At 41.1% G+C, this 288,358-nt stretch overlaps 1 protein-coding gene across 4 annotated transcripts; it reads left to right on the top strand.

Annotated features, from left to right (window-relative positions):
- The first annotated feature begins 7,677 nt into the window (after positions 1-7,677).
- On the top strand, positions 7,678-174,152 carry SATB2 (SATB homeobox 2). Of its 4 annotated transcripts, none has more exons than XM_069983271.1 (13): positions 7,678-7,695; positions 16,550-16,794; positions 17,764-17,985; positions 57,896-58,054; positions 77,839-77,965; positions 78,443-78,566; positions 93,939-94,041; positions 98,898-99,364; positions 120,749-120,961; positions 122,979-123,143; positions 143,149-143,346; positions 172,503-172,673; positions 172,849-174,152. In XM_069983271.1, the coding sequence occupies exons 2-13, from the start codon at positions 16,737-16,739 to the stop codon at positions 173,308-173,310; spliced, it is 2,469 nt and encodes an 822-aa protein (XP_069839372.1). In that variant the 5' UTR covers positions 7,678-7,695; positions 16,550-16,736; the 3' UTR covers positions 173,311-174,152. The 4 variants fall into 4 exon arrangements, with proteins under 4 accessions (XP_069839372.1, XP_069839371.1, XP_069839373.1 ...); XM_069983270.1 differs by lacking the exon at positions 7,678-7,695 and adding an exon at positions 14,637-14,717; XM_069983272.1 differs by lacking the exons at positions 7,678-7,695; positions 172,503-172,673 and having other exon boundaries at positions 16,200-16,794.
- The last annotated feature ends 114,206 nt before the right edge of the window (positions 174,153-288,358 follow it).

Below are 288,358 nucleotides of genomic sequence, written 5' to 3' on the forward strand. Positions count from 1 at the left end.
TTCCTTCCCTACCATGAAATCTAATCAAGCCCACATCCTACCTACCTCCCATGTAACTTCTAAACATGTCATTTCTGTTTCACATTGGTTCAGCTTATTGGCTTTACAGCAGGGCTATATCAATATATGAGCTCAAAGAAAAATGCCATATCTTTTTATTTTTGCATACAAGAAACAGAGATTGCTATACTTAGATTATTACATTTTCAGTTAGTATACAATCACTTTACTATTACATCACCGACAACATATGTATACATCAGAAAAAGCCATTTAATTTTTATATTGGGGTAAACTGTAATATCCTAGCTGGGTTCTAGAAAATACTGGCATGAAACACAGCTTGTAATTTGCCTAACTCGCTTAAACCTGAACATACATATATACCAACAGTTCACTCATTTGTATTTATTAAAGATATTATACAAACCGCAAAAGATTTTTCTTCACAAAAATATTGAATTGTCTGCTATATAAATGCCTTTGTAACTGAATTCAAAAGCAACTCACTTCACAACTTTTATACTTTTGGGCACTACCAGAATTATTCTCACAGATACTGTAAGAATACAGTGGTCCCCTGACATACAATAGGGAAAATAAGTATTTAAAACACTGCTAATTTTGCAAGTTTTCTCATCTATAGAGGATGAAGGTGTAATTTTTTATCGTAGGTATACTTCAACTGTGAGAGACAGAATGTAAAAGAAAAATCTGAAAATCCCATTATATGCTTTTTTAATAATTAATTTGCATTTAATTGCATGAAATAAGTATTTTATCACCTACCTAATTGCCCAAGTTTGAACTCATTACCTGTATAAAAAAAAACACCTGTTTACACACTCAATCAATCACGTTTCAACCTCGCCACCATGGCCAAGACCAAAGACCTGTCAATGACACCGGGGACAAAATTGTAAGCATGCACAAGGCTGGGGTGGGCTACTGGACAATGGGAAAGCAGCTTGGTGAGAAGGCAACAACTGTTGGCACAGTTATTATGCCAGCGCATGTCCAGTCCCATTTAAAGTTCACCAAGACCATCTGGATGATCCAGAGGAAGCATAAGAGAAGATCATGTGGTCGGATGAGACCCAAATAGAACTTTTTAAAATTAACTCCACTCGCCATGTTTGGAGGAAAAAGGATGAGTACAACCCCAAGAACACAGTCCCAACTGTGAAGCATAGGGATGGAAACATTATACTTTGGGGGTGTTTTTTTTTGCCATGGAGATAGGACAAGTTCACCGGATAGGTGGGGCCATGTATTGTGAGATTTTGGCCAACAACTTCCTTTCTTCAGTAAGAGCATTGAAGATGAATTGTGCCTGGGTCTTCCAACTTAATAATGACCAAAAGCACACAGCCAATGCAACTAAGGAGTGGCTGCATAAGAAACATTTTAAGGTCCTGGAGTGACCTAGCCAGTCTCCTGACTTGAACCTAGTAGAAAATCTTTGGAGTGAGCTGAAATTCAGTGTTGCCCATTGACAACCCTGAAGCCTGAAAGATCTGAAGATCTGTATGGAGTGGTAAGACAAAATCTCTGCTGTAGTGCCTGCAAACTTGGTCAAGAACTACAGGAAGTTTCCTGTAGTTCTTGACCAAGTTTTCACACAGTTTTCCTCCATGAGGGTATATGCACATTAAGGAATCCGGGCAGATCACCTGCCACGGATTTCTCAGATCGCCTCTGCATGCATCTCAGTCGTGAGATAGACTCCATTCTATGGTCGGGCAGATTCCGCTGTCCCCCTAAAGAATTGACATGTCAATTCTTTAGGCGGATGGCTTAATCCGCCTCTGCATAGAGTGTAGTCTATGGCATGGGCTGATCAGCTGATCAGCTGATGACGCGGCAGAGGGGGGGCAGCATGAGGGAGGGCTGGAGCGGTCCGGCCGGCCTCCTGAAGATGACATGTTCAACCCAAGATGGCAGCCGGGGTCAACAGTGATTCGGTGAGTATACGGCATCACACTTCCGGGGTGGGGGGAACACAGAGAAGGAGGCCATTCACTTAAATAACACACAATACAAAGTTGTATAACTTTGTAATGTGTATGTAGTAAATAAATGTTGAACACCGCACTAATCCCTTTAAGGACTCTCAGCTGCTCAAAGATTCTAGACTTTAGTACAATAGCATCATATTAGCTCTTGTTTTCAAAGTCATGATGTACACGTCATTGGCAGTACAAAGGCTAAAGGGTTTCTTTATTTAAGTATCTAATAACCAGAGCATACACCAGGTACAAGAAGTATTGCTGACTAGCTCACCTGGCACATCTATTCATGTGAAACTTAACACTTACCACCAGGTTTGGTTCCTCTCAGGTTATAAGTAACAATAACTGAATATCCCGGCATTTGTTTTCAGCCCACTTTGGCAAATCTGGTAAATTCATTTGGGATCCCAATTCAGATTTGGTCATGATCCTGGATACAGGAGTAGGGACTCCTGCCTTTGACATTAGTCTCTGCTCCTGCACATACGTTTCACTATTTGTTCCTGTAGAGTGCACTGAGCAGTTGGGCCGGATGCGGAGCGGGCAGCTCATTGAATACAGTCATAGCTTGTGATGCATAAAGCATTGCCACTTACTCCAAGGCCGCTCACTTAAAAGGCCCAGGGACAAAACAAATCTGAAATGTATCGCAAAACGTATTTTTGGATTTTTGTGAAATTCTGAGCAAATATAATGTGTACTGAATAACTTTTTGCTCATCTCTGATTGTAAGGTATCATTGTTCTACAACAGGATAACAAAAAAACATTGGGCCACTTGTTGCAAATCCTAGAATAACTTTCAAAACAAACAGCTGTCTCTGTTGTTCCTTCTCCGTGACCCAGTACAATATCGGCCTCAGGTTTATGCATTAAGGTGTCATCTCCTATTGAGAAATGCACTGTAAATAATTCTGTTTATCTAATTGAGCATTTTGCAGGCGCGGAGTAGAGGAAATGTATATAATACATATCTTTAGAGCACTGATGATGAGTAACACGTAGGGTTTTTACTGCACGTTTTAAAAGCATCTTCAGTAAATCTCTATTTCAGCCGCTCATATTTGTCTTTAGGTAACTGTAAAGCAAAGTTCATCTAGTAGACAGGGATAATAATTACCTGTTCCAGCTTAATGACTCAGTTGTCAAGGTTTAGAGGCGGCTACTTTCAGGTCTCATAAAATTTGTTAGGTATTTAAATGATTGTGTGGGATTGTAATAAAAATCACGGACTGTCTGATTCTGTTTGACTTTGTGCAGCGGGGTCCATTGATTAGGGACCGAGAGTTCATGGCGAATAAATGGTTTAATTCAAAGAACTGTAAACAAGCGACCCCGACCGCAGCCATTCTGTGAAGACTTTCTTATCTGGACACAATCAACCAAAACCACACTGGAGGTCAAAATCAATTTATAAAAATACATTATTCTTTCATGAGGACTGTCAAAGTCCCCCACTGAAGCCTATCTGGAAATCACTCACATCTGGGGCCCCAGTCATTTGCTTCAAAATGGTATTTACATGTAATACAAACATTACTGATTGAGTCCTTTACATAGAGAGGAATGGCAGAGTCCCAATGCTATTAATATATGTGCATATACCTGTGCACAAGCACACACTCACTCCAAGACCAAGTTTTCCAATCCACAATGTATATAAAATATTGATTACAAGTCTGTGGTTTCCCCTAGATATGTAAAGTCATATATAGGATTTCCTTCACCTAGGAAAAAGTTTCTGCCCACCAAGTTGTATTTTATTACCATGGACAAGGCTGAATGGCTTGTTGCCCATTGATGTATACCCCCTGCCCACCTGCCAAGCTAAACCTTTAACAATGTCTCAGTGGCTAGGCAAATTAGCTCTTCTCCACAAGATAGAAAATTATCTTATAGTAACCGAGCCAGGGACTTTTTTAAAAGGAAGAGAGACCTATCTGTAGACAGTTGTTTTTTGTTCTTGCATAGGGTTAGTACCCTGACTTTCTATAGTCCTAAAAGTCATTAGAAATTGCTGTCTGATTAGAAAGTATACAAATACAGTGGAATATTAGTAAACAAATATTTATTCAGAATATATTCTTATGATTTTTTTTATCAGTACTTTACATCTGAATATATATATATATATATATATATATATATATATATATATATATATATTTATTTATACGGCACTGTACAGACTTGCAGTTACTGAGCTTCTTGCTCGTGGGTGCACAACTCCAGGTACCCAACCTCAGGCACCATCAATAACTAATGAAGATGAAGAAGAGACGACGCTCCAATGTAAAGTGAAGGTGAGAGTTTATTCACCCAACACGTGTGGCCACGTTATGACTCTGCTCTGCCTGGGGCTTGAAAAAGACTCTAGAGCAGAGTTGAAACGTTGTCACACGTGTTGGGTGAATAAACTCTCACCTTCACTTTAAATCGGAGTGCCGTCTCTTCTTCATCTTCATTATATATATGTTCATTATGTTTAATGAACATGTGGGTCCTAGTAGCATCATTGTTAACACTTATACCCGTGTTCTGCAAACTCTTTGACTCCAGCTTCTGTGGAAAACCTTAAAACCATGGGATTTTCTTCGCCATAATGCAAATAATCAGGCTATTTAGTAATAATGATAATAATAATAATAATAATAATAATAATAATATATAAAAGCATGTGTTGGAGTCCAGTGCAGTTTTACTGACTGACTCCACTTAAAGGGGTAGTGCGGCGCTAAAAAATTATTCACAGAATAACGCACATTACAAAGTTATACAACTTTGTAATGTATGTTATGTCTGTGAATCGCCCCCTTCCCGTGTCCCCCCCCCCCCCGCCCGTGGGTGTATTATACATTACCTGATCCGTGTCGAGGGCCGTCCGCCATTTTGCGCCAAACGTCATCTTCGGACGGATGGCCGATTAACAGACATAACATACATTACAAAGTTGTATAACTTTGTAATGTGTGTTATTCTGTGAATAATTTTTTAGCGCCGCACTACCCCTTTAACCGTGACCCAATGATTTCAACTTCAACTCCAAATGACTGATATTAGCTTCATCATATCTGGAGAGCCACATGTACAACACTGTCTTGGTTTGCTGGGAGTTGTAGTAGCCATAAACTTCATGTAAATGAATTGCTAACCCACAACAAAGAACTATTGGTTTTCAGAGTTACTTTTATCTACTGTTACTTTGTATCTATCATTTAATATTTCAAAACACACATTTCATTGTATTTGTGAATGACAGAAAATACATTAGCGGGTAAAATCCATCCTGTTTAGCTGTTTAGAGTAGCAGCAATTACAAGACCATATTTAAATGAATTGTACCATTTGGCTGCCTTTTCCTAAGGGGTTACGAATGGAGACAGGGGTATTACCTCTGACTGGACAACATCAGCCGAAACGATTTGTGATGTGGAGGAAACCATGAGTAATTATTCTTCATGAGAGCCGGAGCTGAAGGAGAAACGTGTGTTAGTAAATAGCTCCACATCTCCATTGCTACATCCCTACATTTGCTACATTTTAGGATTATGTTGTACAGTAAAACATCCATTTGTAAACTTGTGATAATTAGGCGACCTTGCCTTCTGTTCAAGGTTATGGAACCATGAGCAAGTTAGTGAGTTAAGAGAGTGTCAATCATTTCCTTGCCTGTACGGCATTGAATAAATTGATTCTTCTTTCACAGCAGTTCTTCTATTTCTATAGTTTGACATGAAATAGGGTATTATAGATATGACAGCCATACAGTATGGAAATATTTATGCAGGCCTTTCTATCAATCTTTTCTCTATCTATATATTGTGTATCATAAAGGTACTATCTATCTATCTATCTATCTATCTATCTATCTATCTATCATATTTGATATCAATGTACAAATTATCTATCCATCTATTAAGCTATCTATTGTGTATCATATCAAAGTACATATTACCTATTTATCTATTTATTGTATATAATATCAAGGTACATATCTATCTATCTATTATTTATCTATCTATTATTTATACATCTATTATCTATCTATCTTACATCAAGGTGCTACCTGTCATTTCTCATATCTATCTATCTATCTATCTATCTATCTATCATTTTTCCATCTATTATCTATCTATCTATTTATTATCTATCTATCTATCTATTATTTATCCATCTATTATCTATCTATCTATCTATCTATTTGTCTTCTATCTATCTAGCTATCTAGGTGAAAAAGGACGCAGCACTCGATAGGTGAAGCGGGTGCCTGCTGTAAAACCGGGAATCACTCGGTATGAAGATATCCAAGAAAAAAGAAAATTACTGCTGCACTCCAAAAGTTGTGAAAAACTAAGCGATGATTTATTCAATCCATGTACAGGCTAGTGCGACGTTTCAGTCTTACTATCAAGACTTTTGTCAAGCAAAGTGTTGAGACTTGAGAAAAGTCTCGCTTAAGAAAAGTCTTGATGGTAAGACTGAAACGTCGCACTAGCACTTGCGGTTTGGGGAAATAAACACGCTGTGTTGGATTCTATCCCATGAGTGCTGCGGTATTCTTCTGATTTATATTACCTATACCGGGTGGTCGCTGGTATATACCGCCTGGCACCACAGCTATCGTTACACGAGTGCTGCATTCATTCTGAATTTCTTATCTATCTATTTATCTATCTATTATTTATCCATCCATCTATTATCTTTCTGTCTCTCCTATCTATTATCTATCTATCTATCTATCTATCTATTATTTATCCATCCATCTATTATCTTTCTGTCTATCTATCTATCTATCTATCTATCTATCTATCTATTATTTATCCATCCATCTATTATCTTTCTATCTATCTCCTATCTATCTCCTATCTATCTATCTATCTATCTATCATTTATCCATCTATTATCTATCTATCTATTTATTGATCTCATATTTAGATACATAATATCTATATGTGCATCTACTATGTATCTGTCTATCTATCCATATAGAAATATATCTAAAGCTATCTATGCTATATAGAAATATATATATTTAATCAATTATAATTTAATGGGATGGTTAAATGTATAAAAGCTTGGAGCTGTTGCATATATGGCTATGTTCCCGCCTCTTTTTTAATAAAGACGGACGTTTGTAATGATCACCATTAATGACGTCCGTCTTTATCAAAAGATGGAAGTTTCCAGGTAAAAGACTTAGTGGGAACAAAGCCTATAAGTGGTTAGCAACTTCAGATTGGACAAGTCATTTAAGGTTCTACCTCAGATATTACGAGAATATGACTACTAATAATAAATCAATTCACAGAAATAAAAATTTCAGATGGATAATCTATATTACCTTGTTTGCCATTCTTAGTCATTCAGTTTTTACGAAATAGGATTGTGGTACAGACAGGTATGTTATATGCCGAGTACAAAAGTGCAACATGTAGTTGAAGACCCCCATACAATAACATATACAGTGATTTCCCTAGGTCGTACAATATAGATTTTATGTATGACTAATGATTGATTTCATCTGTAATTTTAGAACATTGTTGTAATGGATGAAGCGAGCTGGCATCGGCTACAAAACTGGGTGCAAAGAGGAGGTGCTGCATGACTCGCTTTCTGGAAGACCACACTGAAAGTAGGCAGATCTGTTACATATCCAGGTCACGCATGTCACACTTTATCAGTAGGTAAGATACAAGATTTGTGCTATATTTTCTATGGGAAATCTGAATTGTATTCATAGAAGCTGTTAATGGAATTAGACATTTCATTGTGAAATTTTTGAATCCTTAAGTTTACAGGACACAATGATCCTCACATAGCTCTGTAATACTGATTTCTATATATAGTTTTTTATGTGAATTACTGTGAGGTCTATATTATTATTTTTCATATATCCAGTCTGCCATTTCGCCTATCACTTGTATAGCCCTCTGGAATTAAGGTTGCTTTATAAATAAATAAATAATAATTTTATTTTTAATAATAATTTTTATATTGCGTGACAAATAAATAATTTTCTTTCATAAGGAAAGAGTATACTGTATATCTATCATGATGTTCTTTATGATCAATTTTTATATCAAATATAGCCATTTCTATTAAGATCTCTTTACAATATTTTTAATCTGGGCATGTTTGGTAAATATTTATTTATTTAATTTGAATCGCTAGATATTGTCCAATCATTGATTCGTATTATTGTTATGTTACTAGATCACTAGAAATCTGAGATTTATCATCTCATTTAAATAATATAATAAAAATAATAATTAAGTTGTATAGCGTCAGCAGATTCCACAGCACTTTTACTAATATAACAGCAAAAAAGTCAAATATTAGTAAAAAAAAATATAAAAAAATATAAATATAAATATATATATATATATATATATATATATATATATATACATTTTAAAAGGCAGTAATACAAGTATAAGAAGTAGCAGGTAAAAAAAAATATTCTATTTGTATCTATTTGTCTATATATTCTATATATAAGAATAATATCAATCACAGCCACTGTTCATTTCTCAGGACTCCTTGAAGACAGCAAGAACTTTTATATTTAAAAATCAAAGTAAGAGTTCAATACTGAATCTATATCATCCATATAATGTATAGCACAGAGCTTGGTCGGATCTGTAATTGTAGAGCAGCTTTGTAAGGGATATAATATACTAGATACAAGCTGCTACATGATACTAGTCTGCAGGAAACCCCTATCTGACTAGGTAGATCTGTGGGCAGAAGACTCTCCTGCCAGCAAGTAGGGGGGAATACAAGAGTTAAAACTACTGACATTTAAGTGCACTGGCATAAAAGTGATATAGAAAAGTCCAGGAGACAGGGAAGGGGGGTCCACCTGCATGGCGGGTGGGTTTGATTGTCAGCTCATCTTTACACTGACTTGAGCAGCACACTTCACTGTTGATCTCTGTGCAAGCTGACAGAGAAGGGCAATGTTACTTAGAGAAGGGTAAGCATATGATCAGTGGATGTATTGTGACTCACCGGGGAGATTAGCATATTAATGATAAATATTCATTAATGGGCTGCAGGAAAGGAGTCGCTGACTGGCTCATTGACAGGAGGGAGGAGCAGAGACAACAGGCACGTTCACTATGTTATGTGAGTTACAAGCAAAGCTGAGGGATTACTATATGGAGGAATCACTAGGAACACCTTTTTGGCGCTCGATATGAAATTTCTGTACAGGCAAGGGTGATATAACACAAAAACAGAGCTACATATGTAAGGAAGTAAATGAAGTCTTCGTAAATATATTAAATTTTTAATAGAGATGAGCAAATCGGGTTCGGGTTCGAGTCCATCCGAACCCGAACGTTCGGCATTTGATTAGCGGGGGCTGCTGAACTTGGATAAAGGTCTAAGGTTGTCTGGAAAACATGGATACAGCTAATGACTATATCCATGTTTTCCACATAACCTTAGGGCTTTATCCAACTTCAGCAGCCACCGCTAATCAAATGCCGAAAGTTCGGGTTCGGATGGACTCGAGCATTGTCGAGGTTTGCTCATCTCTAATTTTTAATCATATAAAAGCCTTTTACCCTAAACTCTTACCTGGAACTTACATATAAAGTACTGTACCCAGGACTGAAATTTGACTATCGCTTTAATACATAGGAAATTATACATGCAATTCTAGTACAGTCCGAATAACTTCGGTTTTTCCACATTTACTTTTTTTAGTGAGATGACTCATATTTTATTACATTATTTCACACTAAACAGATGCATTTAACAGACAATATACATATATTTATTTTCTTTAAATTATATATGTAGAAGAGAATCACAATTGTGATACATTTAATATATATATATATATATATATATATATATATATATAAATATATATATATAGAGGTAAATGTGTTTAATTTTTTATTAATATTCGCGGTAGTCGTATTTTTTCCGTCAAAATTTTATGGCTGTAAAGAATATGGAATAATAAAATATTGTAAATAATAATAATCACCATCATCACCATCATCATCATCATCATAAATGTTACTATCATCTACAAAGATTGAGAGAGTTCCATAAATATAAATATATATTTAGTAGCTTCTCCTGTAGGGAAAACAAATTCATTATTCAATACATTATTGATTACATTAATATTCCTATAATCTGATATATAGGTATTGGTTTTATTTTCAGAATAGCTCAGAATAACGAAATATTTATCTGAATATCTCCTTATAGATGTAGATTATAAAATTTATATAATACTAAATACCATAATTTAAGAATTGGGTAAATAAAATGAATCTATACAATTTGAATAGCTTTAACGTAAGATATATTCATTTTCACATGTTATTTAGGTTTCTTTTTATTTATTAATAATTTTGAAAAAGTTCCCATTTTATCTAAAATGATAGGCTTTGCAAATTCTTCCACTATTTGCTTCAGTATAATATTTATGTTCTATCAAATTTTATCAATGGTTATAGTAATCTTATCCCTAAGTAATTATAGAGGACTTAGTTATCGGGTATTCTATTAATATACAAATAATTCTAGACATTTAGTATAATGCTTTGTCCCTCTAAATACCTTTGTACCCTCTAAATACCACTGTTACATGGAGCTCATGAAATTATATTTTAATAATTAATAAATTATATATAAATGATAACTCAATACATAAATCTATACATAACATTTATAAAAACTGACAGATTTAACCCCAAATAATTATTTTTACGACAACAATAAAACCCAGTCTATTGTGTTTTAGCACAGTTTTTTTATATAAATTAAAAGGCTATAAAAAACACCTTAACTTTAGAGGAACATAGTTTTATATATTTTTTTACTGTTGCAGATATATAAATATCAAACTTTACGTTAATCTGTTACATATCTTTAATTTTAATATAATACATTGTGTTAAATGTAATTTCAGTTTGTATATATATATATATATATATATATATATATATATAACCTAGTGTTTGTTTGATCAACGTTATTATCATTATTAGTATTAAAAATATTCAAAAATTTATAACATACTTATATAACAATATACTCCGGGTAAAAGGGTAAAATAACACTATAAATAATATTTTTAGCTGTATTATCAGCTCTCTAAGCATCAACTTTATTCACAGAAAATATCCATTAATTTCATGTGTCGGACTACTGTACTTTTAAATGGGTGTTTTGGTGAAGTCACTTTATATCGATTATCAGTTTTACAGCATAGTAAATAGAAACATATAAGGTCAGCAGACTCCACTTATAGGAAATCTATACAAATCTAAAACAATGACCGAGGGAAACTATAGGACAAAAGAGAGATTAGTTTAAACTTGTGAGGTATTTAATGGTGTTGTCTTAGGGCGATGAGGAATACTTAAACTTCCCATAAAATATCTGTCAGCTGCTATATACAAGAAATCACTAACTTATTACAAATATTTGAGTGATATTAATATTAACTTTTTAATACCTACAAGCTCACCTAAAGCTCACTATAAATTCTGACCATCACAATTGTAGGGGGGGGGGTTAATCTTTCTTTAAGAGGATGTATCTTCTTCCTCTCCTTTCAGTGGAGGCTACAGATAAGTCACCTGTTCTTTATTCTCTGTATCCAGTAACTATGTGGTCATAGTTACCTGTTATTTATCATAAACAAGATACATTATACATAATGACTGTTAAAGGAGTCTCAACCTAAACCAACTGTTCTGCCATGTCGTCCTCCATCCATTAAAGTAATAATAAAGGTTATTTTAAATTTTACTTATTTTACATTTTACAATCAATCAATAAAAACTATTTGCTGTCTTTTGTTATTGTATTTCCTGTTGCACATATATTGCTAGGATCAATGTTTGAATCTAGGCACAGAAACATCCTTACCGATCACATGTAACTGTACCCTGATTATCATGTATTGTCCTATTAATAGTGAAAATATGCATATATGTATGTATGTATGTATGTGTATACATATTATACATATGATCAAGTGTGTGTGACAACTATTTACTATTATATTAAATATTTTTACATGTTTTCTTGATTTAATCCAGACAATTTCAGAATAACTTCTGCTCACACCATGTTTATTCATTGTATCAATGTACAAAAAAAGCTGTGTATTGTTAATATTTTTCTTGATCGGTAAAAATTGGAAATAAAATAGATCATTTTCTATACTTTAAAAATGACAAACCAGTGCATTTAAGCATTGAAAAATATGAGTGCTTATATAGCAAGGAGAATGTAATGTAATAAAAACAGAAGTGTGACAGTGTCAACAGACGCCCAGTAGGTGGCAGCATTTAAGGAGAAACAAGTGCAGGCAGCTCTCATTTCAGCACAAGTGTATATACCTGGACATAAATGTGGATTGTTGGTAGTCTTGCCTTGTGCTCTGCATTCACATAAACGTCCACTTGTGCTTGTGAAAATACGTAGTTAACAATGTTATTCCGTCAACAGTAATATCCAAGTAACATTACATTCCAAAAAGTTCTGTTCACAGTTCTCGTGTTCTTACAAATACAATTGGGCATATAGAAAAAAAAAACACTGAATATCTTTCTATCAGCACATGTTGATAGTCTATTAATCTTTCTTTCATAAATAAAGAATGATATATGCCAGAAGCAATCCAAGTATTTTTCTGTTGTCAAACCATAGTCTCATAGGATTGGAAGTGGGAGGGCAGAAAAAAACTCCAAATTGTTCAGTAAGGAAAATCTCATTTATCATCAAATTTCAATTTAAACAAAGGTATGGACAAACCCCGGAAAGAGCAATTAAATAAATGGGGTATGCAGAATGTATTTCAGTGCCCCAATCATTAGAAAGCAATGCCACATCGAAATTATGTATACATGTATATTTTAATTTGTTTTTCTAGATTATTGCATCGAAGCTGTGGAACATACAATGATAGGTTAAAGGATAAATGGAATCAACAAGAAGAGAAAAAGTTCTTAAAGATTATTCTTTAACTAGCAATAATCTGCAGACAGTTATTTGTTTTGTAGCAAACACTTTATTGCTGTCTACAAACATTGAAATAGTACTTACAACCAGCAGAATCCTGCTTTGTAGCCCACTTCAATCTCCATTCAGAGAATTTAGAAAACTAGGACTGAACCGTTTAATAAACATATATAAACATGTATTTGTACATAGTAAAAAAAAAAATATTTTTTACATTTTTGCTAATTATTGATGAAATTATTTCATATATTATACTCTATGGGTGAGGTTGATTTTATATTGTAACAGTTTTAGACCGATGACAAAAGTTTGTGAAATTATCGTTTAGAACTACATAAGAAGAAAATCAAATCAGACACAATATTAGTTTATGTAAAAATTTTATTCATATTATAAATATACAGACAATACACAAGTAGTAATAACGTAAGAATAGAAACGGAACATTTATATGAAGTATTTAAGAAGTAATTCTATGATACAGAAAAATAACGTCCATCCAACTGTATGCGGGACAAGTCACACGTTGAGATCAACCTGTAATTCGTACAATTTATACTAACAAGTGCTTAATTGTATGCATAATTCAAGCATCCTCTGACTACCTTAATAATTTAACATCAGTAGTTTCCCTAAAAACGTTATAAAATATTAACACTTGATAAAATATTAACAAATTAACAATCTAAGTCTATTCTTTATGATGTATTTACAAAACCTGCCAGCATCTGGTTAGTGAGAGATCGCTCCAAAAGTTTTATGAGATCCTGCTGAGAATAGGTAGGTGGGAACCTGTAATATTAAGTACAAACTGCAAGAGTTACTGATTTTAACATTGGCGGAGAAGGACTTACTCTTTTCCATATCCTACAGGTATGTTATTTCGATCTGATAAAAACTTTTATAAACTAAATAAAATGAAGGTTATTTGGAATCTGCCACTTATTCAAAACTTGATTGTATGTCTAACGAATATCTAGCTGTAAAATTATCTATGTATCCATCTAATGTTTATAAAGAATGTGTCTATCTATAATCTATCTTTATACCTATCAATCAATATATCTATTATCTATCTATCTATCTATTTTCCATCTATCTTCTATCTAGGTATTAAATTAACTCTGTTTCTACCTAATATTTATAAAAAAAATATGTATCTACATTATCTATCTATCTAATATCTATAAAACTTTTTTTTATCTATCTATGTATCTATTTATGTATCTATAAAAGTTTCTATTTATTTATCAATGTATCTATCTATCTATCTATCTATCTATCTAATATGCGTTTAATTATCTGCCTACCTCCCTATTAAATTATATTTGTACGTATCTATGTGTTCATCTATCTAATATATTAAATTATGCATCACTCTCAATGTCTATGTAAGTAAAAAAAATATCATCTATCTATCTATCTATCTATCTATCTATCTATCTATCTATCTCCTATCTATCTATCTATCTATCTATCTATCTATCTCCTTTCTATCTATGCCCAGTCTGCCCAATCACAACATACAATAATTGCGACCAATCAGATACCATCAATTCCTTTTAAGAGTGTGACAATTATTTATACTTGTTTGGAGCCAGGAAGTCCATTATTATTACCAATCCCTCTTAGTCGGGGTGTGTATATCTTCAGGAACTTTCCTTTCACATACTTTATGTAAGTGAGACACATCTCATGCAATGAGGTAAGTAATATACATGCTTTGAGTACATATTGTACATGATTTGCTACATAGATCAATAATTGACTTGTTATTCATAAATGCTAGCATAATATTCACAGTAAGGCATGCATATATATTATATGTGCGTGTGTGTGTGTATATATATATATATATATATATATATATATATGTACATGTATGTGTGTGTGTGTGTGTATGTACTGTTTTGGATGGTGATTATATTATATTTACAGTATACTACAGCGTGTTGTATTATTAGCTGTCTGTCTGTGCACTAATAAATGCATCATTGTATATACACATACTATTACATATATGTATGTATATATAAGTATACATTTTGGCAGAATTTTACATTGAAGTTGTACTTAGTGGTAACGTGGTAAAAATGAAACTATTCTGATGTGTAACTGTTGGACCATAAACGCATCTCTGGCGCCACCAAACAACATTGTAGCGTAACCCATTACAACTGTGCGTGAACTGTAAGTGATTCATTGTGCATTACCCACTGCCGTCCACCAGTAATGTTTGCATATTTTAATCTGTATAATGTGCCAGCAATGGCTACAGCCAGGGGTATGTCCTGGATATCGCTTTTTCCTATAGTTCTCCCTTTCTCTGGATCTAACGGTCCACATAGCACATAATGACAGACAGGCCCAGAATACAATAAACTTGGTAAATTTAAAAACAACTGTAACCTAACACAATAATAAATGTAACCTTTCCATGAATTCTTCTGGAATCTGTAATTCAGTTACATGGGACATTTTATACTGGGTAATAGTCACAGGTCAGACTTACCTTTCATAGGAACTACCATCAAACATTTCCCTTATGTACCTCCTCAACTACTATCCCTGCCAGCATAACATATACAATACAATACATAAGACCATATAAGTTGCAGTCCCATACATAACATATCTACAATGAACACAAACATAAAGTTTTGCAAGCAGTACACAACACAAATAGCGCATGTAATAAAATGTCGCTCCGTGGCTGTGGCGTAGTTGCTACCAGACAGTCCGCGCCTTTGCGTATTTCCTATTTTCAGGCTAGCCCCATATTAGAAGGGCTGCTTTAATGAAACAGATCATATGCTCCTCTATTACCCATAAGAAATGCCAAACCTTCATACAGTCGTAGAGAGAGAAACAACATGCTCAGCATATTCAGCGTGTGCTCATCTCATCCATGCTTCCTCTGTGTTATCCTTCCTATCCAGTCACCATGCTCCAGAATCTCCCTCTCCTATACATAAAAAAATAATACAGGACTGGAATAAAGACGTCTTCCCAGCAGCAATCCAGAGCAGGTTTCTTTCTTGTTCTTCCCTTTTCTCTGTGTCTCTCCCTCCTCCTGTAGATCTGTGTGTGTGTGTTTTTTTTTTTTCTTCCTGTGTGCTGATCCTCCCCTCCCCATATCTGAATCAGATCCTCTGTCTCAATTCCTCTCTTTTTTAATAGCTGCATACATGCTCGCATGCATGAGATCAAGCCTGGATGGGGGTGTGTAAGAAAGAAAGAGACACAGAAAAAAAGCTGAAATAAGGAAACCAAGGACAGCCCCAAAAGGACTTGACTCGAACTTAACTAATAATCAGTGCTGTCTCTGTGTGTCTTGTGCCAGTCACTTTGTGTTGCTGGCAGACGAGAGAGAGATTGGGGCTGTCATATCAGGTTTTTTTTTCCTTTGCAACCATCTGAAGGGGCTCTTAAAGTGCATTGTGTCATTCTGCCAGATCCTACTACATTGAATTGCTTCTCGTCCAACGTGTGAAGAGTTTTCTTAACCAGTCCCCTTTACCTCTCCACACAAAACAGGAAGATTGTGGGGATCCCGGCGACCTCTTTGCCCTGATCACCAACCTATCGTATTGCAGAAGACAATAAGGAAGAGGATAACACCAGCAATAGAGCAGCTTTTTATAGAAGAGAATCAAAAGGAAAGAAAAGAAGACCAAAAAAAATAAATAGTGAAGACAAACTTATAAACCTGGAGTCATTACTTATGATCCATGGGCAGAGTTTCAGCCCATCCCAGGCAACCTACAGACAGGCTTTAAGCAGTAAGTACATATATACAAGTTTGCCGTATGACACTTTGTAATTCATCGAATGCCTTTATTAATGACATTTGTATTAATATGGAGGTAAAAATAGGGATCCTCACTGCGAAGCCCCCCCTCCTTGTACACACAGGGTTACGGCAGGGCAATGAAGGAGGCCATCTGTGTGTATGGATAAATAATATACATTTTTACAACTTCAAAGCTCTTAAAGTTTATGGCAGCTTATTTTCTATAACTTCAAAGCAGTGAAGTTGTCTTGTGCATGCCTCAGAACCTGTATGTGACACGCTGGGAAGAAATCTGCCTGGATAGTTTTAACTTTTTCTGACGACTAATTGTAAGTCAATGCACTGGTAGTAAGCAGGTCATATGTGTGCATATATATATTCACATATCATACACACATGCACATATATACACATATGTGTACATACACACATATATAAATTATATAGCTATGTGTATTTATATGTGTGTGTGTGTGTGTGTGTATATATATATATATATCTATCATACACACGCACATATATAGATATACACGTAAGTGTGTACATACACACACACACACTTATATAAATACACATAGGTATGTAGCTATATATGTGTGTGTATGTGTGTATATATATATATATATATATATATATATATATATATCATACACACACGCACATATATAGATATACACGTAAGTGTGCACATACACACACACACACATATATAGATACATACCTATGTGTGTATATATATATATATATATATATATGTGTGTGTATATATATATATATTTATTTATAAAAGTGGATATTCAGATGTACTTATCTAAAGTAGAGTATGAGAATATTTTTATTGTAAAAAGTCTATACATTGTGCCACTGTTGCACCTAGACCTCTTTGCACACCCACAGAGTACATGATACCAGTAAGCATTTCCATTGACTTAATTTCTTTCTCCCCCCTTCTACATAGATCCATATTATTGCGATCTGCCAGGGAGAGCATTGTCCCCGAACCAGAACAGCATGGAGATGAGAAGTGAAAGTCCCAGCTTAAGGGACAGTCCAGACCGGAGAAGCAACAGTCCAGATGCTAAAAGTCCTCCTCCAATCAAAGTGGCCAGATTGGAGCAGAACGGGAGTCCATTGGGAGCCAGGGGACGAACGAACGGCTCACTCTCCAAATCTGTGGGAGGTAATGAAGCGGCACTTTTAATGTATACACAACAAAGTGGTAGTAATACAATGGCATCGAGACTCAAAGTTCATGTTGACTATGGCTTTTTTTGTCTTTGGTGTTGCATTACAGGAAGTTAGTTTCAGCTTGTTCTTCATTTTTTGTGAATGTAGAGTGGGGTGACCCAAGGGTTGGCATGTTGTAGGCACAGTGCCACTTTGAGTTGCTGGCAGCTCTATGTCACTGTGATGTAAATGTTTCTAGTTATTCCTCGACAGTTTGCAGTCATATCTTTTCCCGACTTACTCAATTTACCTGTGCTCCCCGCAGAATCTGCCTAAAAGATTCTTCTAGGCAGGTAAGGCTTATGTACAATGCAGTAGCACTCTCAGGTTGGATTTAGGTCTCACTTACACTGAGACAACATATGTTTATCATTCTCTGTTCATGCGTTCAGGCAGCAGTCGACACAGTTTACTGGCTGGTGAATGACTATGGTGTTCACCGGTGCTTGCATAAAATTATTATCAAGTTTTAAAGAATTTTTCCCTATTATTTTCGTGATCAAAATTAAATAATTTACTACCAGGGCTGAGGTTACCGCTTTCAATAGAACAAATAGTTTAATTGCACGATTCGATGAAGGCTTTTAGTAGACGTTCAATGAACTAAATCAGCTTGAGGTTAATTTAAAATAATTAGCATGATAAAAAAAAAATCTTGAAGCTGTCAACAGATTATATATTCTATCTACCTTTCCAAGAAAAAAAAAAGAAAAAAATACAATAAAGTTTTTAAAGTTCATGGATGAGTAAAAAAAAAAAAAAAAAAGTAACATAGCCTATAGGATGCTTATTGTGATGATGTTTCTAGGTGCGTAGAAATACATTAAGTATATTACAGTGGCTTGGTTAAGATTTTGGTTAATGTGATACAGAATAATAAAATTATATATAAGAATCATAGGCTTGGAGGCCTTTCAGCTGTTTTTTACACTTTAGTAATTTTTTGGAGTACTTCTGATTCCTACAATTAGGACGATACTAGTAAATATTAAAAAATAAATTAGATGATAATATTGTATACAAATAGTATAGAAGTTATGTGTAATAAGTACATGGCATATATATATAATAATTATATACTGACAAATATAGAGATGCAGAAGGTGTTGTAAATAGCTATACATTGCACAGAAAAGTGATTATCTGTTAGCGTTGCTGCCATTAGGAATGTGTCATCAGTTTCACTAATACTCTTAAACAGAGCTCAGTTGACACATAGAACCCCAAATACCGCCTTGGAAATGAACAGGAGGTGTGTAAATATCTCTGGTGCCAGAGGACGTGATATTTAGGTTAATATTGCTCAGACTCAGTCCATTGCCTGCCTTTGCAGACGTCCTGGATTGTGCCATGTGGCATTGCTAATACGAATGACCCCTTATGCTTGGTCTGACCGTTGCCCTTTAATCATTTGAAAATCATGTATAGATTTGTCTGGCCGATAGTGTTTAGTTTTCTAATTAACGTCACAAATCTGCAGACAGACCACACTTTGTGCTCCTGAGCATGGGCTGCTCTGTGCAAAGACTAGGATCCTGCTGTGCAATGCACGTCTTGGTGATACAGCACGTAAACAGTTAATGCAGGAAATGTTAGACTCTGTCCAGAAACCAGTTTTTAGGGTCACTGAAAATAAGTGTCTGTGAGGTGAAGGTGGTGGGAGGGGAAGGGGGTACTCCATTTCTCCTAAACACTTTAAAGTAAAAAAAAAATTAGGGTGTGTATATATATATATATATATATATATATATATATATATATATATATACATATATATAAGAAACGGTTTGTTTATATTAGAGTAATTGTTAATTATATATATATATATATATATATATATTCCACATTCTACACATACTGTATATGTCTATTCATACACATGTATATGTATATATGTGTGAAAGTCTGCTGAGCATATGTTTGTGTTGCCTGCAGGTCCTGTCTTTCCACCTCTTCATCTATCTCTCCATGTAGATAGACACGTTTCAGTACATTTTCTTTCCATACATAGTTTTGCATTACAGTAAAGTATTTGCTCCGTCATACATAATTGCAAAGTTGTCTGCCCTTAACAAGTTAATTGCCTCGGTATATTTAGTTTTCTATCATATGGTCCTTTGTATGATAAGCATTAGAGTAGGATGAAAGCCCCCTCCATGGGCTGAATGCAAAGTTCCCTTCCACAAAGATGTTCCTACATTCATTGTGGAATGGCCTCACGCTTCTCCTGCTGGGATAGGCCCTTTGTCACTTTACCACCTTTCTTTCAAATATTAACATGCACTTTTTGCAACATCACAGATAGCTTAAATTTCCATATTATGTGGTGGAAAATTGTCATTTAGTTGAAATGGCCTTTCTTTTACATGGTCACTATACTAGATCTAGAAGAATCTTGCACAACAGGGGGTAATAGTTTAGCAATTTCAATTGTACCCTCCGACATTTTGTTAATTTTCCATTAGACGTCTGGCTGTACTTGTGGACAGAAATACATATTTAATTCTGTGTGAAGGATACTCAATCCTAAAGCAGTTAGGGAAGGACATCTCTGATAATTTAATGCTCTTATTTGATAATTGATTTACTTGTTTGATTTCAGACCAAAAGCTTTTAGTGGAAGTAACCAAAAGAATTCCCATTCAATTGTAATTTTCTAATGATTATCAGTGGGTTTCCTGCTATGGTGGGATCCATTGTGGGGGTTTTACATGATTCCATATGTTACGTGTTGTCCGTGCTTTATGCTTTGCTATGTTTAGCTTCCAGCTAATGAATTTTTTTTTCCCCAAAATGTTTTGGGAAGATGAACTCTCAAACATTGCATATAGTGATATGAAATAGTAAACATTTTACTAATATTTTGGAAGAAGGCTGTATAGTAAGTTTGCATTCTACACATTGCCTAATTTATTACTATGGGGTTTGAAGTCTGTAAAAGCCTCTAAAAATTTACGTAAGATTTGATTCGTAGTAGAAGCTATATTTGACATGATGATATTGGCTGTTATACTTAGCATAGCATTTAGGTTACTTTTTATGTTCCTTTGATTTAGTGACCATACATGAGGTATATGGTTTAATTATAAGAAGCAATGAAGTACCTTGAAGAACCAGGTGATCTAAACACCTCATGCTTGATTTACGTTTACATAAGAATACATCATAACTAGTTGCCCATCCGTTTTCTCGCCTCAATGCATAGCAATGGGCAGCAAGTAGTCACATAGGATTGTGCACTATGCCTGAAATGATGATATCTGGTGCCAGTGTTTGATATTATACTGGCATGCTTATAGAGAAAAGGACTTAAGCTACAACATTGTTACTGACTTCTCCAATACAGTACATGTGTTAGGCTTCAACCCATTTTACTAAACCGTCTAGTGGTGTGTTCAGATTTTTTTCTAACAAAAGTTCAGCCACAACCTGGACATGATTATAAACCACCAGACAGAGACAGACGGCTCTGTGAGGCTCACTGCCTACTGAATACACACTGTGCTTCCAACCTAAAGCTGGTGTATATCCTACACTCTCCTCCTGTGTTTATGGGATAAGTAAGGTCTGTCTGGTTAATCAACAATAAATCTTTTGCTGAATTAAAAGTTGACTGCTTAGCCCGTAAACACCACATTAATTGTGTCGAAGCTATTTACAGAAGATTGTCGGCTTTCTAAGGAGAGGGGCTGCTAAAGTCTCAACTTGTCAGATAATTTTTTTTTTTTAATTCTTCATTGCTCTAGCATTACCCAAATTCTTGCAAATCCCATTGTCTGTTCTACATTGTTGACCTGTCTGTTACTAGGATGTCCAATTGGTGCGTAAAGACATGGAAGCAATGTTTATTCCAGATTTTTTTCCATCTACATTTTTTAATTTTAACAATGGGCATCACTTATGTATGTATATTTACCGTACAACCACTATAATGTGTACATTCTGTTTTAGTTTGTGTGTGGGAAAAGCGTAGGCATATACAGTATACACGGAGAATCAGCGTAATGTTTACATATCAACACTATATACACTTTCAGATATCCGTTCCTATCAGGGTTGTTATGTTACATACTTTCAACACTTGATGAAGTGATTTGTCCAAGGTCACAAGGAGATGACACTAGGATTTAGGTGCGGGCCTCCAGCCAGGCTTCCAGTGCTTCCCACACATTCAAGTTTATCAAAAAACATTTTAGCCAAAACTGTTAGGAAAATTGAGACAAAAGTTTTAAATAAAATTGAGTTTGCAGCTCAAACGCAATTTTTTTGGTGTTCTTTTATGTAACAAATAATATTTGTGGATTGGTAGCCCAGACTATAATCACACACCTATTTATTTACTTTTTTTTGTGATTTGTGTTTCTGTGTATGTGTATCAGTATACTTACTATAGTATACACATAAAGGTAAATGTGCGCACACAGATATACACATACAGACAAACCCCAGTATCTACATGGCATAATAATACAAAGCATACTTAGGTTTCCAGTGAAAACCTGTTTATGTTGTCATGTTTATTGGTATTGAAAATGGAACATCATATAGAATCACCTTTACATTTACCTATACTTTATGTATATTTATGACTAAAGGACGCCATACTTAGTTGAGCTTTATCTTACACAGACTTATGGTCATGGTGTGTTACAGTGTTCAGATTTATGTATTGGATCCTATTCTGGATTCAAAATCTCTTTGGGGTGTTCAACAATAAATCTATTTAATATTCCATCAATATTATATTTGGTTTTTAACATATGAACAGACTATATCTGTATCACACAAGGGAAGATGTGTCCAGATATATATTTAAAACGACTGTAGATCTAATTTCCTTAGCTGAGGCCAGTTTCATCCATCCCTAAAGACTGCGTATATGAACATCACATGTGCCTCTTATATGCGTGTCCAATATGATTGTGGCACAGAACTGAGAACTGCAAACTCCGATTAGGATACTTGACCATAGCATATACCATTTCCAATTGTAAATCATTTTTTCACATATTTTATTTATGCCTCTGTTTGTGTGATAGGACATCTATGCAGCAGACTGGCACTGACTTTACACCTTGTTATAGTATATAAAGAGTCCTTTGCCAATGATAGTGCAAGCATTAAAGATAAACAATTGCGACTTTATAATATGAAAGAATTTCAATAGTTCAATGTACACTAAAATCTCAAATATTTTTATAATTGGGGAATTGTCAGAACATACGTCCTCAAGTTGAATGTTTAATTCAGACAATATTCAGTTTTAAGTCAGGTGATGGCAGATAATGGTATCCAGGTAGCAAAGTGCATGTACAATCCAGACAATGGCTCAGCAATAGCGATTATTCTAAAGCTACAGTAACCATAGTGTTTACCATTTGTGCTTTTGTTTGGTCACTGCTTGCTAACTATTATATTATATTACCATTCCATACGCCATGTAGGCTAAACCTTGGGTTTGGGTTCACATTAGATGTTATGTGTACTGACAACAACTCTTGACTTATATTGTATAATGTCTTTGGAATAGACACTGTTGACAAAAACTATTGTAATGCGAGGGGCTATGTGGCAAACAATACAATTGACCCTATCTATGCTCATTTGCTCAAAAACAATATTGTTACATTGGGCAACTTTCTACATAACAGCTTCTATAGAATTACAATGCTACCAGGATTTACTAGAAGCCTGGCATAGATATGTGGTCTGGCAACTATTACACATCAGCAGCAGCAGGGTATGTGAGTGCAAGGCACTGGATAGAACTTTAATGCAATGCATCAAATGGATTTATAAGTGGATTTTTCTATTACTGACATTTTATACTTGACTTTTCTATTATGGTGGGATCAGAATTTGGGTCAGCTGCTGAGGAGAGTTATTGTACAGCCTCACAGAGTAACGCATAGGCACAAGGCAAGGATAGGTTAGTGATGGATGTTATTCCTTTTAATTGGTCAACATATAAAGCTACGTAGTGGATAAGTGTCAGATATAAAAGCTATCTGAATAATATCCTAAAGTGAAGTGCAAAAACGCTGTGTACATTCCCTGACATCCATATCTCGCAATATGGGAAACAGACAATACTTTGCTTCAAGGACAATTTAAACACTCATTATTTGTATACGTTCATCCGTGAATGAAACATTGGAATAAGGCTTGGCCAACATTATCATGCTTCCAGAAGTAAGTGTTAACACGTCCAGTATGCTATGTGTATGATATATGTGAGTATAGAGACACATCAATATCATTATTTGTAGATTTATATTTGGAAAGAAATATAGAAAAACAGGGTTCCCAAGCTGTGAATATATATGAGTTTGGGCTCGGATATGTGTGCGACATAGCCATGTATCTGCTTTCATTATCTCATCACTATTCTCAAAGCCCCCCAAAATATTACATTCTATAGGCTAAATCCATACATCTATACTTTTATTCTCTTTTTTTTGTTTGCTTTATACATTGGATATTTCTTCACTTAATTTTTTTTTTTATCCAAACTCCAACCTTACCATAGCATTCTGCTAATGCTGTGTTTACAATGGTGCCTTGGCTATGTTCACACATAGTATTTCTGTCAGCTTTTTTCAACCAAAATCAGGAGTGGAACTGACAGGGCAAAAGTATAATGGAAAGATTTTCACAGTTTGGCTATGTTCACACAGCGTTTAACAGCTGTTAAACTGACGGCCACCGGGCTGCATTCGGGACGTTCCTGCCACCGATACCTCTGTATCACATCGTTGGGTGGGCCCGCAAATCAATTAACCACTCACTTCAATGTAAAGAGCAGCGGCCGCCGCACATCAATATATGTGAACAGCTATTATTTCCGGGCGCTGTTAACTGAACAGTGTCCAGAAATAATAGGCAGGTACATTATTTTAACACCCGTTCTTTAGAACGGGCGTTAACATAATGATATATACAGTAAACACAGTGGGCGGCATTGCATTGACTTGAATGCAATGCCGCCCCTGCAGTAAAGAATGGACCATTGCAATCAGCGTCCGTTCTTTACTGAAATATTAGGTTGTGTGAACATAGCCTTTCTATGTTTTCAGTCCGCTCCTGGTTTAAGTTGAAAAAAAGATTAACCAAAAGACTGATGGAAATACTATGTGTGAACAGAGCCCTTTAGTATAATAAAAGGTAACTGTTATTATTCTAATTGCTTTGTTTTTAAATGCAAAATTCCCATATGGATACAGCCATTATATGTCTTTGGGTCCTGAAAATAGAACCAGATCAGGAACTGACACATGCTGATATCAGTTTATATATCAGTTTCCTACAGAAAAGCAATAAAGAAAAATGCACAAGAAAAAAAAAAGAGAATGAACTGCACACTTGAAATTAGGACAAAAGAGATTGTGATTAGCAGTTAGATTTTCCCCTATTCCCCCAGTCAACCGTAATTGGTCGAAAAACGAAGTTAAACCAGATTGTAACATCGTATGGACGTTGTGTACTATTTGATAAAGAAGCACCTGTAAAAGCTGAGATTGATCGAACTGGTGCACACTTAACCCCACAGATGTAAATGGACATCAGACTGAACCTTTGATGGACCATCATAATAATATATACATGAAACAGATCTGAATTTGTCCTTTTTAACATTACATTTTTAGCACTTTTGAATATTACTATGTGAGTTTAAAATTTTACCAAAACAGACATTGTTTGACTTAGGACTAGCACGTTGACAAATTCAGCTCAACGACACCTCTATGGTGTTGCGATGGTCACAGGTCATAGAACACCATAGTGACACTGAGAGGGAAGGAAGGAACTTGGATCACAGGTTTCCCTTTATGTAATGTAGGAGGAGTTCCAGAATATCCAAGTCACATTCTCCCATCCATAACTCGTAAGAAAGCTGGTTTAGGAAAAAAGCCACATATGCCTGCTTGCTGAGTAATAGGCCAGACAGCCAGGACTATGCATGTGCCAGTAATATCCCCTTTTTAATACATTCTTTTATACGTTTCATATTGTTATTACATATACAAATGACATCATAATGGGATTTAATAAAGAAAATGAAAATTGAAGTAATACGTTGCTTTGTGGCTTCTTGGGTTTCCCTACAAGCACATCCTTGCGTTTCGCAGTTGGCTACTGGATTGAATGTCTGTTAAGATGTTGTTGTAATGAAGAGTTAAATGGTTAACATGCGCCGTGCACTTTTGTGTTAAGTAACTAAGTTATGTTTCCTCGTGACAATGTTTTATGCCACCGGTTGAGACTTAAGTATCTGAAATGATTAATCATATTCACAAATGTATCAGTAGTAATGTGGATAAGTAACCCTGTCTATACTGTCATTCTTTTTTTTATCTTGTGTGGCCAAAAAGGGGTTAAACATTACAAGGATTTGCAATTTAACTCTTATGCATTTCAATAGGATTGTGCATGCCGCCTTGTAACATACAAAGGTACATGTAGATGGCTGTAGATGTAGATACAGCGTTCTCCATTGGGGGCCATCTATATTGGTGGTTTCCCTCTGGACCTAATAGCATTTAGCAATTTTTTACATAAATTCAGACTAAAAAATCTGCTCTAAAATTTGAAACTTATTTTACCACTTATTAAAAATTGCTATAAGGTTTCTTGGGAATGGGGCACATTTATTATATAGATTTACACCAAGAGAGTACATGGTGCTACTTCTAGTACAGATCTATAGCTGCCATACATTCTCATTTATCAACTTTTTAAGGTGTTTTCGGGACTTTTCGCCATACCATGTAATTTCTTGGCCTAAAAATGTGTGCGATTTAAGTGTCATTGCTTTTGAAGATATTTATTACATGTAGGTCGCAACATTTTTGCTTAGATCACCGGTGGATGGCGTAAAGTCCACTCAAAAGTCATCATACTTGGCGTAACAATATGATGGCATAGGGGGGAAAACACAAAGGGCTAAACAGTTGCAAATAATAAATTCCCCCCAAAGTTTTCTTTTTTTACTTCTATTATGCATCTATATATCTAGTTACCCATAAATAAATTCAAGCTTTTGCCATACTGTACGAATCTGGTCTTAAACAAGTGATTCCCACTACAAATCTTTTTATGTGCCCTTCCCCCAACAAAATCCTTTTAGCTATTCTCTCCTTGACTATTGATAAAGAACAGCTCATTTTTTCCATATACATTTCTGAGCATTCTAGGTAACTGTATATGGGAAAATTTAAGTAGGTTAATTTAGCAAAAAAAAAGAACCTTTGCCGTTAAAATCTCCTGGTAGCTGCAGAAGCTAGCACAATGCAGTCTGTTGGCAATGGACAGGTTAAATTGTCCTAATAACCAGGCAGTATTTAGTAAAATCAAAAGTGCTTTGGTGCTGACAGCTTTATATCCCTACTGGGTAATATTCGCTTACTTGAATTGGCAAGGTCTTTCGACTAGTAATTTACTCCATAAGATTTCAGCATAAAAGCAGATGATTGATGACGGCAAATGCCTATTTATGAAATTGTTGATTAGAACTTGTAAATCCCCTGGGAGTAATTGCATTCTTTTATTTTTACCCACACTGTATTGTAAATAAAAATTGTTTGCAGATATTGTGATTTGTCTTCCCCCCCCTATGTGAGTTGTGGGTTCTGCTGTACAGAGTTAAATATCTCTGAATACTTTTCTGCTTCTTTGTGCTACTGGAAAAATGTAAAACCTGTTAAACATTTGCGTGCTGTAAAAACATTTGTTCAGGATTTACACACACAACAGAAGTATTTTTGCCTTCCATAGAAATTTATATTATTTTCTTTAGAAAAGCCTGAAAAGGATCTTAATAACGAGAGTGATTCGCCCCAGGTGGTAATTGTAAAATGTACAGTGACAGTGAGAACGTTCAGCTGATTCCAGTAGAGTTTCGTCATATACAGACAGCTATCTAACTGTGGGAAAAACACCCCCCCCCATCACCTCCAGACGTGATCACGTGGTAAAGCCGACCCTACAGATGCCACCTCGTCTGGGCACTTACATGTGAAACAAACATCATTTCATAGGATTAAACCAGTGAATAGAAGGTTTTATTTAAAATAATCAATAAATAAGAATTAACATGTTTTCATTAAACAACAGCCATTGTTGCAGGTTTGCAACAACGGCCATTATTTAATGACAGCGACTAATTTAATGACAACGACTTTAATTACTATGGGATCCTAGCCGGAGTGTATACATTCTGGCCAAGATTCGATGCGGCTGCACAAAATACTGACATGTCAATTTTGTTCAGCTGCTATTCATTGTGCAGACAGTGTAAAGTATGGCTCCAGACGTACTTTACATTGTTTGCAATGGCTAATTGGAATGCGGGCACACCCATATGTGCTCACATTCCAATTCCAAAGAAATAAAGTTTATCTGGCCAGTACTGCAGTACCGTCTAGTACCGAACTAGACAGCTGCCGTGTCACAGAATGGCCGCTGTCTTGCAAAGTGTGAAAGTGGCCTAAGGCTATGTTCCCACATAGTATTTTTGCTCAGTATTTTGCAACCAAAACCAGGAGAGGATTGAAAACACATAAAGGCTATAATGACACACTGCTGAAACTGAGTGGATGGCCGCTATTAATGTAAAAAAATTACCGTTTTTTCAAAACAATGGCTGTTGTTGTGAAATACTGGCAATTATTTGCTATTAAATGACACCCATCCACTCAATTCAATTTCAGCAGTGTGTCATTATAGCCTTTCTGTGTTTTCAATCCACTCCTGGTTTTGGTTGCAAAATACTGACCAAAATACTGAGTAAAAATACTGAGTGGGAACATATCCTAATGCTGTGTCTATGTTTTCCAGGACTCCCTAGGGCTGCATCCAACTACTACAGCCACTGGTAAATAAATGCCAGACGCTCCAGTTTGGATGAACCCAAGCGTGCTCGAAGATTTGCTCATCTTTACTCACAACCCTGCAGAGCCTTGCTACAGCTTTAGATTTTAAATTTCTACAGTACCTGGCATGAGCAGAGAATCTGTAAATCCCACATAAGCAACTCTATTGTACAGATCCCATAGCCTGCTGCGGGCCCATACTACATCTCTGATAAAGTGTCAGATTCTGTGAAGATGTGCAAAGGCTAGTTTACTACTGTTTTATACAGTGTGTATTAATGTACACATAGGGGAAAGTCACATATATCATAGAGTCCCATAGTTAGGCTATGTTCACACACAGAGTTTAAGGAGAAAATATGGCAGTATTTTGATAATTACAACCATAAAAAAAATGATCATGGTTATGTATAATCAAATTACAGCTGTATTTTTCCCTCAAAAAACTGTGTGTGAATATCATCTGAAAGCACTATTCTATCCAGCAGACCCCACTGCATGCATTCCCAACAGAGGTGAAAGTGACACACTTTTGGACTCCGTCTGACAAATTGGGATTGACACGGTTAAAAGGCAGTAATCGCTCTGTGATTACTGTATATTTGTTCATCTCTACCTGTGATCAGCTCTATTATGTGTGACCTGATAAGTGATCAATTTCTCCACAGTGCCACCACAGGAGAAAGGAAGTATTACATGGTGTCCACTTGAAATCAATAGGCTATGTTCACACTTTTTTTTTTAGGTGAAAATACAGCTGTATTTTGATCATTGCAACCATACATCAATAGCATGATTATTTACAGCCACTTATCAAAATACAGCTGTATCTCCACCTCAAAAAACGTGTGAACAAAGCAATAGGCTGGGGGGTGGAGATGATCTTTGTGGTCACTCTCTGCTCATCCTAATTGATAAAGGTCATGTATGAGGACCTCCTTTCTATCGCATGAGAATGGACTAATAGTAAATTGGAAAACGTATTCTATGTCAGACAACCTCTTCAATATAGAAAGATTGACATGTTGACATTTAGATGTAATATGGAAATGTTTAAGCATGTAGTTAGTATTGTCATAAATATATTTAACACCCGTTTATTATGTGGTAGTTGAACCTGGCAATCTGTTGTCTGAGTCCTATTCATAGATGATAGGGCGGCCTGTCATCTTTTATTGAGTTCCCCTAGACGCCCTGCATGTTTACTATAAGGTGTCTCTCATTTTAAAAGCACAAATTATACAAGAAAATTCCTTCAGGACTCCTTCATGCACAATGTTTTTGCAAAATTTGTAAAAGCCATAAGGAAGCCTATGGGAAAAACACCAGAATGATGCTTTACCTAGAAGATCCTGCACAAGATACTGTGTATATAGGCCCTGCATTCATTTCCTATAGACTTCACAGCACATTCTGCCACAGCATTTTTGAAGGGGGGGGGAACCTAAATTTTCCCAGGAAAATGCTGCATAAAGCTGTGTGTAAATTCAGCCATAACCAATGTCCAGGGGTGTATACCGTCTGATAATGCAGGATTTAGAAGTTCATCATGATTTTATCTTGGTTTTCCTATTATTTCTATAATTTCTATTACACTACAAGACACACAAAAAAAGATTTTTTTAAAACAAGGATAAAGCAAAAAAAAAAAAAAAAAATCTAAATGTTGTCAATTACAAAACATATAGTGTGACATGATAACATGTGTGTGACTATTCTAATGAGAATTTGTGTATATTTTGTTCCAGCATCTCGTGACTGATTTATTAAAATGTAGCGCTGCCATAGTGAAAGTAAAAAGTTGCCAAAAAATTAGCAAAAATTGCAAGCAAATTCACCTGGTACTGACCAGATGTAAGCCTACACCTGTTTGTGCTACTAAAAAGTTGCAAATGATAAATTGGTCACTAACCCTGGATTATGCAAACTTTTGGGTGAATACTCAAAACAGGCAGATTTAAAAAAGTAGCATCTAAAAAGTATTCCCACGCCAAATACTAGTTTATAAATAGAACTTAGACCAAAAATTAGCAAAAAATCCAATCATCAACCTAAAAATAGGTGCAAAGCCTTTAATACATTTCCCTGATACTGACAGCCTCCTCAGGGGGTCAAAGATTTTATGCATGAAACCACGTCAATTTATTTTTTTTTTCTGATGTACTGCAATTTTATAGAAATGTTATTGTATGAGAAATTACTAGCTAACCCACTAGCCAGTGCATTCTGCACAGTAAAGGGCTTGTCAGCTCTCGACAATCCCTGTTGATGAAGGTGTCACTTACTGATACACTGAATGCAGATTGGGACCCCAAATGTTAGTCTGGTCCTAGAGGGTGAGAGGAGACTTCTGTAGCCAATCTCTGCTCTTTCTTATATGAAGGACCCCTCTATTAACTCAGAGGGTCTAGTTACCTGAACGTCTTATATGCATACTTTATAGCTATAAACGTTGGTTCCTAAAGCTGTGTATATGATGACCCATATAGTATATTTGAGAATCCATGCATACAGTTACTGTTTTGGCACTTTGGTCAGTGTTAGAGACAGACTCTGATGCTTGTATCTCACAGGTCGGGAGAACTCACGTGCCATGCACTTTTATTTCCTCCGTGAATAAGAATGAGTGACCTGTGAGAGACACGGTAGATCAATAGTTCAGAAAATAAAGATTTTTAGTTTTTTTTTACACTGAGTGAACCTTGTGTTCGCGCTGTATAAGAGTTTAAGTATCAACTTACTGTAGCCTTGACATAGATTGTATCTATTGCTTGACTTACGCCTTACTTATAGTTTAATGGACTAATTAAAAATTCTTAGTAAACTGTCATTGTGATAAACTCTGATGGCTCATCACATCTGATCCTTTACAGATCCATACATGTAATACGACACTTTATTATAAATATTTTCACATAGATAACAATTATAGCAGATTTTTTTCTATTCCATTTTTTTTTTTGCCTTCTATGCCAACACCAGCATGGGTAAAGTTGGAAGTCAGAAGCCAAAACGTGTTTAGGTAAATTACTGCACATGCTTCCCCGGTAAGGATGTTCTCACTATATATATATATATATATATATATATGTGTGGTGTCTGTCAGATGATCATGAGCTCTTCATGGGCAATTTTATTGCTATAAATTATTTTGGTGAATTACTGTTCCTCCACCTGACACTGACATAGACACTTGTCTATAGCTATACAATTGTACTCTTCACTTAGCTTATTAAGAGCCCTCCTAAATCATGGAGATTTTTAGGTTACACCTAACAGGCTTACAGAAGGGGTTACATTGCCTTCCCCATCATATCATTAGGGGAAGATATGGACAATAAGGTGGTAGTTTACTAACATACAAGTCTTCAGGCTCAAGGTGTAGAATTTAGCTTTAGCCTGGCAAATACATTGCACGGCAGCAGTGAGGCCAAGAACGGCAACATAAATCAAACTCTGTTGAATTTATTGCTAAAATGTCAGGATGAAATTTATGCTAAGACGGCTTCATTGAAGAAATGATATAAGTTCTGATGAAAATCCTGGAAGCTCTTGTTTGGTGTCAGTAGACAGATCCACTAATAAAGAGTATCTATAAGAGGTTCATGGTAACATGTTTCTCCTGAATGGGCCCTCAAACTACCACTGTTTATAGTAAGTATGGCATCACAGGCCATGGTGCCATGGTGCTCAGTCGGGTGCCACGATTATTGTTTCTACGAAAATTTCTGTATGACTTTGTATGAAAGAAGGGGCATAAGAGGGTACACTGGGTCTTATAGAAGTTTATGGATGATGCTTTACAGATCTGTGCAAAACTATAATTTGCTTTCACTGTGAGGCTACGTTTCCACATAGGATTTCCATCAGTTTTTTTTTTTTCAACCAAAACCAGGAGTGGAAATGACAGGGAAAAAAATTATAATGTGCACAGTTTGGCTATATTCACGCTACATTCTTTTTCATTAAAGAACGGACGCTGACTGCAATGGAATCAGCGGTCGTTCTTTACTGCAGGGGCAGCAATGCCATCCGCTGTGTTCACACATCGTTATTTTTAAGCCGGTTCTAAAATAATGTGTTAAAATAATGTACCTGCCTATTATTTCCGGACACTGTTCATTAAAAAGCGTCCTGAAATAATAGCTGTTCGCACAATGTAACGTGCAGCAGCGGCCGCACATTACATTGAAGTCATTGGCTAATTTGCGGGACACCTTGCAGGACATTGGCTGATTTGCGGGAACACCTTGCGGGACAGTGGTATCAGCTGCAGGAACCTCCTGAATGCAGCCTGATGGCCAGCAGTTTAACAGCGTGCATTGCTATGCAACGGACGCTGTTAAACGTAGGGTGGTACATAGCCTTTCTGTGTTTTCAACCCACTCTTGGGTTTGGTTGAAAAAATACTTATCGGGAACATATTGGCGAAGGAGGCCATCTTGTAACATAGACAGCCGCCTTTACGTGATATGTTCCCGAAACAGGAACATAGCCTATATGTAATGACTGATTGTAATACTTTTTTTTTACTTTAATTTTTTTTTTTTTTTTTTTTAGTATCAAGTATTACTGATTGTAATACTTGATATTATTAGTCAGTCCCTGTGATTTGGAGAGCACCAACACATTTTGCCACCATGTACATAGCTTACGTGCACTCACATAATCTTAGAATTACAGACACGTGTATATATATATTTTATAATGATACATTTTTGTGACTTACAGATAAATGTATACTTCTCTTTACATAAAATGTTGGCTAACATCGTAGGTGGGCCGAGTGGTTATTATCTGTCTCCAAATTCTATACTTCAAATTTTGTTAAGAGGCTGAAAATAGACAGACTTCTTTAATGCTGCCTAAAAAGTGCCCCGTGTCTTTTTACTGAGGTTTGTTTCATATCCTGGTCTGTTATTAACAAAACTACATATTTAGTTACAAAAGGAGCCCAGAGTACTGGATATGATGTTTGCATTAAGTGAATGGCAGGGAGACTCCCATGAAATATACATTATAAAAGTATAGCACATGTGTCTGACATTTCCCTTTTAACCCTTGGTTGCTTGGCACTGTATTGATCAGTGATGGATTGCATACAGGGTTTTTCAGCAGGGGGAAAGGGGGGGGGGGAATTTTGTGTGAAGTGTTAAATAGAGCAGCTTCTGTTTTTATAGCTATAGCTCTTTTGGGATAACCCAAGTCTGTGAGCCAGATATCATGCTGTGTTTAACCTATCGGACAATGAGACTCAGCAGGGAATCAGTAACTCAGAGTAGTCTTGTCACTTGTCAGCATGTTAACAGCTAAGTCTTTCTAGCTCTGTAGTCTGTCTTTAAAATCCCCTACACCACATAGTCACTCCAGCGTCCATCCATATGTTTTTCATGCTCTCTACACTGTAGAATACAATTATGATGAGTCAAAGTCTTTTTATAAAAAAATAGATAAAACCTTATAAATTTTAATCATATTCCAGTATTGACAGTATTACAGATCTTATACACATACCAGCCTATACTATACATATACACTCATACTATACACACATACCAGCCTATACCATACACACATACTATACACACATACCAGCCTATACTATACACTCATACTATACACACATACCAGCCTATACCATACACACATACTATACACACATACCAGCCTATACCATACACATATACTATACACACATACTACACACATACCAGCCTAGAGGTTGATATCACAGTTAGACTATGCTACACAACTTTTTTAGGCAAAATAACGGCCATTGTTTCATAATTCTGGCAATAAATAACATTATTGCCACCGTCATTGTTATTCTTATTTTTAAAACATTATTTTTATTTTGCATAAAAAGACGTTATGTGAACAAAGCCTTAAAGCAAATGTACCATCAGTACATTCACTTTCAGTTTTGCATATGAATAGAACAGGAGGCCTGTCCATTTCGAATGCCTTACTCCTGGCCGGTGCTCGCCATGCACAGGAACCGGTCCGTGGTTCAAAAAAGGGACTGCGGTACTGGCTTCACCACGCTGGTGCTGTACTATTCATGTGCAAATGGTACATTCCCTTTAACATGAAGTTGGATATTATAAAGACTTTTTCAATGTAAGTCAGCCTATTAGGTGTTTGCTCTAGGTCTGGCTTCTGAAATACCCGAGTACTAAGGCATTTTCCCTGCGATCTAATGTTATTATTACTAGAGATGAGAGAACTGCTCAGACTTTTGGTCCAAAAGCAGTTTGCTCTCTCATCATGCCTTTGATCCCGGCCGCATACTTGCACTCATGGGAATATCTGAATATCTCAAATCTGAAAGAGATGATGCTAACACTCATCTATTAAATATAATATAATAAAACTTGTGGTATAGAGGAAACTAGTAATAAAATTTCAGGCAAGAAAGGGTCAAATCTATAAAATAAGGTAGAACCCGGCTGATCAAACCAAGCTAAATACATGGTACATAGAGTGCAAGAGAATAAAGGTAAAACCATTGTTACCATGGCCAGATATAATGACCATTGCCTGAACCCAAGGCTCTAATATGTGTTTCACTCAACAGCTTCCTCAGGGGACTCAGGATACCCCCTTACATATTAGGTAGTCAGCCTGTCCTGCCATCGCATGTGTATAGCCATCTTTGCTTAGCCTCAATCTAGCTAATAGCCAGAAACCCAAGGACCCCTTCTAAGTATCCATATGCCTATATAGGACTTATGTACTGTATATAGATTGGCATACTGACACAACTCTTATAAAAATTTTTACTATCAAATATTCAATTAATAGAATTAAAAATAATACCAACAGGCTTTGTTTGGCATCCCTTGATTTTTACAATGATCCATGGAATTTATTATGCAATTCTCTGCGGAAAATACATTCTCGGGAAAGAAATCGTCTGTCCAAAAATGCTAGCAAATACAATCCATATGTGCTGCTGACGCAAGTTACGTAATTGTTGCTTGTAGGTACTGCTTAGACTCTTAAACACCAGTTAGCAGTGTGTGGGTTCGGTAAGAATATTAAGTTGGGTAACAATGCTCGGTGGTACGTCATCAGCCAAATGAGGCATTGTTAAGCCATCTCCTTGTAACTGCTAACATTGGATTTCTATCTTCACAAGAAATGGCAGTAAAGCTGTATGCACTTATAATGCAGTAGCCTATAGCCTCTTGGTGTAAGTGATAGAAAAAATTCTGTATGCTTTATAATGGGGGCAATCTCACTGGGACCCCCTGGAGCTAAAGGCCCCAGGCAGTAGTCCAGGTTGCCCTCATTATAATCCGCCTAAAGTGTGGAACCAGTCATGGCTGGATGGAAGTTTACAATGAGGAAGCATATTACCCCCTGGGTAGCTGTCTTGCTAATTATTAGATGAAAGAGGATACCTGATATAGAGTGTCAGAGGGTACCTGATATATAGTTATTATGGGTCATGACCTTTGTATCCACTGTACTTTACAAAAATCAGCACATCTTGACAAAGCTTTAACACAATGATTGCTAATGCATTGCACCATATACCAAATTTGTACATTGTTGCATAATATTACTATTTTTCTTTTCCTTTTTGCAATATGTTAAAAAGCCTTACCTTAAAAAGAAAAGGGTTAAAGTAGATACTTGTGGTGGATTGTATTCGTCTGAACTTCACAGACTTGTGGGATTATTTGTGTGTGTCATTTACTCTACAGAGTCCCTTTATTTAGAAGGTGCGGATTACACCTCTAGAGAATAAATAACAACTGTCTTATAAATAATCACTATCTTTATAATGAAAAGGTTCTCTGTAGTTCATGGCAACGCAGCAGAGATGTATACGCCTATGTAGCCTAGATCTGGCAATGCTATGGATTACATGTACTCAATGTGGCTGGAGTGTTCTGGTGTTCAGAGCCCTGAATGAACTCTATACCAAGAGATTAGCAAAGTCCATGTACCATAAATAACCTTCAGTTAGAGCTCAGTAGAAGGGGAAGAAGTATAGAAGTATGGGAAGAAAAAAAAGAGAATTATAGAATTAATATAATTAGTAATATACAGTACTTAAACTGATTTTTTTTTTTTGTAATGGAACATATTTTGCATGAATCATAGTGGAGCAACTCTTCAGTTTAAGGGCAGTTTCACTGCATTATGCAGTGTACAACATGGATGCTGGGATAGATATAGTGACTACATTAAATGGATCTACAGACCCCTTATGTATGATGGGGCCCTTATGTATGATGGATGCCACTGGCATCCATTGTAAGCATATGGGGATCATTGTAGCTATGGACATCTATGGGCACTGCATAACACAGTGTTAAATTAGCCTAAAGTCAACAGTTAAAGGGAGACTTATCAATAAGGTCATAAAATACATTATTCAAGCAAAATGGCAAAAATTGCACTAAATTTAGCAAAACACTTTGCTCTGACTATTATATTGCCTATGTTTGTCTGTGTATGTGTGAGTACGTATGTGTGACTAGTGACTAATTATTTCTTTCTTCCTGCACTGTAAAACACTTGCATGTTATTGTCCTGTGCACTAGTTGTTTGGTCGATAAAGGCCGCAATGGCTGAAATGTCACAATATCTTGCCTATTTTGAATAAATAGGAGATAAAGAACCTTTTTTAATTTACCTCAAGTGACTTGGATTCTCTGAAGTCTGCACTTTAGAAGCCTGTGAGGTCTTGTGATATTATTCCAATAGCTTTATAATAAAGATCGCCCCTCCTATTATATATCCAGTTGTTGTCTGTCTCTTAATGATAATCAATTAAACATGTTCTCCTCTAATTGCTGCCAAATGAGTTAAAATTGACTCAATACATCACATCCATTATGTAAAATGGACTTGAAAAGTACAACCTTCGCTCCTGTCTGCCCTTCTTGTATATGGAGTAATTATTAGTATTCTGCATTCACCGCGCAGCCTGACTGCTCTATAAATACATCCAATGTTGATGATATATAAAAGGAGGATTTGGGATGTCATATACTATAGAGATAGAGAACCATATTCTTTAAAAATCATTTTCAGGCTTTGATACTATTAGTCGGGGACTACTAGCAGTTGCCTCATTTGATGGGTACTCTGAGCAAATTTAAAAACCAGAGAGGGCAATGGGTGATGGGAACATGATAATTATGTTTTAGTTACCTGTCCCGGTGCACTGCAGCCACAGCAAGACCACTCATGGCCACCCACTAGTCTGTGGGGTTGTGACTAGCCGACCCAGATTTTTACCCAAACTTTCGGAAGCAAACCCTATTGAAGTCAATGGGGACCCGAACTTTGGGCCATAGAAATGTCTGTAAAATGGGGGTAGAAAGGGGGTGTACTGCTACACTGCAGATTCGCACATAGGCTTCTTAATCAGGCATCGGGCTTGACAAGTGGTCAGGAATTCATTATTTATTTTTAGGAATGTCATTTTGTCCACGTTGGCTAGGATAGGTGGACCCACTTGTTGGTGTTGAACCCCCTGGGGCAGGCCAGCATCTCCAAGGTATAGAGGGGGAGCTCTGGTCAGGTGTCCATTTTGGAGACCCAGAAATTGATTGAGGAGGAACCATCATTTAGCACTGTAAGATGTGTTGACACATACTCATCTGCCTTGTACTTATAATTCTGCCTCCTGCTCATATGTGCCGTATCTGTCGATGATGTTGGTGCACTTTGTGGAGCGCTGAGGAAGGTGTTCCTTAATAGCAGCCATGCTTCCCTTCTGAGGTGGTGTCGGTCCCCAAGCTACAGTGGCGACCTCCTCCTCAGCCTGTTGCTTCCCCCGAGCCCATTCTGTCAAATAGGAATTCTGACAGTAGTGCCTCCACCAGCTTTTGGTTGTATTTGACACATTGTTATCCTTGGGATCCAGTAGGATCCAGCAAGGTGGCCGCCTAGTAGTCAGCGCTGTTTAGTATTCTTGCAACAGAAGATCCATTTCTTAGGCACTGCAGCATACAATGACTTATATGAACAAAGCTGCCTTGAGTGAAGGACATGCTGTCGCCACTGAGAGGTGGCTCCTCTAAATCCTCTTGTGAGGTGCTATGGGTGTTACCCTGCTGTAAGCACACCTCCTCCTGCTCCTACTCCTCTTCATCCTTTTCCTCCTCCAAAACTGTCCCCTGGATGCAACCGGGTGTGGAAGGATGGACTGACAACTGGCAGAATTGACCTTCTTCCTCCTTCTCCACTACTTCCTGTGCCACCATGACATCTCCCATTATAGCCTGAAGCGTTTTTTCCAGCTGGCATAGTGTGGGGATGGTAGCACTAATAATGGTGTCTTCAGTGCTGACCATATTTGTGGAGTACTCAAAGCATTTCAAGACAGCACAAATGTCCCAGATGGTGGCCTACTCCTTTGGCGTAGTGTTATTCTTCCTGGCTTTGACTGAAACTTGACTATGGCCTGCCGCTGCTTACAGACTCTTTGCTACACATGCAAGGTGGAGTTACAGTGCATGGCTACATCACATATGAGGTGGTGGGTGGGGAGGCCAAAGTTTTTCTGCAGCCTTTACAGGCAAGCTGCAGCAGGGTAAGAGCGCCTAAAGTGAGAAAACATGGAACACACTTTGTGCAGCATATCTGGCTTATTGCGGTAATGTGCCAGAAAGCTCTGCACCACCAATTATGCGCCAGGGAAGGACCACTACCAGATTTTGCCTATTTTTGCACGCCATATTGTCGGGCTTTAAGTTCAGGAGCAGCAATCACTGGTCTGTCGGCTGTCTATCCCTGCTCACAGCTCCCGGGCGGTGTGGGGTTGTCTCCCAGACAGATCTGTTTAAGCACAGCATGCTGTCGCTCCCCCCTAGCTGTGCTGAAATCGGTGGTGCATGGGCTATGATGGCCAGATGAGGAGATGGCAGAGGAGTAAACAGAGTAGGAGGAAACCAGGGACAAGAATTGTCCTCTAGCAATTCTGGGTGGTGGCAAGGCATGTGGCAGGGCCATTCCTTTGTCAGGCCCAGCCGCCATGACATTCACCCAGTGGGCAGTTAGAGAGATGAAATGTCTCTGACCATGCTGACTTTTTTAAGTTTGCCTGGAGTACCCCTTTAACTATAAAAACTAAATACAAAAATGAACTGTACATTATTCTGTTGCTGTATAATCTCTCTTTCTTGTAAGATGCCTTCGTGCCACCAGTAATTTTACAAGGACCAGCTTCTGACTGACATAAACTCAGACCATTCAGATAAATACTGCTAAGCGGGAATTAGCTGCAGTGTTATGCAAAGTCATTTTCATATGAGTGTTACTGTGCCAGGTAATACTATGGTGCTCAAGCTACCCCTTTGTTCCCCCAATATTCTTCGGTTTCATGTGAAGGACATTGATTGTCTCTATAAAGGATAGTCAACAAGAAAAGTGACTACATGCATCAACCCTCTCCACCATAAAAACTAAATAAAGAAGACAATTCCTCTGTGTGCCACTGGGTCTTAAAGACATGCATCAGTATAGATTTATAGATCATTTTATGTTCACTATATTCCAGCCTAGAGATAGTAATATGCATATCTAATAGAGAAATTATATAAATTGTTTACTCTGTATTTGTTTATATTTATATAAGTTTACATGTATTTGAGTGATTGTATTTTACACAGAACATACTGTATGTGTCTTGTAGATATGTGTTGAGAGATGGGATTCTGTACAATGAAATATCCAGATTTCCCTGTATAGATGGATCTGGTTGAATCTCGATGACTCTGTAGTGGTTGCCTAAGTAGCGAATTTGAGACAAGTTTACCAAAGTATCAGTGTTCCCCAGATTATTGTACTGCTGAATCAAAGTGAAGTCAGAGATAGGAGCCACAGCAAACAAGGGCCCATTGTTTCCTTGACAATCATCAGTACGTCACCAATAAATTGGGTGGTCTGCACAGTCATGCTGCCATATGGCCGTATATCTGTGACTGTGCCCTAAGCCCACTAAGGCACTTTATCCCAGGAAGATTTTATTTTTATGATTGGGACAGCTACATTGTGACAGCTAGAGAGATGTACCAGTGCAGTTCCATTTGCTTGGCAAATTTTAATAGCAAACATCTGCAAATTAGTAGATGGCGACCACCCACTGCAAAACTGAATAGGCATTGTTCAGGATCCCTTGCTTTTCAATGTGCCCATGGAATGTGGTTGGCACAAACCCAAACCATTGTTCTTCCAAAAAGACCTGTTGAGGCGGCTCTGTTTATCCTTTATTACATGATAATGTATTAGTGCATGCATTTACTTTCAACAAACTCATCCAACAAAACCAACTCGCTGTCTTACTTTACATACTAAATTTTCACCTAAGAATCAAATTTTCCAGTAAAAGGATCCTTAGTACTATTAAATGGACGATAGTCATACTGATTATATCATTTTTCTTCTGATATTAATTTGCAAAAGCACTGTATAATTTAATTGTCTGCCTGTAAATGGTGATTGCTTGTATGTATGTCGCCAATGATGAAAAGCACATGATACTTTGTGTTTGTACCAAGTAATGAAGTCAATTTATAATAAAACAGTGGTGGCAATGAATTTCTGTCTTTCTCAATGCGTCATTGTTTGCAGACCTAATGGGGGAAATTTATCAAGAGCGGCATTTCATAAGCCACTCTAATCTTAAATTCCCTCCATACCTGCTCCACTGGATTTATCATGCTTCTCAGTACATCCAGCGCATCTGAGGTTGCCATGCATTAAATTAAAATGGGTACTGTCATTCCTAATAATGTTAAATCAGCAGGGGAGGTGATATGCTACACCTTAATTTTATAAATTTTTTTTGCTTGTTTTCTATATGAAATACAATGCTATAAAATCAGCCACTAGGTGTCTCACTTACTAAAAAACTGCAGTCTGTCACTAAAATAATTTGGTCTTAGTAACAGAAAAAAAGAGACCAGATTCAGGAAGTGCTGTCAATTGTCCCTCTGCTGTGCACAGAGTGGGCCAGTAAAGATGAATGCTGATTTGCCTGCGGCCGTTCACACCCCTGTACACGCCCCTGTGCACTGCTGCAGCTGAGTAAAGGGGGAATTTACTAGTATTGTCTCATTTTTATATCTGGCACATTTGTAGACTACTCTAAGTGTGCACTGTCAAGTCTGAGTGTTTTTGGGCTGTGGGAACATAATAAATAAAATATATTTACCTGTCCCTGTGCCCCCGCAGCGCCGGGGTTCTGGTTTCTTCACGACACAGCAGGGGAAGGGTCTGCTAAGCCAGTCAGTGACTGCAGCAGTGTCCCACCCAAATCACTGATTGGCTGATTTCAGAGGCATTCCTGAGCCGGGTCGGGACGTTGCAAAAGTGGGAGCTTTAAGAAGCTGATAGCGGTCAGTAAGCCTTGACATTGCACTGCGGGGGCACAGGGATAGGTAAGTATGGATTCTTCATCATGCATCCTCCCGCTGGCCCTCTCTTTTTTTTTTCTCCTGTTTTGGATGGACTTCTTCTTTAACCCCTTAGCGACCAATGACGTATCTGATACGTCATGGTGCCGCGGGGGTGTTCAGAGCGGGGTCCCGCCGGGACCCCGCTCTGAACGGCGCTGATCCCGGCTGACACGTGCAGCCGGGCAGTGCCTCTGTTAGCCGGCGCGGGTCCCGTTGCCGCGCCGGCTAATTAAGCACTTCAATGCAGCTGTCAAACCTGACAGCTGCATTGAAGTGCTTTATGCACACTATCCCTGGTGTCTAGTGGGTCGGATCTCCCCCCCGCGATGCGATCGCGGGGGGGAGATCCGTTCTTCTGCCCGTGCCGGGCCTCAGCGTCGGAATGACGCTGATCCCGGCTCGGCAATAGATTGCTATGGCCTGCAGCAGGCCATAGCAATCTATGACCAATCTAATTGATCTTTGCTGTGTATATACACAGCATTGATCTCTATGAGAGATCAGTGCTATGTATATACAAGCCCCCCAGGGGGGCTTCTAGTCCATGTAAAAAAAAAAAAGTAAAAAAAAGTGTTTTTATTAATAAAAAATCCCCTCCCCTAATAAAAGTCCAAATCACCCCCCTTTTCCCATTTTATAAATATAAATTAATAAATAAACAAATAAATAAACATATTTAGTATCGCCGCACACGTAATCGCCCGAACTATTAATTAATCACATTCCTGATCTCGTACGGTAAACGGCGTCAGCGCAAAAAAATTCCAAAGTGCAAAATTGCGCATTTTTGGTCGCATCAAATCCAGAAAAAATGTAATAAAAAGTGATCAAAAAGTCGTATATGTGCAATCAAGGTACCGATAGAAAGTACATGTCATGGCGCAAAAAATGACACCTGACACAGCCCCATAGACCAAAGGATAAAAGCGCTATAAGCCTGGGAATGGAGCGGTTTTAAGGAACGTGTATTTGTTAACAATGTTTTGATTTTTTTAAAAGCCATCAGATACAATAAAAGTTATACATGTTATATATCGTTGTAATCGTAACGACTTGAGGAACATGCATAACAAGTCAGTTTTACCATAGGGCGAACGGCGTAAATGCAAAACTCCCCGAAATCAAAACAAATTCGTTTTTGTTTTCAATTTGACAGCGCAAATTATTTTTTTCCGGTTTCGCAGCATATTTTATGGAAAAATAATGCCGGTCATTGCAAAGTACAATTGGTTTCGCAAAAAATAAGGGCTCATATAAGTCTCTCGGTGAAAAAATGCAAGCGCTATGGACTTTTAAACATAAAATGGAAAAAGCAAAAGCGCAAAAACGAAAATTGGCTTTGACCTTAAGGGGTTAAGGTTGCTATGTACTAAGCGATATTTGATTCATGCGCATTGGATTATGCAAATATGATTTGGATTGTAGATTAAATTAGTCATGGACTAGAAAAAGCAACACATGGCTGTGTAATCCTACCACAAACACAAAGTTTTGGTTCAAACTGTGGGGCTTACATACACTGTATAACTTTTGCAAATAAGGCAAATTAAGACTGTCTGCTTGTTTTGTGGTATTCGTCCAGTCTCATTGTTCTATCATTTAGGTTTTACTGAAATAAAATCTATTCTTTTTCTCAGTAGAGTAGATGTTGTTCTAGGCCTCAGGTTAACTCATCGACTTTACCTAACGCCAGTTTGACGTCACAGCTCTTTCTATAAATATTGCTTTGATCAGTGCCTATTTCCATGTGGAACTGAACTGGCAACTATATAATTTTGTGAGGCTGCAGCTGCAGTGGAAGATTCATTATAAACTTTAGTCCAGGTGAGAAAGGAATTGTAGTCTACAGATATCCAGTTTAACAAGAGCAATGGAAACATTTCCCGAGGGTTTCAGAAGGGAGAGAATGAATGATCATGTAACATAAATGTACTGTAAATTGTGGCTGATGTTATGGAAACATCAGAATATGTCATCAGTTCAGGCAAATATTATGTGCAAGTTTGAAATCCGAGTCCCATCTAAATCTGATGTGATGATTGGGTGTTATACTAAGGACAATGGGAGACTGGCTTCTTTTTAGTCCTTTAGCAATGCTTTTCTTCTATCACTTCACCTATTAGCTTACTGTGACATTCATGGTATTCACAATATTGGGATTACAGGGATACTCAAAGAAACAAAGATGTTTTCAAAGCAACTCATGCCACAAATTTATATTTGCAAAATTTACACAGTTTTAGGCTATGTTCACACAATGAATTTTTAAGCAAAATAATGGCCACTGTTTTCAAAATAACTTCTGTTATTTTAAAATGACGGTCATCATTAATGACCTTGAACATTATTTATGGCCGTCATTATCAAAGACCATTACTTTGCCTAAAAAAGACCTTTTTGCAAACATAGCCTAAAAATAATCAGTCCTTCCATTACTATCAACTGCTGCATACAGCAGAGGAAGTCCTCTTGGTCTTTCTAGTCTGACACAGTGCTCTCTGCTGCCACCTCTGTCTATGTCAAAACCTTTCTTTGGGGGCGCACAGTAGCTGATAAGTACCAGACGGCTTGATTTAAATATGTATAACTTTCTGGAAAAAGTTATTTGACAAGATTTTTTTTTTAATTCAGAATATCCCTTTAATTTATCTATAAAAGCCCCTGAAAGCCACCTAAAACGTTATCTTTTTTTTTTTTGGATTGAACTAGTGAGTTTATCCTTTGAATGCATACACGTCAGCAATTGAAACTAAAGATTACAATGTTCAAAGGGGTTATCCAGGCTTAGAAAAACATGGCGGCTTTCTTCTAGAGACAGCACCACTCTTGTCTCCAGTTTGGATGGGATTTTGTAACTTAGTTCCATTAAAGTGAATGGAGAAAGCCGCCATGTTTATCTAACACTGTATAAGCCCTTTAAAGGGGTTTTCAAGGCTTAGGAAAACATGGTTGCTTTCTTCTAAAAACATTTCCATTCTCAGTTTGGACGTGGTTTTGCAGCTCAGTTCCATTTATGTACATAGAACTGAATTGTAATACCATACATAAAATGGTGACACGGGTAGTGCTGTTTTTGCAAGTAAGTAGCTACAGTATGGTTTTTCGTATCAAGGATATTTTCTTTTAGCCCCACTCTGCTTTTCAATGGCCACAAATATCAGCTTCAAAGAAAAATATTCCCCAATCTCTTTGTGGTCCTGTTTATGGAACAAGTTCGGAATGTAGGAGTAACAGATCTCCCTGAAATGCCATCCAGGGTTCTAGAAAGTATACAATATATAGTAATGGACATAGTAACATAGTAAACAAGGTTGAAAGAAGACAAGAGTCCATCAGGTTCAACCTAGGGAAACCCTACTGTGTTGATCCAGGGAAGGCAAAAACCCCCACCAGGGAGACAACAACCACCCCACCACAGGGAGAAAACTCCCCCCCCCCCGACTCCAATGGCAACCAGAACAATCCCCGGATCAACGCATCACCGGGAATCTAATGCCCATAACTTGTAATATTATATTGTTCAAGAAAAGCATCCAGGCCTCCCTTGAACTTATTTAATGAATCGGCCATGACAACATCATATGGCAGAGAGTTCCACAGTCTTACCGTTGGTACAGTAAAGAACCCGCGTCGAAGCTGATGATGAAATCTTCTTTCCTATAGACGTAGAGGATGCCCCCTTGTCATGGTTACAGACCTAGGAATATACATTGTACATTGTGATCAGATCGCCCCTAAGACGTCTTTTTTCTAGCGTAAATAACCCCAAGCGTGATAACCTGTCCTGGTACAGTAACCCACCCATTCCCTTAATGACCTTTGTTGCCCTCCTCTGCACCCGCTCTAGTTCAGCTGTGTCCTTCTTATATACCGGTGCCCAAAACTGTACACAGTATTCCATATGTGGTCTGACCAGTGATTTATAAAGAGGCAAAACTATGTTCTCATCTTTAGCATCTATACCTCTTTTGATGCATCCCATTATTTTATTAGCCTTGGCAGCTGCTGCCTGGCACTGATCACTAAAGTTGAGTTTACTGTCCACCAATACCCCCAGGTCCTTTTCGGAAGTAGTTTTACCCAGTGTTTTATTATTTAGCACATAACTGTATTTATTATTTCTATGGCCCAAGTGCATAACCTTACATTTATCCAGAAACATTTATGCAGAAACTTTCTCCAAAATCTCTAGTAGAGTATTGTTGTACCGTGTTAGCCATAGAGATCAGTGGAATAGAGAAGAAATCAGGCGATACCTTTTGGAGGCTAACTGAGTATATTTGATTGTAAGCTTTCGGGAGTCTAGCCCTCTTCATCAGACATGATGTTATACAAAACTGAAAATTCACAGGCTTATACACACACTAGACAGAGATCATCAAAGGATTTTAGAAACTTTAAAAATAAAATGTAATATACACAGGGTCTGCTATTTACAACAGGTCAATAAACTAAAGCTTCAGAGGCGTGACAAGAGCATGGTAAGCCAGAGGTGTAGCTAGGCTCTCCTGCACCCGGGGCAAAGTTCAATTTGCCCCCCCTTGTGTGCACACTAAGCGCAGGGGGGCCATGTTGTCCCTTACTGCTGATATATATATATTGTTATGAAGTTTTATTAGAAAGTAGTATAATTTCATAAATGCAAGGTATTCGCAAAAAAAACAGCCTTCTTTAGAGTTGGGGTCTTGTGTCTATTTAGGGGTCTGGTCTGGTTGCACATTATTCTATACTTGACCTCTTAATTACCTCCCCTCTTCAAAATATATGATAGTTATATAAACTTTACCTACTATCTGCAGGGGTAAGGAACCTTGGCTCTTCAGCTGTTGCAAAACTACAACTCCCATCATACATGGACAGAAAAAGCTAAAACTTTGGCTGTAAAGGCATGGTGGGAGTTGTAGTTCTGCAATAGCTGGAGAGCCAAGGTTCCCTTACCCCTGCAGATACTAGGTAACGTTTATATATCATATTTTTGGAGAGGGCAGTTATTAAAGGGGAAGTCCGGGCAAAATAATTTTAAGATATGTTATTGACCAACAAAAGTTATGAAAATTACTAATAGAAACCTATTATGAGAAATACACCTATAGTGCATTCTCCCTGTACTTACTAGAGCATGGTGTGTTCAGGTCTCTGTAAAGAGGTGATGTCATGTCACATAAACTGCCAACTCCTGCTGCTTCAGTCTGTCCCACCGCTGCAGCAGGAGTCGGCAGTTTATGAGACATCACCAACTTTACAGAGACCTGAACACACCATGCTCTAGTAAGTACAGGGAAAATGCACTATAGGTGCATTTCCCATAATAAGTGTCTATTAGTAAATAACTTTTGCTAGGCAATAACATATCTTAAAATTATTTTGCACGGAATTCCCCTTTAAGGTGTTAAGTATAGAATAATGTTCAACCAGACCAGACCCCTTAAAAGACACTGGACCCAAATCTCTTGTGTGTCTCCCCCCATCCCAGACTGGTGTCACCCTGTACCCTCCTGTCCTCCTCCCCACTCAAGACTGGGCACCCTTCACCCCAGACTGGGTACCCTTCACCCAAGACTGGGGACCCTTCACTCTCCTCCCCAGACTGGGCACCCTTCACCCTCCTCCCCAGACTGGGCACCCTTCACCCTCCTCCCCAGACTGGGCACCCTTCACCCTCCTCCCCAGACTGGGCACCCTTCACCCTCCTCCCCAGACCTGATTGTCCTCCCCTTTCCACACACTTGTATCTTGTTTCTTCCTCCTCCACAGAGCACAGGACCTGCAGTACAGGAGTGTACAGAACCTGCGGTGACATCAGAGTCACATGTCAAAGTCCTTCACCATCTAACTTTACTGAACTGTCTTCTGGCTGCTGTTTACACCTGATTTGAGCAAAATCGCTCTCCAGAGAAATGTGCGGCCACGGGGAGATCTGTCCGGCCGTTATTAATATTAAATTGCTGCAAGTTCATTCACAGAGACTCAGTCAACGAATGTACTTACACCAATTTAATATTAATACCGGCCGGACAGATCTCCCCGTGGCTGCACATTTCTCTGGAGAGGGGCATACAGCTGAAGACCTGCGGGTTATGATTTTAATGGGACATTTCAAGACACAAAGGGAAAGAAAGGAATGGGAATATAAACTAATACTCAGATTTAAAACTTTGCAACATGGTCTCACCAAGGGGGCCATTTACTAAGGACTCTAATATGTGCGACTATTCTAGTGAGGATTGGTTTGTATTTTGTTCCAATAGCTTGTGACTGATTCATTAAAATGTAGCACTGCCATAGTAAATGTATCTAATTAAAAAGGCGCAAAAAAGGCGAAAATATGAAAAAAAATTGCACAATTTTATTCACCTGGTACTGACCAGACGTAAGCCTGCATCTGTTTATGAGACTTTTTAAAAAGTTGCAAATGATAATCCCAGATTATGCAAACTTTTGGGTGAATATTTAAAACAGGTAGATTTTTAAAAAAGTTGCATCTAAAAATTATTCAACTGTCAAATACTGGTTTGTAATTAGAACTTAGACCATAAATGGGTGAAAAATGCAATTATTCACCAAAAATTAGGCACAAAACCCTTGATAAATATCCCCCTAAGTCTATCTGCGAGTTTCCCTGTTCCTCAAAATGTTCTAAATGAAAATAAGGAAGTGGAGAAAGTTTTGAGAGTCAATCTGCAATGTTGTTGGACAGCACCCATATCAACCTGTCACTGAATTAGAATTACTGTACTTACTGTGTGCGCACAGTGTAGAAAGCAACACGACACCTGAAAACCTTACACTATCTGTTCTTTCCAGCTGAGCACAGATATGATCTTTTACATGTACACAAAGACAGTAGGATTCGGCTGAGGATGTTTTCTAAGAAAATATTCCACAGCACTTCTACAAAGGGGTGGATATACCATTTGTATATACCATTGCAATCACACAGAGGCCCAATAGATAAGGATCCCCATTGCCACTTTTAAAGTGACACTGACCCTTTTTGCATTATGACTTCTCTACACAGGTCACAGCACGTCACATAATTGAATGTATAGTACTGTATCCTGAGAAAATTGGCTGACTGCGCCTGATCTACTATGTAACAGTTCATTAGGATTAACCATCGTTTCTCCATTATAATCTAATTTCTTCTGCACTATTTTATTAGTATGATGTATTTACACATGCACAATTTGTCCCATACGCCACAGGAAAACAACAACAACGTGCACTAAATCATAGTAAAAACTAAAACAAAAAAAGGTTATTTAAACAAGATACTTAATACCTATGCAGCATGCCCTATCTGCTGCAGATATTACCTACAGTAAATCTTAGTGAAAAATTGCAATAAAACCACATGTAAATATGTGGAAGCAGGATGGACACAGACGAAGACGGACCCATGAGTAAGAACAATATAAATATTACTGTCAGATCATTATAGAGGACCCCTATATTTCTCTGAGGCTGCCTTCACACTACCTCTTACCCTCCGGTCTTCTCCCCATCTTCTTCTCTTCAGCAGCTGAGCAGGGACACCGCTGCAGCCGCTGATTGGCTAAGCTAATGATGCTCATGCAGTGTCCCTGCTCAGCTGCTGATCCAAAGAAGATGGGGAGAAGATCGGAGGGTAAGTTAAGCATCCCCCGTTCATTTAACACCGTATGGACCAGACTGTTCTGTCTGTTCTGCCTTTGGGCTATGTTCACACAGTTCACACTGTATTAACTGACGTTATTTGTTGTTAAACAATGGCTGTCTAATAAAAACATAGCCTAAAGTGACACTGTCACCCCTTTTTGCATTATGACTTCTCTACTCAGATATAAAGGGTAAATTTTGCAGTTTTCATACCTTATTTTATATCAGATGTCATGGTGTTCGCTCCAGTAAAAAGTGATCTTTTATCATCTGCCCCTCAGCTGCCGTTGGTATGGGCCGACTTATAGGGGCTAGGGCCTAGACCTTTAGGCCAGCCCGTTTAAATGGCCCTCAAAGGGTGCGGGGCCTAGACGGCTATGATGTCACCGAGGGGGCAGGGTCTATGGCACTGTTGTGGGCAGGGCTAAGTGACGTTTCAGGCGCCCAGGTAGCACAATCCCCAGATCATAAAAGATTACTTTTAGCTGGAATAAGCAGCATGAAGTTTGATATAAAATAAGGTATGAAAACTGCAGAATTTACCCTTTACACCTGCGTAGAGAAGTCATAATGCAAAAAGGGGTGACAGTGTCACTTTAAACTATGTTTTTATTGTTTAACAACAAATAATGTTAGTTAATACAGTGTGAATGGTGTGAACATAGCCCAAAGGCAGAACAGCACAGTCTGGTCCATACGGTGTTAAATGAATGGGGGATGCTTAACTTACCCTCCGATCTTTTCCCCATCTTCTTTGGATCAGCAGCTGAGCAGGGAAACTGCATGAGCATCATTAGCTTAGCCAATCAGCGGCTGCAGCGGTGTCCCTACTCAGCTGCTGAAGAGAAGAAGATGGGGAGAAGACCGGAGGGTAAGAGGTAGTGTGAAGGCAGCCTCAGAGAAATATAGGGGTCCTCTATATTGATCTGACAGTAATATTTATATTGTTCTCGCTCAATGGTCCGTCTCCGTCTGTGTCCGTCCTGCTTCCACATATTTACATGTGGTTTTATTGCAATTTTTCGCTTAGATTTCGAAGTACAGTATATTTCCCCTGTTTAATGAAACTACTGTAGGCAATATCTGCAGCAGATAGGGCATGCTGCATAGTTATTAAGTATCTTGTTTAACCCCTATACGACGTAGGATGTACCGGTACGCCCTGGAAGTCTGCGCCCAGATGACCCTGGACGTACCGGTACGTCCTGAGCTATGAAGCGCACTCCGGAGTGGAGCGTGCTTCATAGAAGACGGGGGCCGGCTGAAATTAGCAGCTGGCATGTCACCGTTAATGACTTGCTGCCGCGTTGTTTAAGTGTAAGTGACAGGGGGAGTCCCCTGTCACTTACCGATCGGGACCCCCGCAGTGTGACTGCGGGGGTTCCGATCGTTAGGACGGACCACCGTAGGTCTCACACCTGCCTTCGGGCGGTCCAATCGTCGATCTGTTCTCTAAGCCTGCACAGGCAGGCTCAATGAGCAGAGCGCCGATAAAACTGATCAATGCTATGCCTATGGCATAGCAATGATCAGTGATGAAAATGAAAGTAATGAATTTACAAGTCCCCCAAAGGGACTTGAAATGTATTAAAAAAAAGTTAAAATCACTAACACACTACCCCAAAACCCCTCCCCCAAAAAAGTTTAAATCACCCCCCTTTCCCATTATATAAATAAAACATATGAAAATAAATAAATAAACATATAATATACCGTAGCGTGTGTAATTGTCTATCGATCTATTAAAATATAACAAGCGTCATTGCAAACAGTAAACTGCATACACGAAAAGAGGGAAAAAAGTGCGCGGATTACCGATTTTATGTTACATTATATTTATTAAAAAAATTATAAAAAGTGATTAAAACGTCCGATCTTCACAAGTATGGTATTAATAAAAACTAGAGATCATGGCGGAAAAAATGACACCCCATACAGCCCCGTAGGTAAAAAAATAAAACTGTTATAAGCATCGTAATAGGCCCATTTTATTAATAATTAATTGCCAAAAAAAAGGATTTCATAAAAAAAATATATAACATTAGAGAATCTGTGTAACCTGCATATGGTTGTGTTCGGACTGACCTATAGAATAATAGTATCATGTTGCTTTTACCATATACTGCATTACGTAGACACAGGAACCCCCCAAAAGTTACCATATTGCATCCTTTTTTACGATTTCACCTATTTATATCTTCATAAATAATATATTTGGGATTCCATCATACATGTTATGGTAGAATGAAAGACGCCATTACACAGTACAACTATTTCTATAAAAAACAAAAAGCCCTTACATGGCCCTGTAGATAGAAAACTGAAAGTGCTGGAGCTCTTAGAAGGTGCGGAGGAAAAAACGAAAGCGCAAAGATCAAAATTTGCGCGGTCCACTGGGTCATTTTGGGCCTGGTCCACAATGGGTTAAATAAACTTTTTTTTTGTCGTAGTTTTTACTATGATTTAGTGCACGTTGTTGTTGTTTTGCTGTGGAGTATGGGACAAATTGTGCATGTGTAAATACATCATACTAATAAAATAGTGCAGAAGAAATTAGATTAGAATGGAGAAATAATGGTTAATCCTAATGAACTGTTACATAGTAGATCAGGCGCAGTCAACCAATTTACTCAGGAAACTGTACTTTACATTCAATTATGTGACATGCTGTAATGACACCGAACAAATATTTCTAATAGTTACCAGTTATTATCTCAAACAAGCAAAAATGTATCTTTTTATTATTCAAAAATAGCAAACACGTCCAGTCATTCACAAACTGCTAGTGGCAAATAACAAAATTAGCTAATTCCAGAGAAGTGAGTGAGACGATAATAATAGTAATTGCCTCCCCCTGTCTTAAAACATTGCACAGGCTTTTTTTCCCCTTTTTTTTTTTTTTTTTTTTTTGTTTCCTTAGCAGAGAAAAGTGTATTGGGTTTGCAGAAGAATGAATGAGAACATTGCTAATGCCCTGACTAGTGAATGGATATTATACCTGTTTATTTAAATGGGGGTTCCAGGTTACTAAACTGTGTCTTTTAATTCCATTTAGAAAGCAGGATTAACCATTTAGCCTCCAAGAGAAAATAACAGTCTATCAAAAACACAATCTATCTTACAAGTATTGATTCTGTGTTTTTTGTAACAAATGTGTCTAATGTCACATGCCATTTATTACATTGGTTGCATGTTAAAGTGGTCTAGGAATCTGTGGCTTACATTTTAGGCAAGCCTGCAGGTCACTTGGAGATGCCATTTCTTGGGGATGGTTTAGAGTGCCTTCACATAAAGAGATTTATCTGACATTTTGGCAGCCAAAGCCAGGAAATGTGTGAACATAGCCTAACATTAAAAAATATTGCTGGATTTTTACTTCAAAATCACTGCCGTATTTTACCTTTATTGTAGGGTGTGTAAACATAGCTTTATTCTTATTGGTGCAAATGAATAATACCAACCAATGCATGTTTATACACATGGACACTGAGATCACTGCTTTAAAACTAAATTTGAACTGATAGGATATTAGTATTACAGACGGATTTGTGCTATATTATTAAAATGTGTTTATGTTGTTAGGAAGAATCCATTAAGGCTTAAGGCCCTATTCCACGGAACGATTATCGTTCATAAACTCACTCCAACAACCGCTTGTTAACGATCACTAAACGATTTTTTTTTTGCGAATGATAACACATAACGTGAATGATATATGTAGTGTAACGATTATTTTGCGGTCGTTACATGGTCATTTAAAATGTTCACCGGGTGATCATGACCATACGACACACCTACTTTTTTTAAACCTTTTTACGAATGAAAGATTTATAATTTTACGAACTTATTAGCGAATTATCTTTTAAAGACCAACAATTTTTTTTCGATATGCTGAAAAACAATTTTGAACGACAATATAACGATTTCGCCTTTGTCGTTCGCTCGTTTACACCAATTCCACGTAGCGATTATCGTTAACGAGCGGTCGTTGGAACCAGTTTATGAACGATAATCGTTCCGTGGAATAGGGCCCATGAGCTGTATTACAATGTTGGCCATGGCAGAGATCACGTAACCAACAATCACTGTGTCACAGTGCAATCTTTTCGCTGTCTCAGGGCTAATGTAACTGAATAGGGTCACGATGAAACCAACAAGTGGCTGCAACCTTGACCCAACAGTCACAAGAAATCCATCTACTTTCTGCACTGATTTAGTTCCTATAAACTTATGTAATCTGCTTGTTTTTTTTTTTGCTTCAGTTTTAGTTACGCCTTAATTCATGTCACATTCGGTGGGGAACGGTTGTGCGATAGGTCTAAATAGTTGCATCATCTGCTATATATAAAGCTATTAAAAATAGCAGGGTGTTTTCCACTAATTAATTATATAAAAAGTTCAGCTGACAATACTTTTGATATAAATGAGGTTATTGGTCCCTGACAAATCCAGACCTTTATTTACCCAAAGCATTCACTTTTAGTATACATAAGTCTAATAAAGTCTATCAACACATTGGTGTATGCATTGAAGGAATTTCCAGAATATATATTGATGGTACACATGAAATCGAAATCTTTAATAGGAATTTGGCCAAAATGTTCATAAACAAAAAATATTTTATGAAATGGGATATGTTACATATACTGTATGCAAATACTCCTCTGTGATGCCTCTTAAAGTGCCTGTCACTTTATGAGCTTTTGAAATGTCACACAGAGATGTCAAAAGTTTTGATTGGAGGGGTCTGGATGATCAGACGCCCCTAACTGTTAGAGGTGGGAGAAGCACTGAGCTAAATGCTTCTTTCCCTGGCTTGCTACCATCTCCATCTTGCTGCAGATGGGCTTCATAGACTTACAATGAAGCTAAGAAGTAAAACGCTTATCCATGCACTTTTACATTTTTATCTAATGATCAGTGATCAAAACTTTTTAAGTATCCCTGTGACATATAAAAAGATATAGCAACAGCCTCTAGTATAGCATCTGTCAACGTACAATGCATTTAGAAGGTTTTTAGACCTTTTAATTTTTCCAAACTTATTTCCAAATAAATAAAATAAATAAAGAGGGATATTTATCAAACTGGTGTAAAGTAGAATTGTCTGATTGGTTGCTAGGGGCAACTAAGGCAATTCTACTTTACACTAGTTTGATAAATATCCCCCAATGTGTTTCCCATCATTCTGTACTCTATGCCCCATAATGACAAAGTAAAAACACAATTTTGGAAATCTTTGCTATTTTTTTATATAGGAAAAACTAAAATCTTGCATGGACATTAACATTCTGAACTTTTAGGTCAGATTCACAGTTCTGTGATATACGGTCCGTAAACTGGCTTAATATGACAAACTGAACTTTACAGGACTCCATGCATTATAATTTATAATTGGGCTCCGGTACAGGTGAACACTATGCTATTGAACTGACACAGCCATGTCAGTTCAATAGCATACAGCTGCAGCCATTCGGGAGCTCACTGCTCACTGCACTTTTTTCATCTGCATAAAGAACCATTGGAGCTCAGCCAGAGTAACCAGATTGTCCACCACCAAGGCCCTTCTCTCTTACTTAGTTTGGTGGAGCAGTCAAGCTCTAGGAAGAGTCATGGTTGTCCTACCTGGTTGCCACTGTGCTCTTGGAAACCTTCAGTGTGGCAGAATATTTGCAAAGTTTTACAGATGTTTGTCAGCACATATTCTTTCCTCCTCATGGCGATTTTTTATGATGAGCACTGTCATCTGTGAGACCTTATACAGATACAAATAATGTCTTCCAAATTACTTTTAATCACCTGAATTGAAGACAAACGGAAGGCCTTCAGAGCTAGATTTCGAGTGTCAAAGCAAAGAGCCTGAATATATGTTTGTGCAATTTTTCACTAATGCAAAATTCTGCTCTGTGAGTCTTGTGCAGCCACTATTCAATGAATAGAGGCCGCACAAAACTGACATGTCAGTTTTTTGTGCGGCCGCAAGGAATCCCGGCCGGAGTGTAAACAGTGTGTATACACTCCGCCCGGTACTCCATATAAATCATGGGACTGTATTTATTCAATTAATAACGGCTAGTGTTGCAATGACTGTTATTAATTGAATAAATACGTTGTGTAAGCATAGTCTAATACTGTATTCCACAAATTGATGGGTCTGCAAATTCAAGAACATTGGCACATCCAAGACAATGGTAGCTTCTACTATGTGTAGGCAACAATCAAAGCATTTATAAAACCCTTGTGCCAATTAAGAGTGTCATATGCCAGGATTGCATTTTGTTTTATTTAGTATAGGAGTTTACTGTGCCGCATGGCACCAAGCCTTTCGAGCCACTACAATTTCTTCATTTTACCATATCATAATGGTGAACCACATATATTAATTAGCTGGATCTAACCATTATATAAGTACATAGGGATGAATGCTTATTTCTGTAATCCTTCCCATTTCATTTAAATTGTTTGCATAATGAGTAGCCAAAGTTAAGACTTTTTCCCCCCCTCTGCTTTTTAGTGCATGCCATGAAAACCTCATATGTGTTGTTGGCCAGTAAATATGGCCACCATGAAAAAGAATAAAGTCAAATAAAACAAGTAACAACAATGATGCCTTCATTGTTCAGGAACAAGGCAACATTATAAGGCTAAATCGGCTATAAACCCATATTAAACATGATAGCTTCCTTAACTCCTTTGCTGCCAAAGGGGTCGGCGGCACATTGAAAGTCTTGCTGGCAGCCAAGTAGTTGTAACATCTATTTTTCAGCTAATGACTTTCCTGCAGATGAAAATAAAATGTCCATATAAAAAGATAATTTATTAGCAAAAGGCTGAGACATGGAGGAGACGCATTAATAAGATCCAGACATAGCCATGCAGAATCTTCCTATTTTTCCTATGTATGAGAAATAAAATAAGCATTGCTAGCATATAAAAAATAAGGAGCCTTGACACGCATAGTCTGTGAGAACAGGGCTGATGAGAGGAAGAACAAGGAGGTGTAACAGTGGCTGTTAAACCCTGGAAAGTTTTTTGCAGCAAGTATCTGGTCCCCTTCAATCTACATCATCTTCTTTACGTGGCATTATCAAGATGCTTGCTGTATAATAGGTTCTTTTGTCTAAAGTTCTTCCAATTGATAACAAAGAAATCACCACAAAGGTCACTTCTTTCTTTTTCTTTAGGGAGGAGGGTTACTAAAAGAAGGAGAAAGAAAAAGTTATGTTTTGTGCATTAACCAATAAGATTTCCTCTTTTCCAAATGGCCTCTAAAATCGGTCACTATGGGCATCTTCTATGCTTTCCTTTGCATTTCTTACTCTACACACTTCTCACAAGTTAAGTTGTTTTTTTATGTAAAAACACAAAAAAGCGAAGACTTGCCACTTTATCATGAGGACAAACTCCTGATCTTCTCTGGGTTTCTGGCTACATATCCCAACAATGGGCCCCTAAAGCACAATAAAAGTGTGATGGACAATCATTTACTCAATTGTTCCTTGTTTCCCTCTTCACTTACAATATCTAGTATTTTTTTTGTACCTGCACCCCATTTCCCTCCATCCCCCTCTCTCCTGGTTCCATCACTTACCTGTCACACTGAAAACATCTATTCTTGCGTGACTCACTAATACACTAAAGGGAAATTATTAATGACCCTCAACATCTACATTACAATCAGATTTTTGTATACAGTATCCAGTTGGTTGCCCAACTAAATTTAAAGGCAGAGCATTACTTAAATTAATAAAATTCATTGATGATTGCTTTTGCTGCCTATTCCTCTTCCAGACTCTGTTACTTATAGACGGTGGCAAGTAAACAAGTGGTTTAATATATGAAATATATTCTGTTGGTTGTCTATAATTGTCTTAATCTTACTATCCCATTGTAAAAGTATCTTATGTTATGTCTCCACTTCTCTTCTTAGGACTCATGCTGCCTGTTTTTTGTGTGGTGGAGCAAATGGACAGCCGGGAAGAACATGCTGAGTTTGTACTGGTTCGGAGAGACGTCCTTTTCAATCAACTGGTAGAGACAGCTCTTTTAGCTTTGGGATATTCTCACTCATCTGCAGCTCAAGCACAAGGTATGCAAGATCAGGTCTTGATGTCTAGATAGTAACATGACATTTTGCAAGGGCCATATTTATGCTGTAAAACTAGTTAGCATACTTTTAATAAGCATAGTTACCATTAAAGGGAATCTGTCAGCAACTGGGCCCTACCCGAAGTGCTGACAGTGTGCTGTAGTCTGCAGTCTGCTAATGGTCATCGCCTGTCTGTGGAATGGATTATGCACAATCTCACATCTCCTATTGAAGAGTCAATGAGGAGTTGTGACTCAGCATATGTGCTGCACTCTAGCATTCCTCACCACTCCTTCCTCCTCGCTCTTCTTTATAAATAATTAATGTTGCCTGGCCTCCTGCCTCCTGTCAGTCAATATCTGCAAACAGAGGACTGATCTGCAATTAGATATAGTTGAATCTTCCAGCCTGTGTTGGAGCTGTGGACTAGGGTTAAATCGCCTGACTACAGACCAGAAACAATTTGTTTTCTTTGGTTTGATTCCCCTGATGAAAATAAAATATAGTTAATTTTTTTCCCTCCTTTTCCCCCTCATTACTGTACATTTTTGAGAGTGCAAGGAATTCCCAATCAGTCCTAATTAGTTTTCAAATATTTTTTTAATACAATGAGAAAAAATTAAATTATTATTATTTTTTTTTTTTTAAACATTAAAACTAAACAAATTTTGACCTGATTGGGAATTCTTTGCACTTTTGAAAATGATACGATAATCAGAAAAAAATAAAAAATAACTAACAATTTAATTTCCATCAGATGAACCAATAAAAATAAAACAAACTGATGCTGGTCTCTAGACAGGTGATTAACCCTTAGACCACAGCTCCAACACTGGCTAGGAGATTCAGCTATATCTAATTGCAAATCAGTCCTCTGCTGGCAAACACAGGCCTACAACTGAGTAAGCAGGAAGCCGGGCAGAATTGAATATTAATGAAGAAAAGAAGGGAGGAAGAAGTGGTGAGGCGTGCTAGAGTAAGGCACAAATGCTGAGGCACAACTTCTCTTTGACTCTTCATTACAGTAGGAGACCTAAATTGTGCACAATTATTCAGCAAACAAATTACGAAAAGGTAACATTCTTACTAGGTGACTGCCAACTACAGTTCACTGTCAGCACCTCAGGTAGGGCCTGGATGCTGACAGATTCCCTTTAAATATAAATCTTCTGTCATGTTGTTAGAAATCTGTACAGATATTTCTTTGTATATCTGCAGCCATTAAATCACACTGTAAGTTTGCATGATGTGCTAGTTTGCTTTGCCATGTGCTTACCACAGATGCATGTGCAACCATTTGCTAGTTTTTGATGCTTCCATAATGATCTAGCCATAAACATAAACTATTCACAGTTTTAGGTTGGTTAGTGCCTTGTGTAAGGTTTTACCAGCATCCTTCTTATGTTGTACCAAATAATGCCCAAATAATACAAGAATACAGTGCAAAATAACATCGTCATATGGTACCCAAATTACACTGACTAAATATCATTGGCTATGGCTGTGGCTGTATCCCGGTTTTCCAGGCGGTTCTCCCGCTGTATCCACCCTCTGCACGGAGGTTTAAGACAGCAGGAATCATTGCCGAGAGTCCGGGTTCATACGAACCCGAACCTCGGCAGGTTCGGACCATCCCTAATTGGCACTTATTTACCAAACATATTAGAAGGGTCAAGCACTGTTGCGACAGATTCACAAGGAAGACCGTTGAATTGTCTGCCCTTTGCTGCCGTCATTCGTTAGACTTATGAGTTAATGAGTAGATGTTTGAAGTATGGGAAAAGCCCGTCACCTTGAGGTATTCTATTCTATTTCAAAATGTTTGTCTTCCTGTGAGCATTCTTCATGAGAATTCAAATAACTTTTTCCCATTCTCAATTTTATTGAAGAAATGTTCCCTTAGGTCTTCTCTTATTGTCTAGGTTAAATATTTTAATACATGGGCATGTCTCCAGTCGGTTTTTGTTACAGTGCATCTGCTGTGTGGGAAATTATCTTTCCATCTTTTATGACTATTTCCATGCTGGAAGTAAACAACATTATGCTGAATAATACATAGTTTTGTAATTGTCACATTCTTCAACGTATTAAGATGACCTTCCTAATAGTTTTTGACCTGCACGCCATCAATGAGTGCCCAGTCTGGGCAGTGCTGGGCTGTAAAGCAGTTTATTATTGTGTAAGGTAATATTTTCCTTTGGATTGTGTCATATGAACATGGTTAGCAGCTCCGAATAAGAGTGAGTCACACACCACACTTCCAATGGGGCCTTTGTCCTCTTCAATTACACATGAATGTAAATCTAATTGTATTTATGGTTGGACTTCTCTTTGCTTTGCTGTTTAATCTAATATTGGAATAACATCTTTATGTTGCAGCCCTTGGAGGCAGAGTTTTATGGTTGGTCTTTGGTATTCTGTAAGAGAAAATATGTTGGGAAAAGGAATGTATCAAGCTCTAATTAAAGTTCTTATAAAAAGCCATCATTACAATGAGCAGAGCATTAGAGAAGGGGACGACTACAGGTTGTGGATTCTCGTGGCAGTTTTTGTTCCACAAAATTAAGATATGGCCTCCAACCAAACCCAACTAACCACCTTACATGGCTTTATGAGTTCCAGTTAGGTTAGTTATATTATAAGGGATGGATAAACAAATACAATGCCGGCTTTAGTTTATTGCTTTCTCAAGAGCTTGCAAAGAACTAATTCAATTTTGGGGTTAGTTTTCAAATACCATTACAGATTACATATTTTCCTATGGTCACTAGTTTTGTTTCAGACAGATAGAAAAGTACCATGGGTAAATTTGCATTTGGAACTTGTCATGACTTAGAAGTGCACATTATAATGTATACCCAATGTGGCCTTCAGACTGCAAACACACACAACTGCTCTGTGTAGAGTGTGAGACCCACAGAACCGAGCACTGGTAGAGACTTCTCTCAACTATTTGGTCAAAAAAGGGTGCTACTATGCAAATTAGACATTCAACTATATGGTGCCCTTGCATCAACTTCTACTGGTGCCCATACAACATGGTAGATTGCAGTCTATAGTTTTCTCTCTAGTGCAGTGTTGAGTAATCTCTGCCTAAAATAGGTTTTCTCAAAAAGGCACTTAGGGTCCTAATTGTCAATAGAAATCTACTAAGCCTGAAAATGTGATGGTTTTGGTAACAGCTGTCAACATATTTAGGTATGGTATGGTCTCCCTTTATCGAACTGAAAATGAGTTTTGAAATGTGAGTTCCCAATAATCGAACTTGGTTGGTTGTAAAGGACTGAAGGGGAGAGACACCTAATGGCCGAGTTTTTGGAGCTGTTTTTCTGGGGCAAGGCATAATTTTTGGTTAATAAAGTGAATTACAAAAATGTTAGGAATCACGTAGACATTGTATGTCACCCTAAATGGGAGTGAGAGTGGCTCCTGCCTGTGCCCAACATCTGGACCACCACAGCTCCAACCCAGACATCATCTTTATGTAGTCACTGGTGCTCTGAGTAGCTGCAGAGTAATGGATGTCTGCATGTAACCCTTAGGAACTAAAGGATTTGCTGAGATTTTAGTCTTGTGTTCCCTGCATTTTCTAATAGCACTTTGTTCTTATTTGCTTAGTTTTTAGCTCTTAGTGCAATGTTGGGAATGGTCACAACTGTTGGATGTCTATATTCAAACACCATAAAATAAAACATGGTCGGAATTTAGAGGTTGAAATTCAGCTGTATTTTCAATGTATGGCCATGTTCACACTACGTAAGTACCGTAGTGATCACGGCCGTGATTACTACGGTACTTACATAGTGCTGCCGCTGAGGGAATCCAGGCCGGAGTGCATACACATAGTATACACTCCGGCCAGGATCCCTAGCAGCGCCGCAAGAAACTGACATGTCAGTTTTCTGCGGCCGCTAGTCAATGAATAGCGACCGCAGAAACCCTGATAGTTCACGCAATGGAGAGCAGCGGGAAATTCAAATGTGGGTGCGAACAGATGCGCCCATATCCGAATTCAGTGGCGGTAAAGATCATCTGGATGATCTTTTCTGACACCGGCCGTTCCGTAATGCAACACTTGTCATAAACGATGCAACAGGGTGAGAAACCAGAGAAATCCTCCCTGGCAGTGTCTCCACATAGGTGTACCTATTCACATTAACCAATTTGTAAATCGTTTTGTTTTTTTTTTTTTTGGGGGGGGGGCACTTTTTATTATAGTGTACTATTCTAGTAATTCTGTTTCCGTTATAAGTCATAATACACAACTGTGTAGAGCAGTGCTGACCCGTACAGATGCTCATTTTCTGAATAAGAGAATCACTGCAGTGTACAGGCATAAGGGATCAAACAAAGTTATTCATGATTTCATTTAATACTGTTTGGGTCCTCTGTGTTATTTCAGTTTGACGTCTCCGTCTTAATCAGTCCTTGACGATTAGTAAGAACATAAGTGCAGTTCTTTCAGTACACAGTCTCCCAAAAGGCTGGATATAAGGTTGGATCATATACTGTATATCTCTTAGAATTTCAGCTTGTCATGGTTTACAAACATATTGTATGTATTTTTATAGGCTAAATCTATGAATAATATAATAAGATATATTTGTTTAATTCTAGCAAAAGAGGTTAAAATGTGGAAACAGTGCTATGTCTTATAAGTAGAGATAAGTGAATCTCGAGCATGCTCAAGTCCATCCGAACCCGAACGTTTGGCATTTGATTAGCGATGGCTGCTGAAGTTGGATAAAGCTCTAAGGCTGTGTGGAAAACATGGATATAGTCATTGGCTTTATCCATGTTTTCCAGACAACCTTAGAGCTTTATCCAACTTCAGCAGCCGCCACTAATCAAATGCCAAACGTTCGGGTTAAGATGGACTCGAGCATGCTTAAGGTTCGCTCATCTCTACTTATGTTATCTTCATAAAAAGTTATAAAGTTAAAAAATATAAAGTAACCACAGTAACCCATATAGCTTCTTTGTGCCTAAATAATAATGTCATACAGGCGTTTTTGCGCAAAAAATGTCCATTATTTTTTATTTTGCTACAGGGTCGAGGAAAGGCACACAGCATGTGCTGATAGAGTATATGTATATATGTCAATCACAGAAAACAGTTTTGCTTGCTCAGAGTTTATTCCTTGTCTGGAAAAAAATTAGATTTATTGGCAGAGACGGACTGAGAGGTCAGACCAGTTCTTTGCCACTTTCTGTGTTGTGCAGCATTTTGTATGTCTTCATAAATTGCTATAGACAGCCCCTAATGTAAAGCTACACTGAGCATAACTGAGGCACTTGATCTTGGTGCTTTTTCTTTACTGATCAAGTGCTGTACTATTCTATATCTAATGCTTACGTATTGTCCCCAACCTTTTTTCCACTAGGGACCAGCTTGTCCATGGTCTGGCTGTTGATTGTTATGAAGGGGGTTGGCGTTTAGTCGAAACTATCATTTAATTATGAAACCTCCCCAATGCCCCTAGTATGGTAGTTAACACCCCATAATGGCCCTAGTATTGTAGTTAGCCCATTATGATGCCCCTAGTTTTTTTTTTTTTTTTTTAATTGAGAGTCGAAGTAAGTGCTCTCTCACCCGAGTGCGCTAAAAAAAAGCCCCTATTGCATGTCCACTCTTAAAAGAGATAGGCCCCTTACACTTCAATTTTTCTTCCCTTCTGGGCAAAAGGCTCCGGCAAAGGTCTAAGACAAATGTCCTCTCTCAGCTGAAGCCAAAGGGAGACCAGAACCAGAACTGCTCACTCCTAGTTGTCAGCCCAAGTGGTTACCATTCACTGTTTTATTGCAGTTAAACCCCTTGATGCCCCTAGAATTGCCCAACAATCTAATCCACTTCACTAGAAAAAAAAATCTAATGAAGTACTCACTCAAGAGTCCCACTCGGTTGTGAGTATTGGAACATAAATAGGGAAATACCAGGGTGGCCCCTTGTGTCAAAGTCTACCTCTGTTATGAGTATATGACAGCTGTTTCAGGGTATTGCCCATCATCAGTATGGAGCAGGATTCTGGCTAATGAAAAGTAGACCAACTAAACACAGCAGTCACTGAGCTCAGGGAAATCAGTTAAAAGATATCTAATGAAGTACTCACCTAAGAGTCTCCATTGCTACATTGCCCCTATAAATTTAAATATGCAAAAAAGGGGTCTACGGGGAACACAGGAACAGCCAGATATCCCTCCTTGGAAGGAAAACCTGTCGGTCATCTCCCCGCTGGGAGGCACCCCTTGGCAACAGGTTTCCTTCCCTGGAGGGATATCTGGCTGTTCCTGTGTTTTGAGACTCGCAACTGAGGCTCCATGGACCCCTTTTTGCATATTTAAATTTATAGGGGGCAGTGTATCAATGGAGACTTTTGAGTGCTTGATTGGATATTTTTTTCAGGAGAAAGGGAGAAAACAACAATCAGAGATTGCTTACCTCTCCCCGTTCCTGTGATGTGCTCCAGAACCCCCCGGAATTCCCGCCAAAAGACATTTCCCCCCGAGTTGTGATGATGTCACAACTCAGGGGAAAAAGCAGTTCCCAGCTGATGGACAGCCAGCTCAGCCAGTCAGTGACTGGAGCGGCATCCTGCCCCATTCACTTATTATCTAAGCGGGCTGTCAATCAACCGTGTCATGACGTCGGCAGCTTAGGATATCCCAGAAATCGGCGGGGTTCCCGGAGCTGCCATCTATCACTGCAGAAGCACAGGGAAAGGTAAAGTAAGATTGTTTACATTCCCCCTGTGCCCTTCCATTTCTGAAAAAAAAAAGTTTTCGCCGGACGTCTCCTTTAAATACTCTTTTCTGATACTGGAATACCCCTTTAAGGTTCTGTACAATGCATAGCTGTAATATGGCTGTGTGCTTAAGCCTTCAAAGGAAGAATTTGGTGATAATTGTGTAATAAATGTACCTGCTGGGAGATATCCTTTATGTAGCAGACTGACCTTTCACCTCTTCCAAATTGCTCAGCTTAGAGAATAGCATTATTATCTCTCTATGTGATTGAGTCCTAATGCTCATCTGGAATGAATCTCTGGCAAACAAGGATGATTGATAAAGCTGGTCACTGCCACCTAGTTATGTATACATTACATTATATACTGTATATTACAGGCAATGAATGTTGTCATCAGTTCCCCATCAGCACAGATGGGAATAACCTTAGCTTTATGTAAGGAGTCTATATATCAGTCACAGCAGAATCTATATATTACCATATTTATTTACCACAGAGCAGAACATCAAATAGAAGTGCCCGGCGTTCATCACAATGTCTTTAGTCATCTTCACCTACTACATTTTCTTGTGTTTGTGTGCAAGATTTTACATGTCCCTGTAAGATAGAAAGCAAGAGGCCTTTGTACGGAGAAGATTTAGCCGGTATTATTGATAGATTGACAAATCTATGAGTCTTATGGTATACTAACCATTAGAGATGCTTTTAAAATATCCCTATAGAACCCTTAGATATAGTGCCCTTGTCACTTTAAGGTTATGTTAACACAACAATTTTCTATGGCCCTTATTTGACACTGAAAATAGCGGCCGTTGTTTTGAGTACCAAATAACTGCTGTGGTTTAGCATGTACCGTATGTAGAATGTAGCAATAACGACTGTTGGAACATTATTCTAGTTCAAAGTTAAAGATAGCCCTTTTGGGTGCATATTTAATTTAACGTTCCATTGATTTTAATACAAAGGACGGTGAAAAAAAAAACTATGTGTGAAAAACTTAACGACCGCTGTTCGTGTAATAATGGCTGCAAATTAATGACACAAACATTTATTCAGCGGCCATTATATTATACATTGTGTCAACCAATGGCCGTTGTTTCTATAGACTTCAATGGAAACCATTCAATGATACTAAATTCAATGTCATTATTTTATAGCGTGTGAACTGGGTCTAAAAAACTTTTGACATGCCCTAGAGACATAACTACATAGCTCCCTAGCATGTTGTGATCTTTGTCTTGCTGCAGAAGACAGGCCACAAAGACTTGGGGTCTGTTCACACTGCATATGCGCTATCTGCTACAGGTGTCCTGTCAACAATGGGATGCTACACAATGGCATATACTGTGGAAAACAGAAGCAGAAGCTATTTATTTTAATGGCGCAAACTAGGTCACCTAGTTTTAAAAACTTTTCACTGGTTTACACTACACTCGTACTTAAAGGGTTTCCAGGGAGATATCGATGACACTGAACAGCTATTGGACATTGTGTGCTGGCTTGGTTTCACCCGCGCATGATTATCATGACTTAACCTGCCCATCCATGTCTCAGAAGGCTTACTTCCGAGATGTGGAAAAAAAAATTCCACTGTTAGCAAAAGATGTCTGAAAAAAATTGTTGTGATCATTATTTTGACATCCGTGCATACAACGTCTTTTATTTTATACACTGTGCGCATTGGACGTCCGTCATTCCATTGACTTCAATGCATTGCACTGAAGTAAACTACATTGCAGAAATAAATAGAAAAGGTGGCCACTAGAGATGAGCGAACCTTGAGCATGTTTGAGTCCATCTGAACCCGAACTTTCGGCATTTGACTAGTTGTGGCTGCTGAAGTTGGATAAAGTCCTAAGGCTATGTGGAAAACATGGATATAGTCATTGGCTGTATCCATGTTTTCCAGACAACCTTAGAGCTTTATCCAAGTTCAGCAGCCCCAGCTAATCAAATGCCGAAAGTTCGGGTTCGGATGGACTCTTTTGACGTTGTGTGAACATAGCCTTACTGTGGTTGTGTTGGGTCTATGGACCAGTAATCTAATTGTTCCAAGTAATAGAAGGGGCACGCTTGCACCTTTATAGAGGCACAATGTAAGGGACACAGTGGGAGATTTATCAAACTGGTGTAATGTAGAATTGTCTTAGTTGCTCCTAGAAACCAATCAGATTCCACCTTTCATTTTTCAAAGAATCTGTAAGGAATGAAAAGTGGAAACAAGCCCAAAAATAAGAAAATCCGCTGCCCTCTTGTGTGGCTGTGTGAATGAGGGCTTGTACCTCGTAAAGTCCAAAGGAAGAAAATCACTCAATGTGGTTTCTTTTTGCAATTGAATACTGTATTATAAATAAGTTTCACAAGATATTAGGGTATAGCATATATAGCCTATGAACTATCCTCCTCCTGTGTCAGCATTTGGACATTTTGCACATATGGGTGAATATGCTATACCCTAATATCTTGTGAAACTTATTTATAATACAGTATTCAATTGCAAAAAGAAACCGCATTGTGTGATTTTCTTCAGTAGGAATGAAAAGTGGAATCTGATTGGTTGCTAGGGGCAACTAAGACAATTCTACCTTACACCAGTTTGATAAATCTCCCCCACTGTGTCTTGAAGTGTTTTATAGCAGACAGCAGTCATGGGCATTATTCAAGGGTATAATGGGTAAAGCAATGGATAACACATTCTGATTCCTAGATGGACTATATCACAATGTAGCAAATACATGTTGTCACTAAATCTTTTGAGAATTTACACTGTAATCATATAAAGCTGAATACTAAGGGTCTTGCTACCAATGGCCAATGAGCAATTGATGTTGCACGAGGGAACTAAGTATACGTATTACCCTAGCATGCCTATATACATAACAGTACAAGGGCTTTCCCTAGCCCTGACCATCTCTTTTATTACAGCAAGAATCTACTACTGTTTGTTGATCTGCTTCTCCTTTCATATTGACACTTGTCTGGGTTTTAAGATATCTTAGTATTAAAAGCTTTTCCAAACGCAGCAAGAATTTTAAGATGGGTTTTGGAACAGTTCCGTAGTTCGATAGTCCCCTGAATGTTTATTAGTCAATTATACCCCCCTATTTATCCCGATCCCATTTACCCAAGCCATTTTATAAATAGGTTTTATCCATGTATTGCACTTTCATATCAGAGCATGAGGACATTATCATCAAAATGGCTTCTTTGCTTGCAAAGACTAATTTAACAGGCGTCTTTTAATTTGCTTCACTGCTTTGTGGTCTCTGACACTGTACATTATACATCACATGAGGAGAGTTAGGATAGATTTATCCATCGCTTCAGGATAATGGGAAAAGAGCATAAAACTTATGCTGTTCCTCCAGTATGTATTAGGAGTCATATTTTGTCTGCTATTCTCTTATGGAGCAGCTTTAATGGATGGCTGTCAGAATAGTCTGTACATTCAGCTGTCAATGAATTTACCAACTTCAAGCTGTTGTAACCTTGAGGGCTACATATCCTCTTAAATATCTAATTATTGCCCATTATGCTAGATGCCCAATCTTCTGGTTGCGGGCACTTTATTATATAGAATGGCAGTGCATTGCCCCATAGGGTGGCGGTTTAAAAGACTTTTACCTAGAGATGTACATGTACATGTATGTGCGGCCAAAGCCGGAAGTGGGTTCAAAATAAATGGAAAATATGAAGAAAAAACATGTACTTCTCCTTCCTGCAGGATCCACTTCTGGTTCAGGCTTAATGAAACTGCATCAAATACTGCAATGGCTATTTTTTTCTTCCAGAAAATGTTGTATGGTTGCAATACATTGACATGGTTTTATTCATTCTTAGGTTATTTTTTCGGTAAGGCTGAGTTTACAATGAATTTTTGCAGTCCTTTTCACGCATCCCTTTTTACAGAGAAAAACAGATGCAAAAACGGATGCAGTTGAGTGCATCCATTTGGATCCCTTTTTTTCATTAACTTCCATTATATATATAAAAAAAAGTAACCAAACCAGGTTGACAATGTTTTTCTGTATGTTGAAAGTAAAAACGGATATGTTAAATTGACTGCAAAACTGCAGTGTGAACCCAGCCTTATTCCTGTCGAAATGGAATGTGATTGGCTGCTATCTGTCTAAGACACAGATGTGCCCAATTTTTTGTCAGAAAATCTGGGCTATTGTGAAATGCTTCTGTAGTGTTTGATACAATTTTTTGAAGCCACAAGTAATGTTAAAAGGCATGGGAATGATAAAGTAAGTCTCTTCAAATGCACCAAATATATCCAGGTGTTTCAGGTTGTTTGATAAATAGAAAGCTCTGACTGCGGCTTATCTCTCTCTGAACAAAAGGGTGGGCAGTGATTTTCCATCACCGATTCTTATCACCGCCGACATCTGGTTGTTTGTGGTGGTTTGGGAGAGCCTCATACACCTTCAGTTTAAAGGGAACCTGTCACCCCCCGTGCCGGGGTGACAGGCTCCCGACCCCCCGCTGCAGCCTCCTATACTCACCTGATCCTGACGGGTCCCGCTTCTGGATCCGGTCGGGTCACGGAGATATCAGCCGCTGCAGCCCAACGCTCATAGAGAATGACGGAGCGGATCCAGAAGCCGGACCCGGCGGGATCAGGCGAGCATAGGGGGCTGTAGCGGGGGGTCGGGAGCCTGTCACCCCGGCACGGGGGTGACAGGTTCCCTTTAATCAACTATTAATTTGCTTTTTTTATTCATTTGTAATCCTGGATAACATATTTAAGTTTTCAATGCAGATTATGGTGCAGTTTGTGATGTGTGCAAATACCAGAAGTGGAGCCAGCAGGAAGAAGATGTATAAGTCCTTCCTTTATATATCTTGGAGTGGGGCTACATGGCAATACATGGTCACATGACTAGCACTAGCAATAATTATTGTCACTGGGTCGTGATTGAAGCTGCTTTTGAGTCGCAATGAGACCCTGTTAACTGGTATGAGTGATGGAGTGCCATGATAGGCAGTTTGTAATCTTGGTTCCTGGTTGTGTGACTGGACATCTCTATGTAGCCCCATCCTTATTTCATTTGGATTCACTCCTGACTTTTTAACCAAATCCAGACCTCATCTCTGTGGCTCCTTTTACCATTGTCTGGCTAGAGTGCCTTTCAAATACATTAGCTCTCCTAATAGGAGACTTTACATGGCTCAACTACTATGCAGACAGTATGAATGATCACTGGGCGGTTTGGGCTGACACCATTGTTAATAGCATTCCCTTGTTTACAGTGCAGCTGACAACCAATGATTTTTCATGTTCAATTATCCCAGCCATCAGACAATAAACAAACACTTGCTGATTCGCTGCCTGATCGCTGGGTCTTTTGCACAGGGAAATAATTGGCCTATGTAAAAGGCCTTTCTCTCTAAGGTTATCTTTGAACCCTTCTTGCAAAGCAAATTTATAGAGAACCTATAGGCACGCATGGATTCTCCCCATAATGCACTACCTACTTAAACTATTATGCAAGTAGATGGTAGAAGTATGAAACCACCTGCACTGTGGTAATGTGGTGTTATTGTGGGCACAACTATCAATTGTCGTCTTCATTTAAATATGGCCTATAGAAAATCCGGTACAAGCTGCAGAAGCAGCCCTGTTCACATGTATTGAATGGGATTTCAGAAATGGATCCAACAATTCTACATGTAAATATACCTGAATAAGACAATAAAAATGTTATTGAAAAGAAATAAAACTTGGCTTCCCCCTCTAAGTTTAGACCTTCTAGGCTTATTTTATCCTTGTTGAATTAACTAGTAACTGGAACAATAGTAAAGATGACCATCTGATTCTTAGGTTGTTTTTGTCTTCTCTCGAACTTACAAGTTTTTTTTTTTTTGTGTGCGATTAAAATAAAAGCTTCTCCCTTGAAGAATGCATTAGTGCCAATGACAGATCTGTATACATACAGCATGCAGAATACGCAGTATGGTCTCCTAGAACTGGGTCACATACAACATAACAAGGAAATGTTAGTATCCTTTCATATCCTGCCCCTGAGTCAATAACACCTGCAAAGAAGGACTCGTCTGATTCGGCAGTCATTATTCAATTGAGAATTATTAGTTTACAGAGGATGGCAAGCACATTTTTGTGCTGCTATAAGATGGTATAGTGTACGGATTTATATCTTACATATGGAAAGGCTGGCACAAAGTCATATGTTTTAGCCTTGCTGGGTACTGAATGCCTTTTATTTCACATGGAAATTGCTAATGACCTACCGCGTGTCTATGAACACACTATAAATTGCTAATTATTTATAAAAAACAGGACTTTAGTTGGAAAATATGTAGAAGCTTTCCAAGTTCACCGCCCTATTATGATGTCACATTTGCCTATAGTGCTGCATTTTATAACCCATCAAGACCTGGGTCTACCTGTATAATACAAAATGGCTCATTCATGCCAAGCAGTGCCAAAGGCAACTAGCAATTTCATAGCATAGAGGTGGTTGGCAGCGTCCACATGGATTTAAATAAAGTTGAAAGTACGGCATTTAGCATTTAAGTTGGTGGCATATAATTATAATAGCTGTAATTACTGAAAGTGTTTCATACTTCAAATCCAAGCAGATGGAGTCCATGGGAATGCCACCATCCTCACTGGAAGGGTGAAAATGAGCAGAAGGCTAGCGCTAGGTATTGCACTCACTTTGTGGAGCTGGCTTCCTTCTAATGCTACTCAGACAAGTTGGTATTGTGAGTCTTACAAGGCAAGTCTTGTCAATGCAGATTTGTTCTTAATAAGGAAATGCAGCATTGTCAGAGCCAAAGGCGCGCTATTGACCATGACATGCCATATGTTTATTGTTAATATCATGAAGCCAACCAGACTGGATGATGAGCAGAACAAATGGAATAAAGGGAACTAGTAAAGAGCACCGTTACATTCCATACATTATTGTCACATGCCCCCAATGCAGCACAAACATGTATCTAGCAAGCTTGTATATAGATTGTCATTGTCAATCTGAAATGTGATTATAATAACTGATCTCTACATAACAGAACGCCTTATACTTTTGTCGGCCTTGTATGAGGCTCTCCCTACCATCCACCAACAGACGATGACGGGTTATTGAAGGTGTATGAGACCTTTAACTTATTAAGGGGCTCAACAGACAGAATAAAAAAATGCAAAATTTACGTTTTTTTTTTTTTTATAAAGTGATGTAGAAAATAAAAAATAAAACATTTATACATATATAATTATTTTAACATAATAACCACCATAAAAACTTGATTTGAAGAGTAGATCACTTTCTGGGGACAGCTTTAATTTCGACAGATTTTATTTTCTTTTTTTCTTTTAGGAAACTAATTTACAGAAACAAAAGACATAAAGCATTAGATGGATACCGCACCTAGGAATAGATTTCAGCATATAACTATACCATGATGTAACGCTTTATTTGTAGGCATCCCATGATCTTGTGTATTCGGTATTTCTTCCTTTTTCAGCTGTTTCATTGAAAGATAAGTGCATAGATGACACCACATGTTCAGCATGCCCGACTTGTAAGGGGTTCACAAATATGAACTTGAGATTAGGGATGGTCCAAAACTGCCTAGGTTTGGGTTCATATGAACCCGAACGCTCGGCATCAGATTCCCGCTGTCTGCCCACTCCGTGTAGTGGGTGGATACAGCGGGAGGACCGCCTGGAAAACTGGGATACAGCCTATTGCTGTATCCCAGTTTTCCAGGCGGTCCTCCCGCTGTATCCACCCTCTCCACGGAGAGGGCAGACAGCGGGAATCATTGCCGAGAGTTCGGGTTCGTACGAACTCGAACCGAACTCGGTTCGGACCATCCCTACTTGAGATATCTCAGATTGCATGTACGCTTGTAGCAGAGCTCAATTCATCATTGACATTTTTCTCATTGTCTCATTTATTCATCGTCACAATGGCTCTCTGGGGTGAGATAATGTAGTGGAATTAATGTCAATCCCCTGCAAAACTTTGCTTTACATCAGACTGAGCACTGCTAGAGCTATATAGTCCAGTAAAAGCTATCATCTTCTGTCATCAATATTCCTATTATGTAGGCTTCTGGAAGGAAATTTGCCATGCATTTAATTTTTTTCAGATTTTCTTTCTGAACAGTACTATTTGTATTATATTAGATGCACAAAAAATACATGTTACTGTAAAGCTGAGGCAATACGTCGACATGTGTTGTGTGTTATCTGTAGCAGTGAACTGTGGGAAGAAGGTTACATGGTAACACAGTAACACTAAAAAAAAAGTCACATTATCCTGCAGTGCTGATCCATATCCCCCAGTGTTGTATGTGACCTAATGTAATTTATTTTCCATTGCTTATTTAGTGCCAACATATTCTTCAGCACTGTACAGAAGTTATCCTTACTGTTACTTTACTTCAACCCCAACACTGTTTGTACTTTATAGATAAAGTGATCGCTGGTGCAGTTTCTTGAGTGTTGAGGAGCACTTTCTGTAATGCAGGGAACTTTGAGGGTTTTTTCTGATCTAATATGGCTACAAAAAGTATAGTTAGTGTTTTTCAGTTTTGCTGTAACCCATATGTGTTTACAGGGCTAATTACCGAGTGCAGGGATTTCCCAGCAAAGGACTATGGCCTGAAATACATGTAGCTGTGCCACAGGGTTGTCACAGTACAGTCCTGCCCACAGAGTCCTGATGAATACTGCTAATGCTGCACATGAACATCTAGAACATGTTGTGCCATTATTTTTGGGATGCCATTATTTTAGGCCCGTTGAGGACATCAATTGATTTCCTAAAGCTGGCCCACCACTGTCACAGCAGATTATTAAATGGGTGGTCTGGATGGCTGATCAGACCTCCTATATTATAATCTTCTAGGACGCAGGCAATGTTAAGACTGTTGCCTGGATGTGAGTGAGTCACATCCAGGCACCATGGTGACACAGGTCTTGCCCAAGGTCCAGCCCAGTCTTCCGGAGGGGGCAGTAATTAACAACTATAGGGGGAACTATTGTTGGAGCTGGCTACTATGTGGTGCACTATTGGAAGGGCTGGCTACTATGTGGTGCATCATTGGGGGGGGGGGGCGGCTACTATGTGGAGCACCACTGAGAGGGCTGGCTACTATATGGGACACTATTATGAGGGCATTACTATATGGAGCACTATTGGGAGTGTTGATTACTCTATGGGGTACTATTGAGACAGCTGACTACTATATGGGGCACTAATGTGAGGGCTGGCTACTATGTGCAACACTATTGGAAGGGCTGCACTCTGCTCTGCATGCTTCAATAAATATCATGGTTGGCTCGCGACTTTGTCCAATTTTAAAAATTTGGCCCACTGTGTATCTTAGTTTGACACCCCTAATCTAGGACCAATAACCACTTTTACTAGTTAAACTAAGGATCACAGAAGTTGTCTTTACGGAGATGCATAAATTATAAATCACTGTGGGTGCTCTTCACTGTATCCAAGTTAGTTAACTATAATAGCATAGAAAGAAAATATTCGAAGGCACTCATCACTGTGCGGTTATTTTTAATTTCATCAATAATGTGTGGGATACATCTTGTATCATGCAGGTGGTGTAAACGCCAGTCACCAGCAGATATTTGACAGATGTTTCTCATGCAGAAGCCTGAAGGATACAATATCCGCACAGTGGTGAATGCCTTTGAATATTTTCTTTTATATTACCAAAAGAACTAAAGTTGGCCACACAGATGGCCGGTTCTGAACCACTTGTTCTTAATTGGTTTGTTAATAGTGTTCTTCCTGGTGCCATATTTTAAAACAATGGCAAGTCTGTGTTAGACAGCCCGACATGCAGTGCAAGCGAAGGCTGATCTGCATTCAGTGGTGAGTGCCTTCGAATATTTTCTTTCTTTGCTACCAGAAGAACTAAAGTTGGCTATACAGATGGCTGGTTCTGCACCATTTGTTCTTGGTTCGTCTGTAAATAGTGGTTTTTTTTTTGGTACCATACATTAAAACAATGGCCAGTAAACACTGTGCTAGATGGCTCAACATGCACTGCAAGCGAACACTGGTCGAGCCCATTACACAGATCTATAATCATATGGGTGGGGCTGCACAGACATCACTAGTTACTTTAATCAGCCATCAATGATTTTTTGACAAGTTTAAAGACTGCTGATAGCTATCAACATGAGTTGGTATCTACCTGATTTGGCAGATATCCCCTCTGTGTAATAGGACCTCTACTCTCTTCTTTGATCTGTGACCTACTCTGGACTTTTGTTAATGGAATGCAAATCTGTAATTTAGCATGAAAGACTCTTCAGTGATAGCACCCGGCAAGGGCCAAAAGAATTTAACACAGCAGATCTACAGTACTGTGCAAATATTTGAAGCAGGTGTGAAAAAATACGGTAGGACACCTCCCATGAGAGAGGCATCTGAATGGCCCCAAATTATTACTCTGCAGCAGAGCATATAGCATATAGCCAATATCATGGAAAACAAGGGGTTCTGGAAGTGATGATATGTTCCCCACAGAGCCCTGATCTCAGTATCATCAAGTCTGTCTAGGATTACATGAAGAGACAGAAAGAATTGAGCCGCGACATCTACAGAAGATCTGGGCTTAGTTCTCCAAGATGTCTGGAAAGATAGATAGATAGATAGATAGATAGATAGATAGATAGATAGATAGATGATAGATAGATGATAGATAAATAGATGATAGATAGATACTGTATGTTATACTGTGCATTCTCTCTCTCTTTCCTGCTCTCTCTCCCTCCATCTCTCTCTTTTTTCCAGTTCTCTCTTACACTGTCTTTCTTCCTGCTTTTTCTCTCTTTTTCTTGCTCTTCCTTCCTTTTTCTGCTTTCTCTCTCTTTCCTGCTCTTTCTCGCTCTTCTGTCTTTCTCTTTCTATTTCCTGCTCTCTTTCTCCTTATCTCTCTTTCCTGCGCTCTCTCTCCCTTAATCTCTCTCTTTTTCTTACTGTCTTACACTTTATTTTTCCTGCTCTCTCACTCTTTTTCTTGCTCTCTTCTTTTTTTCTGATTTCTCTCTCTTTCCTGCTCTCCCACTCTCTTCTGTCTCTTTCTCTCTCTCTTTCCTGTTTTCTCTCTCACCCTCTCACTTTTACCTGCTCTCTCTCCCTCTATCTCTCTCTCTTTCCTACTCTCTCTTACACTTTATTTTTCCTGCTCTCTCGCTCTTTTTCTTGCTCTCTTCCTTTTTCTGCTTTCTCTGTCTTTCCTGCTCTTTCCTGCTCTTCTGTCTTTCTCTTTCTATTTCCTGCTCTCTTTCTCCTTATCTCTCTTTCCTGCGCTCTCTCTCCCTTGATCTCTCTCTTTTTCTTACTCTCTTACACTTTATTTTTCCTGCTCTCTCGCTCTTTTTCTTGCTCTCTTCCTTTTTCTGCTTTCTCTCTCTTTCCTGCTCTCCCACTCTCTTCTGTCTCTTTCTCTCTCTCTTTCCTGCTTTCTCTCTCTCCCTCTCACTCTCACTCTTACCTGCTCTCTCTCTCCCTCCATCTCTCTCTCTCTTTCCTACTTTCTCTTGCTCTTCCTTCCTTTTTTTGCTTTCTCTGTCTTTCCTGCTCTCTTCCTCTCTTCTGTCTCTTTCCTGCTGTCTCTTTCTCCTTCTCTCTCTTTCCTGCCCTCTCTTCCTTCATCTCTCTCTCTTTTTACTACTCTCTTACACTTTATTGTTTCTGCTCTCTCGCTCTCTCTTTTTCTTGCTCTCTTCCGTTTTCTGCTTTCTCTCTCTTTCCTGCTCTCTCCCTCCCTCTCTGTCTGTCTCTTTCTCCCTCTCTCTCCCTATACACATGTAGCTTATTTGAGTATTTCCCTCTCTTTCTCTCTTAACAAAGAAGTGTTAATAAGTGTCCCGGAATGTTGTACCTTGCAGATACGTTTTGGGTTATTTAGGAAAATTAAATGTAAACATTTTAAATATACTTACAAGAAAATTACCCTGTGTGCAAACCTCACAAAAAGCTCTTAAGTACAGCCCTAGCTTTCTCTCTTTAAAAATGAACACTCTTTTTGTTTCTTGCAGCGGTGCTGCTTTTAGGCTGAATATTACCCCCTTTAAATGATACATTTTTCTGCATGTGGTTCTGACCAAAATTATAGTGACTCCCGATCTTGGAATCAGATCTGGAGTTTTTTTCTGCTCTCTTGTGTTTCTCTTTAAACCCTCCTGTAAATATCGCCTGAACCTTTAATTAAAGAGAGACCCTTTTAATCCTCAGGTCTTCAAGTTCCAATTAAATGGTGCCACTTAAGTGTGAGGTCTTTATGGAATTTGTATTATAGGCTTAATAATTAATAAGCACGAGTAATTGTAACAACCCTGACTGGTAATAACAGACTCCCGAGGAGACCACAAATATGTTTTGTGTAGCTTAGATTTTATATACTGAAAGCGCTCGTCCCATCAACACCTTTTAACTGTTAGAGCAAATGGACTTCTTCCTGGGCAGAGGTATAGAGAGCAGGCATGGCATTGATGGGGTTAACATATTGATGGCACTGCAGAGCTGCAAGAATGTTAAACTAACTGCTACTCCATTATTTTACTGGAACCCTAAGCATGGGCCTCCTGCATCTCAGTGTTGTCAATACAGCTATGTTGATATAAGATCATATGGAAATTGACCACAAACAATGCTATAATGTATATGATTGTTTACTTCTACCATTTAATGTGTATGGTATATACAATAAGGCAAATATAGCTGACATTGAGTGTGGGAATCTATTGACGGGACATGGGTCACATTACAAGAAGATTTTATTCAGGATTTTGTTAATAAAAGTATATAATACATTTACATTTAGTAGCTGATAAATTGCAAGGATTAGATCCTGTGCCTCTGAGTTTTGCATGTACATTATTATAGCTATAAACAGGGCTACATACTGTATATCTTCAAAGAAATTTGATATATCCAAATAAATAAATGTTTTATATATATATATATATATATATATATATATATATATATATATAAACGTCTGTCTAACCAGCCATATTCTTTTACAGGAATCATTAAAATTGGTCGCTGGAACCCCCTGCCTCTTAGTTATGTTACAGATGCCCCAGACGTGACAGTCTCTGACATGCTACAAGATGTCTACCATGTGGTCACATTGAAGATCCAGTTACAGAGGTGCGTGATTGTGTTTAAAAGGAATTTTCATATTCATGCTGCCTAAAACACAAGTCATCGGATAGTCTTTGGTGGCTTCTTCCAGCCTTGATTGATAGATCTCTCCCTTTTTGGGTATAGAGGAACATACAGCATATCAATCAAAGCTTAGAGGACAGGAAGAAGCCAGCTGGGAACCACCTACATACCATTGTTCAGGCAGCATGAAAGTGATGACAGGTTCCCTTTAAGCTTATAAGATATAATAATGTTTGGCAAAAAAAAAAAAAAGAAATATGTACACCAGTAATAGAACACCTAAGTAGATAAAGCCTGTATGTTGCTAATAGGCAGAGCAAAAATATTATTACATTGAATAGACAGTCTCTATTCACAGATTTTACTTTGATAAATTGATTCATGTTTTATTGTACTGTATTTTGTTGTACTATTTCTTACATTCATCTTACATTTATTTCCTATTGCTATTCTTTTTAGTTGTTCAAAACTTGAGGATTTGCCGGCAGAACAGTGGAACCACGCTACTGTCCGCAACGCCTTACGAATGCTGCTAAAGGAGATGAATCAGAGCACCCTTGCCAAAGAATGCCCCCTCTCTCAGGTCAGTTAGGTTATGTTATCTACACACAGGTTCTTCCAATACGTCCTTGGGCTATGCTCATACTACGTAAGTTCCGTAGTAATCACGGCCGTTCTTGCCGAATTGCAACAACGGCCATGATTAGTACGGAACTTACGTAGTGCTGCCGTCTATGGAATCCTGGCTGGAGTGTATACACATAGGGGGAGACTTATGAAAGGGTGTTAATATACACCTGGTGTAAATTGCCCACAGCAACCAATCACAGCTCAGCTTTCAGCTCTGGTAAAATATAAAAGTAGCTGTGATTGGTTGCTTTGGGCAGTTTACACCAGGTGTATATTTACACCCTTTCATAAATCTCCCCCATAGTATACACTCTGGCTGGGATACCTAGTGGTGCTGCAAAAAACTGACATGTTTTCAGCAGTTGCTATTCCCTCAATATCAGCTGCAGAAAACCTGTCAGCGGCACAATAAGGCGTGCGGCTCCGGCTACATGCTCCATTGTGTGCAGCTGCGAATTGGGATGTGCCTGCATCCCAATTCATCAAGAGTGAAGATCATCCTGCAGTACCGCTCGGGATGATCTTCTCTGACACCGGCCGTTCTGTGACCCGGCCGGGTCACGGAATGGCTGGTGTCTGACGCCATGTGAACATGAATATGCAAAACAAGAGCCCATGGAGCCTCATTGAAGAGTCTCAAAACACAGGACTAGCCAGATATTACTCTGGGAAGGACCCAGCCAAGGGGCAGCTCCTGTTAGGAAACCACCAAAACCACCATATTAAGTGGCCCTATAAGTCAATGTAATGACAAGGGATAAACCAAGGCTAGATAACCATCCACATACAGCTGTTTCGGGGTGTTGCCCCTCATCAGTGTGGAGCAGGATTCTGGCTAGGTGGGAGCAATGTCTAGTAGTGCCATAAGAGAAACAGATTGCTGAACTCAGGGAGACCAACTAACATGGCCTTGTAATGTAAGGAAATGTAAAGGAAACTCTGAAGAGATCGGCATAACTCTTTACAATGTGCAAATAGCAATAATATACATATTTTTTCTGTGTCACCTTGTAAGATTATGGCTGTAACCGGACAGAGCAAACATTTTGGCATGGAAAGAGAAAGCATCAGAAATGTGGTCTTAGCACCCATCAGATTGCACTTGGCGGATAATTATGGTTTCGGCGGTTCAAGTAGAAGACTATGAATGACATTGGGGAGTGGCACCATTATCAGTTTACAGACACCAAATTGGCTAGGATACCTATATCTTACATATTTTGCAGCCTTATACATGTTTATACATTGTTAGGCTCATCTTAGCTACCGTATGTATGAAATAGTAGCACTCAGTACAGTCCGTAGAGCCTTACAGTACAGTAGCACAGTGATTTAACAATTTTGGAGCTCACAGCACCATAATGAATGATGATACTGGGAGTTTTAAGGTCCTTCCTGTAGTATACATTCATACAGTAGCCCTGTAGCATACATTCTGTGCATCTATGGAATGTGTGAATGCAGCCTCAGCCTAATTTACACCAAAACCAGAAATGGCTTAAAAATACAGAAAGGCTATGTTCCCACACTGTTGAAACTTAGTGGATGGTCGCCATTTAATGGCAAATAACTGCTGTTATTTCAAAACAACGGCCATTGTTATTATTTGTATTATTTGCCATTAAATAGCAGCCATCCACTCAATTTCAACATTGTGAGAACAGAGCCTTTCTGTGTTTTCAATCCACTCCTGGTTTTGGTTGCAAAATACTCACCAAATACTGGACAAAAACACTGTCAGTAGTTTTAGCTAAAACTGTGAGTGGGACCAACATATACATAAACTATAATAAAATAACTTGCACCTATTTCAGTGTTTTGGCCCAAAATACTAACCAATATGAGATTATACCAGTATTATAAATGTTAGTGAGTCCAATTTTGCAATGGGATACATAAGTCGCGAAAATCATCCAGTTGATAGGAAGGTTGTGTATTTTAGTTCCTAACATCTGTTTAGTTTCCTATGATGCCCTTATATATGAGGCAGGCTGGGATTTATGGTTCACAAGCAGCTAGCTCAGATACACATTTCACCTTCAAGTCCAAGACTTCTTTTCCTCAGCATTTGTGTTAACAACCCTGTGCACTTCTCACATGGCAAATTCATTTTGTAAATCTACTTAAAAAGTAAATACCCTGCCATATGTGTGAAATGTTATTATGTGTCCCAATAGGTTAATATGTTATTGTCAGCTGCAGGTTGGAAAGCTGCCTCGCAGGAGTTAGGGCTTCAGGGAAAAAGCCACTTGTTTATTAACCAAGTCCTGCTGCTAAAGAGACCTGAAGAAGATTACCAATTGCAGGTTAACCCTCTACTGGGAAAACAAACCTAGTATTTAATCTCAGCCATTGTTTTCTTGAAAAGTATTTTAATACGACATTGATGAGTCAGGCCCATTTTCACAGGAACAACCGAGATTATTTTCCTTCAGATTTCTTAATATTTCAATCAGAAATTGTTTGTTTGCAAAGTTGTGGAGGATTCTCTTTCAGTAAATGAAATATAATAAATTAATGATATGATATAAAATACATTGAGTGAAGCCTTGCTTGCAGACTTCTTATATAGGCAACTCCCGAGGCAACTCAAACAACATAAAGAACAATTCCCACTAACATGTCTGGACATCATTTAGCTGTCGGGACATGGTGGGAATTATAGTTCTGCAACAGCTGGAGGGCCACAGGTTATGGTGTGTTCACACAGACAGATTATCGGACAGATTTTTGAAGCCAAAGCCAGGATTGGATATGAAAAGAGAAGAAATCTCTGGACTTTATGACCTTTATGACCTGTTCTCCATTTATAGTCTGTTCCTGGCTTTGGCTTCAATGATCTGTCAGATAAATCTCTCTGTGTAAACACACCATTAGGCACTAAGCATTTAGGGCCCTATTACACGGGCCGAGCGGCAGCTGGCGGACAATCTTTAGCTCATCCGTATGGCCCATAGGAGAGAAGGTCGGTCTGCTGCCGTTGCTCCTATTATGTGAAGTGATGGCTGGCAGACCGTCGCCATTGTTGTAGTTTTTTATTTTCAAAACAAAATAACAGAAACAAAATATTGCATTCTCCATTAGATGTTATTTTACAATGCTACTCTCCATGTTGCCTATAGGGAGAGGGCAAAAACCCTGCCAAGAACAATCAATTGTGACAAACAAAGAAGGGAAGGGGGTATCATTTGTACTTTTTTTCTAGTATACTTTTTTAGCTTGCACTTTTTCCTTATGCAAATATTAATAGCACAAAATTACTTTGAAATATTGATTACAGGGTGTTATTATATGAGTAACGGACATTATTTGCCGTGAAATGACAGTGTGTGAACATAGCCTAGGGGTCTATTTACAGGTACAAGATCTGCAGTAGATTTGGTGTCACAGATTCAAGGCTGCGGATTTTATCTTGCGTTCCATCATTTCATTACATTGATATTTCAAACGTAAGCAGAACCTGAATGTGTGAATGGAGCCTCAATGATTTTTTTTATCCGCCGCCCATTACTTGTGGTGAGATTGCAATAATGTTATGACAAAACATTATGCACATAATATAACAGGTGATAAGTGTCGTATATGAAGTCCCCCTCAGTCAGGCCTCACTCTTACTGACACTGAAATGCAAAACCAGCGAGCAAGGAGCAAAAGGCAGTAAGACAGACACTCAACCAATAGATATTGTACAGCATGCTGTAATTTACTTGCAGAACAAATAATACATTTCCCCCAGAGTCTCTTTGGCTTTGTAATATGAAGCCGCTGGGACTCTGTGTGCCACCATACATCCTTCTGCATACAGCTCTGCTATATAGATAAGGCAGAATACAGCACGGTTCTCTATTTAAAGCTACTGGTCTGTCCAGTATCAAACATTGCATCAAAATAAGCAGTACAACTGTGATGTGTGAGTACAGCCCTAGCTGGGAAGAAGTTCTTATCACAGGGGCAATATAAGCAGTAGAGCCGACTAAAGTAAAATAATTGATCAAGGAGAAATAAGGGATTTCCTATATATTCTATAAATATACATTATATTCATTTAATAGTTTACGTTTTTAGGAACAGGGACGACTGCAGCATTTTCCCAAATGAAGAGGTGAGGGCAGGGCCGTATTAACACCTACTGCTGCCCTAGGCACTAAACCTGAAGACGCCCCATCTTGGGGAACGTGGGGGAGCCTGGTTTCGGCCACATGCATTTCTCTACATGTAGAAGCATTGTTTTAATGGTTTTTAACGGCTTAACACATAAATTTCCACATTGAATCAATGATAAGAGCAGCCTGCACATTGTCTGAGGGAATTCTCACCCCAGATTGGTAAGTAATAGCTCCAGGCGTCACAGCCATATCAGACCAGAACAACACCACCACACCAGACCTGATCATACCTACCCCCCAACCCCCCTCAAAAAGACATCAGATTTACTGGCAAGTCTGATGGGGAGGTGAGAGACTAAAAAAATAAAAACAAAAAAAAAAAGTTGTTACCTTCCCTCTGCTCCCTGGTGCTGCCCCCCTGCAAGGTGCTGCCCTAGGCACCGGACCACGGGTGCCTAGTGGTAAATACGGCCCTGGGTGAGGGGTTTGTAAAAAATAAAAAAAAAATCACTATGGAGTTTTAGATGGGCTGGAAGTATTGTGATCACTGTATTTCCCTGCTCTGACAGCCAAGAGGATGTGGCTGCTGGTTATTGGTTCCTAGTCTCTTCTTCTGGATAGATGGCTGAAATTTGGCAGTCACTTCCTCTGTTTAGCAAATTCTACAGTACTGTACAGCCTTGCCCTCTTGTCCTATTTGTGCTGTATTAGTAGTAGCAGTCAGCAAGTGTTCACTCCTGGGGTTAGGATGGGCATGGCAGTCTGTACAGTACAGCGGATGATGTGGCTGTCCATATTCAGAACCAGAATTAGCTGAATCTGTTGTACTGTATGCACCCTATAAATAAAACAGTCATATAGATAGCATAAACTATCACAATATAAGGGCCAAATAGTGTTATAATGACCTCCTCTTACCCCCACATCACGTTTGAAACCCCCCCCAAACTTCTACCTAGTAATGTTGCCACACGAGGGCCTTATGAATCCACCACACCATGATTGAATAATACCATCATACTGTAAAAATCACTAAAATTGCTATAAAAACCTCTATAACCATGATAGAGTGACCATATAGATACCAGAAAATACCAATTGCATTTTGCATACATGCATCCAGAGGCTCACAGATGCCATCTGGTCAGATTTCTTCTCCATCACATCCAGACTGCCATGATGACATCTCCTCCGCCACAACTTACCCGTCCAGAGTTTGCCACCAACATGTATTCCAGCATCCTCCACACCTATTTCCCAACATTTACACAAATGTGCCCACTGTTGCCCCTTTAACATTACCATCCTGCTTCATCCTACCCCTACATAGTAATAGTACATCATTTTACACCAGTTTCTAACTCTCTGCTTCATCCTAGTATTCAGCTATATCCATATCTTAAAGGGAACCTGTCACCCCCCGTGCCGGGGTGACAGGCTCCCCGACCCCCCGCTACAGCCCCCTATACTCACCTGATCCCGCCGGGTCCCGCTTCTGGACTCTCCTGTCATTCTCTATGAGTGATGGACTCATCTCTCAGCGTGCGCGCCGGGCTGCAGCGGCTGAGATCTCCATGACCCGACCGGATCCAGAAGCGGGACCCGGCGGGATCAGGTGAGTATAGGGGGCTGTAGCGGGGGGTCGGGAGCCTGTCACCCCGACACAGGGGGTGACCGATTCCCTTTAAGGATATTGATATTGTTGGTGTTTTTAAAGCTTTCTCATCTTTTGAGGTGACTTTCATTACTAAATTTAAAAAAATGTAGTGGAAAAAGTAAAAAAAGAATTCAATTTAAACAGCTGATGTGGAGAGATACACTAGGGGGGAAGAGTTATCAAACTGGTGTAAAGTAGAACTGGCCCAGTTGCCCCTAGCAACCAATCAGATTCCACCTTTCATTCCTCACAGATTCTTTGAAAAATGAAAGGTGGAATCTGATTGGTTTCTAGGGGCAACTGGGACAATTCTACTTTACACCAGTTTGATAAATCTCCCCCTATGGGTTTTCCTTAAAGTGAATGATTAGAATAGCTTTATCCAAGAAAGTAATGCTGAAGTGATATTACTGAAGAGACTGCCTTACTTCTTTACCCTGCTCATAAAGCAGTCAGAAGCAGTATTTACATTTCTAGCAATATGACTGCAAATCCTTGAGCGCTGCAAGGTGACCTCTACACAGGCTGCTCCATCTTCTCCCTTGTGACTTCAGCATTAGACATCTGCTGAGAGGAGCCTGTAGCTGTGACTGCAATGAACTCCTTTTAGCAAGAGTAAAGAACGCTCACAGCTCATAACATAGTTACACTGAATGGTTTTCACACATGCACAAAACACAGAGCCAAGCCATAAACAGACTAGATATCATCTCTTTCTGCCACATTGTTACCAGTCGCAGAGAGCACGCAATACTATATGTACTCACTGGATCCAATAGCAGACAAAATCGAAAATTAGATATTGGCCAATCAAAAGGATTCTGGTAAATCTAATTCTAGAAAGTTTTTTTGTTTCATAAGTATATGTCTGATCTTATTTAAGACTTACATATTAGAAGTAATCCATCTAGGGTAGAAAGTCTGAAATATAGCATCAGCTGGAATTCTAAACCCGGCTTGTCGGCAACCGACAGCCCCCCCCTTTTTCCATTCAACCGATTACGCCCAAATTCTTGTCCCCTTCATAGTCCTATACAGCTCTCTAGCTAATGCTTTACACAGTCCTTACTTGCTCCCTAGAACTTTGTCCTGCCATGTGTAGCCCATGTCACTTTAGTGACAGCCCACAAAAAGCTCTGCAAGCTATCCTTTCCAATGACTAACAGTCCTTTTACATGGCCTGATATGGGGCTGCGCAAGGACACAATCGAGCGCCAATCAGTGAGAATCATTAGAAGGCACGGTCAATCGTGTGGCCGGGCCACACAACTGATCATTGCATTGTTTGTGCAGCCATTTAAATATATTGCTATTTGCTGCACATCTCTTGTTCGCACAGGAAGATGTGCTGCCAATAGGGATGTTTTGAAGCTGCTCAAAAGATGTGGTCATCTGACAAGCGGATGTTTTCCTGCTCCTCGGCTGATGGTTGACACTGCGTAAGTTTCGTAATAATCATTTGTAACAATGGCCAGGGTTACTACGGAACTTACGTAGTGCTGCCCTCTAAGGAATCTAAGGAGTGTATACACAAGAAACTGACTAAAAAATCTTTTTTTTTTTAATAAGTTCTCTGAGAGTGCTGTCCTTGCTAGAGACTGGTTACATACATAAGCAGATGTAATACATCTACATTAAGAACTGCAGTCTCAATATTGTGACTGAGCAGCTGCAGGATTTCCAAATTCCTGTGGCTGTCACCCTCTTCACTCTGAATTTTACTACAGGAGTATTCGTAGTCCCATTGGGTGACTACAAAATGTGAACACAATGTGCTAATATGTAGTAAAACATATTGTAGCTGTAAGATGGAGCCGTGGCATACTTCTTCATTGCAACAGAGCAAAACTAAGTAAAGTTTCATCCACCCAGGATGCCCATCTTATATTTTCACATATTCGTCTTCCCTTATAGCCACTTTCAGCCATTTTTTTTAAAAATCTTTATCTGGTTCTACTGTATTTGTGGCAAATAACAAAACATTGAAATTTCGGAAATATTCTTTGTGCATTCTATAGAAATTAACATTATACTGTTACAATCATGTCCTATAGGAGCATATGAATACATGTGGCTGGCTTGCTATAACAGATGAATTTAATGGTACAGAAGACACACCAATGACGATCAGCTGATCCCTAAGCCATGCCTTCTTTAATGTAAAAGGCATAACCACTTTTTTCTAAGCCCCATCCCTTTGCTAAACATTAGAAACATTTCTATTCTTTTTAGTTTTAGTTAAAAATGTGCACTAATTCTTTGGTGCCAGAAGTGTAAAAATTCTGACTCACACACTTTTATTTATCACCCCCAATTATTCTGTGCTGAAGGCTCTGAAAAGTAACAGCCTTCATTTTAAAAGGAATGCATTAGGCAGGGTTCATACTACGTTTTTGCAATGCGTTTATTCAAAAAAACGGATGAAAAAAAATGATACAACTGTATGCATCCGTTTTTCCATTGACTTCCATTATAAAAAAAAAACGAATCAAAACGGATCCGTTTTTTTTACAGACACAAAAACGTGGTCGACCACTTTTTTCTTTCCGTAAAAAAAAACTGATCCGTTTTATTTTTTTTAATAATGGAAGTCAATGGAAAAACAGATGCACACAGTTGCATCCGTTTTTTGCAAAAAACGGATTGCAAAAATGTTGTGTGAACCCAGCCTTACATATTTTTTTTATTATTATTGTTTAAAGGGGTTATCCAGCGAAAATCGTTTTCTTTTAAATCAACTGGCGTCAGAAAGTTATATAGATTCGTAAATTACTTCTATAAAAAAATCTCAAGTTTTCCTATACTTATTAGCTGCTGTATGTCCTGCAGGAAATGTTTTATTTTCATTCTGGCACAGTGCTCTCTGCTGACATCTCTGGCCGAGACAGGAACTCTCCAGAGCAGAAGAAGATTTCTATGGGAATCCCTGTAGAAAACCTCTCCTGCTCTAGATAGTTGGCCAGAGATGTCGGCAGAGAGCACTGTGTCAGAATGAAAATAAAATAACATTTCCTGCAGGACATACAGCAGCTAATAAGTATGGGAAGACTTGAGATTTTTTAATAGAAGCAAATTACAAATCTATATAACTTTCTGATACCAGTTGATTTGAAAGAAAAAGTTTTTTGCTCGATAACCCCTCCTGTCCAGTGTTTTATATATATATATATATATATATATATATATATATATATATATATATCGCAAATTTGAAACTTAGAAAGAAATATTATCAAAAAATATTTTAAAATGTTATAAACATATATTTTATTTATTTATTTTGAGAACATAATGCTAAGTGAAAGCAGTTTCTTACTGAACTCAATTGAGTTGAATGAGAGCTGGTTTTCAGGCTCTAAAGGCACTGGTGTGGGCACTGCTGTGTCTCACTTTCATGATGCTGATTACCTTTTACTTTTACCTGTTCAAAATCCTTTTGAAACTTGGAATATCTGAATGAATGTTGGTCAAAGCCGAGGGCTTTTGAACTTCCTTTTCCATCCTACAGACCCTATTATCATATTAAATCATAAACCACAGCATGTCAGAATGTAGCTGCCTAAGTGTCCTGCCTGCAGGTAGTGGCATGTATAGGGTTAAAGCATTCTCCGCTTAGTGAATTTCAGCACAGGTGCTAATGACATGTTCCTATAACTGATATTAATTCTCCTTATTAGTCTAAGCGTTGTACTTGGGGTAGCAGCACGTACGTTCCCAGGCTCTTGGCTGTGTGGTCTTGTTGCAGTTGGAAGCTGAACTGAAACATCTGAGAAGCATTAATGGGATTATTCATGGCATGGCATCTAATCTTACCTTTTAGGTTCTGCTTCCTAAATCACCATTGTTCTCGGCCATTGTGTCTAATGTGTGTGTCCTTCCATATGTCATTTCTAATGATTGGGAGCCCAGAACAGGGGGAATTTAAAGTGACACAAATATTATGAAGGCAAAGTTGTTTTATTGAGGATTTACTCTGAAAAGCAGCACTCCTGAGCCCAAAGTGTTAGTAGGATTAGCTATCCCCATGGACTTTTAAAAACTCCTCCATCCAGAATGAGGAGAGATTAACTGTATAATGCCAGTAAATTCTGTATCGCTATACAGTCTGTGTATAGGGCAAACAGTCTCAGTCTATAAGGAATGTGCAGAGAGGATATGGTAGCTTGGCACAATATATATAAAAAAATAAAAAATAAAATTATATATATGTGTGTGTGTTAGCCTGTCCGTTCCTAATACGTAAGAGATCCAGAAGAGAAAATGCCTTTTAGGATGGATTTATATGTTAGTATCAGTTAAAGGCAGGTTAGCTCGAATGTATATGGAAGCACAAAAAATATTACCATTGGTAATTAACAATATTTATTAGAGATGAGCGAACCGGGCCGAGGTTTGGGTTTGTAAGAACCCGAACCATTGGCATTTGACTCCCACTGTCCTCCCGTTCCTTGTAGAAGGTGGAGACAGCCCGAGTTCCGACTGGAAAACAGGAATACAGCCTAGGACATAGTTCCAGGTGGGTTCCTAAGAATCATCTATAAAATAAGCATATAAAATAAGCATAATAACCTATTGTTTAAAGCAACTATCTATATTATACTATCTATATTATATTATATTGTCTATATTAAAAAAAAAAAAAAAAATCCTGAAACCCACTAGGCCTACTTATAGGGTGAGACTTCCAGTTCTATACAGATTAGTATCTAGCAATGCCCTCCTACCAGTAGATAGATAACATACCACAGACACCAGTTCAGAGGTCAGCCTGTTCTTGTGGCATGCCCTTTGTACAGGTCCAGAACATGCCTCAAAATTATCCTATTCATGTTAATAGGATTTGAGCTTGTCTACTGGATCTATGTCCATGTAGCTTGCTTTATAGCATGCCTCTAAGGATGCATCCAGACACGGCTTCTTTGTGGCGATTTTTTGGCCTCTATAAAAATGCCAGAAAAACATGACTTTTTCATGCATTTGTGTTTTTGTTGCATTTTCCCACCATCTTTATTTGTGTGTTGATGCAACTAGGCGTTTTTCAGGTAGGTGTTTAGAGCCGAACACGGACTTCATTGCTGAAGTCCATGTTCGAGTCTGAATGCTGGCCCGAACGTATTAGCACCAGAAAGGAAGGGGTTAAGTGATCGCATACCCTGGCACACTGAATTTTCTGTGTGTCAGGTCGCTGGGAGTAGGGGTTGAGGGTTCGAGGCAAGAACTGACAGTATGGCCCTTAACCCCCTGGGGGCCAGTCTATGCTCTTTTTAGGCTCAAAAAAGCTACTAAAAAGGACATACATATAAGCTATGGCAAAGAGTCTCAAAAATGGCAAAAAGGAGAGAAAAATGCCACTTAAAAAACAGCAAGTATGTAAGGCATCTCACAAATGTCCATTGACTTCCAGCTAACATCTGGCCGTTTGGATTTTTTTTTTTTGGGGGTGTATTTGAAAAAATTGAAGCTTGTGAGAAACTAGTCTAAAAGCTGTTAAAGGGAACCAATTACTTCCTCCACCCTCTTCCCAGCCACTGACGCTTGATTGGCAGCTGGAGCACTGGGAACATAATGCAATACCAAGCACTCAGGCTGCCAATCAAGCATGAGTGGTTAGGAAGAGGCAAAGGCTGCATAACTACATGCCGGCATGGCTCCGCCCTCATGCTTAGTTACCTGGCGCCGGGATGGTTAAATTAAAGATCAAGATTATAAAATTGGTGGAGTTGGAGTCTGCCAAGCAGGGGGTCGGAGAGCTGTTCCAGGCAGGTATAAGGTACTGTGGCCAATTTCTGAGTGCAATTTTCCTCGGGGAGGCAATTTTTTTCCCTTTAAAAACAGCTCAGACAAGAATGTTGCAGCCATAATACTGTACTAAAAATTTAATAAAGAAATACAATAAAAAAATTGAGACATGGTAGAGAAAATGACCTGTATCTAATAAGTTAAAAAAAAAAGAAAGGGAATGCATTAACTTTAAGGAGTCCTATTAAGTGGTTAAAAAGTTCCACTCACCTTCTTTGAAGCTCTAACTAGGAAAAGCTGAGAAATCCTCATGGCAACTTCCTTCCAAATTTTATGAAATATTACATTTTTCTTTTTAGAAAATATTTAAACATATATTTTTTCCAAATTAGGTTTGGTTTACATTACATTTTTGCCATATAGTTCAGGTAAATGTTTCTAATAGTACCCTGCAAATAAATGTATATTGTTAGAATGAAATGCAGCTGGGGCTTTTTACAACTGGATCCCACTATCATTTAGTTTAATTGTAATTTAAAAAAAAAAAATCACAATTGTGAACGTACAGCCCTACAGAGCCACCAAAATAAAATATCACATGGCGGACGATATACCATATGTATTAGTCTTATAAATGCGTGTAAAATGAACTTCTTAGGAAAATACTTTATGGGTTTGTTCATCAAAGTTGTGATATTTCACAGCAGATACTATCATTTCTTCCTATGATCTTCTATGAAACTACCTATTCTGGTATGTTAACATTTTCTCTGCAATACACTAATCTTCTGAACTTGATCAGCAGGAAATGATAATATATTTGAGATATTATTAGCCCGGAACATTACTGCAAAGCAGGTGACACGAATGCAAAGTCTATACATTGGAACTGCTTTGTACAAACAGAAAGGGAAGAAAATCAATGTTGTGCATTTTTTTTTTCTTCTTCTTTAGAAAACTGTATAAATATTGGATAAAAACAATGATGTAGTAAATTTATAGCAATAACAGACATTTAACAAGATTTGCCTTACGCGCTGCCAAACTCGAAATGCAGTTTCCAGGTGTACATAAGAACTCAATGTGTTCTCGGCTGTGATTTCTTATTTACTGCGCTTTGTCAAGTTTGTTACAGTTGTAAGATGGCTTAAAGCACAAACCTTGGCATTATAACTGGGATTTGATATATAACATTAAAAGCCAGGAATATGACTACATTCTGAACTACAGCTCAGTTGTTAAAAGGAGTCTGTCAGCTGCAATTCACAATCCAAATGGCTGATACTATTAGGTCGCAGAGACACAATGTCACCTGTATATCTATTTGTGCTTCCAGGGTGTGGAAAAATGCTTATTATATAATAAGAAGAGTCAAAAAAGCTTGCCCAAGCTTCTAAAGTGCAGCTAGCTCTAATACCCTCTTATTCCCGCTCCCATATCTAAACTTGCTTGGGAATTATCTTACAGGTGTCAATCAAGTGGCGGGGTGGGGAGGATTCTAGCTTGGGAAAGCCCATTTGACTCTTTGTACCAGAGAATAAAGACATGTTTCTACATTCTGGAAGTCCAGCTGGATATAGGAAAGGTACCATGTGTTTTCTTGACCTAATTGTTTAGTGTCAGCAGTTTGGAACCTGAATTACAGCTAACAGATTCCCTTTAATAATGTGGAAAAGCTTGAAAAGGTGAATGTGTGATTCCCTCAGCTTGCAGCACAACGTAAGATCCGTACCAATCATTAGTACAGAATTTACGTTGTGTGAACATGGCCTTAGGGTGCGTTCACACATACAGGATCTGCTTTGAATCTGTAACTTCAAATCAACGCCATCAAATCTGCTGCAGATCCTGTACGTGTGAATGCACCCTTAACCCCTTAACAACCGCGGGCGTATATTTACGCCCTGCAGCCGCCTTGGGGAGTTCAGAGCGAAGCCGCGCGGCGACCCCGCTGTGAACCTCTGCAGTCCCGGGTGCCGTATGTAGCCCGTATGTAGTACCGTGCGCGGCTATAAGCAAGCACGGTCCGATCGCCATGCCTGCTAATTAAGGATTCAGATGCAGCTGTCAAAGTTGACAGTTGCATCTGAATCCTTTATGCAACCGATTCCCTGGTGTCTAGTGGGGTGGATCGCTGAGCGACCCACATATTGTACTTGGGCCTGGGTTCTGCGCCGTAATGGCGCTGATCCCAACTCGGCATTCGGTTGATTCCGGCTGCAGCAGCTGGAAGCAATCGAGTGCCTATCTCATTGATCTTTGCTGTATATACAGAATAGATCTCAATGAGAGATCAGCGTGCTTATACTAGAAGTCCCCCGAAGGGCTTATAGTATAAGTGTAAAAGAAAAAAAAAGTGTTATTATTAACAAAAAGCCCCCTCCCCTAATAAAAGTCTGAATCACCCCCCTTTTCCCATGTTAAGAATAAAAATAAATAAATAAACAAACATCTTTGGTATTGCCGCGTGTGTAAATCGCCCAAACTATTAATTTATCACATTCCTGATCTCGCACGGTAAACGGCGTAAGCGTAAAAAAAATCCCAAATTGGAAAATTGCGCATTTTTGGTCGCCTGCAATCCAGAAAAATTGTTATAAAAATCAAGAAAATCCAGAAAAATTTAAATAAAAATCAAAAAGTCGCATATGCGCAATCAAGGTACCTATAGAAAGAACAGATCATGGGGCAAAAAATGACACCTCACACAGCCCCATAGACCAAAGGATAAAAGCGTTATAAGTATGGCAATGGAGCGATTTTAAGGAACATATATTTGTAAACAATGGTATGAATTTTTTACAAGCCATCAGATAAAAGAAAAGTTATACATGTTACATATCATTGTAATCGTAACAACGTAAGGAACATATATAACTGGTTTCTTTATGAAAAAATTCAGCCTTTCATTGCAAAGAGCAATTAGTGGCACAAAAAATAACGGCTCATTTGGGTTTCTAGGTGAAAAAATGCAACTGCTATGGCCTTCTAAGCACAAAGAGTAAAAAAATGGAAGTGCAAAAATCTAAATTGGCCTGCTCTTTAAGGGGTTAAAGAACCTAATTTGGCAGAATGCTTTATAGACAAGAGCTTTAAAATAATTTTCCTTATGCATTTCCTTTAGTTAGAACATTACACATAACATCATATGTGAATTTAAAGGGAACTAATCATGCTAAAAATGCTGTTACAGCTCTAAATACATCCCTATATGCCCCAGACATTCTTTCCAAGCACACTAGTAAATTCTGTGAGCGTTACTTATATGTCCTGAGAAACTACTTTGTAAAACTCACCCAACTAGTCAAGGGGGCGTTCCAGAGCTCCCAAGTAGTCACGGCTGGCGGGAAAATCTTGCAGGCAATTACGCCTCCCTGGCAGTGTCGGGGCTCAGTGACTGCCCCTCTGTGAGTACTTAGAAGCTCCAGTAACACCCATATGACCAAATGGGTAAGTAGTTTTTCGGAACATATCAATAATGCTCACAGCATTTACTTATATGTCTGGGAACTGTGCTGGGGGTATATAGGGACTAATTCAGAAATCTAACAGCATTTTTTAGAGTGATTGGTTCCCTTTAACAGGGTGGGGTGTTTCCATAGACAGTGCTTCCAAATGGATGGCAAAAAAGAGATAAGTAACAAGTCAGGCAAAACATTTTGCATGACTCGCTGAGTTCTAGGTAGCCAGAGCAGCAGTCATTCCTTCTTATCCTACTATAAATGAGAAACATTAATGGGTCATCAGTGAATAGTTCATCATTCGTCTATTTGCCTGCCAAGTCTTACTTAATATCCTTTACTTGTTCTGTACTCTCTTCCAGAGCATGATCTCCTCCATTGTTAACAGTACCTACTATGCCAATGTGTCAGCTACTAAATGTCATGAATTTGGGAGATGGTATAAGAAGTTCAAGAAGATGAAAGGTGAGTTTCTTTATATTTTCCTGTTCCTTAAAGTCCGGCAAACATTTTTTTTTTTTTAACAATATTTTTTTTATTGATTTTTTATAAAATTATAACTGTAAAACAATACAAAGTTAATGACATGAGTAGTTTTACAAATATAAGAAGTAATTATATTCAGTAACATGTCATGTTGGTCTTAAATTTAACAAAAGCATGAACAAGAGAAATCAGAAAACAGGCAAATAATTGGTATCCACACTCATTCGGATTATCATGTGTGAGAGTGTAATGATAAAGGTCAGCTATCTGTTACATAGAGTTTATCAAGGAAGCTTACTGATAGGTTATAATGTTATTATAAGTACTATTTAGCCATGTATTCCATTTATCCCGATATTTATGCGTGGTTTAGTAGCAACAGAGATTTTGTATTCGTGTCATCCATTGGAATTCAAAGTATCTATAATTTCTTTAATAGAAGGGATTCTGGTAGAGGTCCAGTTCTCGCAATAGTAATTGTTTGTAGGACAATGGTGAGAAAATCTCTAGGTATAGAGCTAGCATCTATATTCAATAGAACCAGGGACTGTGACATTATGATAGGATCAGAACATAAAGTGGACAGGAATTTGCCTATGCGCAAACATTTTTATTAAAGTATTGTATTGCCCCCCCCCCCCCCAAAAAAAAAGTTATACAAATCCCCAATATACACTTATTACGGGAAATGCTTATAAAGTGCTTTTTCCCTGCACTTACTACTGCATCAAGACTTCACTTCCTGGATAAAATGGTGATGTCACGACCCGACTCCCAGAGCTGTGGAGAGGATGATGGCAGAGGGATGCTCAGTGTCCCTCCATTACCCTGTCTCCCTCAGTGTCCCCCTTCCATCATCCTCTCCAGCAGCCACAGCCCGCACAGCTCTGGGAGTCGGTTCATGACATCACCATGTTATCCAGGAATTGAAGCCTTGATGCAGTAGTAAGTGCAGGAAAAAAGCACTTTATGTGCATTTCCCATAATAAGTGTATGTTGGTGATTTGTATAACTTTTTGAAGGCAATACAATACTTTAATAAACATTTTCGCCGGACTTGTCCTTTAAGCATGCATCCAAAGATTTTATAAGGCTTCTAATAACTTCAGTCATGGTTTGAAGCTAGTGAGATGGTGTTGGATTTCTAGCACTCTCAATTCTCCCCCCCATCTATTCACATTGCTACTTTACAGCTATAGTTCTTACAATACACTGGTACCAAATGAGGTCAACATTTTCTTAGTGTTCACAGGATTGCACACCTAAACTGCATTAAAGTTACCCAAAAAGAAAAGTTTTCAAATCCAGATTGCTTGAATATTAATATCTACTTGTGACAATTGTTCTCAAGTGTTCTAATTGACTAAACAACTGCAGCAAAGACCGCAATTTCACAATCCGACATCATAAGAACAAAAACCTAGATTTACGAGAGGTCAAGGATCTGAGCCATGTTTTTCAGACATCGTCTTTGCATACAATTTAAAGAGCCGCTCTTATGAGTTCTCTTCTATTGCATTGTTTCCTAAGCCGGCTCATAAACACAAGTGAGCGGCATGGGCCCAGGGTGGCGAGTTAGGTAAACAGGCTTTGCTTTTAATGGGTTCAAGTGCTTTTGATCTGCATACAAGTATTTAGGATTGTAGAAAATGCAGGAGCCATGAGACAAGGTAATATTGGAATTGTTTAAGGAAAATACATCCTTTCTTATCTTACGTGATAGGGAAATAATGGCTGCTTTGTAAGCATTCAGCTATCAGACAAGCCATTGTTTAAGGAAATTGTTATTACGATGCTATCTGTCTTATTTCTATAGGAAGATCCAGCTTCAATATGCCCCTTTCCAGGTTGTTTAGAATTTCTCATTGTCAGGGGAGGACAAAGGGCAGGTCTAGACAAACATACTTTTATCCTTTTTATCCATACCAACCATGGCTATATTTTGACTGTAACTAATCTGTGATCAGAAAGGACAGGAAGAAGCAGCTGATACAAGGATCAGTGATCCCTATGTAAACTCGTGAAGCCGTTTACCCATAGATATCTGTGCAATAAATTAGGAAATGCGTGTGCACATACTGTATTGTGTAGTTCAACTGTACATGAGCTTTTAGGACTTCAATTACACTAAAACCAAGTCCCCCACAAACTATATTAGATATGCAGAGCATGTATAGAGTGGTAGGTGAGTTCAGCATGGCATGTTATTGGCACTTAAAGGAGTTTAAAGGTACAGTGGTGCCTTGGATTACGAGCATTTTTCGTTCCAGGACCGTGCTTGTAATCCAAATCCACTCTTAAACCAAAGCAAATTTTCCCATAAGAAATCATAGAATTGGTTCCACACCCGAAAAATTATGATTTATTATTCTGAACAACATGTAAAACAAATGAATCAAACATTCAGAAACAGCAGAATATGTGATATTATAAGTTACTGTACAGTAATGGAGAGGATGGGAAACACAAGGACTGACAGAGACTGCAGGGAGCATGAAGAAATGAGCAAGACATATGTGAGCACAGTATAGCAGCACTCTCTGTCCGGGGAGAGAGGGGTTACAGCTATGAAGAGATTACCCCCACAGTCCTGTCCCCTGATGCAACCCCTAGCCTTAAGTGGGTCTGCCATTATTTGGAAGGTGAGGGAGACTTCCTGGGTCAGAGTACAGGGCTTTAGACATCGATATACAGACCATCCCCCTCCCCCACTCGCGCTCCCACCCAGTACAGGGAGCTCTTAAACCGAAGCAATGCTCTTAAACCAAGTCACAATTTTGAAAAACTCTGAGCTCTTAAACCAAAATGCTCTTAATCCAAGTTACTCTTAAACCAAGGTACCACTGTACTCCCTTTCTATATTAATTATTATGGTAATATTACGTGGGCATACCCATGTCCAATACATGAGATATTTAAGTTAATAGATACTTATTTAACCCCTTCACGTCAGCCATCTGTATATATACGTTCCTATTGCACATGCCCCGTGCAGTAGGAATGTACATATACGTTCCTGACTGACAGGGGCTTTGTGATGAGAACGGGATCGCTGCAGGGACAGCGATCCCGTTCTCATCTGTGTACAGCACCGGAGATAATGAGGATCAGCTGCGATCCCGCAGCTGACCCCCATTAACCCCTTAGTGACCGCCGAAACGGCGGTCACTAATGGGCCGGTGCCGCCGCTGTATTTCATCTCCCCCCACCGTGAATCCACGGTGGGGGGAGATGAAATATGTAAAAATCAGACCCCAGATCAGCCCCCTAGTGCCCCAGTCACTAACCCCCCCTCCCGCGGCGGCCATCGGATCCAAGATGGCCGCCGCGATCACTGTGATCAAAAAAGAAAAATGAATGAAAGCCCCATGCTCTCCGCCACCGGAGGTAGCGGAGAGCATGGGGCAGTCATCGGGACCCCCCCCTGTGGGGTCCCGGTACAAGCGATCAGCGGTATATACTATATACCGCTGATCGCTTGTGCCATGTGCCGCCGGCACTTTTTATCGGATATTTTACGGATATTTTGATGTTTTTCACAAAAAACACACAAAGTAGTGACCAAATTTTGCCACTAATATAAAGTGCCATATGTGACGAAAAAACAATTTCAGAATCGCTAGCATACGTTAAAGCATCACTGAGCCATAAGCGCATAAAGTGAGACAGGTCAGATTTTGAAAAATGAGCCTGGTCTTTTAGGTGCAAATAGGCTCGGTCTTGAAGGGGTTAAGGAGCCTACTGCATGGCTTGATTATCATCTAGGCAGCGTCACACAAACAATGGCTGAATCATTTGTATGACCCTTTACTTACTTTATCATTGGTGGAAACACACCCCTATTACTTGGAGAGATGTGCAATGTGGACAGTAGTTTTGAAACTTGCTTGAAAGATCCAAATAGAAAACGAATTAGCTGATCCTACTGATGGCTAGGCCTGCCTATTACACAGTACAATATTGTCCTGTTCAGCCAATTATTGTAGGGTGTTGTAGTGACAGTGCTTCTCTTCCTGTCTTGCTGTTGTCCCATCACACCGTTTATGGATTGTCAGCAAGGGTCCTTTTAGATGTGCCAATCTTCTGCACTCATTTGCAGTGCTTTCACATCATGCGACTAATCGAGCGGCGGGGCTGCACAAACGATCCCTGTAGCGTTCATGTGGCTATTTAAATTCATTGCTGTCAGGTGCGCATGTTCTGTTTACACTGGGAAATGTGTGGCCATTAGGCAATGATTTATATGGCTGCACAAAAGTTCGGCCGTTTTCCCTGTTACCAGCTGAACGCTGACATGCTTTACACTTTTAAATATGTAGCAATGCTTGCCAATAATTAGCCCATGTAAAAGGGCATTAAATCTATGGAACCCAACTCCGACTACAAAGTAGGTAGAGCAGCAAGCTGGAAATTGAAGCACTAAGCCTTGCATTTTCTTCCGGCTGTATCTAGCGATCTGTGGGGGTTTGAAATTTGAAATATCTGTGATATGGCAAAAGGGTATTTAATAGAGATGAGTTAACCGGGTTCGGGTTTGAGTCCATTCGAACCCGAACGTTCGGCATTTGATTAGCGGTGGCTGTTGAACTTGGATAAAGCTCTAAGGTTGTCTGGAAAACATGGATACAGCCAATGACTATATCCATGTTTTCCACATAGCCTTAGGGCTTTATCCACCTTCAGCAGCCACCGCTAATCAAATGCCGAAAGTTCGGGTTCGGGTGAACTCGAGCATGCTCCAGGTTCGCTCATCTCTACTATTTAAATTGACAGTACATGTCGGTATGTTCATCCTATAGAGCATCTATCTTAATAAATGTTTTTGTTATTTGCAGTTGAACGGGATAATCTAACAGATTACTGCATACTGGGTCAACGACCAACGCACCTATCAAATATAAACCAGTTGGCAAGCCTAGGAAAGAGCAATGAACAAGCTCCTCACAGCCCACTTCATCACAGTACCCCAATTAGAAGTCAAGTACCAGCCCTGCAGCCAATCATGAGCCCCGGACTCTTGTCTCCTCAGCTCAGTCCTTCATTGGTACGACAGCAAATAGCTATGGCACACTTAATAAACCAGCAGATAGCTGTCAGCAGACTTTTAGCCCATCAACATCCTCAGGCCATCAACCAGCAGTTTCTAAATCATCCACCAATTCCTAGACCAGTCAAACCAGTGGAAACCACCAACTCTTCAGTGGAAGTTTCCCCAGACATCTACCAACAAGTCCGGGATGAGCTGAAGAGGGCAAGCGTGTCTCAAGCTGTTTTTGCTAGAGTGGCCTTTAATCGCACACAGGTACGTTTCCTTACTATTTTACAGCAATTTACTAAACACAAAAATATAATGTACAAGTACAGGATGAAGATGATGAAGTTGGTTATAAGAAAGACATGCGTGTGTCTTGTTCGACACCTGTCCTCTCAGAATGTACATCCCATTAAAAACTTCTTACATCTTAGTATTGCTCATTTCCTTCAACAGATCTACATAGATGGAAATACCCAAGGGAAATTTCATTTCATGACAAGATGAGATGTTTCAGAAAATTGTAATGTAGGTCACAAGATGTTAAGTGTAATTCAAGAATTAGGAGAGATTCTAATCAAGCTTTTTGGTGCATTTTTCATGATGTATTACTTCTCCTGCTGATGGATGTACTGAAAAGCATAGCTTGCTACGGTGAATAAGCTTAATAAATAGACCATATGGATTAATCTTTCATAAGTACTTGAGTTAACATTAGAATATGTCACATATTCATCTCTCACATAGGAATTTTACTTATTTGACTTTAATTAGGACCTCTGGGGGACAGTTATTAAGACTGCGTACTCGTATGCTGGTTTTAAATTAGACCCCACCCCTATTTACCCTGCTGGATTTACTAAGAGGCACAGGTGTAGATTTCCGGAAAAGATGTAGATTTCTGTTACAATTTTCCAAGTGTTAATCATGAAAAATTAGACACAGGAGGCCATGGCTCTTCCTTGCTCCGTCTCTCTCCCAACTATCACGCAAGTGGGCCATATGCTATTGAAAAGGTTTGTACTATGATTTACAAATTCTCCATGGCATACACCAGGTTTTGTGTTTTGTTTTGGGTTAGTAAAGTAATTTGACACCATATTATTTTAGCTTCATCTGTATACACCTATGCTGTTCCAACTAGGACTGCACAGTTATTTTAGCAAGCGGTCAGGTGACCAATATTCACTGAAGTGATCTTATTTTGCTGCACCCAGGCTTAGTGAATGGGGTCACAAATACTCACAACTATCACGGTCATGCTATTTTCTGGGTCTTAGTGTGACCCCATTTATTTACCTTACATGGGGTAATCCCAGCTCAACCAATATAGTTATTATTGTAGGACTCATCAAGTTTAGTATGTTGCCAATGCAATTATTTAGCAAACTTGTCCTCTTCTCCTGTTATTGTGCTCTTTCTCTCCCATTGCCGACTGCTTATTTTCTAGGTTACCGACTACCACAATGCTCTAAAAGCAGTAGTCTGCCTGGTTTAACTATGTTGGTTGAGATGAGAATACCTCTTTAACTGTATTTCAGCGTGATCCACAACAAAGGACATAGTGGTCATAGGACATCCTTAGGATGACACATGATGCAGTTAAAATTACTGTGTGGCCCTAGCCGTATTCAAACTGCAAATACAACTCAGAGGAGAGGAATTTATAAAAGTTTGTGCCTAGCACGGGTTGACAAAATGCAAAATGTGTATTTTTTTTTGCTGTTTTTCACCACAGTCTCTCTGACTTAGTGTAGAAAGGGTGTCGCGTCTCTTGGGAGGGGGAGTGGTTGCCTCCTTGTGCCAAATGTACTACAATTCACATCAGCTAGCCGCTGTACAGAAGTGCCTGGATCTATCAGGTGGTGTCACTAGTTGGTCTTAGTAAATACCCGCTGATGTCCTTTGTGATTTTAGGAGCAGGTTATTAGATACAGTTTTTAATTTTAAATCTGAAAGTCAGTTCCAATATAGAGTTGCAATTCACACCATATGATCTGCATCACAAGTTGGGAGTCATTCCGGGAGGGGTATGCAGTGCTAACTGATCTCGGTGCCATTACTACAAAGGTTCTTCCGTCCTGTAAACAGAGACAACAATGTTTGAATTCATAGCTTTTAGCCAAATTGCCTTCTAGTCCTATATACTGTAGTGATTTGAACATCTTGTTTATTCACATAAATACCTATGCGAATTGATACTGAGTCTCTACTAGTATAGGAGACTAGGGTGTTTTAATTAAAGAGGACCTATTACGTGGATAAACATCATAAAAATAAATATTTATGTAGACAAAAGGATTTAAAATATGGGTTGGGCTTGGGCTCATGTATGCATGTACTATATGTGGACTTATTATAATGGGTACCCTTCATAGGGTGATAAGGAGCAATGGGAGTGGCTTCTTGAGGGCATACTATATAGAACAGGGGTGTCAAACTTAAATACACAGTGGGCCAACCTTGATATTTATTGAAGAGGGCATGCGGCGCTCCTGGCACTGTCAGTGGTGTGCATCCCCCAGCACTGTGCACTATGATAAATGATATAAGATAAATTGCTATGACATGGTTACACCCCAACCCCAATGGCTACCCATTATACTGTGATATATAACCTGTAAAAGTGAAGTACATACTATAAGACTGAAGCTGGTGAAGGTGAGCAGGGTGATGATGTGTGGTTTGATGATGTCCATGTGATATGTGCTCCACTTGCTGCTTGCTGACCATTTTGATATTTATTTTATAGTTGACGATTTTTAGTCAAATTTCTTGTTTAGTAGTTATAGTCAAGTTATCCCAAAATCCTGACATTTCCTTTAAAGGCACTTAGATGTGATATAACTGGTGTTTTAGTGGCTTCCTCCCTAGGATTGTATGACAGACAGTGGCATAGCGACCACGGTCGCAGCGGTCGCCTCCACGACCGGGCCGCTACCAAGGGGGGGCCCCTTGCCACCACACTGCCCCACTCCCTCTTGTGACCGCAAGCAGTGTTTTGCTTGCGGTTACAAGAGGGAGGCTGGAACTGGCCCCTGGCTCTTTCCCGTCCCAGCCCCGGAAGCACACCGACCACAGAACTCTGTATACGCCGTGTATACACGCGCCTCCTGTGTCGGAAGTAACAGCCCTGGCGCACACAGAGCTCTGTGGTCGGTGTGCTGCTGGGGCTGGGACAGGAAAGAGCCAGGAGCCGCGGGTCAGCCGGGGGCCAGTTCCAGCCTGCAGGAGAGAAGAGCCACGACGGGGGAGCGAGTTGTCAGGTGAGTTGTTTTTTATTTTTTTATCTGCGTTGCACAGACTAGGGGACATCTATAAGGGGGATAACTGGGGGGGCATCTATAAGGGGGATAACTGGGGGGGCATCTATAAGGGGGATAACTGGGGGGGCATCTATAAGGGGGATAACTGGGGGGGCATCTATAAGGGAGATAACGGGGGGGGGCATCTATAAGGGGGATAACTGGGGGGGGGGGCATCTATAAGGGGGATAACGGGGGGGGAGGCATCTATAAGGGGATAACCAGGAGGCATCTATAAGGGGGATAACCAGGGGGCATCTATAAGGGGGATAACATAGGGGGGCCATCTATAAGGGGGATAACATAGGGGGAGCATTTATAAGGGAGATAACATAGGGGGGCATCTATAAGGGGGACTCCATGGAGGGTGTATGCAATAGGGCATGTACTATAGTGGACTACACAGAGGGGGCATAAACTATAAGGGTGATCACATAGCGCCAGCCTACCCACCTAATGAGGGCACAAAGGGGACAAGACAGATGTGCAGTTTGTAGAGAGATGAGGATGGTGCCAGAGTGAGGAGCCTAATATGTCTGTCTGGCAGATTCTGTGGATTCGTGGTTCGGAGAAGTTCTCATAATAGCCCAGGACAGATGGAGAAGAAGATGAAAAAGGAAGAACTGCGATCAGAGAAGACGTCTCCTGTGAGTCACCGGATATAGCTGCACTGTAATGTATATGGAGTAAAGAACCTGTGTAGAGCTGAGGCTACCTCTATATGACTGGATAAGGTGATATTGGTCTTTGTACAGTGGATGTTATTCAGTAGCAGCGGTTGTATTAGTCAGTATGTGGTGGTATTACTCAATATGTGGTGATGTTAGTCAGTAGCAGCAGTGGTGTTAGTTAGTATATAGTGGTATAAATCAGTAGCAGCAGTGGTGTTAGTCAGTATGTGGTGGTATTTGTTACTTGTAATCTGGTACTTTGTGTACTGGATGTGTGTATTTAGTGTACTGGATTTGGTCATTAACAATATGGTGGTCATAGTGTGGCGGTAATATTTGCTCCTTGTATACTTTTATTATTGGTAATATTGGTCTCAGTATACAGGATTTGGTTAGTAACAGTATGGCGGTAATATGTATGGTGATTATATTTCCTATTTACTGTTATTATTGGTAATATCAGTCTTAAGAGATATATATATACCAATAGCATAGCTTGGTTGAGCAAGGGAGGGGGGGGGGCAAAATGACCTCTTGCACCAGGGCCCAAGAGACATTAGCTACGCCCCTGATGACAGAGATAGCACATGAATGTCTATGGAGAAATATATTTCATTACAGTTACCACTAATGCTTAAAGGCGTCATATGGTGCCAGGGTCGGTAGGAAATAAGAAAAAAAAAACACACATATGTGCCAATCTCTCTTGCTGGGCTGACACAGTTCCAGTCTCTGTTGCAGCAGGCTTCTAGGTTTGGTGATGTGACATAATATACATATATAAAAGTATACAAATGATATATAACTATACTATACTACTAATAATATCAACAAATATTGACCGGGTTGATAGGATAACTATCATGCATGTTTGGTAACAGAGGTTCCGAGTTGTACTGACTGTATAAAAAATGCCACCGTTCCCCAGGATCCAGTGAGAACAATATTGAATTCTGAAATTCAGTACAAGTTATAACATTGGATATAATGCCTCCAATAATAATACCCCCTTTAAAGTATAAAACAGAAAATGCTGCAGCAAAGAGCAAGTAGCCAGCTTTAGAAGTGTCCTGCAAGACCTACTGCCTTCTCCCTACTGTCAGGTTGACAACCCATCAACCAAATTGACCGAAATTTGGTGGGGTGCTGAGCTGTTTCTTAGTCTATGGGGAACTGATGCTTTTCCCCTTTCCCATCATTTTTAAGGTTTTGTTCACACTACGTAAGTTCCATAGTGATCACAGCCGTGATTACTACGGTACTTACGTAGTGCTGCACCCAAGGAAATCCCGGCCAGAGTGTATATACATAGTATACACTCTGGCCGGAATTCCTAGAGGCGCCGCAAGAAACTGACATCTCAATTTTCTGCGGCCGCTTTTCAGTGAATAGCGGTAGCAGAAAACCTGTCAGTGCACACAATGGAGCGCTCCATTGTGTGCAGCAGGGAATTCTGCTGAATTCAACGGCAGTAAAGATCATCCGGTCGGTACTGCAGTACCAGCCGACATGATCTTTTCTGACCCCAGCCTAACAATGTATAAGTGACCGACATCTCTTTTTTCTTCTCTACTTCACCCCAGCTTTGAATAGTGCATCTAGAATCGAAAAATATTGATAACCCCCTCCCCTTTTTTCTTGGTAAGAACTTCACCTGCTGTCCTTGTATGTTCTGTGTTCGTTGAATTTCACTATATGAATATTTTGTACTGTATTTTACCACTACTTTATGCAGTAATTACACTGTATTTTGTACACACTCCACTGAAGTGGCAGCTTACATCTGAGAGCCACTAACAGTTAAATAGAAAAGCATAATGTGTAACATAATAACAGTGATGCAGCCTTACAATGCACTAAACCTTTAGCACTTTATGAAAGTAGATAGCTATAAAAGACTTTTGGAAAAAAAATAAGCTTTTTTTGTTTTTGTTTTTGAATGCAAGTAAACAGTAAACTCCACCATCACAGCAACATTTTTACCCTACAGGAGGATCACAATTTCCATAGAATTTTTGAAATATAAGAAAGATGAACAAGGAAAAAAATTATATTCAACATATGTATTTGCCTCTGTCTGTCCGGGCATGATGGGAATTGTAGTTTTGCAACAGCTGGCGGGCCGAATGTTTCCCATTTCTGTCTTAAAAGCTAGACTAAATAATCATTGATTTAATAAATACTGGTCAATAAAGATTACGCAGTCTACTTGGAGTCTAATTACTTTTACCAGTAAAGAGCCCTTTCCACGGGCTGATCATCGGCCAGAAGGGTCGCTGGAAACGCCAATGCGCCCAATAATTGGCCCATGTAAAGTGGCAGCGATCATCCAAAGCCCGATTATTGGCTGATCGCATTGTTTTACCATGCTTTGAAACTGACAGCACAGATGTGTATCACAAGCAGTCTATACTTACCAGCCACACTGCTTGTGATCCGGCATTTGGTTCGCCGGTCCTCCAGAGCTGGAGGAGGCTGGGCCTGATTATACAGCCAGCGTGAGGATCGAAGAGACAGATACCGGATCACAAACAGCGTGGCTGGGTATGTATAAACTGCTGCTTATGATGTGAAACCTTTACACATATCTGTGCTGTCAATTTTAAGGGCTGCATGGATGATACAAGGATCAATCATGCAGCCCATCTGCTCGAATCAGGCCAATTAGGCCGATTATCACTCTATGTTATGGAGACAACGATCAGCCAAAGACAATGATCATAGGCTGATCGTTGTTTTAAGTTTGGACCTAAAATCACCAGGTGCCGATGGCTCATTGCTTTGTGTAATAGCGATGCACAGCTGTCCACTGATGATTCCCCAAACACCTGACACCTTACCTCTACCCGCTTCAAGTCTGTCAGCTGACAGGCCACTCAGACGCTGCTGCCCCCAGGACAGGGAAGCTGCAGAGCCCAGGAGAAAGGTAAGGTGTCAGGTGTTTGGGCAAGGGCTGCATGAATATCGCTAACGATGTCCATGCAGCCCTTACTGCCTTTTTACGGCTGTCTAATAGGTCCAGTAAACGAGCGCCGATCTACCAGTTTACAAAAGTGATCGGACCATAGTCGACCCATTTAATAGGACCCTAAGACTTCATTTTCACAAGTATATTAACTTCATTCTGTAATACAGTGCGCAATATGGAACCAATATGGAACCAATATATTGGCCTATATAATTTCTTATGAGTTTCCATATAACAGACTGATACTTGGCAAAACATATATGGCATTAAACAGATATCTATATTTAACAATAATATTAATGTAATTATGTATGGCACTAGAATCACAAAATAAATTGCCCCAAACACAGTCGTGTGCCTAAGGGTTAAGTTTATGTTCATACTACATTTGGTAAAATGATTAGACATTATACCATAATGTTTATATAGTTATTTTATATGGTATTGTCTACTAACTGAATAAAAGTGGTGGAATTCCACAGTGGAATTGTCCGCCAGCCTCCTGGTCATAATGACAGTCTATGGGAGGCTCGCACGCCTCCTCGCTTGGCGCTGAAGAATGAACAGTAACAAGTGCACATAGCCTTAGTGTGAAAGGCCTACATTTTAAGGCTATGTTCACACTACGTAAATATACGGCCGTTGTTGCCACTGCCAACAACAGCCGTACTTTGTGCGGGGTGGAACTATGCCTTTACTTCAATGGGATCCCGGACGGAGCGTATACACATCATATACGCTCCGGCCGGGATCCCATGTGAACCCGCAAATAACTGACAGTTTTCTGCGGCCGCAATTCAGTGAAGACCTGTCAGTTCACACAATGAAGCTAGCGGCTCTGGCCACTTGCTTCATTGTGTGCTATGTAAAGTTCTGATGCCGGCCGGCGCGCCACCGCATCGGAACCCTGAGGCCGTAAAGATCATCTGGCCGGTACTTAAAGTGACACTGTCACCCCCTTTGTGCATTCTGACATCTCTACACAGGTGTAAAGGGTAAATTTAGCAGTTTTCACACCTTATTTTATATCATACGTCATGGTGCTTGTTCAAGTAAAAAGTTCTTTTATGAACTGCAGATTGTGTTAAGTGGGCGGGGAATCGCGGCATTAGCGCCACTTAGCCCAACCCACAATGCCACCATTGGTCCCGCCCCCTTGGTGGCCATTGGTGGGCTGACCTAGATTGGGTGGGGCCTAGACCTTTAGGCCAGACTGTTCCAATGGCTGGTGAGGGGGCGGGACCAACGGAGGTGTTGTGGGCGGGGCTAAGTGGCGCTAATGCCGTGAGGCCCCGCCCACTTAGCACAATCTGCAGTTGATAAAAGATGACTTTTTACTTGAACAAGCACCATGACGTATGATATAAAATATAGTATGAAAACTGCTAAATTTACCCTTTACACCTGTGTAGAGATGTCAGAATGCACAAAGGGGGTGACAGTGTCACTTTAAGTACTGGACGGGATGATCGGGGCAGAGACCGGCCGGGTCACGGAACGGCTGGTCTCTTGCAAAGTGTGAACATAGCCTAATGCTGTTTTAGAATTTACTAACATGCACTAGATACAATACATGATGGTGCCAAGAACAAATCAATGTTTGTTTCCCCTTTTAATAGTTTGCATTTTTATTAAGATATTTACCCCAACTAAATTGTGCAAAGTCAGTGTTAACTGAGTCCTATGCGATTTCCAAAATCAGAACTAACAAGCAAAGAAGGAACAGATTGAGCACATATTCAACATTGTAGATTCGATGTGCATATCTGTTCCTAATACTTAATAATGCTTTGACCAATTTTTTTTTTGTTCCCCAGGCAGGAATAAAGGAATGTTCTTTAGATATAATTCATCATTTAGAGCTGCTGTCAATGCTCATGCCTGGTTAGACACATCATGAAGCCTCAAGTGTCCACAGTTTCTGTTTGTACTTCAAAAGAGAACCATTTCTTTGCCAATGTTTTCACACAGTAGCCAAATCTAGTAAAAACTAATTCAGGCCTCGATCCAGGGAGGATAAACTCCACCCTTATTGAAGGGAACCGGTTCCCAGGAACTTAAATCCAGTGAATGGAACAGTCAGGTTGCCAGACAGGAGATGCTGGCTGAGAATCAGCAATCTCTTGAGAAGGACACTTGTGTCTTCCATCCAATTTACACTTGGCTCCGTCCTCTTGCAGATAGTCTGAATTCCAATGGGTTGGTTCTGTCTCACAAAGGCATATTGAACTGGCTGCTGATTGGCCTAGGCATAGAGATATTTACTTGAGCAAATCATGTTATGTATGGTATTGTACAACAAAGGATAAAAGGATAGATGACAGACAAATGATAGATGGGGTATTCCCATAATGAACAAAATCATCTAGATGAGGATGGGATATTCCCATTTTGGACAGTATATGCCATAAATGTTTCATAGATGAGGATACCTCTGGGACCTCTTAGCTATTTTTTGAATTCTGGCAACTTCTCTGTTCTGTCTTTGCCTGGATGCATCGCTAGTCATCTTCCACATCCGGTAGGATGGTAGTCAGGGAATTCTAGTCTAGAGTATTAGGTGCAGGTCCCATAGACACACAATTATAGCATATTCTATCAAAATGCTGTACATGTCTAGAAAGCAAATAACCCTTAAAAGAAATCAAGTTTGTTAAAATGTTAATCTTTCATAAGGACATTCCCACATCTATCATCCCACATATGGGACCTTTGTCTATTTGACCTTTCATGTATCACACTGATACCCTATTGATAAAATGTAAATGCTGTATCTTTATGGTACTGGCATAAAGCAGCAATGACAACTAAGAAGTCACACAGAACTTACAGTACAAATACAGTCAATGTACGTGTCCAAGATTCCAATAAATTCCAAATGGTCACAGAACTGATTTCAGGTGACCACCCTTTACCTTCTTTCCCATTATAGTGAAGGGCAGTGACATGCCTTGTAATAGTAATACCAAAGTGAGTAGCTTTTTATTCCTCCCACCAGCTTTTACCCACAACAGCTTCACTTTATAATAGACGGAGTGGTATTATTTTAATTATAGGTTGTAATTGATCTGCACATAGATTTATTTATATAAAATCTGATTTCTATGGCAGTCAGGTACAAAGTAAAGCATGGGCCAATCACTGCTTACAGGTATGTTTGCCATCAGATCTGTTACTGTCCAGTCTGGCCATACTGAGTCAGTCTAGTTGCTGTGCGTGCTGTCTGACAACCGCACTAAGATGGTATTTGTCAGAAATGACTAAGCAGGCACTATTAATGAGATTTTTCTTATATACTGTGATATTTACCATGGGCATCATGTATTTGCCATGTGTTCAGTTGAGCCCCATAAACATATTCTTATGTCACATTTCTGGAAAGGAAAGAAATAATAGAAATAACAGTATGGGTCACACCAGTGGATGGCATGATTGACATGTGAACAAAGTTTATGTGAATCCACTTCTTCATCCACTGGAATATAAAATATATTATTGCATACATAGCCAATATGTCATAATTAAAGCTCATGTCAAACTTTGCTAATTGAACTAAACAGCGCTGAGAAGTCTTTCCGGGACAATGCTTTGTTTATAGCTACCTTGTCATAATTACAAGGCTTCGTGTGGGTTCTATGTTTGGTTATCATTATTGCTGGAGTTTAGACAATCGCATGAAAGCAAATTAGCCTTTGTAGAACAGTTGAAGTCTTCAATACTGACAGATGTGATTTATGGTCAGATTACTCATCATAGGGTGGGGGTGTGAGCAGTCTTACTTCTCCTCCATCTTTATTTCCAGCTGCTTTAGCTGGTTGTAGAGGTGGTGCCAGACAGGTAGCTGTGTTGATGAGGCCACAAATGCAATATTTGAGGGGGGGGGGGGGATCTTTCATTGACAGGAAGTGAGTGTTTTCATACTAGGTCACACAGCGTTTGTATCCTTTATCTTATCATATGTCTTTGTTGTAATTCAAGTTTGTTTTTCATGCACTGACTTCCCATTGATTTTTTGGGTGGGCTTGCGTTACTCACAGAAGCCGATCTGAACATGGAGAACTGCAAAGTGAAGCAACATAATAACAGTCTCAGCCTTTGTTCACTCTCACTCCCATTATATATATATGCAGTGTTGATCCAGCAAAAGACAAAAACCCCATAAAACATAAGCCAGTTTTCCTCATCTTGGCATAAAAATTGCTTCCCCAATTGTTGGGATCTTGCTGGTCCCAAGAATGCAGTAAAATTGTAACCCTGAATGAACTGAGGTGACCACTGCTTCGTCGATGTCTTTAGGCCTTCTGAACATTGCCCACGGGATAGAGGATAACTTGCAAACCAGTGAAAACTGACTGATGGGACCCCACGGATCCTAAAGATGTACTAGAATTTTGCAGTACAATGGGGTGGGTCACGCCAACAGTAGGCAACGCTACATTTACTCTATGGGCCTTGTGAACATTACTGAGCACTAATCTCGGCAATGTTCAAAAGGCTAATATATAATCAATCAACAGTGGCATCACAGGTGTGGACTCCCTACCACCTGCATGTCCACAGGATAGGAGAAAACATGCTGAAGTTAGAATCCCTCTTTAATGACCCACAATAAATACATTAGTGAAGCTGATTCTGTTTAAAATAGACATTAAACAGAAAAAAATTATACAATATTATGCCATGAATCAGAATCCGAGAATCCTAGAATTTCCCAAAATGATTGCAACATATACATTTTACTACATACACAAAGCCGTCCTAGATTAAACTGACTGAAGTGGAAACAGTGAAATGAACTTGTAGAATTTTTATTTTTTTGAACCTCCTGGACGGATTTTCAAGAACTTTGTCAGGGCCCACTATTAGGCCACCGAAGATATGTTCACATTTCCTCTGCACAGTACTGCTCTGGGCCAGATGCTGTACAAGGGACTGCTGCACAGGCCCATACAAGGGTATTCTAGGATCCCTACATTTTCACTATCCATCAGTAGGAATCAGCAACTCTTTCAGAGCAATGTAAAATGGCTACTCCCATGTAATGGGGACATTTTGTGAGCCTCGGGAAGAGAAGTTGTGGTGGCAATCTTTACAGCTCTCATTGTTTTGGGAAGGATGATAGAAGTTGAACTTTCCAAATATAAATATAAGCTTTTGCTGTCGATGAAGTTATTACTATTTTTTTTATTATTATCAATTTCTTTATTCAACTTTTTCATTATACTGTAAATATACAAAGGAAAAAACACAGTAACAAGAGAAGGGCAGTGAGGATACAAAAGATGGGAGAGTGGCATAATGACCCCTCCCCACCTATTCAAACGTGTATACATAATTTACACATTTCTTACTCCAAACCCAGGGTGCTGTTCCGAACGAAAACAGCCTCTTCTTACGAAAGTTCAATTACTGTAGTAGTGGAAGCAATTTATTTGTTTTAATTTAATTTCCAATAATTACTTACCAGATATAATGTAATACATAACCTGTAGGAAATACAACTTGACTGCAGTTTCGTGTTTATGTAGTTTTTTTTTTTTTAAAGGGGTAGTGCGGCGCTGAGAAATTATTCACAGAATAACACACATTACAAAGTTATACAACTTTGTAATGTATGTTATGTCTGTGAATCGCCCCCTTCCCCGTGCCCCACCCCCCCCCACCCGTGTACCCGGAAGTGTGGTGCATTATACATTACCTGATCAGTGTCGAGGGCCATCCGCCATCTTGTGCCAAACGTCATCTCCGAGTCGCTGCCACCCGTCCCCCCTCTGCCGCGTCACAACTGTGCTCAGCTGCGATTGGCTGAGCACAGTTATACTCAGCCAATCGCGGCTGAGCATCAGATGACGCTGCAGAGGGCAGCCGGCATTCGGGACAGTCGGAGCTGTTCGTCGTCCGCCCGAAGAAGACGTTACTCACTAAAGATCGGAGACGGGTGTTGGCACGTGACAGGTGAGTATAGCGCACCACACTTCCGGGTACACGGGTGAGGGTGGTGGGACACGGGGGAGGGGGCCATTCACAGACATAACATACATTACAAAGTTGTATAACTTTACAAAGTTGTATAAAGTCTGTGAATAATTGTTTACCGCCGCACTACCCCTTTAAGCATAGGTTAGGAAGAGTCTTTTGTTCATCTCTTCAGTGAAGGGTTGGATACTTTCCACATGTAATGTAAAATAACCTTTTAGTTTTTTAAGAACCAGGTATTTGTTTCATCGTTTAATAATTACTGAACAAAATGAAGTCTTCTGTATTTGGTGTTACATAGATATCACTGTAATATCCACCTGGAGTTTATGTTCATACATACAATTTCCAGCCTTTACAGTAGAGGCCCAGTAAGGTCACATAAGGTCGGAAATGTTCTCCCACCTCCGGCGGCCGTGTTTTTACATAATTATTCCAATAGCTACATGATTAAACAAAAATGAATTCGGCCACAGAACATTTCTAAAGGGATGTTCTGCTACACTCTTACTGACACATCTTAAATGTCTTACATTTATGCTTAACAGGACAAGGCTTTATCCATGAGGCCAACAAAATAAAGTGGTCAACAGACTGGTTGCCGACATACTCAGAGTAGCCTTCCTGCATATATGTCACACTGAGGTGCTTCCATCCAGTAATATGCTCCATTAGCTGGATGAGATAAATATGATTGTGTGATCTTTGGTTTTAGTTTGAATGTCTTAAGCCCCAATTACACGGGGAGACAAGAGGGAACAAGCGAACGCTGCTATCATGATCGTCTATTTTTCAACATACGGACCGGGAGAAAAAGGAGCGTTGCACCTATGGCTGACACTAATGCCACTTGGCTACATTTAAAAACCAACACCAGGATGTTGGTATATAATTTGATCGAACCATACTGACCCATGTACCACTTGCAGGTCCCCTGGTTCACATGGGTCGCTACACTAACTCACCACCGTGTCGGTCAGCGACCCCCCCCCCCCCACAAAGCGTGCACAGACAGGGAAGAGAGGTCTACAGGACTGCAACCCCAGTGCTACAGGACCAATCCCCAAGGGCCCCCCATAACCCAGCAGGCGCCGAAGAAGGCCAAACAACACAAGTGTGAACAAGGTCTAAAACACTCATCATACTTCTGCAGGTAGAATGGGAAAAACTGGAGGGATAGGTCATGTGTGCCCGGGTGTCTGCTGCTGATTGCGGTCATGTGGGTCTTACCAGGAGGAGTGCACACACTGAGAAAAGAGAGAAACGTAAAATACGGACTGGGAGAAAAAGGAGCGTTGCACCTATGGCTGAGACTAATGCCACTTGGCTACATTTTTCTCCCGGTCCTTATTTTTCAACATGTTGAAAGACAATGATCAACCGACAACGTGCATTACACAAGGCAATTATTGGCTGTAATGGCCAATATTGTCTGAATACTGCCAATAATCGCTTTGTGTAAAAGGGCCTTTAATCTGACCCAATAGAGGAAATCAACAACAAGCATGCCTCTTCTGTCCATCTATGAGAACAGAAGACTACATTTTACTGATGATCTCATGATCACACAAGTTAAGGGGTATTAAAAGTTTTTGCTGGTGTACTGACACTTTTTAACTTTTAAACAGTTTCAGAGCTCTGCGCATAGACAGGTTTTTGCGGACATGTGAATGCCCTTTTATGCGACCATGCATAGGAATATGTTAAGAACTTTTGACTAGAAGCACTTAACATCGACAAATACAGTGTACATCGGAAAGCCTGAGAATGGGCAGTTTACCCAGCAACGGTTGGGACCTGCAAGTATTCTGGTCATGCATGTGCTATGCTGTCATCACACTCCATAAAAGGGGCTGTCGGACCTGTATGTTGAGGGAAATCTCTGACATATACTACCTATACCTATGATGGATGCTACTTAGTGCCATCCATCATACATAGGGCTCCATGTTTACTGGGTCAAGCTCAAGTCTGTGCTATTCCATCCAGCAAAATGACACACTTTATCCCACATCTTATGGATCTGTTTATTGCATGAACTGGGACCTATCCCATTTCTTATGTTTTGCATATATAAAGCAGATTGGTTTATGGTTAATTCTAATGGATTTCTTATCTTACTCTAAAGCAACAGAGTGGTGGTCATTAGAGTGGGTATTCTAGCCTTCTTTGTTTTCATGGAGGGGAATATACCAGCTCCTGTATGCAGTGATAGAAGGCTCCTTCTGTGTTTTCCAGAAGTGAAGAAACTTTCTGGGAAATTAACCCCTTAGATGCTGTGGTCAAATCATGGCAATGATGTGTAAGAAATCAGTGTGCATTATTCAACCCATAGGCTTCCCTTTGACATAGTTGCCCATGCTGATAGATTCCCATGGGAGTCAGATGCTTTGTAAAGGCCTCTAGGCCTGCTATGTGTGTCTGAGTTCCCCACCTTCCTTACAGCAGACAGACAGAATACACTACAATAGTTAGAAAATTAAAAAAAAAAATTGCTTGGGCATTAAGGCTCAGAATGTATGCCAGAGGAAGGGGTTAACATGTCTTTTTTGTTTTGTAGTCAATCCAATGATACAAAGACATAAAAGGGAAAGCAGTTTAATACACAAAAGGTTGCAAAGGTCAATACGTGTTGATGGAACGATGTATGCATGATACTTCAATATTTGACATTTAAGGGAGTACACCCCATATTTTTAAAGTCATCACAAAAATACCATATTGGGTAACCCACACCTGGAGTCTATCACTTTAAAAAATAAATTCTGCCTCATTTAGTTACAATTAGATGGAATTATGACCATTTGTTTTTCTTCAAGGAGGTTGCTTTGCATATTGAGTGACTAATTATTTGCAGGTGACAAAAAAAGCAGGTTCGATCATTTTGTGTGTAATGGAAAGTTGACATATTTACAAGAGAGGCTCTGTGGAAAATAGCTATTAATAAAAGCAAATTTTGTGTGAAGTATTTCAATAATGGGACACAAGTGAGGGAAATTAGTCTTACATAAAACACCGGCTTCTTCTGTAGGTAATTATAGTCACATTGGTGTTACAGTGATGTACTGTGCTTTAAGGCCTTGTGATTTATTTAAAACATGAATTCCCAGTTGTGTTGTATCGTGTGTCAAGCGAAAAAAAGAATCAAGTACGGCAGTGTTTAGAAATGTGAAGGGAAATCGTTTTTGGGGTTGTCTACAAATCAGTAAATGTACTCTTGAAAAACATGTGCCAAGCATTTTATTAAAGAGACTAGGCACTGCCATGTGTAGAGACCCACAGTCCATGTGCCGCTGTATGATGGTGTTGTTAGTCACCTTATACTGCTGTAGAACAAAGGTTCCTAGGAAGGAATACCTCTGTAAGGCTGGGTTAACACTTCGTATATTTCAGTCAGTATTGTGGTCCTCATATTGCAACCAAAACCAGGAGTGGATTAAAAACACAGAAAGGATCTGTTCACACAATGTTGAAATTGAGTGGATGGCCGCCATATAACAGTAAATAACTGCCATTATTTCAATACAACAGCCGTTGTTTTAAAATAACAGCAAATATTTGCTATTAAATGGCGGCCATCCACTCAATTTCAACATTGTGTGAACAGATCCTTATTGTGTTTTTAATCCACTCCTGGTTTTGGTTGCAATATGAGGACCACAATACTGACCGAAATATACGTAGTGTGAACCCAGCCTAAGGGTGCGTTCACACTGAGGAATCCACAGAGAAGATCCTGCGGACTCGGCGTTCATCCCCGCACGCTCCTGCTCGCATCTCGGCCTGTCCCATAGACTCCATAGATTCCACCATCCGCCCAGAGAAAGACATGTCCATTCTTTGGGCAGACGGGAGAATCTGCCTGAGCATACATTGGAGTCTATGGCACAGGCGGAGATGCGAGCAGGAGCGTGCGGAAATAAGCGCCGGAATCTGCAGGAACTTTTCCGTGCGGATTCCTCAGTGTGAACATACCCTAGAGCTAGGTCTACACAGTGACTTTGGCTACAACACACATCGGAGGGGGATAGATTGCATGCTGCCTGCTTTGGATTGCAGCTAATGAAATTGAATAGGGCAAGTTGCGTCAACTGTGTCCTGATGGTTTCACACATTGCAGGTTTTTTTTTAACTGCCCAAACTGTAGTTTTTGAGCAAAAATGGAAATCAAAGTAATCAAAGTGGAATCAAAGTAATGGGTAACATAAAGGAAGCCCTTATATGTTATCTACTTGCTATACCCACTCCTGGCTTTGGCTGAAAACTGCAGTGGCGGGTTTCCCAAAAAACTGCCATGTGTGATTCCAGCATGACAATGATGGCAATTTGCTCGTTGTCTGTAACCACTTTCACTTTCAACAAGCAATGCTGCAGCTGTGTAGGTGTAGCCTAATAGGCTTTCTTATGGAACCTGCCTGAATATTTATCTTGCAGATGCACACATATGTGAGAAAAACAACTGTCCGTTCCTCACTGTAAAATGGTGCACCTGTAGGGAATTCCCATAGAAAACCTCTCCTGCTCTGGGCAGTTCCTGTCTCAGCCAGAGATGTCAGCAGAAAGCACTGTGTCAGACTGAAAATAAAACACCACTTCCTGCAGGACATATACAGTAATAGCCAATAAGTACTGGGAAACTTGAGATTTTTTAATAGAAGTAAATTACAAATCTATATAACTTTCTGACATCAGTTGATTTGAAAGAAAAAGATTTTTGCTGGGCAACCCCTTTAAGTCGGGATAACCGGGTTGTTCCTTATAGAAATGAATAAGATGAAGGTTTGCCACTGTAGTAGTTAAAGCATTAGTGTCATTTTGATTTACAGGTCCAATATGATGTGCTGACTCATTCTTGCAATATCTTTATAGGGATCAGTGATAACAGCTCCATATCTTCTGATTTTTTTTTTACATCAAGTTAAAACAGTTTGTCCTATCAGCACATCATCTGTGCATCTACTGTCTTGCAGTGTATAGAGGTCGTAGAGGGCTTTCCCACTATATACTATCTGTTAAACTAATCATCATGCTGCTTTTGAATCGGTGCTCTGCAATACAATAACTATATATAAAACAAACATTGTGAGGAAACATGCAACCAACTATAGCTTCTCAAGGGTAATAACAACTGATTTCTAGGATATCCTCTTCTAATCCATGGGGGTCCAACAGCAAAAGCTCTCAGACCAGGACCAGCCTTAGGCCTGGGTAGAAAGACCCTTGTGGAGAATTTTCTTTTGCCCCCCCCCCCCACCACCACCACCTCAGCCCAACCCTAGCTGATTGCCAGCCCATCACCAGCCTAGCTTATTGCCAGCCCATCCCCAGCCTAGCTGATTGCCAGCCCATCCCAAGCCTAGCTGATTGCCAGCCCATCCCAAGCCTAGCTGATTGCCAGCCCATCCCAAGCCTAGCTGATTGCCAGCCTGTCCCCAACCTAGCTGATTACCAGCCCATCCCCAGTCTAGCTGATTGCAAGCCCATCCCCACCCTAGCTGATTGCCAGCCCATCCCCACCCTAGCTGCTTACCAACCCATCCCCCCCAGCTGATTGCCAGCCCATCCCCAGCCTAGCTTATTTCCAGACCATCCCCAGCCTAACTGATTGCCAGCCCGTCCCCAGCCTAGCTGTTTGCCAGCCCATCCCCAGCCTAGCTGATTGCCAGCCCATCTCCAGTCTAGCTGATTGCCAGCCCATCCCCAGCCTAGCTGATTGCCAGCCCATCCCCACCCTAGCTGATTACCAGCCTAGCTGATTTCCAGCCCATCCCCAGCCTAACTGATTGCCAGCCCGTCCCCAGCCTAGCTGTTTGCCAGCCCATCCCCAGCCTAGCTGATTGCCAGCCCGACCCCAGCCTAGCTGATTGCCAGACCATCCTCAGCCTAGCTGATTGCCAGTCCATCCCCAGCCTAGCTGATTGCCAGCCAGTCCCCAGCCTAGCTAATTTCCAGCCCATCCCCAGCCTAGCTGATTGCAAACCCAACCAAAGCCTAGCTGATTGCCAGCCCATGCCCAGCCTAGCTGATTGCCATCCCAACCCCACCCTAGCTGATTACCAGCCCATCCCCACCCTAGCTGATTACCAGCCTATCCCCACCCTAGCTGATTGCCAGCCCATCCCCAGCCAAGCTAATTGCCAGCCCGTCCCCAGCCTAGCTGATTGCCAGGCCGTCCCCAGCCTAGCTGATTGCCAACCCATCCCCACCCTAGCTGATTGCCAGCCCATCCTCAGCCTATATATACTGCTTACACAGACACACTGTATATACTGCTTACACAGATAAACATACAGTCACATATACACATACAGGACGTACTGTATAAACTGCTTACACAGATAAACATACAGTCACATATACACACACAGGCAGAAACATATATACCCTAAAGAGACACACATGCACACATGCACTTAGGGTGTGTTCACATTAAGGAATCTGCACAGAAATTCCCCCACGGATTTCACCGCTCACCCATGCATGCTCCCGCTCACATCTCCGCTCATGTCATAGACACTATTCTATGGGCAGATGGATTCCGCGGACCGCCCTAAGAATTGACAATTCTTTAGGTAGACGGTGGAATGCACCCAACCATAGAATGGAGTCTATGACATGGGCAGAGATGCATGAGGGAGTGTGCGGGGACGAGCAGCTGAATCCGTGGGGACTTCTCCATGCGGATTGCTCAATGTGAATACCCCCTTACAGTAAGCCCTCTTACTTTCTTCTTCTCCTGTGTTAACAGGAGCAGTTGCATTAAAAATAGTTCTTGAACTGAATGAAGCAGGATCGGAGGCAGATAGCACCCCCTCACAGCTGGGAGGGCACAGCGCCCTGTGTAGCTGCACAGCTGGCACACCCCTAAAGCTTGTTACAATGAAGAAGTTATAGCATAAACTGCAGGTCATTTACATAGGTCAGATCGGCTCCTATTATAACATGACATGTCATGATATAACACAACACTGAAATGGAAATACCCATTTAATAAATCTTTAATAGTATTTATTTATCTGCCCATAACAAAGTCCGCTGCAACTTCTTTTTTGCAGGTTTAGTTTTGCATAGCAAAAGGCAAAAATAAATGACATACAGTATAACATCTTCCTAGACAGGTCTAGAGCCTCACACAGTCTATCCACCTATCAAACAACATTCCTCCGTGAGAATATTATTTATTCTTTCTTCAGGCTGTCCATTAGTCTAACTATATTTATAGCGTGAGAGGTTTCACCATTCTATAGACATTTGTGATCTGGAATTTGTTATTACTTATTTATATACAGTAGATATTTGGAAGTAATTCTTCTACAGTAGTTACCCATAAGACCTGAAATACTAGTTTTACTACTGTACAAAGAAATGTAAATATGTTGACAGTTACAGTCGAAGAATAGGCCACTATCCAGAGATTTAAAGGGAATTTGTCAGCTTGGTGTTAGGCTCAGAGCTACAGACACAGGCAGAAAGGTGATAGGGGACAAATGATACCTGTCTCTGATTGATGCTGGCAAAGTCTTAAAATCATGTTTTCCTTCCATGTTTTCCAAGTGCCATAGAGGCTGCGGTGAGCTGCATTATGCACACCTCCTTCCAGCACCACCCCACCCCCTACCCTACATGATTGATGTACAGGGTTTGACTTAAGGCCCTATTACGCCAAATGATTATCAGTAATACTTGTCCGATTACCTGACTTTCTGTACAATAATTGTTCGGTGTAATAGCACATGTTAAAAGACCATGATCAGCCAACATGCACAATGTCAGCTGATTTTGGTCTTTTAACATCTTGAAAAATCCTGATCATGACAGTGACGGTCTACTGCCTGTTGCTCCGTGTAATAGTACACAATCACAGTGGCCAAAAAATTTATGAGGGTGGGATATCCAACCCTGTGTATAACTCCAATTAGCTCCAGACAGCTGTCTGTGTAATAGGAGTGGTGACAGCAGACCGCCGCTCTCTTAAATGGGCAGCCCCACCTGTAGCCCCTCCTCACTGCTGTCTGTGCATTCAGACGTCATTTCAGCTTTCGGCTCAGGCAGCAGAAGAACTAGAATTTACCCTGAAGAAGGTGTGGATGTTGTTGCTCAACACAGCCTCTTTGACTCTTTAGCTTAGAAGTAAAACATCATTTTATCATTTTGATATCGACTAAGAGACTGGTATCATCAGCTGTCTGCCCATATATGCAGGATATAGAGCTTACAGATTCCATTCTCGACCATTGTCCTGCCCATTGTAAGGTCACTTGTGCCACTATGCTTGCTCATAGAAGGCGTACATAGTCACACTATGGTAATTATGATGACTTTTTTTCAATTGTTTGACACTAGCTAAGAACGATTTGGGTTTGTTATTATAAAAACGACAATAGCTATAGAATTGAAATTCATATTAAAAAATTATACAGTAGCCCTGTGTTCAGTGGGCCAATGGGGGCTGTACAAATTGTTTAGGAGTATTTATTTTCTTTTTTTTTTTACTGAATTGCCCAAATATTGTGTTTGTACATAGGTGACTCCACATATAAATGCCCTAGATCATAAAATTTCTATTAAAATAAATCTCCACTAGGCTCTTGGATTAGTTTTAATGACATTTGAATGAAAGATTAGATAATTGGTGTCCACTGCTCATGTATGATGTTCTTTTATATTTCTTGGTTAAACATGCCTCTAACATATAAACCAAAAATAAGTTGGACATTTCATTTTCTTGGACCAGGGTTTGTTGTCAGAAATCTTACGTAAGGAAGAGGATCCTAGAACAGCATCCCAGTCTTTGCTGGTGAACCTTAGGGCTATGCAGAACTTCTTAAACTTGCCAGAGGCAGAAAGAGATCGGATCTATCAGGATGAAAGGGAAAGAAGCATGAACCCTAATGTAAGCCTGTTGTCCTCATCAACCAGCAGCCCCAGCTCATCCCGCGTTCCACAGGTATGTCCAGCCAGTCCATCTTTTATGGTCTGCTACACAGCCTAATCTCTATGTCCAATACATTATATATGTAAAATCACAAGCTTGTAAGTGCAGTTTAGAAAGTCCCTCTTGACTGATTGGTCTGTAAAAATTGATAGGCTTGATAACATCAGTTGGAAGATCCCTGTTGGCCAATCATCCAAGATGGTACACAATGAGGGTCATGCATCAATGCAAATACCTAAGTTATCTGAAGTAATTGCATTGGAAAATAATTGCGTTCAGCATGAACGCCATATATATATAAAGGTATCTCACCACTTTTACTGGCAAAAAGGTGGGGAGATACCTCCAGTCAGGTAAGGGTGACTAATATATGTTCTTTGTCAAGTTTCTTCTTGGCTTTGATTAACTTTGTTCAGTAACTTATATAGTGTCCTTGGTACACTGCTTCCCAGTTTAAAGGCGTTATTAAGACAGGGTGAATATTGGTCGAATGGGTTGATATGTCGGTTGATAATAGGTCTTTATAGATAATTTATTTATACCTCCTTTATCAGGATTACAGGGTCGTGTATAAGGGGTGCCATGGCACCCATTAGATTAGTGTTATCAGGGTACCTAAGCAATAGTTTTACATTTCCAAATACCCAGAAGATCTTCAATTTCTTTTTCACTCTTCAGTCAATTTACAATATTTCTGCTATATGTATAGTGGCCCTCTTCTTTATTACTTTAGTCAAAATTTATTTCGTTTTGTTGTTGGAAAGATTCTCAAAAAAGAATAGTCATAAATAAAACGTGTTTCTTTAAGAGGCTGAAGTCCTCCCAGTGTTTCGTCTTTATAAAGTCTACAGGTGACAGGGGTGTGATGAGACCTTTGTGTCTTTCAGTCAGAATAATACTTTTCTTCTGCCCTTGATTTGTCAGCTGATGGGAGAAATCATTCAATTAAAGTGGTGTGGCAGAATACAGAAAATAACAATAACAGTTTAAGAAAATTAAAGGCACAAATCAGAGGCAACCTGGGGCCTGGGACTCGAAAATGAAATTTCTCTTTTCATTTCCGCTCATTTCCTAGGTGAAATTGGGTGTCCGACTGGTTAGCATAATGAGGATAATCGTAGCTGGAGCTATGTGCTCAGATGACATACGTACATGTTTAATAAAGGATGAGAGGGACATGAGGGAGTGCCGTAAATTGAGTAGTAATTTATTATTTAGAGACCTGTACCCATTTTCTCATTTTTTCTGGGAGAATTGGTTCTTGCACTGAAGACTTTATCAGACAACAGGAAAAGAGAAGAAGATGTGCAAACACACCTCATGTATTCTACAATTGTTTAGGAATTAACCCATTCAGAATAGTGTGATGTGATGTGTGTGATAGAATGTGAAAAGGTTCTATTTAAGTGCCAGCTAGTAAAGCAGAGCTATGGAAGAACTATGCTAAATCTACCATAGGCGAGGTCATAAAACCATTGTATCTTACTAAGGTTTACATAAGTTTATCTTACACGTAAGCAGTATTATTACTGTTTTATATAACAGAGAGTGTGAGATTAAAAGTGAGAAAGAAATGGATAGATTGTATGTTATATACTAACATGTACAATACTATACATACTGTCAGTGTATTTTGTATTGACTATATGCACTCCAAGATCTATATCTCGCCATAGAGATGATAAGATGAATAAATTATTTGTAATTAATGGTCCTTCATAAGCCTTTTGGGATAAAAGGGTTCCAGCCAATGGTTTATGAAATATTAACTGTAATGTCTGCTCAAGGATCCAGGGTCTTCAAATACATTGAGAGAAGTCAAGATCTCTTTCCATGCATGTTCCCTAACTGCAATTATTCCCAATCACAATTAACCTGATTAGAATAATGGACAGGAAGTGTCCCACCGTAGCTAATGCTCCTTGGCAAGGACCCTATTGAGTCCTTTGACAATTTCTGCACAGATGGTTCAGCTAAAACATTTTCCCTTTTTCTCTCTTTTTCTTCTCCCCCTTGGATGTCCCTACAGATGAAAACCTCCACTACTCCAACATCCGACATCCAGGTGAAAGTGGAGGGGGACGCTTCCAACGTTACCATCACAGCTGCTGTTTACGATGAGATTCAGCAGGAGATGAAACGAGCAAAGGTGTCCCAAGCTCTCTTTGCCAAAGTAGCTGCTAATAAAAGTCAGGTGAGTAAACTGGAAGGGGGAGTTGGCTGTATGATCTGTCTATGATATCCCGCAACCCCCATACACCCTATAAAACACTGCATCTGTTCATGTAAGCATTAGGCTAGAACCATATCTTATAACAGGTTAGGCAAGAACATGGAGCAGTTTTCCGGCGGTTCGTTTGATAACACCTAATAACACAATTCTGCTCTAAAGTAATGCCACATCTGGGTTTTGCTGGTTATTAAAATCAATACAAAAAACTACAATTTAAGAGATTCTTTAAATCATATGTCATATGTGAAAATATCTAAAGCTATTTATAGCCAATCCTTCTGTTATCTATACTTCCTCATGCCATGACACTTAAGGAATTTATCTCATCTGAAAAACCTTCTTTCTGAACACAGCCCCACGGACAATTAGATGATTAGCTGTAAGGGAAACTACGGGTGGTCACACATTTGTTGTAGTGTGTTATTTTCTAAAGATTGGGCATGCCTATATTATAGGGTCATGCTGAGTCCAACAAAGCAATAATCACTCTGGTCATTGGCTTTCAGTTTGGCTCTCTACTCTGCCTTATAGAGGAGTTTGCCAATATTACATTCATTTATGGTCTAAAAAGGCATTGGTTTTCTTTGTGGAGAATGGAAAGGGCATATAGACAGGTAGAAAAGTAAGAAAATTTTTCCAGCTCATCAATGAAGTACAGGCAGCGACTGTAATAAGAGCAGAACACAGAGAAAAGAATAGTTGGTCCGCCGAATAGCAATTTGAATTCCAGCTCCGATCAAACTTATACTTGATTTAACCATAGTAAAACAAACGAAAGACCAACGTGTTTCGAACTGTCACAGTTTTAGTCATGGTTAGGACTGTCATATTTCAAAATGCATAGAGACAGAGGCTGTTCTACTGGGGCAATGCCTATAACCTGTTTTTATGGTGGCCATTTAAAGGGCGTTATTCTGTAGCCCTTTCTTTTTGATTGCAGCTTACCTTTTGATCGACACAGACAAGAGTAACTATGGCATTATCATTGAGGACTTTCCACTAAGGTGAGACCTCTGGATTCTCTAATGACACATTGCATGACTGGAAACCCTAAAAGGGATCCCAGAGCTGTGTGTTCAGTCAGCTTACTATTAGGGAGGTTTCAAATACAACCTTTTGTTGCAGTTTTTCATTCAGTCTTTTGAGCCAAAGCTAGAAGTATTTTGATAATTACGGCAGTAAATAATGATCATGCCATAATGATCAATATACGGCTGTATTTGTGTGAACATAGCCTCAAAGTGACTATGTTTGGCACATTGGAGAGCATATATTGTTTAATTGTGGGACTCAAAAGCAAGGCCAACCATTAAAAGTTTAAAGTACAATTGTAAGATTTTTCATAGTGGAACATAAACAATACAAAAACAAGACATACAATGCTAAAAATTGTTTTTTTATCTATATTAACACAACAAAACAATTATTTAAATTATTTAGTACTATTCTGTGTAAGTACCATCTAAACTGCCCTTAAAAATAAAATATCTCCCTCAATGATAACATTAACAGCTATGTTCCCAATTCTGGAACATATCGGAAAAGGCTGCTGTCTCATTATTTACACGTCATTATAAGCGCCTTTCCCAATGTGTTTACGATGTGGGAACATTGCCTTAAGATATTTGCAGAAAAACTAAAAAGTTAGTCCCATGAAAAAACAAAAAATCCCTGTGCACCCACAGCACTGCCTTGCTGATCTCTGGCAGCCGCCGGCCTCCTGCAGCTCCTGCTGCTACAATATCACCTACCCAGTTAATGGATTGCCCGCTCAGTCAATCAGGTACCGAGCGATCCATCAGTAGGGTCGTGATGTACCAGGAAGTCATGCAAAAATTATATACGAGAACAGTGAATGTGGTGCAGCTAGGGTGCGGGGACAAGTAAGTAAACTTTCCTTATTATGTTGACCCCCCACCAGTGATTTCTTCATTTTCATGGGACTCCTTTAGGTAAATGTTACACGTTAGGGTTATACAGAGCTTTTGGCCACAATAGATTACCATGTGGCACTACATGATTTGTGCTGCATTACAGGCAAAATAAGTAAACAGGGTTGTGCTGTGACTACAAGTAGCCCAACAGTTTTTTTTTTTGTTTTTTTTTGTGACTCGGGAGGCAGTCGCTACCACATTTTAGTCACAGTGCAACCCCACTTATTTACCTTAGCTAAATGTAGTGCAATCCACATAGTGGGGCATGGTATCCCTTGGTCATACAACCCCTGTCATGGCCAAAATTTGCCAGGTAGCCCTAGCCTTATTTTGCAGTTCCTAATTTAATCTCAGTATGTAAATAGTCTTAAGAAATTAAGAGTGGCCTTGTCCATAAACATGTGGTCACAATTTAGAAACACCAGAATGTGTCACCATGTGGTTAAGTAAAAGTTGGATCCATCCAAGAGACTGTGGTAAGTGCATTCATTTATGTCATGGGCAACTGGTTATCTACGCTCCACCGACTGCTGCCTTTTTATTTTGTTGAAACGGTTCCCCTCTATAACATTTGATAATATATGCTATAAAGTTTCACCTTTGGTTAACCTACATACATAAGTATTCAGGAATGTTACATAAATAGCCGTTCTCGACTATTGTTCTAATGTGCTCCTTTTAGCAACACTATGGTTCCAATAATAATGAAAATTACAAATATATCCAGAAGCATATAGCCAGTAAGTGAGACAAATTCTTTCTATTCACAGTATGATCTAGTGCAGATTGCTTGTTGTCCATGCATGTACAGGTATAGACAAATTTAGCAGAGGGATTGTAGTGAACGCTTAGCTAAAAATCACACAACAGGTTAACCTATTAGCTTCTCAGAGGTCCCCTGTCCTCAGTGTCAAAACGCAGCTGATGTTAATAGAATGTGGAGGATCTGCAGCCCACGAGAACCGAGCAGCCAGCATTAGCCGTGATGGGAACCTTACACCTGATTGGTCATGGAGTGTGCTACCATAAATAATACCCGCGCCTGTTTTGAATTTCACAGATAGTCCCAAGCCTGTCTAATAAGGAAACTTTCACAGACATTAAATAAGAGCCTAAGATCCCATTAGGGAGATATAAGTCATACAGACGTTTCATGGGCTCTGCAGTTAATGACCGGCATTTTGGGCGAGGATACCGCCATTGTGCAAGTTTAATAAGAGAAAATAAAGTTCACTTAAAGGAATCTTCTAAATAAGGTATTAAACACACGGATGCTTTTTATGGGGCTTAAGATGAATTATGTTGACGGTATCAGAGCCAAGTGGTATGATAATGAGAGCCAGACAACAACGATACATTTATGTAGGCTGCCATGCCTGAGACAGTTTTTTACAGTGTATTGTAGAATATTTTATCCTTACATGCAAAGATATACTGTACATATCTAACACACATGAAAGAGCAGACACATGCATTCATTGGTCTTCTAGTCTTTGTTCTTTTACAGCAGGGTTAATATGGCTAGATGAGCATCATGGGAGATACGGCGTTCACAGAAATGAAGTGATAAATGATACTTCTCCTAGTGGGAGGTCCACATGCAATGATTTGTTGGTGGGATCTGACCAGTTGTATGTATAGACATTGTTTTATTAGACAACAGACAGCGTCATAACAAAGGCCCTATTGACAGAACTGTTTTAGGCAGTCAGCACAAGACTGGCCTCCCATTACATTCCTGCCACCATAGTTTTTATCTCAAATATAGGTCAGACATGACATCAGGTTTATTGGGTTCGCCCTGGGTGGGAACCAACACTATGGCTACCAACTGCCCTATGAGGAACTCTGCTTATTATTTCCTCCAGCTATTGCATCTGCCTACTCAGTGTCGGACAGCTCTCTCCATGAGCACACTTATTTACAGATAGCTGTCAATCACTGAGTAGGACCACCCACTTGACCATTTAGCCCATAATGAGCAGAGGTTTACATGAATAAATGTTATCCTGGAATTATAGAAAGTTTTAGTAAATCTGCAGATTTAACTGTGTTGCCAACATCACAGGTTTCCTTATAGGCGGCCATACGTGTCGGTAATGTAATGTTTAGGTGTCCTGACTGTTCCCTAATGGCAGAAATATGGGGAAAGAATAGGACAATCTAATTTTAGGATGCTGAATTCTTTCTTTTTTTTTGAGAGAGAGAGAAGTCACCCCCAGATATATTTACAAGCAGTTTGTCCCCTTCTCATATTAGAGGGTTTACCTAGGACTAGGAACAACACAGCTTCTTTCTTACAAAAACAGCACCATCCCTGTAATCCAGTTGTGTGTGGTATTACAGTTCAGCTCCATTCACTTCTATGAAACTGAGCTGTATAACCTTCAGACAGGAGTTTCTGGAAGAAAGCAGCCATGTTTATGTACAGTATATCTGGATAATCTCATTGAAAAAAAATACATACATGCTCAGCTGAAGCAAGTGTGCATGTGTTTGGGGTAAAAAAGAAAAGAAATCTGTCAGCTGGATGAGTGTTTGACAGTTATCGAATGTGTTTGGCCGGCCTTATTCACCTCATATTAACTTTTATTTGTCCTCACATCATTGCATATTGTTACTTTTTAAGCACTGTAATGCATGTATTTTAAAGATAACCCTAGCTTACCTGTGTAGCTGCAGCTTACAATCACAGCACACTATTAATGCAAATGGAAGGCAAATAAGATAAACCAGAGCTCAACCAAGGTCCCTAAGGTCACCTCACTACTTTTAGTTTTAGATTTTTTTTCTCTAGTCATGTAATAAATATTATGAAACCTGAACCTTTCACTTGGGTTTAAGGTTACTGTTTTTGTGCATATAAACAGTTCTCTTGACAGTGTATGTACAGTACATATATCCTGAGATGTACGGTGTCAGATGTTAAACATGAAAAAAAATCTTGACATCCGCTGAACATTCATTGCCCATAGGCTTCCAAGTTGAAAATAAAATATATACTTATAAACACTTCAATATACAGTATATGGCTGGGTTCACTTTACGTATATTTCAGTCAGTATTGTGGTCCTCATATTGCAACCAAAACCAGGAGTGGATTAAATACACAGAAAGGATCTGTTCACACAATGTTGAAATTGAGTGGATGGCCGCCATTTAATTTATTTAATTTAGTTATTTTAAAACAATGGCTGTTATATTGAAATAATGGCCGTTATTTACTGTTATATGGCGGCCATCCACTCAATTTCAACACTGTGTGAACAGATCCTTTCTGTGTTTTTAATCCACTCCTGGTTTTGGTTGCAATATGAGGACCACAATACTGATTTAAATATACGTAGTGTGAACCCAGCCTTTAAATATATATATATATATATATATATATATATATATATATATCATGACAAATTGCATGACAGCACAATTTACGTTAGTATAATATGCACTATTAGCAGTGAAATTAAATCGAAGTAACATGTATATGAAACGTAGAAGATCACTGTCTAAACCAGAAAACCTAGTTGTCATTTCCTTCTATTTTTTAACTAGTGTTGTCACCTTTTATACAAAATTAGGGTATTTACACATTGCGGAATCTTGGTGGATCAGCTGCCGCGGAGTCTGCAGCTTGCCCCTGCTGTGTGCATCTCCTCTGCTTCCATAGGCTTCATTCTATGGTTTGCCAAACCATAGAATGAAGCCTATGGGAGCAGCAGAGATGCGCGAGGCTGCCAGCGTCCGCGAGTGGGGTTGAGCTGCGGAATCCGTGGCAGGTGATTCGCCAGGATTCCGTAGTGTGTACATACCTTTATACGGGTGCAAATAAGAGTATAAATGAAGGTTACCTATACTCACCCCATTGGTACCTGGAGGAAGACTTGTGGTGATGTCCCCATACACTAAGCATGGACTTAACAGTCACATAATGGGTCATTCACACCTAGGGGGTGGTGCTGTTTTTGTTTTTTCTAATCCTGGATAATCCTTTAATAACATTTGCATCGATAGTATACAGGGTTTTATAGATGATGCCTAATGTCAGTGCATGAAGAGCACCGGGACACTTATTGGGCACCTTTTCTAGCTGTGGTATAGAGCACTGGGGGTGGGGATGTTTATTTTTTTATTTGAAGATTGTTTCTTGTGCTAATAGTAAGTAAAAACAAGCACTTTTTGGAAGGAAATCTGGAAAGTTTTTGTGTTCACTTCGAGGCATGATATGAATGGTTTAAATGATTTAATATACTCGAGTTGTTAGGTAAAGTGAGAGGTATGATTACCAGACTACGGGAATACTTAACTCCTGGCGAGGTTCGATCTATTGTTACAAAATAAGTGAAAGATAAGCCAGTTTATTGGCTGTACAGCCTTTTTGGCTGATTCTTACATTGCCCCCTTAAGTCTCCAACCTTGCTGTGAAATACATTGTAGTGAAAACCACCACAACCTACTTAAGCTGCTAAATGAATAGACACACAAACCCCCCTATATACCACATGGCAAAATATAATGAGGGTTGGAACTGTTAAATGACTGAAACTGCTAAATGCATAATGCTACTTGGCAAAACTACTGTGCATTTAACGGTTTTCCACTCTGTAATAAATGACATATGTGGAAAACGTGCAGTAAATGTGAAAAACGGCACAATTGGTTTAGCAAACGTGCCCTTTTTTCTCTCTGTTCCTTCTTGTGTGAATATCAAAGTTGTGCAGCCTGTAATGGATGGTTTTATGGGCCACTTTAGCAAGACTTGTGGGTCACACACTTGGTATTATAAATGTCTACATAAGACACCAGCTTCCATGCAAAGCAGTAAGCTGCGGCTACCACAGTACAGTTAACTCATTGTACAGCCTCATAGACTATGCAATGATAAGGATTAATGTCGGGAAGCCCTATTTAGTTAAAGTAATGCCATATGTAGCTTTATATTTTAATAATGAAATAATAGCAGGAGGCAAGTGTGAAGTAAGTCATACTCATCAGCCAAATAATATAGAGTGCAGAAGGCAACATGTGCGAGACATAAACAGAAATTCATAAAAAATAAACACTATCGTTTGGTTCTTTAAACTTTTTCAGCGTGTGATCTTTTTACCAGAATGTTCATAGTTTTATGACACCGTAAGTTCATGTATAGAAAAAAATGTGCAAAACAACCAGTAGCATCTATAGTAAGTAACAACTAGCCACAGTTCGTCTAACATTTAAAGGGGTTCTATGACATCAGGTAAAACAGAAAAAGAATGCCGCAGAAGCATATAGCATCGCTTAGCTTTCTGAAACCCCAGCTCTAAAACCTTCAATAACTCTATAGCCCTAAAGTCTTTCAATAACTGACAGCTGAACAATCATTTGGTCATCAGTTATCTCTCCCCATCCTTCACATATACAGGAATGTTAGGCATGATCAAGCATTCCTGTGTTCTCTATAAGAAGGAAGCCAGACTGCTGTGGCAGCGGCTTATCTCTCCCAGAACAAAGGGTTCAGGCAATAATTTTCCTTCACGCCCAACCCCTATCTCCAACAACATCATCTGTCAATGGATAGTCTGGAGAGCCTCATACCCTTATACCGATGGCCGAACCTACCGAAACCAGCGTCTAGGGCTAACAAAAGTATAAGGTTATGGGAGCCTTAACTTCTGTACTCACTGGTTGTATTTCCTGGTTGAGCAGTTGCTCAGTAGTACAATTCTCAGAATGCATTGCTTTCTCTCAGCTGTCCATCACAGTATTCCCGCCCTGCCTTCTTCCCTGCCACAGCACTTCCGCCAGTTCCCTGCTCAAAGCTGTTGCAGAGCATCACATTTCACAGCAGGCTACTGTTCAGTGAGGCTGGGCTCTTTGCCTGTTTGTTTTCTATGGCATCATTCATCACAAGGCAGCATGCTGTTAAACATGCCCCCCTAAATGTCCCCGTAAAGATACAGTATATGTGCATTAGAGTTGAGCGAATACGATCAAGATGGTATTCGATCGAAAATTGCGGTATTCAAAAGGTTCAAATTGAATCGAAAAGTGTGGTGAATACGCAGCAAACATTAGAAAGCCCTCCCATCGCAGTTGGCGCTTTTTTTAATCCAATCACCATGCAGGGAGGCCGTTAGGGACCCTGGGTGTACGCACGCTGAGCGAAAACGGCGTCTACCCTCATTGGATGACTGAACCACATGACCTCAAATCTTGAATACTTGGCTCCCGCTTCTCGGCCGCAGATGCACTTTCAACCTAGCCAGGGAAAGATCTTGCAGGGAGAGGTACAGTAGGTCATCTCTGAATCCAAACACTTCTCAGCGCTAAGAAATAGATGATATAACAGCAGCAGCATCATCAGCAGGTGTATTTATTCCAGTACCCTGTGTGTACAAGTGACTTATAGTGTCCCTGGTTTAGCACACTAAGGGCACGTTATACATACTGTTCCAGTAGCCCACTAAGGGCACCTGATATATAGTGTTCCAGTAGCCCAGTAAAAGGTACGTGATACATATTGTTCCAGTAGCCTAGAAAAAGGCACGTCATACTGTACATTCTGTTTCAGTAGCCCAGTAAAAGGCACATGATACATACTGTTCCAGTAACGTTGGTACAGCATGATGCGTGATACACGCGAATGACATGACACTCTACGGGCGCACATTGGAATCATGTATGTAACGCTGTGCAAGAAATATAAACTAAATGTGTGAACATTGCCGTAAACGTTTGTAAAGCTTTCACAAATATTTTTCCTTTGCAACTGCAGAAAGTGGCCTTATACTGCGATTTTGGGGTGTTGGGTGCACCCAGGCATGGTCCCCCTAATGTCCCAGTGTCATTTCAGAGGTGTTGGCATCGTTTAGTGAGGTTTCATAGGGGACTTGGTGACCTCCAAGTAGTCTAATTTGGATTTCCAACTGCCGAAATTTTTTCCCCATAGACTATAATGGGATCGAATTTTCGTTCGAATAGTCGAATCTCGGGGACTATTTGATTCGAATTTTCATAAAGTCGAATATTTCACTTCTCGCTCATCTCTAATGTGCATATGACAGGGATACGGTAATATAGGTAGTGACATCCCTCAGAGGGCAGGGCTTGGGCTCAGAGACAAGATACACTTCCTGAGATAGCAAAGGATTCTGTGTTGTTTTAGAGAGATACAAACCACACAGCTTCCTGCCAGGAGAGAATCACCCCAAATCATACTAAAGCCAGCACTATTAGTGAGGACACTTTATTAATATTGGGTATATCGTGTGGCAATAAGTGGTACTGATAGTTTATCTTAACAGTTTTCTAATACCGAGATACCCCTTTAAGCTGTCACTATTAAAATGCAGATTATTATTGGATTGCCTTACTTGGGATTTTGGTCTAGCTTTTTAAGCCTGTGCCTGGCATAAAATAGAAAAAAAATCTGAGACTTTTTTCATATATAAGCCTTGTTCAGCGTGGTCTCCTCCCGCCCCTGAGTTATCATGGTTTCATGGTATCATGGCATAAATTTCTGCGCCTGCGCCGTGGCAGGCTCAAATTTGCCGGATTTTCTAAGAGGCTTAGTAAATCTGGCATGGGGCATTTCAGCGGGTACTTTTTAAAGTATTTTATTGCTCCTTGGAAATTTCTTAGGAAAATACTCTTTGGTATGGTATACAACAATAGCAATTCCCTCCTACAAGGTAGGCTCCTTAGTTTTCAGGTATATAAGTATAAATTTATTTTCATGTATTGGTACTGAGAACATTAAACTGACTCTGTAAAGCTCAATGATTAACAACCTACTAGCGGATTTTAAAGGGGAACTCCAGTGATTTTTATTTTAAATAAACTGGTAACAGTAAGTTATATAGTTATGTAAATTACTTCTGTTTACAAATCTATAGTCCTTGAGTACTCATCAGCTGCTGTATGTCCTGAAGGAAGTGCTCTGCTGCCACCTCTGTTTGTAACAGGAACTGTCCAGAGCAGTAGCACATCTCCATAAAAAAACCTCTCCTGCTCTGGACAGTTCCTGTCATGGACAGAGGTGGAAGCAGAGAGCACAGTGTCAGACTGGAAAGAACACACCACTTCCTGCAGGACATATAGCAGCTGATAAGTACTAGAAGACTGGAGATTTTTAAATTTACAAATTCATATTTACAATTTACAAATCTATATAACTTTTTGGAGTTTAATAAAAAATAATAATAAAAAAAAATCACTGGAGTTCCCCATTAAGTTTATAGAAGGGGGTAGGGAAGTCTTCCTTTTTATGGACTCTCTCTCCCCCTGGATGACCTCTCCTGGATTAAACTGATAACCAGTTGATGTGAATGCACGCTGTGTAATGTCTTATTTTCCATGGTGGTGTTATAGGGAAACTGAATATTTACGGACAGGTTTCCCCACAATTCACAGCTAATCACTGTAGGTGCCAGCAGGGGGAAACTTTGTGATCTGTATATTGTAAAGGCACTTTAAAAAAAAACAAAAAAAACTAAGAATTGTCTAAAATGGAGAAATCCTTTAAAGCGGCACTATCAGCAGGTTCACCCGTATGGACCTGCTGATATACCGTAGTAGATCATTACCTGATAAGTGCAGGGCTGGTACTAAATCTTTTCTTCTTCCCTGCATTCAAATAGCTCCTAATTGCCCCTATGCTAATGAGGGGTTTAGGAGCATTTGAGGCTTCACCCTAAGGCCACGTTCACACTGAGTGAAACTAGCAGAACTCCGCGGCGGAATTGACCGCTGCGGAATGCCGTTAGCCTCCCTCTCATAATGGGAGTCTATGGGAGGGGCGCGCTCCTGCTCTGTCCGCGATGAAGAATGAACATGTGAGAACAGCAGCGATGTGAGAACAGCAGGGCTCCCCTCCCATAGACTCACATTATGAGAGGGAGGCTAACGGCATTCCGCGGCGGACAATTCCGCTAGTTCCCGCTCAGTGGGAACTCGGCCTATGTGCCGAGCATCAGCTTGGCCCCGTCCTGTGCCGCCCCCTTCATTGCCACTTACTATGCTTACATGAATAAGCATAGTGGGCGGCACAGAGCAACCCCTCGGGCCCGCCCAGATCAACCCCCTACTGTGCTGCCTAGCCCACCCCCTCCAGTGCCGCTCAGTAGCCCAGGAAAGTATGCTGCTCATTGCCACAGTATGAAAATAGCAGTAGTGTGATCAGCGCTGGGAGCCTGGGCTGAGCTTTACCATCCACCTCAGCCTAGGCTCCCAGCGCCGATCACATTCCTGCAATCTGCATACTGTAGCAATGCGCAGCATACTTTCCTGGGCTCCTGAGCGGCACAGGCGGGCTAGGCAACATGAAAGGGGGTTGCTCCGGGTGGGCCGAGGGGTTTCTCTATGCCGCCCACTATGCATATTCATGTAAGCATAGTGAACGGCAATGGAGGGAGCGGCACGGGGGAGGTGGACTGGGTAGGCCAAGATGGTGCACCGCGCTTAGGGTGACTCCCTAAATGCTCCTAAACCCCTCTTTAGCATAGGGGCAATTAGGAGCTATCCTTCTAATGCGGGGGAGAAGAAAAAATTTAGTACCAGCCCTGCGCTTACCAGGTAATGATCTACTGTGGCATATCAGCAGGTTCATACGGCTGAACTTGCTGATAGTGCCGCTTTAAGGAAAGGCTATCAATGTGGTAGGTAACATTAATGGCACCCATAGTATAAAGTGGCAGCAGTGTTAGGATGCAGCATGCCATGTCATCTCCTGACACACAGTCAGCCATAGGCTTTAATGGATTTATCATGTGTGACAGCCTGGTTGTAACTACAACCTCTTTAACCCCTATAGGTAATTTTTTCTTTCTGTGCTTGAAAACTATTACAGTAACAAATTTTTCACTTATTGAACAAATATGATAATACGGTCATAAATCAATCATTTTTTTCAATCTGGTTCTTTAAAGGCAGGTAGGGAACCTTAAGGGTCAGCACCAAAATAGAACTCAGTGTTACATTATCATTCTATATTTAGATGCCACATAATACTTCTGTGCTGTCATGACACAATAACTACAGCTATTACTGTCTCCAGAAGGTGTGGGAGGCATTTATTCTTCTGATGGTCACTCCTTTTCACCCTGGGCTCCAACTCTGCACTCCATGATATAGCTCTTTCTGGTGTCTCCTGCCATTTCTAAATCCTCCTTTATTGCAAACTCCTGATGTTCTACTGATGTCTACTTGACCGACCCACCTTCTTTTTGAGTCTGTGCCTGAGGAAGGTAACTACCCCACCCCCAGTTCTCTTGTCTTTATTGTGTCGCTCAGCACATGCTACCCCTCCTCATTTTTACGCCCAACATATTTTCAGTGTATTGTTCCAACGCTAGTTAAATATTAGGGCATTTATTATTTTTTATGCTCTTTAGAAGTCTGTCCAAATTTTTTATTAAAGTATTGTATTGCCGCCCAAAAGTTATACAAATCACCAATATACACCTATTATGGGAAATACTTATAAAGTGCTTCTCCCCCTGCACTTACGACTGCATCAAGGCTTCACTTCCTGGATAACATGGTGATGTCACGACCCAACTCCCAGAGCTGTGCGGGCTGTGGCTGCTGGGAAGGATGATGGCAGGGGGATGCTCAGTGTCCCTCCAGTGCCCTGTGTTTCTAAGTGTCCCCCTGCCATCATCCTCTCCAGCAGCCACAGCCCGCACAGCTCTGGGAGTCGGGTCGTGACATCACCATTTTATCCAGGAAGTGAAGCCTTGATGCAGGAGTAAGTGCAGGAAAAAACACTTTATAAGAATTTCCCGTAATAAGTGTATATTGGTGATTTGTATAACTTTTGGGGAGCAATACAATACTATAATAAAACATTTTCAACTGACATCTCCTTTAATGATATATAAAAGGTTAGCATTTGCAGTTATACCCTGGCTCCTAACAGCATTTGTGACTACCTGGTATTCTTAAAGCCTGCTGAGAAAATAAAAAATAAAGAAAAATATTTTTGTCTTTGACATTGAACGACACTGAATACACACCTTTTTTCTTACAAACATTTCTCTATGGTAGTTAGACCTTTCTCAAGGTGAGAAATACCAAAGTGTCAGGCTGTAACTCTGCTCGTATTTTATACCATACTAACAAAGTAAATATGTTTAACTTGACATATTTTACGTTCCTCATTCTCTTATCTTGCTGTCACTTGCAAGACTACTTGTTAAGATCACAGCATGGAGATTTATGGGTTTCTGCATAGCTCTCAAGCATGCTAATTCCTCGAAAAACTGAGACTTTTGATATTTAAGAGGGCGAGACTAATGAGCAATATGGGGGCATGTTATGTATTTTGATAATATATTGCCATTATGTTGGTGAACATCTGAAGTATATTGACAGTGTGGTGATTATGATTTAGGGTTGACTATTAAACTGTGGTGACAAACCATAGCGACTTATAGGATGACTATGGTCTTCTACTAAAACAAAACATTGGGGAAGATTTATCAAACATGGTGTAAAGTGAAACTGTCTCAGTTGCCCCTAGCAACCAATCAGATTCCACCTTTTATTTTTATTTCTGTGAGGAATGAAAGGTGCAATCTGATTGGTTGCTAGGGGCAACTGAGCCAGTTTCACTTTATGCCATGTTTGATAAATCTCCCCCATTGAGTGGAGATTTAGCATGTCCTGCTATTTCAGGTGTGTGACTTTGCTTAAAGGTAACCTATCATGTCAAAAATAGATATATATATATATTTTTTTTTTCACTGAAATTCCTAATCATTCTGAGCTTAGGAGTCCAATGGGTTGTTCTACTCTTAAGCATGCATACAGAGATATCTGGCAATTACGGATAAGTACCACCAACTGGACTCCGAGGGATTTCATTCAATAAGTTACAAGTTTGCACACGCCAGGGAGAAGGTGCAGATTCGCCCCTTCTTTCTGGCAAACACCTGCTGTATGCCCTGCTCACCCGATGGGCTGGCACGGGGGGCACAGCAAGGCGGAGAGGAGGCGTGGCCTCCTCCAGCACCTCATTTATCATGATTTACACAAGCATAAATATGATCCAAATCTATAACTGCTGAAAGCATGCCTAGATTTGGTGCACCGGGCATGGTTTGGGCTGCATTCATGCACCTCTTAGTGAACTCAGTTGGGGACAAGGGGTGGGGCCTAATTTAAGACTGGCATAGGAGTACGCTGGTTTTCATAAATCCCCCCTATAATTGCTCAGCTCCTTAGTGTATTGATTTCTTTTCTCAACTTGTCCATGAACAGGGCTAATGAGAGATGAAAGATCAGGAAGACAACCAATATGCCATTTGAACAGCTTTTTTTTAATACTAAATAGTTTCTTTAGCTATGTTCTGACCTATATCTTGAAGGGAACATAGTAGATACCACCAAATTTCTTTTCCTTCAGGAACAGCTGAAACAACTGCCAACATGGATTGTAACTAAAGTAATACCCATCATAGCAGTTGGTGTAAGGCTCAGGGACTGTGGGGGCCAGATGGGTACAGAAACCTTTGTTAGTGGAATCAGCTTTGCTCTGTAACACTGATCGAGCCTTTGGTTGTAAAAGTAGTTATGATGTAGTTGGTATTACTGAAATTTAGTTTACTGTCAACCAGGTGGAACCCATTACTGTCTTGTTATGGGACCCTATAAATTTTATTTATGCCCCTGAGTGCCAAGTTTAAGAACTATGCCAACTAACTCCATATAGCTCAGCCTACTGGCCCTTCATACGGAGAATGGGATATTGGGGTTGACTCCTGTTACATTTAAAATTTCGTTTTTGAACACTAAAAACTTTAAAGAACACAAAGGCCTTTACTATTTCTCCCTATGTCCCTGTTATTAAAAATAGGGAGATGTTTTATTAATTATGGCAAATAATTTATCAAAAAATAATTTTTTCCAAAATCACAGCAAATAAATGCTACATAACCGGGGGCATGTGAATAAACAGTGTAGGGTATGTTCACACATGAATTCAGCATTACACGGATTTGCAAATAAACTGTGTTGGGGTGTCACACAAATCCATGACAGAAATCTAAGGATCTGCCTTGATTTCTTCAAAATTCACAGTGGATTCTTCTAACATTATAGAGAAAACATCATACTAAGGGTATGTTACTACGACATACTAAAGATCACAAAAAACTGCCGTTGTTGTTAAACAACGGTCACAAATCCTCATGGACATTTTTTTGCCCACTGTTTAACAACAACTGCTGTTCTTTGCCATCTTTGGTTTGTTGTGGGAACATAGCCTAAAATGCAGTTTAATCTGCAGCCATAGATCAAGAGGAAATGAGCAGATTGATGTATAGTTTTATGGGAAAAGACCCAGAATAACTTGTTTATCATGTAAATCTCTGTTCTTTCTGGCTACTGTTAATTGGGCAGTCCTACTTAGTGACTGACAGCTGTGTATAGGTGTATACAGAGAAAGCTGTCAGTCACTAAGTAGGACTGCCCACTTCTCGACTAAAATTTTTTAATATGGCAGTGTCTATGATCTATGTGAATATTTTTAACTTGGGGTTATTAGTTCTTGCCATTGTAATTATTATTCTCACTATACCTGAGTACTTGGTAGTAATGTCTTCATGCCAGTATACTGACTTATAGACATGGGGGAAGTTTAACTACCACCTGTGTCTGCAGTTTGACATGAAACTGAAAGTCCATGAAAAAAGAAAAAATTTGTTTGGCAACCCTGATGATGTAAACGTGATACACACACTTTTAGATAGATACTGTAGATAGATAGATAGATAGATAGATAGATAGATAGATAGATAGATAGATAGATAGTAGGGATGGTCTGAAACTGCCGAGGTTCGGGTTCGTATGAACCCGAACGCTCGGCATCAGATTCCCGCTGTCTGCCCACTCTGTGCAGTGGGTGAATACAGCGGGAGGACCGCCTGGAAAACTGGGATACAGCCTATGGCTATGGCTGTATCACAGTTTTCCAGGCGGTCCTCCCGCTGTATCCACCCTCTCCACGGAGAGGACAGACAGCGGGAATCATTGCCGAGAGTTCGGGTTCGTATCAACCTGAACCGAACTAGGTTTGGACCATCCCTAATAGAAAGATAGATAGATAGACAGACACAAGGTAAATTCCACGGCACTCCAATGGATAAAGTGCAAAAGAATTGTATTTATTTTATTCAACAAGGTGCAGCACAACAGAAGAGAACACCACCATTCTCAAGCCAGATAGATAGATAGATCGCAAAAAAATTTTTTTTTTTCACCTATTGGTGAAGAAACCATTGATTTTTTTTATTGCTGCATTCATGTTTAGATAGATTGGACATATTTGGACATATAGGACACAGTAAATAGATAAGTAAATAAATAAAAAGATATATGGTAGCTGGACAGATAGAGGATAGCTATACTATGTAGGATAGAGATATATATACATACTATGACATAGATCATGAGATAGATAGATAATTCAAATTTTTATGTGTTTGTGGTTGTCTTCTTTTTTTTAAAACACAATAAATATTTGCCTGACACTTTCTGTTAGTCTGAGGATCCGTCTATTCATCCATATGGCAGATTTATAACTCTTCCAATTACCGTTCAAATTATTGCTAATATTAGCTCATGAAAGTGTTTCTGCTCTGCAGGTTGGTTATTATTTATAAAAATCACACAAGCAGCTGATACATTCATAAGCTAATTATTTCGGCAGCTGGGTACACACTGAGCAATATGGCTGCAACTGAGCAGATTTTTTTTTTTGGTACTTGCTGTGGTGAATTCATTCAATGGGGGAATAGTACACAAGGCAGATGAAAATAGGATTCATAGATATTATTCCTCAAAAAAAACAGTGCTTAGACAATGTGTCACTTATGGGGTATAATTCTGCTATTTATGATTTAATGTTAGTTTTACAAAAAAAAAAAAATCATTCTTCTTAACAATAGATTATGTAAAAAAGTTGTAGTTTTACAACATATGATAACATATGTTAATATTTATTTAATTATTTATTTTTAATAATGTTTTATTGTATTCTGACAAAAAGGAAACAATGAACGGTGATGGCATGGATAGTAATAGTCAATTCCTTTACATCTTTATTATACGTGTACATAAAAGCATTATTTTCTGTGTGCGTCTAAATTTATAGTAAGCTATAGTGTGCAAACATGACTTTTTTATGTTTAAAAAAGTCACTTTTAATATCTAATTTTAGTTATATAACTTTGATGGTGTAGTCATATACAATATAAGCTATGATTTTCAACAATAAGGCTTCCCTAAAAAGTGCTGTTTGTAACATACAAGTATGTGTACCAAAGTGTTATTTAATTCCAAAAGCAAATCACCATTTATAATCTGTCAAATAAATGGTTGTATGGTAGTGCTTTATGGCAGGGGGAGGGGACCTTAGCTCTCTAGCAGTGGCAAACTACAACTCCCATCATGATTTAGCGCTTTAGGCATGATAGGAGTTGTAGTTTTGAATCAGCTGGAGAGCCAAGGTTCCCTACCTCTGCTTTATGATGTATAAGAAATATTTAACATGACACATTTACTGACTATTAAGTCCATATACCATTGTTTTCTATGGACAGGCTCATTACAGGAGCGTACTACTTGCATAGTACAGACAATTCTGTCTTTGGCCTGTTTTATTTCTAGGTGTCTAAGGCCAGCCAGGGGCCTATAGCTTCACAGCAGTAAGTGTATGTTATTTTTCGGCTGACAATCCTATCTACAAGCATTCATAATGCTGTCAGCACCCGAAACTTAAAAGTTGCATAGATCAGTGACAACTAGTGTTGTAGGATAGTGTGGATGTATTCACTTCTAAAAAAAAAAAATCTTTCATCCTCTCCTTCATCCAGAATAGAGCAGGTCTGTGCAAATGTGGCCTTTCTCTTGTAAAAACAAGGCAGTCTTGTGTTACAGATTACCCGATAAATCCCCAGTGCCTTCACAGTTCACTGCCTACAGCTGCTACAGATGGGCAGGAGCCCTCTCTGTCTCTGCTCTGTGCTGTGCAGCCGCCAGTTGAAGGAGAAAATGGAATGATCAGGCTATTAACATCGGAGCCGTGAGGAAGACGAGGCACAATAAGAACAGCTGGTGTTTCTGCCTTGGCCGATACAGCGAAGATAATCAAATCTTGCCTTTCCCCCCTATTTATTTATGTTTGGGGAGCGATGTGCGGTGGAGGATGGGAGGAAATGAGGGCATTAGAGGTTAAAGAGTTAATCGTTGAATCTGTAATACAAAGAGTCACTTTCAGGCACTCATTGACAGATTGGTTGTAATGTGCACTAGGCCGGTGGTTTTTACTCCGATTCGATGGAATATCTGATACAATTGTGTAAAGTGGTAAAATGATCAGATGAAAAAAATAATAAAAATGATTGGACTGGCATAAAAAAAAAATTCCAATCCGTTCAAGGTTATTACTGAGATTATAAAGTATAAACATTGAGTGGTTGGAAAACCTTATTACGAGGAATAGCTAGGCTTTATTTTATTAACAATTTCTCCCTTACAATTATTCCCATCCTGGCAAAATAGGACTGTGTGTGTATATGGCCAGCTCACGTTAGTGGGATCGGGGGCCAAACTCATCCGGCTTTATTAGAAGAACGTTCGGGCATGTAACGTCTTGTGCTTGATGTCTGAAAGTTTCTTTTTGGAAACACAAAATTGGAATAGTTAAACAGGAATGCAGCGTCAGTGCAGGAATGTATTACTATTTTCATAACTCTGCCTTAGAACAACTTTTAAGTGTTGAAAAAAAGTCAACATAAATCAAAAAGGTAATTGCCTTCTGTTGAATGCTACAGGTCCTAAACAGGGATATCTGCTGTGATCTGACTGTAAATGACCGGTCATAGCAATACTGTATATGCTCAGCACAGACGGGAAGAAAGGCCCCATACACACGTCATGCTGTAACTCTCTAACTTTATGGGGATTTGCTACTGCTCTGGACAGTGAGAACTGTGTCAGACTGGAAAGAATACACCATCTCTTGCAGGACCTGTGGCAGCTGATAAGTACTGGAAGCCTGGAGATTTTTTAATAGAAGTAAATTACAAATCTTTGGCACTTCTGAGACCAGTTGATTTGAAAGATTTTTTTTTTTTTGTGATCTACGCCTTTGAGGATTGCAGAGGGTGTAGTTGCACCTGGGTCCTGATGCCTGATAGGGTCCTAAAGACCATATAGAAGAGTAACAAATAGATATGTTCCGCACTGTTGTACAATTGGAACTGCCTCCACACCGGACTCCACTAGTCCCGTCTCTCAACATATAGAAGAATAGTAGTAACATAGAAAAAAATAGATACATATTCACATACTCTCTAAACTCTATACAGTAAGGGATGTTCTGACTCATTTCTGACACTGACGTGGAGGTAGATGAATCGGGTGTAAAAAAAAGTCATGATTCAGCTAAACTCTTCTCGATGTAGGGAAGATTGTGCAAAAATACCAGTCACACATGATGGATTATAACACCTAAGCAAACATAATCATAAGGTATTCATGCAGTTCACCTCTATAATCATGGTCACCCTACGAGATTGTCATTATGTTATGTGACTCTTGATGGGTGGAGAAGTTTAGATGGTTAGGTTTGTTTAGTCCAAGAACAACGGACTGGCCTATTGTCATGTGTCTAGCATTAGAAAGCTTGAAAAATAGTCAAAGTGAAGTTGAATCTGACAGACATGCTAACACTATATCAAGTTGTCAGAAAAAAAAAAACACAAGAGTATGTTTGGCTGTTTTTGCAGCTCCAACTGAACTCTAGATTAAGGGACTGTATATGGTCATCCAGCTCTCCTGACAAGTAAGGGCAATAGTGCCTCATGTTATGCCCAACAGTTTGGGTGCTAGAGTGTTAAACTTGCTTTCTTTTATAACCTACTTGATCGACTGGTCATTAAAGTCCGGGCGAAAAATTGTGTAGCAGGTCTATGAATTTGATGACATTTACAAAAATAACTACCTATAAACGTTACAATCTTATTCAGTTTATTCTTTCTTAACAGGGTTGGCTCTGTGAACTCCTTCGCTGGAAAGAAAATCCCAGCCCAGAAAACCGTACACTGTGGGAGAATTTGTGCACCATTCGTCGTTTTCTTGGGCTCCCTCAGCATGAAAGAGATGCTGTGTACGAAGAAGAGTCGAGACATCACCACAGTGAGCGTATCCAGCATGTAGTGCAGCTAACCCCAGAACCTGTCCAGGTAAGAAGTGCTAACAGGGGCATAGCTAGTATTAATGGGGCCCCATAGCAGCTGCGAGGTCTGCCTCCATGGTAGCTACACCCCTGCAGTTATGTACAATTATTATAAAGCACCACAATAATTAAACTATATTTCCACAGTATATAGTAAATTCTACCTTTTATATTACCTTGAAAATAATGTACAGTATAACCTTCACTGCACTTAGCATTTAGATCATGTATACTCCTAACTCCTAAATTATAGGAATATAGGAAACTAGCAAGTTCCCTTATGATATAAAAGCAAGAGGTAGCAGACTGATCAGTGACTGTTTATACGAGTCACTGATCACTACATTGACTTCCAATTGTCTAATGATTTACAGTAGGAGGTACATTATTCCTTATATTACACACTTCAGCTTCTGCAGAATCTCTTTACTAGGCAGATGCATCATGAGCTGACTAATAGGAGATTCCCTCAGACTTCTCTGTTTACATCTGTGTTAGGGACACCATTATTTGCATGTCCCCCCAAGGAGGGGAAAAGAGATGAAGGTATTATTATTTTTCCCATCAAAACAAATGACACCTCAGTGGAATCTGGAGAATCCATGAATATTTCACTGGCGTCCATCAGATACCTCTAATGTCCATTATGAATGGATCATTCAGAGCATTGGGGCTTATGTTAAAACTAGAGATGAGCGAGAACTAAAATGCTCGGGTGCTTGATACTCAAGACGAATATTTCCCGATGCTCGGGTGCTCGTTTCGATTAACGAACCCCATTGAAGTCAATAGGAAACTCAAGAATTTTTGCAGGGGACCCAAGCTCGGCACAGGGAAGGTTGTGTGAAAACCTGGAAACCTCAGAAAATGATGGAAACACCACGGAACTGGACAGGAAACAGCAGGGGCAGAATGCATGGACGCCTCTGAGACTGGCTAATCGCAACATTATGCCAAATTATAGTCAACAGATGGGTGGTGGCCCCCAATACAATTTTGCTTACCCAGACCAAGACGGGCAATGCGAATGTACTGGCACATGTTAGAAAAGCACGCAACTAGGTGCAACTGGGAGGACTTTTGGTGTAGTCTATGGAGTCTGTGTGTACCAGGTACCAGGTGCTGTTTGTTTTAAAGCACCCGTTACACTGCACACTGCACAGGATAGGTGTAGCTGCACTACAGAGCCCAGCAAGCCAAGGTACAGCAGAAGCAAAAATGAGTACTCAGAGGACTTTATTTGGCGTCTATGTGGACCATGTGCTGTCCCCTTTCTGGCACAAGTCGCTCTGCACAGTGTGCAGCCAAGAGGAAGCCAAAAAAATGTAGTTGTAGACCTTAGAAGGACTGTTGGCTTCTTTGTGTTGAATTCCTGCCTAACAGAAACTATTTACCCACCCTAACACTCTCCCTGACAGACAGCAGCTCCCTCCCTAAGCTCATCCAGCCTGCTTCTGAAGCGAGCATTGAGGGACCTGATTCTTATATGCCCAGGTCATCTGATCTGGCCAGCCAATCACTGCTATCGACATGTAGGGTTCCCACATGATGCTACAAGCTGCCAAACACTCTCCTGCATGATGATTTGCTGAGAAAAAGCCGCCAAACATGCAGGAAGAGGAAAATGCCATTGTCCCGAGTATCGTGAGATGCTTGTCTGAGTAACGAACACCATCAAGTACCCTAATATTCGAACGAGTACCAACCTCGGACGAACATGCTCGCTCATCTCTAGTTAAAACCATAAGCCCCAATGCAGATATACAAAGAGCCTACAGTGTATATTATGATGTTCTGCGGAATCTGGCGCACAGAGTATAATATACACTACAATTGCTGCTCAATGCATTCGAAGGAGCAATTACCGTATTTCTATTTGTTCAGTGCTTGGAGAAGGTGAACTGTAAAATACACAATAAGAATCAGCAGAAGAAGAGGAGTAAAGAAAACTTTTTTCTTTATATTTCACAAAAAGATCTGCTAGAAGAAATGAGCAGGGTATATAAATAGTTATCGGATTGTTTTGTCTATACCAGTATTATTTATAGACACATTAAGGGAATATTTACTTCTTATTTGCTACATCAATATATTTCTCCATAAGCTGTAAGTGTAATGAGAGTTTGCTATATTCTCTATGTATTACGTGAGGTCTTGTTCAGACCTGTTTTTGTCCTCATGTCAGTGTCCACGTTGAGTAATAATGTAAGGCATGGGAAAATGGCCAATACACAGTCATACTGCCTGTGAGGCCTGGGTAAACCAATGTCCACCAATAAAATTACAGAGCTCTCGCCATAGGAAAATGGCCGGTACAGTCACACAGTTACACTATGTTCACATTTTGTATGATCACTAGAAGACCGCTAATAAAGACCAGCACTATAACCATACAGCACAGTGATAATTCATGGTGTGACTAACAACCAGCCTCCCACAAGAATAGCAAGAGACCTGCAATAACTCAGTGCCTATGGGCAATACCCCTGAAGGTAATTCCAACCCCCTCTCCCGTAGGTAATCACCCTTCCCTCCACCCCCCCCCCCCCTGCAGGGAAACCATTTGTAGGCTTGTAGGTAATCCCCCTTGTAGTATAACTCCTCCCCTTCATGTACACATCCCCCTGTAGGTGAATCATCATGGTATTGGCACCCTACCACCAGTCCAAGAGACAGATAAGACCAGCTCACAAAGGGGACCAGCCCATCTGGCATTTGACAGAAATGCCAGATGGTCAGTCTGGCCCTGATCTGAACATAATGACCTCTTAAATGCCCCTGTCAAAGGCAGAAAAATAACCCTGTCCTTAAAATTATATGCTCCCCAACCAGAACATACTAAAGTAATAAAAAATTAACCTGGAATAAACAACCATATAATTCACAGTTATCAGAATTCTGTAAAGACAAGTTTTATTGTGGCCCCTTCAATTAACCGAAAATGACAATGTTGCCCAGGCCTAAAAAGGTTAGTGCATCTCAGCTATAAATGAGTGTGATAAGTTGTAGCGCTTCAGTATCAGAGTCTTATCTACCAAAAACTAGGCTGCACCTTAGAGACATTCTCTGCAATTGCTTTTGAGGCCTTACCTGCCTCCTATCTCATAAACTTCTCACTGGGGACCTGCTTCTCACCTTCCTACCATACTTTAAGTATGGCCTCTGGCCGACACTGCAAGAGGCCTTATTGCTTGCGTAGATTTGTCTCTGATAAAGTACATGAAGAATACAAGCAATAAGGGGAGATTCTCACTAGCCGGTTTTGGGAGGTTTAACCTGTCCTGTGCCAGATAGTCTGGTAATGTTCAGCTATCACTGTTATTCGCTGATAGATGCACGTAGCAATACTGCAAGTGGAAAAATCTGGTATGTATATCTGTAATACATGAATGATAGTCACATTCTAATATTCTGTCCAAATGGGTAATTTATCACTATGCTATGAAGGATATGAACTCTCTTTGTCAACAATTACAGTGAAATGTCATAATCTTGATGAACAAGTTTTTTTTTTTTTTTTTCAATTAGACACATCCCTGAGTAGGAATCCCTGACATACCCGTATTTTGCATTAAAAGCTATTAAAGTAAAATGAGGGGTTTCTTTAGCCGCTCATCACTGCTGATAAGATAAAGTTCATTTATTTATTTTGTGGAAAGCTTGAACTATCTGCAGACCTGGCTGTGACCCTCTTCATGCAAGCATTTACTGTACATTGCATCACTCCGTCATGTTCACTTACATGACAGCCCATATCTATCTATTTAAAGGGGAATCTATTACATGACTGGGGATAAAATATAGTGTCAGGCCCAGCTTATGGAAAAGAATGGCACTATTTCTAGAAAAAACAGACCCATTCTCATATATCAGACGACTTCTTTATGGGAAACCGAGTCATCATTTCAAGGGAATGTGTCATCGGAAAATGACCTATTGTTTAAAACACGTTTTTACGTTAAACATATTTTAAAGAATTTTTGAGATTTTTTTTTCTAGTTTTTATTTTTATGTTACCTCTATATTATAAAATAGTCCTGAATGTTTTGCACTTTTTCATCTCATCGCTACTTCTAAGACTAAGACGTCCTGTTCTGTTTGTTGTTATATAAGGAGGCTGCTGTAAAGTGATCTGTACAGAATTAAGGCCTTATTAGACAGGCCAACTTTCTTAGATGAGCCTTTAAGACGGCTTGATAATCGTGGGAGTGGAGCACCACAGATATTGCAGCCTTTGCTTTAACCCCTTAAAGGACAACTCCCGCGGGACCCCAAAAAAAAAAAAAACACAGACACAGACAGACACCATACTCACCATCTCTCCGGTGACGATCGCCACTCGATTCGCCCGCCGTCCGCCTCTCCGTCGCCGCCGTCCGCCATCCAGCGATGTCTCCAACTTCCGGGTCCAGGGGATGGAAAAGGCTGCCAGTGCGCTTGCGCACCGGCAGCCTTTTCATTGGCTGGAGCGCATCACATGGCTTCCAGCAAGCTCAGCCAATCAGGGCTGAGCAAGCTGGAAGCCATGTGATGCGCTCCAGCCAATGAAAAGGCTGCTGGTGCGCATGTGCACCAGCAGCCTTTTCATCCCCATTCACTTTGCATGAAGACGCCGAGGAGGAAGAAGACCCGGACCGCCCCTCGGCTCTGACGTCGTCGTCACCAGATGCCGCCCCGGAGAAGAGGACCGTGACGATCGTAATAGGTAATGTATACATTCCTTAACTTCCGGGGTGGGGGGTCGGGGGTCCGAAAGTGGGGGAAGGGGGCCAGGCCGGGTATTTAACCACATTACAAAGTTATATAACTTTGTAATGTGTGTTAAATGAGCAAAAAAAATTTTTTGTGGGAGTTGTCCTTTAAGGTCAAAGCCTATTTTCGTTTTTGCGCTTTTGCTTATTCCATTTTAAGTTTAAAAGTCCATAGCGCTTGCATTTTTTCACCTAGAGACGTATATGAGCACTTATTTTTTGCGAAACCAATTGTACTTTGCAATGACAGGCATTATTTTTCCATAACATATGCTGCAAAACCGGAAAAAAATCATTTGCGCTGTCAAATTGAAAAAAAAACAAATTTGTTTTGATTTTGGGGAGTTTTGCATTTACGCCGTCCGTCCTATGGTAAAACTGACTTGTTATGCATGTTCCTCAAGTCGTTACGATTACTATGATATATAACATGTATAACTTATATTGTATCTGATGGCCTGTAAAAAATTCAAACCATTGTTAACAAATATACGTTCCTTAAAATCGCTCCATTCCCAGGCATATAGCGCGTTTATCCTCTGGTCTATGGGGCTGTGTGAGGTGTCAGTTTTTGCGCCATGATGTGTTCTTTCTATCGGTACCTTGATTGCGCATATACAACTTTTTGATCGTTTTTTTATTACATTTTTTCTGGATTTGATGCGACCAAAAATGCGCAATTTTGCACTTTGGAATTCTTTTGCACTGACGCCGTTTACCGTGCTAGATCAGGAATGTGATTAATTAATAGTTCAGGCGATTTTGCGCGCGGCGATACTAAATATGTTTATTTATTTATTTATTAATTTATATTTATAAAATGGGAAAAGGGGGGTGATTTGGACTTTTATTAGGGGAGGGGATTTTTTATTAATAAAAACACTTTTTTACTTTTTTTTTTACATACACTAGAAGCCCCCCTGGGGGACTTGTATATAGACAGCACTGATCTCTCATAGAGATCAATGCTGTGTATATACACAGCAAAGATCGATTAGATCGATCATAGATTACTATGGCCTGCTGCAGGCCATAGCAATCTATTGCCGAGCCGGGATCAGCGTCATTCCGACGCTGAGGCCCGGCACGGGCAGAAGAACGGATCTCCCCCCCGCGATCGCATCGCGGGGGGGAGATCCGTCCCACTAGACACCAGAGACGTGAGGTCTGAAGCCTCTAAGTGCAGCTGTCAGGTTTGACAGCTGCACTTAGAGGCTTAATTAGCCGGCGCGGCAACGGGACCTGCGCCGGCTAATAGAGGCACTGCCCGGCTGCACGTGTCAGCCGGGATCAGCGCCGTTCAGAGCGGGGTCCCGGTGGGACCCCGCTCTGCACACCCCGAGCGGCACCATGACATATCAGATACGTCATGGGTCGCTAAGGGGTTAAAGGGGTAAAATAATAAAGATATTTTATGCTTACCTCTCTATGCTCCCCCAGCATCTTCCTGCCATGTTACTGCATCCCCTGCTGATTGCAGCCGCTGCAGCCAAACCCATCTCTGCACACCCACCACCACCACTAATTCGCTGAGCAGACTGTCACTGTAGAGGTATACTCAGCCTTGGCTAAGGTCAGCAGGGTACACGGAGAAACAGTCGGATGATATTTATATAACATATAACATTTATAATTTTATATATATTAAAACCGCCGCCAGCTGCACATTAATCAGCTTCGACAACGATTAGCTGACAAGCGACCGATTGCTTCTCGGCTGACAGTTGTCTTCCGGCAGATTCGGCAGATAATTGCCCCGTGTAATATGGCCTTTACAGTGACAGGTGACAACAGTAGAGTATGCTCAGTAACACTGATCTCAAGGAGACACATTCTGTCTATTTTCATCTATGTCCATGGGTCTTGCTGTAGCGTATCGCTAAATGCTGTTACAAACAGCTCAGACAAGTTGGAATCACAAATAATAATGTATAAAAAATAGAAAAAAAATATACAATCAGAAAAAAGAAACAGATTACAAAAAAGAACATGTTCAGTATCTGACTTTGATGTTGATAATAATGCTCTTACGTATTATATTATTATATTATTTATTGCTATGCATTCTTGTATTATTGAAAATACCTCAGCCTGACAAGTCATGTTGTCAATCAAACCTGACTGCATTTAGAATTTTAGCTCTACGATGCATTGCCTATTAGCTTAATGGCCATAGTAAAATCTGCTAAATTTCTTGATTGTTTATAAACTGGTTTGGGATCAGTATTTGACTTTTGATGATGTCAAGATGTCTCCATATTTTCTATCAAGAAATGAAGCTTTGGATTCAATAAATGGGTTATCCAGTACTATAAAAACACAGCTTTTCTTCAGCACATAAAGTATAATACAGATTTACAATGACTGCACATCTGCTATCTCTACTGTATGGATTTTGTTATCGTTCTTTGTGACCTACATTTTTTAACGTATTCTATCCACAAAGAAAAACTAGCATAAATGTTTACTCCACCTGTACAATGGCTATATGTTCATTATCTACAGTATATTGTGCACTGTCAACCACAAGATAATTGACAGTATGGAAGGAAATAGGTATGATGTTAACCACTTAATGACCACAATACATCTTTTGTTGGCAGGGCAAAAGTAGCCTTGCACAGGTTTTCTGTGCAGAATATCATGGCAACTTGGATGGTGTGTGACAGAAGGGCCCCTGTTCTAACTATCAAGAGCAAAGGAAACTTCCATCCTTGTAATTTAACCCCTTAGATGCTGTGGTCAAATTGTGATTGTGGCATTTAAGTGGTTTCTGGACTTTCTTACCCCATTATTCATAGGGGTGACACAATTCCTGGGATGGAGATGCATTTCTATAGCAGCAGGGGGCCTAATGTAGGCCTCCAGGTATGCCATATATTTGTGCATTTTGTTGATTTGCTTTCAAATAAAAAGGAAAAGAAGCAATCAAAAAGTCGTATATACTTAAGATGATGCAAATTGAAAGTACAACTTGTCCCACCAAAAACAAGCCCTTATATAGGCATGTTGACTAAAAAATTAAAAGATTATGGATCTTTGAAGGCGGCAGTAAAAAAAAAAAAAAGTGTGCCTGGTCATCAATGGGTTAACATTACTATATCTGCATTACACAAATTCTGCTAAGGAGTCCATTCTCTTCAATGGCTGGCTTCATGCTCATTTGGCACCACCACCATTACCATTTTCTGTAGGCTTCTAGGGTGAAGTGCGGCGCACAGATAGATACCCCTAAAAGTGGCGTAACTTGGGACAGGAAAAAAGGATCAGGTGTTGAAATTCATCATGGCCGATACTTTTAATATCATTTATCATGGGAAGAAGAGGAAGGGTCCAGCAGCATCCATACAGGGTCAATAATCTTTAAAAATGTTGTATTTTGCCTGGATGCCTCAATAAATTTTAGATTATTGAACCTGTGTGGATGCTGCTGAACCCTTCCTCTTCAGACCTCTATCTGTGGACAACTATTGGGATTGCGGTCTAACCAGCATCCATCCCCTAAGACTTAGGTCTATCTGGTGCTGTTGGAATTTCTTTTGTTTCCTATATTTATCATGGAAAAGTCAGAAGGCCCCCACATACAGAATTTTTTCTTTTACTAACAGTTAGTAACAACTTTTGCATACCTTTTTTTTTTTTGCTTAAAAAAAGCACAAAAAAAAAAACCTACCAGCAACCTCTACCTCATTTTGGCAGCTTCTCTGGCTTACTTAAGTGATACTGTCACCTCAAAGATGATGTTGGAAGAAGCAGCAGCTACGGCTGCACATTGCAAAATTGCAAGGGGGGGGGGCATGGATTACAACAAGTAGGAGTTGCCCAAAGTGAACAACCCTCTTAAGATGGAAATGCAGGTGTCTCTTAGGATTTGAATGCAAATACTGTAAAGTCTTTCGCGTAGATAATACAATTTCACCCAATTATGAAGAATTTGGTCTCTATTAACTATTAAACTGCCAGATAACTTGAAAGCAATAATGACGATAGTCACTTATTAGTAGATTGCTCTCACTTTATAAAGCTGCTATCTGGCCAGTGGATCAGGTGAGGGTGCAAAGCCAAAGGGGTGTTGTAAGTGTGTGCTGATAGTCAGGAGATACCTTATCAGGGCCCCAGCACACACCCTCTACCTTCTTTGTGATATGCTGCCAACAAGGCTTTAAAATAGGTTAATGACTGCGGAATCCTCGGAATGTGACAGCACCTGCATGTTCTCTATTGTTTACTGTAACACTTGCCACCCCTGCACAGCTGCTGTCAGACGTTACAAGTATACAGCTGTCCTGTCCTGGGAAGTCACTGAGCACATTACAGATTAAGGCATCAACCTATAGGGAATGTTGTAGGGGCAGAGCTGCTGCTAGCTGTAAAGACGTTACAGGATCTGTAGAGCAGACATTGCGTTCATTGGGATACTAGAATAGGAATTAATACCATGCATGCTCCTATGGAATGTAAAATAAAGGTGAATCTGCTGAAATGTTATGACAAATATCTGTCGGCAATTATTGTCTCATTGGGGTATTAGGACATCAAAGAAGCCTTATTTTAAATCCCCCACTATCAGCCATAGCCTCTTATGCCCTTGATCCACTGTAATGGCCAATATGGACTAAAATGTATATGGCTTCATTGGCAAATGATTGTTTATAAATTGATATTTTACTTAGTTGTGCGACCAACAACCTGCTTCGACCTTTATGCAGCTGTATCACTTGCCATTGGAAAAGCATCTCCCAGTCTATGGCCTGGGTTTACCTGATTGTGATAAAATCCAATCTCTGATCCCCCTAATGACATATGATCAGTGTAGCTAAATTGCTTCGCAATTGCTTGTCATGGGGAAAAACTAAAAACATTGTCAAAATATCCTGTGAGTCCAATCCTCCATTAATCCATTTAAATCCGAAGCCAACAGCCCCTTCACATGCTAGAAACTTGACAAATTTGACCAGAAAATTCATTTTTTAAGTACAATTTTTTAAAATAATTAAAGTTTTAATTATTTTCTTCTATTTAGAGAGTTAGTTTTTTATAACATGAATACTTATAAAGTATACATCAAATAAGTGTTTGTTGGAATGCTCATTCCGATAATTGACATGTAAAAAGGCCAGCGATCAGCCAAACAATGAGAAAACACTAATTTATTGGGTGATCAAAATTTTTATGCAGGTCTAGAAATAATTGTTATTGGATTCAACATTAGTAAAAATTACTGTAAATGGCCACATGAATTATCCAGCAATTGTTCATGCTGCCCAGCCTGTTTAATAATTGACCTGTGTAAGGGCTCCTTTTGACAAGTACCAAATAATGAGATTGGCGCTTGTTATTGGGACCTACTTGGCTTTAGGGGATACAGAGGTAATAGTTGCAGCCAGGGTCTATTGTTACATGGACCCATCTACCATATACAGTAAGTTGTCACCAGTATTATGTATTATTTTATTTTACTAGATTGGTCAATTACGCATGCTACAATATATAATATGTTTATTTTATTATTTTTATGTGTTTTATTTATAAAATGGGAATTGGGGATTATTTTTACTTTCAACTATAGGGGAGGGGCTATGTCATGTTTTTAAAACTTTTTATTTTTTTTTAGCTATTTTTAAGTCTCCCCTCAGGAGACTATTATATTGATTTACTACCATACATAGACTAATCAATGCTATGCCATGGCATTACATGTGCCTATGGCAGACTCTTGATTGCCAAACTGACTACATGGAGGAAGGTAAGAGACCTCTTTGTCAGTCAGTCAGTTAGAATGATCAAAACCTGATTGGTCAGGCACAGGAACACAGTTCGCGGCACTGCAGGGGTTAATGACGGGCAGCCGGCTATCGCGGTGGCCCGTCATTAACATTGAGGAATGCTGCTAGCAGTGGCTGCTCATGCTCTGTGAAGCAAGCTCAGTTCCTGAGCTCACTTCACAGAGCCAATGGTACTGGTACGGTATGGGTCCTTGAAGAGTCACTGTCGTTAACATTTGTTTGCAGAAATCAATAGTCCAGGCAATTTTAAGAATTTTTGTAATTAGGTTTATTAGGCAAATATGCCATTATCTGCATTTAAAAAGACTTTTCCCAGGTCCCCCCCCTCTCCTTTCTGTCATCCACTGCTCAGAATCAGGAAATCTTGACTGTTTTTCATCAGTCGGATCTTATCTGTGCTATAGAGAGGGGAGGGGGGAGGAGGGAGATAAGTCACCAGCAGAGAGCAGAGAACAAAGGATTACACCACAGGGAGCCGCTGAAAGCCCCTATTCAGAGGTCAGGGAGATCAGAGAGGTCAGTGCTGATGTCAGAGGAGAGAGCCTAGTGATGTAGCTGTAATTTAACTCTTTGTTGTCCTGTTTTGGTGCCCCATCTCTTCACTCTCCATAGAGAACAATGAAGACAGGGGGTGAGAGCTTCAAACTGCTCTTTCATGATAAAAATGCATTTTCCGGCTAATAAACGCAATTATAAAGTTTCTTAAAATCGCCTGTACTATGCAAAAATAAATCGCCTGTACTATGCAAAAATAAAATAAAATAAATAATGACAGTGACACTTTAAGGAGTTATTGTTTAGATAGAAAATAAGAAGTGTGGTTTATATATAAACCACACAACCACACTGTGTGTGTGTGTGTGCGTGTGTGTGTGTATATATATATATATATATATATATATATATATATATATGTATGTTCACCAATGACACACGCCTCTTTGATACTTCATACAGAAACATTTCATACAGGACCCATACAACACAAGTTGCCAAGCTAAAACCCTGAGTGACATTTCCCCAGTCTACATAGTTATTAGCCTGGCAGGGTGTGTGGCAGGCCCATTTTTCATCTGCAGATTCAGTTGCCTGTCACCAGTCTAAAGCAGTTATGGGGTAATGATGCCCAAACTCCCCATCCAGTTGCATCTCTGTTCGCAGTGACATGTTACATTGTAACGCAAGGCTGCATTTGGGCCTGTCAGCAAGTTTTGAAAGTGTGGATTAAATATTTATTGTGGCCGTGGAGCGCACGGAGAGTGGTTGGAGCTGCAGCCAGCTGGTAAGAGATGCCAGCTTACTCTAGAGGGCTGCAGTACGTTGCCGGCTATAGACACACGCTAACAGAATGTGGCAACTTAACCCTGCGGTAGCCAGACCAGAAATACATAATAATGTCAGAAAATAAAACTCTGCGTATATAGGACAAATCAGGTTTCCCTTTCACAGTATACCATTAACCTTGTATAATACTAACCACAAATGGCTTTATACAATTGTAAAATAAATATATGCATTTCCATACTGTTTTAGTGAGTGTTTCCAAGGCTAAAGATAAAGAGATCCCAATCATTTTTATAACTTTTGCTCAGTGAGGACAGTGGCAGTTCTTGAGTTGTTGTCTTTTGTCACGTTGTTTATATTATTTTTGAAAACAGTTAAATGACAAGAAGTATGTTTTCTTTTATAGCTTGCAGAGATTCTGACTCTTCAGCCTATACTGTTTATCTCTGCTGCCCATGTCCAGCCTCAAAGAAAAAAAGAACAGTTTTTTTTATGCAAAAAAAAACAGCTAAAAACTTCTGTCATTTTTAAGGCCAAAGCAAAAAAAGGCGGAGAGCAGATGTATCTCAATAGTTAAAATAATCAGTAATGCTACAAAATATCGTAGTAGGGCCCAGACTTAAAGATTTTTCTGCTCTCAGCTACTAACTTCACACTGCCATGTTCATTTATTACTATAGTCGTATGACAAAAAAACAGAACAGAACATACAGGATTTAATGAATCATAAGAAGCCCAGGCAGTGGACCAAAGCCACAAAGCGGCAACTTTCAGCTACTCGTAATATTGCTTTGAACTAATAGTTCTGGAACTAGTAAGTTATATTACTACCGCCGCTCGGCTACTGTCATGCAGGACTTTAAATGATGGTACATTTAAAATGCACGTTCCTTTTTATTAGTGCCGTCCAGCTGGCAGCCTGCAGACTGCATATGTTCTTTCGAGGCATTTTTGAGACCCTCAGAATCCCTGAAGACTTCTTGAAACAGTGCAGTACTGTAGGACTTAAACTGCACATGATTACATTAAAAAAAAGTTTCCTTCTTCCATTAATAGATTTTACTATGTGTATAATATTTTCATTTACTACTGAAAAGCTGGCAAGCAGCAGATCTGTCCTGAAGTCCTAGGGCCTCCTCTTGACGTTTGGTTATTCAGGGTTAGAACTTTTCTCTGTAGCTGTAAAGGACATCCTGCCTTGGACTTAGCTATACTTGCTATACTAAAAATAATACTGGATAACCCCTTTAAGCATCTCTAGTCCTGGCCTGACTGCAGGTCTAATGACTTAGGCCATGTTCACACAACGTAAGTAAAGTATTAATCACGGCCGTTGTTGCCAATTTGCAACACGGCCATGATTAATACTTTACTTTCATTGTGCTGCAGCTAGAGGGAATCCTGGACGGAGTGTATACACATAGGGGGACATTTTTGAAATGACTGCCCGAGGCGTATGCCAGGGAGAAGGTTCAGATTCGCCCCCTCTCCCTGGCGTATGCCCGTCTTCATAAATCCCTCCCAGTATAGACCCTGGCCAGGATCGCTAGTGGCCCTGAAATTCCGGCCCTGGGGAATTCAGATGCGGGTGCACACTGATGCACCCGCATCCGAATTCAGCAGCAGTGAAGATCATCCGGTTGGTACTGCAGTTACCGTCTGGGATTATCTTCAGTAACACCAGACGGTGTTATATGTTGTGTGAACATGTCCTCAAACTGAAAGTTGAATATGCAAAAGAAGAGCCCGTGGAGCCTCATCAAAGAGTTTTGAAACACAGGACTAGCCAGATATCCCTTGGGGATGTTTACCTGTCTTTGGTTTTTCCCTTGTCATTACATTGACTTATAGGGCCACTTAATATGGTGGATTTGGTGGTTTCCTTACAGGAGCCACCCCTTGGCTGGGTCCTTCCCAGAGGGATATCTGGCTAGTCCTGTGTTTCGAGACTCTTTGATGAGGCTCCACGGGCTCTTCTTTTGTATATTCATGTTTCCCAGGGGGCAATGCACATAGGACTTCACTGCTTTGAGCGATTTCACTATCAGCCGGCAGTGTTGTCGTTTGGCTGGTCTCCCTGAGATCAGCGATCTGTTTCTCAGATCCCCCCCCCCCCTGCGGCATGCTATAGGGAGTGGTACATTTTACCATTGGCTTCTATATAGAATAATAAACACTCAAAAAGGCACTGTAAAAATGCAGAAACGTGTTTTTTTTTTTACACGTAAAAAATGCAACAAACAACTATGAAGGAAAACCAAAATGTGTTACAGTATTTATTAGGGAATTTTATGGAGTAATATCTGGTATTTGAATTGCTCCCTTTACAAGCAAAAGAGACAATATTACAGCAAATAATCTTAGAAAGCACAGACTGACGTCAGCTTCCTTGTTATCCCATCAGTAGACACAGGTTGCTTTATGGCACTATGGCATTGCTGCTCCATAGGCTGCTCCATAATGCAGGCTGCAGTTGTTAAAGGATTTGGAATCAACCTATTTTATTAAAGGACCTTTCAAAGCGAGCAATTCAGATAATAAGATTTCAGATCTGCTGTTATGATATAGTCTATAGTCTATATACACGTAGGCAAAGTGACACTGGCTCAGTTGCCCCTAGCAACCAATTAGATTCTACTTTTCATTCCTCACAGACTCTTTGGAACATAAAAGGTGGAATCTGATTGGTTGCTAGGGGCAACTGAGCCAGTTTCACACCATGTTTGATAAATCTCCCCTTATATGGCTAAGTTCACACTACGAGATTTTTTGACCGATTTTGCCGACAGCCATCAAAAAGAGATCCAATATTTGCTAATGATGGCTGTTTATAATGTTCATGATCACTATATAGGGCAGTCATTAGCAAATATTAGACGTCTTTTTGACGACAATTGGCAATCTCATAGTGTGAACTTAGCCATACATTGTATATAGACTATAGACTATACCTGTAGATGAACCTGCATTTACTTATGAGCCACAAGCAAAGTGATAAACACAAATTTGGTCCATAATGAGTTAAACTACAGTATAGATGGAGAGAAAAAAATCCCAGTGTTATTACAGAGCAGTTCCTGGTAACCTTTCAAGGGTCAATTATATACCATAAATATCTCATTTACACAGCATGCACTTTTACAGATATCATGCTCCTCTTTATTTCCCTTTTAGACAAAGAAATGAATCTAATAACTTGTTTGGCAAAAACACGCAGAGCAGTGGAGCTCCCACCAATAAAAGATATATACAAATACAAAAGCTGCATTCACCGAACTAATGGGACACATGACTTTAATAAGCACACAGCCATTTACATGTTAGATAATGTATTAGAAGCTTAAAAGCCACTATTTATGACTCTGTAAAGCCAACCATGAGGTAGGAACTTGGCTTATGCAAAAGAAGTTTTTTTTTTGTTGTTGCAGAAAGTCCCCTTATTCCTGGCTGTATGAATGCATAGCTCAACACAGTTAACTTTATTTGGAAATATTACCTGTAATCTCTATTACCTCTAGCAGTAAAGCCCTCTGTATGATGTGTTGAACCCATACTTGTACATGTTAAGGGTACTCGTATATTTAAAGGGAATCTGTTGTCACAACGTTCTTATTTGAGGGTGTCGTATCAGAGGTGTGTTTTTGTGTACGATTTCACCTGTTAATTGGACCTTTTTTTCTAGAACATTTAATGCAAACTGCTGTAAAATTTATATACCTCCCCCTTCAAAGAAAAAAATATACTTACCTTCCCTACTTTCCTGCCACTACTTTCATTGAGCCCAGTCCTACTGCACAGCACTTCATGGAGTTGGGGTAAGCATGGGGAATTGTATGCAGCCCTTCATGGTAACCCCAGGAAATCATGCAAAGAGGGACTAGGCTTCATGAGAATGTTGGCAGTGGCAGCATAAGGAAGGTAAGTGTAGTTTTTTCTTTTTTACATCAGCCTGAGTAGAACCATTTAGACTTCCTAGAGTACTTCCTAGAATACCCTTTAAAAGCAAACTATCAGCAAGTTAAAAGAATCTAACCTCCCGATATGTCCCTATTGCACACTGTGAGCTAAAGATAAAGGCAAGTTTCTTACCTTCAACCTCTGTGTCGTTTCTGTGCTAAGAGTTTAATCTCTGTGCTAATTACACTATCCCCTTCCGTGCACCTATCTGTCCCTGGCCGGCAGAGGGTGGGCCGACAGGGTGAATTGGTGCACTGTGAGTGATAGTCCCCATAGGCATAACAAAGAGATTAAAGTCTTAAAGGGGTAGTGCGGCACTAAAAAAAATTATTCACAGAATAACACACATTACAAAGTGCTGTGCTGTGCTCAGCCAATCGCGGCTGAGCACAGTTATGACGCGGCGGAGGGGGGATGGCGGCAGCGATTCGGCCGTCCGTCCGAAGATGACGTTTGGCACAAGATGGCGGACGGGCTCGACACGGATCAGGTATGTATAGCGCACCACACTTCCAGGTACACGGGCAGGGGTGGAAGGACACGTGCAAGGGGGCGATTCACAGACATAACATACATTACAAAATTGTATAACTTTGTAACGTGTGTTATTCTGTGAATAATTTTTTTTCCGCTGCACTACCCCTTTAATAGCATGAAAACTTACCTTAATCATCAGTGTCCTGTGCGCTATAGGGATATATCAGATTCTGTTAAGCTGCTAATAGTATCCCTCTAAGGGATTTTAACATAAGTATGATCCACTTCATGCACTTTGTATCCTAGGTATTGGGGCAGCAATGAAGCATGCCATTGGGCTTAGGACGCAGGGGTGCAGCATATGGTGGAAGCTATTTTTTAGGCTTCCAGCATTTCCGGATAATATGATAAATGTAAAGCGACCTATAAAACTCGACATCCATTTTATCAAAACTTGCAAGACTCAACACTTTGAATTGAATTAAACTTAGTAACATAGTGGACATGAGCATTAAAGGGAACCAATCACGCCGAAATTGCCCCCATTGATAAGGAAGCGTGCTGGTACATCAGCCAGCACGCTTCCCAAACATCCCCCTGTCCCCTCCGTCCCCTCTTTTGTTAGCCCGTAATCTTACTTTTGTGATGTCCCGCGCCGTATGCTAATCAGCCCTAAGTAGTCCGGGTGGGCTGAACTAGTCAAGGTGGGCTGTACTAGTCACGGGCCTGGGCGCTGTAATCACGCCCAGAGGGGCGTGATTCAAAGACCTTCGCTCCACCGACGTCATCTCTGGCCCGCGTTCACGTCGGCGGCGCGCCGCGTCTTTCGCATGCCGCGCATGCGCAGTACGGCGGGAGAAGACGCTGACGTACTGTGCGTGCGCGGCGTGCGGAAGACGTCGGCGTTGGAACGCAAGCGCCGCTAACGTCTTCCGCACGCCGCGCACGCGCAGTACGTCAGCGTCTTCTCCCGCCGTACTGCGCATGCGCGGCATGCGAAAGACGCGGCGCGCCGCCGACGTGAACGCGGGCCAGAGATGACGTCGGTGGAGCGAAGGTCTTTGAATCACGCCCCTCTGGGCGTGATTACAGCGCCCAGGCCCGTGACTAGTACAGCCCACCTTGACTAGTTCAGCCCACCCGGACTACTTAGGGCTGATTAGCATACGGCGCGGGACATCGCAAAAGTAAGATTACGGGCTAACAAAAGAGGGGACGGAGGGGACAGGGGGATGTTTGGGAAGCGTGCTGGCTGATGTACCAGCACGCTTCCTTATCAATGGGGGCAATTTCGGCGTGATTGGTTCCCTTTAAAAAAGAGAATACATAAAATAATACATGTATTTTTCCATCAAGATATACAGTAGTTGTATAATGTTAGTACACAGCTTAAAGAGTTATTATCATGTAATCAGTAGTGGATTATAATAGGTCCGTTTCAAGCGGAAGCCCGGGGCCTGAGCTCCTGGGGGGCCCATGGCCATCCAAAAGGACTTATACTTTCGGTAGTGAATTGTCTCCTGGCTACAGTTCTGCCATGATTTGCAAAAAATGCTGCTTTCTTAAAGCAATTTTGTACAAATCAGGGCATCATGGCATCAACAGCCTGGGGCCCAGGGTAAAGTTAATCTGCCCATGCATGTAATAAAAACTTTGATCGTCAGCATCTGGGTATTCAGATCGCCACCAATTGCCAGATATATCTTGATGAAGTGGACAGCTGTTCATGTCACTCCCTGCCTCACAACTCAATCTCATTCAATGTTGTCGGATCAGGGAGAGAGTCAGGAAGTGAAGAGTACAGTTGTGTGCTTCTCCCGGATATATCTAGAGATCAGTAGGGGTCTCAGCACTCAGACCCCAACCAATCAAAACTTTTGACCTGTCTGTGTGATATTTCAAAATTTTTTCCAAGTTACAGTATTGCTCTGGGATAATCCCCCATGAACTACTATTGGGATACAATGGGAAAACTCAGTACCAAATCCTGCTTCTAATTGTGAGACATCCCAGTTATTCCACCGCAGCACCCAGTGCCTTGAAGGGGTACACCTGCCTTAATTCGTACCATCAATCAACCACCCTCCCCCCACCCCCAACATTGCAGATGTAAAATACTTTATACCCCTGAACGATTCTACATGAAGGTTTTACTACAAACAGGTCATGAAAGGCCAACAAATGTGAAACCTAATACATGGTGTCTTTATGTGTAAAGGCTTTCATGCAGGTGTGACTTGCTGTAACGCATATTCTGCTTTATGATAGATGAAAGTGCTAACACGCACATTGCACATTGCTGCTTTGTATATAGCCACTAAGCTTCTATCTGCAATGTATTTTCCATATGTCCCCAGTCTGTCACCAAATATCATAAGTTACACCTAGCATTTCCATATAGTCTTAATATATACATTGAGATGAAGTAAAGAAGGCGCAAAGCCTAATGATGAAGCCCAACATGAAAATCATAATGTAATACCCCTGAGTAAAGACACTGGTGACTGATCTATGTGATAGTTTATAATACACGATCATTACATCACATTAAAATAAAACCATTACTTTAAAGTAATGTATAAAAACAATTTCATATGGAAAGTATACAAGTTTGACTGAAAAACAAATAGCCAAAGTGAACAATTTAGATATGTGTATATGGCTATGAGATATCAATACCATTTGGTATCTTGCTCAATAGTACCAAAACTTTTATAACGGGTAGGGAACCTTGGCTCTTTAGCTGTTGCAAAACTACTACTCCCACAGCTGGAGAGCCAAGGTTCCCTACCTCTACTCTATATAAATGGTGTCGTTCTTAATGTTATATTAATTAATGTAATATTATGGCTGATCAATGTATGTGCAGATTGGTCTTGATTTGCAACCCATTTACAGGAAACATACCATCATGCTGCCTTTACCATCATGGAGGCCCTGGTGGCTTCTCCCCACCCTACCAGCATTGTAATAGAGCTCTCTCTCCTTTGTCCCTGGTGGCTTCTCCCCACCCTACCAGCATTGTAACAGAGCTCTCTCTCTCTCCTTTGCCCCTCATGGCTTCTCTCTCCTTTGTCCCTGGTGGCTTCTCCCCACCCTACCAGCATTGTAACAGAGCTCTCTCTCTCCTTTGTCCCTGGTGGCTTCTCCCCACCCTACCAGCATTGTAACAGAGCTCTCTCTCTCCTTTGTCCCTGGTGGCTTCTCTCTCCTTTGTCCCTGGTGGCTTCTCTCTCCTTTGTCCCTGGTGGCTTCTCCCCACCCTTCCAGCATTGTAACAGAGCCCTCTCTCTCTTCTTTTTTAGTACAATTATTCTTTAAGGTTCATGGGACATGAAAAGTCCCTGTGGACTATCCTAATAACTCGGCAGATTTGGGCAACATAAAAATAAGTACAGGTTGTCTTTAAGAGTCATACCACTTTATTTTCTGTTTGCATAGATGCAAAGACAACTTTTAAAGGAATTGTTGACATCACATATAAAGTTTTTCCTATATTCTACGTTAATATTTTACTAGAAAAACAACATTTCGCACGGCATAATGTCAATAGCATAGGCTCAGTTTTATTATAACCATCCTCCCTATGGTTGTTTTTATCTAGTTAAACTTGTTAGGTATCCTCTTTATGTAGCTCTGATTAATTATCATTGTTAATTGAAACAATATTTTGTATTATGAACCACTTCTTTGGAATCAGAAGAACTTCATATTTGTACTGCTCCCCGGAGACAAAGGTTAACCAAGTTAGTCCTCCCCCCACTCCTTGCTAAGATATTGAGCAAACTCTATGCGCCTTCTGAGTCTCATTTTGGAAGCAGAAGAGAAGACTTTCCTCCGGCAGCTTTGGAAACGTTAATAAATCCACAATAAATAAAATCACGTCTAATACCATAACTGGTTTTCCTTGGCATGGAAAAGCTACAGGCCACATCATGATGCGAAATGGCTTCAGTCTGCAAAAGCAAGGCTCCTATTTACTAAATAAACTTGGCTTGCTAAACTTCCTATGTGTGCAGCCATTAATACAGGCCTCTTCGACAGAGTTTAATTAAATTGCCTTACCCTGTAATAAATACATTTTTTTACAATAATACATATGATTATTTCCGTGCTGGCCCTATATGTTTTATCACCAGAAGAATGGCTACAGATATGTCTATACATAAATATTATTCATTGTAAATAAAGTAACTGCACTGGGCAGTTACACAGTGGCCATACCCAATGCAGAGGATCCCTATATTGTTAGTAAATGCTCTGACTGATACAGGAATGGGAAAAACTGTTTTGGGGTCCAAGACAGGGTGTCAGAATATGCTCCATCCAACATGGACCCCTTTTAGGACCCATTGTAAGTCTCCCCACATAGTATATTGCCTTCTTAAGTGCTCCACACAAAAAGTATAATGGCCTCAAAGTACCCCCACACAGTATACACTGTGCAGCAACCCCATATAGTAAAGGCCCCCTCTCTCATCCTGGAGCTTCCAGTGCTGATGGCCTGATATACAACTGCCTGCACCAAAAGTTTTCTGTTGGACCCAGTGAAGATATGCCTGTGCGTCCCTGGAGGTACAGAGCAGCCTCTTGTGACCACAACGCTGAGAGTCAGTGGTCAGTGGACTCAGGGCACCCTATCTAACTACCAGTATGTCATTACATATGCCTATAGTTAAAGGGGTCGGTGCATCCTTTTTATTGTTGGGGTGATGCACCCTGTGCAGTCACACAGTACGCACACCTTTAAGGCTGAACCTGGACGTGGTTTTGTGTGATATCACAAAACCATTTCTCATTGATTTTATTGAGATTGAAATCAATGGAAGCTTCAGGACAAGTCCCCCCCCCCCCCCCCCCCCCCCCGAGAATATTGCAGCACAATGCTGCACATGGCCAAGGTGTGCTTTGCTATATGTTGCAATTTTCTAACTAAATATCATTAATCCTTATATAATATTTCACTTCAGCATTGCTACATTTTTTGCAGAGAATATTTCCATGAGAAATACTCCAGTGAGTAAAGAGGAAAAAAGACAGATAGATCAAATAATGCAAATGTTGATGTCAGCATTAAGATTTGCATCCCCATTGTGCTGTTCTTAGCCGGACTATATTTGCATTGGTGATGAAGACTGGAGCAGAAGGAAATCGGTATTAATAGTTTATTGGCAGTTTAATGTCTTGGCACCTAACCTACCTATGAAATATAATAAACAGGAAGCTGAGTGATGCAGAGTCGCTCAATAACATTTTCAATCAGAACCTTTCAGCAGATTGCAGGGCGACCTTCCTGTAGGACCATTAGCGCTCCCCACTAAAAGGATGACAGCACTTTCATTCCCTGTATGCCAGGGTGCACTGAGAAGGAACATAGCATAGGGTTACATTTTCTAAAAGAATGAAGACGTTGGCTGCCTCAGGTGACTGTACGTTATATAAAAGGTACTGCAGTATTGATGTACCAAACAGGGACAAGTACTGTTTAAGGAAATTTTGTCATTGTGCTTATCCAATAATGAAAGGGGTTGTATAATGCACAAGGGATGTAGTAGCAATTCCCATTTCTTCAGCTACTTGGTGAGGTTGCCAGCAGACACAAACTTTTTGCACACTGGCACACTACAGGCTGCTGCAATACATACAGCACAATGCCAGTGAACCGACTAACCCCTGTAACTCTGCACATGCATTATCACAGTATTGTTATATAGAGTTGTTTTTGGAATTTCCCTTTAAGCAATTCCCAGGTTCATGCAGAGAATTCACCCCCCACCCCCACCCCCACCCCAACGGCATGCATGAGAAATATGTGCATGCCGTTGGGGTGGGGGGTGGGCGAATTTGGCCAGTAGTGTAAATTTGTATGCCGCCGGGTGGGGGTTGGGGGAGGGGCTGTCAGGAGACGCCAGAAATATGGTGCGGGTGTTGCTGGAAGAATAAAATATGAATGTTGTGTGTGTGTGTGGAGGGTGGCGACAGGGAAAGGGAGCAGGACCGGGCCAGCTGTGTGCCGCTAGGAAGGAGGGTAGAAGGGCTGCTGGTGGAGCTGTGCAGGCAGGCTGTTTTCCAGAGGAAACTGTCATCCATCTCTTCAGTGGGCAGGGTTATAATCACTAACCCAGCCCATTATATAGATGGATGACACGTGATCCCCGATTTGAAGGGTGGGTTAGCTCCTTTTTTGCTTCCAAAGGGGGTGAGAAAGCAGAAAAAGCTCCAAAACCGCCCAAAACACATAACTTGCTTTGATCAATATGTAAAGCTAAGGTTGGTCTATTACATGGTGTAAAAAAGATTTTGGGGAGAAAACCCCTTTAAGTATCTGCTAAAAGCCACATATCACCAAGCAATGCTGTAAAACTTGCTGGCCATCGTCATATCTTCTCAATCTCCAGAAAGTTAATATTCTAACTTTAGCAGTGACCTTATACAGACTGTTTACAAAGGGTTAATGCACATCAAGCGCCAAGAGTGTGGTTTGTGTTTAGCCTCCGTAATTTCTGCATTTAGTTTTTCTAATTTCTGCACTGTGTACCTAGATTACATCTCGATAAGCTACAAAGGCATTCAGGAAGCAATGGGGGCAGGTTGTGGTACTGTCTCCACTGAGAAACAGCTGCTTGCAGGGTGAAGGCAAGAACAAGGGGAGTGAAGGAGAGCTCAGCTAGTTACATGCTTTTAAGGTCAGACCTGTCCTTTGTATTAGTTAGAAAAAAAGGACCAGAGGTCAAATGTAGGATCCTCTACACATGACCTCTGTGGCTTCAGTAACTCAGGAGATTTCAGAGACACGGTACTGCTTGCTTAAGAAATTATATAGTAGACCATATGTAAACCGTACTATAGTATAGAAGGCTATATTTGTTCTGTTTGCTCTTGTCATTCTGGCATAACATGGTTTAAAAGTATGTTTGTTCCCATGAGCAAATAATATGCTTAGGATGATTTTGATGACTTTACCCATTCAGTGACCATTTTCAAACATATTTTTTAGTGAAAGGGCTTATTAGCGGATTGAGGTCCTCCGCAGATTTCAGGAATCATTCTCCATGTCACAGAGTTCATATCAGTGCCCTCAATTACATACTCCGAGTGGTTTTCGGAGGGTGAAAGTCATCAGGTCACCACTGGTCACTTGTACGATTACGGTGTGTTAAAACTACCAGCGTGGCAGTGTAAAAGACCAAGCCAGCTGCTCGCGTACCCAAGATGCCTGTACTCCTAATGACAGGACGCAAGGCATCCCAGTCGACCAGCTAGACTATATGTGTTTCAGTGCGGGCAGCAGGAGCAAAGCATTTTAACCAGAGGCCACACTTATCCAAATGACTTCTACCACACAAATGACAGGGCTGTGATACTTGTGACTCTCCATTGTAATCTTTGCTCTTAAATATGCTGTAGGCATCAGAGAGGCAGGAATCTGGCATCACATCACATACAGTACATACTTTGTTTGCCCTTAATCTTGTAATGTCTCTGCTGTATGTAAGACCTGTGACCGGGCTTCACTAAGACAATATATATTATATTTTATATCCATTTATATTTTCAGCTTTATTTACCTACAATTTTTCTATCATACACCAATATCGGAATTTCAGTTTGCTACACTAACCCTGTATGGAAATATTCTGGTTTTAGCAAAATGATCTATTGGTATTATCCTGCAGATATACACATCTAAGGGCTAGCATATGTATTATTAGGATGTGCCATCTCTTTGTGATCGATTGGGTATCACCGATCCTGAGAAAGAAGGGGGGTGCACTACTTACTTAGCACTTTGAGCCATCCTCTGATTATGATCGCAAGGCTATGTTCCCACAACGTCAAAATGACTTCTTTTTTTATTGGACAGCCGTCATTTTATGGCAAACAATAGCCATTATTATACGGATAACGGCCATTGGTTTAAAATATCGGCTGTTATTTGCCATAAAATTTTTTGCTTTTGTTGGAATAGAGCTGATCTGCACTTTCCTTGGAAAACTTGTGGCCAGGGGCCTTTGTGCAGGAAAACAATGGGGAAACAGTGCTGTTGGGGGATTCCAGATGTGGTACCTCCACCAATTGTTGATTGATGGCATATCCTAACAATCTCATCAATTTATGAGATGGAAAGACCCTTTTATTTGCAAAAAAAACCCCTGATGTCCCTATTAGTTATGATTGAACATCCCGATGTTCTGTTCGGATCTAAAACACGAACATAGAAAAAAATAATCGTGATCGGTTCATGTTTGTCGAACATTCATGAACAAATAACGAACATACAGTAGAAGCGTACGTTTCAGTCTACCCACATGCGTATAGATTATCAGGTGCAAAGCGTAAATTACGTATTTGCAAACGCATTTGTGTACAGATTGCGTACGTTCCGGTCTAGAGTTATGCACATGCATACAGATTATCAGACGCACAGCGTAAATTACGTAAGTTCGAGTATGTTCAAAAATGATCATTATAACCATTCTGACTATCTAATAAATTGTTTGTGATCAGCAAATACAAACAATTAGCATCATGTTCAGACAAACATTTGAACAATTACGAACATGTTCGCTCATCCCTAGTCCCTATGTGTGTGTGACCTAAACTATAGCAAACAATCCTGTTAATCTAATAGTGACATTTTCAGTTGCGTCTTTGCCTTCTAGAAGTATCTATGTAGTTTAGGTCTACTTTCCATGCTATAACAAAGATTTATCATGTTTTAAAAGACTGGTCCACTTTTAACCCCTAATAAACAATAATAGCAATCTATCCTGACACCATCTCCACTTCATATATACTTGTTGAAAAGCAATTATTAACTGGTGTTGTGTTCTTACAATATACCAGTTGCCATAAGCAATATATACAATATTAAAGGAAAAGTGGACTTAGGGCTGGATAAAATTGAACACATATTTCCATGTCTGACTTCCTACCATTTTGCACGCTGCTATTGATTTTCTCTGACACGCTCTTTTTATATTGAAGAAGGTGGTTTTATTTTCTACCTTCGGATAGAACCCGCAAGGAGAAATAGTAACGAAAGAAGGAATAGCAAAGTAATATTAAACCTGCCTGAAGTAAAAATGTAATGTAACACCTGTACTCAACAATTTCTCCTTGTAAATATATATATATATATACTTCTATTTAATAATATACAGACTCTCATGGGTATTTGACCTCCAAAGTTAGAGAATTGTTGCGATTAACCAAGCTCTTACATGGATCTTTCTACGTTCTTCAATGTAGCAATTGACATGAAGTTTGCTATGATTGTTTCTGTTCTAACATGTATGGTAAATTAAAAAAAAAAAAAAGGTTCTTCTACTGATGTAGGTTCATACACTATGTTTGTCAGTCTAGGGTATGTCTACTCTATGTGTACTTCACTTGCCAAACTAACTAAAATAACAGCATGAACCTTTTGAAGAAAGACTAGAGTTGTACATGACCCTTGCAGTATTTAGTTGTTTAACTACTGATTTAAATTATCTAGATGTAATATTAATATATATATATATATATATATATATATATATATATATATATACTGTATATGGAGTGACTGTGCCTTAAGATATCTATACACAGCTTTAGTTACAGTAAAACAGTAAATAATAAAAATTAATGAATACATATTTCCTGTAAGGACATTGATGGATTCTTAGATAAGTATAAACCTAGAAAAGAGTCAATACTGGTAGTTTAAAAAAAAGTCCCTAACGGTAGGGTAACACACATTGTAGGTTCAGGATCTCCTCCATGGTCAAACTTGTAGAAGTTTTAAAGGGATATTACAGCATTCAGAAATAGTTAAAAAATTTCTAGGGCTACCCCATTCCCTTACAGCTTCCACTTCAGCTCCTGTTTGGGTCCCTCGGGTGCTCCAGTGCTCATCTCTTCAGTCTACTTCTGAGATGAGAGGTTGGAGCAGGACCCACTCACTCAATCACTGGCAAAATCGGTGTCCTATCTTGGCCAGTGATTTACTCGGTGGGCCCATCCTGCTCCGACTTTGTATCTCGAAAGCAGGCAGAAGAAAAGCACAGGGGGATCTAAGTATTTTTTTTAGCACCCCCAGCAGTATAACTGGTTTTCAACATTGAAATGCAGGGAGACTCCATAATACACATAACCTTTTTGTAGCTTATAGGCCACTTGCCAATCAGATGTATAGTTAAAGGTGAAAAGCTCATAAAGGTTAATGACCATATGGTTTGGTTTTGCCCCTGGTACCAAGTTCTAATAAATCTATGACCTTCTTGGCTTCACTGATACACATTAAAATAAGGAGAGTCTTACCGATTGTGGGATTCACTTTATGGGAACCCCAAAGCAGGAGCTAACGCCTCACTTTGGGCATAGGCTCTTTCCGTACTTAGCATAGAAAAGCCTCTGGCATTCCATCACTTTGGTAAGGGGTCCATGCTCCTCTACCTCTTTATTCTGCATGCATAAGAATTTGCATATTACCCAGTCTATTACTTTTCATGTGTACAGTTCTCTTACACAAAAATGCCTACTCAAGGAATATTTATGCTGTTTATGCTATATCATCCATTATGTCTTACAATAAAAGGCTATGTTCACACTACGCAAAACTAGGGCCGTAGTTCTCGCTGCAGAACTATGGCCGTAGTTTTGCGGGGTGGAACATAGCCTTATTGTCAATTGGATCCCGGCCGGAGCATACACACATCGTATGCGCTCCGGCCGGGATCCTGTGCGGCGCCGGAAAAAACTGACAGGTCAGTTTTCTGCAGCCGGAATTCAGTGAATTCCGGCCGCAGAAAGACCTGTCAGTTCACACAGTGAAGCGAGCGGCTCTGGCCGCTTGCTTCACTGTGTGCTATTGGAAGCTCTGATGCGGGCGCGCGCCAGAGACCGGTCGTCAGAGACCCGGTCACGGAACGGGCGGTCTCATACAGCCTGTGCACATAGCCGGGGTCACGGAACGGCCGATCTCTGGCCGGTCTCTCCGGCCACGGAGCTCTGATGCGGGCGCATCAGCGCATGCCCGCATCAGAGCTTCCCAGAGCACACAGGGAAGCATGCGGCCAGAGCCGCTTGCTTCACTGTGTGAACTGAAAGGTCTTTCTGCGGCCGGAATTCCCTGAATTCCGGACGCAGAAAACTGACCTGTCAGTTTTTTCCGGCACCGCACAGGATCCTGGCCGGAGCGCATACGATGTGTGTACGCTCCGGCTGGGATCCAATTGACAATAAGGCTATGTTCCACCCCGCAAAACTAAGTTCTGCGGCGAGAAATACGGCCGTAGTTTTACATAGTGAACATAGCCTTAGAACAATGTGCTCAATGTACTATTCTATATACATGTTATAAATTTTACTTAAAGTGGATATCAGAAGTAGAAAAAGGGTCTTCAAGTAACATTGCCATGTGTGTTCAGAGGCTGTGTTTGGTATTACAGCTTACTTATAGGCAGGTGAATAGGGATGAACGGCAATAACAGACATAACCTATGGATAGCTGTAGTCCTAATAATGGTTTGAAAAATAAAAAAAAGATTTTTTTCCTAATCCTGAACCTTTAAAATATTATGAATGGCAATTGTTTTAAATAAATAAATAATATTTATTTATATAGCGCCAACAGATTTTTTTTGAATATTTAATATTTACGACAACAAATATTTAGGTCATGCGTCCTGTGTTGCTCCAAACGGTTCTTGGAGTAGACGAAGCTACCATTCTGTAGTATCCCTATGCAGATTGTTCAGTGTATTGGTTTGTCTCTATTCATAAAATACGCAGCCTAAAAAACCATTATGTGGCTTTAACTCCCTTACACACAAAAATGACAACAGATTCTGGTTCCTGTTTTTATTGAGAGTGGCATATTTTACCAGACGACCACCGTGACGTGTGTCATTGTAGACAAAATCTGTTAGGAAATCGCCATTTCTGATTGATGTCTGGCCAAAACCAAGTACAATTTAGAACTCACAAAACTAAAAGCTTTCCAGACATTGGTTTTGCTGGACATGCACATTCTTGGTCACCTGAACTGTACTCATACATTCCCCTCTGAAACAATGGGAAATATCTCGGAGGGTTTGGTCGCACAATGTGTCAGTAACCCCTTCAAGCTCCTTATTAATTCCTTGTCTGATAGAAAAATACCACTAAACTAGTGCTTATTACATGTAATCCAGATCACTGCCATAATGATACACTACATTATATACTTTCCTAAAATCGTTCATTCAATATCTCACTTCCTTCCCTGCAGGCAGTGACCATTATATTTTACACATGGGTTCCAGCTGGTTTCCATTCTCCCCTTCAAAACATATTTGAACACACAGAGATTGAAGGCGAGACGCTTTATCTAATGTAGTCAACTTTTAGCAAACAAGCCGATACTCTTTCCTACTCACATGTTTTATTAATAGTGGTTGATTATATCAGAGAATGAGTACAATACTTCACTGGCAAGAAGGTTTTTATGTACTCTGCTCTACTGGAATACCTCGGTTTCAGACTCTAAAGAAAACAGTAGTTAAAAAAAAATAATAATAATAAGATCATACAAGGTATTTGTCAGCAGAAAAATACTAAGGTAGGATCAGGTAAATAGCTAAAGCTAGCACCATATACTGTATATATTATTGTATATGCATAAAAGTGTGTGTCTTATAGGAGTTTTCCCATGAGGAAACCAATTTCAACCCAGTATCTTATATTGGTTAAGTTATTTTTCACCTTTCTGTAATCCCTTATGCTTTCCCTCTGCCTTTCTGATGCAAACTGTCTTCTCTGTTGTGTTCACATTGTGTTTAGTGTATATCCTGTTATGTTTTACACTCTAACTGGGAATTCAGCCTGCTTTAGCTCCCTCCCACTACATTTTCCTGACTATAACCCTCCCAATACACTTACAGGAGCCTCCCACATGGAGGGAGAAAGAGTTGGCTGAATTCCCGGCTGGAGTGTATAGCAGACACGTGAAGTTCATTACAGGAAGCACACTAGACAGAAAGTGGGGACATGAAGGGAACAATGCAGACATTTTGCCTCATAACCAAATGGAAAGCATGAAAGACCACAGAAAGGTAAAAAAAAACAATATTTTAATTTAATAGATGATAGAAAATAGGTTTGATTATAAAAAAAACCTTTTTAAATTGATAAATGCATCATGCGCTATTAATGAAATGTGCTTTATAGCAAATACCGCAATTTTATCATTTATTTTTAGTTCACTATGTCAATATCTTCTGTTACCAGGTACTACTAGGACAACAAGCCCAGCAAGCCAAAGAGAGCTCACCTCCAAAAGAAGAGACACCACCAGTCCCACCTCCATCAGAAGACAGCTGCACCAAAAAGCCAAGGTCTCGAACCAAAATCTCATTGGAAGCACTAGGCATCCTACAGAGCTTCATTCATGATGTGGGCCTCTACCCAGACCAAGAAGCCATCCATACATTGTCAGCTCAGCTAGATCTACCTAAACATACCATCATCAAATTTTTCCAGAACCAGCGCTACCACGTCAAACATCATGGAATACTTAAAGAGCACCTGGGCATAGCGGTGGATGTGGCAGAATACAAAGACGAGGAGCTTCTGACTGAATCAGAGGAGAACGATAGCGAAGAAGGCATGGAGGAAATGTACACAGTAGAACAGAGCGAGGAAAGCAGCGGGAATGCCAAGGCTAATTTATCTGAGGTGGACCAGAGATAATAAAACTTACCACCGACTTACACGACAACAGCAATACAGATGTGCAAGAGAAAATCACTTTTATTACTTGTAATGTTCTCCGCAAGGAGAGTGGAGAACAGAGAGTTTTTGGTTTTGCTCTCTTGAAAACTTGCCTTGACACTTGAGTGTACTGACATCTGACTAGAAGAGAACTAGTATAAAACTATATCTTCATTCATCTTGCACTTACAGTGATGATTTAAGTAAATTACAGGACCTCAAGATTGATAAAATCAATGAAGGAAAGTATTTATATATCTAAATATACATATATGTATGTTTCTATATGCATATGTGTATATACATGCATATATGTATGTTCCTGTGTGGTATACATGCTGTCCGTATAGTATATATACACACACACACACAACACATGCATACATACTGATGATGCATGGGAGGCAAACATTTCATTCCTAACATATAGACTGTGAAATGAGTTCCTTACAGAAAAGACTGGGCTATGTATTAATACCACTTTGCAGTGAGAAGCTTTAGGTTTCCTCCTCCTCAACAGACTGCCTGCTCTCATGGAGTGGTTATTTTTTCCCCCACGTTTCTTTTTAATTTTCTTGTGTTTATTCTTGATTTATGTTTTTTTTTTTTTCTTAGTCTCTGCTTTTTGTTCTGGCCGCATGGTGGATAACTTTTATTTAAAGGTATGTGTTTGAAAGTAAAACTTTAAAAATGCAATAAAAATATATAATATTACAAATGCATCAAAAAGTTGTTAATGCTTAAACATCAGCGACAGTGGTGTAAAACACGTGTTTCTATTCTGTAAGCCGCCGTGGGGAGTTGTTTTGTTCTGTCATTGAAGTGATAAAATACATAGTAAAATGACACTTGATATCCTTTACTTTTGCTTAAAATGATTCATTTTACTCATTTTTATACCAACAAATGCTTTTGTCACTAAGCCGAACAAGGGTAAATTGGGACATCTATAGGATGCCCAAGCGAGACAAATGGCCATTCATCTAAAATAATAATCAAGGGAAAGGTGGTTCTTGAACAATATCCAGATTTTGCCGATTTTATGCTTTGTTCAGTAATAATAGAAGAATAAATTAATACAAATAAATTAACTGACTGCAATATACAATCGGCAGGAAAAAATCTTTACTGTATGCTATATGTGAACATCCCAATGTGCAGATTGTTTGTGTATTCTCTTCCTAAGGTCACATGGTTAGATAGTAAGTTTGAAAAAAGACGAGGCCAAGAAGTCTACACTAAAAGGCTATGTTCACACAACGTTATTTTTGAGTAAAGAACGAATGCTGATTGCAATGGAATCAGCATCTGTTCTTTACTGCATTGAAGTCAATGCAATGCCACCTGCTGTATGCAAACATCGTTATTTTAACGCCCATTTCTTTAGAACAGGCGTTAAAATAATTTAAATGCCTATTATTTCTGGACGCTGTCCACCAAACAGCGTCCGGAAATGATAGCTGTTCACACAATGGAAAGTCGGCCGGAGGCCACACTTTACATTTAAGTGAATAGTTAATTGATTTGCGGGCACACCCGACAGTGCCCACAAGTCAATTGTAAAAAAAAAGAACGTTCCTGCAGCCAATACAGAAGTATCAGCTGCAGGAACGTTCTGAATGCAGCCCCTTGCCTCTGCCAGCCGCCACATTTTCAAAATGCACGAACTTCTCCTTTAAAGAGTCACTGTCGTATTTTTTTTTTTTGCAGAAATCAATAGTCCAGGCGATTTTAAGAAACTTTGTAATTGGGTTTATTAGCCAAATCTGCCATTATCTGCATGTAAAAAGCCTTTTCCCAGGTCCCCCCCTCCTTCCTCTTTTTCATCCACTCTGAAAAATCTGAAAATTGTGACTTGTTGCAGGAGACGTCCCCTGTCTGCTCTAGGGAGAGGGGAGGGGGGAGGAGGAAGGAGGGAGTTAGCCGGCAGCAGAAAGCAGATAACAGAGGATTACAGGCACGGAGCTGGGTGACAGCTGTAATCCGAGCTCAGACAGGTCACTGGTGACTGTCCAAGAAGATAACGGGTGAGATATTTGTAGATTAACTCTTTGTTGTCCTGTTTTGGTCTTTTGTTTAGCTCTCTCCATAGGAGAACAATGAAGACAGGGGGGAGAGCTTCAAACTGCTTTTTCATGATAAAAATGCATTTTTCGGATAATAAACCCAATTACAAAGTTTCTTAAAATCGCCTGGACTATTGATTTCTGCAAAAAAAATTTTCACGACAGTGACACTTTAAAGATATCTGTTCTTGTGTTAGTTGCTTCTAAGTGAGTCACCTAAAGTGCAACTCTAATGTTCAGCTCCTGAGCAATATTTCAGTCTATGCTGGGCTGTCAGGTTGCCCAATCATCCAACAACCAAGAAGGTTTATGAACAAGTCCTATTAATTATTATTATTATTATTTATTTATTTATTAATTTTTTTAAGCATCCATGATTCCAGAGCGCTATACAAGCGATAGGGGGTAACAAACAGAGCCTTAAAACACATGTTAAATCAATTAGGTAAATGGCAGACTGATATAACGGGATAGAGGACCCTGCCCTCAGGGCTTACAATCTACAAGGTAAGGGGAGGGAGACAGTAGGTGAGGGGGCAGCCAGTCAAAGTGTGGGGCACAGTTATTGTAGGTTGTAGCCTAGTCTAAAGAGGTGTGTTTTCAGGTTGCTTTTAAAGGTCTTGAAAGTGGGTGAGAGCCATATGTGTCAGGGCAGTGAGTTCCAGAGTATGGGGGAAGCTCAGGTAAAATCTTGGAGGTAATTGTGTGGGGTACAAATAAGGGGGAGCACAAACAGAAGTAATTTGGAGATTGAAGGAGGTTGGATGAGGGATGGTGGTGGGATATCAAAGTAGAGATATGTGAAAGGGATGGTTGTGGATGGCCTTGTATCTCATGGTCAGCAATTCAAAATTTAAATATTAATAAAAAAAGCCTGTGCCAAGAACTTGCTGGGAGTTGTACAGTTGCACTATTAGCTGTTCTGCATCTCTCCAGGTGAAAAATTCCAACTAGAGGGCAAAACACTTAGGAATAAAATATAACTTTTAATTAACTACGGATTAAAAACTGAAAATGCCACAAAACCACATGTATGGTCTATAATACTACCTTAGAAATAATTATGCAATATGAGGGGGAACGATATAGATGGCAGGGAACACAGAGGGACACAGTGCACACTGTCCACTCCTAGTTAATTAGATTCTGTCCCTGCCTTTTGGGGGGTCCCACCTCCTTAACAGGGTGGCCCCAACCACGGTGACGTTCCCTTCTCTGTTCTAAGTGAAAAGACACATGACATACAAACATGCAAGTGTAATAATGAATGATCAACACACCACCAAATTAAACAAAATCCAACGCGTTTCACCCGTCAAATACTAACGGGATCATCAGGGATACCAAGGTGCAAAAGACAACAGATAAATACACAAACGTAGTGAGATAAATATGCAAATCCACTTACACTACTTCAAGTGGATTGCCAACCGATATGTATTGCCCAGATAGCAAGCAAAGATCCACGGCATACATGACTAAAAAAGTGCCCACTCAGTCCACTGCACCCTATACTAGATTATGATGGACACCGCTGGGTGTATTCCCGCGCATGGTTGAAGTGAGAGAGACCCAGACATGTCATAACAAACCTAACAGGGCCATTTATAGGATGCAGGGCTTCAAAAACACGTCCAGGGTGTGTACCACTATTGCTCAGCAATACATAAACACATAACCGAATGCTGATATAGCTAACAAGGATATAATGTATAGCTAAAAACGCTCAGACTGACTGATCATGCTCTGATCGAAAAAATAAACCAGTGATACTTATCGGATGTGTCGCAGAGAACCGTGTGGTATCATCCTATGGGGTCAACATGTGGGTTTATGAGGATCCATGCCATGATGTAGTGTCCCACAAAGAACTCACCAGCGTCTGCTCTCTTTTTATTTCCATCATCTTAATTACGGATACGCCGGACTTCCGGTATGTGGAACGCTGCGTGCGCTCCACCGGACCCGACACATGTGTGCAGAATGTGCGTCATTTCCGGCCCGTGGAACGCATACCGCGCTCCACAGGAGATGTCACGTGATCGCACACTGCACACAATGTGTAGTAGGACCGGAACTATGCTTCTTGTATTCCAGGGGGCGTGTTATACAGCCTGACCAATAGTGTCCCGCCCACACTATTGGTCAGGCTGTATAACACGCCCCCTGGAATACAAGAAGCATAGTTCCGGTCCTACTACACATTGTGTGCAGTGTGCGATCACGTGACATCTATTGTGGAGCGCGGTATGCGTTCCACGGGCCGGACATGACGCACATTCTGCACACATGTGTCGGGTCCGGTGGAGCGCACGCAGCGTTCCACATACCGGAAGTCCGGCGTATCCGTAATTAAGATGATGGAAATAAAAAGAGAGCAGACGCTGGTGAGTTCTTTGTGGGACACTACATCATGGCATGGATCCTCATAAACCCACATGTTGACCCCATAGGATGATACCACACGGTTCTCTGCGACACATCCGATAAGTATCACTGGTTTATTTTTTCGATCAGAGCATGATCAGTCAGTCTGAGCGTTTTTAGCTATACATTATATCCTTGTTAGCTATATCAGCATTCGGTTATGTGTTTATGTATTGCTGAGCAATAGTGGTACACACCCTGGACGTGTTTTTGAAGCCCTGCATCCTATAAATGGCCCTGTTAGGTTTGTTATGACATGTCTGGGTCTCTCTCACTTCAACCATGCGCGGGAATACACCCAGCGGTGTCCATCATAATCTAGTATAGGGTGCAGTGGACTGAGTGGGCACTTTTTTAGTCATGTATGCCGTGGATCTTTGCTTGCTATCTGGGCAATACATATCGGTTGGCAATCCACTTGAAGTAGTGTAAGTGGATTTGCATATTTATCTCACTACGTTTGTGTATTTATCTGTTGTCTTTTGCACCTTGGTATCCCTGATGATCCCGTTAGTATTTGACGGGTGAAACGCGTTGGATTTTGTTTAATTTGGTGGTGTGTTGATCATTCATTATTACACTTGCATGTTTGTATGTCATGTGTCTTTTCACTTAGAACAGAGAAGGGAACGTCACCGTGGTTGGGGCCACCCTGTTAAGGAGATGGGACCCCCCAAAAGGCAGGGACAGAATCTAATTAACTAGGAGTGGACAGTGTGCACTGTGTCCCTCTGTGTTCCCTGCCATCTATATCGTTCCCCCTCATATTGCATAATTATTTCTAAGGTAGTATTATAGATCATACATGTGGTTTTGTGGCATTTTCAGTTTTTAATCCGTAGTTAATTAAAAGTTATATTTTATTCCTAAGTGTTTTGCCCTCTAGTTGGAATTTTTCATGTGAATTTGTTAGCAACACTGGAAGTATTGCATTATTCTCGAGGATTTGACCCCCTCTGATATAGACTAAGGTCACTGTGGAAATTCTCTCCAGGTGGATATGAAGATTGCATGGGAGCTGAACTTTGGATGTACACTTCAAAAATTCAAATATTGCTTTCATATCTAATTACAGAGATTCTTTCTTCATTAACTTAGAAAATTAGTCCAAGTAAAAACAGCCCTGTAAAATGGCCATGTATGCTAACAGGCCAAAAGGAAGGAGGTTGTCCAAAAGTTGGAACCATTTTTTTTTTTTTTTGCTGAACTATATAGAAAAATGCTAAAATGTAATTTTAGGAAAACATTAAAAAACAAATGTGTACACAGGTATAATACACATTTACAACACATGTATTCTTTGCATATTGATCTTCAACCTAAATTAGGATATACGTATAATTTTCCCCAAGGGAAATAATTCACCTTTCACTCTATATTTTACTGATGTGCGAGAAAGATACAAGAAGAAAGGAAGATGCTGACCCTGGAGAGGTATCAGATTTTGGCAGATAAAGAGTAAAGTCTATTGGGGACATTTATTAAATCTGGCAGTTTTTAACACCGGGCTTACAAATGTTCCCGCAGTGTCGGAGCTCGGAGGATTTATGTAGAGGCGCACTTCCTGTGCGCATGGAGCCCGTCTGTGCGAACAAAGTGAAATCCTCCCCAGTAACACCCCTTCTCTGCCCCTCTGGCGCAAGTGGCGCAGAGAGCCCACTTGCGAATAAATTATTCGCAAATCAGGTGTTTGCAAACAAATTTTGTCGCAAGTGGGCCCTCTGCATCAGAAAATGCCCTATGCATGGCAGAGAAGCAAGGTTTTATCTGCTTGCTACATTAAGGTTGAATACATTTTTTAAGTGTATTGCTTATATGTATGAACAATTTAGTTATCTTCGTCTTCTTCTGTAATTGTTTCAATATTTCTAGTTGCCACTTGTTTCTTCTCACCTTGCAGATTGGTTTTTCTATATTTAACTTACCTGGAAGTCAGAAAGTACAGTGTTCTAAGAACCTAAACATGAAGAATTCAGGTGTACAGTGCTACACAGTGATACATATATCAGTGATTTAAAGTGACACTGTCACCCCCTTTTTGCATTATAAATTCTCTACACAGGTGTAAAGGGTAAATTTAGCAGTTTTCATACCTTATTTTATATCATACGTCATGGTGCACATTCCAGTTAAAAGTGATTTTTTATCATCTGAGGATTGTGCCACCCAGGCGGGGCTTCTCGACCAAAACACCACTTAACCTCGCCCACAACTGCTCCTTGGCCCCCGATCCTCTGTGACGTCATAGCCGTCTAGGCCCTTCCCCCTCGATGACCTTAATGTCCAGGCCCCACCCCCTTTAGATTGGCCCATACTAATGACGACACAAAGGGGCGAGGCATATGGTGGCGATGTGGGTGGGGTTAAGTGGTGCTGCATCCGTGAAGCCCCGTCCAGGTAGCACAATAAAATAAGGTATGAGGCCATGTTCACACAACCTAAGTTCCGCAGTAATCACGGCCGTTGTTAGTACGGAACTTACGTTGTGCTGAAGGCTCAGGGAATCCCGGCCAGAGTGTATATACATAGTATACAATCCGGCCGGGATCCCTAGCGGCGCCGAGAGAAAATGACATGTCAGAAAGCCCTGTCAGTTCACACAATGGAGCCGCACGCTCTATTGTGTGCAGTAGGGAGTTTTGATGCGGGATGATGTTTTCTAAGACCGGCCGTTCTGTGACTGAAATAAACTGACTAAAATATACGTAGTGTGAACATAGCCTCAGGCTGCGTTCACACTACGTATATTTCAGTCAGTATTGCAACCAAAACCAGTGGATTAAAAACACAGAAAGGATCTGTTCACACAATGTTGAAATTGAGAGGATGGCCGCCATATAACAGTAAATAACTGCCATTATTTCAATATAACAGCCGTTGTTATAAAATAACAGCAAATATTTGCCATTAAATGGAGGCCATCCACTCAATTTCAACATTGTGTGAACAGATCCTTTCTGTGTTTTTAATCCACTCCTGGTTTTGGTTGCAATACTGACTGAAATATACTGACTAAAATATACATATACTGACTGAAATATATGTAGTGTGAACGCAGCCTAAAGTCGTGTAATAAATTACAGCTACAACTTGATGGTGCCACCTGCAACACAAAGATAAACTGCAAGCAGGACAAAATGAGTGTAACCAATATTGTCGAGGATTAGGGCAAAAACTTGATTAAAAAGTGCCCCTCCGTTCAGTTAGGGACTTCTGAAGAAAATGTTATTCTTAGGCTATGTTCCCACTAGGTAAAAATAAGGGCAAATAATGTCAGTTGTTGCAAAACAACAGCCGTTATTAATTATCATGATCATTAATAACAGCTGTTGTTTTGCAACAACTGACATTATTTGCCCTTATTTTTACCTAGTGGGAACATAGCCTTATATGTAATGATCTAACATGGGTTTTCCTTTTTGGCACTTTCTATCAGACCTTTTTCCTGTGTATCATTTATTGTTGTACCTTTTGCATTTTTTATAGTTTTCTAATGCTCCACATACATTTTCCCTTCCAGCTCCTCCATGCACTCATAGTGAATTTATTAATGGTTTTGAAGTAGGCATTTGAGAAAATAAGCAAATTGCTCAAATTTGAAACAATTTTACACCAACATTTGCAAACTTTTTCTGTGTTCTGCTCAAACATTTAAGAGCAATTGACAGTGTTATGCAAAAATCTGTAACTTTTTTAAACTAATTGTCTGGTGAAATTATTGATAAATTCCCCCTCCGTCTTTTACCCTTTACCCTCATGTTTAGAGTTTACGGGTTATGCTTTGATGTAAATTATAATTTTGTTATGTAAGGAATATGGCATATCTGAAAATCTAGGTGGAAGCCAACCTCATACCTGAGTGACCCAATTTAAGTTGGCATTGTGCTGCAGACTTATAGAAAATAACAAATTGCTCATGCTTACCTTGCTCCCCCTGGCGCTCTTTTGCAGTGTGTCTTTCTTCTGCAGTGTCTCCAGTGTCCCTTGCTCGTTACAGCTACCATCACTTCGAAGACGTCTTGCCTTGGGCGTGACAGTCTACTCAGCCAATCACTAACTGAGACGGGACAGTGCCATGGCCAGAGATTGTCTGAGCAGGCTATCACTCCTGAGACAAGTTTGTCATGGCAGTGGCGGTGGCTGCGACCTGCAGGGGACACCAGAGACACTGAAGAAGAATGCAGAGGAGCACGGAGAGGTAAGCATAGACTCTTTGTTATTTTCCATATGTCTGCAGTCCAATATCAAAAGTTTTAATGTGCTTTAATAAAAACATGATTAAAAAAAAAAAGTTTTAATGTGCCGGATAACCCCTTTAAGAGAGATTGATTGTAAAATATGTGCTGTACATCCCAATGGTTTACAGTATTTTTATAGAATACATGGCAACTGCAGGAAAAACATCATTACATTTCATAATACATCTTTATCATCATATAAATACAGTGGCCCAGATTTACTAAAACTGTTTAATTCTTGATGGACAGTATTCAAATATGCCAGATTCACAAAGTGGACCTGGCTGATTGGGAAATCTGGCATATTGGAAGACTGTCTAGTCTAAGTTTAGACTACCTATTATTTGGTTAATTTCAAACCAAAATTATGCTTCAAAATCTTGGCACATTTCAGGTGCACTTAGGCCATGCCATCTTAATGAAGTGTCTAGAAATCATAATAAATGTGATGCATTTAAGACAGCCTGGAACATTTTTAATAATACATCTGGACAAAGAAGCAAGGATACCAAGGATGCATTTAGTAAATTGTGACTTAAATGGTCAAATTATGAATTTGACTGTTTTATATTTAAAAAATGTTAACAAAATTTAAAGAATTTAATTTTTTTATTTTAATTTACTGATACTGTTAATGGGACCATGCTGTATTTTCCATGTCTAACCCCCCCCCCCCGGGGACCACTGGTAGAAAACACAAAAGTGACTGCTAGCCCCTAGGTTCAGACAACACAAAGGAGATTTATGAAAGGGTGTAAGTATACACCTGGTGTAAACTGCCCACAGCAACCAATCACAGCTCAGCTGTCAGATCTGGTAAAATATAAGAGGAGCTGTGATTGGTTGCTGTGGGCAGTTTACACCAGGTGTATATTTAAACCCTTTCATAAATCTCCCCCAAAATGTAAAACCTAGAGATAACAGGCTGCACCTTAAAAATAACTGCAAAAAAATAAAAATAAATCAAATTTTATTAAAGCACAACCATAGAAATACAAACATTTAAAAACACTAAAAACCATACACGTAACATGCACAGAGCCAAATGGGGCTCAATATGCTAACCACACACCCCACATGCAGATGTGCATGCTGGAAGCTGCAAATGAATATATTGCATATTAAAGTACCTGTAATGAAGTGCCCCAATGCTATACCAATAACTCAGCATGTACAAATGTACTTGCAAGAAATATCTGTACAGAATGCCCTGCACAATACTAAGCAAGGTAATGGGAAATGCAAAAATACATCTAAAATGAACAATCAGGTGCAAACCATGGGATGTCAATATGGGTAAATGGCATGTTTAAAGCTCCCAGAGGGGTGGTTGGAGCGGAGTCCCCAAGCTTTCCGTCCTCAAGACTTCATCAGGGGTACCATTTGTACATTCTGAGTTATTGGTACAGCATTGGGCACATTTTTACAGGTACTTTGACTGCAATATATTCATGGGCAGCTTTCAGCATGCACATCTGCATGTGGGGTGTGTGGTTAGCACATTGAGGCCCATTTGGCTCTGTGCATGTTACACATATGGTTTTTAGTTTTTTTAAATGTTTGTATTTCTATGGTTGTGCTTTAGGGTGCCTTCACACCTACCGTATCGCAGTAGAAAATCCGCTGCGGATCCGCAGCAGATCCGCAGCGGATTTAACTATATGAATGAGCACAGCACTAAATCCGCACTTACAAATCTGCTGCGGATCCGCAGCATATTTGACAGTGCGTATTTAATGCTGTGTTCATTCATTTAGTTCCGCAGCGGATCCGCAGCGGATTTTCTACTGCGATACGGTAGGTGTGAAGGCACCCTTAGTAAAATTTTATTTATTTTCTGCAGTTATTTTTGAGGTGCAGCCTGTTATCACTAGGTTTTCCTTCTGGTTTTTGTTCTATATTTTAAATCATGACCAAAACTTTTAATTTACCAGTTTCAACTTCTTACCACTTTCTTGATTTGAACAGGAAATATGGTTCATGAAGTCCCTGATTTTTTATGTAAAAAAGCATGAAAATGGCTGCAATTTGAAGCACGCTTATGGTTTTTTTTTTTTTTTTTTTTTTCTTTTTAGTTTTTTTTTTTCCCAGGCATTTTGGAATTATATTAAAAAGTCTGTTGAAAAGTCTATAAGAAAAGGCAAACCTTTAGTATTCAGAAAGAAAAAAAAAATGAAGAAGAAGAAACTGATAATGAAAAAAAATGGCAGACAACTACGAAGGTTTGCCTTTTCTTATAGACTTTTTTTCTCAACAGACTTTTTAATATAACCCAAAAATGTCTGGAAAAAAGTCAAACTAAAAAAAAAACACTAAAACTTATGTAAAAAAAGGCCAAAAGCGTGCTTCAAATTGCAGCCATTTTCATGCTTTTTCACATAAAAAGCAAGGACTTCATGAACCATGTTTCCTGTTCAAATCAAGCAAGTGGTAAGAAGTGGATTATGGCAGCTGGAAGCTTTTAATACAAGACCATAATACTGCTCTATGGCAAAATGTACTGAACTATATACCCTAGTGGTTTACACCAGGAATGTGTCTCTTTTTAAATGTTATTGTTTTATATTTAATATCATGGAAACTACTAGGAGATGTACTGTGTATCAGATTGTACAGCATCCAATATCATTGACAGTTTACATAAAACGTTCAGTAACTTTACTTATTTTTACTGAAGTTACAGTTTGTATTATAGTCAGGGCCGATTTTAGTTTTTTTGCTGCCTGAGGTGCTCCCCCCAGTGTCCACTCTGTCTCGTCACCCCACCACCACCACCAAGTCTATTGAAGATCATAAGTAAGTAAGGTGTTTGTGCAGAAAACCTGCAGCTTATAATAATATAAGAAAATAATACAAAATCCAGCTCCACCATAAATCACCCTATCCAAGCACTACCTTTCATCTTTGGTGAGGACAAGACAGAAAAAGTTATAACGTTTCCAATTCCACCAGTGTGTGAACAAGTCTTCAATCTTTATTGCTTCTCTGAAAATAAAAACACCTGACATATACAAGAGTCAATGCATTGTGAGTGCTTATGGTGATCTTATTCATGGTCATACTACCATTACACCTTGTGCTTCATGTAAAGGTGTAGTTACCACTTGTAGCATAGTGACGTCTGAAGCATGTGACAATACCTGCAAAGTGTTTGCAGTCCTGACTTCTTTGCATTCTATGTCTGTATCCATCTATCATCTGCAGGTCATGGGGTCAATGAAGTCTGACTTCACTAAAATGACAGGGCTGGCTGACCAACTCACTGAATGTTCCTGTAGGTGCTTTTTAGTGTGTGCAGCGGGGCATCCGCCTCCCTTTCTATACTATGTGCTCTCCTCTCCTACTTTCCAAACCATGTGCACTTAGAATATAATCACATTCAGGACCTGTGTGTTCAGAGACAGTGTTACACACAAGTCCTGAACCTGACTGGTGCCTGGAAGTGGAGGAGCTGTGCTTTTATGTCAGGACGTTGTTCTTAGAGAGTGCTGGTTTCCCCCCTCCCCCTTACTGACCACACTGCTACTGCTGCTGCTGCTGTCTTCCCCTTCATGACTGGTGCTGGCTCTGAGCCAGTGGTGGACATATTGCATGTGCAGCCTGTTTAGCCACACAGGGGCCCCAAGAGGGAGAGGGGCCCGTCGCCCTCTACTAGATCCTGAGCGAGTGTGGGGTCCCCCTGCTGCCAATTGCCTGTGCCTGTTAATCAGCGCTGCCATGATCCACTCTGTTCATTACTGTACTGCAGAGTACTGTACAGCATGTACTGTACAGCAGAAGGCGCTGAAGAGCAGGCAGAGCAGGGGCACAGGCAAATAGCAACAGGGGTAGCGGGGTCCGTAATGGTACGTTCCTGGGCCCTTCATTCCTGCATGGCCCAGCCAGCCTTGCTGTTTTCTATTTCACCCACACATATAAAGCAGCCTACAAGCTCTTGACACTGGTGTGAGGGCTCTGGACACACAGAAGGGAATGGAGGGCAATACTGTCATTTTGTGCTGTGTATGCTCCATTTAGCTTCCTCCTGCTGTCAGGACTTGGGGGAGGAGGATGACAGTATGGCCGCCTGCACAGCACAGACAGCACATGGAGGCTTGGAAGCTGCCTGCACAGATGTCTGTGCCTGTCCCCTGCTCCTGATGACCATCATCTATGTTCCTGAGGCCAGAGGTCCTGACCCCCTCAAAGAATGGAGAATGTGAGGAGAGGAGACTGTCTGCACCACAGATGATTAGACTGAGTAAGTGTGCCTGTAGTCAGTGTGTGGCAGTGAAAGGGTGTTAATATTTCTGTATAAGGCCAGTTTAACATAAAGTGAAATGGCAGTGGATTGCACGCTCCGAGTTGCGCAGGAAAATCTGCTGCGATTCCCGGTACTGCCAGTTTGCATAGGTGTACATTCTTGCTTCAACTGCGGGTATGCAGTGGTGTCCTGCTCATCCATGCACTGTCCTGCCACAGGCCCTTGATTGGCTGAGCAGGACTTCAGGATGCTGGAAGCCACTAAAGCCGGACGGAGGGCGAACAGGAAAAGTATTCAGAGGACAGGGCCGGGTTATGGGGACAGGGCTTTTTATACTCGCAGCAGAATGAAAAATCCACTGCGAGTTTGTAAACCCATACAAGCTGACTGTACCAGGAATCGCAGTGGATTTCACTGCGGATCTCACATTGTGAAATCTGCTGCAGTTCTGGTACATATTAAACTGGCCTAAGTGTGCATTGTAAGGCTGTGTTCACACTACGTAAAACGGCCATAGTTTTGCGGTGTGTAACATAGCCTTATATTCAATGGGATCCCAGCCGGAACGTACACACATCGTATGCACTCCGGCTGGGAACCCATGCGGCGTCAGATAAAACTGACATGTCAGTTCACTGTGGGCTATGGGAAGCTCTGATGCGGGCGCGCTGATGCGCCCGCATCAGAGCTCTGCGGCCGTTAAGATCACCCGGCCGGTACTTAAGTACCGGCCGGGATGATCCGGGCTAAGACCGTCCGTTCCGTGACCCGGCTGGGGTCACGGAACGGCCGGGTGTTCACGTCATGTGAACATAGCCTAAGTGTGTATTTGTGTCTTTGTATGTGTATATAAATGTTTGTCTATTGTGTGTCTATTTGTTTTTATTCCATATCTATAGTTTTGAGGCTGGGTTTAGATCTGAATTAAAGGTTTATCCAGTAATATGTTCTATACCATACTAAAGCAAAAGACCCTCATTAATCCCTTAAAGAGGAATTATCTAACTTGCTAATATGTCCCTATTGCGCAGGAGACTCTGAGGATGAAGGATGTATGTTTCTTACCTTCATCCCCTACGCCGCTCGGGTGGAGTTAGTTGTTTGCTCCATGGTACCATAAGACCCATATGGCCCATCCCCATATTAACAATCTGCCCCCAGCCAACCTGACCCTTCTGTCATTTTTTAATGAAAAAAAAAATGCATTTTTGACCATTTTTTTTTTTTTTTTTGCATATCGTCCAAAATTTACCACTAACCTTAAGTACAATCTCAGAATCCGAAAGAAAAGTTATAGTATCACGTAGCTACAACCGCATAAGGTGAGACAGGTTGGATTTTAAAAAATGGACTCTGGTCCTGAAGGCCAAAATCTGTCCAGTCATGAAGGGGTTAACAAGCAGAAGACAAAAAGATCTGTGCTTCACTGCACTGATAACCCCTTAACGTTGTTCTCGGCTGCCTGCCACAATCAAGCAGGAAAATGTACAGAGCTCTGGGGTTATCAGTGCACCAGCAGTAAAGCATATATCTCCTAGTCTTCTGAACTTTGGGTCACTTATACACTGCAGTACATAAGGGCTTAAAGGGGTACTCCAGTGTTGGGGCACTTTTTTACTGGGACCGGGGAGGAGGTGGCCGAGGAAAAAGACATCTATTCACCTCCCCGGTTCCAGCAGGGGGTCCCGCATCGCGGCGCTCCGGTGCCCGGTTCCCGGCCGCTTCCGGGTGTCTAGCGCGGGCCCGAGATGTGACGTCTCAGGTCCACTCAGCCACTCAGTGAAGGAGGCGGGATTTGAGCATACTTGAAACGCATCCCGCCTCCTTCACTGAGTGGCTGAGTGGACCTGAGACGTCACGTCTCGGGCCCGCGTCGGATACCCGGAAGCGGCCGGGAAGCGGTCACCAAAACGCCGCGATGTGGGACCCGCCGCTGGAATCGGGAGGTGAGTGGACGTCTTTTTCCTCGGCCACCTCCTCCCTGGTCCCAGTAAAAAAGTGCCCAAACACTGGAGTACCCCTTTAAGCAGAAGGTAGTCTGCTCCTGCACCTATGTATTTAACCATAAGGGCTCCTAATGGGCCCTTATAGTTAAAAACAGTGGACTGACAGAGCAAGCAGCCATTGGCTCTCTGCTCTGCCGGTCACTCTTGTGGCTGCAGGCAGGATTCTGCCTCTGGTCATAAGAGATTTTTTTTTTGGCCATATCACAGAATATATATATGCACAGTGCTTTGTGTTGTGCGTAGGGGAGGGGAGTCCTTACAATTTTTTTTCTATGGGGCCTCATGAGTCCTAGCTGCGCCCCTGCTTCACTCAATTGTCGCAGACAACCAATTAACAAATTCTCACTAGTTAATGTCATGTATACAGTATATACTGCCGTTGTTATACTTAGAGCATATCACATATCTTGTAATAAAGAACATTTTGATTTAGATGACACAGCTTGGGTACATTAGGTATCACCTACTTAATAGCTCTTCTACTCTGCCAGTTTTGCAGTTACCACTTGATTTATAATCAATATGATAGGTATTCTATTCTCTATAGAGACATTTCACAATCAAGCATCTGTGTCTAAGAGACCTGTCAGAGTCTCTGGGTGAAGTCTGTGAGGTTCTGTATGGAACTCAACACCCCTGGGGGCTATGCTTCTGGCACCTACAGCTGGCTGTCCTCAGGCGAACATAGATTGTAGAGTAGCTCATTCAACTGAAAATGGCCTCACATACATTTCTCTACTTTACCAGTAATTCTCACTTAATAAATTCAAGTTAATCCATTAAGAAATGTATTTTTTAACGTCAACAAATAAAGTGTTCATTAAAAGATATCTATTTTATTATGGGATCTGAGAGGTTAATATGTAGTACTAGAGATGGTCTATTAAAACGGCCCATTTTTAGTAGCTACAATACTGGGACTATTACAGAAGGGCGAATTTGATAAAGCATGTTGTTGTAAAAGTGTCTAAAATTGAAAAATCACGATTTAAGAAAATTCTCAATCCGCTAGTCAGTCATCTAATTTCCGGCCTTCCTCTCCTCTCTGTGCCTATATCACTCTGTTAGTCTCTCTCTGCTCTAACTGCCTGCTGCCATCCTGCTCTCTCCTCCACACTCAGCCGACTGGCCACCTCCTTAAGGAACCGCCTTAAAGAACCACCTTATATAGAGGGGGAGGTGCTGACATCACAGAGAGGCCTGAAGCTGATTGGACGGGTGCTAGGGATTATGGTTAATCCCTTTTTCCCGCCCAGTGACGCTCCAGACAGCATATACAGCCGCCATTTTGTTTTTTTTTCTAATTTTCCTAACGTATCGGTGGAATTGACAGTGTGGTTCACAGCGGATTTACCAGGATTTGCTTCGCTCATCTCTATATAATACCATAAGGTGTCAATGTCTATGATCATGAATTATAAGATGTACAGGTGTGGGGGTGACCTTAGGGCAAACTACGTAAACCAAATTTATTACTGAAGACTTGAGCAAAATACCTACCTACAAGCGGTTTCTACTTGAGGAACAATACCTAAACTAAATTACTTAAAAACGACCTATTAACAGGAAGAAATCTACAAGCAGTTAAGTACTGACCTATTAGGCAACCTATTCATCTATTGGGGGACATACCTACACCTCCTCAACCCACCTACTATTTCTACCAAGCCACTTATCTACCTAGTTTACAATATAGGACACCAAAGGGAAGGGCATTATTACCGTTTAAGCATTATAGGTGAGAAGGGTGCTGAAAAGATGTTTGTCTAGCAGGTTCATTAATGACATTCTAGGCCGAATTAATATGAAACAAAAAAGTGTCCTATATACTGTAATTGGAAGTAACTGCACTGTAATCACTTATATGGTCTGTAGTGATAGTGATAGTGATAGCGGTAATGGTGTGGCAGTATTATTCAGGTATTATGTTTGTATTAATATTTGCTCCTGGTATATTGGCAATGATACCTACAAATGTTTATAATCCTTTTTTTTGGAAGAGGAAATACGTTGTACCTTGGGGGTTATGCCACAAATCTTTTAAAGAGATTCAGCTCCTTACCAGGTACAAAGTCTCTAATGTAAATAGTATAGCATGTAGCTCAAGGTGATCTCGGAGTTCTAGAGTTAGTCTAGGGTTGGGGAAGCTGCGTTTCTTGACAAAGTGCCCCCCTGCTTTCTCTGAGTCCTTTTCTGGCAAACATGAAAGGTCAGCATCTATGTATGCAACTAAACTGTAACTGTATTCTGTAGCTGCACCTTAAAGATTTTTCAAGTAAAGTGTCATTCTGCAGTTATCCCTAAACTCCTTGTGATTGTGTCCTGCAGCAACACCTGGTAGAAAGGGGTAATAAGAACATTTCTTTATGTGTATGTTAGTACCTGGGGAGAGATAGCTACCACTCAGGCCCCATGACAAATGCCACAGCAGTACCGCAACAACCCAATGCTCCTGCATTACATAACCCTGCAGCTCCTCAATCACCACACTGGCTAGTACTGTATGCTATATGGTGTCTAAATATACAGTGCATCACAACTCAACATGCGTGGATCTATATGGGCATAAGCCAGGCAGAATTTACTTGACTTATAATGGTCAACTGAGCAACAGAACTGAACCATGGAGCAATTGAGTGAGGTGTTCTGGTCTAAAGAATTGCATTCTCTTTGTGGCCAGAAGCATGGGCATCACTTACCTGATGGAGATGAAGAGATGGCACCAGGATGCATTATAGGAAGAAGGTAAGCAAGTGGTTGGAAAAATCTTGGGTCTTCGCATTCATGTGGTTGTTACTTTAACAATGTACATGGCAACAATGTTCAACAGTAGCAGAGAAGTGCAAACATTAACCCCTTAACGACCGCGGGTGTATACTTACGCCCTGCGGTTGGTAAGGGTGTTCAGAGCGGGGCCGCGCGGCGACCCCGCTCTGAACCGCCGCAATCCCGGGTGCCGCGTGTAGCCCAGGACCGTGACTATTAGCGGGCACGGTCCGATCGCCGTGCCCGCTAATAAGGTGATCAGATGCAGCTGTCAAAGATGACTGCTGCATCCGATTACCGAATCCAGCGCTTCCCTGGTGCATACAGCAAAGATCTCAATGAGAGATAAGAGTGTATATACTAGAAGTCCCCCAGGGGGGCACCTCACACAGCCCCATAGACCAAAGGATAAAAGCGATATAAGCCTGGGAATGGAGCGATTTTAAGGAACGTATATTTGTTAGCAATGATTTTAATTTTTGACAAGCCATCAGATAAAAGAAAAGTTATATATGTTACATATTGTTTTAATCGTAACGACTTGACGGACATATATAACAAGTCATTTTTTCCCCATGGCGAATGGCGTAAAAACAAATACCCCCCAAATAAACAAAATGCTTTTTTTTCAATTTCACCACGCATTGAATTTTTTCCTGCTTTCGCAGTGTACTTTATGAAAAAATTCAGCCTGTCATTGCAAGTACAATTAGTGGCGCAAAAAATAAGGGCTCATGTGGGTTTCTAGGTGAAAAATTGCAAGTGCTATGGTCTTTTAAGCACAAGGAGGAAGAAACAAAAACGCAAAAAACTAAATTGGCCCGGTCCTTAAGGGGTTAAGAATATTTTGAGCAATTTGATAAAGAATTTAAGGTCTTCAGTTGGTGTCCAAATTCTGTAGATACAACTCGTAAGCATCTGTGAGATTTTCTGGAAAAAATAATTTCAATCCCTATAGGCTCCAGCTTGCAACTTACAAACTTAATGGGAAACTTATATCCACAACAGCATTTACGCTAAATCTTAACTTTAACCAATATGTAAATTAGATGGTTCAGTGCACTGGGGGTGGAACTATTTTTAAACCCTAACTATTGCTCATTGTACAACAGTTACATTATGATCACACTTCCTGTCACCTTTCAGGTCTTGCACTTTAATTATTATTATAAAACTAGGTAGGGTAAAAATTCAAAACAAAATTATTAGAGGGTAGGACTACAATGAAATGTAACCTCACTATTAAAACATTGGAAGCAAGTAACACAAAATTGCACCATGAACAATAGGTGATGTTCACAGCTCCCTCCCTGCTCAATGACCTCTGCACAGGTCACATGCACATGTCTCACACCCTAGATGTCAATGTCATTTTCTGACTTAGCTTTCCTACCTCTCTTGCTGATGCTAATCTCTTCAGCTTCTAAAAGAGCTAACAGAATGTGAACTTTGTACCCAGGAAATATTTCTCAGCAAGTATCTATTCCGTTCTTAAATTGCCACATTTTATGACCAGATCTATATAATGGATGTGTGCCATTGATTGGCTTGCATTAAGCGCCCAGTCGCATCATGGAGACACATGGGCACAGAAGCTGTGACTGTGAATTCAGCATACAATCATGGCATTGACTGACAGCTAAGCTGTAATGACAGGAATTAGACAAAGCTTTGTGTCATTGGGTGATTAACCTCATAGATCCTTCTATGAAGGTATCTAAAAGTGATTTGACAGAGGGAAGGGGTGCTTCCTTTGTAACTTAAAAGTCACCTGTACAATTGCAACATTCTGCTGCAGCATTGACAATTGACAATAACACTTATTCTGCTGCCAGACACCTCTTTAGAACAGGCCACCTGACATAGAGTTAACTTCACCAAGGAGAGCTGTGGACAGTGGTAGATCACTGATGTACAATAAGTCATTGTACGCCAGTGATCCACCAATGTCTACAGCTCTCCTGGGTGAAATTAACCCTATTAATAAGGTAAGAGTATGATAAAGCAAAAACAAAGTCTTGTCACAGGCCACTCTCTTTCCTGAGTTCTGCCACAGAGGTTGAAGGGGGGCTGCACCTAGTTGTTGGCTATATTGATGGATCTTGTAGTTTGCCCCAGGGCCAACTGCCTAATACTGTTGTCTGTGGTAATCACATAGATGTCCTTAGTGAGATAGCAGCATAGGTGAATATTCACAAATACAGTGAAATAGGCATAAATACCACAGTAAATAGAAACCTAACTTCGGATGTAGGATGGGTCTCTGCCAAATGGGAAACACTTTTTAAGACCTTCATTAGGCAGTTGTAAACAGCACTTATAATCAGCATCGATTATGGTATAGAGTGCCCTTTTAACTTTTAATAGTCACTTGACACTGCGTCCATATTAAAGTTTTGCCATAAACACCTGTAAACAAAAGAGACCAATGATTGCCGTAGTGGTGACGAGATAAAATGAGACTTCTGGCACAGTAAATCTGTATAGTGTCCTTTAAATAAGAAGTGCAATTTCTTTTTAGATAGAGATAATTAAGTTCATAAAGTGAGTAGCATCCATTAGAGTCTCTACAAAAAATAGTCACCAAACATCATGCGTTATACAAGACGACAGTAGAAATCACAGTAAAAGTGTGTTTTTAACACACTAGTCCCCAATAAAACTAAACCCCCTACATAATTGTATGTTGTTTTACTGCCACATATGTGATCTAATGACCAGGCACACTTCTTAAATGTTACATGTTATCAACTTGGCACAACTTAAAAACAGGTGCAGGCCCTGAGACGTGTCAACTAGGGCTTGAGATGGGTTCTGGGGATCTTTTTCCCACTCCTCCAACTCCATATGGAAAGAGAAACACTCCAGTGGCAACACACCTGGGCAATTGATTGCAGCAGCCCACCATCCACACAGCCCTCGCACAGGGGTGTACTCCACCTACTCCCCGGGGTCTAGGTTATACAGCTACTTCTGGGAGTAGTCTTAAATGTATTCTGATATCCCACCCCTGCTCCTTCTCCACAAACCATGTCCGAAAAGACAGAAGTGGACTAGTAGATGGTGCTATTACAGGAGAGGTAGGATGCAGTATGTCCATACACTCCGTTTAAACGGTGCCATTTGAATGACAGTCAATCTATAGGGAATATAACCACAGGCACTCGACTCCACCAGCTTAATGCTTATTATGCCATCTCTTTTTTTATTTGAAAACATCACAGGTAAAACAGGTATTTGTGCACATGTATATTCCAACATTGCACTATATTACATTTCTACAATACCAGTATACCCAATCACAAGACATTTCGGTCATTGGGACCTTTGTCAACCAGGTATAAATTGGTAGTGAAAAGAAGATAGATAGTGCCTATGGAAAGGAACTTGTGTTGCTGGCATTGGAGGGGGATGGAGATGCAGCTCCCTATTGGTATTTACCACGATTTGGTGCATTGTTGGTGTGTGCATTTTCACTGCGGTCTTGCCACAAAAGCACAAGCAGAAACGCTCCAAAGAAGCGCTTCTCTCATTGAAATCGATGGGACATTAAAAAGCATGTTTTTGCAGCAAAAGAGCCCCTATAGTCCCACTATAGTAGCTGCTATCATTTAGCTGTTTTAATGCAGTTCATTTAAGTTTTGGTTAAGGTTCTGGCAAACCCAAACTTTTCAGCAAGGTTTGGTGAACCCTGCTGAACCAAACTTTTAAAGGTTTGCTCATCCTTAATTTTCACCATTGAGGTTAAGCAGCCAGCATCGGAGTATAACACAGCTGTCACGCGCTGCATTACAAGTGTTATATTTCCCAAGCGCACATCCACCCTAGGTGTAAATGCCCATTTACTAACAATGCAAGTTTGGAAAAATTCCAGAGATCCCACAAAACACCCAATAAAAGCAAGGCGCTGAAGATGTTATTTTCTGAAAGCTCCACTTTAAAAGCAAAAGCTCCAGTGGGGATTTTTAGGAAGACAGTGTTTATAAATGTTGAAAATAGAGAGAGCTCAGCTGGCACATCCTGCAGTGGAAGCTGAAAGTTTCCTAATAACCATAGGTACACGGGTTACAAAAGAAATCTTCTGCTGGAGCATCCACTCTACCCAAGTAAAAATAACTGCACAAAGTTATAAATACATTTTGATTTCGGTAAGCACCGTTCTTCTTTTCTGTTTCATTCCCCACAAATATTTTCTGTTTATAATTAAAAACCACATATGATTGCTTGTCAGGAAATGTTAGTAGCACATGTGTATATAGTTACTGGTCATAAAAAAGGCTTATTTTATTTATAGCGGACACACTGGAAAAGGAGTCCAGACATATCAACCTCTCCTAGAAATGTGCACAAATGATTTATTTTCATGATGTTAAATTGAGTTTTCTGCTATGATCTTGCACAACACACACAGAATAGTCGCCCTTGCTTCACTTTGCACCAATTAGAAAGTTATCATTTGTAACACTTAGTGAGATCACATTACAGTGGCTGCTGTACTCTGAATTTCCCAGCATGTTGTTAGAAAGTAGTAGTACTGTTTATATATATTTTTTTTTTAAAGAACAGATAGTTTACAAGAAAGTCAGAAGCCCGATCCAACACACATGGGGCTTGTCACTAGAATACAAAAGAATCCATCAAATTCAACCTACAGAAACCCTATTGTGTTGATCCAGAGGAAGACAAGAACCCTTGTGAAGCAGATGCCAGATGCCCCATCACAGGGAGAAAAAATCCTTCCCGACTCCAATGGCAATCAGAATAATCCTTATTACATGAAATCTAATGTCCATAACTTGTAATATTATATTTTCCAAGAAAAGCATCCAGGCCTCCTTTTAACATGTTTAATGAATCAGCCATGACAACATCATGTGCCAGAGAGTTCCACAGTCTTACTGCTCATACAGTAAAGAATCCGTGTCTGTGCTGGTGGTGAAACAGACCTAGGAGTAAAAAGATCTATCCATCCTGGGTCTGGAGAAGCGTTGTGAACATCATGGCCGAGTGGCGTCTTACCTGCTGACATGACTATATTGTGTTTTTATCGCAATAAATGAACACGGAATTCTGCACAAGTATGATGGTGAGTGCCGCCTTATTTTCTTATTAAGAATTATGATGGAGTATAATGTATAGTAAGTGCATAAACCTGAAAAACAACAGCAGTTTGTAGATACAGAATGGAACTGCAGATCCTCATAATGCAGTAGTGTAGTACAACAGGCTAGAATAGAGAAGCAGAGCTGCTGTCAGAGGTCTGTGTGGTCACATGACTACAATGGGGAAGGGTTGTGTGTTCAGCATGGACCAATCAGGAAATTAGAATCAGAGTTGTGCATGAAGAGAGTGACAGAAACTTTTCTATACAGCAGTGTGAATGGCTAAGTGTGAACACAGGCACATTATAGCAGCAGTGTGTATAGCTGACTGTGAGTGTATGTACATTAAAGCAACACGGTGTATAGCTGAGTGTGAGAGCAGGAAAATTATAGCAGGAATGGAGAGGTTGGGAAACACAAGGACTGACAGAGACTGCAGGAAGCATGAAGGAATGAGCAGGGCAGATGTGGGCACATACATACAGCACTCTCTGTCCAGGAAGAGAGGGGTTACAGCTATAAAGAGATTACCTCCACAGTCCTGTCCCCTGATGTAAACCCCAGCCTGAAGTGGATCTGCTATGATTTGGAAGGTGAGAGAGACTTACTGAGTACAGGGCTGTAGACCCCGCTATGCAGACCATTCCTCTCCCCCATTCGCCCTCCCACCCAGTACAGGGAGCTTTTAAACCAAAACAATGCTCTTAAAACAAGTCACAATTTTGAATAAACTATGAGCTCTTCTTGCTTTTAATCGAAGTTATTCTTAAGCTAAGGTACCACTGTATAAGCATTTTCCATGTTCTGGAACCACAGACTGATAGATTAAAAGTATCATATGGCAACTTGCCTTAACATCTATCTAACAGTGTCAGTAGTTTGGAATGTGAGCTGCAGCTGGTAGATTCCCTTTAAGCTTCAAGTGGTACAAAAAATTTGACAAACTCCATAGCCATTCTAGGTGCAGCCTAAGGGTCCTATTCCACAGGCCGAGGAGGGCCCGACAAACTATGTAAACGAGCGCCGATCTGCAAGATTGCCGCTCGTTTACTGGGCCTATTCCACGGCCCAATGATCTTTGAGCGAGGGCTGCAGGGACATCGTTACCGATGTCCTTGCAGCCCTTGCAGCATGCATTACATTTCAGGTCTTCTGCTCCGCTCCGTCTTCCTCCCCGGGTCCCGCGCGCTATAGCTTCAGAATGGCCTGTCGACTGACAGGCCACTCAGACAATCACAGGCCGCGGGGGTCTCAGCTGACAGGCCATTCTGAAGCTAGAGCGCCGGGACCCGGGAGGAAGACGGAGCGGAGGAGAAGCCCTGACAGGTAATATATGCTGCTGCTGCTTCTCAAATCGTTGGTCCCCCGCCGTGCACCACTATTCAACTGTAGCGATGCGCGGTGGAGGAACGATGATTTTAGGTCTGGCCCTAAATGAACAATCAGCCGATGACACGGTCATCGGCTGATCGTTCTCTCTATTTCACCGAGCGATAATCGGCCGAATGGGGCCGATTCGGCCAATTATTGTTACTGTGGAATAGGGCCCTAACCCACATGGGACTTTTGGATTTAATACCTTTAAAACTTAGTGAAGCTCAAGTATTATGGTGTGTTTACACAGAAAGATTTATCTGACAGATTTTTGAAGCCAAAGCCAGGAATGGATTTGAAAAAAGGCGAAATCTCAGTCTTTCCTTTATGACCTGTTCCCTGTTTATTGTCTGTTCCTGCTTTTGGCTTCAAAGATCTGTCAGATAAATCTCTGTGTGTAAACGCACCATTATTCTTTTAAGACTGCTCTTCAACCATCAAGATTAATGTGCCACCCTTTATGTTTGTATCCCTAAAGATTTTAATGCCTCCATGTAAATCATTAACCCCTTCAAGACTAAGCCTATTTGGGCCTTAATGACCAGGCTCATTTTTCAAAATCTGACCTGTCTCACTTTATGCACTCATAGCTCAGTGATGCTTTAACGTATGCTAGCGATTCTGAGATTGTTTTTTCGTCACATATGGCACTTTATATTAGTGGCAAAATTTGGTCACTACTTTGTGTGTTTTTTGTGAAAAACATCAAAATATCATGAAAAATTTAAAAAAATTGCATTTTATGAACTTTGAAATTCTCTGCTTCTAAAAAAAGAAAGTTGTAGCACATAAATTAGTTACTAAGTCACATTACCAATATGTCCTCTTTATTCTGGCTTCATTTCATAAACATATTTACCTTTTTTAGGGTGTTACGGGGCTTAGAAATTTATCAGCAAATTACCACATTTTCATGAAAGTTTCCAAAACTGATTTTTTTAAGGACCAATTCTTTTTTTAAGTTGATTTAGGAGGCTTGTATACTGGAAACCCCCATAAGTGACCACATTTTGGAAACTACACACCTTAAAGAATTAATCTAGGGGTATAATGAGCATTTTAACCCTACAGGGGCTGGAGCAAAGTATTCACCATTAGGCCGTAAAAAAATGGAAAATTAAAATTTTCCAATAATATATACGTTTAGATTAAAGTTTCTCATTTTCAAAAGGAACATGAGAGAAAAAGCACCCCAAAATTTGTAACGCAGGTTCTCATGAGTACAATGGTACCCCATATGTGGGCGTAAACCACTGTATGGGCACACAGCGGGGCTCAGAAGGAAGGGAGCGCCAATTAGCTTTTCCAATGCAGATTTTGCTGAAGAAGTTTCTGAGCACCAGGTGCATTTGCAGTGCTCCTGTAGTGTCAGCAGAATAGAACCCGCCCAAACGTCACCCCATTTTGGAAAGTACACCCCTCAAAGAATTAATCTTGGGGTAGGATGAGCATTTTGACCCCACAGGTATTAGAGGAAAGTATTCAAAATTAGACAGTAAAAATTAAAAACTCGAATTTTTCCAATAATATGTTTGCTTAGTTTGAAATTTCTCAATTTCACGAGGAACAAGAGAAAAAAATTACCCCAAAATTTATAACGCAGGTTCTCTTGAGTACAATGGTACCCCATATGTGGGCATAAACCACTGTATGGGCACATAGCAGGGCTCAGAAGGAAAGGAGCGCCAATTAGCTTTTTCAATGCAGATTTTGCTGTAGAAGTTTCTGAGCGCCAGGTGCGTTTGCAGAGCCCCTGTAGTGCCAGCGGAGTAAAATCCCTCCATAAGTCACCCCATTTTGGAAAGTACACCCCTCAGAGAATTCATCTTGGGGTAAGATGAGCATTTTGACCCCACAGATATTAGAGGAAAGTATTCAAAATTAGACAGTAAAAATGAAAAACTCGAATTTTTCCAATAATATGTTCGTTTAGTTTGAAATTTCTCAATTTCACGAGAAACAAGAGAAAAAGATTACCCCAAAATTTATAACGCAGGTTCTCCTGAGTAGAACGGTACATCATATGTGGGCATAAACCACTGTATGGGCACACAGCCGGGCTCAGAAGGAAGGGAGCGCCAATTAGCCTTTTCAATACAGATTTTGCTAAAGAAGTTTCTGAGCGCCAGGTGCGTTTGCAGAGCCCCTGTAGTGCCAGCAGAGTAAAATCTCCCCATAAGTCACCCCATTTTGGAAAGTGCACCCCTCAGAGAATTTATCTTGGGGTGTAATGACCATTTCGACCCCATAGGTATTAGAGGAAAGTATTCAAAAGTAGACAGTAAAAATGAAAAACTCGAATTTTTCCAATAATATGTTCGTTTAGTTTGAAATTTCTCAATTTCACGAGAAACAAGAGAAAAAGATTACCCCAAAATTTATAACGCAGGTTCTCCTGAGTAGAACGGTACATCATATGTGGGCATAAACCACTGTATAGGCACACAGCCGGGCTCAGAAGGAAGGGAGCGCCAATTAGCCTTTTCAATGCAGATTTTGCTGCAGAAGTTTCTGAGCGCCAGGTGCGTTTGAAGAGCCCCTGTAGTGCCAGTGGAGTAAAATCTCCCCATAAGTCACCCCATTTTGGAAAGTGCACCCCTCAGAGAATTCATTTTGGGGTGTGGTGACCATTTTGACCCCACAGCTATTAGAGGAAAGTATTCAAAAGTAGACAGTAAAAATAAAAAACACGAATTTTACCAATAATATATTCCTTTAGTTTGAAATTTCTCAATTTATTGAGGAGCAGGAGAGAAAGTTCACCCCAAAATCTGTAACGCAGGTTCTCCTGAGTACAACGGTACCCCATATGTGGGCATAAACTCCTGTATGGGCACACAGCCGGGCTCAGAAGGAAAGGAGCGCCAATTAGCATTTTCAGTGCAGATTTTTCTGAAGAGGTTTCTGAGAGCCAGGTGCGTTTGCAGAGCCCCTGTAGTGCCAGCGGAGTGACCCCCCCCCCCAAAAGACACCCCATTTTGGAAAGTGCACCCCTCAAAGAATTCATCTTGGATTAGGATGAGCATTTTGACCCCACAGGTATTGGAGGAAAGTATTCAAAATTGGCCAGTAAAAATGAAAAACTTGAATTTTTCCAATAATATGTTCATTTAGTTTGAAATTTCAAAATTTCACAAGGAACAGGAGAAAAAATGTACCCCGAAATCTGTAACGCAGGTTCTCCTGAGTAGAACAGTACCCCATATGTGGGCATAAACCACTGTATGGGCACACAGCAGGGCTCAGAAGGGAAGGAGCGCCAATTTTCTGGAGCAAAACCGCAGCTAGTAACAGTTATTAAAATAGCACAGTTACTAAAATACAATAAAGAGAATGAGATTACAGGTAACGTGGGGTGGTTACGGACAGTCTGGGGTGGTTCCGGGTAATCTGTAGGTGGTTACGGGCAACCTGGGGTGGTTACGGGTAATCTGGGGTGGATACGGACAACCTGAGGTGGTTACGGCGAACATGGGGTGGTCACAGGCAACCTGGGGTGGTTACAGGCAACGTGGCGTGCATACGGACAACCTGCTGTGGTTACAGACAACCTGGGGTGGTTACAGGCAACCTGGGGTGGTTACAGGCAACCTGACGTGGATACGGACAACCTGGGGTGGTTACAGGCAACCTGGGGTGGTTACAGGCAACCTGACAAGGATACGGACAACCGGCTATGGTTACAGACAACCTGGGGTGGTCACAGGCAACCTGACGTGGATACGGACAACCTTGGGTGGTTACAGGCAACCTGGGGTGGTTACAGGCAACCTGGGCTGGTTACAGGCAACCTGACAAGGATACAGACAACCGGCTGTGGTTACAGACAACCTGGGGTGGTTACAGGCAACCTGACGTGGATACGGACAACCTGCTGTGGTTACAGACAACCTGGGGTGGTTACAGGCAATCTGGGGTGGTTACAGGCAACCTGGGGTGGTTACAGGCAACGTGGCATGGATACGGACAACCTGCTGTGGTTACAGGCAACCTGGGGTGGTTACAGGCAACCTGACGTGGATATGGACAACCTGGGGTGGTTACAGGCAACCTGGGGTGGTTACAGGCAACCTGACAAGGATACGGACAACCGGCTGTGGTTACAGACAACCTGCTGTGGTTACAGGCAATCTAGGGTGGTTACAGGCAACCTGCTGTGGTTACGGTAAACATGAGGTGGTTACGGGCAACATGGGGTGGTTACGGACAATCTGGGGTGGTTACGGGCAATCTGGGGTGGTTACGGATAAACTGAAGTGCTCATAGGTAATCTGAGGTGGGTACCTGTAATCTGGGGTGGTTACGGGCAATCTGGAGGGGGTCATTGGCAATTTGGGGTGGTCAGTGGCAAGGTGCGGTGGTCAGAGGCAAGGTGCGGTGGTCAGAGGCAAGGTGCGGTGGTCAGAGGCAAGGTGCGGTGGTCAGAGGCGACCTGCGGTGGTTGCGTGCAATCTGGGGGGGTTACATGTAAACTGGCATGATTATAGCAACCTGGGGTGGTTAGGGCAACCTAGGGGGGTTACAGACAATCTAGATTTGTTACGGATAAACTGAAGTGCTTATAGGTAATCTGGGGTGGGTACATGTAATTTGGGGTGATTATGGACAATCTAGAGGGGGTCACGGGCAACGTGCGGTGGTTACGGGCAACGTGCGGTGGTTATGGGCAACGTGCGGTGGTTACGTGTAATCTAGGGGGTTACGTGCAATCTGACGTGATTACGGACAACCTGGGGGGGTTACTGGCAACCTGCGGTAGTTACAGGTAATCTGGGGGGGTTAGGGGTAATTTAGGAGTAAACTGCAATTATTACTATAATAAAAAGTGTGTGTTTTATTTTTTTGTGTGTTTGTCACTTTTTGTACTTTACACATTCATTTTCACGGTATTACTATGATTACTGTGATATTTTATATCACAGTAATCATAGTTCAGTGACAGAGACCAAATTGGTCTCTGTCACTTTAAATTTTCAGAGTTTGCTGGTTATGTAGCGCATGCGCACTTCATAACCAGCCAGGACGTCGAGGATGAAGGAGCTCCAGGATCAGGTAACGTATAAGGGGTAGGGGGGTGACTGGGGGACGGGGGGTGACTGGGGTGGTGGGGGGCGACTTGGGGGACGGACCCTGACACTTTTTATCCCCTGTCACCAATCATTGATGGTGACAGGGGATAAAAAGTGCATCCCTGCACTGTGAACAGGCGATCGGCGGTATATAGTATATACCGCCGATCGCCTGTTCCGGGACCCCACAGGGGGGTCCCCGATCACTGCCCCATGCTCTCCGCTACCTCCAGTGGCGGAGAGCATGGGGTTTTAATTAATTTTTACATTTCCATCGCTGTAAACAGATATACTCTGTTCACAACGATTGCGGCGGCCATCGGATCCAAGATGGGGGAGGGGGGTTAGTGATTGGCTACTAGGAGGGGGGGGGCTGATCTGGGGTCTGATTCACTTATTTCATCTCCCCCCACCGTGGATTCACGGTGGGGGGGAGATGAAAAGCACTGCAGCGCCGGCCCATTAGTGACCGCCGTATCGGCGGTCACTAAGGGGTTAACTGCCGGGATCCGGGCACGGCGCGGATCTCGGCAGTTGTGGCGGGTGCCTGGCTATCACTGACAGCCGGGCCCCACCGGGGATGACAGGAGTGCAGCTCCTGCGCCCCTGTCATCCCGTGGACGTACCGGCACGTCCATCTGCAGGAACTGTATGCAGATTTGGACGTGCCGGTACGTCCATATGCGGCAAGGGGTTAAAAGGGTTGACCACTTCATAGTAAAAGTGTTCATTGTACAGTATTGGTAAGTGTACACACTGCACTTACTGACAGCGGCTCCCTCTAGCCCCAATATCAGACTTTCCTCTTCAAGGCTTTGCCATCAATCCCTGCATGCTGAATGGCTTTCCATCCATAAGATAGTTGATGGGACAATGCCCCTTCCCTCTGTGTTCTCCACTCCACTCGCCTCCACTGAATCTGCCTATAGATTTGTATGGTAATATGCTTCTTTATGCTTGGCCATGTTATAGATAGGATCACCGTATATTATACAGAGCAGGATGGCACAGCCTGGAGGGGTGCCTGATATCAGTGCTATGGGGTACACAGGGAGCTGCTGTCAGTGAGTACGCTAAAACTGAAAAAATTTACTACAAAGTTGCGAGACCCTAATTTTTTTTTTCTTCCTAACAGCATTAGGCTTTCTTACAGATCAAGCATTTTTACAGTCCTTACACAGTTTCTTATGCTTTGTTTTGGACAAACAGGGTTGAACTGGATCACCAGGGTAACTGGATATTCCCAGAGGAGCCATGCCTTTGGGACAATATCATGAAGCATAAGCCACTAGAGTTTATCTCTTATGGGATGATTCATAAAAACACATTACTCATTTCTTATAGCTAATACATTATGTCCAGTGTACAACGAGGACACTCTGAATCATCTTTTCTGGTGACCTTAAGGAAGATCTTAAGGCCTGATGGTCTGTTGGTTTACCTACAGTTGTGATCCCTTTGGTCTTAACTGCTGGTTCTACCTAAATTGCAATGCCTTTCTTAGGATGGCCCTCTTAAAGGGGTTCTCCACATTAGACAATTTTTCTTATTAGAAGGGTACACTGACAAATAAGCTCATCACAGAATGCCCCTTGCTGAAATCCCCAGTGATCCACTTTTGCTTGTGGGGGAACCTTATGGTAACTATTTTATATATCTGAGGAAGTCTGTTTTGTCTCTCCACACTCCTCTATATTATGGATTCAATACCCACATGCTTCCTATTCTTTGCATCAAAGTATACCTCTCTATAATACACCTGTATTTTGAGTGATGTATCTCTTGTACTTGAGGTCCAGTTTGGCGTCCAGTTGAAGTGGCAATCTTTAGACACATAGAAACGTATCAAAAATTTTGATTGGTTGGGGTCTGAGTGACTGATTGACTGGGCCCAGCTGTGTCACATGACCAAGACAGACTCATTATGCTAGACTATGGTACTATCCTGATCCCACAAACAAAAAGGGAGAGAAGCACATGGCTGCAAATTACTTTTTGCTTGTTCTAGCCATCAGACCTCAACAGTCTGTCAAAAGTTTTTTTTTGTTTTCTTTGTTTTTTTGTTAAAGGTATGCTTGAAGGTATTTTGTGTTTTAGAGGAAACTAATCTCCCCAATTGCCCCATGTTTGTTAAAAAAAAATGAAAATGTAATAGTGATATTGTGATCAAATAGGCAATATTGCAGACTCAACTATAACCACAGAGGCTATTCTAGTCAACAAACTAAGAAAGAGATATTGATCTGAAGGAAGGAATAGTTTATAAAGATGACAATAATAGTTTCTTGTACAAAGTTGGGTATATATTCCTGTTACATAGAAATTGTATTGTGCATCTCTTGACAAGAAAAAAAAGGTACTTTATCAGTTTGCTATATACTAAGCAGCAAATTAGAGGAAGTGTCTGTTAGTGTGGCCTTGAGGCTACTGCCAGTCATAGTCAGAGGAAATCTGACATGATACTGTATGTGAGGAGCAGGAAAAGCACAGACTGTATTCACTGCTTCAGGGATATATAAGGGGTGAGGGAGGAATAACAGCAGTGACATATATTCTGCAAAACCAAATTTATATTATCCATTTATGATATGTGCTAAGCAACTAAGTGAACTTCTCCTAATAGTCATTACTAGAGATGAGCAAACCTGGAGCATGCTCGAGTCCATCCGAACCCGAACTTTCGGCATTTTATTAGCGGGGGCTGCTGAAGTTGGATAAAGCCCTAAGGCTATGTGGAAAACATGGATATAGTCATTGGCTGTATCCTTGTTTTCCAGACAACCTTAGAGCTTTATCCAAGTTCAGCAGCCCCCGCTAATCAAATGCTGAAAGTTCAGGTTCGAATTGACCCTGGTTCGCTCATCTCTAGTCATTACATTATAAAATGTATTTCTCTTATTTAGTCAATGGCAAATGTATTTTCCAAAAATAAAGTTGTAACTTGAGTCGAATGAGTGAAAGAAAAAAAAAAAAAAAAGAAAAAGAAAGAAAGATATTCTCACCTGTCTGGGCTCCCCTCCCCTAGCTCTTCGGTGTCTTTAGCCACCTGATGAGTGACGGTCCCCTCAGTCAATCGCTGGCTGACTGTACCATGGCCAGTGATTGGTTGAGCAGGCTGTCACTCTGGAGACAAGAATTCAATCCCGCCCCAGTGAGCCTGTGATTGGCTGAGCAGGCTGTCACTCTAGTGACTCTGACTGTCGGAATAGGACGGAGAAGACAGGATGGGACCAGAGAAGAAGGACATCGGGGAAGCAAGAACAGGTAAGAATGAAGAGCGGCTTTTTGAAACTACATTAAAATGCTGTTTAGCTGTTTTAGTGTGGTTTGTTAAAGTTCATTAAAGTTCTGAGCCTAACTTTTGAACAGTTCGCTTATCGGTAGTAATAGTATTAACAGCAGCAAAAACAACACTCACCGCCTTTTTTACCAACACTACCAACATATTCTGTAGTACATTTTAATTAAGGAGGATCTAATGCATACAGAATTACAAATGCTGAAAAAATACATACTCTGAACAGAAAATAAAATGAGATATGGCTTTGTCTATGACTATCACCTTACAGTATAAGGCTGGGTTCACACTACGTATATTTGAGGCTGTATATTTCAGGCCTCATAGCAACCAAAACCAGGAGTGGATTGAAAACACAGAAAGGCTATGTTCACACAATGTTAAAACTGAGTGGATGGCCGTCATATAACGGTAAATAACTGCCATTATTTCAATATAACAGCCGTTGTTTTAAAATAACAGCACATATTTGCCATTAAATGACGGCCATCCACTCAATTACAACATTATGTGAACAGAGTCTTTCTGTGTTTTCAATCCACTCCTGGTTTTGGTTGCTATGAGGATCTGACTTGAGGACCAAATACAGCCTCAAATATACCTAGTGTGAACATAGCTTTATAAAGGCTATAAGAGTGACTAAATATAAATAAAGCCATATAAACCAGTGACCAAGTCATTGTCTGTGCCTAGACACATAACATGCACTGTTAGATTAAAGTTTTCTGGAAAAACAAAAAAACAAAATAGAATCATGAGCTAAACACAGGCAGGATAAGTTGTCAGTCACTGACCAGCAGGGTGCCGGCACCTGGTATTCCTGTTGATCAGTTGCTCAGCATCCACAGTACAAAGCTAATGGAGGCAGAAGCAGTTATCTTCATTCACTGTGTAGCGGTGACTATATGTAGCTGCAGCTCAGCTCTCATTTAAGTGAACCAGAGCTGAGTAGCAGTAACCAGGTCTGGCCACTATACATTGAATGGAGCCAGCTGCTTTGCAGTGCAGGCACTGAACAACTGATCTGCAAGGGCCCCGGGGCTATCATTGCCTTTCCTGCCTGTGGATACCTAAGCATTTTACTTGGCTATGTTTGGCAGCAGCCAAAGAGAAATAATGGTCAAAAACTGTGCACACATGACCAGTGCTCCATTCTGATGGGAGTCTTGGCCCCCATTCTTTAGCTTGCATGGGCAACCAGAAGGTTAATCAGACAGTTATCTCATATCTTGTTCATAACTACAATTAGTAGGACAACCCCTTTGTTTTCTGGATTTTTTTTTTTTGCTGATCTCCCTGAGTTCAGTGATTGTTGTGTTTTGTTGGTTTAATATTCATTGCCCCTGCTAGCCAGAATCCTACTTCAGATTGATGAGGGGCAACATCCCAAAACAACTGTCTGTGGATGGATGCCTGGCTTAGGTAATTCCCTGTTCATGTTGCAATACTCGGAACTGAGTTAAACTATGACGAAAGAGGGGCCACCCTGCTTCCTCGCTTTTTGTGTCCCAATACTCACAATGGGACTTAAGGGGCTTTAGTATGAGGGTGGTTTAGTGACCTCTTCACTGGGAGGCACCTTTTGGTAACAGGTTTGCTTCCCAGGAGGGATGTCTGGCATTTCCCATGTTTAGAGACTCCCAACTGAGGCTCCACGGACCCTGTTTTTTACATATTCAAATTTTTCAGGGGGCAATGTTTCAATGGAGACTCTTGAGTGAGTACTTCATTGGATTTTTTTTGCTGATCTCCCTGAGCTCAGTGATTGTTGTGTTGTGTTTCTCTGGATGCTACTTACTGTACTTTGTTGCTCCCTTGAACACACTGCTACTTTTAGGAAAGATTCGCACATACGTAATCCACAGCAGATTTTATAAAATCTGATGCTGTGGACTTTAGCTATTTCTACTTATTAACTCCTTCCTGACCTATAATGTAAATTTATGTCTTGGGTTGTGTGAGGAAATATGGTGCAGGCTCTGGAGTTGAGCCCACACTGTGCCTTGAGGGTTCTGGCTGCTGCCTGCTATTGGCAGGTAAAACCCTTCATCCATCAGGTGATGGTCATTTAACAGTTTAGATGCCAAGATCAATAGCAATTGGCATCAATCTTTACAGTTGCCATTGGTGTACACTACACCCCTGCAATGTAAGCATAATGAAAAACGCATCACAAATAATCAGGACAACCTGTCAGGACAGAGAGGTAGGGATAAGACACGACAGTGACCCCTAGGTCTTAAACCACCCACTGTCCCTACCTACTTGCCTCAAACGGCCCTAGGCAGCCTTGGACAACCACTGAGGCGGTCCCTGCTCTGGTGTAAGTGTAACACAGAATGAGACAGACAAACAAACATAAAGCAGAGTCAACAAGCCAAAGTAAAAAACAAACGGGCAACACACTAGAAAAACGGTAAACAATCAGATAGTCAAAGGTCAGGTGGGAGGTCAGGGAACAAATAAATCGAGCAGAGGAATTAGGTACGGGGATCGCAGGAATAGACGGCGGGGGGCTGGGATCAGGGTATGAACCTTAATAGCCAGCAATGAGAGACTGGCTCAGCTTTCTATCATGAGGATCAAGAGCCCGGTACGGATCCCCATTGGACCGGTGCTCTGATCCTCAAGGTTCTGGGCAGGAAGAGCAACAAGTCAGTCAAAAGAATTGCTTAGCTGCAGCAATCAAGTCTAGCAGAGCTCAGTGTAACCCCTGCATTACTGGAACCTGAGAAGCAAGCGGGTGTGTCACAGAAAAGCAAAAATAGGCTCAGTTCATGGGGATGATTTTTCTAGTTTCTTCATTAGGGATTTGTTCTCCGATATAAGCAACACCAGAATTGTGTGCCAGCGCAACATCTTTAGCACTGTCCACATCTGCACGTCCATGTCGACCTGTCGTATGGTCTATTAGATGACACACTTTTGTACTCACAAATTTAGAAGCTCTAGAGTTGTGATGTCATCAAAAACACTCAGCTATAATAATCAGCCCTAACAATTAATAAGTTAATCATCAAACAATCAGTCTTTCAATAACTATAGGTTATTAATGTAGACCATGGGTCTCCAAACTGCGGCCCTCTAGCTGTTGCGAAACCACAACTCCCATCATGCGTGGCCAGCTAAAGCTTTGGATTTGGCTGTCCAGGCATGATGGGAAATGTAGTTTTACAACAGCTGGAGGGCCGCAGTTTGGAGACCCATGATGTAGACATAAGATTTAACAATACACAACCACTTTGGCTGTGACATACGACCATAGATTACAGAAGTGTAGTGCCCACATTACATTGCCCTGCAGCTAATGAAATTAATAGTGCCCTCTTCATCATATGGCAACTGTGGGGTTGTGGTAACTTATAAGTGGTCAGGAGAACACTTCCACTTACATGAGCTTTCATGCATTGTGATACAGGTGGTTCGACGCTGTGATCTTTGGTCATGTGAGATGTGTTGTGTTGGTAACCTACATGTGACGGGTTTGGCTAGATACACATATGAAAGCAATCCTGCATAATGGTTTTATAGAAAAGCTTTAAGTCTTTGGTCTTTGCCATCACAAGGAAGTGTTTTAATTGATACAGTGAGTAAACATTATGTAATCTGTCCCATGAAGTTTTTCCCTTATTAAAGTCCTTTACTATTTTTTCTGTGCTGCAGTCTATGTATTTGTCATCCCAGCTTTGTGGTCAGTTTGAACTTTACCATTTCTGCATATAAAAACTGAGTAATTGAAAAACGCTATTTATTACAAAATATTAGGAAAATTTCCCGGCAGTGCATTCTTCCCGGCCGCTAATAAAGGGGTAGTTGATATTATTCAGCTCTCCCGCAAACACAGCCTATTGTTATGACTCAGACCTACAGCATACAGATAACTTGCAAGCAAATGTCCCACACGTAGGGCTAACCGCTTCTCAGAGGGAAATCAACTTTCTGGCAGCAAATCCCATACCACCAAGTACCTAAATGCCAATTTTAGGTTTTGTGCCCCTTTGTGTATGCAGTAACTGCCTTTAAGAGAGGAAAATGCTAATTACAGACTGGCTAGTTTCCCCTTTCAAAGAATTTTTGCTTTTTGATGAAATGTTTGACTTTCTCTGTGGGCTGACCGAACTATTGGAATTTAACCCTATTTTACTAGCAGGATAGCAGCAATTCATTAGCAGTACAGTACAGAGTATGACTATAGCAGTGATGAGTTAAATAATTACAGCAGTGTGCGTTCCTTTGTCTTATAAACAGGCATGGAACGATGCCTAATGCTGATTTCTAGAGGTTTCCATTAAACTGTTATAGAAAAAGCCTTAAATTCTGTTTGTGCTTTGGTTGTGTAATTGGCAGAATGGTGATACGCCCTGTCACAATTCTATCAAGATTTAATACAGAAGAAACCTTTAATTCACTGTGTCACTGTGGGATAATGTATTATTTGTTTTTTAAATGGAGTAAGGCAGCCGGCCCATGTAGAAATTTCTGATGAAGAAGTCGTATATCACAAAATGAAGGAAAGGTGATTGAAGCATATGTACAACCATTCAATTGCTACAATGCATGCAAAAGAACATTAAAAGTAGCAACTTTGCAAAGTTTAGTTAAAAACAGGAAAGTTGTCAAAAGTTGGATGAACTCACTAAAGTGTATGGAGGACTTTCGATATTGAGAGAGAGAAGGATTGGGCATGTGGGATTTTACCTGCTGGACTGGTTTCTGTGAGGTAAGCCAATACCTAATACCCAAAAGCTCCTTATTTCTACATTGATAATACAGGAACAGTTAACGATGGTGGAAGTTCATGAATATGAGGAGACACATCAGAAAATTACTTACTGTTTAAATACTGTATTTATGTTAAACATACACTGGATCCCGTCTCTATTAATTGCACTCTTTGGAACTCTCGGTCTGTCTGTAATAAACTCATCAAAATCCATGACTTATTTATCACTCAATCATTTAACCTGCTGAGTCTCACAGAAACATGGCTTCAAGAGTCGAACACAGCCACTCTGACCCATGGTGGCCTTCAATTTTCCCTGATAACTGGCATGGTGGATGTGTTTCTCTCCTCCAACGGCACTTTCCAGGTCATTTCCCTTGAATCCTCTCTCATTCTCCTCTTTTGAGGTTCAGACCAGACTCTTCTGGCCATTTTCCCTGAGAGTTGCAATCATCTGCGTGTCTCCCCACCCCCTCACTTCCGGCTAACTGTAACACTTTCTTAAACATTCTTCTACCTAGCTTCCTTAACTCCTATCTTCTGACATTCCCGCTCCCGTCATGGATGATTTCAACATGCCCATTGACAAACGCCTCCCAATTCTTTTTTCTAATCTACTCTCTTAGCCTCTTCCAGCTTTTTTACTTTCAAACCCATAAGGGTAGGAATACCCCTGGACATGGTCTTCTCTAAATATAGTATAACAGCACAGGCAAAAATAGAAAAAATGGATTAGTGCACGCCTCACCAGACTGGGCTCAATGTCCGGGATTATCCAATATATTATATTATATCCAATATATATATCTCCTTCTAATATAATGGTCTTCTCTAGACTCTGTCCAGTTTCTCACCTTACTAACAATCCCACCAAGGTCTGGGACCACAACATTTTCTCCTTTTCAATCACTAATACTTACTCTCCTCCTGTCACCCCAACTTCACTCACATACAGAAACCTAGGGGCCAATAACAACCAATAACGCTTAGACACTGTACAGTCATCACTGTCTCCTATCTCTTCCCTCTCCTGTTATAATCTGGCTGCAAATACTATCACAATACCCAAATCAACCCTTGACATAATAGCACCCTCACCCCACCCCCCAAACAGGTGTGCCCAATGTCTGTGGAGGAAATCTAAAACTGCAGCAGACTTTGTCTATTATAAATTTGCACTAAGAAGCTACAACTCTGCTCTCCACTCTGCTAAGCAAACCCACTTTACCACTCCAATCTCTTCTCTATCCCACAACCAAAAACGCCTCTTTGACACCCTCAACTGGCTCCTCAAATCCAAATTTCAGACATCACTGACCTCTGAACTGAAGACCTAGATACCTATTTCAAGGACAAAATATATACTTTCCATCAGGAGATCATCTTCCAGTTACTAAGTAGTGTTCATCCCATTCCATCTCACATTTCCTCCCATCCCTCTCAGCCTTCAAACCAGTGACAGAGGAGAAAGTCCCAGACTCCTCTCCTCCTCTTGCCCCACCACCTGTCCTAGTGAACCTATTCCCTCATACCTTGTCTAGTCTTTCTCTCCTGCTCTCACTACTTACTTAACTCAAACCTTCAATCTTTCTCTTTTCTCTAGCATCTTACCCTCAACTTTCAAACATTCACTGATCACCCCACTTTTGATAAAACCTGCTCTAGACCCATCCTGTATAGTCAACTATCAACCAGTCTCAAACCTCCCTTTTATCGCTAAACTCTTGAAATGTCTGTTCTACTCCTGCCTAACCCGCTATCTCTCTGAAAACTTTCTTCTTGACCCCCTTCAGTCTGGTTCCAGTCCTCTCCATTTTATGGAAACTGCCCTTACTAAACTCTAATGATCTCCTAACAAGTCTAAAGGCAAAAACTCTCTTCTAACTCTCCCGGATCTCCCTGCAGCTTTTGGAACTGTAGACCCCCTCTCTATGCTTCCCTCAATCAGCTTCAAGACTTGGCTCTTTCCTGGTCACCTGCATCTAAAACAAATCCCTAAAAATCATCGCTTCCTTACTGTTGAATCAGCTAAAACATTCTATATCGCACTGATTAATTCTCTGCAATTCCTTACTAATGGGCCTTCCCATCTCTAAACTCTTTCCTCTCCAGTCCATTCTTAATGTCCACCCACTGCACTGATGCCTCCCCCTATACTAGTCACTACATCGGCTACCTATCAAGCATAGGATACAATACACTCTGCCCCTGCTCACCCACAAAACCCTCCACAGTGCTGCACCTTCTAAAACATCTCCTCCCTAATCTCTGTTTACGCCCTACCTATGACTTAGGCCTAACTTCATCCATAATCCACACCTCTCACTCCTGCCTGCAGGACTTTACCCAAGCTGCACCAGTTCTATGGAATGCATTACTTAAGAATCTCGGACTCACGTCCAGTACCCAAAGCTTCAAAAGTGCCCTAAAAACACATCTGTTCAAGCAGACCTATCAGGTTCCCTGACTGAACCACTCCCCCAGGCCACCCTACCAGTCAAATGTTCTATCTGCATGTGTGCCTTGTGAGAATCAGGGGACTGTTCCAATCAGGTTCTGGACCAGACCCCTGACCTCATATGTACGTGACCCCTAGTTCACATTACCCTGGCTGGCTACAAAGGCCCTATTCCATTAAACATTTATCGGCCGTATTCGGACGATCTAGCGATTACCCGGGCAGCCCCCCCCCCCTGACTCACCCACGCGGAATAGCGGCGGCAGCGAGCGGGGAACAAGGAACAAACGAGGGCTAGTAACGCATGTTTGCTTCTCTCCGTCGACCCATGGAATAGGGCCTTTAGACTAGTTTTCTAGCATGCTTAGTGTTTTGTATATCCTTATCTGCTTTGTTATCTGGCTTTCCTGACCTCAGCTCTTGTTACCTGACTACTCCTTGGATTGTGATTTTGTACTTTGCTGCCCATTGGGTTTGACCCGGCTTGTCCACAACCCCTTATCTGTAAGTCTGTCTTTACTGAATTTTGTGCTTTTCACATATTGTACGTTAGTGACTGTCACCTAAATGCTCGCAGTCACCTAGGGCTATCTGAGTCAAGTAGGTAGGGACAATGGGTGGTGATTCACCATCTGTGTCCACCCTGTGCCTTTCCTACCTTACTCTACCTGCGGTATTGTAACAGTATTATTGCACAAGGCTTACTTGGATGTATACCACAGTGCTAACAGCTGCATATCCATTTTGGTGACAGACTGTCAGGTTTGGAGCCTCAAATGGTAATTCCATCAGGTTTGACAGAACAAAAGAGTGCAGAATGCAGTGCTATCATCCCATTAAAACAATGGATAACACTACAGAATCCAACCAATCCCATTATAAGTTAATAAGGTCAATCAGGCACAGTTCATGGGTATCTTTTAACAGGACTAGCAGTGCTGTCATGGTTTCTATTGTAACAGAAGCCATGGTGGTGGTGTGAACAGAGCCTTCCTGTGTGCAGGTTGTCAAAAAGAGAAAGCAGATGGGATTAACCTAACACAAAGTTTGCGTGTAGTTTGTAACCATGGAGACACAAAGATCCACATCTACACACAAAACAGATATTATATTATTAGATATTATTATTATTATTTTTATTTTTTATTTATAGAGCGCACTTAATTCCAGAGCGCTGTACAGGCGACAGGGGTAACAAACAAGAACATTACAAGATAAAAACACATTACATGAAGGCAGATGGCAGACTGATACATGGGGAAGAGGACCCTGCCGTGAGGGCTTACAATCTATAACCAGGACTATTTGCAGACTGGCTTTATGTCTTAATTTTAGAAACACTGAAATAATAAAAAGCTGCAAAGAAGTATATAAACTTTCATAAAACTTCTATATATTCATGAACTTCAATATATTTATGTAATGATAAAATTCACAAGTGCACAAGATACAATTCATCCACTATAGACAGCACTGAATTATATAATACTGTTATATAATACTAGCTAGTTTGTTAATTTTAAATAAATGGATGTAGATATTGTATTTTAGATTATCATATTTAGGCAATCATATTGTAGATATTTTCCATGTGATATATGCTACATGCTAGCTGTACTTGGTGTTTCTACCAGCTTTTAAACATACCGTCCACACTGTACATTTGCTTACTTGCTTTTTCTTCAGACACCATCTCCAAGCTCCAGTCTAAGTGGATGCCGCAAAAAATAATTACCACATGTGCTGACCTGACATTTATTGAGTGCTATAATAGTCCTGGATAATAGGATAATAAGATACAGCGTAATGTATTCTAAACATTGAGCACAAATACATAATGGTGAAGGGGAGCTGCTGACTGATTGAGAGTGACAAGGTGGTAGCAAGCAGAAGTCCTCCTATTATTAAGATGCTTTTTCCTTTAGAACATGTATTTTCTACAGATAGAGGAGGTTTACGGGAAATTAAACAATAAATGGAAAATGGAAGTACTGTATATGGAAGGGGGGAGGAGGATGTAATTTTGGATGTGCACCTCAACCTCAATTCTATGGCTCCAGCATTTACTGGACTTACTAGGGAACGAGTATGGGAATGGCAAAGGAACTCATGTCAATTCTTATGGCGGATTGAGCTTGAGAATATCATTGAGTCAATGGCAACTTGAAGCGGAGTCCCCTGCCTGTATTCCATACTAGGAACATACCCTAAAGCCCCCATTACATGGGGGGATCTCCTGGAGCAAGCAAAGGCCGACCTGTCAGGTCAGTGCTTGTTTGCTCCTTGCCCCCCGCTCGCTGCTGGTGCTATTGCCTGCGCTGACAGTGAGCAGGTAGGTGTGGGGAGGGGGGAGTGGCGGGGAGCCCGTTGGAGATAGCGGTGGTCTGCTGCTGCCGCTTCTGTTCCCCAGAGTAACGGCAGCAGATCATTGCTATCTTAGTCGTTTGCTATCTTCAGCAATGACCGATAATTGGCCAAATATGGACGATAATAGCTTAGTGTAATAGTGCCTTAAGTCTTCTGGCCAATGGCCTGCAAAATCTAAAATGAAAATCTTGAAGCACAGTTGATAAAGGGGAATATTTTTAAACTGTATAATGCCCCCTAGTTGTCAATGAGGTAAAAAGATGCTTACTCAGTGTTTGACCCTAATGTCACGCTGGACAAAAAGGGCTCCCACAGCATGGTGATGGTCGACATCTAGTTGGTCACTAGCTCAGAGTCATAAATCCAGATTTCATTTGTTGAAATTAATACAATTATTTGTATTAAAGGGGTTGCCCAGCAGTCAGCCTTTTTAATATACTGCTGCTGGTGCATATAAAACAATAAATATGTTATCCTCATCTGCCCACGCTCCCTCTCTGTTGTCCTCCCCTGATGTCCTCCATCAACTGCAGAGCCTCTTCTTTTGAGACAAACTCACCTGCTCAGCCAATCAGCCTGCTCAGCCAATCACTAGCCGTGGGGCTGTCCAATCTCAGTCAGTGATTCGCTGAGCAGGCTGTCACTCTTGAGGCTCTGCAGACAGCATGGGGCACTGGCGACATCAGAGGAGGACATAAAGGAAGTGCGGACAAGTAGGGATAACATGTTTATTTTTATTTGTGGACCAGCAGCAACATATCAGTTAATATGTATACTAAAGCTAGATCTATTATCAAATACCTTCATAATCTCTATAGACTTTGTGGTTAGTACAGTGGTTCTTCACTGTAATAAATGTGATGCAGAGTATTCAGGTGAAGGTTTTACTTAAAAAATAAAACAAGCCTTTGACAAGTCCATTTCTTAGGACTCAGTTATGATGGAGTAATTTTTCATTCACAGCACATGGAGAGAGGACACGTTTGTACTTATCTACTCATAAAATGTATTTGTTACAACTGAGAAGTAAAATAGTCTTCGGGCACCAGAATCACCATCCTGGGCACGTTGGGGGTAGTGAGTAATCCCTGTGGGGATGAGTGCACCATATCTGCACTGTGACTTATCATGATGGCTGTCTTGGTAAACACTGTCAGTATATATGCTTCATGCACTTGCCAGTTTCTGTGACTGTACCTGCTGTATGAGACCTTTTTCATCTTCCAGGATTGGATGTTCCTCTAGTACTCGGCAGACATAGCTAGTATATGCATGGTTGCCATAGATTATCATAAAGGTTATGTATGTTTACATGTGGCTTGTGACATCATAGGATACTGGTATCTAACCTGAACCCCAAAGGACTGTCTCTGAGGGTCATTGCTATCCCTATTGGTCATACATACTTTTTCTGACGTGCAATACTGCAGCCATAAAAGTGTACTCCTGACTGTATTGTGTGTGTGGTTTGTCTGTGTCTTGGGGTTATCCTGACCTGTCGCTCCAAGTGCTTATCGGAGGCCGGGCCGGGGTGAACACCCGAAGCACACACAGAGTATACAACCATATCCCCACTTGTCTCCTACCCTTTTCTATATTTATTTGATTTTTCTATTTATTTAAACACAACAATTCTATATAATCTCTAAACAGTAACCACTGTGTCTTGTAAAGGTCTCCTGATGATCCCAGGGACATATCTGGGTGAAACGCGTAGAGACTTGGATTGAGACAGAGATACCTGTTTATCGCAATTTTTTTCTGAAGTCTGGTTTTATCTTTATATATCTGGGCTAATCTATCCCTAAGTATACCAGTCTATCAGAGGGTCAACAACCTAGATCTGTTGTGAAGTGCCGATTTCATATGTGTAGAACACTTGTTTTAATACATTTTTTACTTTTAATGCATATCTAATAAAAGTTAGATTTTATACGTGATTCTGGGAAAATAAAATAGTCTTCGCTCTCACTGAAACCCTGTAAATGATAGCGCTGTGTTCAATGTTCATGTATAGAACTAAATCTGTTTAGTAAAATCTCCTCCAGCAGAGAATCCTGCCGGGTAATTATAGCTGAGGCTGACATTATTAGCGCCACTGCATATTCCTGATGCTTACAAAGCCTTTTTCTATTTCTTTAAAGCAGAAGCCACATCACTCTACAATTATTCATCTATCGAAGAATTCAGTAGAAGAGCTCCAAACCAAATATGACTTCAGTTCATGGTGGTCCTTAGAACAAGCCTTACCCTAAAAGCCACATCCTTTACAATATTAGTTACAAGCTGTGCAGATCTCTTACGGGGAGGAACTTCTGTGCATTATGAAGTTATTAGATAACTTATCAAGAATAACTTATCGAGAGAAATGTTTTTCTATTTAAAACTGCATAAGATATCAGGAACAAAATAAACAGTGCCATTCTGACAATGTCCAATCCCATTTTCTGTTCTACAATCTCAACAATGTAGGCTAAATGCCTTATTACACAAAGAGATTATTGGCCGTATTTGGCCGATTATCGCTTTCTGTAATAAAAGGCAACGATCAGCCGACATGCATGATGTTGAACGATGTTGAACGTCTTTCAACATTAAAAGGCAACGATAGCAATGATCAGACCACTGCTATTTTCTATGGGCTGCCCGGATGATCTGAAGATCGTCCAGGGAGTCCCCCCCGCACTTTCCCGCTCGCTGTCATCATATGTAATAGCGCCAACAGTCAGTGAGAAACAAGAAGCAAGCGAGTGCCGACCTGACAGGTCGGCGATTGCTTGCTCCCTCTGATCACTCCGTGTAATAGGAACTTAAGTCAAACTAAGTTTCACGAGGATCTACCACCAGGTACGTCCTCTTTAACCTGGGGAAAAGAAAAAAAAAAGAAAATAAGGGGGCGCCTCCTGGTGTAGTATATAAAGGTAAGTTCCTTAGAGCAATATATAGGATGAGTTGCACTCACCTAGTTGGGTTGTGCAAGGGTACAGGCACAACTATACAGCACTATAAACAGGGGAGACACCGCAGCTCCTGCCGGGGAACACCAACCAAAGATGTACGTGATACAGATGCGTGTGTGGTCCTCCATGGGCCACTGGACCATAGAATCCCGGCTTAGTAGTGGGCGAAGGTGCTCTCTTATAGAGTAAACCACACCATATACGTGGCTACTCCATAAAGGTGTAGCTTTATTGGTAAAACAACGCGTTTCGGCCACAGAGTAAAAGGAGGCCTTTTTTATGTTAACTTGAGAAAGGCCTCCTTTTACTCGGTGACCGAAACGCGGTGACCAAAACGCGGTTATTTCCTATGCATAGAGTATGGGATAACTAGTGGGGGCCCAAACCTTGGGACCCTTAACCATACTAAAAACAGAGGTAAATTGTCCCTTGAGTGACTGGATTGGCAGTATCCACGCAAAGCCACTTCTCCATTTCCTGTCAGAACTGAGCATTGTTCAAACCCCCTATAGAGAGTGAATTAAGCAGTAACAAAGCTTGTTTATTGCTGTACCTTTCACTTAGGAGACAGTTAACCTACATTCTTATAATGGGGGGCAGGGGGGGTTGGGGTCCTAGCGGTCAGAGCCCCACTGATCAGCTACTTATCCCCTAGTCTGTGGACAGGGAAAGACTCTTAGTCTGGGATAACCCCTTTTATGAAATTGGAAATTGTAATAATTATACTTTAAAATAAATCAAGTAATATTATGGAGTTTTCAGCTGGGAATTTAACACATATTCTAGTCCTACAAAGTCACTATTTTTACTAAAACCCCTAAGACTTGTTAAAACACATTAAGTCCACAGAAATTACATGTTTCCCAGTTGACTAGAGAAAATGCGCAGTTATGTACACGTTCTGTCATCTAAAATGACCTCACTGTCAAATGAAAGCAACATTTAGAAGCTGATTAATCAGAGTTTGCACCTCACAGGTAGAGGAATAACCCCTAAGGCTGTCAAACTGCAAGCTGTGGACCAGTGCAAGCACACAGATGCCCTGAGCTGGCTGTGGGAGATGCTGTAATCTTCTCTGCAGGAAGATAATATCTTCTGACAGCTGCCGACCTGATAGAGCAGAATCCTGCAACAGTATGCAATATTGATCAAGCTCATTGCCGTATTGGAATCTCTGCTCCGCTTCCCTAGAACAAAATATTGACTGAAGCTTTAAAATGTTATAATTCAGAGTGTAGATATAAGACAATCATACTGTATTGTTAGGTTGTTTCTTATCATGAAATTAAGGATGAAAATTTCAATGCAAGATAAGTTTTTACTGTCTATTATAAATTATAGCATAGTTTAAAACCATTGTAGTGAAATAATCTGAATCTCAAGAGGCCATGGGTACAAAATATATAACAGTTTAGACAAGCCTATATTTTAGTTTTTGTTTTGTTTTGTTTTAGGTGTGGGACCTCCCCCTACTTTCCATAATGAGCCCGATCCAAAACCAAGCAGCAGCAGCAGCCTGGTATTACTTGAGCAGGAAGGCCCGTTTATGTTGGCTATCCCCACCCTAATAATACCTTCCTGCTACTGCCCAATTGCAGACCATCAGTTTTTGATTCTCTGGGCCTGAGTATACCACTGGTGCCAGTGAGTACTGGGGTAATAATGTGGGTTAATGTTAGACATTTTACAGGCCAGTGCCTAGCTACAGCTTAAGGCTATGTTCACACTGCGTATGTTTCCGTCCGTAGTGCGGACCGCGAATATACGCACGTAGTTTTGAGGTTGATGCGTTCGCTGGGAAGTATACGATATACGCCCGCACAATGCACTACGTATGAGCTTACGGCCGGAACGTATACGGCGCCGTGAAAAATGAACAAGACCATTGTTTGAGGACGGAAATGTTGAAACTCACGGCCGTGGATTTCAGTGCGGTCCCGTACGAAGTACTTATTTCAGCCAAATTGAACTTGATTTTTCGATCCAAAATGTTCTGTGAGTTTTATTGGGCTGGGCGAAGATTTCCAAGTAAATGACCTGTTTCAGATCGCTCCGAAAAAAGCTAGGGGAGCATAACTGTACTACGGTCGTATATTCGCGGTTCGTACGCATCCGGACGCATGTCTACCTTTCCCACGCCCGTAGTTTCAGCCGCACATGTACGTCGGCGTACGAACTACAGCCGGACTCATACGCAGTGTGAACATAGCCTTATAATGGATCGTTCAGTTGGGTTCTACTACTAAGCCAAAAATAATTTTTAAAAATGCAAAAAAAAAAAAAAAAAAATGTTGATATGTACAGTATCTGTAAGGAGACGGGCAGATTTTAGTGCTTCTCTTATCGTCTTCATCTATGGTGTCATTATTTGGTATATAGAGGAAGCGTAGTTCAAGCCAAAGGCTGGGAAGGATGGTGCACTGAGGGACCAGGATAACCCTAGTGCACCAAACCAGCTCAACATATTTCATTTTAATAAAACTGCATTATAGACAAAAATTGTAAGAGCAGCGCTGGAATCTGTTTCTGTCTTCCCCTACATTCTGTCTGGAATCTGTCTTCCCCTACAAGTACATATCAGCAGGTTTTTCTATAAGGAAAAAAAAACTCTAATTGAAATAACCCCACCCCCAGTCCCTTTTTAACCTTTTTATTAAAGGGAGCCTTTCATTTATGCATCTAATTAAAACACATCAGCACACCATAAGACATGAGTCTAATATTGTGGACCCAACCCACCCTATGCATGGAGCACCTTATGCCCCACCTTCTTGACACTCTTTCTGCCCAAATGAATGCATGTTTAACAAAAGAAAGACATGTATGAAATGAAAGGTTTTATAGCAATATCTTTTACAGTGCTGGCGGTTTAGTGAACATTTTTAAGGGTGGAGATTCTACATTTTAGGTTGTAAGTAAGTTATATTATGGCTGTGTAGAAACACACATACATTGTATCTTTTTTTGTACAGAGGTAATCTCCCTTAGAAACTTCAAGAGAAGAATATCTCATAAATGCAGAACCACATGGAGCATGGTATGGCTGCAAATGTACAACTGCCAGACATTTTCTTGCACGTGTGCCAGCATGGGCAATCGACTGGTCAATACTGTGGTGGTTGGTCGGAATATAGCTCAGCCTGTAGTTGTACTGTCGTGACACCAGTGCCAGAGGGGCACACGGGTATGGGAGGACACCTGCTTTTATTTTTGAGAAGCTGGCTATATCCTTTCCCCTGTGGTCGGTGACCTGCTGGGTTGTAAGGGGGTCCCTTGGGCGCTTATCACCGTGTACCAGAGTGGAGTTGTGACCCACCTGGACTATCGGTATCGCCACCCACAGAAAGGGGAGATGACCCAAGGATGTGGTATCTACTGTGTAGGAGTCGGAGCAATAATCACTTAGTCCTGTTACCATAAATAAATCTTCTTTACTGCGAGCATACTTTGTACAATAGCTAATAACAGACTGTAGACGTAACAGAACAGAATCTGCGCTGAGACCATCTAGGGTAGAAGAGCTGAGAGTTGTAGAGAGGAGTTTGTACTGAGAGTCCAGAACAGTGGAGAGGAGTTTGTACTGAGAATTCAGTACAGTGGAGGGGAGTCCCAACCCAGGGTAGAAGTGTGCTCTGACGGAACTTTAGAATAAGGAAAAGTAAAATACTGAAGACTTGAAAGTAGAAATATAGCTGTCTTTATACCACCTATTACCCTACAGTGCTGGGTGACCCGTCCTATGAGGGTGGCACAAGCGCCTGACCTTGTTACCTGAGTTGAGCAGAGTGCCCAAGTTTACCTGGTTACACCCACGCTGCAAGATAGAGCACATAGGCTTCAAGCAACTTTGCTCTATCCAGATCAGTTCCTCTTGTTATAAGGATACTGTCCTGCACTGTTAAAGATGTTGACGGAGTGGGTTGGGGTGATCTCCGACTTGTCCTGTCCTTTAGTGGCTTAACACTGCATAGTGAGTAGAAGTGCTGCTTTCAAGACACTAGACTACACTGGACACTGACTAGGTGTTGGGACCTGGCAAAGCCAGGGCCCAGCTGGATTACAGCAGGGACTGTCGATTCTTGCGTCCTCTCTCCACCAAGACTTAGGTAAGACTCACTAAATGTGGGCGTGTACTTCCTCTCCCCAAGTGACAACTTCCTACAGGAGGTGTAATGTCCCCTGTGAGTGGTGGAGAAGAAAGTGCAAAAATAAAAAAGGACACAGAGGTAGGTGAAGAGAAAAGAGGGCTCTCATTGGTGCCCAGATTATAACAAACAATAACCCCTTAGTTACAACAGCTATGCAATATACAAGTACAGTTACATAGAGTAGCGACATCTAGTGGCAAAACTTAGGTCACCAGGACACCACACGTGCCTCTGGATTGTACATGAGATCTTAATATTTAGAAATACGTTTAGAAATAGAGATCATACAGCATTGGTCTGGATGGATGCATCTAGATTATTAGACCCTATGTCTGACATTGCTTGGTTGTTTACACACCTTAAAAATTGAGGGCAACACATACTTAATTTGCAGTAAAGATGGTATATGTGCTGGTGAATTAAATGGTGACAAGATAAATAGGTCCAGAAAATACAGCCGGTCTAAAAAAAAATTACTAAAGTGTAAGACAATCTGTGTGACTTCAGCTATGCTAAAATCTCTGTTACTATGTAAAGTATCTGAGCTGATAATCTGTGTAATTGCGATTGTCATTCCTATTACAATCATCCCTGTGTCCTAAAAACCTACTAAGCCTTTGTTTCCCTTTTTTGAAAGGTAATGTTTTGTTCGTATCATTTACTGCTAGGGATTTATTGCGTAGGCAGACAAGATGGTCTGGGTGCCCCTTTACTATCTGTAACCAAAATCAATGATCTTAGTGGCGCAGCTTGGTAATAAAACCACATCTACTCTTATTAAATATGATCATAGCAAAAGCTGATCCTGAAGCCCAAATAGATAGGAAAACAGAAATAAAACACCTGCCCCACTTACCATTGCTTAAATATGGTGATGACAGTATGCCTGCTATCTGTAACCAAAGCAGACTATGCAATGCAAGAAGAACTTAGTTCTGGTGATATAGATTCTTAGTAGTAAAGATGTTTCCAGGATTTAATGTACATGTTCCTTTAGGCCATAACAACCACTTTACTAGAATTTGTACTCAATTGCTGATATAATATGCAAAGTATTAACATGCTTAGCTTAGAAGAAACAAAGGTTTTGGGGGCATTTGTGTATTTATTATGAATGAAACTGCTAAATGGGGACTGACTTTAAAGACATAGTGGATAATTTATACAAAGAAAAAAAAATCACAAATCCTTTGACAGCTGACAGAAAACTAATGTACTGACAAGAGGTAATGGGTGTTAGGATCAAGCTCTGTTTTTATCTTTTGTCTGTTTGTCAGCAATTCTGCTATTTTACAAGATGGCCACTGCAGTTTCAGTGGCCATTTTACCTGCTCTCTGAGGCTATATTAAAGGGTTTATCCAGCGCTACAAAAACATGGCCACTTTCCCCCCTACTGTTGTCTCCAGGTCAGGTGCGGTTTGCAATTAAGCTCCATTTACTTCAAAAGAACTGAGTTTCAAAACCCCACCCAAACTGGAGACAACAGTAGGGGGAAAGTGCCCATGTTTTTGTAGCGCTGGATAACCCCTTTAATGTCTGCATCGGTGCCCTTCCTGCCTAAGTATTCAGTTAGAACCTAGATTCTGTCTGCTTCAAGCTAAACTGACTCTCTTGTTAGTTGCATATTCCCTATGGTCCTCTTATTCCTGCTACTTGACCTCCTGCAAAATACCTGCTGCTGCACGTGGTGGTCGCCCTGCTGATGGCACTGTCACTCTCTCCTCCCCAGGACCCGCTCCGGCTGTGTTCTATCTCCCTACAGATCCATTAGCGGCACCACCGCTTACCACCTCCAGGTCTGCTGTACCAATGTTCTCTGCTCACCTGCCGGATGCCATTCAGCACTACTGCTACAAAACATTAGTCTGCATATACTTGCTGTGACTGTTATCTACTGTGTACACCCCTACCAGCCAAAGGCTTCCACAAAGTATCCACGCAAAGTGTAACAATGGGAACACATAAGTAAATTTCCTGAAATAAGTGTCATGTGAAATTGCTTAGAAAGGGTCATCAGGTGGGCTTCTCAGCCACAGCAATACGGTATAGCACATGATAGACAAGGCAGGAGATGTGCGGCTGTGTAGGGTACAACTAGTAGTGCAGGGTCCCAGAACCCATGTGCCATTCCTGTTTTGTGTATAAGTAGGTCGGCACTGAAGGTACAAGTATTCTTGGGTAATCTGTGAATGGTAAAGTGTAGTACTGCATTTTGGTCATTAAGTGTCTCTGTATTTTTCTCCTATGGCAAAGCTGAAGGTTTATATGCAGTTTCATGCCGGCATGATCCAATCCAGGAAAGGCATCACTGTCCGTAAGTCTGCTAAATTTATGGACATGTTATTGCAGTCGTAGGCTATGTGCACACTATGTAAGAGACCGGCCGTTCTCTAAAAAGATCATCCTGCAGTACCGGCCGAATGATCTCTTCTGCTGCACAACTCGCTCGCTCCATAGTGTGCACTGACATGTTTTTTTACGGCCGCTATTCACTGAATAACGGCCTCAGAAAACTGACATGTCAGTTGTTTGCGGCTCCGCTAGGGATCCCGGCTGGAGCAGATACCATGTGTATGCACTCCAGCCGGGATCCCATAGACGGAGAGATAACGTAGATTTTCGTAATAATCACGGCCGTTGTGCAACAGACATGATTTTACAAAACTATACGTTGTGTGAACATAGCCTTAATCAGAGAAAGAGAGTGGATTCCTGCTGAGAGACCTTCCTGGGGGCCATTCATGTTCCTGCCAGTTATTATCAAGTGTTCCTTTATGGTAGCCATGTCCCCTAGTACTCCTCAGGTGAGGCTACCAACAGGAATACTTCCTATCCACACTTAAGGCTATCCTTCTCCTTCTGTTCGTAGCCCTGAAACGTTCGCCAGGAGCTTTAGTCAAGTCAGCAGTCTGAGAAAGAGTAAGTAAAGCCGACTTACTTGGCTGCTACTCTGATCGAACAGGGAACCCCAGCAGCAGGCTCACCCTAAGTGGGTCTTGTACTCCTCTTGTACTTCATGTTATTCAGTACACTCGGCCAGAAATAGGTGCATTAAAGAGGTCCGCAATACAGACAAAACATACAAAACAAAATGACATGCAACACAAAGGGTGTCATATATTTCCTGAAATGACCCTGTAGCAAGGTATATATAGGCCACACAAAAAGATCACTAAAAAGGTAGATGGGGAGTATTTCTATAATATAAGGAGAGCAATAACAGTAAATTACAGTTAACCCCTTAAGGACTGGGCCAATTGTCACTTTTGCGTTTTCTTTTTTCCTCCTCGCCTTCTAAGACCCATAATGTTTTCTACAGACAGGGCCATGTGAGGGCTTTTTTTCCAAGAGCAGGTGGTCTTTGTAATGGCAGCTTTCAATCAGCCATAAAATGAATGACAGAACGCCCAAAATATCATTTATGGGGTGAATTTGGGTCACAAATTGTGATTCTGCAAAAAAAAAAAAATAATTGGGGGAGAGGGGTTCCATGTTTATGTAATGCACTAAAACTGACATTTTTTTTCTGTATTCTATAGGTCAGTCTGAACACAGCGATATGCATGTTAAATAGGTTTTCTAACGTTTTACTATTTTTTTTTTCAAATAGGTATATTTAAAGGAGAAGTTGGGGCAAAAGCATTTTTTAATATGTTAATAGTTAGGGAAAGTTAGACAAATTTCTAATATACATTAATTATGGGAAATGCACATTTACTGCTATTTCCCTTAATTTAGTAGATCACAGAGACTTCAAAATCTCAGAAATACTGTGACGTCACGAACCGGGGGTATAATTCCAATGGAGTGTCCAGCAGGGGGCCTACTATATATAGAAGTCAATGAGTACCATTGACTTCTATATATAGTGCGCCCCTGCTGGACACCCCATTGGAATTACACCCTGATTCGTCTATGAAACAGGTGAGTCTGCACACTGTACTACTCCCCCATAATCTATCTGCTCATAGTATGAGCAGATAGATGATGGGAGAGTAGTAGAGTAGTACCAGGGCCATCCCCAATCCTATGAGCACATGATGGGGAAGTAGTATCAGGCTATCCCCATCACCGCCGCTGCTGCCCCTGCTCGTCCGGCGGGTCCACTGCTGTTATTGAGGCCCTGGTCTCGGGGGGAAGTAGGCCTCAGACCGGGGCCTACTCCCCCCCTGAGACCGGGGCCTCAATTACATACGCGGACTCGCCGGAAAAGCAGGGGCGGCAGCAAAAGGGGGTCCGGACGGGTCCGCCGCTGTAATTGAGGCCCCGGTCTTAGGGGGGAAGTAGGCCTAGGACCGGGGCCTACTCATCCACTGAGTATGGGGCCTCAATTACATAAGCGGACCCATTGGACGAGCAGGAGCGGTGGCGGCAACAGGGGGTCCGGACAGGTCCGCTGATGTAATGAGGTCTCAGGGGGAAGTAGGCCTCAGACCGGGGACTACTCCCCCCTGAGACCGGGGCTTCAATTACATCAGCAGACCTGTCGGACGAGCAGGGGCGGCGGCGAAAGGGGGTCCGGACAGGTCTGCCACTGTAATTGGGGCCACGGTCTCAGGGGGGGGAGTAAACCCGGTCTGAGGCCTACTCCCCCCCTGAGACCGGGGCCTCAATTACATCAGCGGACCCACCGGACGAGCACGGGCGGTGGCGGCAACAGGGGGTCCGGAGGGGTCCGCCGGTCTTAGGCCTACTCCCCCCTGAGACCGGGGGAGCGGCGGAGGTGATGGGGATAGCCCTGGTACTACTTCCCCATCATATGCTCATAGTATGAGCACATGATGGGGAAGTAGTACCAGAGCATATGTGGTGGCGGGGTGGCGGATTGGGGATGGCCCTGGCACTACTCCCCCATCATCTATCTGCTCATACTATGAGCAGATAGATGATGGGGAGTAGTACAATGTGCAGACTCACCTGTTCCATAGACGAATCAGGGTGTAATTCCAATGGAGTGTCCAGAAGGGGCGAACTATATATAGAAGTCAATGGTACTCATTGACTTCTATATATAGTGTGCCCCCTGCTGGACACTCCATTGGAATTACACCCCCGGTTCGCGACATCACGGTATTTCAGAGATTTTGAATTCTCCATGATCTACTAAATTAAGGGAAATAGCAGTATATGTGCATTTCCCATAATTAATGTATATTAGGAATTTGTCTAACTTACCCTAACTAATAACATATAAAAAAATGCTTTTGGCCGGAGTTGTTTTTTAAAATGGTCCTATTGTGACTCTAATAGCGCTTTTATTTTTTCACCTATTATGTCGTATGGGGCATAGTTTTTTGCACCATGATCTCTAGTTTTTATTAGTAAAATTTTTTTCTAAAACAGACGTATTGATCACTTATTATTTTTTTTATACATAAAATGTCATTAAAAAAGCAATCATTGCGTTTTTTTTACAGTTTTTTATTAACACCGCTCACCGTTAATAGAGCAAATGATTACGCACACTATGGTATATTATATGTCAATTAACTTCATTATAATTTTTTTTTAGTCCCTTAGGGGACTTTTACATTAATAAATTTGATTATATACACATAGCATAGCAGGGATCAGTGTTATCTGTGATCTTCTGATAGAGCCTGTCTGTGGCCTGTGGCTGACTGTATCAGAAGACTGAAGACCTGACTACACGGAGGAAGGTAAGAGACCTCCGGCAGTCAGGCCATACGATCGGGACTCCTGCATACACGCTGCAGGGGTCTGAATTGGTAAGTGACAGGAGATGTTCCTGTCACTTACACTTAAAGCGACGATTGCGGCATTTAAGGAGTTAATGGCGGCCGCCATTGAGGGTGAGGGCCTGGCTGAAGATAGCAGCCAGTCCTCACTGGCTATGGTGAGAGCTCAGCTACTGAGCCCGTTCCATAGCCCGGGACCACGCCCTCCTGCGTTAAGGCACAGCCTGTGGGAGCATAAATGTACGCCCACGGTCGTTGAGGGGCTAATAAAATGTCCCGATAAAAATGTGAATACAACAACAAGCATCATGCTTGAGAATAGTTCAGTAAGGGATCCGAAACGTCGCATCTTGTGGTTTATGCACTTTGTTGAATAAATTCAAATTTTTTTACCATCTGAGCTGGTGTGCTACGGTCTTTTCGTTGGACATCTATCTATCTATCTATCTATCTATCTATCTATCTATTTATCTATCTTTCTCACAGTGTATTATTTATTATCTGGGATCAGTTGACATCAATTGCTTCTTTCTACCGTGGATACATTTCTTTGGCTCAGGATTTGCTGCTAGTTGGATGTAACTTTCCATTCCCCATTGCTTCAGTCTCCTCCAAACCAATACATGATCATAATTTACGCTATCATCTCATCTCAAATTGGTTGTGAATTCCAGTAAATTCCCTAATGAGCTCAGCTGAAAAGATCCCATCTCTGACAGATACCTTTTCTTCCCAAAGAATGATTATCAGTAGCATGTTCTTAATTTTAAATTACACTCATTATTACAGTTGAATTAATACTGAAAGTTGGTTTTGATTTAGTTATAGAGCAATGGAACAGTGTGAGTTTCTGCTTGATGGCTCCATTCCGAGACATTTCTGCTTCCTGCGCTATAATAGAATTGCCTTATTCAGGATAGATGAGGTAAACAAGATCTATTTGCACTCATTAGCTGCTGCTGCCATTACTATATATATATATTTTTACTAATAATTTATTAGTGTGGGGGGAGTAATGTAATAACTGGTAATTGTATATTTTCCCTAATAAAATTACATTGTGCTCTTTCTATCTCAACATTTTAGCATTTATAGCTTTCACTAAAGATAGGTTTGACACAGCAGATGAATCTGTAAGTATAATAGTTTAACATTGATTTTGTTCTGTAATCTTTTACTTTTTTGTGGAAGGTTCATTGACAAAGTTCTATCTTTTTGAATAAATTTCTTAAATATACTATATAAAAAATTACATACTTTTCAAAACAAAATCACTCAAGGTTCCCCCTTCCAGAATATATAGAGAGATAGATAACAGAGTCTGCATCCAGCACTAGCTGTTCTATAATGGTGGTTATTTGAGAAAGAGATTAGGAATTTTGGACATTAAAGGGAATCAGTTGTTATTCATGTTCTGAACTGCTGACACTGTGAAATAGCTGTTACGTCAAGGAAACACATGGTACCTATGATATTTCTGTCTGTGCTTCAGGAACATAGAAAAACAATTGAAGTGCAAAGTGCTATTGTAGTTAATCCCCAGTGATGCCCCTTGTAGTCTAGTTAACCCCCAAGTCATGCCCCTTGTTGTCTTGTTAACCCCCCCCAGTGATGCCCTTTGTAGTCTAGTTATCCCCCCCAATGCCAATGATGTCCCTGGTAAGCCTAGTTAACCCCCCAGTAATGTCGCTGGTAGCCTAGTTAAACCCCCCAGTCATGTCTCTGGTAGCCTAGTTAGCCCCCAGTGCCTGTCCCAAATAAAAAAAAATAACATCCCACTCACCTTTCCTCCGCTCCCACGCTGCCCAGGTCCTCTTCTCTCTCCTCTAACCTGTGCCGTCTTCTCTTGCAGGCGGCGTGCAATGAAATGACGTCATCACGCACAGCCCGCACGAGAAGGAAGATGTGCGCTGCTCTGGTGGGGAAGGGGACGGCACTCAAAGCACCCTCCTGTGTCTGCCAGCTGTCACAGAGGATGGTGTGTATGCCGGCTCCTGCCTCATCAGAGCGCCGCACATCACAGGGGAGCCGCTGGCCACATCGGGAGGTCTCAGGGGCCGGATGCGGCCCGCAGACTGGAGGTTCCCCACTGCTGCTCTAAAGCATACAACCATTTTAGTCCCTCCTCTCCTCCCTTTGTATTTTCATGCTTTCATAGATATGCTAATGATCTTCATTTCCTACTTCTCCCTTCTTTACCCTGTTATTGAACTATATCTGGCAAAAATGAACTCTATTTGAAATTCATATTTCACCCCTGTATATTTTCTCTCAGTTGAGTTGTAAACATTTCAGGGTCACAGATTCACATGAGGAACCAGATGGATAAACAGAAATGTTAACGGAACGTACTAAAAGCAACAACATAAGACTTGACTGTCATTTATTAATCTGCTTTTATTAAGTGTTAACTTGAAAAATGAACACGGTCGAGTATTTTTAATAAGTGGTTGTGGTGAGAATGTTTCAATACAAACACTGAAATGACCAGTGGAATTCAGCTCAGAGGAATCATTAACAGGTTTACAGGTTGTAACAGATTCAGAAGACACATTATACAGACAGCAAGGAGAACACATTATAAAACTTCGACAGAAGTAAAAAAAAAAAAAAAAACTACATTGACCACCAATGTATATACTATTTACTAAAGAGTTTGGTGATCAGAGGGACACTTTTCCATCCATGCCTAAGCAGAGACAGTAACACAGATAGACTTGCCTTAATGTTGTCATCCACATTACCTGGACATTCCACAGTTCAAGTGAACCAAACTTGATCCCTGTAGACCCACCTCTAAGTGCTTCACAGAAATGACAGGCAGAGGGAAATGCTGGAGGAAGTCTAGAATGCTACAGGTTTGGCAAATTAGAGATTGTAGTCTACAAAGCAGTGTAATTATATTAGGATATACAGGTAATTGAAAGGGAAAGAGCAGAAAAGCCACACATCTCCATCCAGTGATATAGAAATATGGTGGTGGCTTTAAATGGTCAAGCAAATGTGTATAAATCAATAGTACAAGTGAAGATAGTAAACTTTGTGATGTATCTTACCAGAGAAAAATGTTCCTTTCTCGCTTTATGAGCCTTCCACTTAATTTTAATAGCATGTTTTCAATTCACTCCTGGTTTTGGTTAAAAAATACTGACAAATCCCTGCTAGTAATGTGCCCCCCATTCTTCTGTAGCCCCCCCCCCCCTAATAGGCACCCCTAAAACAAAGCAAAACTAAAACTCCATACTTGCCTGCTGCAGCACTGTATTCTTCAGCTCCCATCCCTGTCTGCGTTCTCCCTGCATCGCTGGGGCGCAAGAGTGACATCACTCGTGTGCTGCCACGCCGCAGTAGGGAGCGGCCTCTTGTGGCTGGAGGCAGAACGCTGATTGGCAGGGTCAGGAGCCAGTTGCTCCTGACCGTATAAGGATCAAGTTGCTCCTGCATTTAGCTATGAGCACTTTTCCCAGCTGAAGTGCCAGAAGTAAACTGTTGCAGCACCTGGGAGGCCCGCTCGACTGCTGGGTGCTGCATGGGATGTCAGCTCAGCAGGCCAGGCCATTATAGGATCGGGCCACTGGGTCCCCTAATGCGGCAGGCCCCATATCAGCCACTGCTTCTGAGCTCCTTGCTTTCTATACCACGACCCAAATGCCCCTCTTAATTAGTCAATGACCGTGGTGAAACACTGCTGCAGTCGCTGATAGGCTAAGCAGGATAAATCCCACCAGTCTGTGATGTGAAACCCGGGTTATGACGTACCTGGAACCAGAGAGAAGAGGACATCCGGGAGGCCTGAGAGCTTGGTGATGTGGCGCAGCATGGGCACTGGGAGCGATAAGCATAATGTATTTTTTATTTGCCCCCCATCCCCTGCCCGTGATGATTACCCCCCCCCCCCCTGACTTCTCCTTTAATGAACTCCTCTGTTAATAAACCCAAGTGCAGAGCCAGAGTTTGACCTAATTGACTTTTCATTGCTGGATTACCAGAATGCTGTTATCTGACGCCTGCTGTAGAATCAGATCTGTGTTTGTGAACAAAAACTCTTTCAGATTAAGAATGTAGGGTCACTGCAATGCTGTCACTGTCTTAATGTTTTAGAAAAGAACAGACATGAGATACTATAAACAGCTCTAAACCATCCTGGAGGCGGCAAGTAGCGTCCAACTAACCCACTGACCTGTATCTGCAATATGTGCTGTGATCCAGCTCTGTTTAACCACATGTTTGTTTTTAAATTGTTCTGTGCCTCCACTTCTTATACTTTGTACAATCAGAATAAGAGTAAAAGAGTGTAAGGTCTTATTAAAGTGAACATTGTATCCCCTGATAAATTTATTAAAATGAAGATATGACCACAGAAATAATTTATATACTGGATATTTAGATTTTTTTTTTTATAAATCTTTATTTAAATATTTTATCCTTACTTACAATTCAAGTAAAAAAACGCCATATCACAATATATTACAGCAGAATTACCTCCCCCTTCCCCCCTCCCCCCCCCCCCCAAAAAAAAAGCTAACAAAAAAACCTAACTAAATAAATAAAAAGACACAAAATCCAAACCACAAACACTTTAAACTTTACACTTTAAATATCTTCCATTTTTCTTTCTGGACATTGTCCTCTCAAATTCTCTCTCTGCCATTGATTACCATTACAAAAACATTGAGTTGATCTTTCATTGGTCTATTCCCATACTCAGTTACCATAATGTTGTAAAGTCTACCGGAGACTGTTTCGGAGGCCCCCCCACCCCCACCCCCACTCCCCTAAGTATCTCCTACTAGTTATTTACCCATGATTTAACCTAAACAGCCCCAGAAGAATAAAAAGAAGAGCACATAAGAGAAGAACCCTCCTCTAATGAGAGAATCCTATCCCCACAAGTTGGGCCGGAGGGCGGAAGGACATGGACCCAAAGGGTTGTAAGGTCAAGCCAGGTCACCACTCTATTGCCAGGTACCTTTAGTCACTTGAAATACCCATTGCAACAACTATTAAACTAAAAAACAGCAAGTACAGTACATATGCACATATATAGGGGATCTTTCACTCCGAGGCAGAAGTACATATATAAGGAACCACTAAACCCCGTTGCTACTCCCCCTTAAATCACGCTCCAGTTTATTGTTATGAACCTTAACTGACATCAATAATAGTAAACTTCCAGACTCAAGGGCATCACTTCACGCCCAGATCCATATATAATGAACCAACGGCTCTCCGTATCACTTCTATTATGATTTAACCGAAAGTTATCAACTGATATTAAAACTTACTCATTATTTAAATTTGTTAGGTAATCAAGCATCATAGGTCCACGGCTCCTCCCATAGTGCTCAGCTCGACCCCACGCCTCCAACTAGGCCACTACCACCCCGTCCCCCTTCCCCCCAAATCAGGACCGGATCTCTTATACACCCCTTATCTAATCATTACGCTCTATCAGCGGTCTCCTAATCCAGTCTCCAGTTTACAATCACCAAATCCTTAAGTCACTAGGTTTTACCTCCTTTCAAAAAGAAAAAAATTAAATAAAATAAAATAAGATAAAGTAATTAGAAAATAAGAAAAAATGACTAATTTATTTTTAAAGCAATGTCCCCCTCACTCCCTCCCACTCCCCCACCCTCTCCCCTATTCATCACATATCAATACCCTCCTCGTTCATCCATACACCCAATGTTTTTTTTTTAATTCTTGAACTCTCTTACTTTTGTTTGCTTTTATTTGTTCAGCAATTATAACTCTATACATCTCCCTTCTCCACTCCCCTACTACCAAGGGCTGTGGTGATTTCCACTTCCGTAGAATGCACAACCTTGCTGCAAAAAGAGCTTTATGCAATCCCTTTTTTTTTTTAACAGAACACTCTAATTTTGTTAAATCAGATAGCAAATACAGTCCGGGATCTTCAACGATCTCAATCTCTAGTTTATCCTCTATCACACTTTTAATATTATTCCAATATCGGTGCAATTTCGGATATCTCCACAACAAGTGTAACAAATCCCCACCTTCGCATTACAACGATTACACAAATCAGTTTGCCGCAATATCATTTGATATAATTTTTTTAGGTGTATAATGAGCTCTCTAAATAATAAATAACTGTGAAATCTTTTAACTAGGTATTTCACTACACCACCTAACTGCTGAAAATACATTATCCCAATTTACATCTTTCTGATCCAAATCCCTTTCCCACTTTTCTTTAAATCCCATGTGCCTTGTGACTTTACCATTTTCATCATTTTTTAAAATATCTTGTATATTTTCCCTGTGATTGCCTTTGTGGCTTTAGTGACATTCTCCCCCAAAACCATGTGTTTTTGTACCAAAAAAATTGTTTTATCCAATGCAAGCAACTTGCATGTATCTATATAAAACCAAAGGTATATCCCCATACTCAGTAATAAGTGTATCTAGTGATTTCAACTCACCCTGGACATCAAATAATTGCGTTACTTTAGTCACCCCCCATCTCCCCCAAAATGTGTAGTCACGTATTTTGTATAGCTGTGCGATTTGTGGATTCCCCCATAGCGGAGTGAACTCTGTACTGTGAATTAAATTAAGCAGTTTTTTTATACCCAACCAAACTTTACTCATCATATACCATAATGGCTCAGTTCTTCTATCAAATCTAATTCCCGTCTCTAAAATAGTAGGCAAATCCGGTAGGAAATTGTTACAAATTCTTTGCCATTTACCAGTGCAGTCAAACTTACATTATGCCACCGAACTATATAGACCATCTGTGCAGCTAGGTAGTACTTATCAAACTCGGGTAGTTTTAATCCCCCCATATCCCTGTCCTGAGACAAGGTCGTATACCCAATCCTAACTACCTTACCACCCCATATCAAGGTGTTACACATCTTTGATATTTTTTTAAGGTGTTCTTTATCTATCCATATAGGGCTGTTAGATATAACATATAAAATTTGGGGCAAAATCACCATCTTGACCAAGCTTACTCTTGCAGCCATACCAATAGGTAGTCTATTCCAAACTCTGATCTTCTTATACAATTTATCTAAAACAGGAAACAAGTTTTCTTCCAAAAATTGATTTAAGCCAGTCGTTATATTAATACCTAGATATTTACAAGGTTCACCCGGCATGATTACATTTAGTCGGCCACATATACCCCTATCCTCTTCTGACAAGAACATGACCGATGACTTTTGCCAGTTCACCAAAAACCCTGAAAAGCTGCCAAACTCATCAATTAAACTCATGACCCTAGCTAGAGATGACTGGATGTTAGTCACAAAAAGCATTATATTGTCCGCAAACATAGACACTTTTTCTTCCCTATCCCCATATTGAAAACCAGTAAATTCCTTACTTTCACGAAGAGCAATGGCCAAAGGTTCTATAGCTACATCAAAAAGAAGGGGGGAAAGAGGGCAGCCATGTCTTGTAACTCTAGAAAGAAAGAAAAAGCAGATGACATTTGGGAGTTTACTAATACCCTCGCACTTGGGTCTCTATACAACAACTGAATCCACTTAATAAAATCAGGATATTTTGATATTTATGATGGTGAGATGAGACTATAGTAGGTCAGTGTGCAATATATATGGACTTTATTACTTTTTATGGTATTTTGTATCTCATGTGATTGTATGCTAACTCTGATTTCCTTATATATTTGCATTATGTGCTTTACTTAGCTGCTATAATAGGCCAGTGTACAATATACACGAACTCTATTACTTTGTATTGACTTTATGTGTCCTGCGATTTTACTATATAGGCTATGTTCACACAACGTCAAAAACAGAGAAAAGGCGGCGATTTTGCTTTTTAAAATAATGTCCGTTTTTGCCGCAATTTAACTGACTGCAATGGCAATGCATTAAAGTCAATGGAAAGACGGATCTCCAATGCACACAGTGTATTAAATAACGGACATTTTCACTGCGGACGTCAAAATAATGATCCGATCATTATTTTTTGGAGTCTTTTGCAAACACAGACATTTTATATTAGTTTATATTAATTTTTTCAGTTCTCACTGTTCTTTCTTCTTTTTTACTATTAAATTCAATGGACTTTTTAATTAAGATGCACCCAAAGGCCAACTAGTAACCCTAAACTAGAACCAGCAGTACCAGCAGTAGTGATGAGCGAGCATGCTCGTCCAAGCTTGGTACTCGTTTGAGTATTAGGGTACTCAATGGTATTCGTTACTCCTGCGAGCATCTCGTGATACTCGAGAAAATCTCATCATCCGTTTCCTGTAAGTTTGGGCGCTATTTATCATCCAATAAACATGCAGGAGACTCTTTGGTACATCAATAAGGCAGCCTCAGAGGCGTCCATGCATGCTGCCCCTGCTGTTTCCTGTCTATTTCCGTTGTGTTTCCATCATTTTCTGAGGTTGACAGGTTTTCACACAACCTTCCCTCTATCGAACTTGGGTCCCCTGTAAAAATGCTCGAGTTTCCCATTGACTTCAATGGGGTTCGTTACTCGAAACGAGCACTCGAGTATCGGAAGATATATGTCTCGAGTAACGAGTATCTGAGGATTTTAGTACTCGCTTCTCACTAACCAGCAGCCGTCATTGCACTAAAGGAAGGTTAGACAGCTAAATGACGAGCATTATTTTAGACCCAAAATGACGGACATCATTTTTAAAAAGTGAAAAAACATTGTGTGAACATAGCTATACACTGTGTTTTGACATACTTTTTGCATTTTAACTCCTTCATGACCAAGTTCATTGGTGCATAAGTCAAATTAATGTAATGTTCCTCCTCGCCTAAAAGAGCCATAGCGCTTTTATTTTTCCAACTACAGGGCTGGTTGGGGTGTCATTTTTTGCACCATGATCTTTAGTATTTACTAGTATCTAGAGATGAGCAAACCTCGAGCATACTCGAGCCCATCCGAACCCGATCGTTCAGCATTTGATTAGCGGGGGCTGCTGAAGTTGGATAAAGCTCTAAGGTTGTCTGGAAAACATGGATACAGCCAATGACTATATCCATGTTTTCCATATAGCCTTAGGGCTTTATCCAACTTTAGCAGCCACCGCTTATCAAATGGCAAACGATCGGGTTCACATGCTCGAGGTTCGCTCATCTCTACTAGTATCATATTGGTGTAAAAGAAAAATTTTTATAACTTTTTTTTTAACTTTTTTCTAATATTTAATTTAAAAAAATCAGCAATCCTGGTGCCCCCCCCCCCCTTTACGCCATTCAACATGCGAGAACAGTAATGTTATATTTTAATAGATCGGACAATTCTGCACGCTACAATATGTAATATGTTTGGGTTTTTTTACTTAGTTTTATAATAGCCAAGGAGGTATTTGAAACTTTTATTGGGGGGTTCATAAGGGTTTTTTAAATACTTTTGAAAACTTTTTTTTACACTTTCATTTTACAGTAAAACATGCAATCATTAGATTGCATATACCAATCTAGATTGGTACATAGAGTCTGCCTGAGAGACCTGAGAGATCTACAGACCGCCCATCTAACAGGACAAAGGTACCTCCGCAGTACAAGGGATCGGGACCCCTGCAGCATGGCTGCGGGGGTCCCAATCAATCAGTGACAGGTGCTTAACCTGCCATTGACTTCCTTAAACGCCACAATCGCTATAGATAGCGGCTTTTAAGGGGTTAATGACAGGCAGCTATGGGACCACAGCTGCCTGTCATTATCCTCGGCTCTGGGCACAATTTTGTGTGCGGGGCCGCTCACACCGCAGCAGTCCCGCATACATCTAAATCCCCTCACTATCAGGAACATATATATACATTCCTGCTGCACGGGGCATCTGCTTCAGGAACATATATACGTATTTTTTTTACGTATGAGTAATTTTCTCATTTTACAAATACATAGAATCAAAATGACTTTAGTCATAAACAGGTAGTATATTTCTCCTAACGAAACAAGTACAGAAAAACATAAAAACAGAATGACCAGTCTTAGGCTGGTAGTCAACCCATCGCTACATAGTATTCCAATATAAATCTTGGGGTAGGACACCAAGGTGGGGGAGCGGCAGAGGAAGTCTTCCTATCTAGTTTTGGAGTATAATTCCCATAGTTAGAAAGATATATACATATTTTATTATGATAAAATACAGATTGCTTTTTATGGAATTGTGTCTTGTTTTGGCACATTTGTTCTTTGGAGTTGACACAAGGTTTGTTTGTAGACTGTAATGATGCAAATCTGCCTAGAATCAGTATACACAGGAAGCAGTTATGGTAGGGTCCTTTTAATTAAGACTATTTGCAATGTTAATGCAATTTTTATTTTGGATTCATGCATTATAGGAATCGTGATGGTGCAGCTTAGGGGATAACAGTGAGTGTACAATTAAAGCTTTTATTCCTTATTCCATCATGCAAAAATAAACAATCACTGTGGAAAAGTATTTTCACATGATATACCATAGTTGGTTTATTAATAGCATAATATGAAATTCTCTTTGAAAGGCTGTGTCCACCACAAACAGAAAGGGCTGTCTCTCTCACAAACGGAATTATTCTCTGCACACAGATTCTGTTCTATGCTGCACAGGCTGTATCCATGTTTTGCAAGGTAGCTTTATTTCTCCAGCCACTGGGAGTCAAATGCCAAGTGTTCAGGTTTGGACGAACCCAAACATTTAGCATGTTCACTCATTACCTAATTGTAAGAGCAAGTAATGGCTTCAGAAGAGGTCAGCTTGAAGATGGTGAGAGATCTCAAGATCGGTACAGAGTAGGAACGGGAGACCTGGGAAGGGCAGACAAAAAGACTGTCAACCGGTTTATGCGGCCCTATCTAAGGGCTGCATTACATGGCTCGATTATCATGCAGCAAGGGCATTGTTAGTGATGTACGTGCAGCCCTTGCTTTAAAAGTGTAAAATAATAAAGATGTACAGTACTTAACTGCCGAAATTCCCCCTGGTCCTGTCTCTGGTTGAGCGTTCTTTCACTTCAGAGACAAGTTCGGAAGTGCCAGCGGCAACTGCGGTGACAGGAGAGTCGCAGGAACAAGGCAGGAGGACACTGGGGAAATGTGGGCAGGTAAGTATACTTCTCTATTTTCTTTACACTGTCACTACTATTACACATATCGATGAGAGGTCGGCAGCTGATTTTTTAACGTGTTGAAAGACAGCAGCCAGCCGATGATCGGTTCCTCAGCTGATAATTGTCTTTATTACACAGAGCTATATCTGAGCAATATTGAATTACCCTGATCCATATCGAATTGACCTTATTCGGCAGATAATCACTCAGTGTAATAGAGCCTTTAGAGTAGCATAAACTAGGGACAGAGAAGTTGAACAGAATGATGTATCACAAACATTGTTCTGTGCAGCTGATTCTTAGATATCCTACTGAATAATGAAGATTCTGAGATCCGTACACTGGTCCTCTCTATTATGTGCATGTGCTCAGTAGTCCTCAATATGTATGAGCACCAGCTCCCTCTACCCACTGGCCTCTGATTTTTCAGTTGTCTGTTTATACTGTATCTATATTATGTATAGGAAGACAGCTGTCAGTCAGCAGCTGGAAGACGGGGGGAGTGGTGTGGCATGAAGCCCATTATCCTTTATATTAAGAAAGCAGACAAAGAGAATTATGTCTTTTATACCTTGTTCTGTTCAGTATTTCTGTCACTAGTTTGAGCTTTTTTCATTTAAAGCAGCATACACCTCCTTACAGATTCCCTTTAAGCTGAAAGCTTCTACAATCTACCATTTTGACTAGAAGCAGAAAAGCTAAATTCAACCTAGTAAGAACAACATGCTAAGAGTCAGTATTGATAAAAAAAAAATACTGTAAATGACCTCTGCTTCTTGTTGCCTCCATGGGGTACCATATGTACATGGATATACTATATTAGAAGAATTGCTTCTAAGAGATAATATTTCCATAATATGAAGAATCATGGAAAATACCAATATGACATAGAAAATCTTCCATATACCTTCAGAATGGAACTGTAACAGCCATGTGCATAAGAGGAATCTTTTAATTTTATTTTGGACTGATGAGTTCAGCTTACCCCTCTAAGAACTAACGGTTGGACAGTAAAAACCACACGTGACCCCTATCTCTATCTGTTGATGCAGAATCAGGAGGCGCCCATTCATCTTTTACTGAGGCCAAAGCCTTAACCGTTATCCCTGGTAAGAAAAACTTGGCCACTTTCTTCCAGAAATGGCACCTCTCTTGTCCTCAGCTCGGGTGCGGGTTGTGAATTGAATGACTCTGTATTGTAATACCACACACAACCTAGGGACAGGGGTAGTGCTGTTTTTGCAAGAAAGTAGCTGTGCGTTTTCTAATCCTGAATAACCCCTTTAATCCACGGTATGCTGATGAAGGCTATAAGCACCTGTGAAACATAAAGTGTGATACGATCAAATATCATTTATATATGACATAGTTACGTATCGCTTTTATCCTGATTTTTATCTCTACACGAACGTTAAGAGAAAGTGATTCTTATATAAACAGTCTTGATTCTATTAGGAAAAACATTTCAAGTACACTCTATAAGACATAAAATCAAGTATATTTCTTCTTTTATTTACAATTATGCACTTAAAACACAATGGAAACAATGTTATTTATATAAAAAGCGAGACTTTGGTGAAGAAACAGCACGGCAGATAAGATTGTCTAGTACTTGAACACAACATTAAGATTTTTTACACTGACTGTAATATTTATCTCGGTTTGCTTCCCTTGTACCTCTTGAGCTCAATTAATGCACCTTAACCTGCTCTATCCTTCACCACTTTGGTAAATATTTTATCAGTGCGGGGTAGATTGAAGCTTTTTTTCTGATGTCCTTCATGTATTGTTATGAAAGGGTTAGTACTTCTCAATCTAAACAGCTTTCTCTATTGTTGTACGGCAATATACAGATGATTTTTGTAACTGTTCTCTAGCTTTATTCACCTGAAGACGTCTAAGTTGGTCTTTGATCACTATTGGAATCCACCACACATTAGCATACTTCTATACAGCAGGTGATTCTATAGTCCTAGGAAAACAAAGAACAATTTTTTTCTTTCAGGGTCAGTAAACAAAAGTAAACCTTGTATTGAGGCTGGATTCCTATTACCTTCACCAGTATATCAGGACACTGGCAAAAAGTACCCATTTATTTTAATGGACTAACATCAGTCCACTACAGCGTTTGGTCTAGTTTGGTCTTCCTGAATAAATATATTTTTTGTTGCCATCCTTATTGGAACTTTTGGATAATAAATAATAACACTGTCCCTGTCATTTAAAAAGGTTTGACATGTCAGACATGTCTAAGTATTCATATTCTTATCTTGTAAAGATGGCTTCCTGACTTCCTTGACTGTTTCGGCAAAATGATGCTTTCTCTCAGGATAGCAGTGGATGTGGTGGATTAACATCGTAAAATTTATGTTTTTTCCAGGACAGAAGTTGATGTTCGTGAATTAGCAGTGTAAAAAAATGAGGCTTTCTCCATAGACGGCGTTGAACGCTGGTGGATCAGTGGCACAAAATGATGTTCTATCCCTGGTCAGCAGTGAACGTTGGTGGATTAATGGTGTATCAAAGTGGAAGCACCATGAGGGGCAATCTATTTTACCCAACGTGGCCTAGAACAGACACCTGGAAGTTGCATTGGCACTCCAAGTGCCCATTGGCACTTTTTTAGACCCAAAGGGGCCTAGCACAGACCTGAAGGTGGCAGCGACAGCAGTAATATCCTTCTTGATCCTTAGGAGCCTAGCACCCATATCTGGAGGTAGTAGCAGTAGCACTCTCTTCGACCCAAAGGGGCTAAGGACAGAGAGTTGGAGGTGAAGGTAGTTGTATGTTCTCACAATGTGCACTTTGCATCTCATGCACAAATCTCTTGGGGTGTTTAAGCTGTCTCAAGCTTGTCTAAACTGGGAAGGAGGAAACCCCTGATGGGGTACAGGAGTGACCTTTCCACCCTCGCTTTCGTCATTTCCAAAAACCTCACCCTAATGGTGCATTCATATGTCACTGCAGGGCTGCTGTGTAAAACCTACAGCAGATCTATATGCCAATCAGTTTGTCATACCATTGTGCGACCTCTAACTACCCTTGCAATATCATAAAAACCTCAAGAACAGTTATGAGCCACTCACCGTGCATGTCTAGAAAAATGGGATACAAATTATAATATTCCTTGGCACAAGTACCAGGGATAGAACACCACGGCTATGGTTACCAAAAAGGGAAATGTCCTCCTTGTGAACCCCAGTCATGTGGATTTGAGTCTGGATATTACTGTTATTGGGGCATGGGTTGTACAGTGCAGTTTTTAGAGGCATAAAGCTGTTGTGGATATGTATGCCTGTGTTGTAAATAGTTTGGGCAAAACCATGGGTAATTTATTTAGTGTTGGGTGTTTTTTACATGATTATCAGATTACTTAGTGACTAAGGGGGAACATTACTTTATATATTTTTTAAAAAGATTTCTTATGGTTGGTGCATATGGTAATGGAGACTTTGATAGACACTGTCTGTCATGTGCCTGAATGCTGGGTGGTGAATTATGGTGCGTTTACACAGGCAGATTTATCTGACAGATTTTGGAAGCCAAAACCAGGAATGGATTTAAAGAGAGGATAGATCCCAGTCTTTCTTTTATGACCTGATCCCTGTTTATAGTCTGTTCCTGGTTTTGGCTTCAAAGATCTGTCAGATAAATCTGCCTGTGTAAATGCACCATTAGTCCTTTCCATCAGGCACAGGTGTATTAAAATCCAGTGCTATTCAGGCTCGTTTTGATGAATGTCAGCCTCTCCATACTAGGGAAAGACAACCTTGTCCTTCTGGGTGTTACAATGGCCCCTGTTGTGCTAAACACCCTCTCTGATGTTACTGCTTGCTGGGCATGACAGTATGGACAGAGCAAACTCTGCCAGCTGCGGGCAGGGAAGAGTCCAAGTAAGAAACCACCTAGCGTTTCAGCTGCTGACGTTCCATGCTTTGTGGATGTTGCGGTTTGGTTTCTCATTTGATGGGTGTGGAAATTCGCTCAGTGAATGCAGTCTCAAGCGGCTACCATGGCTATTACTCCTGCCCATAATGCCTTTACTACCAGTCCTTAGAATGAAGCACACAGGTCCTTCTAAGGAGGTCTTATTAAGGAGGAAGGCTGGTCGTGATGGTATGCCTTGACCAAGCGACTGCGAACTTCAGCTTCCCTGTTTAATAAAGGTGCGAAAAATTCAGCCATTTTTCACAGGGGTCAAGACGGATGACAGCCAATAGTCATCCCTCCTTCGGGTGGGTTTCAATGTGACTTCAACTCCAACAGGCATGTTTCCATCTGCAAGAGGGTCACTGAGTGTCTCTCCTCACCAGTGTCCCTGGTATAACTCCATGGTGTGCTGGGGTCATGTTCCTCCACCACCTCTTCCTCCATCTCCTTCAAATTTTCAGAGATGCCACACAGTGTTGTGTGAAGAGGCTGGCCATATAACTCCTCCACCACCACTTGATCCATCTCCTGAGTCAGGTGGAAGTTAAAAATTGATGCACTGGTCTGGGTCCATTCATTGATGATGTTTAAAAGGTACTAGCAAGAACATGAAGCAAGGGTATGACATCATTCATACTTTAGTCATTCTAGCTGACGAAAATAGTGGCATCCTCAAATGGTATGAACAATTGGCAGTCATCACGCATGACCTGCCAATGGGTAATTTGGAAATTGCAGCTTTGCGCAAAGTTGTCTGAATGCTTCAGGAGGAAGTCCAACACCACCATTCTCTGCTTGTACAGTTTGTCTAACATGTGGATCAGCTGATGTTTCAGTAGACTGCACAATCGTTAAATCTGGAGGTGGGAATTTCATGCAGCATACAAATGGCTGAAATGTATGCACAGCTATTGTGACACCTTCATGAGCTCCTTCACTCCAGTGAAGGAGAGTAGGAATCTTTGGACTATTAGGTTGAAAACGTCAGCCCTCTGTGCTGCAGTGCTGACACAATCTTTTGCCCATTGTCAGTGACTACACTTCCCTCCTGAAGTGGGCAAGGGGTCTGCCAGAAATTTCCTCCCGGATGCAGCTAAGCAGTTGCTGCCCTGTCTGGCTATGTTCACCTATGCTGCACAAACGTAGAACAGCCTGTCAGCGACAAACCTAGCAGCGTTGATATGACACCAGGTGCAGGACTCCTAAATGATGAGAGGCTGAGGCCAAGGTGGTGGTGGAAGAGACTGATGGGGCCTAATAGGCCCCGCAGAGACAAGAATGATGTGACCTGGACAAGTTGTTGCCACTGTTGCTGCACCTCACCCGAAAAGATGTTGATCCAGTGGGCAGTGATGGACATATATTGCACTTAGCAAAGTTGGAAATCCACAAGTCAGTTCTGAGATGCACCCAGTTGGAGACAGAAAATCCCAAAGTGTTGGCAACTTTTTTCTGCAGGTATCTGTGAAGCAATGAAAAAGCCTTCTTGGAAAAATGACTAGTCTGTACTTTCCACTTTGGATGGAAACAAGCCATCAGCTCCCTAAATGGTTTAGAGTCCACTACCTGGAAAATTAGGGACTGCAAGGCAAGTAGTTTAGCCAGGTGAGCAATCATATTGCTGTCTTTGAGCCATAGACTCCACATTGGAGGAGACTGAGGTGGATGGTACAGAGTGAGATCTGCTGCCTCCAACAAAGGTAGAGGAACCCTGGCCTGCGCTGATAGTGTTGCACAGTGGTAGATACAGCCATTGGTGGTTGATGACAGTAAGTGGCATTAGGTTTCCAATTCTGCCAGGCAGTGAGGCAGTGGCATTGCAGCTGCCTTCTCATAGAAGTGGTACCAAAGTATACCCCTTGTCTCATTTATTATTGCTTATCTACTATGTTGCCACAGGGTTTCTCCCCCATATCCCCTGTATCATGTACATCATTGTTACCATTATTTGTGTATCATATCTATCATATTCGTGTATTACAACCTGATGTTAATCTCTGTATTTCATATTCATAGACTCCTTGAGAAAGGTGCATTCACCGAAACGTCGGGATATGTCTGTGTTCACCAATGTTATTCAATAAATGATGCACAAAAGCACTTGCAATTAAGTACTCAAGACTATATTGTCCTTATTTCCATTATTTGGAAACGGTGGATTATTATCTATACTAGATTTACTTCTTCTCCACCTCTACACACTACTGAGTGATACTCCTTCCTTCTACAAATTGTATAAGTACTTTTGGAGCTACACCAGTCCTAAACAACTATGGCTTTCCACACGACTTCATTCAACAATGATGAGGCACGAGAGATTATGGCACGGATCACTAGCTCCAGTCAGTTCTTGCAGATACCATCAAGCGAATTGCGGGGCCGTACCTATGAGAGAGAACTAAAACGCATCACATCTCTGGAATTACACAGTGCCACTCTGGCAGAATATCACAGAGTGCAGCGGATACCACGAGGTCTCAGAGTCAACCTCAGACCTACTCTGTTCAGCGAGAATCAAGATTACTGCACCAAGTTCGAAGGTATTCTAAATAAATGCTCTATGGACATAATCCTGTTATCATTGCAGTTCCTGGACCAGGCTATCAAGGATTGCAATACAAGAATTAGTACCATGGAAACCCAACTCCAGAACAGCCTGACACCTGAAGATTGGTCAACATTAAAACAGAACACAGACAAAACAACAAACGACTTCAAGACAAAGCTAGAAGACAAAAAGAGGAACAAGTTCTTCCGTGACACCGAAGATTATCTACGAGACCAGGTTTACAAATGGCAAGAAACCCTACCTCCTCGCCACCGCTCCCATAGACAACCACAATACTCATCAGAGGACCAGGCATCCTCAAGCTCGGGTAGCGATCTTGGACCATATCGAGGCAGAATCTTCCAGGGCCCACGGAACCGCAACCGCCAGGGTAACCGCACCAACCAGACTACCACTAGAGGACATCAACCCAGGATGCAGACCCGTTCCCAGGTAGGAACCGAACCTCTTGTTTATAACATTTCTTCTAAGACTTTATCACCAGCTGAGATGTCTCTCCTACAGAAGGGACTCTCATTTTGTCCAACACCACGATTTGATAGCTTCAAGCTCGATCAAGAACTTTTCCGGTTTTTCCGGACATTGCGCTTGAGGGCCCATTTTGACAAACTACCTACAGATACCGCAAGACCAACACCAACAGGGATGTTTACCCTGAAAGGTGTCGGACTTCGCAATCGCAGCTCCTACAACCCACCGAGGACCTACCACCCCATCGAAACGTATATCTCTCTAGTTCAAAGAGATATTAACCAAACCATAGCCAAGATACATAAGGGGAATTACCGTCTACAAAACAACTTCCCCCACACAGAACGCATAGCACTTGACACATTGGCCAAAAACAAGGATCTTATCATTAAACCTGCAGACAAGGGCGGGGCCATTGTAGTCTTAGACCGCTCATACTACATCTCTGAGATTCAGACACAGCTCAATGACACAAATACATACAGGGCCATTGATAGGGACCCCACCCCACAGATTTCTCGGGATATCCAATCCATCCTAGATAGATTCATTCAAAACAATACCATTGATAACCATCTACAAGAGTTCCTTACCAATAACAACCCAGTGACCCCGGTGTTTTACACCCTACCCAAAATTCACAAAAACCTCCAGAAACCACCAGGTCGCCCTATCGTAGCCTCCACTGACTCCATCCTGTCACCTCTGGCCATATTTGTGGAAAAAATCCTGACCCCCCTAGTCAGACAAACACGGTCCTTCTTGTTAGACACGTTCTGACGCACCTCAATGAAGCCAGCCCCGTGCCCCCGGACCGTATCCTTGTTACTCTTGATGTCTGTAGCTTGTACACATGCATCCCACATAACGACGGCATCACTGCCACTAGTATACTCCTTAACAACGACCACACACTAACACAATCTCAGAAGGACTTCTGCCTTGAACTTCTCCGAATCATTTTAACTAAAAATTTCTTTCTGTTTGGTGACCAATACTATATACAGACGGCTGGCACCGCGATGGGCTCTAACGTGGCACCTCCGTATGCTAACGCATTTATGGCCAACTTCGAGAATACAGTTGTCTATACACACCACCTGACACACCACATCAAACTCTGGAAAAGATTCATTGACGACATCTTCTGTATCTGGACAGGCACCATAGATACATTACTAGAATTCTTCAATGACATCAACCTCCACACACCAGGACTGAACTTCACTATACATTATGACACCTCTACCATCAGCTTTTTGGATACACAGGTCATCAAGGACGACACTGGCAGACTCACCACAGACCTTTATGTTAAACCCACTGACAGGAACAGCCTCTTACACTTCTCCAGCTGTCACCCACGATCAGTGAAGAATTCCCTACCTAAATCCCAATTTTGCAGGGTTAATCGTATTGTCACTAACTCCACTACCAGACAGACACGACTGGACGAGATGTCTAGTAAGTTTACCAGTAGAGGCTACCCGCACCACACGACTGACCACACTAGGATCGATTTCATAAACAGACGAGTTAGATCAGAAACTAAACGAATAGCATTTGTCAACACCTACCATCCCTTCTCACCCCTCATCCAACAAAACATCAGACGACATTGGAACATTCTGACCCAGGCCTATCCTGATATTACTGAATTTCAGAATCCACCCCTCATGTGCCACAAAAGATCACCAAACCTACGTGACCGCCTAGTACGGGCTGACATAGGATCAACCAAAAGACCGAACAAACAGACCTTTCTAGCAACACAAAAAAGAGGCACCTTCCCCTGTCTTCACTGTCACCAATGTTCTAATATCACTAAGGGTCCTTATGCTACCCATCCCCACACAGGCAAGAAATTTAATATCAATGGCTTTCACACATGCGATAGCAGCTATGTCGTTTATCTCATCAAGTGTCCATGTGGCCTAGGTTACGTTGGTGAAACCACCCAACACATAAGGGACCGCATCTCACAACACAAATCAACTATTAGATGCGCCCGCACTCTGCTACCCATACCAGCCCACTTCATCTCAGCCAAACACAATATTTCCCAACTACGCTACCAGGTACTTGAACAGATCCCCTCGGCACGCCGAGGTGGCAATCGGATCCAGAGACTGAAGGAACGAGAGGCCTACTGGATCCACACCTTGGGAACACTGGAACCGAGTGGACTAAACAGAGAGTACGAACTCATGTACAATTAAGTAAGAATGGGTCTACCTTGACCCTAGTGTATCCAGTAATACATACATCTTTATTTCAACAGAATATCCTACTATGTTTACATTCTACTGAGGATGTGATATGCTGATGCCACCATATCCCTGCTGTTTGACAATATTAACATCTTTATACCTCCTCACAGGTTTGACCCATGCCCGCTCCCGCGACTGACAGGTAGTATGAACAGTGCATAGCCTGACAGCCCCTCTGCTACTTCCCTCTTTCCCTCTCCTCTTTTTTCTTTCCTTTAGCCCCTGTCTTGCCTCTCATTCAATATCATGTTCCCTCCTAGTATATCGATTTACTATCCAATTTGTGTACCCTATCCTTAGCATTATCCTACCCAGACTGATTGTATTTCCCCGCCCCTATTGGTTTATACATATTCATATTCATATTCAGGCCACTTCCCTCCTTCTAGATACCTCTCCCTTTCTCGGCCCGATGTCCCCCCTTTAACTCCGCCCGATTCCGCCCCCATACTTGTGTCATGGATCCAGTCCTCTTCACTATTACCATAACTCCTCCCCGGCCTCACGACATACAGCGTCTTAAAACCCATATGCCACATTGTCCAGCGTCATCCGGCACGCCCGCCCCGTCCCACTCTATTCCGCCCACCTTACCCAATCACGGAGCGTCAGCCAATCACGCTCCTCCACGGCCGCACGTCACATAGCCCCTCCTCCGATCCACTGCGCATGCGCCGCTCGTATATATAGCGGCCCGGCGCAGCTGTACTACGTCATCACCCCGCGACTTAGCTTCGCAGAACCACAAGCCCCTCAGCAGATCTACGCCCAGGTAACCATGCTCTTCTCCTCTTTTCCTCCCCGATTATACTGGCCATCATCACTCACCTCCCTCTTCCCTCTCCAGCTGGACGATCCGGTGCCTCATCCCACACACGTGTGGAACCCTACATCCCGCCCGGAACCACTCCTCCAGGGTAAATAGTAACCCCAGTTCTACCTACTTATGTAACATCCTCTCCTCAGTAATCAATACACCTCATTCCCCTCAGCAGGCGCAGCCTTGCCATATCAGCTCCATCTTCTACCTTCCACTCCCTGTTGACATCCACTTCCAGGTATTATTCTTTTCTAATCTCTTTTTCCCCCCCCTCCGTTTGTTTTCCTTTTCCTTTTTTCCCTCTTGACTATAGCACCTTGACTTTGCACTGTTCTACCCGGTACTAATATTATCAGTTTACACCATGCCTGTATGTATATATGACTAATCTTGTGTATATGCTTGTTTCTGTAGCCATGGACTACACCACCACTCTCTCCGCTCATCCTTAGACCTAGAAATTCCTCTGAATCCAATAGTTGTGTTCTTTTTGTACATACCTTGAAAATTATATACCCCTTGTCTCATTTATTATTGCTTATCTACTATGTTGCCACGGGGTTTCTCCCCCATATCCCCTGTATCATGTACATCATTGTTACCATTATTTGTGTATCATATCTATCATATTCGTGTATTACAACCTGATGTTAATCTCTGTATTTCATATTCATAGACTCCTTGAGAAAGGTGCATTCACCGAAACGTCGGGATATGTCTGTGTTCACCAATGTTATTCAATAAATGATGCACAAAAGCACTTGCAATTAAGTACTCAAGACTATATTGTCCTTATTTCCATTATTTGGAAACGGTGGATTATTATCTATACTAGATTTACTTCTTCTCCACCTCTACACACTACTGAGTGATACTCCTTCCTTCTACAAATTGCAAGGCAAGTAGTTTAGCCAGGTGAGCAATCATATTGCTGTCTTTGAGCCATAGACTCCACATTGGAGGAGACTGAGGTGGATGGTACAGAGTGAGATCTGCTGCCTCCAACAAAGGTAGAGGAACCCTGGCCTGCGCTGATAGTGTTGCACAGTGGTAGATACAGCCATTGGTGGTTGATGACAGTAAGTGGCATTAGGTTTCCAATTCTGCCAGGCAGTGAGGCAGTGGCATTGCAGCTGCCTTCTCATAGAAGTGGTACCAAAGTTTCCACTTGAGCCACGGCTCACTTTCAGTTTACAGAGTGCGCACACAGGTTGATTGCAATTAGTTCTACTTTCATATAAAAACTGTCAAACTTCAAGTTGTTGGCGGCTCTTAGTAGCTGGTGGAGTACGTACTAACTGTTTACTGCTGCCATTGCTTGGGGGTACCCGTCACCTGGTTGGGTATTTCTGAATGCTAGTTGGCTGAGGGTAAACACCTACCCTTTTTGCCTTGTGGAGGTCCACCTCTTCATGGCAAAAAGCTTGCTTGCTGGCACGACCACACTTTCATCCCCTAATGATGAGGATTCTTGTTGTGGACCCAGATGTCAATTGCGGTCTGCGGTCTGCAACATCATCTTCGTTATCAGAGATGACTGTTTCTTCGCCAATACTCTCATCCTCCAGTGTCTGGTGGTATGATCCTAAAGGAGACCATCTCAGGCTCTCCTGGCTGCCTTGAGGGCTTTCAATTGATGAATTCTCAAGGCTACCTTCCAAATTCGGACTTTCTGGACATTCCTCTTACTCGTCTGAAAACAGTGACTGAGACTCCAAGGGTAGCGTTAGACTTACCAGAAGATTGTGGGCTGATGGTGCTGCAAAGATATCTTCCATAGTCACGACAGAAGAAGGGATTGATGAGACTGACTGCCCTAGCCATGTCGCGGTGTTGTCTGATGATCCCGCTGATAGCTGGCTCAGAGTATAACTACTGCCTGGTGTGGAGCTCGAACTCTGGAAGAGCCATTCCACGACTGAAGGCTGGCTGGTCACAACTTGACCACTAGTTTTTACAAGTATCTGCATCCTGTTGCCACTCCTGTTGCTATTAGCACTACCATAAGCACTTGTTCCACCACAGGGCTGGCCTTAGGGGTGTGTGACTGTGCAACGGCACAGGGCTCATCACCCTGGCAGTCAAAGGAGGGGCCAGCACCTGGTAAACCTGGTCAACTGCTGGGGCCACCGCCGGGTGCTGCGCTGCCCCCTTTAACTATAAGGACGCCTTGATCGACAGCCCGAGAAGCCATTGGCTTTTTGCACTGTCAGTCACTCTTGAGACTGCAGGCAGTGATATGCCTGCGGTCACAAGAGGCCGCTCTGTAAACAAGGGCGGTCTGGGTTGAGTTTCAGTCCCCAGGCAGTGCGTCCGTACGCACGCACTGAGGGGAAGCCAAGTCCTGAAAGCTTCCGATGCAGAGAGCCTCTGTTTATCGGCCTGCCTGCACCAGACATAAGATAACAAGCCTGGGACTCACAGGAGAAGGAAGAAGTGCTATGGGGAGTGGGTAATAGGTGAGTATTTATTCATTTATTTTACTCTTACCATGGGGGCGCTATAATACCTATGTTGGGGCAACACACAGGGGACTATGATACATTGGGCAGCACACAGGGGACTATGATAAGCTAGGGCAACACACAGGGGACTATGATAAGCTGGGGCAACACACATGGGACTATGATAAGCTCGGGCAACACTCCGGGGACTATGATAAGCTGGGGAAACACTCCATTGACTATGATACATTGGGCAACAAACAGAGGACTTTGATAAGCAGGTACATATACAATATAGGGGCTGCACAGAGAGGCCACATACTATATGGGGACTACAGAGAGGGGCAAAGGACATAACTATGATGTAAGGGCACAATGGGCAATACAACTATATGTGGGGTACAGAGGTGGCCTAACTACTATATGTGCTGGAGCAAGGAGACTAAAATGTTTTTCTGGCAGATTTTGCAGAGAAGAGTTATGGGCAGGAGAAGAATTAAAGATTGCACAGACTGGATGGAGCAAAAAGAGGAAGAGTGAACGGTCCAGATCAGAGAAGCCGCCCCCTGTGAGTCACTAGATGTAACTGTACTCTCTTAGGCTATGTTCACACGGGGTAAGAGACCGGCCGTTCCGTGACCCCGGCTGGGTCATGGAACTGCCGGTCTCTGCCCGGATCATCTTGGCCAGTACTTAAGTACCGTCCAGATGATCTTTCCGGCCGCAGTGTTCTGATGAGGGCACATCAGCGCACACGCCCGCATCAGAACCTCCCACAGCTCACAATGAAGCAAGCGGCCAGAGCAAGCGGCTGGAGCCAGGTTCTGACCTATTTTTGTCGGGCGCCGACCGCGTACCGCTACGTGTAATAGCGGTGCATGGTCGGCGACTAACGATATACATTACCCATCTACGTTCCAGGGCTGCTGCTGCGGTCTTCTCCCCGGGTCCCGCGCGCTGTAACGTCAGAGTGGCCTGTCAGCTGACAGGCCGCGACGGTCCCGGCCTGTGATTGGCTGAGTGGCCTGTCAGCTGACAGGCCACTCTGACGTTACAGTGTGTGGGACACGGGCAGAAGAAGACCGCATCAGCAGCCCTGGAACGTGGATGGGTAATGTATATAGTTATGCAAAGGCTGCAAGGACATCGGTAACAATGTCCTTGCAGCCCTTGTTTAACGATTATTGGGCCGTGTAATAGGCCCAGTAAACGAGCAGCGATCTAGCAGATCGTTGCTCATTTACAGGTATTATCGGGCCCTGCTCAGCCCGTGTAATACCACCCTGAAGCAATCCTGCCTCACTGCAACCAACTCCAAATTGCCCTGCCTGAAGCTATAATCTCCCTTCTCTCTCTTCTCTTTCTCCCTCACTACTTTACATGGATGCTTCTCTTCCTGAATCCAGCAACTGAATGGCGACTTCCTGTTCCCTGCTACACTATAAAGAAGGGGTCAGCAATTAGGGGGGGGGGGGGGGGGAATTTTGATTAGAAATTACACTCACAAAAGGGATTAGGGATAATCCCTTACTCAAGCCACTGTCCTAAAACACCTGTAAAACTTTTTACACCGCCATTTTGTTAAATGTTCTCTCAAACTCGGTACAAAGTTCAGTTTGTTAACTAATCAAATTTTTGGCAAAGTTCGAAGCAACCCCGTATTCCACAGGCTCAGTTCTCTAGCATCAACACAACTGATGTCACAAATGAAATAAAATGTGCCTGTTAATTCAAGTTCTCATCAACAGATGTGTTTCTATTTTTCAGGCTCAGTGACTATGTGATGTGAGCAAATACTCTCTACTGGATCTGGTCACTAATAAGTGTATACAGTGTCAATAAATAGCTTGGTCTCTGTACAGGTGCCTACTTATCAAACTGCCCTGTGAGTATCTTTGTGTAAATGGGAACTTGGAAGGATGATCTTGTATGTGAATAATATTGTATGTTCTAAATATAGCTAACATGTCTATGGCTCCATATAAAAAACCACAGTTTGTGGTCTTGAGTTTGCAGTTGGAGGCCGGTGTCAGCTGAGAACAGGTGCAGGAGCGTGCTGCAGCATGTATCTTGGGTTAACCCCTCTGCTGCTCATGCTGGGAATGATGGTTTTTCCACAAATCTTTACATTAAAGCAAAATGTTTGCACTTGTTCACCGAGGCAAATTTATAAGAGGATACTGTAAAAACCCATACACAGACATAACCTCTGATGTATAATGCTGTAAAGCATTACAGGTCTGGGTGAGAAGCACAATGCCCATCAGATGCAAAGATTTGTTTGAAAAGAAGCAGAAGAGTATATGGGGGAGTTTATTAATAATAGAGTTGAGACAACTTACAGTAGGAAAGAAGCAAAGCACTTAGTTCTTATCTGCATTCTGCTCATCAGGCATCAGGCTTTGAAGTCTACTCAGCTTCCTGATGGAGCTGGGTGCTGGGAAAAGCTGGATCCAGTCCTAATCAATACTTGTTGCCAGTGCAAAAAAGTCACACATGTTTTTGTGAAAAACCCTGGAAAAGTTGCACGTTTTGAGCAAATAATTTTACACCAAAAGTTACACAAAATTGGTAATAAATTCCCACTTAGGCTGTGTTCACACAACATACTTTTTATGACAAGATGGGGAGTTGTTTGCATTTAAAACAATGGCCGTTCTTGTCATAAAAAAATGTGTTGCATTGAAGTCAATACAAACATTTCCCATTCACACAATGTCTTAAATAACAGACGCAGCGAACATCAAATTAATGTTTGTGTCATCAATTTGTGTCCGTTATTGAGCAAACACATTGGGGGAGATTTATCAAACACGGTGTAAAGTGAAGCTGGCTCAGTTGCCCCTAGCAACCAATCAGATTCCAACTTTCATTCCTCACAGACTCTTTGGAAAATTAAAGGTGGAATCTGATTGGTTGCTAGGGGCAACTGAGCCAGTTTTACTTTACACCATGTTTAACCCCTTAACGACATCGGGTGTAAATTTACGCCCTCGCAGCCTGGTACTTAACGCACCAGGGCGTAAATTTACGCCCGATGTTTCCCCGATCGCTGTGTGTTCACACACAGCGGTCGGGGAAGATGGCCTGCTATAATGTATAGCAGGCCATCTCTGCTCGTCGGCACGGGGGGTGATTAACCCCCCCCCCCGTGCCAACCCGCTGCTATCGGCTGATCAATACAGATCAGCCGATAGCAGCTGAATACAGCTTTCTGGGTCATCGGTGACCCGGTGACCCGGAAAGCAATGGTGATTGGTGAGCACCAATCGCCATTATTGTCCCCAACAATGATGACGCTGGTGCCACCCCCACGATCGCCGTGATAGGCCGGCCAGTACCGGTGATCTAACAGTTAAAAAGTGTCCGGCCGGGTTCTGCATCCCTCAGCTAGGTAGCTGAGGGGTGCAGAACAGGTGTGTGTGGTGCAGGTGTACCATACTCACCTGATCCTGGCCTCCAGAACGAAGATCTGCGATCCCGCGAGTCCTCTTCTCCTCGTCGCCGCCACTTCTGGGTTCGTTCGGTCTTCGTTCGGTCTTCGTCGGGAATCTTCGGCTCTTTGGGCTTTTCCGTCGCCCCCATCTTCGGCCATCTCCGCCAGCTCCATTCTACTGCCCCCTAGCGGCTGATCAGTGTTTATTATACACTGATCATTTGCTTTGGGGTTAAAAGTTTTAGTTTTTTTTTTCAAAATTTATTTTTTTCTTTTTATTCGCCCTAACGCCGCTGAGTGCTGATCAGCATCGCACGTAAGTGTGCCGCTGATCAGCAACTCCTCCTTTTTGGCGTAGGGGCGTTTTCCCCCCCTATATCCTACCGCCACTGTCTGCTGATAAGTACCGCACATAAGTGCGGCATTTATCAGCAGCTTCTTTTTTGGCGTAGGTATATTTTTTCTTACTGTCAAAAAAAAACTGTAAAAAAACACTACATTACACCACACTACACTACACAAAATATAGTTTTACACTATACCAAAACACATTTACATACACCATATACTAGTCCCGGTATAAAGATGGCCCCCCAGGGTGTTTTCGGCGTCAGACACATACGCTATTATTGCATCCGACACTGAAATAGCCAGTGAGGATGAATGGGGGTATCCTTCTTTCCTCCATTCATTCTCATCCTCCTCATCCAGTGACGTGTCTGGGGGGTAGCGTAGCGTACGCTGCCCCCAAGAAACGTCTTTTCCGCCAGTACCGTCCCAAATTCTACACACTCTGTGAGAGTACCTCAGGGTACACTTACAGATTTAGGGTACGTGCACACTGCGGAATGGTGAAGCATAACCCTTTGTGCATTCCGCAGCTGGCACCCACCGGCAGACCGATGCAGGCATGTGTCTCCACCCATGTCATAGACTCCATCCTATGCATGGGCGGATTCCATCGTCCATCCAAAGAATGAACACATTGGTCGGAGAGCGGAATCCGCCTGTGCATAGAATGGAGTGTGACACGAGAGGAGACGTGCGCCTCCATCAGTCTGCCGGTGGGTGCCAGCTGCGGAATGCGTGAAGGGATATCTGTCGCGATTCCGCAGTGTGCACGTACCCTTAGAGTGTATGAAGGAAGGGACACCCGAATCCTGCATACCCCATCCTCGGAGTTAGTGGGAACATCGTCCGGGAACTGATCTTCCCACTGCTGGATAAAGGTTACCACCTGTACGGGGATAACTTTTATACCAGCACCCCCTCTTCTGGTCCCTTGCTGCCTGAGCTACTATAGCTTGCGGCACGATCCGAAAATATCAGAGGCAGTAATAGAGCCCTAATATTTAGCAGCCATGGAGCGGACCCAGCGCTTCTAAATATGAAGGACCCCATATCGCACCAGGGCAACATTTTCCAGGTGACGTCCCCCACACTGGAAAACAGGAGACCCCAGAAGAAGTGCAGAGTGTGGCGTTACAGGGGGATCAGGAAGGACGCCATTTTCCAGTGTGAGGACTGTCCTGATCACCCCGGCCTCTGCATACTGGATCGCTTCAAGGCGTACTACATGTCGTTGGGGTTCCACATTATCTAAATTCTGTCCCTTATTCCTATTTCAGGGGTCATGTTGATCCGGGGATTATTCTGATCGCCATTATGGAGTCGGGATGGAATTTTTTCCCAGTGATGAGGCTACTGTTGTCTACCTCACGAGGGTTTTTTGCCTTCCTCTGGATAAACACAGGTTGAATTTGATGGACACCTGTCATTTTCAACCTTATAAACTAATAATTGGCCTAATACCCCCCAAAAAATTAGAATGGTCCCTTTTCCCCAGCTAAATAGGTATGGCCCCCATTCCCATTAGAGGATGCCATGATGCAATTACAAAGCCTCTGTGCGGCCAGGACAGTAGAAACCCCCCACAAGTGACCCCATTCTGGAAACTACACCCCATAAGGAATCTAACAAGGGGGGCAGCAGGGATATGGCCCCCTGGTGACGGCCACATTTGGGACATGAAAATGAAAAAAAATTGTATTTTTTATTTTCCTGGCACATGTTCGACAAATTTGCCCGTCACTAGTGGGGTCCATATGCTCACTGCACCCCTTGTTAGATTCCTTATGGGGTGTAGTTTCCATAATGGGGTCACTTTTGGGGGGTTTCTACTGTTCTGGCAGCACAGGAGCTTTGTAATTGTGACATTGCCTCCATCCTCCATTCCAGCCTCTAAATGGCACTCTGTTCCTTTGGTGGCTTGCCCTGTGCCCATATGGCACATTATGCCCACATGTGGAGTATTTTCTTACTCATGGGAAATAAATCTACACGTTTTGTGTTCGTTTTCTTTTTAACCTCTTGTGGAAATGGGAAAAATCAAAGCTAGACCAACATTTAGAGTAAAAAATGCTTAATTTTTACACTAAATCATTGATCTTGTCTTGATTTTTTCATTTTCACAAGGGGTTAAAAGATAAAAAAAACACAAAATGTGTAGAGCAATTTCCCCTGAGTACGAAAATACCCCACTTGTGGACATAAAGCGCAATGCGGGTACAGGGTAAGCCTCCAAAGGGAAGAAGCACCATTTGGTTTTTGGAGGCTGGATTTGGAATGGAATGGATTTCGAGGGCCATATTGCATTTAAAAGGCCCCTGTGTTGCCAAGACCGTTGAAACCCCCCACAAATGACCCCATTATGGAAACTACACCCCTTAGGGAATGTAACAAGGGGTGTAGTGAGCATATGGACCCCACTGGTGACGGGCACAAGTGTGGAACAATGTGGCGTGAAAATGAAATATTACATTTTTTACACTATAATGTTGGTTTAGCCTTAAATTTTTCATTTTCACAAGGGGTTAAAAGAGAAAAAAACACACAAAATGTGTAGAGCAAATTCCGTAAATACCCCACATGTGGACATAATACCCCACATGTGGACATAAAGCGCCATGTGGGTGCAGGGCAAGCCTCCAAAGGGAAGGAGTGCCATTTGGATTTTGGAGGCTGGATTCGGCCAGAATGGATGATGAACGCCATTTCGCATTTACAGAGCCCTCGTGCTGCCAAAACACTGGAAACCCCCCACATGTGACCCCATTTTGGAAACTACACCCCTCAAGGAATCTATCAAGGGGTGCAGTGAGGATATGGACCCCTTGATGACGGGCACATTTGTGCCGTGAAAGTGAAAACATGAAAAATTTCCCTTTCACATAACAATGTTCCACATTTGTGCCCATCACCAGTGGAGTCCATATGCTCACTGCACCCCTTGTTAGATTCCTTAAGGGGTGTAGTTTCCACAATGGGGTCACTTGTGGGGGGTTTCAAGTGTCTTGGCAGCACGAGGGCTCTGTAAATGCGACATGGCCCTTGAAATCCATTCCAGTGAAATCCAGCTTCCAAAGGCCAATTGGGCTTCTTCCATTTGGAGGCTCGTCCTGCGCCCGCTTGGCACTTTATCGCCACATGTGGGGTATTTCTGTACTCGGGAGAAACTGCGCTACACGCTTTGTGTTTTTTTTTCCTTTTATCCCATTGTGAAAATAAAAAATTGAAGGCTAGAACAACGTTATAGTGTAAAGAATACATTTTTCTTTTTTCACGCCACATTGTTCTGAAAATCTGTGAAGCACCTGTGGGGTCCAGATGCTCACCGCACAACTTGTTACATTCCTTGAGGGGTCTAGTTTTCTAAATGGTGTCCCTTTAGGGGTATTTTTTAGGTTTTGGCACCCCAGAGCCTCTGCCAACCTGAAGTGGTACAGTCAGAAATGACCAAATATAACGGAGGCGTTGAAATTCACTAGGCTCTCCTTTGTATCTGAGGCTTGTGGTTCCGTCAAACAATGCATTAGGGCCACATATGGGGTATTTCTATAAACTGCAGAAACGGGGCAATCAATATTGGGGTGAATTTCTCTTGTAATAAGTTTATAAATATGAAAAATATTGGATTACAATAAAATCTCTGCACAGAAAATTAAAATTTTCAAATTTCTTACACACTTAGCTTTTATTTCTGTGGGTTAAAAACACTTTCTGGATATGCTTTTGCAGAGTTTGGGGGGTGCAGTTTCTGAAATGGGGTGCTTTGTGGGGCTTTCTAACATACAGGCCCCTCAAATACACTTTAACTGGGTTCACACTATGTATATTTGAGGCTGTATGTTTGAGGCTGTATAGCAACCAAAACCAGGAGTGGATTGAAAACACAGAAAGGCTCTGTTCACATAATGTTGTAATTGAGTGGATGGCCGTCATTTAATGGCAAATATTTGCTGTTATTTTAAAACAACGGCTGTTGTATAGAAATAATGGAAGTTATTTACCGTTATACGGCAGCCATCCACTCAATTTCAACATTGTGTGGACAGAGACTTTCTGTTTTCAATCCACTCCTGGTTTTAGTTGCTATGAGGACCTGACATGAGGACCAAATACAGCCTCAAATATACATAGTGTGAACCCATTAACCTGAACAGGTCCCTAAAAATATCTCATTTTGAAATTTTACAGAAAATTTGGAAATTTGCTGCTTCCGTTTTAAGCTTTCTATTGTCTAAAAAAAATGAAAGATCGTTTAATAAATGCCGCCAACATAAAGTAGACATGTTGCTTATGCTATTTAATATATAATTTATGTGGTTTAACCTCTTTCTGTATAAGCAAAAAAGTTTCAAAGTTGGAAAAATGCATTTTTTTTTACAATTTTTCACGTTATTTGGGTTTTTTTCATAAATATTCGTTATAAATATCGACTCCAATTACCAGAAATGTAAAGTACAATATGTCACGAGAAAACAATCTCAGAATCAGCCGGATAGGTAAAAGCATCCCGAAGTTATTAATGACTAAAGTGACACAGGTCATTTTCATAAAATTTGTCTCTGTCATTAAGGCCATTTCAGGCTCTGTCCTTAAGGGGTTAATAAATCTCCCCCATTATCTTTAAAAAATATAGTAGGAAATCTAACAATGTATTCCACCAAAAATAATATAACTGGCTTATTATGTCTTCTATTTTCTTAAAAATCGGAGAGGCTAATAAAACTGGTCTATTGTAAAATTGCTGGCCTTTTCCTGTATTTGGTACCTTAGTATACATAAAGATGCCCTTAAAGATATTGGTTTTACAATAGAAACTCTTGTAATGTAAGTTTCCTATTTAAAGCACCACCAGTTTATTATGGGTGGAAAACATCCAGGAATGGACAGTCTGGCATATTATAGCTTGGCCAGAAAGTTCCCTTCATGTTAATGACTTAAGAATGCACCAACTTGTCACATCTTCACAGTTTTTACACTGCAAAGCAAGGTACTATGTAAAGCATGAGGGAGAAGCCTGCAGCTGAGAAAACATATCACAGGAGACAAGGAATAACACTCCAATCTAGCATGCTGCCTGAAACCGTCCAAAGGAAAGAAAATCAGAGGTTGGCATTAAGTATAGGAACAGAAACTCTACACAGCTTTGAACTACTGAACCTTCTCATAAGACATGTCTGCTGTCAGCTCATTCTGTAACCTTTACACCAAAATCTTTAAACGTTAGGACTGAACTACACTACATGAGCTGCAAAGTCATATTATTTTCATGTTAATCTTCCCTGTGCTGCCACCTTTGGTGGAATACTTTAAGAGTGGGTTCACATGTGCCAGAATCACAGCGGATTTTACCATGTGAGTTCCACAGTGAAATCCGGTGCGATTCACCAGTAATGTCAATTTGAATAGGTTTCATTCTGCTGTGAGTATGTAAAGCGCCATCCCCTTTAATCTGATGTGGTCTGGTGAATACTTTACCTTGATCTCCCACTCAGCCAATCAGTGCGCTTTCCCACTGCAGCCACTGATTTTTTTGCAACACCACTTGTACTTTGCAATGGCAGAATTTTTTTCCAGGGGGTGGATGCGCAGTGAAATTTGAAAAAAAAAAAAAAGCCATTTGTTTTTATTTTGAGGGGTTTCATGTTAATGCCATTCACCCTATGGTAAAACTGACATATTATCTATGTTAGCTAAGTCAATATGATTTCAATGATATGTAATTTATATAAATTTTATTTTACCTGACAGCTTTTAAAAAATGTAAACCTTAAAAAAACAATATGTGTTTAAAATTGCTCTATTATCATCCTTGCGCCATGATCTCTTCTTTCTATTGGTTCCTTGCTTGCGTATATGCAACTTTTTGATCACTTTTTATTACAATTTTTCTGTATTTGATGTGACAAAAAAATAAATCAGCAATTTTGCACTCATTATCTGTGGAACGCACTGTGTGTTGCCCTGCCGAATCTATGAATAAAGCAACATTTTAATGCATTGGTGAGTGCCGCGATAAGAACTCTTTTTTGGTTGTAAGGGTGGGTTCAGACTACGGAATTCTCGCGGCCACGCGCCTTTCCGCCCCTTTCCGCCGGCTCCATAGACACCATTCTATGAGCCGGCTGATTCCGCTATCCGCCAAAAGAATTGATGGTCAATTCTTTCAACAGAATGCGGAATCCGCCCGTGCATGGTGTCTATGACACGGGCGGAGAGGCGCGCGGCCATGAGTGCATACAGGCAACCCACACTTATACTGGGGAGACTATATTTACACTGAGCACCACCTGGAATTAGTGCTTCCATGTGAAGGATCCACTAGCTGGAAGGCTATAACCTGTTTTTTTTATTTGTGAATCTTTTGCAAATGACTAATCGGAGCGCAGCGGTTGAGAGTGGGGTAGCTTCGCGACCACTCTCTGAGGCCCCTCCACTCCCAGCAGAATGTACATTTACGTTCCGGTGCGGGAAGAGGTTAAAGTCCCATTCAATATTGTGGAAATTAAAGTAAAAAGACGGTAAAAAAAAAAAAAAGAATTAATGTCAGAGATTTATCAAACATGGTGTAAAGTGAAACTGGCTCAGTTGCCCCTAGCAACCAATCAGATTCCACCTTTCATTGGAATCTGATTGGTTGCTAGGGGCAATGGAACCAGTTTCACTTTACACCATATTTGATAAATCTCCCCCAATATCTCAGGGCCCTTTTACACAGAAAGATTATCTGACAGATTATCTGCTAAAGATTTGAAGCCAAAACCAGGAACAGACTATAAACAGAGATCAGGTCATAATAGTAATAATAATTTTTATTTATATAGCGTCAACAGATTCCGCAGCACTTTACAATTCTGGGGGTACATACATAGACAAAAAATAGACATTACAGCGATATACATATAATTATCCATACATGAGGAGTGAGGTCCCTGCTCGCATGCATGAGCTTACATACTATCAGGAGGGGGTGCGAGACAAAATGGCAGAGGGGCAAAGTGCATCATTGTTCTTATGGTCCGGCCATCATTATAAATAAGGCAGTGCAGGTAAGAGTGGGTGAACCTGTCACCAGCCAATGCCTGCATGCAAAGGTCTAAGTGCTTAGATGCTTGGTGTGTATGTATGTATGTATGTATGTATGTATGTATGTATGTGGCTGTGTGTGCGTGGTGGAGGTAGGTGTGTGTGTGTGTGGGGGGGGGGGGGGGGTTGAGGGTAGCAGTCCAAATTAGGGAACCTGGTAAGCCTGCTTGAACAGATGTGTTTTGAGGGCACGTTTGAAGCTTTGTGTATTGGAGGTAAGCCTGACAGTCTTGGGTAGTGCATTCCATAGAACTGGTGCAGCTCGGGTGAAGTCCTGGAGATGGAAGTGAGAGGTGCGGATCAAGGTGGATGTTAGTCTTAAGTCATTGGAGGAGCGTAAGGCACGGGTAGGGCGGTAAACAGACATGAGGGAGGAGATATAAGGAGGTGCAGCACTGTGGAGAGCTTTGTGGGTGAGCAGGAGGAGTTTGTATTGTATCCTGTGTTTAATAGGGAGCCAGTATAGTGACTGGCACAGGCATGAAAGCCTGAGATTTCTCCTCTTTTCAAATCCAGTCCTGGCTTTGGCTTCAAATCTTTGGCAGATAATCTGTCAGATAATCTTTCTGTGTAAAAGGGCCCTAAGAATCGAACAATTAAACCAACAAGCAAGTTTTTTTTCATTGGTACTGCAGTGTCCCATAACAGGCCCTCTTATCCTCACACTTTTATTATGACCAGTTCTGTTCTGAAAAGCTATGATTCACTGCAAACTGCGTGTATTGTGTCACCCTTCTCAGTGTTCAGGTCTGCTATTCATGCATTTCTTGTATGCATATTCAGGTATCAGTGCCTAAGGGTATAATGTCGCCCCCAAGTGTTCAAGTATGGTACTTCTCATGTACATTTCTCTGTATATGCCTAATGGTGTGATGATGCAATGGCTGGATGTCACGTGATTGCCCCTGCTTCCATGGTAACTCCAATGGCCATTGAGCTTTGGCTGGGGAATACCATGTGACTTCCTGTTCTACCTCAGTCTTGTCCTCCACCATCAGGGAGACAAGGTCTGTGTGTTCTCTCTCCCCTGTCAGGAGAGAGATACGTGTGCTCTGCTGCTCCAGTTCCACCAGAAGTGTTCCTGGCTGTGTTCTATTCACAAGTCCTCAAGATTCACATCTATTCTCAAGATCTGGGTGCCGTTCTTCAGTCATTCCTCTCATCATCATCTCCTCTAATCATCAACAGCAAGTATTCATCTCAGTTCCATTCCGCTCAGCATCTTATCCTCAGTATCACTACTACTCCCATCATTCAGTACGCTATCATCACAGCCTATTGCAGCATCACCCATTACTTTGCTTTATTCAAGTTTGCCTTATACCCGGTTGCATCCGGAAAGACTGTTGCTACTAGTTACCACCGTTACAATAAATATACAACTACCGTTGTTTCTGAACCTTGGCATTGGTGTAATTATTGGTGCCCTGACTAAGGACAACGAAGAATCGCATGCCCAGCCTCCGCATGGTCAGGAGCCCGGTTCTCAGCTGTGTCACCCTCGTGCCAAAACCATGACAATCCTCTGCTCAGCAGCTGCTCCGGCTCCTGCCAGTAACTACACCTATCAGCGGAGAGGCCCCTAGGGGCTTGGGTGTCGCAGTTACCTTCTAAGAGCCATCCCTTTTTTAGTTTTCATTGACATAGGCACATGAGGGCTTGTTTTTTCAGGGCAAATGAAACTTTTTTTTTCGTATTTACTTTATGCTATTCAGCATGTGGTAAAAAATAACAATATTTTGTGGGTCATAATGATTACAGTGATACCAAATTTCTACAGCTTTTTTTAGTATTACTACTTTGGCACAACTGCCACAGTTGTTTCATTAGCTGGTGGTACCAAACATGTAGAGTGTGTGTGTGTTTTTTTTTTTTTTTTACGTTCTATGTAACAATTTATCTTGTATGGAGAATAAATCTAATTTTATTATTGGGGGGAGGTTGTTTTTTTTTTTTTTTTTTTTTTAAATTTTCATTTTGTTAAACAAAAAGAATCTCACATTTACATCTTAAAAATATAGAACAAAACTGACATACAAATGTATCCATCATTACAATACAATAACATATGTCCTCAGACCCCCCAAAATTTTTGATTCAAACCACCCCACCCCTCCTCCGCTTACAACCATCCTCCCCTCCCCACCCAGGTTTTAGGAATGTGCGAGAGGGGGAAAAAAAACAAACAAACATATATATATATATATATATATATATATATATATATATATATATATGTATAAAATATGTCCATCAAAAACCATTACTATCTTGGGCATCATTGGGGGGAGGGTTAATCATACAGTATTTTATTTACCACTTTTTTTTATTAACCTTTTACTAGTTCTGCTAGTGCATTTTTAACTGTATGGCCTTATTCACACGTTCCGTAATTTACGGATCCGTATTTACGGATCCGAGTTAGTGCACATTGAAGTCTATTGGGCTATTCACACGATTAGTAGCAGAAATGGATGAAAATCAATCCGTAAAAAAAAAGGACATGTCCTAGTGCGGACCGGGTGCGGACCCATTTTTTTTTGCGGATCCTCTCATTGAAATCAATTGGTTACGGATTGTTTACGGATTGTAACATGTTGGCATCCGTATTTCCGCAAAAAAATCCTGATGAAGTGCATTGAAAAGCAATGAGTATTAAAAAAATGGAATTACGGAAATACAGATGGAATACGGATGGAATACGGATGTCCAATCCGCAATTTCTCACGGGTTGTTTCAGGACCAGAAAAAAATACTGAACGTGTGCATAAGGCCTAAAATTACACAACTGTAGTGCAGTGCATTAAAGCGAATGTACAATTAGGTACATCTCTTTTTTTTTTTTTTAACATCCGGGTGGCGTGATCCCTTTTTTTAAATGGGCCTAGTTTCCGTGCTTGGCACCATTCTTTTGCCATGTACTACCCCAGCTCTATGCACTGGGAGCAGACCTTCCGCCCCCAATGTGACCATATTCCCTCTGTGATGTGGCTCCATTAATTCTAATGGAGCCGCGTCACAGAGGGGAGTGGATATGGTCCCAGTGCAAAGAGACGGGCTGGTACATGGCAAAAGAGCAGCGTTGAGCATGGGAACCAGGTCTAAGAATCCCGCCTCAAGGATCTCCATGCCAGCACCAATCTACTAATGTAAAAAAAAGCGATGTACCTAATGGTACATTTACTTTAAAGGGGTTATCCAGCACTACAAAAACATGGCCACTTTCCCCCTACTGTTGTCTCCAGTTTGGGTGGGGTTTTGAAACTCAGTTCCATTGAAGTAAATGGAGCTTAATTGCAAACTGCACCTGAACTGGAGACAACAGTAGGGGGAAAAGTGGCCATGTTTTTGTAGCGCTGGATAACCCCTTTAAGTCTCCCAGCATTATGCTGACAGGCAGTCTATACAGCCATGCTGCTGGCATATATATGGCAGCTGGGGGTCTTCTGAGGATACCAACAAAACAAAATTTGTCAAATTGTTAGTGTGAATGGGACCCTATGTGTTAGGAAATTGTGGTTAAATTGTTTCAGTTATCAGGTACACCCTGTGGATCTATAAACTGTTGGTTTATTTGTGGATTTGAGGTATACAGTAAAAGCATTATTCTCTGACATAGTTATGTGTACTTATGATTCACCTTGTGTACCTGATGCATGTTTTATGTCTTACAGCACTGTTATATGCCCTACCACACTGTGAAATGCTATATATCCTGCCAAGTTGGCTCCATGTGATAACACATGTCCCAAGGGTTAAACCAGAGTTGTGGTTTATTTTGATTAACCACAGTTATTTTATACTAAAAAGTTCCGATTTGACAGGTTTTCCTGAATTGACCCCTGGAGTCTAACCTGCGTTTTGATCAAAGTGTGGAGAAAGTTCGGGTGGAGGCTGTGTGTGATGAAGCTGATGAAGAGGTGGGAGCTGTGACCTCTTTAAGGGTGCCTTCACACCTACCGGATCCGAGATCAGCTGTGAATCCAGTACCATTGATGCCTATGTTAGCACATACTCGCAGTGGGATTACTAAGTATGTGCTAAGTAAGTTACTGAGTATGTGCTTTAACCCCCTGGCGCCCACAGCCCCGACGCTGACATCAACCCCGCCACCGACATCCTCTATCCCCGCCCCCATCATCCCCGACGCCCGCATCCTCCATCCCAGCCCCCCATCAGCACCGCCGTCCGCATCCTCCATCCCGGCCCCCCCATCAGCACTGCCGCCCGCATCCTCCATCCCGGCCCCCCATCAGCACCGCCGCCTGCATCCTCCATCCTCCCCGCCGCCTGCATCCTCCATCCCTACCGCCCGCATCCTGCAGCCCGCCGCCGAAAGCATACATTACCTGCTCCTCGGCGCGGCTGCAGTGAGGCTCCTGGTCCCGCTCAGCTGATCAGTGTTGCCATGTGCTGATCGCCTGAGCGGGATCGGAGCCGGGAGCCTCACTGAAGCCGCGCCGCCGAGCAGGTAATGTATACTCTCGGCGGCGGGCTGCAGGATTTGGGCGGTAGGGATGGAGGATGCGGGCGGCGGGGATTATAGAGGATGCGGGCGGAGGGGAGGATGGAGGATGCGGGCGGCTGGGATGATGGGGGTGGGTAGAGGATGCCAGTGGCGGGGCTGATGCGAGCGGCGGGGCTGTGGGCGCCAGGGGGTTAAAGCACATACTCACAGCGGGATGTCAATCCCGCTGTGAGTATGTGCTAACATAGGCATCAATGGTACTGGATCCTCAGCTGATCTCGCTGCGAATCCGCAGAAGTGAGATCCGCTACGGATCCCGTAGGTGTGAAGGCACCCTAAAGAGGATACCTGGAGAGCAGGGAAGTTCCATCCATGCTGATACTTTCACGCGATGCAGGCATTGCGTGCGGGCGAAACCGCATCTGCACACATGTCCAAAAGCTGCCTGATGTCGCTGCAACATTGGTAACATTGGGCAGACATTGATTATTGCCCTCAACATGCTCCTTCCTCTTCCCTCTCCTCTGCAGAAGTATTGGCACAGATGGGCAGATGGAGGAAGTAGAGTGCTGGAGAGCAGAAAAGGTAGATATCCGATTTAAAGCGACTCTGTACCCATAGCTAATCCAAGATCTGTCCTGGGGTCCGTTCGGCAGGTGATGCAGTTATTGCCCAAAGAAACAATTTTAAACTTGCAGCCCCGTGTCAAATTGACTTGGCCTAGAGCAGGGGTACTTTTAGTGAAGGTCCACTTACCGGGGTCTATTGTCAGGTGAAGGTCCAAGCCGAACATCAGTAGGAAACGTGTTTTGTTACTTTTCACAAATGTTTTTACAGAATTGCTGCTTATTAGTGGGAAAACTAGCGTTTTTTCTCTCACTAGCCCTTTAAAATTAGGTACAAAGGGGGTGACTGCCCCAGTAGTACATAGCCCCCCTGTGCGCTCTCCCCCAGTAGTATATAGCCCCCCTGTGCGCTCTCCCCCAGTAGTATATAGCCCCCCTGTGTGCTCTCCACCAGTAGTATATAGCCCCCTGTGCGCTCTCCCCCAGTAGTATATAGCCCCCTGTGCACTCTCCCCAGTATATAGCCTCTCTGTGTGCTCTCCCCAAGTAGAATATAGCCCCCTATGCGTTTTCCCCTAGTATATAGCTCCCTGTGTGCATTCTCCCCCAGTATATAGCCCTCCCTGTGCGCTCTCCCCCAATATATAGCCCCTCTGTGTGCACTCCCCCAGTATATAGCCCCTCTGTGTGCTCTCCCCCAGTATATAGCCCCTCTCTGTGCACTCCCCCAGTATATAGCCCCTCTGTGTGCTCTCCCCCAGTATATAGCCCCTCTGTGTGCACTCCCCCAGTATATAGCCCCTCTGTGTGCTCTCCCCCAGTATATAGCCCCCCTGTGTGCTCTCCCCCAGTATACAGCCCCCCTGTGCGCTCTCCCCCAGTATATAGCCCCCCCCTGTGCACTCTCCTCCAGTATATAGCCCCCCCTGTACGCTCTCCCCCAGTATATAGCCCTCCCTGTGCGCTCTCCCCCAGTATATAGCCCCCTGTGTGCTCTCCCCCAGTATATTGCCCCCCTGTGCGCTCTCCCCCAGTAGTATATAGCCACCTGTGTGCTCTCCCCCAGTATATAGCCCCCCCTGTGCGCTCTCCCCCAGTATATAGCCCACTGTGTGCTCTCCCCCAGTATATAGCCCCCCTGTGTGCTCTCCCCCAGTATATAGCCCCCCCCCCGTGCGCTCTCCCCCAGTATATATCCCTGCCTGTGCGCTCTCCCTCTCCCATATAGCATAAAAAAAAAAAAAAACACTTATACTCACCTGAGTCCGGCGCGTCCTCTTCCTCCTGTGGCCGCACTGCAGTGGTCACTAAAGGCCGCTCTTCCCGCCACGCAGGAACGTCTCTCGAGCGCCGACACCAGAGGGGGAGCGCGGCCTCTTGTGACCGATGTGGTCACGAGAGTGACTGACAGGGAGGGAGCCAATGGCTTCCTCTCTGTCAGTGCTGCTGCTGCTTGGTATCTATGAGCACTTGTTTCGAGCGCTCATAGATAGTTACTGTGCAAGGAGCAACACCTAGGCCGGGGTCCGGACAGCTGGCCGCCGCGGTCCGTGTTCAGACCGCAGTCCGCCAGTTAAGGACCCCTGGCCTACAGTGTCTGTGCCAGAGGTGTAGCTAGGCTCTCCTGCACATGGGGCAAAGATTCAATTTGGTGCCCCCCCTCCCCCCTTGTGTGCGCAGGAAGCACAGGGAGGCCCATGTTGTCCCTTCACTGCTGGTATATAATACATATATATATATATATATATATATATATATATATATTTATTTATTTATTTTAAATGAAGTTTAGATTGTTCAGATGAGCGATTCGCTTATCTCTTCTGACAGCACTAGTGTGGTGTTCACAATATGGGATACATAATGTTATATTTACTGTGTACCTGGAATGTTTTTATGAAGAATGATTATCAGGCAGCTCTGGGCTCAATCAGCATTTTTTAAAGTCCTTCCATTTTTCCCATTTAAAATTTGGTCCCTAAGTACCTTAACGGAGGTGCCGTTGTCTCCACTCCCTGCTGTCTGTACCTAAGGAGACGCTGTTGTCTCTGCTCCCTGCTGTCTGTACCTAAGGAGACGCTGTTGTCTCTGCTCCCTGCTATCTGTACCTGAGGAGGCGCCGTTGTCTCCGCTCCCTGCTGTCTGTACCTGTGAATTAGGAGGCAAAGCTTCCTGATCTATCTCCAGTCTGACACCCAGTGTAATGTGATTCTATGGTGCCGTCTCCTAATGCACAGGTACGCTCAGCAGTAGAATTGATCGAACCTTGGGAAATCCTAGGTTAGATCAAACTCAAACACTCACACACCTGCCGCATTTGATTGCTGATGCCTTACCCTTCTGTGGGGAAGGAGAAGACTGTCCGGGGACCCCCTGGAATCTCGGGATTCAGCCTATTACCTAGGCTATTACCTAGGTTGTATCCCGGAATTCCAGGCGGTACTCAGGCACTCTCTTCCTTCCCCACAGACCAGGTAGGCATCAGCAGGGCCGGCGTTAGGGGTAGGCAAACAGGGCAATTGCCCAGGGCCCCCATCCCCCAGGGACCCCCACCACAGTTACAGTAGGACAGGACCGCACAGACAGCGTCCTGCAGCGTCTGGGAATGATCCCTGGCTGCTGCTATCAGGGGTCACACAGAGGCTGCAGCCTACCTCCCAACATTTGCTGGGAGGAAAGAGGGACAGTCACGGCAATGCACCACGCCCCCTATAGCCACTCCCTCCACATAACCACGCCCATAGCCACACCCTCATATCCACATCCCCATTTACCATTATATAAAAAACAAATATTATCACCACATCGTGACTTATACCCCCATACCATTACAACTTAACATCCACTATACAAAGACCATTATCTCTACTACACTGACCCATATGGAGGTAGATACAAATGCTGCACAGGCTCTTTACACCAAAATCTTTACACCATATACGTGATTACAGTACAGATACATTCAGTGACTCACAGGGGGCGTCTTCTCTGATCGGAATTGCTCACTTTTTCTTTTCTTCTCCATCTTGTAGAGTGCATGATGAAAACCACTCATGGCAATACTTCGTCCCTGAAGAATCTGCCAGACAAATATTTTAGGCTTTTTGCTTTTGCACCATCCTCACCATCTATACAAAGCCCCCATCTATATTGCTCTGAACTGTAACAGTGGTCACTCTATGCCACACTGTAATGTTTAGGCCTGCTGTGGACCCTCAAATAGTACTTAGGCCCCTCTGTGCCCTCATATAGTAGATAAGCCACCTCTGTGCCCCTTATAGTACTAAGACCCCCCTGTCTTCCCCATATAGTAGCTAAAATTCTCTGTCCCCTGGTAGTAGCAACCCACCCCCACCCCCACCACCATGTAGCCATTGCCTCCTGTCCTGGAAGTACATCCCCCCTCCCTTGTAGCAATTGTGCCCTGGTATGAAGCGCCCCCCCCCCCCCCCATGTAGTCACTGTACCCTGGTAGTAAGGCCCCCTGGAGAACCTACATCCAGTCCCGTGTACAATGTATCAGTATGGAGAAACTATATCCAGTTCTGTATACAATGTGTCCGTATAGAGAACATATATTCAGTCCTGTATACAGTGTGTCAGTATAGAGAACCTACTGTATATTCAGCCCTGTATACAGTGTATCAGTATAGAGAACATATATCTAGTCCTGTATGCAGTGTATCAGTATAGGGAACCTATATCCAGTCCTGTATACAGTGTATCAGTAAAGAGAACCTATATCCAGTCCTGTATACAATGTCTTAATATAGAGAACCTATATTCAGTCCTGTATAAAATGTATCAGTAAAGAGAACATAAATCCAGTCCTATATACAGTGTATCAGTATAGAGAACCTATATCCAGTCCTGTATACAGTGTATCAGTATAGAGAACCTATATTTAGTTCTGTATATAATGTTTCAGTATAGAGAACCTATATCCAGTCCTGTGCTGTACAGTCTGAGCTGTATGGAGCAGTATGCAGCGGTCAGGACATGCTGGGGGTTGTGGAGCAGTATGAAGCTGTCAGGACATGCTGGGGGTTGTAGTTGTGGGAGCAGTATGCAGCTGTCAGGACATGCTGGGAGTTGTAGTGGAGCAGTATGCAACTGTCAGGACATGCTGGGGGTTGTAGTTGGGGAGCAGTATGCAGCTGTCAGGACAGGCTGGGGGTTGTAGTTGTGGAGCAGTATGCAGCTGCCATTGTCCCCTGGTATTAAGCCCCCCCCCTTCAGGTAGCCATTGCCCCTGGTAGTTAGTCCCCCTCAGGTAGACATTGCCCCCTGGTAGTAAGCCCCCCTGAGGTAACCATTGCCGCCTTGTAGTAAGCCCCCCTGAGGTAGCCATTGCCCCCTGGTAGTAAGCCCCCCCCTCAGGTAGCCATGGCCCCCTGGTAGTAAGCCCCCCCCCTTCAGGTAGCCATGGCCCCCTGGTAGGCACTACTCTTCTCTCCCATGTGGACAATGCCCCCTGTACAGTAAAAAAAAAAAAAAAAAAAAAGCCACTTACTCACCTCTGCAGCTGGTCTCCTCTGTCCTCCAGCGTCTCCTCTCCCTGCTCTGTGTGAGTGACGTCACTCATGTGCTGGAGCTACGGGGAAGAGAGCGGCCTCTTGTGGCTGGAGGCAGAATGACGCCTTCAGCCAGAAGAGGTTTAGCAGAGCAGGAAGGTGATGTCTCCTGCTCTGCTAGTGTAACTGAGGTGTGGGGGGCGGCGGGACACATGGGGGTTGTCGCGGGATGCCGGGACATGACCCCAAAAATGGTACTGTCCCGACGGATCCGGAACAGTTGGGAGGTATGCTGCAGGACGCTGGGCTCGGTGTCTCCTCCATGTGTAGCTCCCCCTCCTCTTAATGCAGGTAGCTTCCTCCTCCTGGTGTATAGCTGTCGGGACGATGGAGGAGAGGGCTGCAGTATAAGGATGACAGTCTGCTGCTGCTGCAAGGAACATGAGAGGGATGCACGACTACACCCAGCATGCTAGAGGGAGTAAGTATTCTGTACATGTAGTGTGTAGGAATATATGTGCATAATGCATGAATGTAGTGTGTGTTACATGTCATGTGTGTACTGTATGGACTGGATGGTTTGGATCTGTGAAATGTGTTTTTATGGATGTGTTTGTGTGTGTGTGTGTATATATATATATATATATATGGTGTGTGTGTGTGTGTGTGTATCAGCATTGCTGACTCCACTGTCCAGCAGAAGTGTTGAGGTGAATGGACTGTATATAGGAGCTGCATCCATTCTCTGGCCTCATCAGTCCTATGTAATTGCTGCAGGTGACCACTGAGGCCGGAAATTGGCCGCAGCTCCTATGTATAGTGTATGATGACGTCACTGAGGCAATAAGGTGTATTTTATTGAGGAAAACATAAAGTGGTATTCAGTCCTTAGGTGATGGTCTCTCTATGGCGGTAATATTGGTCTGTATATAAAGTCATCATGCGTTGGTCACTCTTTGGCATTAATATTGGTCTGTATATAGCGTATATATATATATATATATATATATATATATATATATATATATATATATATTGTGGCATGGTGGGACTGTAAGAGGCAGTTCTATGCCTCTGGAGTGGGAATTGGAGTTCAGGTGGAGCTCCTGTTCCAGATACTCCACTCCAGTCCAAGAGCTAATGAGGCTCTGAAACCACCTGGTGGAGCTCTATTAGAGACTCCAGAGCTGCCCAGGTGACGGCTCCCAGGTGAAGACTCCCAGGGTGGGAGAACACGCAGCACTAGGCCTGTGGGAGCTGCAGACAAGAAGTCTGGGTGAGACCAGTGTACCTGGTCAAATAGAGCAGTAGGCTCAGAAAGTCAGCTAGGGAAGCTGTAATGTGTTAGTCAGTGGCTAGACAGCCCAGGTTTTATTTTATTGGCAGTGTTGCCTATGTCTTGTGTTATTTGAACGGATAAATAAAGCTGACTGAGGTCCGTATAAAGCATACAGCACTGACTGGACTGTAATTTGTGATGTGCCAACCGTCTCAGGCCCAGGAGATGGCGATCCCAGCGAGTGAGTAACCCCCAGATTGTCACAATATATATATATATATATATATATATATATATATATATATATATATATATAAACAGCAGAATAGAGTGCACTCACAGAAGAAATGTTCGGAGTGCCGGCAATAGGGACTGGATCCACGTCCCCTCTTCAATATAAGTAAGAAGTTGCAGCACATCCATAATCGTGAAAAAACTGGTGGTGTTTTATTTCAAATCATTAGCAAAAAAGTCAGCAACGTTTCTGTCTCATCACGAGACCTTTCTCAAGCCAAGAGAAAGGTCTCGTGATGAGACAGAAACGTTGCTGATTTTTTTTGCTAATAATTTGAAATAAAACACCACCAGTTTTTTCACGATTTTGGATGTCATTACTACCATAGATTGACTGCCACGTAATGACTCTATATATACACTATATACAGACCAATATTACCACCATACAGTGAACCTACACATAATGACTCTATATATACACTATATACAGACAAATATTACCACCATACAGTGATCGCCACATAATGATTCTACATATACACTATATACAGGCCAATATTACTACAATACAGTGACCGCCACATAATGACTCTATATACACACTATATACAGACCAATAGTACAGCCATAGAGTGATCGCCACATAATATTGGTCTGTATACAGTGTATTCAGAGTCATTATGCAGTGGTCAATCTATGGCGGTAATATTGGTCTGTATATAGTGTGTGTATATAGTCATTATGTGGTAGTCATGCTATGGAAGTAATATTGGTCTGTATATACAGTTATTATATGGTGGTCACTCTATGGCGGTAATATTGGTCTGTATATAGTGTATATAGAGTCATTATGTGGCGGTCACTTTATGGTGGTAATATTGGCCTATATACATAATGTGTTTTCTTCAATAATGGTAAGGAGGTAATATTTGGTCCTGATATCGTGATTTTTTTATTTTATTTTTTTTTAAAACAATTCATATAAATAGTTCTTGTGTTTACACCACTAGCGGTAGTCCTGGCATGTAGGGGCATTCCTGGCATGTAACCTTTTGAACTGAGTAAGGGCCCTAATACTTCAAGAGAAAATTGTCCGAATCAGCTCTGTGAGGACACCGGGAAAAATGATCAGGTAGTAAATATCTTTATTGTTTACCATATACAGCAAGGATTGGACAAACCTCACTAATGATATACTGTATATGTACATATAGGCGGAGATTTATCAAACATAGTGTAAAGTGAAACTGGCTCAGTTGTCCCTAGCAACCAATCAGATTCCACCTTTCATTACTCTGAGTAAGTGGAATCTGATTGGTTGCTAGGGGCAACTGAGCCAATTCTACTTTACTCCAGTTTGATAAATCTCCTCCATAGCCTTTGCTGCACGATAATTAAGCCATGTAGTAGGCTCTGTAAGCGAGCTCCATTCTACCAGATTGTCGCTCACTTATCTGGAATATTAGGCTATGTAATACGGCCTTAAAAGAGGCCATACACTTTCAATAACTGCTGGCTAAACAATCCTTCAGCTGACAATTATCTCTCCCATACAACCCTGTCTCCCCATACACAGAAATTTGGCACATTCGAGTGTTCCTGTGTTCTCTATGGGAGGGGAAAGCCATAGCCAGACAGATCTGATGGTAACTTGTCTCTCTGAGAACAAAGAGGTTGGGCGTTGATTTTCCATCAAGCCCTATTGTAACGCCTGGAGTAGTGGATCCACTGGACCGTCACCAGCGATGGCACTAACCTCACCAGGGAGCGGAGTCTAAGGGGCCGCTGGCTTTCACCAGAGCCCGCCGCAAGGTGGGATGGACTTGCTGCGGCAGGCGACCCCCAGGTCGCTACCCCTGGCTTGGTTGCTAGTGACGGCAGGCGAGGCGTGGCAGGAGCAGTAGGCAGGAGATAGTGCAGGCAGAGGATAGTAGACGTGCTCGCAGGTGGCGGACAGGACTCAGGAACAATGGGAAGGCAGCGGGCAAGGACTAGGGACAAGGACTGAAGACAGGAACAAGGAACAGGGACTAAGGTCAGGAACAACAGGGGGCTGGGCCAAACGCTATGGGAAGCATGTAGAGGCTCCAACACCTGTAGTGGGGCAGGGCTGGAATATATAGGGAGTGAGTGGTGCAACTAACCAATTAGGGGCGGACTGGCCCTTTAAATCTGAGACAGCCGGCGCACGCGCGCCCTAGGAGGCGGGGACGCGCGCGCCGGCCGGCACAGACGGAGACAGGAGCGGAGGAGAGGTGAGGTGCCCCCAGGGGCCGAACTAGCAGCAGCGCCGGGTCCCTGCACAAGGACCCCGGCGGCTGCATGGGGCAGGAGGAGGTCGCGGCGGCGGCCCGGAACACGGGACGCCGCTGCGGCTGTGACACCTATCCCTTATGTCCACTGATATCATCTGTCAGAAGACTGTCCAAAAAGCCTCATACACCTTACACTGATGGCCGAACCTACCAGGAGCAACAGGTACCACCAACAAAAGAGAAAAATGTATGGGGACCTTAAATTGTTGCTACAATATTTCAGTATTTGGGGCCCTGCCTTCAACTTTGCCCAGGGCCACATTTAGTCTAAAACCGTCCCTGGGCATCAGCAATCTAATGCGGCAGGTTTGTGAATGTTCGAGTTTGATCGAACCTAGGATTTCCCGAGGTTCGATCAACTCCACTTAGCAGTGGAGAAAACAGCAGTAATACCTCCAGTAAGCTATTCCATCACCAAATTCAATATAGAAATAATTTAGAAGAATGACTCCTGTTATTATGGTCACTGTATATACAGATACAGATGCTTTATAGATTGTCATAGGGAACCTTGGCTCTTCAGCTGTTGCAACACTACAACTCCCATCATACATGGACAGTCACAGCTAGTTCTGCAACAACTGGAGAGCCAAGGTTCCCTACCTCTGCAGATAGTAGGTAAGGTTTATATAAATGTGGTATATATATTTGGAAAGGGCAGTTATTAAGGGGTTAAGTATAGAATAATTTACAACCATACCAGACCCCTAAATAGACACTGGACACTCTTGTGTGTCTCCCCCCATCCCAGACTGGTGTCACCCTGTACCCCCCTGCCCACTCCAGACTGGGCACCCTTCACCCCCCCTCCCCAGACTGTACACCCCTGATTGTCCTCCCCTTCTCACACACCTGTATTTTCTTTCTTCCTCCTCCATAGTGCAGTGTACATACAGGACCTGCGGTGACATCATAGTCACATGTCAAGGTCCTTCACCATCTACACAGTAACTTTTCTGTACTGTCTTCTGGCTGCTGTTTAGCCCTGATTTGCGCAAAATCTCGGTAAAAAGGCAGCGATTTTGCACAAATTATAGCTAAACAGCAGCCAGGAGACAGTACAGTATGGGAAATACCTCTTTTGATCAAGTAAAAATCGTCTCCTGCCTCCCCACACAGACAGAGGGCAGGAGGCTTCCAGGCTGTCTCATTCACTGTGATCCTTCTCTCTCTGCTCCCTGTGATGGCGCCCCCCCGGTCCCTGCGCCCGGGGCAGCTGCCCCCCCTGCCTCCCTCCCTACGGCCCTGGTCTGTGCCCAAGGATTGCACCGCTTCTCCGTCCCTCCTCCCTCCTCATCATTAGGAATGCCCTGGGCAGGATTTTTCCTATTCATCACCTGTCTGAACACTGCACAGGTGCTGGATCGTTAAGGTCCAAGTGCACAGTTCACACAAGTGATGAATAGGAAAAATACTGCCGTGGGCATTCCTAATGGTGAAGAGGGATGGAGCGGCGGCGCAAGGCTTGGACACAAACACTCTAGGCCATGCCAATTTGACACAGGGCTGCAAGTTTAAAAGTTGTTTTTTTAGGACAATAACTACATCACCTGCCGAACGGACCCCAGGACAGCTATCCGATGGTACAAACGGTTTGGAGAGGGGGGGGGCAGATTGGGGGTACAGAGTCGCTTTAACACACATACCGTTCCTACAGAACAGGGTGAATTGGTCTTTGTAATAAATGTACATTAAAATAAAAGAACACTTGAAATTACAGAAAAACAATAAAGTTTGCAACTTTTGATTTTTTTTTTACAGTGCAATTAAAGGTGAAACTGATGCAACAGGGAAAATTATCAAGCTGTCTTTTCTTTAGAGCAATATGACAAATGAAAACTGAGCACTGATTGGTTGCTATGGGCAAACAAAGTTAATCTTATTCTGACGGCTTGATAGATCTCCCCCATTTTTTGGGGTTAGAATATATTTTAAATAGCTTTTTTAATTATTTCTGTACATTTAAAAAAATTCATAGAACTCATTTGGATAAGTCTATAAGAGGCAATAACAGATATGTTTTGTTTTATTTATTGATGTATTTTGACATTTAAAAAATAGGAATCAAAGGGTGACTTGAATTTTTTTTTAAATACTTTTTTTTATGCTTTTTAAGTCCCCTTAGGGGACTTTATGAGAAACCATTCAATTGCTTATACTGATCAATGCATTGTTATTGTATAGCATTGATCAAACAGATTGGTGCTGCTTATAGAGCCTGTTTGAAGATGGTAGCCCTCATAATAATTTATTTAAAATAAAAGAATGAAACAGAAAAAATATTTTTTTAGTATCTGAATATAAAGAGTAATAAGTTCAAAGAAAAGTTCAAGAAAAGCCTATCCTGCTCTAAACAGTTCCTGACATAGATGCTGCCATCTTTGTCTATTTCAGACTAAAAAGAAAAAGAACACTTCCAGTAGTGCACACAGCCCCTGATAAGTAATTAAAGGCTTAAAATTTCTAAAAAGAATTAATTTATTTATCTGTATAACTTTCAGACACCAATTGATTTGAAAACTTTTTTTTTTTTTTCTTAGAAGTACCCCTTTAAGTTTACTATAAAAATAAAGAAGACCATTTTCTTTAGCATTGCTTACATGACAATATTTTCTGGGATGAATGTCTGTAGTGGATAGCCACTACTTTTAAAATGCACAGTTTGTGACTAGTTCTTGCCTGGCAGATTTTTTGAAAGTAACGCCAGACTATGCATCCTGTTCAGTGCTCTAATTCAATACCTGCTGAGAACTTTGCCAAGAACACAGCACAGAGCTGATCTCCAGTGGATAGACCTGGCAGGACATCTAGCTGACTTGCGTTGTTCCGTAAAATGAAGCAAACTGCACCAAATATTCAGATTTTGGTACATTTAATTATGCTTACTATTTTTTTCATTTTCACTAGTAAATATAACAGAAACAGAAAAATGTATAGACTATAGTATGCATAATATGATGGTATAATCAATACAAATAAAGATAAGATAATTGACATTGTTTCTTAAAGAGAACCTATCACCTGAAAGTAACTGTCCCTATAACAAAAGTTTCTCTCTCCCTAAGTCTATTCATTAAGATACAGACTGCCTTTGCAGTCTGTGTCTTATACTTCACCTAACCCTGCGGTCTAGTATTGCTGGGCGCCGCCATCTTGATGACGTCACTTGCGTTCCAGCGGTGCGTTTCAGCGCTGGAACGCAAGGGATGTCATCAAGATGGTGCCTGGCAATACTAGACCGCTATACAAGATTAGGTAAAGTATAAGACACAGACTGCAAAGGCAGTCTGTATCTTCATGAAGTCTATTCCTGAAGATAAGGACTGCTTTTGCAGTCTGTATCTTTTACGTTACCCACTACTCTGCAGTAAAGCCGGGCGCCATCCTGATAATGTCACTTGCATTCCGACGCTGGAACGCACCTCTGGAACGCAAGTGACTTCATCAAAATGGCCGCGCCCGGCCTTACTGCACCGCTAGGAAGGATTAGGTAAAGTATAAGATACAGACTGCAAAGGCAGTCTGTATCTTCAGGAATAAACTAATAGGCTCAGTTAGGACAGACATACACATCGATCTTGCGCTGTATAGCGTGAGATCACTGGGTATTTACAGAGTGGTGGGCAAAGGCTCATGGGAGCCCTTCCCGCCGGTCGGCATGCCGGGAGTTTCCTGTCATGCATTGACTCTTTTGAAAAGAGTCGGCGCGCAACAGTGAAGAGAAATTTGAATATATTAAAAACCCGGCTAAAAAAATTATTAATTATATTTACAAAAATAGTTTAAATAATAAATTTAATTAAATGGAGCAATAAAAAAACAACAACAATTGGCCGTGATTGGTTCTCTTTAAGCATTATTTGCAAGGTTTTCGTTTATATTTATAGGCCACAACGACACATCTTTTTTGTCCATTTGAAGGCAATTTCGTTAGGCAGATGTTATTTTGCGTCGAAATAACATCAAAATTTTAAAATAACAGACGCTATTTCGCCGCATAATGATGGCAGTGTTCTGTTGAATGGAGTATACATAATTCAATATCTAGAGTCCCTAATTCAGTACACACATTTTGCTATGTGATACACTTACTGTCACCTATAATGTATGCAATTGAAATGAAAAGATAACAAAATGATAACAAAAGATAACAAAATTAAAATACACTCCCTCAAGTGTGAAAACCTTCTTATAATTCGCAATGCGGTCGGGTTGAGAATTAGCTAATCACATTTAGTATTAGTGATACATCATTTGATAGCTGCAGTGGTACAAGGTAGTCTGCAGCTATCTTGGGATACCTTTTGTACCACCGTTGGTGGACATAGAGACATTCAGTGGACTGTGGTGTAGTGTTTTTGAAAATCATGTTTTCATTTTTTAGTATTAGAGTAGTGAAATATTCGACTTTCGAGAATTCGAATCAAATAGGCACAGAGATTCAACTATTCGAACGAATATTCAATCCCATTATAGTCTACGAGAAAAAAATTTGCGGCACTTGGAAATCCAAATTCGGAGGTCACCAAGTCCCCCATGAAACCTCCCTAGATGATGCAAATACCTCCGGAATGACACTGTAACATTAGGGGGAGCATGCCTGGGTGCACCCAACACCCCAAAATCGATGTATAATGCCCCTCTCTGCAGTTGAGAAGGAAAAATATTTGCAAACGCTTTACGAACGTTTACGGCGAAGTTCACACATTTCGTTCATATTTTTTGAGCAGCGTTACATACATACATGATCCCAATGTGCGTCCGTAGAGCGTCATGTTATTTGCGAGTATCACGCATCATGCTGTACGAAAGTTACTGGAACAGTATGTAGGATGTGCCTTTTTCTGGGCTACTGGAACAATATGTATCACATGCCTTTTACTGGGCTACTGGAACAGTATGTATGACATGCCTTTTTCTGCGTTACTGGAACAGTATATATCAGGTGCCCTTAGTGGACTACTGGAACAACATGTATCACATGCCTTTTACTGGGCTACTGGAACAATATGTATCACGTGCCTTTTACTGGGCTACTGAAACAGTATGTATAACGCGCCCTTGGTGGGCTAAACCAAGCACACTATAAGTCAATTGTACACACAGGGTACTGGAATGAATCCACCTGCTGATGCTGATGCTGCTGCTGATATCATCAATTTCTTAGCACTGAGAAGTGCTTTGGATTCAGAGATGACTTTTTTGCTGTATCTTAGCCGGGAAAAGGACTTTTGGGTTCTGTAGTAATCCTGCCTAACCAAAACTCTACTAAAACCTCTCTCTCCCTGCTGCAAGATCTTTTCCTGGCTAGGTTGAAAGTGCATCTGCGATTGAGAGGCGGGAGCCAAGTATTTAAGATTCAAAGTCATGTGGTTCAGCAATCCAATGAGGGTAGGCGCCGTTTTCGCGCTGCTTGCGTACTCCCAGGGTCCCTAACGGCCTCCCTGCATGGAGATTGGATTTAAAAAAGCGCCAACTGCGATAGAGGGGCTTTCGAATGTTTCCTGCGTATTCGTCACACTACTCGATTGAATTAGAATCTTTCAATACCGCAATATTTGAATAACATCTCGATCAAATCGTATTCGCTCATCTCTAATTAATACATTAAAATTTACGTCCTGCTTTTTTCGGGGAAAATCCTGGCTCATCTCTTGTGTTGCTGTGTATATAGCCACCTTCCTCAGACATGATGTTATACAAAACTGAAAAAAATCACAGACTTTAATACACACTAGACAGAGATCATCAAAGGATTTTAGAAACTTTACAAATAACAAAATGTAATATACACAGGGCCTGCTATTTACTACCGGTCAATAAACTAAAGCTCGTGAGGCATAAAGAGAGGATGGCTCTTGTTGCTATCTGTTTGTTGTCAGATTAATGGCTTTCATAGCCAGAACAGGTCACACATAGGCCGAGATGAAGCTGGCATGAATATTGAGACCATGTTGCAAAGTTTTTAATCTGAGCATTAGTTTATATTCCCATTCCTTTCCTTCCCTTTGTGTCTTGAAATGTCCCATTAAAATCTTAACCCGCAGGTCTTCAACTGTATGTCCCTCTCTAGAGAAATGTGCAGCCACAGGGAAATCTGTCCAGCCGTTATTAATATTAAATCGATGTGAGTTCATTCGTTGACTGTGTCTCTGCACTGTCCCCCCCCCCCGCATAGAGGCCTGTTGTTGGACACTGCACACACATGATCAGATACACCACATTGGAATATCTGCAAGAAAATGTTCCCTTGATTCTGATCCCTTGATAATTATTATAATTAGAGATGAGAGAACCGGGTTCGGGTTCGAGTCGATCCAAAACCGAACGTTCAGCATTTGATTAGTGGTGGCTGCTGAACTTGGATAAAGCTCTAAGGTTGTCTGGAAAACATGGATTCAGCCAATGACTATATCCATGTTTTCCACATAGCCTTAGGGCTTTATCCAACTTCCGCAGCTACCGCTAATCAAATGCCAAAAGTTCAGGTTCGGATCGACTCGAGCATGCTCCAGGTTCACTCATCTCTAATTATAATTATCAGTCATTGGGTATTGGGAAGCTAGTGTCCATTATCAGTCAGGGGGCTCAGAGCTTTAAGTTAACTCCTGCTCAGTGGAGTTCCTGTTTAGCCGGATTACTGGATAGTAAAGATGACTGAGTAGCACTCAATCGAGTAGGTATTTGATCGAATACTATGCTCCATTCCCACCTTCCCTGGTGCCTTTTTTGTACCAATTACTATTCAGGAGATAGGTAAGGCCCTAGGAGCATGCTGGCATCGCGACAACAAAGCAGGGAGAGTTAGGTTGTAGTAGATTTTAGCCAGGAGGGAGCCCCCAAAAGCTGTTTTTAGGGCTACAACTATATACTGTACAAGACAGCAAGCTGAATATACAAACTACAAGCTATATATGCAAGCTGTAGGCAGGAGACATTGGAAAAGCCCTTATAAGGGCTACAACACAGCATATAGCTGCTTCCATATTAATGCAGAGACTGCCTAGCACAGCACGTCTCATATAGTAACATAGATCTTGCAGATTAGAATTCTGCTGTGTTTGTTGCTGCGACAGATTGAAAAAAATAAATAAATAAACTTTATTGTCATTGCCTATTGTTGTACGTAAAAGTTGAAAATACTGACTTTTTTTATGCCAAAATTGTCATACTTCTGTTGGGATATTAAATTGGAGACAAGAGAGGAGGAAAACTAGCCATGCTATTGTAGCGCTGAATAACCCCTTTAAACAGTCGCAATAGTCTGTTGTGCTGTGCGACATATTGAAAAAAATAATATATATATATATATATAGATAGATAGATAGATAGATATACACACACACTACCGTTCAAAAGTTTGGGGTCACATTGAAATGTCCTTATTTTTGAAGGAAAAGCACTGTACTTTTCAATGAAGATAAATTTAAACTAGTCCTAACTTTAAACAAATACACTCTATACATTGCTAACGTGGTAAATGACTATTCTAGCTGCAAATGTCTGTTTTTTGGTGGAATATCTACATAGGTGTATAGAGGCCCATTTCCAGCAACTATCACTCCAGTGTTCTAATGGTACAATGTGTTTGCTCATTGTCTCAGAAGACTAATTGATGATTAGAAAACCCTTGTGCAATCATGTTCACACATCTGAAAACAGTCTAGCTCTTTACAGAAGCTACAAAACTGACCTTCCTTTGAGCAGATTGTGTTTCTGGAGCATCACATTTGTGGGGTCATTTAAATGCTCAAAATGGCCAGTCTATTCTTGTTCTTAGAAATGAAGGCTATTCCATGCGAGCAATTGCTAAGAAATTGAAGATTTCCTACAACGGTGTGTACTACTCCCTTCAGAGGACAGCACAAACAGGCTCTAACCAGAGTAGAAAAAGAAGTGGGAGGCCGCATTGCACAACTAAGCAAGAAGATAAGCACATTAGAGTCTCTAGTTTGAGAAACAGACGCCTCACAGGTCCCCAACTGGCATCTTCATTAAATATTACCCGCAAAACACCAGTGTCAACATCTACAGTGAAGAGGCGGCTGCGGGATTTTGGGCTTCAGGGCAGAGTGGCAAAGAAAAAGCCATATCTGAGACTGGCCAATAAAAGAAAAAGATTAAGATGGGCAAAAGAACACAGACATTGGACAGAGGAAGACTGGAAAAAAGTATTGTGGACGGATGAATCCAAGTTTGAGGTGTTTGGATCACAAAGAAGAACGTTTGTGAGACACAGTACAAATGAAAAGATGCTGGAAGAATGCCTGACGCCATCTGTTAAGCATGGTGGAGGTAATGTGATGGTCTGGGGTTGCTTTGGTGCTGGTAAGGTGGGAGATTTGTACAGGGTAAAAGGGATTCTGAATAAGGAAGGCTATCACTCAATTTTGCAACGCCATGCCATACCCAGTGCAGCGCTTGATTGGAGCCAATTTCATCCTACAACAGGACAATGACCCTAAACACACCTCCAAATTGTGCAAGAACTATTTACAGCAGAAGCAGGCAGCTGGTATTCTATCATAGGTAATGGAGTGGCCAGCGCAGTCACCAGATCTGAACCCCATTGAGCTGTTGTGGGACCAGCTTGACCGTATGGTACGCCAGAAGTGATAATCCAACCAATCCAACTTGTGGGAGCTGCTTCTAGAAGTGTGGGGTGCAATTTCTCCAGCTTACCTCAACAGATTAATAGCTAGAATGCCAAAGGTGTGAAATGCTGTAATTGCTGCAAAAGGTGGATTCTTTGACGAAAGCAAAGTTTGATGTAAAAGCAATGTTATTTCAAATACAAATCATTATTTCTAACCTTGTCAATGTCTTGACTCTATTTTCTATTCATTTCACAACGTATGGTGGTGAAGAAGTGTGACTTTTCATGGAAAACACAAAATTGTTTGGGTGACCCCAAACTTTTGAACAGTTGTATGTGTGTGTGTATGTATGTATATATATATATATATATATATGTATATATATATATATATATATATATATACACACACATATATATATATATTTGGCCACGGATGGCAGACATATGCAAAGTGTTACACATATTTGAAGAATCCTGTTGTAAGCAGGAGGGAAAAGTATCGACGGATGTTGTGAGAGTACTCGGCCGCCTGGCAGGTAAAGTTTGTTTGTTTGCTGATGACACAAAAGTGTGCAATAGGGGTGATATTCCTGGAGGTGTCAGTAATATGGAAAATGATTTAGCTTTGCTAGATAAGTGGTCCAAACAGTGGAAATTGAAGTTCAACGTTTCCAAATGTAAAATAATGCACTTGGGGAGGAGGAATCCTCTATCCGAGTATCACATCGGCAGTACTGTGTTGGAAAAGACTTCAGAAGAGAAGGATTTAGGGGTAGTGATTTCTGACAGCCTTAAAATGAGTCACCAGTTCAACCAGGCGGTGGGGAAAGAAAATGGTATGCTGGGGTGTATAGCTAGAGGTATAACCAGTAGGAAGCGGGAGATTGTGATCCCGCTGTATAGAGCTCTGGTGAGGCCACATCTGGAATACTGTGTCCAGTTCTGGAGACCTCACCTAAAAAGGACATAGATAAAATAGAATGGGTCCAAAGAGAGGCTACAAAAATGGTGGAGGGTGTGAGGCATAAACCATATCAGGAAAGACTTAAGGATTTGAATCTGTATAGTCTGGAGGAAAGAAGGGAAAGCGGGGACATGATTGAAACCTTTAAGTATGTTAAGGGACTAAATAAGGTTCAGGAGGGAAGTGTTTTTAGTAAAAAAACTAAGCTCAAGAACAAGAGGACACAGTGAGAGGTTAGTTGGGGGAAAGATCAGAAGCAACGTGAGAAAATATTATTTTACTGAAAGAGTAGTAGATACCTGGAACAAACTTCCAGCAGAGGTGGTTGGTAAATCTACAATAACAGAATTTAAACCTGCCTGGGATAAACATATATCTATCCTAAGATAATAAGAAAGAAAATACTAAAAGGGCAGACTAGATGGACCCAGTGGTCTTTTTCTGCCATCAATCTTCTGTTTCTATGCCTGTAACCCTGTCCTCCCTGATCCCTCTGCACCCTAAACTTATTGGGTCTCCAAACTGGACACGTGGCAAGAACTGTGCCTCTACGCCTCGGAGGTGCTGGCCTTTCCTGCCGACAGCGTTCTCTCAGAGAGGATATTCAGTGCAGCCGGAGGCCAAGCCTGTTAGGATTGCCACTACCACAACCCCGCGTTTCACCACTTCTACCCCCTTGGCTGCTACCTCTCCCGCTGCCACTGGCTAAACCCTGAAAAGGGCTAGACTTCTTTAGACCCTTTTACATCCTTGCAGAGACCATTTAATAAATTGACCATCGTTCACACAATGTAGCGAACAATGGCCGTTGTTCAACGGAGCTGCAAAAATAATGGCTATGTAAATTTTTCAGACTGTTGTTCACGCACAGTTTTGTTTTTTTTTGCCCCGTCCTTTGCATTAAAGTCAATGAATGTCAGGAGGGACTGAGCAAGGTATGGGACAGGACACAACAGTGAGCCCTAAAGCTGAACCCACCTCCTGTCCCTACGTACTTGCCTCAAGACAGTCCTAGGTAACTGCGGGCAACCACGGTGGCAGTCCCTATGCTATACCAAGTGAGACACAAAAAAGACACAGACAAACAATATACAAAGGCCAAGGTCTTCAGTCCGGGTCAGTAACAGCAGCCAGCAAAAGTACAAAAACGTAAGACAGAGAATGGTCAGATACAGGCAATAAGGTCAGGACGGGCAGCAGGCAGGTCAGACAAAAGAACAGGCAGAAGGTCAGAAACACACGGTACAGAGAAAACAAGGAATGCTTAGCTTAGTAATAAACTAATACCCAGCGACTATTTATGAAGTGAAGGAGTCTGGTCCAGATCCCTATTGGACCGGCGCTCAGATAACAAACATCTAACTGGTAGAGGCACATGCCCATTAAGGAACATACAAGACTGCTCAGCTGCAGGAATTAGCTAGCAGAGACAGAGTAAGGCGGGTGTGGCTGAACAGATAAAAGCACAGCCCTGTTCACACCAGGTTCTGTGCTTTTTGCGCTGCATGCCCTTAACAGGGAACATTCCTGACAATGGAATTTTATTACAGGACACTCCCAAACGGGACAACTGTCAATATTGGGGTAAAATAATGTTTGTATGGCTGATATTGCAATGTTAGCTGTAGGAACATGTTAACCCCTTAAGGACAGAGCCTGAAATCGCCTTAAGGACAGAGACAAATTTTATGAATATGACCTGTGTCACTTTATTCATGAATAACTTCGGGATGCTTTTACCTATCCAGCCGATTCTGAGATTGTTTTCTCGTGACATATTGTTCTTTACATTTCTGGTAAATTGGAGTCGATACTTATAACGAATCTTTATGAAAAAAACCAAAATAACGTGAAAAATTGTGAAAAAAATGCATTTTTCCAACCTTGAAACTTTTCTGCTTATACAGAAAATGGTTATGCCACATAAATTATATATTAAATAACATTAGCAACATGTCTACTTTATGATGGCGGTATTTATTAAACTATTTTTCATTTTTTTAGACAATAGAAAGCTTAAAACATTAGCAACAATTTTCTAAATTTTCTGTAAAATTTCAAAATCAGATATTTTTAGGGACCTGTTTAGGTTTAAAGTGTATTTGAGGGGACTGCATGTTAGAAAGCCCCACAAAGCACCCCATTTCAGAAACTGCACCCCCCAAACTCTGCAAAAGCACATCCAGAAAGTTTTTAAACCCTTTAGGAGAGTCACAGAAATAAAAGTTAAGTGTGCAAGAAATTTTTAAATTTTAATTTTCTGCGCAGAGATTTTATTGTAATCCAATATTTTTCATAATTATAAACCTACTACTAGAGAAATGCACCCCAATTTTGATTGCCCCGTTTCTGCAGTTTATAGAAATACCCCATATGTGGACCTATTGCATTGTTTGACGCAACCACAAGCCTCAGATATAAAGGAGCACCTAGTGAATTTCAACGCCTCTGTTTTATTTGGTCATTTTTGACTGTACCACTTCAGGTTGGCAGAGGCTCTGGGGTGCTAAAACCTAAAAAACACCCCTAAAGGGACAACATTCAGAAAACTACACCCCTCAAGGAATGTAACAAGGGGTGCGGTGAGTATTTGGACCCCACAGGTGCTTCACAGATTTTCAGAACAATGTGGCGTGAAAAAAGAAAAATGTATTTTTTACACTATAACGTTGTTCTAGCCTTCAATTTTTTATTTTCACAATGG

Source organism: Dendropsophus ebraccatus, chromosome 9, assembly GCF_027789765.1.
Source record: "Dendropsophus ebraccatus isolate aDenEbr1 chromosome 9, aDenEbr1.pat, whole genome shotgun sequence".
Taxonomy (NCBI): domain Eukaryota; kingdom Metazoa; phylum Chordata; class Amphibia; order Anura; family Hylidae; genus Dendropsophus; species Dendropsophus ebraccatus.

Bases quoted from the DNA above. Each gene is read 5' to 3' on its own strand.
- SATB2 (XM_069983271.1), top strand. From the start codon at position 16,737: ATGATCCATGGGCAGAGTTTCAGCCCATCCCAGGCAACCTACAGACAG. The intron at 78,567-93,938 runs GTCAGTTAGGTT...ACTCTCTTCCAG, and splicing joins AAGAATGCCCCCTCTCTCAG to AGCATGATCTCCTCCATTGT. The intron at 172,674-172,848 runs GTAAAAAAAAAC...TTCTGTTACCAG, and splicing joins GCATGAAAGACCACAGAAAG to GTACTACTAGGACAACAAGC.